The sequence below is a fragment of the Mesoplodon densirostris genome, chromosome 4 (genome assembly GCF_025265405.1).
Source record: "Mesoplodon densirostris isolate mMesDen1 chromosome 4, mMesDen1 primary haplotype, whole genome shotgun sequence".
In the NCBI taxonomy this organism is placed as follows: Eukaryota; Metazoa; Chordata; class Mammalia; order Artiodactyla; family Ziphiidae; genus Mesoplodon; species Mesoplodon densirostris.
Genome location: NC_082664.1, coordinates 6,130,463 through 6,402,728, shown reverse-complemented (window position 1 = coordinate 6,402,728; position 272,266 = coordinate 6,130,463). Strand labels below are relative to the sequence as shown.

At 48.1% G+C, this 272,266-nt stretch overlaps 3 protein-coding genes and 1 long non-coding RNA gene across 10 annotated transcripts; 3 read left to right on the top strand and 1 right to left on the bottom strand.

Annotated features, from left to right (window-relative positions):
* Window positions 1-221: 221 nt before the first annotated feature.
* Window positions 222-29,939, top strand: HHIPL1 (HHIP like 1). 3 transcript variants are annotated; one of them, XR_009531691.1, is made up of 11 exons: window positions 222-503; window positions 7,490-8,136; window positions 10,988-11,131; window positions 13,743-14,071; window positions 14,376-14,502; window positions 16,481-16,626; window positions 19,794-19,875; window positions 22,309-22,391; window positions 24,769-25,401; window positions 29,532-29,632; window positions 29,826-29,939. XR_009531691.1 is itself a non-coding variant. In XM_060095657.1 (9 exons), the coding sequence occupies exons 1-9, from the start codon at window positions 222-224 to the stop codon at window positions 25,323-25,325; spliced, it is 2,397 nt and encodes a 798-aa protein (XP_059951640.1). In that variant the 3' UTR covers window positions 25,326-25,423. The 3 variants fall into 3 exon arrangements, 1 of the variants encoding a protein (XP_059951640.1); XR_009531690.1 differs by having other exon boundaries at window positions 29,532-29,939; XM_060095657.1 differs by lacking the exons at window positions 29,532-29,632; window positions 29,826-29,939 and having other exon boundaries at window positions 24,769-25,423.
* A 2,239-nt stretch (window positions 29,940-32,178) lies between these two features.
* Window positions 32,179-65,791, top strand: LOC132488980 (cholesterol 24-hydroxylase). The gene is made up of 15 exons (XM_060097888.1): window positions 32,179-32,300; window positions 38,795-38,875; window positions 39,473-39,554; window positions 46,154-46,227; window positions 46,698-46,784; window positions 52,158-52,296; window positions 53,004-53,114; window positions 54,702-54,852; window positions 55,030-55,092; window positions 57,169-57,241; window positions 59,792-59,876; window positions 60,540-60,650; window positions 64,507-64,595; window positions 65,355-65,421; window positions 65,621-65,791. The coding sequence occupies exons 1-15, from the start codon at window positions 32,179-32,181 to the stop codon at window positions 65,789-65,791; spliced, it is 1,506 nt and encodes a 501-aa protein (XP_059953871.1).
* An 11,594-nt stretch (window positions 65,792-77,385) lies between these two features.
* On the bottom strand, window positions 77,386-83,520 carry LOC132488979 (uncharacterized). The gene is made up of 2 exons (XR_009531830.1): window positions 82,920-83,520; window positions 77,386-78,976 (listed from the first exon to the last, which is right to left on the bottom strand). It is a non-coding gene; the product is annotated as an uncharacterized LOC132488979 (long non-coding RNA).
* Window positions 83,521-130,623: 47,103 nt separating this feature from the next.
* On the top strand, window positions 130,624-272,017 carry EML1 (EMAP like 1). Of its 5 annotated transcripts, XM_060095653.1 has the most exons (23): window positions 130,624-130,831; window positions 192,962-193,144; window positions 206,460-206,595; window positions 218,241-218,375; window positions 230,585-230,613; window positions 233,930-234,059; window positions 234,638-234,787; window positions 235,559-235,628; window positions 237,969-238,079; window positions 238,935-239,030; window positions 240,526-240,660; window positions 241,388-241,487; window positions 243,004-243,158; window positions 245,157-245,282; window positions 245,537-245,668; window positions 248,548-248,615; window positions 251,413-251,501; window positions 266,728-266,825; window positions 266,937-267,024; window positions 268,386-268,481; window positions 269,742-269,872; window positions 270,439-270,602; window positions 271,758-272,017. In XM_060095653.1, exons 1-22 carry the CDS (start codon window positions 130,624-130,626, stop codon window positions 270,562-270,564), a joined length of 2,592 nt encoding a protein of 863 aa, XP_059951636.1. In that variant the 3' UTR covers window positions 270,565-270,602; window positions 271,758-272,017. The 5 variants fall into 5 exon arrangements, with proteins under 5 accessions (XP_059951636.1, XP_059951635.1, XP_059951637.1 ...); XM_060095652.1 differs by having other exon boundaries at window positions 270,439-272,017; XM_060095654.1 differs by having other exon boundaries at window positions 130,682-130,831; window positions 237,966-238,079; window positions 270,439-272,017.
* Window positions 272,018-272,266: the final 249 nt, after the last annotated feature.

Sequence of the window (272,266 nt, the reverse complement as noted above, 5' to 3'; positions counted from 1 at the left end):
CCCGCCGGGATGTCGCCGACCAGAGGCGACCTCCTAGCAGGGGAGGTCGCCAAACCCCAGGCCCTGCGGGGCGGGCGCCCCGGGAGGGTGCTGGCGGGGCGAGGGGCGGGCGCTCAGGGCGCGGCCGGCGGCTACTCGTGGGCCGCACTGGGCCGGGGGTGCCCTCCCTCCGCCTCTTCCTCCGCGGGCCGGGCCGGGCCGGGGCGGAGCGGGGCGGCGGCATGGCGGGCCGGCGGGCCGGGGCCGGGACCGGGGTCCGGACGCTGCTGGCGCTGCTGGCGCTGCGGGCGCTCGGCGCCGCGGCGCACCCACAGTGCCTGGACTTCAGGCCGCCCTTCCGGCCGCCGCAGCCGCTGCGCTTCTGCGCGCAGTACTCGGCCTTCGGCTGCTGCGCTCCCGAGCACGACGCGGCGCTGGCCCGGCGCTTCGGGGCCCTGGCGGCGCGCGTGGACGCCGCGATTTGGGCCGAGTGCGCCGGCTACGCGCTTGACCTGCTGTGCCAGGTGAGCGGGCGCGCCGGGACGCGCGCCAGGGGCCTAGTTCCCAGATGGGAGGTCGGCTCTGGCAACCCCACTGGGGGAAGATCAAGAGTAGGCGACGGGCTTTGTAACCCGAGCCCCCCACCCCCACCGCAGGAGTAATTGGGCACGGGGCAGGGATTCGGGCATCCTGGGATGGCTCTGGGCTTTGCCATCATTAGCTTTGTGACTTGGGCTTTCTCTGGGCCTCGGTTTCCCCTCCTGATGAGATCACCACTCCCTCAGAGTTTGGGGGCTCTTCTGCCCTGGCACCGCTTAAAGACCCCCAGTGCCGCGGCCCTGGAGAGCCCTGCCCTTGTCGGAGTACCAGGGTGGGAAGCCTTTGTCCCGCTCGGGACTCCCCTGCGCTGCCCCCCGGGGAGATGCGAGCCGCAGACCCCTGCAGAGGGCATGGTCAAAGCGCTGGGCTTGGGTTTGTCGAGGGGTTTGGGGGCACACTGCTCCCAGTGAGGGCCCTTCCCCCAACCTGAAGGAGCTGTCTGACAGCCCCTCAGTACTCCGGGATCCTGACGTGCACTGGTGCTCGATCCTGGGTGACCCCTGGTGCTGAGATGTCCCAGGTGATTCCAGACCATACCTTGGTTTGTGCTGTGCCCTTTCCCTGGGATGGCACTCCCACCCGGCGTAGGCATAGGCACTCTCATCCTCCAAGACCACCCCAGTGAGATCCCTTTGGTGAAACCCCTCTCCCCCTGTGGGGGCTGAGGCCCTGCTTCTGCTCACACCAGACTGTGCCTTAGCTGTTCGTTTTCCTGCTTCCGGAGTGCCTGAGCAGAAGCCCTGGCCGGCAATGGGTCAAGGCTGAGAAGTCCTAAGGCTGGCCCTGGCCCCGCACCTGGACAGTGAGAGGACCCGTGGGTGGAGGGGTCCTGCCCACACAGCACAGAGTCGTAGCCTTCAGCCGGCAGGGTCAGGCGCTGATGGGAGGAGCGAGAGGGCTGGCTTAGATTCAGACATACTAGGGTTCGATCCTGGCTCTGCCATTTCCTGGCTTTGCAGCCCTGGGCAGGTCATCGCGGCACTTCAGTTGCATCATGTTTACAACAGGGGCGATCCTAGCTTCCCCCCCAGGGTTGCCATGAAGACTAAATGACACATACTCAGGGCTCAGTGGACGATTCTGCCTGGGTTTCTCTCGGGCCTCCTTGGTCCCCACTGGCTGCCCAGCCCTGAGCAGGGACTGAGTGGGGCCTACAGGCTGATTCGGGGAACGCCCAGAGTGGCAGGGACTTGCTTGGTGGTCACACAACTCAGTGGTGGCCATGGTGGCACTTGGACCACAATCATTGCCATGTGAATGGGCCATCTGGGTAAGAAATAAGGGGGGGCTGGGGGCAGACAAGGAGACAGACCCTGGGGAGCTCCAGAATGCAAGGGGGTGGGCAGCTGTCTTTTGGTGGACTCTGCTGAGCACCCACACTGTGCGTCTCAGGGGAGCCAGAATGGTCTGGTCAAGTGTCCACCTAGCTCACCTGCCTGGGGACTCCTGGGGACCAGATCTTGTGGTCTTCTCACCCTGGTCACATAGCAGAGTACATGCATCCACTCCACTTCTTTTCATTGAGCATTTACTATGTGCCAGGCTCACCAGGGCCCAAAGGTGTGCAGGTCTGAGGAGGGAGAAGGGAAGGGTCAGGCCTGCTACCCCTCCCCTGGCAGGAGGCTCCCCTCTCTCCTTGGGAACCTTCCCAGTATGGCCTGGCCTTGAGCAAGCAGTGGTAGAATGGCCACTAGCATCTCACCGCAGGCATCTCTGGGAGTGACCTCATGTCTGGAGCAAGCTTGGAGAGTACACCCAAGGCTGGATCACAGTTTCCCTGGCAGGGCCTCGTGGGAGGGAGGGAAGGAGAATGCTAGATGGGGGGTGGTATTCTCTGCAAGCCAAGGCTGCGTCTGGATTCAGCACCTCCTGATTTCCACGAGGGGAGGTGGCCAAGGTAACGTATTTACAAGTTTCAGTCAATGACGGCATTCAGGGATCCACGTCTGCTTGGACTCCAGATGGGGAGAGAGACCATGAAACCATGCCTACGCCCAAAGTCCCCTCCGAACCTGCCCCTATCTGGCACCCACAACTCCTCTAGATGCCCAGGATGGCTCCTTAGCCAGAGGGCAGTAGTCCTTCCTGGCCCCTTCAGACCCTTTCCTGGGGCTTTGCCCTCGTCCATCTGATGCCTGTGTCATTGGGAGAAGAGACAACTTGTGACACATGGCAGCTCAGGTCCCAGGTTGATGGGAGCCAGTCCACATAACGAACTTCCCATGTAACTGGCCTCTTTAAGTACTAAAATCATCAAAGCATGGTTTCTGATAGAAGTCTGTGCAAAACATGCTCTGCAGGCTCAGGTACTGGGCAGACATTTCCTCGGAGCCTGTTAGGAGTTGGCCCTATGCTGGGTGCTGGGCCCAGAGGTAGTTGGCCAGTAGCAAGTTCAGTCTCAAAAGTCCCCTTGTTCAATTCAGGAGGCAGACACACAGACACTTACCAGAATGGCCAAAAGGCTTCCCAAGGGTGACTGTGGAGCCATAGTGAGAAAGGCCACACTTACCCTGAAAAAGTCAGGGAAGCCTTCTTGGAAGAGGGAACACTGAGTTGCCTTCTTGATAGTCCATATTGTCTGAGCATTATTTCAACAAACACATGCATCATTTCAGTTTATTCCTCCCAATAATTCTATGAGGTTGGAATTTTTTCCCCTTTTATAGGTAAAGACATAGGCACAGAGAGGTTAAGGAAATTGCCCAAGGTCACTCAGGGAATGGTAGACTCAGTCTCCAGTGTGCTCTGACTCCAAAACCCCTCTCTTAATCACTTTGCCTGCCTTCTTGAAGCCCCACCGTGTGCTGGGCCCTGGGGTCCCTGCCCTGGATGGTCTCACAGCCTATGGGGTGACACACAGAGATAATTAAGTCCTAGTCAAGCAGACCAGCTGAGCAGTGGGGAGGTGACAGCAGAAGTGGAGAGCTCACACTGCAAGCAAGCGACAGAATTACAGTTTGGTGAATGTTGTGTCTGAGATATGGACAGAGAGCTGTAGGAGCATCCACAAGGGCTGGGGGATCAGGGCCCTGAGAGAATAGAGGTGTAAGGGAAGACTGTTGAGTTGCTCTTTGAGTCATGAATAGGAGTTTGCCAGATGCAGAAGTGGGCGAGGAGGGAACGTCCTATAAGAGAATATTGTGTACAAAGACTCAGTCTTCCTGGGAAACTCCCTGGCGGTCCAGTGATAGGACTCAGCATTTTCACTGCTGAGGGCCCGGGTTCAATCCCTGGTCTGGGAACTCATATCCCACAAGCTGCATGGCGCAGCCAAAAAAAAAATAGACTTGGTCTTCCTAAAGAGTAGACGGTGGACGTAAGAAGCCTTCGGGGGCTTCCCTGGTGGCGCAGTGGTTGAGAGTCCGCCTGCCGATGCAGGGGACACGGGTTCGTGCCCCGGTCCGGGAAGATCCCACATGCCGCGGAGCGGCTGGGCCCGTGAGCCATGGCCGCTGAGCCTGTGCGTCCGGAGCCTGTGCTCCGCAACAGGAGAGGCCACAGCAGTGAGAGGCCCGCATACCGCAAAAAAAAAAAAGAAGCCTTCGGGACTCAGGACAATGGATCATGAGTGTCAGTGACGGCACATTGGCGACCTCGGGGCAGTAATCTGGGCAGGCTGTCTGCCCCTGTGCTGAAAGGCCCAGACAGCTGAGCAATGTGATACTGGGTTGCTTTTCCGTGGGTTTTCTGCTGCCTTGCCCTCACTGACCACCGTGAGGCTGGTTGCCGATTGAACTCCTTGCAGCAGCGACCGCTGCACCCTCTTGTCATTTCCTGGTCTGGACTACTCAGGCCTGGGCACCAGGCTTGTCTTGTGTGTAAGTAAGAGTGTATGGGTCATGAGTAAGGGTTGGCCGGACCCTGTGCTTTGACGCATGGATGCTGAAATTCCAGCCTGGCTCCCTGGAGGCCCTCCCTGCTCCATCTCTAGTTCTGGGTGGGGTTTTGATGAGTGGAGGGCACTCAGATTGGCTTCCAGAAGTCTGTTTTGCTCCCCACTGTGTCTCTGGAGCCGAGGACAGTGCCTGGCACAGAGTCGGTACCCAGTAAACACTTGTTGAATGAAACTCTGCTGAGTAATCTGAGAAAAGTCCTGGTCTGGGCATCGTGAGGCCTGGGTCTGAGCCTTGGCTTGGCCACTTTTTGGCACCTGGCCTTCTTTAAGCCTCAGATTCTCATCTATACAGTAGAAATCACAATGACCCTACCTCACAATGACTAAATGAGGCGTGTGCGCACACAGACCCTCCCTGGTCCACCCACGGCTGCTGGCTGGACTCACAGGGGGCTCCAGGGGAACCGTGGGAGAGGTGGCACTGCACAGAGGCCAGGACCTGGCCGTCTGGAACATGTGGAAACGCTCTCCCTGTCTGGGCCTGGGCAGTACTGACCAGACCCACAAGCACGTCACCAAGTGGCCCTCGGCCCCACAGTAGCAGTAGTTGGGCCAGGAGGACAGGCCGTGGTGTGACCAAAAGCCACAATCATGTAAAGGGAGGGTACGGCCCCTGGCCAGGAGCCTGAGAACACAGTCAGGAGGGCAGCCTGCCACCCTCTGCCCCTGAGGGCCTCCTGTTGGAACCCAGCCTGGCCCTGCCTGTGAGGGGGGAGCGTGTGCCTGTCTGCGCCTCCCCTGCTGTGGGAAGAGCATCCCCTGATGCCTCGGGGACCCAGGGTTGAGTCAGACCAGGCCTTGGCCTGGTGAGCTCACGCAGGGGGTGGGCGGGGGGGTATCAGACACATAAACAGTTACATATGCTCAGGTCAGAGGCTCGTGCCGAGGGAGTCCCTTAGAGAGCCTGGGGTGCTGAGGCCTCTGCTCTGGGGGGCTCTCAGCTCTCAGCTCTCAGGTGGGGGCACTGGAGCCTGAAGCTCGGAGAGGCCTGGTCACATTTGTTGCCACTGCCTGGGTTCCCAGAAAGCAGAACCTGGGGCAAAGCTCATGGCTCTTTCCCTTATTAGGGTGAGAGGACGCTGTAAGCAGAAGTGGCACAGGGCAGAGGGAGAGCCCAGTCAAGGATGCAGTTGCGAGTCGGCTGCTGCCCAACGTGACTGATGCTTGAATTGGCAAGACTATGGTTCCAAGAAACCACACAAACTGTGAATCAGGACTGTCCTGGGGCGAGGGGGAGGAGGAAGGCAGAGCAAGTCATCGGTCAGCTCCCTTCTCCCAGGGGTCAAAGGTCTGTCACACCAGGCATTAACTCCCCCACATTCCGGATGGGGCCCGTGTGGGAGATGAGTGGGGTCCCAAGCGTCTCATCAATGGGGATGCCCTCGGTGGGAGGTGAGGGGTGAGCTACGGCTGTTGGGTTTTGCCCTGTGACGTTAGATCCCAGGACCAGTGAGGTCAAGCAGGTCTGAAGAGGTGCCCGGGGGTGGGGGGGTTCCTGATTCATTTATCTCACAGGACAACAGCTCTGGCAGCAGAGGACAGCCCCAGGGCCCTGCCTGGGAGGGGCTGAGCCCAAGGTGACTAAGAGATGGAGGAAGGTGTCCCGGCGGTCAGGGGGACATGTGGGCATGAGCGTAATCAACGCACTCACACGTGTACATGCACCAGCCTCCCCGGTGCTGGGAGGGTGCGGTCGACCTGAGACCAAACCCAGATCCTCCATGCTGACCGATGGCTCTGGGTGACACTGGGGGGGCCCGCACCTGGGTCTCCCCATCTGTAGCACTCTCACCCTCATGGGCTCTTTTTTTTTTTTTTTTTTGGCTGCATTGGGTCTTTGTTGCTGTGCGTGGCTTTCTCTAGTTGGGCCGAGCGGGGGCTACTCTTCGTTGCGGTGCGCGGGCTTCTCATTGCGGTGGCTTCTCTTGTTGCGGAGCACGGGCTCTAGGCACGTGGGCCTCAGTAGCTGTGGCTCACGGGCTCTAGAGCGCAGGCTCAGTAGTTGTGGCTCACGGGCTTAGTTGCTCCGCGGCATGTGGGATCTTCCCGGACCAGGGCTCGAACCCATGTCTCCTGCATTGGCAGGGGGATTCTTAACCACTGCGCCACCAGGGAAGTCCCCCTTCATGGGCCCTTGTGATGATTAAATGAATAATGAGGGAGGAGACCTTATTCCCTGTTAAGGGCTGGTCTGGGCGGGTCAGTGCTCAGCACAGTCCCTAGGTATTCACTGTGGGCCTCCTATGTGCTAGACATGGTCTCAGGCTCTGGGATACGGCAGTGCCCAAGACAGGCAAAATTCCTGCCCTCATGGAATTTCGGTTCTGAGGAAGACAGACAATAAACATGTAAACACACTGATTTTATAATAATATCAGGGAATGTTAAGATTTTGTTTTTTAAGCCGAGTCAGAGGCCAGGAGGGAATGGGGGTGATGGCTGGGTGGTCAGGGAAGACTTCCTGGAGGTGCCCCTTGAGTAGAGATCTAAAAGAAGTGGAGTGAGGGAATTCCCTGGTGGTCCAGTGGTTAAGACTCCGTGCTTCCAATGCAAGAGATGCAGGTTCGATCCCTGGTCAGGGAACTAACATCCTGCGTGCCATATGGTGTGGCCAAAAAAGTTAATTAATTTAAAAAATTTAAAAAGTGGAGTGAATCATGGAGGTATAGGGCAGAGGCAGCATATTAAAAGAGAAAGTGTATAAAAATGCCTCAGATCCTTTCTGGCACACAGTAGGTGCTTAAGATTAGCTCCTGAAGCTGATGTTAGTAGAGTAGTAATAGTGTGGCTATTCTAAGAGAAGCATCAAGGCGAGAGAGAAGGCATGAAGGCGAGGAGATACAGGTCCTGTGTAGCTGCTGCTGTAGTTGAGACAGTTGGTGGTAATGGACAGATGGCATCCTCCCATTTTACAGATCAGCAGACTGAGGTTCTAGGAGATGGGATGACCTGCCCGAGGTCACCCAGCCGGTAAGACCACCCCAGAGCATCCCTGAGCCATCCCTGTCTGTGCAGGAATGCTCGCCATATGCGGCCCACCTCTACGACGCGGAGGATCCATCCACACCCCTGAGGACCGTGCCCGGGCTCTGCGAGGACTACTGCCTGGACCTGTGGCAGTCGTGCCGGGTCCTCTTCCGCCACCTGTCGCCCGACCGCGAGCTCTGGACGCTGGAGGGCAACCGCGCCAAGTTCTGCCGCTACCTGTCCCTGGACGACACGGACTACTGCTTCCCGCGCCTGCTGGTCAACGAGAACCTCAACTCCAACCTGGGCCGTGTGGTGGCCGACGCCATGGGCTGCCTGCAGCTGTGCCTGGAGGAGGTGGCCAATGGGCTGCGCAACCCCGTGGCCATGGTCCACGCCCGGGATGGCTCCCACCGCTTCTTCGTGGCCGAGCAGCTGGGGCTGGTGTGGGTCTACCTGCCCGACCGCTCGCGGCTGGAGAAGCCCTTCCTGAACATCAGCCGGGCCGTGCTCACCTCGCCCTGGGAGGGTGATGAGCGGGGCTTCCTGGGCCTCGCCTTCCACCCTGGCTTCCGGCACAATGGCAAGCTCTACGTCTACTACTCAGTGGGTGTGGGCTTCCACGAGTGGATACGCATCAGCGAGTTCAGGGTCTCAGCGGAGGATGTGAACGCTGTGGACCACGACTCGGAGAGGTGGTTCCCCGGGAGCCCAGGCGGGAGGGCCGGGGCCGCGAGCATGGATGAGCACTGGCGTGACCACATATGGCCAATTGGAGTTGTGCCCCCCCAAGAGTTGTGAAATATTTTGAATGTCACGCTTGGTGAGGGGGCCGAACCCCCTGTTCTGGGGTCGGGGGGTGGGTAGTTGCCAAACAGACATCACCGGGTCATGTCCAACTCCTGGATCAGGTACTTTAGATGGTGCATTTCATTTGGTTCTCATACAGCCCCATTTTACAGATGAGGAAGTGGAGGCTCAGAGAGGTGACGGGACTGTTAGGTCACACAGCTAGGAAGTGTCAGAGCTGGAACTCTGGTCTGTCTGCCTCCCTCCCTCCCAGGCCCAACCCACTGCTCGTACCAGGGCACTATGGCCCCAAGGCCCCAGTCTCACCTGGCCCCCCCTCCTATTTCTCACCTGGACCCTCTGCCCCCAGGGCAGATTGCTCTCCTCCCCACCCTCCCCCAACGGGTTTTTCCCCTCCTCCCCACCCTCCCCCAATAGGTTTTTCCGTTCCTTGCCTCCAGGCCTCTGCTACTCTCAACACCCAGCCTGCCCTCTGGGTATTAGTTATGCCCCAGCTGTTTTCAAAACAGGTTTGACCTAGCCTGGCAAGGAGGGTATGCCATAATCTGTCTCCAATGGGAAAATAAATCCTGTACCAGGTAACTCAAATAGGCAGAATTTGATACTGGGAATTAGTGCCTCGGGTGTTGGAAATGACGGAAGAGCAACCTGGGGAAGAAGGGAGGCAACTCTGAGTTTAACAACCGGAGAGAGCTGCCTCCGTCTCTTGGGCTGTGAGAAGTGGGGTTACTGGAGCCGCTGAGCTGGGGCCACTTGGTGGAAGCTAGAGCCATGGTGGACCTGGGTGGGGGGAGCTGGAGCCAGGTAGGAGGTGCAGGGACTGCCAAGACACTGCCTGAAACAGACAGAGAGAGAGAGAGGGAGAAATACCGCTGCCTCTCCACCCGCTACTCCCCACTCCCCGCCCTCCAGTCTCTGGCCAGTGCCTTCCACTGGCTGAACCTAGCTGGAGGCCACGTAGCAGAGGAGCATGGGAAATGTAGTTTTCAGGAGCTGGCCCCCTGTAATAGAGGAGCATGTAAGGGGAGGACCAGGACGGATCTGAGGGCAAATAGACAAATAATAGCGCATCATGCATTCAATAAAACTGTAAACTCTTGACATTGAACTTATAAAAAGATGGAGTTAAATATGCCGGCTAATGTGAGGTCTAAGGTAGATTTTGCCCGTGAGCTTCCTGGCAGCCTGGGCAAAAGGAGAAAACATAATTCTCATGACCTCGTATGAGGGTGCACAGTCAGTTCTCCAAGAGAGGCCAAGTTTATCACATGGATCTCACAGAGGGGAGAGAGAGGGACAGAGTGGATGTGTCTTCAATGGTGACTTTTAAAAATTGATTCCTGATGAAGACTGAAGGCGGAACACAAAATGCACAGGTGAATATATTGCAGAGTTAGGGTTTAGCAAAGGCTCTATGGGGACCTCACAAGTAGTACGAGCCTAGAAATGGACGCTTGCAGGGGCCGAAGTAGTCTCAGCTGGCTCAGGGCAGAGCCACAGGAGTGCGTGACCATCCTTGCCTGAGTCAGCTGTCAGTCTCCGTTCTCAGGGCTGAGACCCCGATGGGAGATGGATGACCGACAGCCTGAGCTGTCCTCTCCGTGGAGGACCTGGAGTTTGGGGTTGTGTATGACTTGCCAAGGCGTGTGTGTTGGCCTCACAATAGAAAGGCTTCTGGTCTTGGCTCGGAAGGTCCAAAGTCCTGGGTTCAGGTTGCTTGACATTTCTGTATCTCGGGTTTCTTATCTGTATTAATAAGGGCTTGGCAAGTCAGTCACCAATCCTGGAAAACCTAAACCAGCCTAAGCATTTCGATCAGAGGGAATTTAGTACAAGGAGTTGGCTAGAAAGGGATTGGGAGGGATGGAGGGGACCTCATAATTAATATAAAAAATAATTTAAAAAGGGGACGGTCGGGTTACCTAAAGATGAGTGCCTGTGAGAAGCTAGAGGAACAAAAGGCAAAAGGGTCTTTGTGCTGCTGAGTTTTGCCCCTCCTGGTACCCAGAGGTCTGGCTGGAAACCCAGGAGTCCATCTTTGCCAGCCAGTGTTGCCCGTCCTGCCACCACTGCTTCTGGAGGCAGCGCCAGAAGCCAGGGACGTGTGGCCCCTCCCTTCTCCTTGCCTTCCATCCTCCGCTGGCAAGCCCCTAACCAGAAGCCAGCTGGCTGGCAGTATGATGGGAGGTTCCCGCCCTGGCAGGAAAGGAGGTTGCTGAGGAGTGAGTGTGACTGAGCACAACCCACACCATGCAGCCCAGCTCCTTAGAAGCTACAGCACATAATCAATGAGAGAGTGTGTCAGAGGTGCTCGGCTTAAGTGGCTGGCGTGTGGGTAGCTATGATGATGAAGAAACCAGTTGTGCCAGTGATTGGGTCAACAGTTTCGCTTGATCCTGACAGGGCAGGTGCTAGCTGTGGGGAGAGTGAAAAAGCGCTAGACCAGAACTAGAAGTCCTGAGTTCTAGTCCCAGCTCTGCTATCTATGGGCTGTGTGACCTTGGGCAAGTTGCTCAACCTCTCTGAGCCTCTCGGTTCTCATTGGCACAATGGCGTGAATTATTCCTCCTGCCCAGCCTGTCAGGTCCTTATAGAAATCACCTGCTCTAAAGGATATGAAAAGTCTTTCCAACTATGAAATGGCATCCAGGGGACAGGAGGTTTTATTGCTGTGCTCTTGTTTTGTGTTTTGGCTGAGGTTTTTTTTGGGGGGGCGGGGTGCTTATCTTCTTTTAGGATCATCCTGGAGATCGAAGAACCAGCCTCGAACCATAATGGGGGCCAGCTGCTCTTTGGGGATGATGGGTACCTCTACATCTTTACTGGAGATGGCGGGATGGCTGGAGACCCCTTTGGAAAGTTTGGAAATGCTCAAAACAAGTATGTTCTGATGTGGTTGGCTGGTGGGTTGTTTTACATACTCCTAGTTTACATACTATCCTGGAGGGGGGGTTACTTCCTCAGCCACAAAGTGTAGGGTAGTAGAAAGGGCTTTGGACCCCAGCTCAGTCTGCAGCTAGATAGCTGGGGAACCCAGTCACTTCCTCTCATCAGTTAGAGAAGAAGAAGAAGAATCCCCATGGGGGGAGTAATAATAGTCATCATCATCATCTAGTCAAGAAGAATAAAGGTGATCTCGTTGTCATGGGTACCTGAGAGGTGACATCACAGAGCCTCTGGGAAGATCAGATTTTCTCTGAAGTCTTCCCAGCCCTGCTGGAGCCAGAGGAAGGAAAAGGGTGTTTTCCAGACCTAATGGGGAGTGTGGGCTGGTTGGAGCAGCGCTGTATGGATGGGCATGTGGGTTTTCTGCCCCAAGGGTCACCCAAGATGGCCCAGAAATTGAAGCATTGCCTTTCTCTCAGTTCCTCACTTCTGGACTTGAGTAGATGGCCTGCCACCATTCCCCTCCTCACACACACACACACACACACACACACACACACACACACACACAGGAGTCTCGTGCACATAGATGAGGATAACCAGGACTCTCAGGGCAGCCTCCTCCATTCTCTTAGTCAAAAATCACAAAACCTTCCTCAGCCCAGAAAGTAAAAATAGCGAGTATGAAGTTGATTACAGTAATTAAAGTGCTCCCAATTTGTGACTTGTGCTTTCATATGTGACAGTGTAAGAATCATTGCAGCTTTCTCATGTTTGGGATGTATTTAGACATGCAGTTGAGAAAATAGAAATTAAGGATTTGTGGATAATTGGACAGGACTTAAAATATTACTTTGCTGTTATGAGTTTTACCCACTTATATATCAAAGCTTGGTGCGTGGTGTATGGGCTCCAGGGAGTAATCTGTAGCTTGGTGCTGAGCAGACGGGAGTGTATGAGAGAAACTCACTGGGGCAAAACCTAGAAGTCCACAACAGGGGATTAACTGTGGGGCATCTACTGGGGGAGAGCGTTTTATCATCATGAAAGAGAATACTTGTGAGGAGTCTTTAATGATGAGGGAAAAGCTTGGGTGCTGATGCTATGTGAGAATGATGGGGTACACAGTTGCATCACAAGGGCGGACCAACCAGTCCTGCCTTGAAAAGCAAGCCAAAGGGAGTGCACCAAAATGCTAACAGCTAGGGGAAAACCACGCAGTAAGTAAGTGCATCAAAAAATCACAGATGAAGAGGGCGTACATCTTTAAGCATGCTGTAGGTTCCATCATGTGTCACTTTTGTTATGCAATGAATGAGACCCAAAAGCTGCTCACCCCCAGTGGCTGCATGGAGGTTAGGGCTGCACCCTGCTCTGCGCGGCTCTGGAGGGCACATCCTGAGGTCTCCTCGCTCCAAGGGCTCCAGAAGCTGATGTTGCATGGTGCCGAGGAGTGGCCTCGCTTCCAGTCCAGAGCTGCCTGAGGGATCTGGCAAGTTGACCCCTCTCAGAACGTGGGTTGCCTCATCTTTGAGATCAGGGTGGTGTGTGTGGAGTGTGGGGTGAATTAAACTGCTTCTGAGGCCTGTTTGGCTCTCTGACATGCTGCGATGGCACTGGGGGTGTATGAGAGAGATGACAAGTACCCCAGCCTCCCGTTTCCTGCTAAGATCCGAGGTGCTCTCTCTCCCCTCTCCCTGCCCTGCCCTGTACTCTTGTATGGGGCACTTGACTTTGATTGCAGGTATTCATTCATTCACTCAGCAAACACTTCATGAGCACCTGTTACACGCCAGTTACTGTGCTAGATGCTGGAAGAACGCTGTAAATAGGAGTACTTTTTCTGGTATGATTTTCACCCTGTAGCACAGCCCTGTGAGTAGGCAGGGAAGAGAGGGAACAGGAGGACACCAAGGTCTGGGGAGATTAGAAAGTGTGGTAAAGAGCTTGGACTTCTGCAGCCAGGCTGCCGAGGCTGGATCCCAGTCCTATCATTCCCTGGGGGTGTGGCAACTGGGAATGTTTTATGACCTTTCTGAGCTCAGCTGCCCCATCTGTAAAAAGGGGATCACAGGGCTTCCCTGGTGGCGCAGTGGTTGAGAGTCTGCCTGCCGATGCAGGGGACACGGGTTCGTGCCCCAGTCTGGGAGGATCCCACATGCCGCGGAGCGGCTGGGCCCGTGAGCCATGGCCGCTGAGCCTGCGCGTCCGGAGCCTGTGCTCCGCAACGGGAGAGGCCACAGCAGTGAGAGGCCCGTGTACCGCCAAAAAAAAAAAAAAAACACAGAAAAAACAAACAAACAAAAAAAGGGAATCACAATAGCACCCACCTACCTAAAAGATTCGTTGTGAGGATGAAACAAAGCAATAGACGGTATGTATGCCCAATACTTAGGACAGGGCCTGGCACTTGGTAAGCTGCCCGATAAATGTCGACTGAATGAATGAGGTTACCCAGCTGGTAAGCGGCCACACAGACGAGGCTCTCCTTGCCCCTGGCTTGGCCGTGGGCCCCGGCACCCCCCGTCCCCGCACCTGCCCCGCGGTGCCCGAGCCCCTGGCGCGGGGAGACCCCGAGCCGGCTCCTTCTCTCTCCCGCCCGCAGGTCGGCGCTGCTGGGCAAGGTGCTGCGCATCGACGTGAACCGCAACGAGCGCGGCCCCCTCTACCGCATCCCGTCCGACAACCCGTTCGTGGGCGACCCCGCCGCGCGGCCAGAGGTCTACGCCCTCGGGGTGCGCAACATGTGGCGCTGCTCCTTCGACCGCGGCGACCCGGCGTCGGGCGCGGGCCGCGGGCGCCTCTTCTGTGGCGACGTGGGCCAGAACAAGTTCGAGGAGGTGGACCTGGTGGAGCGCGGCCGCAACTACGGCTGGCGCGCCCGCGAGGGCTTCGAGTGCTACGACCGCAAGCTGTGCGCCAACACCTCCCTCGGTGACCGCCCCCCGCGCCCTCGAGGACCTGTCTCCCCGGATCTGTCCCCCACTCCACGGCTGTGCGCCCGCGCCTCCCTCCGTGGCCAACCGCGCCCCCGACCGGGACTCCCTTGCCCGCGCAAACCCATGCCCTCCCCGCGCTTTACAAACTTGAAACACCACCCTTTCTGGTTGACAGTCTGGGGCCCCATCTCGGGCCCTCTCGGGAACCTCCCCCCACCCCCCCCGCAAGACTCAGGACCACCCAAGAAGCCTTGTTGGGAACCGGCTGAAGACTCACCCAGCTTCTCCCGCCTCTGCAGATGATGTGCTGCCGATTTTCGCCTACCCGCACAAACTGGGCAAGTCGGTCACTGGGGGCTACGTGTACCGGGGCTGCGAGTACCCGAACCTGAACGGCCTCTACATTTTCGGAGACTTCATGAGCGGGTAAGTGGCCTGACAACAGTTCTGAGGGGGCAGGGACTGCAGAGGTGAAAGGTGGGGGAATGTACAACACCCTTGACAGACCCGGGGCCATCTGGCTCCTGGGAGCCAGGACCTGCCGTCGCGCCAACAGGCCAGAGAGGTCACCCTGCTGGAGACAGGGGAGCTGGGGCTCCCGCTGGGGTCTGCCCGATTCCCATGTTTTATGGCAGTGTTGCCTCCACCCACTGAGCCCCTAGAGGGTGTGTGTGTGTGTCTGGGAGAGGGGTTGGGATGAGTCACACCCCAAACAGGTTTCAGAGGGGTTAGAACATACCTCCCAAGCCTGCTGTGGGTCAAACTCCCTCCCCAGGGGAGCTTATGGAGACTCATGACCATCTCCTCCTGTTGTATAGAGGGGAAAACTGAGGACCAGAGAGGCCCAGGGAAGCTATACACCTGGCGTGATGTTTAAAAGTACAGCTGAGATGGCCTGTGTTCAAAGCCTGGCACGCTTATTAGCCATGTGACCTTGAGCCGGTTACTTCACCACTCTGTGCTTTAGTTTCCGCATCTGCAAAATGATAATAGTACCTGCTTACTAGGGTTGTTTGAGACCTGTTCATACATATACAGCACTTGGAATCTAGAACGTGCTCAATTTCTGTGTTTTGTTTGTTTGTTTGTTTGCTTGTTTAATAAGGTGGAAGGATCTGTTGGTTACCTAAGGACCCTTCCAGCCTCATGTGAAATGAATTTTTTGTTTGTTTGTTTGTTTGTTTGCCACACCGTGCAGCTTGTAGGATCTTAGTTCCCTGACCAGGGATTGAACCCGGGCCCCCTGTAGTGGAAGCATGGAATTCTAACCACTGGACCACCAGTTCTTAATTATTCCCACCCTAGCCTCTCCATGTAAGGGCAGCTGAACTGGGTCCCTCGGGAGAGGAAATAAGAAGCCCAAGGCTGGCAGAATTCTTACCTCTTCCAGGCTGCTGACCTAGGGTGGCTTTGTGGCCAGTGCATCTACAGCTGGAGCTGACAGAGAACCCTGACCTGGGCCTCTGGTTGCTGGGTCCTTCTCCCAGCTTAGCATCTCCCTCTGGGACTCAGTTATCCCATCTGGAAAATGGGTCTAGATGAAACCCTTTTTTTTACCCAGATTCTCCTTTTTCCCTTCTGCAGTCCCCCAGGAGTGCCCAAGCCACCTGAACTCAGAAATTCAATGAATTTTGCCAATACTTCCCAAACCCCTCTGCTGGGTCAGGCTTCATGCCAGGGCCAAAGCAACAGAGTTGACGAGTACCTCGTACCCAAGTCAGGGAGACAGACCCACACTCGGTCCACTCGAGTCCGGCCTCAGAGAGCCTGTGAGCAGTGCTGGGGAAGCCCAGCACAGGGGCAGTCAGGAGGGCTTCCCAGAGGAGGGGATGACCGAGCAGGGCCTGAAAGTATCAATAGGCGATTGACAGGCGTAGAAGGGAGTAAGGGACAAGATCAACATTTTCTGAAGATGCCAAATTCTCCATTTCACGCTGCGAAGTGGAGGCAGCTCCAAAGTATGTGGAAACTCCTGGGCACCAGCCTTGGAGGCTTCTGAACTGGAAGTCAGCTGCTGACTGCCTCTTGCTGGTCAGCAGGTGGGGTTGAGCTGAGGGGGCAGGGACCAAGCTGGTCTTGTTCAACCCTGTGCTTCTCCTGGTACGTAGCAGGTGTTCAGTAAAGGCTGCACCTGAGTCCGGCTTCATGGCTGTGCGGCCTGTGCGCTTACGCAGGGCTCCGTCTCAGAAGTGCCCATGCTTGGTTTAATGCTCTGCTGTTACTGTCTTGAAATTTTTAGTACTTTTTGAACAAGGGGCCCTGAATGCTCACTTTGCACTGGACCCTGCAAGTTATGTATGGTCCTGGTTGCATGGGTAATAGATGATTGGATGGATGGATTGGTGGGTGGGGTTCCCTCGGGCACCCTGCCAGGCATGACCCCACAGCCCATCCTCCTTTGCAGGCGCCTGATGTCCCTCCGAGAGAACCTGGGGACAGGCCAGTGGCGGTACAACGAGATCTGCATGGGCCGTGGCCAGACCTGTGCGTTCCCGGGCCTCATCAACAACTACTATCCACACATCATCTCCTTCGCGGAGGACGAGGCCGGTGAGCGCTCCTGAGGCCTCTCCATCCAGGCTGCCAATGCCTGGGACTGTGCCCCACCCCATGGGTCCTTCCAGCCTGGGATTCCAGGGATGGCATCTCAGGCCTGAAATCACCCTCTGGCTGGAGAGTGACGTGTTCAGAGGGCTTGAGCCTTGCTTCGGTGTCAGTTCTCACTCATCTGAGCTTCCATTTCCTTATCTGGAAGTTGGGAGCAGTGGTCCCCGTCCTTCCCTTTCCCCAACTCTCACCCTGGACAGGGTTGCCAGGAGGGATAGTGTGACCCCACAGGTAAGAGTCCAGGGCAGTTATGGGACCAGGAAAGGATCTGTGATGGTGGAAATGCAGGCAGGTGGGGGAAGGCGTGCCTCCCTGGGGACCTCCAGCTCCCTGGGTTCCTGATGGCAAATGTATCGGGGCCTATAAATGAAGCCGCATTGTCTTCAGAAAGTGGTGGGCACCGCTTTCTTGCCTGTTAGTGGGTCCCCCATTCAGGCACTTGTGTTTTCAATGCAAGGAACAGAGGGGGAGGGGAGAGGAAGAAGGACCATGGAGGCTGGATCCCGCCTTTGTCCTTGGCCCCGGATTGTCCCCGGACAAAAGCTGAGGGGCCCCCAGTGAGGCCTGGTGGATGCTTGGCCAGGTTACTAAGCAACGCCTTCCCAGGGGCCTTTCGAGAGGTGTCCCCTGCAGGGCCCAGTGCCCAGAGCCCCCAGGCCTGAGTCTGGGAAACCTTTGTTGAACCGATACCCGTCAGAGTCTAAATTTTCAAAAGGGCAGCCTCAGACCCCACCACCCTCCCCGAGCCCACTGGGCCCTTGAAAGCCATTTCTTTTGGTCATTAGGGAGTTAACATGTTTTGGAATCGGGGGATGCCCTCCCCCCACCCGCCTCCCCCTCCAGAGCCCAGACCCAGAGGAGGGCCTGGAAAGCGCAGTTCCCAGGGGGCCCTTCCTCAGCCCTCTGAGTGACACCAAGGGATGGACAGCCAGGAGGAGGCCCCTCAAAGACAGACAGCCCAGGGATAGCATGTTGGTGAGTTGGGCAGGCGGCCCCGGAGGCACAGAGACCTGGGAGTCTGATGCCAGCAAACCTCGCCCAGCTCCCTCTGGCCTCTGCCTCTCTGCTTGATCTTCTGACACGTGCAAATTGCAAAACAAGGACCTCTGCTGGCCCAGTGTCCTCCAGGGACAGTCCATACCGCAGACACCAGGAGGGTAGTGTGGCCCTGGGCAGGGCTTAGCAGTGCCACGGGGGCTCCCCGCCCGTGCACAGGGTTGGGGGCTTCCCGCAGATTAAGGCTGGATGGGGCCTTGGGGTGCACCCGGTCCAATGCTGTCACTTTACAGATGGGGAAACTGAGGCTGACTTTTCCTGCCTGGTCGTGGGGTGGGGAGCACTGGACATAGCCTGGCCCCTGGAGGCCTCCCAGAGCAGGACCTCAAGCTCAAGCTTGGTCAGGCAAAGGCAGACAATGGAGAAGGGCATCCAGGCCAAGGCAGCAGCATGTGCGGGGAGCTCCGAGCTGCTCCAGCGCCTGGAGCATAGGGTCAAGGAGGGCTGCACAGCCAGGGAGGGGACAGTGGCGCTCCCAAGGGCCTCTCTCCAGAAGGGAGCCCAGAAAGGGAAGTAAGGTTCAAAGCCACATGCAAATGCATAACTGTGCCTGTGGACTCTCCTGCAGGGACCTGCTTGCCAGGGGCCCTGCTCCCTCCCACAGGGCGCATCACACCTTGTGGGCCTATTCCTCCCCCCACCAACTTGCCCCCCGCCCCCGCTCCCACTGCCCCCGCTCCCACCGCCCCCCCTCCCACCGCCTGCCAAGGAGGGAGGTCAGGGGCCATTGACCACTCAGCATCCTGCCCTCCCCAGCCCCCAGCTCCCTGCCACAGCTGGTCTACCCCAGTTGCACAGGTCACCTCTCAAGTGTCTTCCCCTTCCAGAATTCCCCAGGTTTCCTAGGCCTTGATTCTCAAACACCTCCCTCATGCAGCCCTCCCTGACTGCACCAGTCACCAGGGACATGCTTTCCTTCAAGCTCCCTTCTCACTGTCTCTATTGGCCTCTGCTTGGGGAAACCACCCCCGCCCCCATCCTTGGGAGGGCTCTCCGCTGCCTCTTACAAGGACGGAAGGTATTAGCATGGCTGAACCACCACAATGAGCCACATGTGGCCTGTGTCTGGGCCTCCCAGCTACCACGTCTCCTACATTAACGTGGGCTTGGGGACAGCAGATGTTTCTGAGTTCCAGGTCTGCTTAACCATTCACCAGTTGCTTGACTTTGGGCAAGTCACTTGACCTCTCTGAGCCTCTGTTTTCTCATCTGGAAGCTGAGAATAAGGAAGCTTAATTCCTGGGCATGGGTACCTGTGGCAACAAGGGCCAGGGGGCAGGATGGGGGTGGGGAGAGAGCAGAGACCTCAATTTCCCTGAGAGCATCCGTGGCACCAGGTGCTCATAATTCCATTTCTACAGACAGAGGCTCTGCGTGGGGCTGTCCCGGAGCTGCTGGAGCTCACACGGGGCCAAGTGCAGGGGCTGGGATTCACACTAGAGGCTCCCGAAGCACGAACTCTTCTGCCCCTGCTACTAGCCTGGGAGGTGTCTGCTGGTCAGTGGAGAGAGACTGTGTCCCCAAGGACTTGGCAGGACCTGGACCCTGGGCAACGATGACAATAACAACAGCAATAATAGTTAAAACTGATGGAGCATCAACTACATGCTCTTTTCATCCTCACGACAGCCCTATGAGGCCGGCCCATTTTGGGGATGAGGAAGCTGAGTCAGCAGTCAGTGGGGAGCTGGGCTGTGGACCTCCGCTGGTGCTCAGAGGTGTGTGATCCTGGGCATGAAACCCAGGCAGGGACCAGAGGTGGGGCTGGGTCACCAGGGAGGAGACAAGAGTCCAGAGGTCAGAGCCTGGGAGGGTCCAGGCAGAGCAGCCGGCAGCCCGGGAGGCTGTGCTGCAGAGGCCCCTGGGCACATCTGGATGCCTTTCTCAGCCTCGGTTTCCAGTTCTGGGGACCGGAGAGTTACACGGACCTGCAGCATCTCCCCTCCTGGCTCACTGAGGTTGGGGTGCACCTCAGAGCTGAGGTGGGGCCGTGGGGCTGGCCGGGATGGTATTGCAGGCAGTGTTCTCACTTCTTGCCTCGTTTCTTGTCCAAGGGGAGCTGTACTTCATGTCAACGGGCGTGCCGAGTGCCACAGTAGCACGTGGGGTTGTCTACAAAGTGATCGACCCCTCCAGGTGAGTCCCCCCCACCCCACCCCCGTCATGGCCTCAGCTCCTACCGTCTGCCAGGAGCCCTCCCCTCCATTACCTCCTTTCCCCTCTCTACCACTCCTTAAGGTGGTTGTGGTTAATATGCCCATTTTTCAGATGAGAAAACTGAGGCCCAGAGAGGGGAAGTGACTAGCTAAGTTCATACTGCTGGTGAGGGGCAGATCTAGGATTCAAAACCGATCTGCCAGCCTCAAAGTCCAGTTCTATTCATGCTAAGAGGGCGCCAAAGATACCAGTGGGGGCCCATAAATATGGGCCCCACCATCACATTTTTTTAATTCTTTTTTTAAATTTTAGAACAGTTTTAGATTTACAGACAAGTTGCAAAGATAGTACAGAGTTTCCCATATACCCCTTACTCAGTTTTCTCTGTTATTAACATCTTACATTATCATGGTACATTTGTCACAATTAATGAACCAATATTGGTACATTACTATTCATTAAATGCCACACTTCTTTTTTTTTTTTTAAATTGAGGTAACTCCATACTTTAAAAACAAAAGGATGTCTCTAGTTTTTCCCGAGTGTCCTTTTCTCCGGGATCCCATACAGAATCCCACATTGCATTTAGTCATCATGTCCTGTTAGCTTCCTCTAGTCTGTGACAGCTTCTCAGACATTCCTTGTTCACCACACTTTTCTGTTGAAAGTACAAAGCTATTAATTACTGACATAACTATTAATCAAGAAAAACATAAGCGCTTGCTCCTTTCCTCTCCCCGAGGTCTAGGCCCTCTTTGGATTTATGTCATTGTGGAGCAACACATGCAATCTTTGCATTTTTCTTCGTAGGTTTATCCTTATTTTGTATAAACATTTCCACATTGTAACATTACCCTCAGGAGGCTCCTTTTTGATGGCGGCGTAATTTTCTGTTGAGTCACTGCACCGTGATTGCCTGATCCATCCCTTGGATATTTAGGTTATTTCCAGTTTTTGAAAAAAGAGTGCTTCTCTAAGGAAACATCACCTAATTCATGCCAGATGCTGCCTGAGACCCACTGTTTCCTTTAGTCTGTGCAGCACCCTTCTGGGCTCAGGCCCCCGCGCAACAGAGGGAACCCGAGGCTCAGGGATCTCTGCTCGAGGTCTCGTGGGTGGGAGGAGCCAGCAACGTGCTAGACCCCCGTTCCCTCCCTCCCTCCGTGACCCTCTCATCCTTTTTTTCATTTTTCACTTTTGGAATCCATGTAATTTTGTGCATCCACAACATATTGCAGAGGGGCGCCATTCCAGAACATTTGGAAAATGAAGAAATGGGAAGCAGAGGGGGTAGGGTGGGGTCATCCTTTACCGCCCAAACAAAACCGCTGTGGCATTTTTTGGTGTATCTCCTACCCTTTGGCAAGACAAAAATTTTTATGTCATTTCCTTAAGGAACAAAACCCGGCTGGGTCAGTCTGAAGCGTGTGGCTATTATGTGGAGTTCAAAGCAGCCAGAAAACCCACGCTTTCTGCAGCTTGGAGAAGGGTGTGAGCTGGGCTGTGTTTCAACCTCTGGGGGGAATGGCCCGCCTTCCTCCTCGGTTTCCCTCTTTTGCCAGGGCTGTCTGAAAGCCACCCCAGGTCACGTGGCTGCTTCAGCCCTTGGGCTTTCCCCTCGTGCTCTTGGGACCCATTGAAGTCTTGGACCCACGTGGGTTAGTCCCAGAATAGGGTCGGTCCCATTCAAAGACTTACAGATCAACGGCCAGAAGCTCATTAAAATGGGATTCCATTCCTTACTTGTGTCCCTCAAAGATGTCCAAGGAGACCCAATTCATAGCCCTGGCAACCCTTCTCAGGCTCTTTTTTCTCCCAGCCCTCTCCAACCTCGCACTCCAAGGCCCCCAGAGCCCTCAGCTCTGCTGCCAGCCCCGAGGCTTTCTCTCTCTCCCCACTTTATTCTTTAGATCGACTTAACCTTTCCCTTTGATTCTGTGTCACCAGAAATCCCAGAACCAGAGGGGCAGAGAGGAACCCTCCTCAGAGGCTGTGGGGAATGGGGACCAGGGTAAGGTGCAGGAATGGGGCTGTGGTGAGAGTTACAGGAGCTGGACCGGCAGGCTGGGGAGAAGGACTGTGACATTTAATCACATCCCAAGGACACTTCATGCTGTGAATTAGAAGTGGCCACCGGCCCTCCCGCTCTTCAGGCAGAGGCTGAGCGGGCACTTGGCAGGCCTTTATAGGGGGTTCCTGTCCTGGGGTTGGACTCTTGGGGTCTGGGAGGCGTGGAGCGGGAGGCTCACTGCTCCGTAAGTGGCCACTGTTGTTACCACACACACGTGCCCAGGCCTGAATGCACACTGGCCCTTTCCTTTCCTGCCTGGCTGCAGGGGGCAGGTGACGTCGGGGGGACAGGTTCAGGGCGGTCTCCCAGGGTGCGGCTCATGACCTCTTGTGTGTCGGCAGACGGGCACCACCCGGCAAGTGTCAGATCCGAGCCGCCCACGTGAAGGTCCGGGGCCGCCTCATCCACTTCGTGCCCAAAGAAAGTAAGTGTCCGCCAAGGTGGGGACACAGCGGGAGTTCCTGCGACCCACCCCTGCCGCCCCTCTTCCAGAGGTGGATGCTCCCAGCTGGGCCTGGATGCCGTTCCTTGGCCCCCATGCCCAGCACTGGGCCCCGTACACAGGAGATACTAGGAGTGGGTGGAACTGCTTCAACCTCCTTCCACTCATGCAGTGTCTGCCAGTCCCAGGCCATAGTGGGTGGCTCCAAGGGGCCGCAGGCCTCACAACGAGCGTGGCAAAGGGAGAAATAGCTGGTTCCAGGCAATGTTCTCTTGGAGTTCTTGGGAGGTACGGAGAAAGAGGGTAAATCTATATGTGAGCAAGATTGGAATGAGTTATTCTAGGTGCAAGGGCGCCTAGGGGAGCGTTTGGGCTGGGTCTGCTATACGACGGCTCTGTTTTGACGAGCTTGGTGGGGAGAGAGGGGTACAAATCCTCATGAGCCGAGGTCCAGGCAAAGCCACAGTGACCACCCATGGGATCTGGGGCCATCTGAAGAGGGTATGGCCCGAGGAAAGGGCTGTTCCGCTGGGTCCAAGCTAGGTGGGAACAGAGAGAGACCCAGTGTTATCAGATCTTCCAGCTCTCAAGACAAGCAGACTATCCATCCATCCATCCATCCATCCATCCATCCATCCATCCATCCATCCACCACATATATGTGCTTCATACTGGGGCTATAATGCTGAGCAAGCAGATATGGTCCCTACCTTCTTGGGTTGTTATTGTACAATCTCCCGATTTGAAAATATTGGCAACTAGTTCACAATTTTCAAAACCGCCCTGTGGGCCAAAGGAAATACTTCAGTGGGCTGATTGTGCCCAGCAGGTCTCCAGCTGGCAGACTGGGGTGGGGGGCAGGAAGAGGGGGAGGTTGGGGGGGTGGGGGGGTACCCGGCCCTGAGGAAGGGGTGCCCCACCAGGAAGAGGAAGGCTGGGGAAGCTGGCTGTTTGGGGAATTTACTTCCAGCTGCAGTTGGTTTGGGGCCTTGGCAGAGTTTTCCATTCACTCATTCAGCCGTTTCTGCATTTCTGTTAGTTACCCACTCTGTGCCGGGTGCTGGGGCCACAGAAGAAGTCAGACCAGGCCCAGTCCTGGCTGGGGCAGACAGAGGGGTCATTTAGTGTCCCAGGCCCCGTGACAGAAGTTGTGCTGGGCGCCATGGGGACCCAGAACAGTGCAGAGCTGGGGGTGGAGGGGCGGGTTGGGAAGGTCCTGGAGGCTGAGGGTTGAGCCTGGATCGAGAGGAAAGTGCATTGCAGAGGTCGGGGAGGGGCAGCCTGGGCAGCGAAGGCAGCAGGAGAAGCAAGAGCCCTGGGAGCTGGAAGTCCTTCCCTGCGGGTGGAGTGGGGGCCAGGGTGCAGGTTGGGGGAGCGTCTGGCCCATGTTCTGGCCCCAGCCTGCACCTGGTCTTGTATCCAGGCCCTTCCTCAGCCCCCGTCTCAGTGGGTTTCCAAGTGAGACTGGCCGGTGGCCCCAGGATCCCTGCCCATAGTAACCGAGCCGTTTGGGGTTTCCCCCTCCCCTGAGGGAGGCAGTGCCTGGCAGAGTGTCTGATGTGGAGTGACGTTTAGCCCTATGGCTGACCTGGGCCAAGCGTGAGGGCCACATCCTGCAGGGACAAAGGGAATCACCCACCGCAGCTCCCTGACACCTAATGAGTCCAGGTCCCTGTGGAGGGGTCAATGGGCGGGGGTCAGTGTGGACCACAGCTCCGCACCTAGAGAGCTCCTGACCAGCCCCGCCCTGTGATGGGCAGGGGGACCAGCAGCCTTGGGAGCCTGGAGGGGAGGGCTTCACCTGAGCAGAGGGGCCCCAGGCAGGCTGGTTCCCATCCTGCTGGCCTGCCCTCCACCCACTGCAGTTCACCCCCACCCCCACCCCCCATCAGCCGTCCTCAGCTTCCTCACCCTTAAACCAGAGACTGGAGCCAGAAAGCGTCATTTGCTCTGAGAAGCTCTCCCAGACACTCCTTCCCTGCCACTGCGCTCAGGAAGTTACAGCGTGAGGGTCCTTCCCCTGCCAGACAGGGGACTCCCAGAAGGGGAGGAGGAATGGGGGTGGGGAGAGGCCCAGCAGCAGAGGCACGAAGCAGCTGCCAGCAAGCGTGTGCAGCATGGCTGCAGAAGCACCTGGCATTCAGCTCCAGGTGGGCACCTTGTGGGGCCAGGGTGACCCCAGAAGCACGCTTGGGGCACCTCATCCTCAGGGTCTGAGTAGAGGGCGGAACGAGGACGTCTTTCCCCGGGGTCTGCATTCCGGGGTGAAGAGCCGGGGTGGGGTGGGGTGGGGTGGGGTCGCGTGGGCTGGGCTGGGGCGGCCGGGGCCCTTCCGAACACAGGCTCTTCCTCTGCGCAGAGTTCATCCGGAGGACGGAGAGCACCCCGCGGCCCACGGCGCCCGCGCCCACCAAGGCTCCCCGCCGCAGCCGCCCCACGGCCGCTCCACTCGCGCCCACTCCGCGGCCGGCACGACCCACCCCGCGGCCGGCACGACCCACCACGAGGCCCGGGCGCCGTCGGGGCGGCGGGCGGCGGCGGGGACGGTTGGGCACCGCGGTCCCCGAGCCCTCGAACGGCGCCGTGCGCCTGGTGCGGCCCGCGGGCCTGAGTCCAGGCCGCGGGCGTGTGGAGGTGTTCGCGGGCGGACGCTGGGGCACCGTGTGCGATGACGCCTGGGACACCAAGGGCGCCGCCGTCGTGTGCCGCCAGCTGGGCTTCGCGTACGCCGTGCGGGCCGCCAAGCGTGCCGAGTTCGGCGAGGGTCACACGCTGCCCATCCTGCTGGACGACGTGCGCTGCACAGGCAGTGAACGCAACCTGCTGGAGTGCGCGCATGCCGGCCTGGGTTCCCACAACTGCGACCACCAGGAGGATGCCGGCGTCGTGTGCAGCCGCGAGGACCCCAATCTGTAGGCGAGCATCGTCTGTCTGTCTGGCCGGCCGGGCTGTCCATCGTGCATCCGGAGCCCGTCCACCCTGTGCGCGCCTGGTGCGTGCGCCCGAGTCTGAGGGTGGGGGGGAACGTGGGGGGTGGCCTAGGGGTGGCCCATCTGTAATGCTGTCCTGTGGTGCGTGAAGTGCACGCGTGTTCTTTGTGTGTTCCTGCCCACATGTCTTTGAAACCCCGCAGCCGCAGTATGTGTTGGAATCCGTGTGGCCCCCGTGGGTGTGTGGTTGCAGCCTGAGGTGTTCTTTGCTTACCTCCAAGCATCTCAAGCAGCCGCAGGAGCACAGTCTGCTAGAACCCTGAGCACTGAGGGCAACTGCCCTTTAAGGGCGGACATGACCTCGCTGCACTAACAGAGGCACAGCCGGTGGGTGGAGGGAGGGGACCAGGCGTGCCCTGCCCCACGGTGGGGAGTGGAAGGCCCCAGACCAGCTGGAGCGCGGCTTGAGGAACGTGGCCCAAAGGGCGTGGACCGGTGGCCTGGCAGTCAGAGTTGCTGAAGTGAACACGAAGGCATCTAGTAGGGCCAAGGGAAGTCATCAGACTAATGGGTCCAGGGTGACCCCTGGGCTGTGGCTGCCCCAGCGAGGGTCAGGCTGCCGAGGAGGAGGCGAGTGCCGGGGTGGGCTGGCAGGGAGCAGTGAATGACCCGGGAGAAGCCTTCTGGGCCTCAGCATCACGCTGGACCCAGCCACTCCAAGCACCACGGTCGCTGGTGAGGCTTCAGATTTCTCCACTTCCAAGCCGGTGCCGGGGCCGCCCCTGTCACCTCCATTCCCCGCCCACCTGCTCAGCGAAATCCCAGGGCACCCTCTGCCTCCTCAGCCCAACCCCGGGGCCGACAGGGCTGTGGACCCCGTGAGACCGCTGATGCTCTGTCACCCGGTGCTGTGCCAGCAGCGTGACTGTTTACAAACCCGCTTCCTGCCTCTTCTCTGACTCGCACCTGCCTGGAAGCAGGGGGAGCGGGTGGGAGAAGGGGGCTGCAGCCTCTGTCCTGCTCACAGGTGGAAGTTCCTTTGCCCACTAAGGGCCGCAGCCTTGGCTCATGCCAGGCCGGTCAAGGGGCACCAAGGATGGCTGGGCTCAGCCTCTGATAGCGGGCCAGGGAGGGGAAGCAGATAGATGGTCACCGGGCAGTGAGGACCGGATATGGCCCGTGTCGGGGGAGTGGGGGAGGGCTCTGGGTGGGGCATCCCAACCCAACCTGGGTGTTGTCCTGGGAGTTGAGCTGACAGTAGGGATGGTGTGCCTGGCAGAGGAAACGGTGTAGGCAAAGCCTGTCGGGGTCTCCCAGCTGCTCGCTGAAGCTGAGTGTGGAGTATGAGGCTGCAGAGAAAAGCTTTAGGGTCACCCTCTCGAACTCCCCCCTACCTCTGCCCTAAGTGGGGTGGGCGAGGGACCCAGACCCTTGTGGCTCCTCTAACCCTGTTGAGCCCCGCGTGCAAACCACCATTAACCCTGCCACTGAGCGTGGCCTGTGTGCTGGGCACCGTCGTAAGAACGGTGCCGCATACCTGAAGTCATTCAATCCCCGCAACAGCCCTCTTCCTCCCCTTTTACAGATGAGGAAACTGAGGTGCACAGAGCTTAAATATCTTAGCTGAGATCACCCAGCCAGGGAGGGGGAAGCCAGATTTGAACACGAGCTGGCTAGCCCTAGCACCCGCCAGGTGTATAACCACTGAACCCCCAGCTATACCCACAGAAAGTCTCAGCATGGCCCAGGGCCCCTGCCCACTGTAGGCTGCCAGCCTTGCTGGGAAATAGCTGATGGAGACCCCCGTGGGCCCCTTCTGCCAAGCAGGTGGCTGTGCCACCTCCCACTGCCCAGGGGTGATTGACTGGGCATCTTCTAGGTCCCTGGGACATCTGGAAGTGCTAGGAGCTGGGAGGCCCGTGGGGACCATCCAGGCCGAACTCCTCACTGGCTGCTGGGGAAATGAACCTGGGAGGCTGAGTGTCCCAGGCCTTTGGTCAGATGGGGCCGAGCTAAGACGAGAGCCCAGGGAAGGCGGCCCTCGGGGCCCTCAGAGCAGGGCAGCACCATGGCCCTGCTCAGCGGAAGGGCCAGGGCTGTTGGTCCCTCTGGCTTAGAGGTGGGGTATGGCTTTTAGCAGCCTCTGCCTCCTCGTCCTAGGGCTCCTCTGTGCTCTTTCCTGCCCCTCCCCACCCTGTGGAGCCCCCTTCCTCAGTTCAAGGCCTGGAGGACATGACGCCACAAGGCGGGGCCTGGGAGGTGGGCACCTCCCACTGCACCTCAGCACCCGCAGCCTGGGGCCACCATCTGGGGCCCGTGGCACTTCCCCCAAGTGGCGAGGGGGAGTGGTCCAGCCCTCCGCTGGGCCCTGAGTGTCACTGTTGTTTGTTGGGGCAAGTAGGGGAGGTCCCAGGCCCCATCACTCCTCTGGGCAGTGCTGGCCTTGGCCTGTCAGTGTTGCAGGAAGGGGGCTCCCCCTCCCATCACTCCTCAGGCTCCAAACAAGGCTGAGGCTGCGGCCTGACTCCTGAGAAGGAGCCTCACAGAGACACACTATTGTTTTACTAGTAATAATAAGGGCAGGTGGCTGACATTGGCTGAGCACTTACTATGCCAGGCACTGTTCTAAAGGCTTTACATATTAGTCACTCTTTAATCCTTGTATTAACTCTACGAGGTAGGTGCTAGGGTCACCCTCCCACCCATTTTACAGATGTGGAAGCTGAGGCCCAGGGGGCCTTAGTTACTTGTCAAATGTCACACAGCCAATATTAGAAACCAGGCAGCCTGGCTCTGGAGCCCCAGCTGTGGGCTGTCACGCTGTGCTACCTCAAGAGCACTGAATTCAGTGTCCCCCTCGTTGGGCCCCATGATTGTGCAGATGGGGACACAGGCTCAGGGAGGGGCAGGGTTAGGCACAGACTCCCTGTCCAGTGCTCCTTTCACTCCACCACCAGCCTCGGCAAGCCAAGGGAGCAGTCACAAGTGACTCTGTCCCCAGGGACTTTGCTCCTGCCTCTGAGTCCTCTAAAGTCTCTGGGGATGGAGGCTAGTCTGGGCCAAGGCTCCCCGAGATCCCTATAGGCCTCTGCCCTCACTGCCTCTAATCTGGCCTCCAGTCAGCAGCTAGAGTGATCTCGCAGAACCTGCCCAGAGAGGGACTGCCTCTGCCCAGCGTCACACAGCTTAGTTCTGGAGCCCTTGGAGCCACCGCTGCAGGGATGTCCCAGGTGTGGCCCAGCACCCAGGACTGCATCCATGGTGTCAGCCTCAGGTAACAACACTCCAGGTCTCTGGCTGGGCCTCATTTGTTCCCTGTTCACCTGCATCCCTCTGGCAAGCCTCGACTGGGCTGGGCCCTGGGTGGCCACCTTTCTCCTCTGATGACAGGAAAGGCCCACCGTCTCTGGCAGCCCTGACAGCTTCAGTCAGTGGCTGAAGACAACCAAGCTAGGGAGCAACCTTCAGCTCCCCAAGGCATTCCTATGTTTACACTTTGCAAATGCTTGGCTGGGAGACAACGCCTGGGATGTTAGGGTTCCAGCCTTGACTGTGTGACCTTGGCAAGGTCGCTTAACCTCTCTGAACCTCATTGGAAAACAGAAGTAATCAGCAGGATTATTGGAAGAAAAATGAGGTAACGTTTACAAACATGCCCAGGACGTTCCGTATTGTTCCTGCTCAGTAGCAGGCTGTTGGCGCCCACATTGGCAGCTGCCATCTGCACAAGACAGGGTGGGAGGGGCATGCCAGGTAGAGGGACCAGCATGAGAATGACCCAGGGACAAATCCTCAAAATGGGAGGAAGATGAGCCCCTTCAGCTAACATGTAGAACCCACATCTTTTTTTTTTTTTTTTTTTTTTTTGCGGTACGCGGGCCTCTCACTGTTGTGGCCTCTCCCATTGCGGAGCACAGGCCCCGGACGCGCAGGCTCAGCGGCCATGGCTCACGGGCCTAGCCGCTCCGCGGCATGTGGGATCTTCCCGGACCAGGGCACGAACCCGTGTCCCCTGCATTGGCAGGCAGACTCTCAACCACTGCGCCACCAGGGAAGCCCAGAACCCACATCTTCTTGTGGGAGCATCTGTCCTCTGGTCCTGCTGCTAAAAAGTAACCTTTATTGATCACTAACTATATGCCAGATGCCTCAGGTATGCAGAATCATTTAATCCTCACAACTACCCCATTAGGCACCCCTGACGCTGCGGACAAAAAAATGTTGCCTGCCATCCTGGTGAACGATGAATGTTGCCCGCCATCAAGCCATCAGCCACCGCAGCCACCTGCTATGGTGCGCCCTGAGGGGAATTCAGGATGGAGAAAAACTGGATACTGGCCCTGATAGTTAAGATGCATGTCTAAGGAATAATTTCAATGAGCCCAGACTCTTACATCTTCAGCACTAAAATCATTAACTTGAGATGTCTGGTTTTTGTGATTAGCAGTAATCTTTTGATGTTTGACTACATGTTTTTTATTTTCAGCAAAAACTCCTATATATGTATCCTGGCTCCACCCTGACCTCTTTGGAACAGTTCCCGAGCTATCTGAGAGGCTGTCTCCCAGGCTATAGTCCTCAGCAATGTCCCCAAATAAAACATGACTCCCAACTTTTAGGTTGTACATTTTTCTTCAGTCAACAGCTCCTTTCCAGATGATCTCCAAGTTGGCTATGTGGCTGGGTCCCTTATTCAGAGGGGGAGTTAGCTTTGAACCAAGGAGCCTGATCTTTCTCCTTCCCTGGTTACTGTGCCCGTGCCCTGCCAGGCCACTCAAGTGAGGGCAGCTGCTTCAGAGCCACCTCTTGTGCCTGCATCTCCCTCAATGATTCCTCCTAGGCAACCACTTCCTGTATGGAAGCCATGTGGCCAGTAGCTACCACAGTGGATAGCATTTGTCCAGACCTTCCCAGTGAAGGGCCGGGTGGTTGGCCACATGCTTCCAGGGAACTCCCTCTGCTGGGGGCTTGCAGTGCTGCCTGTCCAGGCAAAGGGCTTCCCCTGGGAGCATCAGTGTACAGTCTTAAGCGTTCCCTGATGCTCACAGGAGAGCCGGGAGGCTCAGATGAGGTGGCTATGGGACAGAGCCAGAGGTCACTGGTATTGACTCATGCACCAGAGTTGGCCAGGTTCACACTGACAAATGTACCCTGAGGCTGTCCCATGCCTGCCCCAGACTGTGGCCAGAGCAGTTTAAGATCTGGTCCTGCCCTCAAGGAACAATTGTTTGGTGTCCTCCCTTCAAATCGCCCCCAACCCCTGGAGGTTTCACAACCTAGGAGGGTCTGTCCCGGTCTCCCCGCCTCCCTCTCCCCTGCCCCTCAGGGCCAGCCAGTGCGTGCCTGTGGCTGCTTCTCACCACCACGTGGGGGCAAGGTGGCAAGCCACCATCTCCCAGCCCTAGGGGGAGGCTGGTGCTCCCCCTAGGATGGGGCCCCATCCCCCGAGCTGGAATGGATGTCCAGCTTGCCGTGCTGGGGGCAGAAATCCTGTCTCCTCCGTGCTGGACCCCACTCTTAAAGCTTGGCCCTCTCTGACACCCCATAGCCCACACGCCCCAAACACTCATGCCCCTGGTGGGGACTGTCCCTGGCTGTACCTGGGAAGGAGGTATACAGGCCTCCTCTGTTTTTCCCAAACCTCTCAGGATTCTGGGACTCTGGCCCAGGGGCATGTCCTTTTCGCAGAAACCCAGCAGCATCTAAACTCTCTGGGAACCTCCTCCCCGGCTGTAAGGATCTTTATCTGGATTAGGAGGGGGCACACCTGGCCCTTCCCATCCACTGCTTTCCTTCTGGGTTGCTCCTGAGTCTAAGAATTGGGAAGTAAAAAGCCCAGAGCTGGCCTCTTCTGTCATACCCGGACTGGTAAGAAGAAGCAGGTTATAAAAGGGAGGAAAGTCTTCGTTAGTAGTTCGAAAATACCCTTTGGCCACCCCGGGCACATTTCTCGCTTTCGCGCTTGACGGGGACTTTCCGTAACCAGATTTTCACCCACTCCAACCCTTCGGACTTGGGTCAACGCCTCGGACGTTGCGGCCGCGGTCCCCCAGTGGGGCTTCCCCTTGGTCTAGGTGCCAGCCGTGTGCTCTTCATTCGCAGGCATAGGCCTCCCTGTGTCCCCGGGGTCCTCTTCACCTGCCCCGTGTGGACAGGCCGGGCAGGGGAAACCAGCTTTGGAGGTTGGGGTTTCAGGGAGAGGTATGGGAATAGTCGGCGTGATACAGAAACTTGGAGGCTGGGATGGGGTTTCCAGGAAGGTTTAGGGCGAAAGGAAAGGGCCTAGGAACGCGCGCAGAGAGAAACGCCGTTATTTGGGGGCGCCAAACCGGGCTGAGCACCCAGCAGGATTTAGCGCCGCCGCCAGGTCAGCAAGCGCCGAGGAATTAGGGTTGCCAGGGACAACGCGTTCTGGGCGGAGCTGCTGTTGGGGTGGAGCTTGAGGGATGTGGGCGGAGCCTTGGGAGGCGGAGAGAAGGCGGAGCGGGGGCGGGTCTGAGCCAGAACTGGAGTTGTGATTGGTGGAGATCACATGCTCTGGGCGGGGCCTGGGAGCTGGGAGGAGACAGTGTTGATGTTAGGGCGGAGCTTCAGAATGGGCGGGGCGAAGCCGGGGCCGGTCCCGAGAGCTGGAGCCGGAGGCGGAGACGTGGTTGGTGGGGACCGAGCTCCTGGGAGGGGTCGCAGCCGGCGGGGGCGGAGCCGAACGGGCGGGGGCGGTGCTGGGTCGCGCCAGGCCTGGGGCCGAGGCGGCGCGCGGCGCTGACAGCTGAGTCGGCTCGCGGCCTCCCGCCCCCTCCGTGCCCGGCACAGACCCCGGCCTGGCCTGCCCCGGAGCCATGAGCCCCGGGTTGCTGATGCTGCTCGGCAGCGCCGTCCTGGTCGTCTTCGGCCTCTGCTGCACCTTCGTGCACCGCGCTCGCAGCCGCTACGAGCACATCCCCGGGCCGCCGCGGCCCAGGTGAGCGGGGGGTGGGGGCGGGGACCTGGATGGGGCTCTCGCATGGGGGGCCGGGGGACCGCGTCCAAGCCGGCATCGGGTCCAGCCTTGCCATTGCGCGCGGCCGCTTGGAAACGGCGGCAGGGAGAGGGGCGCTAACTATTCTTAGTAACAAATTACTCACAGCCGCAGCAGCTGCTCGGCGCCCACCGCGCTCTGCTGGGCCCCGAAAACGTGATGGCAGCGACAACCCTGTTAGGTAGGCGCTATTGTTACCCCATCGTTCAGACGAGGAGACTGAGGCGCGCAGAGGCAAAGTCACCTGCCCAAGGTCACACAGTTGGTAAGCCTAGATTTAAACCCAGGTCAGCCTGGTTCTAAAGTGGGTGCTCTTAACTTTGGGACTTGGATGGGGTCACTCAACCTGGGTTGTCATACACTGTACTTTGGTCACATCCCCCCTCTTTTTTGAAAATTTCTGTCCTGGTATCTCCTTTTTGTCTTCTCCTTAGTACTTCCATTCCATCCTCGGCCCTCACCCCACTCACCTTACCTCCCCCCCACTCCACCAGAAGCACACCTTTCTGAAGCTTAAATCAGACGTGTCATTTCTGTGCTCCAAAGGCTTCCCATCACTTAGAACTAAATCTGATTCTAAATTAAGTCTACTCGGGCCAGCAAGGCCCCTGCTGAGCTCTCAGAACCCGCTCTGCACTGTTCTAACCCCTTGCTTGCTCACTGCTGCCTCCAGTTCTTTCTGCCTGCACCCACCCCAGCTGAATCCCTCCTCCCGGGCCTTCCTGTTCCCCATCCACCCTGTATAAAGCCCACCTCCTAGCTCCAAACTCTGGGGCCATCATCCCTGAAGTTACCTTCTTTTCACCTGTTGACTGTCTGTTCACCTGTTGACTGTCTGTCTCCCCCTTTAGAATGTGAGCCCTGGGAGGGCAGGGATACTGTGTGTTCACTTGTGTATCCCCAGAGCCTGGGACATTGCAGATGCTCAATAAATATTTGTTGACTGAATGAATAAACAAGGGTATTAGACACACTTTTTAAAACCTCAGGACACCAACATTTTGGAAGGTACCCACCTCCAGCACAAGCCGGATGCCCTGGCATTTGAAGCCTGAATCCCTGCTTGGTGGGTTCGGGAAAGATCTCTAGCTGGGGGGCACAGGGAGGCAACTGTTCCCCCTGCCAGCTCTCTCCTCCCAGGTGCCCTCTCCCACCCTTTTCCCTTACTTTGCAGCTGTGTCTTCCCCTCCATCTAGATGGTTCTTCCCCCAGCCTTCTAGGCTTGTCTTAAATGCCAGCTCCTCAGGGAGGCCCTACCTGCTCCCACACGCAAATATATTTTGTTCATTTTATAAACTCTAAGTCACCTGAATGGTAGTTGGGTAACTATTTGTGCTACCTCTTGTTAAGTGTCTGTCTCTCCCATAGGCCTGTGTCTGTCTTGTTCACTGCTGTGCCCCTGACATCTAGCTCAGCAGCACCTGGTCCATGCACAGTAGGCCCTGGATAAACTCTGATCCAAGGTGGATGGTGGAAGTCTCCTGCCAATTCTGTTAGGTACACTCTCACCCTTTCAGGTTTTCAAATCAGCCATCAAGAGCTTGGAATTGGATGAGTTTTGTGCTCATTCTGATAGGTCTCCTCATGACTTGACCTTCTCATAAATCCAAGTGCTTCAAACGCTGCAGACCTGAGCCAATCTCTGTGTCTTAAGAAGAGAGAACTTAAATCAAGCTCCTCTCGGCTACTCTCCCCACATCAATTTTTTTAACTGCATTAAAAAAAAATAAAGTTATGTATGCCATAATGTTTATCCCTTTAAAATGTACAATACAGTGCTTTTTAGTATAGTGATGGAGTTATGCAACCATCACTGCTAGTTCCAGCACATTTTCATCACTGCAGAAAGAAACCCCATAACCATTAACTGTCACTCCTCATTGCCCCCGGAACTCCCATAGCCCCAGACAACCACTAATCTGCCTTCTGTGTGTATAGATTTGCCTGTTTTGGACATTTCATATAAATGGACTCATACAATATTTGACCTTTTGTGTCTGGCTTCTTTCACTTAGCAGAATGTTTCCAAGGGTCATCCATGTAGTAGCATGTGTCCATATATCTTTCCTTTTTATGCCTGAATTCTCCCTCAAGTCTTACACCACAAAATCTACATGTGACCTACAGGTGTGTGGGTGGGTGGAGGAGGCTGAATATAATTTGGGTTGGGCTCTTTATTCTAAGGAGTTCAACTGAACAATGCATATACAAAAAGATTTTGGATTAAAAATTGGTTGGTGGTCAAATACAAAACTGCACTAAATGAACGTTCTGGAACCTCTTTTTAGCATAAATCAAATGCTTTGGCATTCAAAGCCTGGATCCCCAAACCATGATTGGCAACACCATGGTTGACAAGAAATCTGTGCGTATTGGGTCTCCAGTAGTGTGCTTTAGGGCTTTGCCAGCTTGCAGGCAAGGAACCCTCTGCCCTGCAAGAGTCACCGGCAAGATGCCCTCCCTGAGTGCCCTGCTTCTGTGTGCTGGTTACAGACAACATCCTACTGCAACGATCCATGTAACAGCTGAAAACTCAGACCCCATGTTCAGATCCCACACAAACACTTGTAGCTTCTGTATTTCTCTGTCACTGCTCTGAGCTTCCTCATCACCCCCCACTCTCCTGGTAGTGTGGGATGAATGTAAACTTGACAATGAAAAGTCTCTCTCTCAGTTTTTATTTCTTTTGTAATAAGTTTTTCAAAACTTCTGGGCAGTGTTGCTTCTCTCCACCCTCTCCCGCTTGCCGAGCTGCCAGGCCTGGGGGCTGTTCGACCGTTGCTGGGTGGTTCTCGGTGATGGTGGAGACCTATGGCTGGCTCTGCTGGGTGGCACATCCAGGGGACTTGGGGTGCCCAGCTGAGCACTCAACCACCGCATCCCTCTGGCGCGAGGCCCTTTCCTGGCCCCGCACCCTCACCCTCACTCCTAGTGGGTGGCCCACCCCTCAGCCATCTCGTGGGCTCCCGCCACCCCTCTGTGTGGCCTCCCTGTGGGCTCTCCAGATGACTTCTGCTCCAGTACTGTCCGAAACTTTCTCTGCCCACAGGAAACCTCGGATTCCCACTGTGCCAGTCGCAGGGTTATAGGAAACCATGCGTGCTGGGGACCGGGCAGGGGAGGGGGATTTTTGCCCTCTCCTCTCTCCCTGGGCTGCTCTGCCATATCCTGTCTACCACCAGGGGCACACCAGGTGGGCTTCGGTCCGCCCCTCCCCATCCCAGGAGTCTACCATCCCCTCCCTTCCATCATCCCTCATCTGCTGGTTTCTAACCCCTGGTCTCCGGGCCCTGCCTTCGCCTCCCCCAGCGCCCCCTGCAGGAACAGGAAGGAACGGGTCGTAGGCTCCTTTCTTGCCTGGCAGTGAGGACCCCACGCCACGCCATGCCCTTGACCTTCTTGAGGTGTCACTCACCTGCCTCCCCAGGTGGCTCTGGACTCCGGTGCTTAGGGTGGAGACTCCCAGGCCTGTGAAGGTGAGGAGGGTCCAGACTCTGTTCTCACTCAGGTGCCTCAAAACCGAGAATCTTCTCTCCAAAGCTGCAGCTTTGGGGAGTGGCCATGGGTGCTAGATTATTCTGGAAATACAGCCAGTCATGTGTGATGTCCACGGTCCATCTTGCTGCAGGCGGGGCGGTGTAAGTTCAAAGCCACTCACGTCGAGTGGGCGTGGCTGCCTGGCGCCGCCCCCGCCAGCTTCCTAACGCAGGCCCGCTCTCTCCTCAGTCCCTCACCTCCCGTGCCAGCCAGCGCATGCTCAGCCTTTATTCTCACCTCCTACTTCCCTGAGCAAATGAACAGCCTGAGACAACTTCCTTCCAGGGCTCTGCCGCCAGATCAGCCCCCTTGCCTGCCCTGAGCCCACGTGCCTTCCCCCCGGGACCTCGGTGCTCCCGGCCAAGGATGCCCGCCCCCACCCCCGCACTGCTCCGAGACTCCAGCGATGCCCCCTCTCCTCCGTCATCACTTTTCCTTCTCTTCTGCATCATTCCTATTTTTATGTAATAGGCTGCAACACAAACCTCTTCCCCCTCATTCGCTCCAGCTGCCGCCCCCGATCCCAGCTTTGCACGCCCACAGCAACACCCCCGTCCGAAGCCTGCCTGTCTCTGGCCCCTGTTCCTCCCTCCCCTTCTCTCTTGAATCCACCGCCCGTCAGGCTCTGGCCTCCACCTCTCCACACAACAGGGTTTGATCAAGGCCCCAGTGACCTCCGTGGAGCTACACGCATGGTCAGCACTTGGTCCCCATCTTGCCCAGCCCCTCCGCTGCTCGGGGCAGGGCGCATCCCTACCTCCTCCTTGAAGCCTTTCTTCTCAGGTTTGCCCCTCTCTCTCCCCTGCATCTCCTGCTCAGTCTTCCCGGCTGGTTGTCCCTTTCCTGCCTGTCCCCCCAACCGTGGCTCACTCTTGGGGCCTCTTCCCTGTCTACACCCACCCCTTGCGGTCTAACCCAGTCTGTCAACACCACTTCTCTGCTGAGGAGTCTCGCACTGACACCTCTAGCTGGGAGCTCTTCCCTGAACTTCAGCCTCAGGTGCCTACCTGCCTGCTTCCCTTCCGTGTTAGACGGGCAGCGCACACCTAACAGCTCCAAGGTTGGCTCCCAGTTTCATCCACTTGTCTCAGGTTGGTTCTCAGAAGCCGATCCTGAGACAAGAATTGAAGTGTAAGTAGTTTGGGAGGAGTGATCCTGGTGGGGTTAGGGACTGGATGGAGAGAGAAGGTCAGAAGGTCAATAAAGCAAATTACCTCTGGGGGCAACTGAGATGCAGCCCCCCTGGGGAACTCTGGGACCTGGTGGAGCACAGGCTCCCCCCACCCCACCACGAGGTGGAGGGAGAGGGGATCATTGATGGAGGGCTGCTCAGGGCGGTGTTGAGCTGGAGTTTCCAGGCTACTCCGCCTGCAGACAGAGCCAAGAGAGCACAGGGCAGAGACTCGGTTTCTGGCCTTTGGGAGCCTCTCCACCTGCAAGGACAAGGGTGGGGGGCGAGTGCAACAGTGTCTGCTGCCCCCACCAGACCCCCTCTCAGTCCTCCTCACCTTAGTGAGTGGCAGCTCCATCCAACCTCCCAGCGGCCCAGGCCAAAAGCCCCAGGGTCATCCCTGACCCCTGTCTCACACCCCACATCCAGTCCATCAGCAGGTCCCCTTGGCTCCGCCCACCTTCACGTACATTCAGACTCTGACTTCTCATCTCCACTCACAGCCCCCTCACTGGTGCCCCTGCTTCTATCCCTGCCCCCCACCTGCCCTGTCTACTCTCAGCTCTGCAGCAGCAAGGACAATTCATTTAAAACCCAGTTCAGATCCCATGTCTGTTCTGCTCAAAACCCTCCAGTAGCCCCCACTTCACCAAGCTCAAAGCAAAAGTTTGGATAACAGCCCACAAGGCCGTACACGATCTTCCCCCATCCTGGTGACCTCATCGTGCACCAGGTTCCCCTCAAGCACTCTGCTCCAGCCACACCGCCTCCCTGCTGTTCCTTGAACTTACCAAGCACTCTCCTACCTCAGGACCTTTGCACCTACGATTCCCTTTGCCTGGAATGTTCGTCCCCCAGATACCTACATGGCCAAGTTCCTCACTTCTTGCAGCTCACATGTCACCTTCTTAAAGGGATGTTCCCTGACCTGCCTATTTACAGTAATCCTCCTACACCCATCCCCAGCAGCTCTCCTTACCTCCCCCAAGTCTGATTTTTCTCCCATCACTGTCTGACTCCCTGTTTACTTACGTATTTATTTATTCACTCTGTCTCCTCCCAGGAGAATGTGAGTGCCATGACCCAGAAAACCCCAATTGCAGATTTGGTGTCGCCCATTCTGGAAGCTGTAGTAAGTGAGCTTGATGGGAATAAAGTTAAACAGGAGACCGGAAGTCACCAGTACCTTGGAATGTGCCTAAGGTGACACCACACAGGCTTGTTTACAATCTGGTAATCGCACTGCCGAGTTAGCATGACCAAACTATGTCCTGGTGAGAAGGACCGTGGGGCACCCTGGTAACAGCCATGCACCTGGGGCCAGGTGACTTCCTCTTCCCAGCCTCGGTTGCCCTACCTATTAACTACGTTAATAATAGACCTACTTCAGGAGGTGTGGGGAGTTCAGATGGGGTCAAGCTCATCATGGGGCCCAGCATTTAGTAAATGTTCCATGAATGTCTCGGGTTATTCCTCATGCCAGCCCCCAATCTCTGCACCAGCGAGATGGTTTTATCCTTCTCCATCTTTCTAAGAAAGCTTCCGGAGCCAGTCAGACTGGGATTTGCATCCTGCCTGGTGACCCTGAGCCAGGACTGTACCTCTCCGTGCCTCAGTCCTCCCATCTGTGAAGTGGACCTGATAATGCCAACTTCACAAGGTCCTGTGGGGAAGGGAGCACTCTTTGATGGTGACTTCCAGTCATCTTAATGTGTCCCATTTCTTCTAGTTTCCTTCTAGGACACCTCCCCTACTTTTGGAAAAAGGATGAGGTTTGTGGCCGCGTGCTCCAAGATATGTTTTTGGATTGGTGGGTCCTAACTTGTCATTTGTTGCCCCTACTCCAGTCTCTGCCCCTCACGAGCCAGCTTCCCCCAATCCCCTAACCCCCAGTCCAGCACACACCCACCTCCCCAGCCCAGGTCACCCCCACCCCCAGCAGTTCCTACTCTGAGGCACACAAGGGTGGTTCAGAAGGCAAGCTCTGCCTCTTGCCAACTTCGTGGCCTTAGACCAGGCATCAGAAGCTCTCTGAGCCTCAGTTTCTTCAGCTGTAAATTGGGTGGGGGTATGACTAGGTAACAGTCATTGTTTAGGGTGGTGCTTTACACTTTTCAGAGACGTGATATTGCTTGATTCCCAGCACAACGTTTTGGGGCAAAGGAGGAGGGTAGCAACCCTATTTCATGGATTTGGAAACTGAAGGCAGTGGGGGATGTGACTCAGCAGTGAGTCAGCAACAAGGCAGAACCTTGGCCCCAGACCCCTGCTGAGACCCGCCTCGCCCAACTCCCCCCCTCCCCCCCAGGGATGGGATGCCCTGTTTCTCCAGCTGAGCCTGGGCTGATCTGATGACATTCACATCTCTGGTAGTTGACAGCCTCCTTTGCATCACTTTGGTTTCCAGGGCTAAGAAGTACGGACCTGTCGTGCGGGTCAATGTCTTCCACAAAACCTCGGTCATCGTCACAAGCCCCGAGTCGGTCAAGGTAGGAAACAGAGTGGTTTCCAAGGGGAGCCCTCCTCTTCCCTGGGATGGGTGCATGAAACTCTACCCCAGGGACTGTGGGAGAAACGTTCCAGAGTCACGCACATTTGGGCTGGTTTCCCGAGGATCCTGAAGGGAACAGCATCTTTCCCTCTAACCACCCACTTTTTGGCAGTGAGGTTGGGGGGCTCCTAAAAGCAGGGCTGTTTGATGTGGGCCTGAGTTCTTGTTAGACTCTTCTGGGTTGGGAGTTTTGCCCAGCTGGTGCACATGTGTCTGGTTAGTTTACCTCTCTTCGAAGTTCCTTCATCTGCGAGGTGGGATTATAACCCCTTTCTTTTAAGACTATGATGGGAACTAAATATTGATCCATTTATTTAACAAATAAAGGGTCAAAAGATGCTTCAACATGCACTTTTCTATGTACTTCACAATTATTAACCCATTTAATCCACAGAGGGGTAGGGACTCTTATTAGTCCCCATTTTAGAGGTGAGGAAAGAGAGACAGGCAGCATTAGTTGGCCTATAATATGTGCAGGATGGTGTCTGCCATATACGTACTAAGAATGGCCAGTTGGCAGAACTGGGCTTAAATCTGGGCTCTGCCACCAACTGGCTATGGAACCTTGGACAAATTACTATTTCACTCTGAGCCATAATTTCCTCGTCTGTAAAATAGGGATGATGCCTCACTTACAGGTGGTTGTAAGAATGGAACTGATGAATTGGGAGATTGGGATTGACATATATATACACTAATATGTATAAAATAGATAACTAATGAGAACCTGCTGTGTAGCACAGGGAACTCCACTTCGCTGTACAGTAGAAACTAATACAACATTGTAAAACAGCTATACCCCAATAAAATAAAATTTAAAAAAGAATGGAACCGAAATAATGTGTGTGAACCATCTAGCCCGTGCATGGCACACAGCAGGTGCTCAATAAATGATTGTGCTGTTATTCTCATGGTAGGTACTGAGCGGATGTGTGGGGATGATGCTCTGCTTAGACAGTGGCTGTGGTAACACTAAGGGGGATAAAATACAACTTGGGGTCTAGATCGCAAGACAAGTTGAATGACCATGGTGTCTCTAACAGGATGTTAAAAGTCATTTTATTTTTTAAAAGTTTCATAGCAAATACAGACACATGCCCTAAGACTTTGTAAAGCATGCTACCAAAAACCATACACAAGACCTTCATGATGCTCAATGAGATAAGAACTTGAAAGATATATATTAATATGATGAATTACATTGCTTAACATTCAAGTGTTAAATCAGTACTTCCTGGTCATGATACAATTTGTTCCTGGATACATGGATACAATTTGCTCATCTTTTGTTAAGAATTTTTGTTTCTATATTTTTTCTTCTCTTGATCCCTGGCTTTGGGATCAGGTTAATAGGCCTCATTAGATCAGTTGGGAAATGTTCCCTCTCCTCTGTTTTCTGAACGAGTTTGTATAGGAGTAGTGTTATTTCTTCCTTTAACGTTTGATAGAATTTACCAGTGAAGCCATCTGGGCTTGGCATTTTCTTTCAGGGAAGTGTTTTTGTTTTCTTTAAATTATGCAGTCAATTTTTAAAGTTGATATATGGCTATTAAGATTTTCTACTTTTTCTTGAGTTTTGTATCTTTCAAGGAATTTCTCCTAAATTGTTGAAATTACTGATATAAACTTCCACAATATTTATTTATTAACTTTATCATGTCTACTGGATCTCTGGAAATGTCCCCTCTTTCGTTCCTTAGAACAGTAATTTGGGTTTTCTTTTATCTTATTGAACAAACTGGCAAGAGGTTTTTCAATCATATTCATCTTTTCAAAGACCCACCTTTGGTTTTATTGGTTTTCTCCATTGTTTGTTTCCTATTTTATTGATTTCTGCTCTTTTTTATTTCCTTCCTCTACTCACTTTCAGTTTGTTCTTGTTCTAATTTTTTAAGGTGATAGCTTAGATAATTGATTTTAGATTTTGTTTCCTTTCTAATACAGGCATTTAAAGCTTTACATTTCCCTGTAAGCCCTACTTTAGCACAAATATACCACACATATCAATATGTTGTGCTTTTATTTTCATTCAGTTTAAAATAATTTCTTAATTCCCTTGTGATTACTTCTTTGAACCATGGATTATTTAAATGTGTGTTATTCAATTTCTAAGTATTATAAGATTTTCCAGATATTTTTCTTTTATTGATCTCTAATTTAATTCTGTAAGGTCAGAGAAAGTGTTCTTCATGATTTCAATCCTTTAAAATTAATTGAAGCTTGTTGTATGGCCTAGTATATGGTCTATATTTGTGAACGTTGTGAGCACTTAAAAAAATATGTTCTGTAATTGTTGGAGTGTTTTAGAAATGTCAATTAGGTGAAGTTGGTTGATAGTGTTGTTTGAATCTTCTAAATCATTACTAATTTACTTTCTACACGTTCTAGCATGCAGAAAGTAAATTACTCTCTACTGAGAGAGGAGTGTTATACTTTCTAACCCCATCATGGATTTGTCTATTTTTACTCTCAGTTCTATCAATTTTTTTTTTTTTTTTTTTTTTTTTTTTTTTTTTTCTTTTCGGTATGCGGGCCTCTCACTGTTGTGGCCTCCCCCGTCGCGGAGCACAGGCTCCGGACGCGCAGGCTCCGGATGCGCAGGCTCAGCGGCCATGGCTCACGGGCCCAGCCGCTCCGCGGCATATGGGATCCTCCCAGACCGGGGCACGAACCCGTATCCCCTGCATCGGCAGGCGGACTCTCAACCACTTGCGCCACCAGGGAGGCCCAGTTCTATCAATTTTGATTCATGTATTTTGAAGTTTAGTTACCAGGTGTGTACACATTACGCAAAGTTATATCTTTGTGATGAATTGATCCCTTTATCTTTAGAAATTTCCCCTTTTTCCTTGGTAGTATTCCACTTCCTGAAGTATATTTTGTTTGGTATTAATATAACCACTCCAGCTGTCTTATGTTTAGTGTTTCATGGCATATCTTTTTCTATCCTTTTCCTTTCTTTTTGGCCATGCCATGTGGATGTTAGCTTTTTTCTTTTTGGCATGCAGGATGTTAGTTCCCTGACCACGGATCGAACCCATGCCCCCTACAGTGGAAGCGCAGAGTCCTAACCACTGGACTGCCAAGGAATTCCCTCTATCCTTTTACTTTTTATCATTATTATTATTTATTTTTAAAAATTTATTTCACTTATTTATTTTTGGCTGCACTGGATCTTTGTTGCTGCACGTGGGTTTTCTCTAGTTGCGGCGAGTGGGGGCTACTCTTCATTGAGGTGTGTGTGCTTCTCATTGCGGTGGCTTCTCTTGTCGCGGAGCACAGGCTCTAGGCATGTGGGCTTCAGTAGTTGTGGCATGCAGGCTCAGCAGTTGTGGCTTGTGGGCTCTAGAGCGCAGGCTCAGTAGTTGTGGCACACAACTACTTAGTTGCTTAGTTGCTCCATGGCATGTGGGATCCTCCCAGACCGGGGCTCAAACCCACGTCCCCTGAATTGACAGGTGCACTCTTAACCACTGCGCCACTAGGGGAGCCCTATCCTTTTACTTTTAACCTATCTGGAATTTTATATTTCAAGTGGGTTTCTTATAGATAGCATATAGTGGAGTTTTGCTGTTTCACTCAATCTGAAAATCTCTGCCTTTTAATTGGAGTGCTTAGGTCATTTACATTTAAGGTAATTATTGATATGGTTAAGTTTAAACATACCATGCTGTTATTTGTTTTCTATTTGATCCACCTGTTTTTTGTTCCCTTTTCCTCCTTTCCCACCTTTTAGATTGAGTATGTTTTAGTATTCCATTTTATATCCACTATTGTCTTATTAGCCTCTTTCTCTCTCTTTGTGGTTGTCCTAGTATTCATAGGATAATTTTTAACTTATATCAATCTATCCTCAAATAATATTATATCACTTCATCTCTGTTTACTTTTAAGACTTTATCACTGGGCTCAGAAATTTGATTATGATCCACGTTGGTGTGCCTTTCTTTGTGTTAATTCTATGCAGGATTCTTTGAACTTCTTGGATATGTGGGTTCCTTGAGCATATTTGTAAAATTGTAATAAATGTGTTAAAGTTCTTGTCTGTGAATTCCGTCATCTCCATTATTTCTAGGCTTGGTTATAGGTCAGATTTTCCTGCTCTTTGGCATGTCTAGTGATTTTATGCTGCACAATGGACATTGTGACTTGTACATTGCTGAGTGCTCAGTTTTGTTTTATTCCTTTAAAGAGTGCTGGACTTCATTCTGGCAGATCACTTTGATCCTCTCCAGGTTGCTTTAAGGCTTTTGAGGGTTGATCAAGTGTAGGCTTTTACTCTAGAGCTAGTTTAGCCCCACAACTAAGGAGTGACCCTTCTGAGGACTCTAATAAAGGCCTTGTGTCTGAGGTTTAACTGTGGCCAATGGGGACTTGAACAATTCTTAGCTTGTTTGAGCTCTGTTTAGCCTATAGTTACCCAGTAACTCTCCTTTCCCCAGAAGTTTTTTACCTGGTCTTGTGGAGTTTCACTCTACACATGCCCAGATTGGTAGTTATACAAAGATACAGGGGATCCCTGTGCAGATTTCTGCACAGGACCTCCTTCTCTGCATAGCTCCCTCCTCTTGTGTCCTCTGCCCTACAAATTCTAGGCTTTTCTGGCCTGCCTGGACTCTGACCTCTGTCGTATCAATTTGGAAAGCCTGCTGGGCTGTATTTGAGTTTATTCTTTAAGTGCCTTTGTCCTAAAATTGCCTCTGGGCAGAAAGCTGGAGTGATCCTGTATTGTACAGCTCTTGTCTTTTTTTTTTTTTTTCCCCCTTTTCCTTCTGTCATGGTTCACTGCCCATTGTCCAGTGTCTAAAAGCAGATATCGCATAATATTTGTTTATTTTTCTGGCTGTTTATGGCCGGAGGGAAAGTGCCTAGCAGTTACTCCTCCATGGGCAGAAGTGCACTGTCAGAATGGGCAACAGGAGAAGGCAGCAAGGTGCTGGGGGTTCCCTGTGCATCCCTCATGCCCCAGAGCCCAGCTCACTGGGCCAAACAAAGGATCTGTAGTTCCAGGGACAGCAGGCTGTGGGGACCCTGGTCAGAGACTGTGCTGAGGCTGTTCTGCCTCAGGGGGTGCTCCTCAGTTCAGGTTGGGAAGGGCTGGCACAGACCTTGGACTACTCAGAGGTATTTGAGTAGGGCCTGGGAGGTGGGCCTTTACTGCCAAGGTCTTTTTGCAGAAGAGGAAACCAGCAGACATAGGATAGTGACAGAACTTGGTTTACAAATAACAGTTTTGGGGTAGGGGTGGGGTCCCCGGGATGTGGCTTGTGACCTGAAGTCACCATTTCTGAGGTTTCCTTTGAGCTGAAAATTTGGCTTAGATTCCCAGGAGCTAAGTCCACAGTCACCAGCAGCCCCTGGGATTAATGGATAGCAGAGATGTCACCTTACTGCGTCCCAGTGCCCACAGGGTAAAGCCAAGCGTCCCACAGGGCAGGCTTCGGGGGTCTGGCCCGGCAGCCCCCCTGCTGCTGCCCCTCCCCCGCCTCCACACCTCCACTCCTCTGCCTGAATGCACCATGTGACAGGGGTTCTCCTGCCTGGATCACAGGCTTCTCTCCCCTCGCCCCCACAGCAAATTGCCTGGATTCAAATCCTGTGTCCACCATTTACCATGTGGTGACCCTGGGCCAGTTTTAAACTTCCGTTTTTCACCTAGATGTACGATGAGCATAAAAATACCACCCACGTCTTAGGGTTGATTGGGCATTAAATGAGCTCTAGGGCGCTGGTGTGCATTTGGCATTCATGGAGCACCTGCTGTGTGCCAGGTGCCATTCTCTGCACTTTTCACGTAGAAACAATTTCCTCTTCACAGCAACCCTACCAGGCAGGTACTCTCCCGAATCCCATCTTGTAAAATAAAGAAACAGGGGCAAGGAGGTGAGTAACTCACCCAGGGTCATAGAGTTGGCAAGTGATGGAGTGAAATATTTGAGCCAGATTCAGATTTAAGCCAGTGGAACCCACAGCCTGAGCTGTCAACCCCTGGGCTGTGCTGCCTCAAAAGCTGCTGGCTGATGTTACTGTTGCTACCCTCCTGCTCTTGGTGAGGAAGTGGACCCTTCCTCCAGGAAGCCTTCCTTGACTTCCACGGCTGGGTTGGCACTAACAACACTGAATCTGTGCTGAGTGTCTCTCCTGTGTCCTAGAAGCCCTCCCACCAGGCTTCTCCCCTTCCCCACTCTGGTTTCAGAGCAGCCCAGGCTTTTTCTTGTCGCCACTTTGGAAGGTGGCGTGGTGTGGGCTCCTGAGTGTGGGCATTGGAGTGAGGAAGCCACCCTGCATCAGTCCCCAGCTGTGTGACCACAGGAAAAAATCACTTCACCCCTCTGTGCCCCACTTTCCTCATCCCTGAAAGACAGGACTTCCAGAGGGAGTAGGTGAGATCACTCATATGAGCGTTCACACCGTAGCTGGCACTCAGCTCAGGGTGCTTATTTGGAGGCGTGTTTCATACGAGACAAGAAAACTGCTGAGTCTTCTGCAGCCTCTCATGGGTGCACAAGCTCATGTTGTTTTTTTGGGGATGTTTAGAAGTTCCTGATGTCAACCAAGTACAACAAGGACTCCAAGATGTACCACGCGATCCAGACTGTGTTTGGTGAGAGGTAAGACGCGAGGAGGGGTCTGGGGCAAGGCCAGGAGAGCCTCTGGCTGCAAGTGGAGGGTTCACAGGGTCCAGAGTGTTGGATGTAGCATTAAGTCCCAACACCCTGGCTGCCGAGCGCACAACAGGGGCCATCCGTGGTGGTCACCACTCTTGTCACCAGCACCTTCCTTCTCGTCCTTTCCCCTCCAGATGGCAGGTGGGAATGCAGGGGTCACTGAGGTTGGGGCACACGATCACCCTTATGTATGTATGTATTATGGTAAAATTCACATCACATAAAATTCACCATTTTAACCGCATTGGAATTACAATTCAGTGGCATTGTTAAATTCACCATGTGGGGCAACCATCACTACTGTCTGGTTCTAGAACATTTTCATCACCCCAAAAGGTGACCCGACCCCGTCAGGCAGTCAATTCTCATTCCTTCACCCCGTTTCTCACATCACGTGTTTGTCTCTTCCGCAGGCTGTTTGGCCAAGGCTTGGTGTCCGAATGTGACTATGAACGCTGGCACAAACAGCGGAGGGTCATGGACCTGGCCTTCAGCCGGAGGTGAGTGTGGCCGCAGACAGGCCCTGGGGTCATGGCTGACTGCTCAGAGGCAGTGCTGGGCTGCCAGCCTGGGTGGGCTTGGCAAGGGCGAGTCTTCATTGGAAGGGGCTTCACCTTCACCCAGGCTGAAGGGAGAGAGGAAGGACACGGCATTACCGGTCAAAGAGAGACCAAGACAGCCAGCGGGGTGGGAGTCTGAGAGGCCCCCAAGTAGTTTGTGAATGTCAGGAGCTGAATGACCACGATGCCTGGAGGTGTGGGGTTCCTGTCCCCCAGCAGCTCGCTTGGCTCAGACCTCAGCACTCCTTGTCTGGGCTTTTTCATTTATTATAGTTTTCATTTTTTGGTAACATTTTATTTTTAAAATAGCTGTTTTCATGAGATATAATTCAAATACTATACAATTCACCCATTTACAGGTACAATTCAATGATTTTCAGTATATTCACAAACGTGTACAACCATCACCATGGTTGATTTTAAAACATTTTCATCACCCCCCAAATCAGTCACTCCTTATTTCCTGTCAATGCCTGCAGCTTCTGACAACCACTAATTTAATTTCTGTCTCTATGGGTTTTCATATTCTATACGTGTCTTATAAATGGAATCATACAACATTTCTTTTATGCCTGGTTTATTTCACTTAGCATAATATTTTCAAGACTCATCCACATTATAGCATGTATCAGAACTTCATTCCTTTTTATTACCAAATAAGATTCCGTTGTATGAACATACCACATTTTATGTATCCATTCATCAGTTGATGGACATTTAAGTTGTTTTTACTTCTTGGCTATTGCAAATAATGCAGCTATGAACATTTTTGGGTGGATATATTTCTCTTGGGTATATAGTAATGGGATTACTGGGTCATATGGTAATTCTATGTTTAACATTTTGAGGAAGATAATCTTTTATTTTGATATAAAATTTCAAAATTTCAAAATTTCAAATTTACAGAAAAATTTTCAGAATAGTCTAAGGGACTTCTGTATATCTTTTACCCAGATCCACTTATTGTTTATCGTTTAAATCACCATATGTTTTGTCATTTCTTCTTTATGTGTATATATAAATATATTTATAATTTTCTCTCTGTGTGTGTATGTATATACATTTTTGTATAGTGCATGTTTTTTAAATTATTTGAGAGTGAGTTGGAGACATTGTAATCTCTTCTCTTAAATGCTTCTGTGTGTATTTCCTATGAACAAGGACATTCCTTTACATGACTGCTGTTCAGTTATCAAAATGAGGACATTTAACATTAATCCAATACTGTTATCTAATCCATAATCCATATTCAAATTTTGTCACTTGTGTAATGACAGCTCTTTTTATTCTTGTCTAGGATCCAATCCAGGTCCATGTGTCACGTTTAGTTACCGTATCTCTTTATTTTATTTATTTATTTTTTATTTTAAGTAATTTAATTAAATTAATTCATTTATTTTTGGCTGCATTGGGTCTTCGTTGCTGCGCGCAGGCTTTTCTCTAGTTGCGGTGAGCAGGGGCTAATCTTTGCTGCGGTGCATGGGCTTCTCATTGCGATGCCTTCTCTTTCTTCAGAGCATGGGCTCTAAGCACATGGGCTTCAGTAATTGCAGCACTCGGGCTCAGTAGTTGTGGCCTGTGGGCTCTAGAGCGCAGGCTCAGTAGTTGTGGTGCGTGGCTCAGTAGTTGTGGCTCATGGGCTCTAGAGAGCAGGCTCAGTAGTTGTGGCCCACGGGCTTAGTTGCTGTGCGACATGTTGGATCTTCCCAGACCAGGGCTCAAACCCACGTACCCTGCGTTGGCAGGCGGATTCTTAACCACTGCGCTACCAGGGAAGTCCCAGTTACCATATCTCTTTAGCCTCCTTCATTCTAGAACAGTTTTTACTCTTTCCTTAAATTTCTTGACCTTAAGATTACAGGCCAATTTCATAGAACATCCTTCAGTTCTGTTTGTCTGCTATTTCTGTTCAATTACACTCAGGTTGTGCTTTTTTTGGTGGGAATGGCTCAGGAGTAATGTTGTATCCTCCTTAGGGCATTGTTATCTGGAAGCATGTGTTGATCTGTCTCATTGTTGGAGATGTTAACTGCTCCCTTGGTTAAGGGAGCCTCCAGGCTTCTCCACTGTGAAGTTACTGTTTTGTATGTAGTCTGTGGACAACCATATAAACATTTTCACCTAGACTTTCATCACAGCCTCCTCCCTGGCCTCCCCACCTCCTGTCTCCCTCCTCTAATGCATCCACCTCACCACCCTGGAGAGATCTTGCTGAAACTCAGATCTGACCACATCTCTTCTCTGTCCTGAAGCCTTCAGTGGCTCCCTATGATCTGAAATATGAAGGTCAGACCTCACTCCTCCTTAGTCTGCCCCTGAGACCCCTCCAACATTTGGACCCTCTCACCTCCACCTTTCTGGAAACGCTGGGCTCTTTCTGGCATCTCTGCCTGTGTTGCTGCCATTCCCTCTGCCTTCTGTGCTACCCCAGGGAATTCCTCTGACTCCTTTGATACCCAGCTAAGATGTCACTGCTTTGGGGAACTGTTTCCTGACCTTCCAAGACTGAGTTCATGTCTCCATGATGGCTTCTGTCACATCCACTGAAATGATTCTCATTCAAGCTGCCTCCCTCACTAGACCTCAGGTCCGTGAAGGCAGAAGATGCACCCTGATCCTGGACCCCTGCACCCAGCACGGCACCAGGCACTCCACAAGCCCTCCAGGAATGTCCATAGAATGAATGCATGGAATGGTCTTGGTCTTACTGGAAAGTTGCCAGGAATGATAAAAGGAATAGACTAGAAGGAGGCATTTATTTAATGAATACTTGTGCCAAGTGCCAGGGTTATGAAGGCCAACCAAGGTGACGTGGTCCCGCCCTCAGGAAGCTTTGAGGTTATGGGAGGGCATAGATTCTAACCAGATGGCCGCCCATAGTGCTCATGATATAAATACCAGCAGCATTGTTTTGGTTAACCCTCTCCATCACACTGAACCTCACGTTTGAACTGCACTTTACATTTTATTAAGTGCTTTCACATTTTTATTTAAAATTTTTTTAATTGTGGTAAGATACACATAACATAAAATGTACCATCTTGCCCATTTTTAGGTGTACAGTTCAGTGGTATTAAGTACGTTCACATTGTTGTGCAACCATCACCACATATTTTTATTTTTTAGTTTCACAATAAGGTAGCCAGCTAAGAGATGATGATTTTACTGGAAATGCAAAATTCACAAAGTTGCATGAAAGAAGCTTTGGGAGATTACTGTGTTTATGAAAGTGTCAGTGACCCTTGGTTAATCCGAATTCACTCCTGAGGAAGAAAATAGGAACCACTGGTGAGTTTCATCTCCAGCCATTATCCACAGAGAATATCATTATATACTTTTAATAAAATCGTGAGAATGAACTGCCGGTTTCTGCTTTTCTAGATATTAATTTTACTGAAAAACCTTGGTCCCAATCAATCATTGCATAAAAGACAAGGAAATGTAAAATAGATAGCTAGTGGGAAGCAGCTGCATCGCACAGGGAGATCAGCTCGGCGCTTTGTGACCACCTAGAGGAGTGGGATAGGGAGGGTGGGAGGGAGACACAAGAGGGAGGGGATATGGGGATATATGTATATGTATAGCTGATTCACTTTGTTATACAGCAGAAACTAACACACCATTGTAAAGCAATTGTACTCCATTGTACTCCAATAAAGACGTTTTAAAAAATGCAAAAAAAAAAAAAAAAAAAAGACAGGGGGTTGGGATTTCACTGTACCGCTAACATTCCAGTCCGATATTTTGTATCTGCAGTAGCTGCAAGGGATTCAGTACTGGTGTGGTAACCAGCACGTGGGATCCAAATAGTCAATTTGAATGTGATTTTTTTTTAAAAAAGACAACTACAAAGAATCTTGCAAATAAATATATACTTGCAAACCATGTAAGTGTTATGAAAAAAAAGTCAAGGCTGCTATGGGAGCCTATATTGAGACTACTTCGGCCTAAGAGACATCTCCCTGAGGATGTGGCATTTGGGTGTCCACCTGGAGAGAGGGCAGATGTTAAGGTGTTATGAGGCATAGGGATGGAGGGTGGGAGGGGAGACAGCTCAGGCAGAGGGGACAACATGTGCAAAGGCCCTGAGAAGGGAAGGAGCATTGGGCTTTGGAGAAGATAACAGGTCATTGTAACAGGAAGGCAGTGCTGCAGGTGGGAATGAACAAGAGCAGACAGCCTCCTGGGCCCAGGTGAGGATTTCCCCTCCCTCACAACAGGGTGCTTCAAAGCATTTTAGGTGGGCAAGGGACCAGATTCGAGTGGTGCTTTCATTATATGACTGGGCCACAGAGGACGAGCTATGCAGCCAGCATGGGGTGGGAGCAGCAGTGACCAGACAGATGCTGGGGCCTGTGCTAGAGCTGGGAAACAGAGCAGGGCTGGCTGATCGGCAATGAAGAGTGGATAGTCTTTCCTAATTAAAAAAGTTATTCTTTTTTTTTTTTCTCTTCCCCAATTTGCTCTTTTTACTGTTTTTTAAAACCTCTTATTTGGAAATAATTTCAAATTTCTAGATAAGTTTCAAGAATAAGAACAGGAGAAAAAAACACCCATATACCCTTTACCCAGATTGCTAACATTAAAAATTACTTTTAATTTCAAAAGCAGCACTTTCTCTTTGTAAAAATTCAGAAATATGTAATGTACAAAGGGACAATTTCCCCCCTTTCCACTCCCTCAGGGATACCATTTTTGTGAGTTTGGAGCACATCCTTCCATACCTCTTTCTAAGCTGTATGCCAGGCAGACAAGCCAGGTAGCTGTCCCAGGGCGGGGGCGCTGTGGATTGGGAGCTCTGGGTCAGAGGACTCATTTCTGTGTAGGGTTGGGCACTATGATTGCTCAAGGACAGAGAGTGAAATGGGATAACAAAAGGCTGCAGATGGTGGCCCCAGGCAGGGCAGGTAAGGAGAGTGGGCAGTGCAACCAAGAGGTTGGAGGGGAAACTTCATGGACTCTAAGAGGCCCCAGAGGCCTTTCTTCCCTTCCTGCCCACTGTCTTCTGGAGTTTCTACATTGCCATGTCTCCTTGGGGTCAGAGTTGAAGGGCCAAGTGGCAAACAAGAAACCATTAAAACAAGGGTAAAGGGACACTGGCCATCCTGAGTGGAGGGGGCTGGTGAAATGCAAGGCTTAGTTTGATTACTGTGGCCCCATCCTGTGAGCTGGGTCTTAAAGGGAGACCAGAAAGGTTGGGAGGGGCCCCCACCTCCACTCTGCACACTGGTCTCCCTTCAGAAAGGGGGCCACAGGATGTCCGCAGCCCTGGGCTGGTCCCAGTGGCCGCTGATGTCTGTGCTGTTTCCTCAGCTCCTTGGTTAGCTTGATGGGAACATTCAATGAGAAAGCGGAGCAGCTGGTGGAGATTCTGGAAGCCAAGGCAGATGGACAGACTCCGGTGTCCATGCAGGATATGCTGACCTGCACCACCATGGACATCCTGGCCAAGGTGATGGGAGGATGGCGGAGTGGGGTGTGGAGAGGGCCACACGGGCAGAGGGCGCTTCTTCCCTCCCTCTTCCCCTGCTTGCTTCCCTCCCCTCTCCCCGCTTCTCCACATATAAGCCACCCCTTCTCTGGGCCGGTAGGGTCATCTGTTTTATCTCCTCGAACTTTTAAAACAACAGTGTGAGGTTGGAGCTACCTAACTCATGCTCTAGAAAGGGACACAAAGAGATGCGGAGACAGGCCTTTGGCTGGTCAGTGGCAGGGCTAGGACTGGATCTCAGGTCTGCCTGACTCCCAGCCCAAGCCTACCTCCCCCTCAGCACCCCCCATGGGGTATTGCTTGACTTTTCACCCTGGCTGTCTCAGCAGTGGCCCAGATAACCCCCAACCCAGGTTAAGGATGGAGCTCAGGCACAGTGAGGGAAGAGTCGTCACCATTCAACAATTCACTGGGAAGCTGGGTGTGAAATAGACACACAAGGAAGGCTGCATTTCAGGGGAAATGCATCTTGTCAAGGAAGGAAGCCAATGTTTGTTGAGTGGCTACTATGTGCCACTTAATCCTACCACATCCCACAGGTTCGGGACTATCGTGGGTTGTTGTGAGGAGCTGATGACATGATGCACACAACCCTTAGCTCAGGCTCTGCCCTGAGTCTTCAGTCCTCCCATCACCCACGCATGACCTTGCCCTTCTCTCTCCCCCAGGCAGCTTTTGGGATGGAGACCAGCATGCTGCTGGGTGCCCAGAAGCCTCTGTCCCGGAAAGTGAAACTGATCCTGGAGGGCATCAGTGCATCCCGAAACACTCTGGCAAAGGTACCTGCCATCGTAGCTTGTCTTGTCCTTGTTTGCTGGAGAACTTCCTCCTGTGATTTTTTTCAGAATGGGTTTTGAGTTCTGATATGTCTGAAGTGACTTCCAAATCAGTTAGGATTTGCATACATCCCCTAAAGTAGAGGCTGAAAATCGAAGTGGTTTAAGTAAATTAGGAGTAAATCTTTCTCTCATGTGAAATGATCCTGAAGCAGGATGGCAATGATGACCCCACAATGTCAGATGTTCCTGGATTTTTCTGTCTTTCTGTTCCACTGTCTCTAGCACATCACCTCATTGTTATAAGATGGCTGCTGCAGATCCAGCTATCGCCTCCTTGTTCCAGGTGTGAAGGAAGAAGGAGGGGGAAAGTTGGCACTGCTACCAAACCGAACTTGGGTCTGCTTGCCCACATGCAGTAAAGCCAATATATTGATACTGGGTTGTGGTGAGGGAAAGTGCAGCATTTATTGCAGGGCCCCAAGCAAGGAGTCTAGGCAGCTAGTGCTTAAAAGGCCCAACCTCCCTGAAGGCTTTCAGGGAAAGGTTTTTAAAGACGGGGGTGTGTGTTTGGGGTAAGGGTAGGGTGTGGGTATGTGATTCACTTGTGGACAATCTTCTGATTAATTGGTGGTGAGGTAATCAGGAGTCAACATCATCAACCTCCTGGTTCCAACCAGTCTGGGGTCTATGTGCTGGTGCGCAGCATACAGCTAACTTCTCTCACCTGGTGGGGGCTTCAGTATCTGGAAAACAGCTCAAAGGACATGGCTCAGAATATTATCTATAGCCCTTGAGGAGGAACTAAAGATCCTTGACTTTGTTTAATAGTTAAACTATTATTTTGTCTTGCTGGACTATTTTCCTTTCTTTCTGCATTTTACCCCTTCTCTGATTAAATTCACTCTTTGGAACTTGGGGAAGGCCTAGGAGGCTAAGGTTTTTCTATAGACAAGAGGCAGGCGGAGGACATGGGGGCGGGGGGGGCCTGTTCTGGGAAGACCCCATAGAGTCCTGCTTGGCTACAGTACTTGAGTTGATTCCCAGACAGTTGCTCAGGGCCCCCTTCTGTTCCCTGGGACGTCAGACTCTGAGCTTAGAGTCTCCTGATGCCACCCCACCTTTTCAGCAGTTAATTTCACTCTACTTCCCTCTGGCTGAAGTTTCCTCCTTCGATGTGATCCTAACTGCCTCCATCCTTCAGGAATCCCTTCTTATTTTCCAGTGCTCTGTGGGTATTTTAAGGCATCTTTCCCATCATTTCTAGGGATTTGGGGCAGGAAGGAGAAGCCAGTGCTTGGGCTTAGGCCACATGGCTTGCAGCATCTTAGTTGCCAGACCAGGGATCGAACCCGGGGTCCCGGCAGTGAAAGTGCCCTAACCACTGGACCGCCAGAGAATTCCCCATAGCCCACCATTCTGATAAAGTCTCCTGGCTCCTTGATCTTTTCTAGAATGTTCTCACATTCTTCCACCCTCCCGGCTTGCCGGTGCCGCTGTGGATTTCTGAAGTCATTTTGGAGTTGGGGGGATGGGGGAGAGGGAACGTGTGTGTCCAGTCCACCACGCTGAGCTGGAACTCTCATTCAGTTTATGCCAGGGAAGTGGAAGCAGCTTCGCGAGGTCCGGGAAAGCGTGCGTTTCCTGCGTCAGGTTGGCAAGGACTGGGTCCAGCGCCGCCGGGAGGCCCTGCAGAGGGGGGAGGACGTGCCTGCTGACATCCTCACACAGATTCTCAAAGGTGCCAGGCATCCCTCGAGGGCCTTGGGAGGGCCAGGCAGAGTGGGTGCCCCCCATCAGTTGACTCCAGCTGGTTCTGTCTGGCTCTAGGGGAGCGGGGAGTGGGGAGGAGGCCAGGATTCTTAGTGTCCCAGGCGGCATCTGCTCCTGGGGCTCTGAGACTCGCCTTGTCTTTCAGCTGAAGAGGGGGCCCAGGACGACGAGATTCTGCTGGACAACTTCGTCACCTTCTTCATTGCTGGTTTGTAGCTTCAGCAGCCACCAAAGACTCAGAGCTTTGCAGGAGTGAAGGGGACCGTGGATGGCTTAAACCCTGGCTCAGAGATTTTCTTAGACAGTCTGAGCAGAGTTCTGCTGCGGAACTGGGGGGCAGGGGTGAGGGGAGCAGACGCCCTCTCTCTTAGCTTGGCGAGGCCCAGGAGGCTCTCTTGGTGGCCTCCCACCTGGCTCTGGAGCTGGCGATTGTGAGGATTTGTGAAGCTGCCTTTCTGGGCTCAGGAGAGGTTGGCCACTTGAATTCAAGTCTCTGCCTCACTCAAAATCTATGCCGAGGCCTTCCGTACACCAGCACCAGAAGATGTGCTAAGCAACTTTATTCATTTGCTCATCAAATATTTCTTGAGCGTTGTCCTTCACCTGGAAAACTTCTCCTCACCCTTCAGCAATCTCTTAGGTGTCTCTACCTCACGGAAGCCCTCAGGGATTGCCCAGACTCATCAGGCCCCGGTTAGAAGCTCTCCATGGCGCCCAGAGCTCCTCTCCGCCCACACATTTCACTCACAGTGTTAAGCTGTATGTTTATTGGTGTAATTCGATAAGGTCTGTCTCCCCCAGCAGATTGCATGCTCGGTGAGCCAGGGGTTATGTTGTTTTGCTCACCTGTGTATTCCCAGGGCCCAGTGCCGTAGGTACCCATAAAGATCGGATGAAATGAACGAAGACCAGGCACAGGGAAGACAGAGATGAACAAGATGAGGGATACTTCATAGTCTGATGGTGGAGGTGGACAGACAGACAGAATTGCCTTGCTGGGCAGTGGATTTTCAGAGGAGGAAGCCTGCCTCCCCTGCGAGAGGGTCACGAAGCGGGAGGGGATCTGCCATGTGGACGGCGTGGATGAGGGCCCTCCAGGTGGGGGTCACGCTCACAGGTAGCCCGGGAGACCTGGAGCAGTAGGGCTGGAGCAGGACTTCAGGGCACCGTCCTCCGCACATGATAAAGTGCTTGCTGAATGAAGCCTGGCTGGTCTTCATGCTGTGAGCCAGGGGCCCGAGTCCGGGATGTGGTTCTTCCATAGGCTGGCTCTGTAGCCCGGGCCTCAGTTTCCTCATCTGTAAAATGGGGATGTCCATCCAGCCTTCCAGTGGGAGTTTAATAACTCCCTTCGTGTCCTCCTCGCAGCCCACCACGAGCCCTGTGCCCCTACCGCAAGGGGCCGGGGAGAGGATAGCTGTGTCTCTCCTCCCACTGTCCTTTGAGGAAACTGAGTTACTGCTGGCAATGCAGAGCCAGGGCCAGGCGGGGACTTCCGGCCACTTCTGATTCCCCTGCCCGGCCTCCCCTGTGGGGTCCCCTGGCCGTGACTTGCCCACATTCCAGCCCTGGGAACAGCTGGGCCTCCTTCCCAGCACCTACTTGCTGGAAGGTGTAGGCCCTTCTCTTGCATTCGAGCAGCCCCTGGGGCCCCCTGGCTGGCAGTGGTTGCCACCTGTTAAGCCCGCTACCCCTTTAGAGGAAAGTGGTGCAACTCGGTTCCCTCCCTGGCCAACTGGGGTGGGGGTGGGGTTGATGCTATCAACTTGACCAGATCCTTCCAGAACCCAGAATCCGCCCTCTCCACCTGGGAAGTCAGTCCCCGTGACAGGAGATGCACCCTCTCCAGACCTCAGGGACTGGTGCCTGCAGCTTCATAGGCTTTGGGCTTGAAAGCTTTGCTTGACTTGAGTCCTAGCTCTGTTCCTCCTGCTGTGTGACCTAAGAGGGACACATTCCTCTCAGCCTCAGCTTGCTCTTCTGCAAAATGGGGACAAATATCCCTCCAGGCCAGGCAAGGCACAAGGATGGTTGGAGCAAGGGGCTTTTAAGGGTGTGAGACACAGATACGTGGGGCAAAGGCCATTTCTTTTACAACGTAGGCAGCACCAGGAATGCGGAGGTGGGCAGGTGTCTCCCTCGTATCTGTACGTCTGGCTCAGCCAAGGGGGAGAAGTGAGGACTTGAACTACCACAGGGGCTTGGGGTCTCAGAGGCCAGGCAGGCTGGGCCAGCGGCAGCCCCGTAGGCCTCGTGGAGCCTCCGCTCTCCTCCTTTCCTGCAGGTCACGAGACCTCTGCCAATCACCTGGCATTCACGGTGATGGAGCTGTCGCGCCAGCCGGAGATCTTGGCGAGGTACGAGGAGGGGACATGGGGGGGCTCCCCTTGATGTTGGTGAAGGGGTTTATCTGATGCCTTGTTCCTAGAGGACCACCTGCTCCCAGCTCCCGCGGCTGAGCCCCCTCCAGTGTGTCCCGCTTCCCTTCACCCCAGGGTCTTTGCACATGCTGTTCCTACTTCTAGAAGCTCCTCTTCCTGCTTTTCTCCTGGAGAATTCCCCCTCCTCCTCCTCCTCCCCCTTCCTCTTCCCCCTCCTCAGAAGCCTTCTTAGACCCGTGAAGCATCCACTCTGTTTCCCCTCCTAGCCTCCTCCCAACTCAGAGATGCGTTTTCTCCTGGGACTGTTTGCTTTGAGTCTATTTCGGTCATGAAACCAGAAGCTCCAGGAGGGCAGGGACGTGGCTCTTTCCCTCCCAAGATGTACTCAGGGCCTGGCCAGGGGCTGGCACTTAGGACTGAACAGAATTCCAAGCAAAGTGCTGAGGGAGCGCTTGTCTGCAGCTGGCAAGACAAAGGAGGGCATCGCTGGGGAGATGGCATTTGAGCTGGGCCGTTGGTTTCCTTAAATACAAACAGTGTCCCTCAAGGACTGTTGCACAGATGGGCTGAGCTAAATGTAAGAGCGCTCTGCAAATGCCGCCGACAGGCTTGGGGGTGGGACCTCCGTGGACACGGGGAAGGGTCCATCAGAGCAACGGTTGTCATCACCAGCAGGAAAGGGCAGACTGAACGATTGCCTGAGAATATAACACCATTGACCCTTGAACGACAAGGATTTGAACCGTGCGGGTCCACTTACACATGGATTTTTTTCCACTACATACCTGCTACAGCACCACACGAGCCGCAGTTGGTTAAATCCGTGGATGTGGAGCCAACCGTAAAGTTATATTTGGATTTTTGACTGTGTGGAGGGTCGGTGCACCTAACTCCTGTGTTGTGCAAGGGTCAACTGTAGCTTACTGGTGTTTAAAAATACGTAATAGTATTTATTAAAAATTTGGGAAAAAGCAGAAAAGTTAAAATAATGACTATAATTATAATAATAAATCCACCCATGGCGCCCCCATCCACCCAGGGACAGTTCATGTTAATTCCTGAACTTTGCCATGTCTATTATCACAACATTGCCCCACAGTTTTGCAACCTCTTCCCAAGTTCTTTTTTTTTTTAATATTGTGTCTATGTGTATATATGTATATCATATATATATCATATATAATATCATATATATAATAAAATCTACCATTTAAACCATTTTCAGGTGTATGGCTCAGGGGCATTAAGTACATTCACCCCGTTGTGGATCCATCACCACCATCCTTCACCACCGTCCATCCCTGGAACATTTCAGCATCCCAGACGGAAACTGTCCCCGTCCAACACTAACTCCTCACTCCCTGCCTCCCTCCCTCCAGCCCCTGGCAACCACCATTCAGCTTCCTGTCTCCAGACATCTGACTCCTCTCGGGATCTCATACAAGTGGAATCATAGTGTATTTGTCCTTTTTGTTTGGTTTGTTTCACTCAGCATAATGTCCTCAAGGCTCATCCGTGTGGCAGCAGGTGGCAGGACGCCCTTCCCTTTTGAGTCTGAGTGATATTCCCTTGTATGTATGGACCGCATCTTGTTTATCCATTCATGCATCAGTGGACACTTGGGCTGCTTCCACCTTTTGGCTATTGCGAATAGTGCTGCTGTGAACGTGGGTGTGTAAATATCTGAGACCCATCTACCCAGAAGTGGGATTGCTGCATCACATGGTAGTTCTGTGTTTAACTTTTTTTTTTTTTTTTTTTTTTTTTTCCGGTACGCGGGCCTCTCGCTGTTGTGACCTCTCCCGTTGCGGAGCACAGGCTCCGGACGCACAGGCTCAGTGGCCATGGCTCATGGGCCCAGCCGCTCCGCGGCATGTGGGATCTTCCCGGACCGGGGCACGAACCCGTGTCCCCTGCATCAGGCAGACTCTCAACCACTGCGCCACCAGGGAAGCCCTGTGTTTAACTTTTGGAGGAGCCTCCATACCATTTTCCAAAGCAGCTGCACCACTTTACATCCCCACCAGCAGTGCACAAGGGCTCTGATTTACCCACATCCTCACCAGCACTTGTTATTTTCTGTCTTTTGACAAAAGACCCCGTCATGGGTGGGAAGTGGTCCAGGTCCACCTTTACGGCTGCATGTTACTCTAACGGTGCACGTCCTAAGGCTTGTACCTGCATCCCTGCATCGCTCCTTCTGCTGTTTCCAGCTGCTGTGAACCGGGCTGAAACAGGCATCTTTGCGCAAAGACCTTGTTCTGTGGTGCTTTGTTTCCTACAGCCGATTCCGAGCAGCACACGCAGCAGGTGAATGTTTTAAGGGCCTGGAACGTAGTTCCCAGCTGCCCGGGCGTCTGCGTTTGGACATGGAGGTTCCTTCAAGAACGGGGGCTGGTGGGGGGCAGTGTGTGCAGCGGGGAAGCCCCAGGCCTCTCGCTTCACGCTTCCTCCCATCCCGCCCTTCTTAAAACTAACGTGGGGCATCTCTCCTTGGAGACGAACTTGTCTTTGTCTGACTGACAGGCTGCAGGCCGAGGTGGACGAGGTCATCGGTTCCAAGAGGCACCTTGACTGCGAGGACCTGGGGAGACTGCAGTACCTGTCCCAGGTGTGGGGATGGGGGAGACGCTTCTGGGCAGAGCTGGGCGATTCATAGACCAGGGCTGCTGCCTGCTTGAACCCTTTAGTACAGGGGTTCTTGAACGTTGCTGCACCTGAGAATCCCCTGGGAGGTTAAAAAACTGCCCACGTCCAGGCTGCTCCAGGCCAATGACACTGAGTCGCTGGGGGCGGGACCCAGCATGGCTACGGTTTCCCAGGTGATTCCAGTATGGAAACCAGCCCAGTTAGTAAAACCCAGTTAGGCCTGGGTTCCACAAGCGTTAGGCTTCCCAGCTGGGGGCCAGGCTCAGCAGAACGCCCCTCCAACCCCCAGCACAGCACAGGAGGAGGCCTTCCTCGAGCTGCTGGAGTCCTCGGGATGGTGGGAGCCCTGGTTTAGAGGGAGGCCTGGCTCTGGTCTCCTGTCTGGTCTGGTCTCTGGCACTGTGGCTTTGCACAACCCCTCCTCTGGGCCTTGGTTTCTCCTTCTGTCACATGAGGGGTTGGACACGCAGAAGAGGCTGACCTTGCAGGGGTCAGGGACCCAGTTCGGCCGTGGGTGCACATTCAACACCGTGAAATGGAGCAGAGGTGTGTCCGGGACGTGCTTCTGGCACTTTCCATGGGGTCTCCTGATGTCTCTCGTTATCTCCCTGTGTGGTGTCTGCAGGTCCTCAAGGAGTCGCTGAGGCTGTACCCGCCAGCGTGGGGCACCTTTCGTCTGCTGGAGGAGGAGACCTTGATCGATGGGGTCCGGGTCCCCGGCAACACCCCGCTCCTGGTGCGTGGGGCCCCTGCCTGCCTGCCCCCAGCTAGCCAATTCGGGGCTGTCCGCTGAGGTCAGGGACTTCTCCGAGATCCGTGGCCCCGTTATCCTCCCTGGCCTCCCCGTGCATTCTTGTTTGAGTCCTACCATAACCTTGTGATGAATTTTCTCTCCCCACCCCACTGTCCAGTGTAAGATTACAGCGGATGATTCTAAAAGGGAGGTACCTCGTTTACAGCTGAGGCTGCTGAGGCTCAGAGAAGTTAAGTTACTTTCCTGAGGTCACACAGCCAGCAAGGGGCAGAATGGGATGTGCCCAGTTTCAGAGCTGGCCCATATTTGCCCCAGTTCCTTCTCTCTCCATGGCCCCTCCTCCCACTGAGGTTGACCTTCTCCCCCCTGGTCTCCTTTACATTTTGTTCCTCTGGCTGTTTCCTCATTCATTCATTCATTCAGGCTCCATTCATGCACAATGACCTCCCCAAACCCACCACCTGCCCCCAAAACTAGAACGTAACCACCTATGTGTGCATCATTCTCCTGATACCCTCCAAAAGCTGTCACTCTCCTGAATCTTGCACTCGCGATTCCCTCGCCTTCGTGTGTGTGCACGCCCACACAATAATATGTCCTAGGACTTGCTTTGTGACTCAGTACAATGTCTATTAAGATAGTGTAGATTTCCACGTGTGGCTGTAGGCCATCCATTTTCACTGCTGTGTAATATTCTGCCATGTGAGTTGCACTATTGCACGTTGATTCCGGGGTCAACAGGCATTTGAGAGGGTCCCAGTTTGTTGCCATTATGAGCACACCTGCTGCTGTCAGCTTTCCTGTCCTTGTGTCCTGATGCAATGTGCAAATGTCATTTTTGGGTGTGTGCCCAGGAGTGGGAGGGTTGGGTTTTAGGACAGATGACTGATCAACTTTATAAACTAGGGCCAAATTATTTTCCAAAGTGGCTTTGCCAGTTCGGAGGCTCCCTTGTGGTGTAAGAGAGAGTCTGTTCTTTATCTGCCTCACCACTTAGTAGGGGCCAGTTTCTTATTTGTTGCCAGTTCAATAAGTGTAAGGAAAGTATTTTGCTGTGGTCTTGATGTGCACTTTCCCGATTACTGGTGAGGTTGGGCAGCCCTACACTGTTTTTCCTCTTCTGTGAGGTGTTTGTTCATTTCCCTTTCTTGGGTCCTTTGTCTTTTCTTATTATTATGTAGAGTTGTCTTTACAAATTCACATGTTAATCTTTTATCAGGTAGATGTGTTGCAAATGTCATCTCTAGATACGTGGTTTGTCTTTGTTTTTTTTTGTTTTTTTTTTTGCGGTACGCGGGCCTTTCACCGTTGTGGCCTCTCCCGTTGCAGGCTCCGGACGCACAGGCTCAGCGGTCATGGCTCACGGGCCCAGCCGCTCCGCAGCATGTGGGATCTTCCCGGACCGGGGCGCCAACCCGTGTCCCCTGCATCAGCAGGAGGACTCTCAACCACTGCGCCACCAGGGAAGCCCTGTCTTTGTTTTTAATGATCTGACGTTCTTAAATTTTTTAGTGGTTCGTTATCTTGTTTTGTCTTGTTTAAGAAATGCTTACCTGCTTTGAAGTCAGAAGAGTACTCACTTACATTGTCTTCTGCCGATTTTACACTTTTGAAAGTTAAGCTCCTATCTACCTGAAATTGATTTTGCGTATGGTGTGAGGTAAGGGTCTGTGTTTGCTGAGGCTACTATTGCAAAGCATCACGGACACAGTAGCTTAAAGAGCAGAAGTTTATTTTCCCATGGTCCTGGAAGCCAGAAGTTCAAGATTTAGGTGTCAGCAGGTTTGTTTCTTCCGAGGCCTCCCTCCTTGGCTTGCAGACAGCTATCTTCTCCCTCCAGCTTACCTGGCCTCTTCTCTGTGTGTGTCTATGTCCTAATCGCCTCTTCTTATAAGAGCATCAGTCATGGACTTCCCTGGTGGCGCAGTGGTTGAGGGTCTGCCTGCCGATCCAGGGGACACGGGTTCGTGCCCCGGTCTGCGAAGATCCCACATGCCACGGAGCGGCTGGGCCTGTGAGCCATGGCCGCTGAGCCTGCGCGTCCGGAGCCTGTGCTCCGCAGCGAGAGAGGCCGCAATGGTGAGAGGCCCACGTACCGCAAAAAAAAAAAAAAAAAACACCAGTCATACTGGATTAGGGGCCCCGATGACCTCATTTTAACTTAATTACCTCTTTAAAGAGCCTATCTCCAAATACAGTCACATTCTGAAGTTAGGACTTCAACTTATGAATTTTAGGGGGATGCAGTTCAGCCCCAGACAGAACCTATGTTTTGTTTGTTTGTTTGTTTGTTTGTTTGTTTTGCGGTACGTGGGCCTCTCACCGTTGTGGCCTCTCCCGTGGCGGAGCACAGGCTCCGGACGCGCAGGCTCAGCGGCCATGGCTCACGGGCCCAGCCGCTACGCGGCATGTGGGATCCTCCCAGACCGGGGCACGAGCCCATGTCCCGTGCATCGGCAGGCGGACTCCGAACCACTGCGCCAACAGAGAAGCCCCCTATGTTTATTTTTACAGAGGAGAAAGACGTGCTCCAGTCCCACCTGTTGAGTCTCCCTTCCCCAGGGCTCTGCCAAGCCCTCTCCAGCACGTATCAAAGCTTCATCCATGTGTGCTTTTTTTCTTTCTTTCTTTTTTTGGCCACACCATGCAGGTTGTGGGATTTTAGTTCCAAGACCAGGGATTGAACCTGGGTCCTCGGCAGTGAGAGCGTGGAGTCCTAACCACTGGACCGCCAGGGAATTCCGTATCTGTACTTTTTTTTTTTTTTTAAAACATCCTGCACCAATACCACTTGCCTTAATGACCATCTCTTCAGAATGCCCTTACATCTTGCAGGGTGAGGCCCTGGGGCTGACTCTCAACCCACGTGTGCAACCCCGTGGACCTTGAGTGGGCACACCCAGGCTCTAATCCCGGCCCTGCTCCCTGCTGGCTGGGTCATCTCAGGGAAGACCCTGAACCTCCAGGCCTCAGTACCATCCTTGTAAGGTGGGGATAATGGTACCTGAGTCGACAGGATAATACAGGATAATGTACATCACGTGTCTGGCCAAAACCCCTGGCACATAGTAGGCGCCCTTTGCTGACCTCAGACCCCTCCTGGTCTTATGCTCCCACTCAGCTCCAGGCCCCGCCTCCAGCCCTGGATGCCCTGGACTCTCACAGAGAACCAGGGGCAGCACGGGCTTGGGGAGACACTTTGTGCAAAGGTCAGCACCCAGGGCCCAAGTTATGGGGCATGAATGGCCCCTGGGGGCCGGGGCATGGAGCATCAACTTCAATCAGGAGGCACCAGGTATGCAGGTGAAAGGCTAGTGGGGGCTCTGCGGCTCCCCCACCCCCACCCCCACCCCGCTGAAGCAAGCCTTGCTGAAGAGAAACTTTGAACAATAACAGCTCTCAGGAATCTAGAGAAAGATGGCCTCGCAGCAGACATGAGTTTGCATCTCATTTTGGCCGCTTACTTGCCAGGTGACTTTAGGCAAGTCATGAGCCTCTGAGCCTCAGTTTCCTCATCTGTAAAATGGGGATAATTGTAGCCCCCCCCCATAGGGTGAGGTCAAGCATGGGATGATGGAGCATGCCCAGCTGGTTGGCAGCATATTGGGCTACCCCCTTTCTTCCTCTTAGAGACTTTTCAGGGGCCAGTGGAATTCCGCACTGGTCCAGATGGGCAGGTGGAGAGATGGGTGGGGAGATGGGCGGGTGGAGAGGTGGGTGGGGAGTGCGGGAGGGCGTACTCTGCTCCGAGTCTCCCCACTGGGTGACTGCAGCAGGTTGGGAGGTGCGAGGGGACCCATCCTCGGAGCCAGAGACAAGCAGATCCTCTGCCCGGCAGTTCAGCACCTATGTCATGGGGCGGATGGACACATACTTTGAGGACCCGCTGACTTTCAACCCAGATCGCTTCAGCCCCAAAGCACCCAAGTAAGTCTCTCTTCAAGCTGTCCACAAGTGGAGACCTGGTGGGAGGATGGTCCCAGTGGCCTCTGGTCTGAGCTGCCTGTGCTCACTGAGCCCACATAGCCTTCCAGATCACTGCGAGGGCGTTGTGAACCCCACTCTGCCCCCATTTACAGGGAGGAAATCACGGCTGAGAGAGGTTAGGTAACTTGCACAAAGATGAACAGCCAGGAAAGGGCAGAACGAAGGCTTGAGCCCAGCTCAGGCTGGTGTTAAAGTCTGTGCTCGTGACCAGTCCCTTATACCGGGAAGGCCTGGGACTTGGGCAAGTGACTGCATCCCTGCCCCCCCACACCTTGATGCTCCTATCTGAGAAATGGGAATACCAACGGCTCCCTCTAGAGGTGGCTGTGGGAGTGAATGGTTTCAAGTACTGAAGCAGTGGTGGGGAGGAGAGCCAGGCTCAGGGGACAGACGCCTGAGTCCAGACCCAGACTGCCCAGAGCTGGGCATGTGACTGGCTGAATAAGTGGAGTAAGTGACGTAGGACCTTGGGGCTCTTGCTTTGCCTCTCTGAGCCTCAGTTCCTCCATCTGTGAAATGGGAATAATAACAGCTCCTTCCGGAAGGCTCGAAGGAGGATAAAATGAGACAAGGCTGACCCAGAGCTTAGCCGAGTCAGCTGTTGATGCCTTTAGCATGTTCGATAACGAGCCCTGGCCCAAAGCCGGTCCTCACAAGGTTCGCGGGGCTGCCTCCTGACGCCTCTCTCCCCGCACGCAGGCCGAAGTTCACCTACTTCCCATTCTCCCTGGGACCCCGCTCCTGCATTGGGCAGCAGTTTGCTCAGGTAGGGGGCCAGCGCTGGGGTTTCTGCCCAGAAGTGACTGCGGGGTGACGTCTTGTCCAGGAAGCATTTCAGAGCCCTGCTCTGGGTCCCCGGGCTGGGGGCTGGGGGCTGGGGGCTGGGGACCCAGGCAGCTGTGGCATTTGCTGCTCATTCCCTCATTCACGCCACTGACCCCCCCACCCCGCCCCCGCGCGCACAGATGGAGGTGAAGGTGGTCATGGCCAAGCTGCTGCAGAGGCTGGAGTTCCGGCTGGTGCCTGGGCAGCGATTCAGGCTGCTGGAGCAGGCCACGCTCAAGCCGCTGGACCCCGTGCTGTGCACCCTGCAGCCTCGGGGCTGGCAGCCCGCGCCCCCGCCCCCGCCCTGCTGAGGGGCCCCGTGCAGGACCGGACTCCTCCGCCAGGGCCGCGCCCACGCTGTCCCCCGCCCTCTTCCCGGGAGCGCCCTCCACACTGGCTCCCAGCGGGCCCTGTGCGCACCGCCCCCTGCTTCACAGCCCTGAGAGCTCTCCGTCCCCTGCTAACTCCACTGCCCTTCCTGGACCAGAGCCTGCCTCCTCCCAGCTGCTGCCCAGATGTGCTCTTGTCTCCCCCCACCTCTTTGCACAGGCCACGTCCTCTGCCAGACACCCTAACTCTTGCTCACTCCCTAAAGCCCTCTTCAGGTGTCACCTCCTCCAGGAAGCCCCCCTTGCCACCCCCCAGCTGGGCCAGGGGCCCCTCCTCTGTGCTCCCTTGGCCACCTGTGCTACCTCCAGCACCACACTGACCACACTGTATCATGAGTGTCCTTCGATGTGACCGACTGCCCTGCCAGGCTGTGAGTGCCTCAAGGGCAGGGTCTGCGTGTGATTCACCTCTGAGCCCCCTGTGCCCACCCAGGGCCTGGCACAGAGTCGATGCTCAATAAATAAATGTGTTGACTGCATGAATGAACGGCCAGACCAGGCCAGGGCGCTCTGGCCTCTGTCTTCTCATCTGTAAAATGGGTGCCTTGTTGAGGCTGATCTCCCTAAGGGCTGATGCAGCTCTGGAAGCTGCCCCTGGAGATGCCCAGAGAGTGCCACATCGGGAGAAGACGGCCCAGGTTCCCAGGAGGGCCCCATGTTATGTGCAAGGCCATGCTCCTGGGGGGTGAGGCTGGGACTGTGAGCAGTTTTGAGAGCTTGATTTGAGAGGGTCGGGGGCCCTGGGGCCTGTGTGGTCTAGTCTACTCCCAACAAGGCCACTGACACTCCAGAGGACTTCACATAGGCTGGAGCCCCCAGGATCTCTCTTGGGGGGCAGCTTGGTGGAGCTGAGTGTGGACGCCTGGCCTCACACCCACTGCACCTGTGCACCTGCTGGCACAGGGCTGCCCCTCCTGACCTGGGTGGAGGAGGAGGCTGCTGGGGCCCAGGTGCTGAGATTGCAACCCTCGCGGCGGTGGGTGGGTGAGGAAGCCGTCCCTTCCTCCTCGAGGCTGACGGGTGGCCAAGGGGCAGGAAATACTGGACCCGCCACGTCCTCTGGGCCTGTCCAAGGGAAAGGGCCTGTTTCTCCTTCAGCACTTGGGAGTTTGTCTTCATGCAGGAACAGCTGGCCCACTGCCTGGGGTACGTGCGCCGGACAGGTCCCCCCAACCATACCTGAGAGGGCACAGATTCGGACTGGCCCCTGCTGTACGTCAGCCTTTCAGCCCTTGCTGCAGTCTTGAACGACAGCTCCGAGAGGTCTTCCCGGTTAGCAGACGAGGAAACTGAGGCTCAGGGGAGGAAGTGGCATGCTCAGCACAGGTGGGTGTTCTGCCCTAGGATGGGGCTGCGTTCCCAGCCCAGGCTGGACATGGGGTCCCACGAGGGTGGCCGCATCTGAGCCTCTGGGCAGGGCGTCTGGCCTCTGGGATGCCTCTGTAGCTGCAGATTCCTTGCTGAGTGACTGTCCTCCCGCTCCTCCAGCCCCGGACTGACCTAAGCACTCGACTGGGCCCTTATCAAGCTACGCCCCACCCTCTCTGTTTCCATCTCCCTGCCTTGGGGTGGTGGTGGGGAGGCCAGAACCTCCTGTGGCTCTGAGAAGGGTGTGTCTGGGCCAGCTGGATTGGGTCAGCTGGGCTGGGGCCTGGAAACCTTTCCTTTTAACCCGCCCCCCCCCCCCAGGAGATCTCAGTGTGCACAGGGCTGGTACCAACCCCCGGGGCCCAGGCAAGATGGATGGGATTAAAACCAAGGTCCTGCAGCCAGACCTCCTGGGGTCAAATCCTACCCCATCTGTCACTAGTTATGGGGCTTTGCCCCCAGTTTCCCCATTTGTAAGGGAGGACAAATAACAGGACCCACATCCAAAGGTTTGTGGGAGAATTAAGAACGTTCTGCGTGGATGGTGCTTAGCACAGAGCCTTTCAGCGTCAGTGCTGCACACTCAGCAGCTGGAACTGGGACTGGCGGTGGCATCTTTATTGCTGTTACGTCCAGAGGAGGAGGCGGGGCAGTGCAGTTCCCAGAAGAGCCACACGGTGGCGCCCCGGCGCAGCTCTCAGAACTGCGGGTCCGCCGCAGGCAGGGTGGGCGGTGCCTCCCCAACCCTCGGAGGGTCCGGAGGTCCGGAGGGGGAGGGACTCGAGGCGACGAAGCCCAGCCTCCTGGAGGAGGGGTCAGGGCGAGAGGGGCGGGTAGTCTGGGGCATCCAATGACCACTGGGGTGGGGGTAGGGAGGCGGGCATCACGGTCCCTATTTCACAGATGGGGCATCGAGGCATGGCGAGGGTCAGGCAGCTGGTGGGGTGGCAGGGGCACTGCCACGCGGGTGGGGGGGCAGCGATCACTCGGTGCTTTCCCCTCACTTCTTCGGGCAGTGGGCCTGCGTCTGGTGGTGGGATGCCGGCAGACCCGCAGTGGGACGAGCCGAGAGGTCTGGACTCACCTGGAAGGGGCAGTTTTGGCAAGAAAAGTCCCGCGGTGGAGAAATGCCAAAGATGAGTCTGGCGTCAGGCTGTTTCCTGATGCCTCACTAGGTCTCTCTGGTCCTCTCTGCCCTGCCGTTCCCTCCCTCAGGACCTCGGGCATTGATGGCCCTTTCCCAGCCCGCCCCCTCATCTGTAAACCTGGACAAGGTGAGGTGGGTCTACAATCTCACTCCGGGCAGGAAACTTCCAGCCTGCACACTCACCCAAGTCCCCCCTGACCCCTCAGGTTTGAGCTGCTCTAACACCTCAAATGCATTTTATGCTCCCCGGAAGTCACCTCCGGTGCCCTCGGCCCCAGGGGTCTGGAGTCTGGTGATGGGGGACCCTCAGGGTGTCTTCTGGCCAGGCTGGGGTGGGGAGTGGCCTCAGAAGCCTTGTCTGCTGGTGTGGAGATGAGAAGCTTGGCCCAGCCGTGGTCAGATGGGAGGTTTTCTTCCTCTGTGCTCTGGGTGCTGGGACTGGAGGCTGGCTCTGGGGTTGCCTGGTAGCCCTGCTGGGCCTCAGTGACCGCCAACATGGTTGGGCAGAGGACCACAACTAGTTGCCCTGCTGGGAAGGTTCTGGATGGGGCTCAGCCCCTCCTGGTTGTCTTGGCCGAGTAGGTATGGCGTCCGCTACCCTAGTAGGTCCAGCCAGGCAGACCCCACAAACACAGTGTGTGTGGGGTTTCCTGCGTGATCACGAGAGGGGGTGACCACCTGGAGGTGACCTCAGGGGAGGGGCGAGAGGGGACTCAAGCCAGGGGTTCGTTCTGCGTTGCACCCCCTCTGCGTGGACGCTTACTCTCCTCTGAGGCGAGAATCCCGCATCTTCTGGCAGCTTCCTGATAAGTATGTGACCTAAAGGGGGGTCTCGAACCCCTAAATGCATGTCTGCCCAGACTTCATCCTGGGCTCCTCCAGACAGCCTTGGGCATCCTGCCTGGACGTCCAAAAATAACCCCAGCCGGGGGAGGGGGCAGACACTGGGATATTTCTGGCGGGCGGCAGGAGACTTGCAGAGGAGGGGCATTTCTCTGAATCAGGGTTGGGATGGGGACAGATGGTCTAGGGCTTTGAAAACACTCATTTCTCCCAGAACATGGCTCTCCCGCACTTTCTTCCCACTGGAGGAAACCATGGTCACCCTCCTGGAATTGCCCACCTTAGGCAGCCTCTGCCGGTGGGCCAGGCCCGGCCAGCCAGGCCGAGTGGTCACGCCCAGGGTGGGGGGCCTGAGGGTCACGGCAGAGGATGGGGCCAGAGGAGGCCCAGAGCCTCCCACTCTCGGCTGTCCCACAGGCAGCCTGCAGCTGGCCGTGCCCAGGCCTCAGGCCTGCCCTGCAGGAGGTTCCATGGACCTCAAGGCGGTGCGGCCGGGCAGGAGGTGGGGAGTCCTGGAGCCTTTCATGCAGGAGCCCGGCCTCCCAGGTGGGGTGTGGGGGGTCCCAGGGTCAATGCCAGGTGGGCAGGGGCAAAGGGCTTGTCTCCCCTCCCCACTCCCGGTCCTCGGGCCCAGCTGCGCTGGTTCAGCTTTTGGGGGGCAGAGGGGGGTGATGCAGCCGTGGCAGAGCTCCTGTGTCCCCAGCCTGGTGGCAGGGCCCTTCGGGCGGCCCTGGCATCCTGGCTGAGGAGGAGTCCGTGATGGTGGCATTGGCCAGCCCCGGGCCCAGCTGTACTGTGACCCCGGGCCCCTTTCTACAGACAGGGCCCCGAGAGGTGGGGTCTCACTGTCCCTGGGGGGCCTCTCCCCTGCTGTGAGCCCAGGAGCCTGAGGAGGAGGCCAGAGTCTCCCCAGCAGCTCCGCGTCCCCTGGGCCACCCGTCCCTCGCACACACCAAATGACGGCGGCTCCTTGGCCTGCGCCCAGAGGTGAGGGGTTGCCCCAAGGAACCCAGGAACTGCCCACACCCTCACACCCCAGGGATACCCAGTGCAGTTGACGGGCCTCTCAGGCTTCTTTCCTGGCTGGGAGCCTGGAGACCAGGAGGCTCACCCAAGGCCACCCACACCCAGGCAGCCATCAGCTTAGGGTGCCTGGGCTGGCTGGGGGTGCCCCAGGTGTGGGAAACCAGCTCCCAGAGCTGCACTGGAGTGTGTGTGTAAGCCCTATGTATATGTGAGCCCATGGGTGCGTGTGTGAGCCCCACAAGTGTGTGTCCATTTGTGTCTCCCCATATATCTCTGTGTGTCTGGGGTCTCCCTGTCTCTGTGTATCTCTGTCTCGCGTGTGAGGCTGTGCATACGGGTCTCAGCGTCCGTGTCTGCGTGTCTCAGGCTGCGTGCATCTGGGTGTGTGTCTGCCGTGACCTGAGCTATTAAGGAGGTGTCTGTTTTAAGCTAAGGAGGTGGACACACCTGGTGTTCGGCCCTGGCTGTGCATCGCACACCCCATCCTAACCCCGACAGGTTAGGTGGCCCGCCCAAGGCCACACACCCAGGGGACGCAGGTCCATCCAACGGGGACATCCTCTGTCCTTCTTCAAGTCATGGTCACCAAGGCCGCAGGTGAGGCTCCTTGTTTGAAACTTTCCTGCCTCTATTTACGGGGCGGAGGGCCCAGGAAGACGGGGTGTCCAGCAGGGAGGAGGTGCCGGGACCCCTGAGACCCAGCTGGGGTCTGTGTGAATGTGGGGAGGGAGGTGCCCGCAGGAAGCAGGGCGTCCACCTTGACCCCGCCAGGCTCCCGTGCCCTCCCACCTCTGATCGGGTCAGCCCTGACCCTCCCTCCCTCCTGGGTCACTTTGCTCCCAGCATCGGTGCTGGTTGGCTGAGCAGTGGGAACTCAGGGGCTGACGGGGGAGCGAGCGGGATGTAGGAGGTCGCCGAGCGCACGGTCCCCAGGCAAGCGGCCACCGCGAGGCTCGTGCTCATCCTCCCCTGTGAAGTGGGACACGGCTTCCCCTGAGACCGCACGATGTTGGGGAGGGCCCGCGAGGGACCCCAGCTCAGAGCAAACCCGGCAAACGTGCACCTCCTACCCCCCATTCCCTTCCAAGCACCCCAACTCTGGCCAGCTGCCAAGCTCACAGGAGCAGCCCGCCCGCCCCCTCACCCTATGTCCCGCCACATCCATCCCCGCGGCACCCCGAGCTCTTCGCCGGAGCTTCCCCTCCACCTTGAACCTGACCCTGGGCATCCAGGTGTCCGGCTGCCCCTCCCTGACCGCCTCCGCTCGCCCTGCGCCCTGCCCTGCCCTTCCTCCGCCACCCCCCATGTGCCCGAGAGCCCCCCAGGAGGCTGCGCCCACGTCCCCTTCAGGCCCCGGCAGCCACTGCCCATCACGGATGCCCACCGGGCGGCTGAAATGACATCACACGCTCCTTGTGAGCTAAGACCATGCCAGGTCTCGGTGCCCGTGACAGGGACACGACAGGTGCCCTCGGCCAGGCAGAGTCAGGGCTGCAGGATGGGCTGGGAGGGGCCAGAGGGCGCAGGTGCATAGGTACCCGCTCCCCAAGTACACACGCACATACACGCTCCCGCAGGAATGTGCACACACACACATTCCCCTCCACTCGAGTACATGCTCCCGTGCACGCAGGTGCACCGCACACACTGTCACACACACGCTCATGAACACACAGGCAGCGGGCTCAGGGGCAGAGGAATAAAGTTGTTTTTTCCCCAATACATGTTCCCACGCTAAAGAAAACAGGAAGGGACTTGGGACCAGGGACAGGAAGAGGAAGTGGCCTGCACACAGGGAGCCGGCTCCAGCCGGGCGGGACTCAAGGGTAGACAGACAGACGGCTACAGGGTGGGGAGGTGGAGTGTGCCCACAGGGTGTCTAAGCCCTGGTCCTCTCTGAGGGCCCCACAGGCGTCGCCCCTCACGTATCCAGTTGAGAAACCAAGGCAGGGGTGGCTCGTCCCAGTCCCCAGGGAGGACAGGCGGAGCTGGCCCTGGACCCAGCCTCATCTGACATCACGCTCCCCCAGCCCTGGTCCTGCCGCCCCACCTGGAAGTGGCCACGGTGGAGTCCTCTGCCTGGGAGTCCAGCTGCCTTGGTGGGGCTCTTTCTGCAGCCCTGCTGCTCGTCCAGCACTGGGCACACCCGTGGTACCTGGCCTGGCCTCTGGTGGTCTCGGGGGGCACCCTGAGGTGGGTTCCACAGTGTGCTCCTCTGGGGGCCCAGCCCAGGGAGCCCCAAGCACATGCTGCCGGAGGTGACACACACATGGTGGGGCCATCAGCCCAGGCTGCGAGGCCCCGCGGAACCATGTGTGCCTTATGGCAAGGGCTCTGTGGGGTTCTCCCTGCCCCCAAGCCTGGCCCAGGCCTGGGTGCATGAAGTTCTCATAAATGCTCCACCCACGTGGAGATGGAGGCACAGAGAGGGGCCATGACCTGCCCAAGGACACACAGCAAGGCAGGTCTGAACCCGCTCATGCCCTCCTGCTGCAGCTCCAGGGGAAAAGTAAGGTGGAGGCCTGGGCAAGTGGGTCCCACCTGGTTCCAGCCCCTCCCTAGAGATACAGCTGCCACCTGTGATGCTCCCGCTGCGGCATTATCTCCTTAGTCCTCCAGACCCAGCGGGAGAGACTCCTCCCCACTCTGCAGGTAGGGGGCGCCCAGAAGAACTGCTTCTCTCCTTGCTGACCTGCCTCCTTTCTTTCCCGCGCGCCCTCCCAAGGCACAGGGCAGCTAGGTTTCCACTCAGGCCTAGAATCCCAGTCCTGGAATCACATCTAGCTGGTGCAGAAGGAGGGGGAGGATTTCTGAGGTGGAGCGGCTGGGGGTTTAGGGCTCCAGAGACAGATCCAGTCCTTCTTTGTCTTTTTCTCACTTAAAATAAAAATCTCAGTTAGGAGGGACCCAGGATGACCAGCAGTCCTTGTCTGCCTGAGACTGAGGGTTCCCAGCATGCATGAGGACTTTCAGGGCTAAAACAGGGAAATGTCCAGGGAAGCCAGGACAGGTCACTCTAGAGGGACTCCAAAGCCATTTAATCTAATTCCACCTGATGCTTGAACTCTCCACTGTGTCCTCACCCAGTAGCTGTCCAGCCCTGCTTACATACCTCCAGTGACAGTGAGCTCATTACTGTTCATAACTGCAAGAGGTAGACACAGCCAGGACCAGGCACTGTCCACAGTGAGGTCAGAATTTGCAGAGCAGAGTGCAGGGTCCTCTGACCTGCCTTTAGGGGCAGTCAGAAAAGGCTTCCCAGAGAAGGAGACGGGGGAGGAGGATGGGGAATTCCTGACCAAGGGAACACCACAGGCAAAGGCCAAGAGGCCTAGAACCATCTCACATGGACTGAATTCCTTTGCTGTTCTCTCTGACAGCTGGTGTGACTCTACAGCCCTCCCCTGACCCCGTCTCTGGAAGGGAGCCCCTCCTGCCTCTGCTCCCCAGGTCTCCAGGCTAGGAAAGGTCTCATTGCCAATGGAAGAGCTGCTAGATGCCTTGGAATACCATTCCACCCCCCTCTCATTTTTCTGAGGCTCATGGACCCTTCACCACCAGCATCTGCCCCCTCCTCCAGGAAGCCTGCCCTGGCTTCCCCAGCCCTGTGTGCCTCCCTTTTCACAAGCATCAACCTTCTTCTCTCCTTGGGGTCACTACTATCTCCAGCCCCTGCCAGGGCCCCTTGTCACTCTCCAGTTGAGCTTTCCCACTTCTTACCTTTGCACCTGCTGGTCTCTCTTCCTGGAGTGTCCTTTCTTCCCCTGAAAAAACTTTCTTATTGCTCAAAGATGTAACTCAAATGCCAACTCTTCCAGGAAGCCCTCCAGCATTTCTCTGACTGGGGTTGATACCAGCCTTCTCTTTAAGTCACCGTACTCCCTCTGTGCTCTGCATGCAGAACAAGGTAGACCTCGAGCCTGGGCGGGCTCGAGCCCTGGGACCGGCACCGAGCCCTGGGAACTCAGCCCAGAGCCCTCCACTTGCCTCACTGCGCTGGTCTCTGGCCTGGATCCCTGTGGGGACTCAGGAGCGGGACTGGGTTGGCTCTTAGGCAAGCACACAGCAAGTGCGTACTAAGTGCTTGCTGAGGTGTCTTCTCTCAACTGATATTTCCTGACCACCCACTCTGTGCCAGACACAGGGTCACATGGCTGTCCTTGGTGGGGGGGGGGGTCCATCTCCATTCCCCACCTCCCCCAGCACACATGGAGCAGTTAGAACCCAGGAGGCGGAGGTGCCCCTGAGTGTGGACAGCTCCCATCTGCCAAACAAAGGCGAGGGGCACACCTTACAGTCGCCTTGGAGACAGACAGCCTGGCTCCAGAGCCCAGCTCCGGTCACACCCCTAACTGGCTTTGGGTAGGTCACTTAACCCCTTCTGTGACATGGAGAGCATGGGGGAGGCCGCCCCAGGGACCTGAGAGCAAGGACAAGAGCGGCAGCACTCAGCACGACCCCGGCACCTGGCACATGTGCTCCAGGCTGGCATCACTCCTTGTCTTCCTTCTCTAACGCCCCTAAGTGCCCCTCACTGCGTAGGTGGGACCAGTCCCAGGGAGAGAGCTTGCAGGCATTCTGGGGTCCCAGGCTGGGGCGGGGGTCTTGCAGCCTGACCAAGCACCAGGGGGTGCAGTGGTTTCTTGGGCAGCATTCTGAGGCTGCTGGAGAGGCCCGGGCAGGGGAGGGCAGTGCCCAGATTTATCCACCAATCCCGCCGGCTCCTGGCCCTGGAGCGCGTTCTTATCTGCCTGACCCAGCATGGGGGTGGGTAGCCAGGGCTGCCGGGGCAGGACACTGTCTGGGGACTGGACGCCGAGCGGGGCCAGCAGCCGCGAGCCCCACCAGGTGGGTGACAGCCGCCGAGGGCCCTGAGCGTCCCAGCGGGCCGTGGCCGGCTGCCCGCCCATCTCCTGCACCATGTCGGACGGCGAGGGCCCCTCAGCCGGTGAGTGGCAGCGCTATATTTACCCACTGCTGCTCTGGTTGCAGAGCCAAGGCCACTGGTCACTGAGGGCGCTGGGCCCCCCGCAGGCTGCAGGCAGCTGTGGGGCTGGACCCCCTTCCTCTGGGCCTGATGCCTCGGGGGGGGGCTGGCTCCTGGCGGGGGGCGAGTGACTTTCAAAGCTCACTGTGTCTCACACGCCCACCCCCACCCCACCCCCCCTTTCCCGGCTTCCCGACGGGGCTAGAGCAGGAAGCTGTTTCTGCTGCAGACCCTCCCGGCTTTCAGCGGGGCATCCATCGCGACCCACGGTGCAGCAGGGGCTCTGGCTGCGGCTGGACCCTGGGTGGGCTCAGGGTGCCGGCCTCTGGAATCACGTGCAAACCGAGTGTGCATGAACATTTACCTGTCGTCAGGGGGAAGGGGGAGTCCACAGCATCCATCAGACTCCCCAGAGGTCAGAGACCTCCAGGAAGTTCTGAGCTTCTGGTCTGACAGCACAAAGCAGACCCCCCATGGGGCCCCAAATCCTCTAGGTTGGAAATGGCGAGGGACACAGGCAGGCGGAGGGGTGGTCTGACACTGGAGTCTGCCCACACGTCCTCTGCTCTGCCCGGGGCAAGGGGCTATGGTGGGGACTGGCTGCCCATGTCCCTGGCTGGCGGCCCCTGGCTCCGTCCAGCTGAAGACAAGCTCCGATGTGGACGTCATCCCGAACCTGCCTCGGGTGGGGCGGGGGCAGGAGACAGCTTAATCCAGGGAATATATTGGGGACTCTGGAGTCAGGCTGCCCAGGTTCAAGTTCCAGTTCCTTCACTTCCAAGTTGGGTGACCTTGGGCAAGTGGCTTGACTGCTCTGAGCCTCAGCGTCCCCAGGTGAGAAAGGAGACGGTGGTGACAGTATGTAACCCACAGGGGGTCGTGAACACTGAATGTGATGACGCATGAAAGCGTCTGAAGGTGTGTCGTGAACGCTTAGCAGTGTCTTCGTGGAAACAGCAAGTGGGGGTCCCGGGCCGGTGCACAGAAGCCCATGGGCCTGTGCATCCCTGCCCGGCCCCCTCCAGCCAAGTCTGACCGCCTAAGCCACTGCGTGCCTGTAGGTCATGGATTCCTTCTCCGTCAAACGTTGCCGTGGGGAATCTCGGGCAGATCAGGCCGTCCCGGAGGGCCTCGGGGTGCCTTGTGGGCAACAGCGGTGTGTGCCCACTCTGCATGGTGTCGGATGGACAGTTCCAGCGCCTGGGCCTGGCGGAGTCAGATGTGGAACAGAGGGGGTGTGTCTGTGTGTTGGGGACGGGGACACTGACAAAAAAAAGTGGCCCGACCTCGCCCTCCTCTGTTGGGCGCCAGTGGCGCTGGCTGCCAGGAATTGTCCGCTGAGCCAGCGTGGTGGGGGAAGTGCAGACAGGCCCTTTCTGGCTGGCTCTGCCCACACCTGACCCAAACCCGGAATAGCCCTCTCCCTCCACAGGGACGCAGCCCTGCTTTTAGCAGCTGGTAAAACCGCCCTGCTGTGGGGATGGGTATTTCAGGAAGCCCAAGACAATATTAGCCCTTCAGGGCGATGGAATGGGTACTGAGTGTGTGTGTGTGTGTGTGTGTGTGTGTGTGTGTGTGTGTGTGTGTGTGGCCTGGAGGCTGGGAGGAGACAGCCCTCACTGTCGGGTCTGGGAGAAGGTCAGCGGGATCGGAAGCTGGTGGGCAGCGTTCTTGCTCTGCCCGTCCTGGCTGGGTGGGCTTCTCTGGGTGAGGTTGGTGCCTGGCTTCCCGCCTACAAAATACCGTGTGATGGTCTTTGGTCTCTGATGTGCTGGGCTTGGGATCACACCTGGTTGGCAGGAGTAAAGACAGGGCCTGTGTGCAGAGATGTATGTTTGTCTGTGGTGAGGGGGGAGCGCCCCTAGAGTCTGTTGTCTGAAATTCAAGTCTTTCTTGGATTCCTACTGTGCAGCAGTCATTGGGCCCAGGAGGCTGCTGTGAAATATTTCCACCTATGCTCAGTATCCAATCTCTGTGTCTGTGTAGACAGCGGGAGATTTCTCAGCTCTCTGCCCACGACCTGTGTGACCGTGGGCAGATTACTCAAGGGTGCTGTGCCTCAGTTTCCTCATCCGTTAAATGGGGACAATAACAGACATTAGCTCTTCAAGTTCCAGGGAGGATTAAGCGACCAAAAGCATGTAACACACTGAACATAATGCCAGGCTTATTGTTAGCAATCATAGCTGTTGTTTTCATTATTCAACCAGTAAACAAGCTGCGACCCAAAAAGGAAAATGAAGGGACCAAACTGTCTGCTGTGTCCTGGCCATTGTGGACACTCTGTTTAATCTCAGGAGGAGGGTGGCATGAACTCCCCTGTATAACTAAGGAAACTGAAACTCAGAGAGGCAGACAGACTTGTGCAAGTTCACCCAGCTGGTCAATAGTAGAGCTGGGCTTTGAACCCAGCTTCCCGGACCCTGTTTATGCAGAACCCAGATCAGATGCCCCTTCCAGGAAGTCCTACCCTGCTTACCTGGGGGATGGGGAAGCTGGCCATCTTGCAGGTATTTCTGGCTCTCCTGTGAGCAATGGCCCTTCTCATTTGGAGACAGCTAGCTCAACATTTCTCCAATGTTACAGGCTCCAATTATTTCCAATAATTTGGAGCCTGTAAAAAAAAAAAAAAAGGTGGTACCTTGTTAGAGTGTCAGGAAAATTCCACAGCATGGAGCGCAGTGGCAGGTAGTCCGCCCTGGGATTTATGGCCCTGTGCCTGGGCAGGGGAGACTGGAGGCTAAGGTTACCAGGAGTCAGCTTCATATTTATAGCAGGAACTCGCCTGCACCGAGAACGGCCAGCCTGTAACCATGTCCAGTGAAGGTGCTTCCCTTACAGTCGCCTGGCTTCCAGACCCGGCTCTGCCCCTTAGCAAGGTGGCGGGCTGGACAGGTCACTTCCTCACTGAGGCTCCGCGTCCTCATCTGTAAAGTGGGGCCTTGCCACGTCCCTCGCTGGCCCTGAGACTTACACAGTGTCTGTAAGTGCTGGCCCATGCCTGGGTAGAGGGGCTCCTTATATCCTGGGTCTGTTGACTGTCTTTTCCTGCCTTTGACCTTGTGGTGACTTTGACCTCTTGGCAGAACTCCACAGGAAGAGAATCCAACCTCCGTGCTGTCCGTTCCTCCCATGTTTGGGAAAGTTTCCAGCAAAGCAATTTTATGATTCCAAGCACCAAGGAATAGGCCGTTGTAGTCTCAGAAGAGCACCCGAACGCAGGTCCACCAGAGCCTGCGGTTCGAACCCCTGCTCTGCCATTCCCTGGCTCGGTGGTCTTAGGCAAGTCATTTAACCTCTCTGGGGCTCGGTGACAGGTGGACACTTGCCCTTTCCTGGGGCTGTGGTGAGGATGGACACCCCTGACCTGAGTAAGGGCTCAGCCAGCAGAGTGACCTCCTCCCTCCTCCTGCAAAACCTTCTTCTACAAACACCACTGCCCACTCCATCCCCCCGACCCCGGGGACTGCAGTCACATTGTTTGTACAGTTGGAAGTGGTTTTCCTGGGGAGAGGGGGGCTGGTGGCTGACATCGGGGTGGTCCACACCTTTCTCACTCAACTCCTGGCATCGCAGAGCCAGAGCCAGCCTGCCCCAGCCTGCTGCCCCCGGACCTCGCGGTGGGCCCCCCGCCAGGCTGCAGGACAGCGTCCGCCTCCCTCCGAGGTGTGGGCTGGGCTCTGCTCTCCTTTACGGCTACCGACCGACCTCTGGGCCTGGGTCTGGGTGAGCATCTCTGTGAGGAGATAAAAGCAAAACGCTTTAATTATTATGTATTTAATAATTATTAATTATTTAGGCCCCACTCTTGGAGAGGAAGCGTCTTCCCCCAGGAGAGGCAGGCTTGGCCCCTGGGCCTCAGCATCTCTCTACGTGGCTCCCCTCCTGGCGGTGAGGGCTGTCCCCGACCCCAGACAGCAACTGGGTTCCATTGTCACCTCTTGGCTGGGAGCCAGGGAAGCCTCGAGCCGGGGAGGTGCCTGGATTCACTTCCATGTGGGGGGAGTGAAAGGTCAGGAGAGAGACTCTGGGGGCCAGGAGGCCTGGGAGGAGCCTGGTGAAATGGTCCTGAGCAGAGAGGGTGAGGCCCACTGGGGGTGGGGGGAGAACAGGAGGATGGGGCAGCTGCTGGGGCGGGGGAGGGGGCGGGGCAGGCGGAGGCCCAATGCTGCCTCCCCGCCAGGACGGTCCGGAGGACAGACGGCTCATCCGTCAGGGACTCGGTGTCCAGTGGGGTGACCTGGCGAAGCCCCAGGGGTCGGTGCGCACAGCACGTTGGAGTCGATGGAGAATGACTTCCAGGGTCAGGCAGACCTGTCGCCCCCAGACACAGGCAGGTCCTTCTCCCCTCTGAACCTCGGCCGGCTCATCTGTAAGTGCGGGTGACACCAAGGCCTTGGGGGTGTCATGGGGGTTAGAGGAGATGTCGCCTTCAGACTCCCGTGAACCGCGGGCCGGGAGAGGTATGGGTAGCAGCCGGTGGTCCTCAGGAATGAACCTTAAGACTGTGGCCATAGGTGGTCCAGGTACCTGTGCTAGTGACGGCAGGCAGGGCTTAAGCTGAGGAGCATCAGACCTGGTGCAGGAGGCTGGGGTCAGGGGCGGCTCGGGACCCTCCAGACTGCGCCCCGTTTCCGCCCCTCTTGGTTCCCACACGTCACAGTTCACGCCACGCTCCGAGTCCACACTCCCTACCCGTGGATCCCCATGTTATGGAGGGGGAAACTGAGGCCCAAGAGAAAGAGACATTGGCTCAGGGTCAGCGGCTAGAGAGCGATGAGCCGGGACTTGACTCCCTAACACACGCCCCTCGGCACCTGTGGGGCTTCACCCCTTCACTCTTCCCGCTCAAAGCCGGCCCGTCATCCAGGCTGGTGGGGCCCTGCCTCCCCCAGGGAACCTTCCCTGGAGTCTGCAGCCCCAGGGGCCCTGCATTCCTGGGGGGCACCCCCCCACCCACCATCTGCCCCTCTTGCTCAGAAACAGCTTGACTGGTGCCAACCTGGACACCCCTGTACTGCTCACAGGATACTGGTTGTTGGGAGATGTGTTGGAGGTTCGTTGCTGGGTGACCCAGAACAAGCCTCCTGCCCTTTCTGGTACCAGAGGGTTTTTTTTTTTTTTTTTGCCGTACGCGGGCCTCTCACTGTTGTGGCCTCTCCCGTTGCGGAGCACAGGCTCCGGACGCACAGGCTCAGCGGCCATGGCTCACAGGCCCAGCCGCTCCACGGCATGTGGGATCTTCCCGGACCGGGGCACGAACCCATGTCCCCTGCATCGGCAGGCGGACTCTCAACCACTGCACCACCAGGGAAGCCCCCAGAGGGGGTTTTTAAATTTGCATCCACCCCGGTAGACTCCTACAGGTGAGCACACAGCTCTGCACATGTGTCCTGTGTTCAGACATCAGGCAGGGCTCAGGGACCACGGCTCTACCCGTGAACCTCTGAGTAGCAAATGAAGAAATCTACGCGGCTCCAGTCCCAGCTCCAGTGTCTGAAGCACCCTAGGGGGCTTTTACACTTAGGACAAGAAATACAGCTTAGAAGCTGTTAGGAATTCAACCAGGAAATAAAAGTTACCCTCTTCTGTTTTTTGTTTTGTTTTTTGTTTTTTTTTGCCCGAGCCGCACAGCGTGCTGGATCTTAGTTCCCCAACCAGGGGTGGAACCCATGACGCCTGCAGTGGAAGTGCTGAGACCTAACCACTGGACCGCCAGGGAATTTCCCACCCCCACCCCCACTTCTGTTCTTTTAAAGTATTGGGTCCATTCTAACTGACCTTTCTTGAGATAGCAGGATACATTTTAAATATTTTAAATTATATTTTTAAAATGACACAAAGCTGTGGGTGTCTGCAACCATTTATCAGCTTTTTCCTTGAAACTATGCAGGCAAAATAAAATACAGGAACTGGTGGCTGAGATGGGCCAAAGGCATCTGCTATCATCCATATTTACTGATTTCCAGTTTTTGCATTGATTAGAACAGCCCCTTTTGGTTTGTACTATTACTCGGGACAGGCTCGGTATACTGTGAAAAAACAAATCTCAGTGGCTTAAAGCAACAAAGGTGTATTCCTCGCTCATGCAAAGTCTGTTGCAGGTCTGGGTAACTCTCCAGGGCAGGTCGCCTACATGGTGACTCAGGGGGTGTGATGCCTCCATAGGGACCTAGCTCCCCTTCTCATGAGGCAGGTGACGGGAGGGGCTGAGACATCACACCGGCAATTAAATGCTTCTGCCCAGAAGTGATCAATATCATCACTGCCAGCATTTCATCAGCTAAAACAAGTCCTATAGCCACACCTAATGGCATGAGGGCGGGGTACAGGTTCCCATTAGGGAACAGATTAGTAATGTCTGCCCCCCCCTTAACTTTTTTTCCCAATTGACTCTTTAAAAAGTAATCCATTTAAATTATGAAATGTTTGGAGCATATTGTATGTGTCAGCAAGCCTCTGAACTGTAAATCATGAGTCCTTCTGATATGCAAATCCCAAAACCAGGGGCAAGATTTTTCAAAACATGTTCTCTCCCACAGATTTGAACCTGAGTTGAAAAGCCCAAAAATTAATTTCTGAAAGATGTGGTCACAGCACCAGCGAGGAAAACATAAGCAAGAGAAAAGTTTGCTGCTTATTGCCAAAAAGCTCTCTTGATTTATTATTTGCTAAGGCACAAAGGAGGGAGCTGGGAGGAATAGTTCATGAGCCAGTTTAATCACTGAGATCAACAGATTAAAAAAATAGGACGTGAGTTTAGAAGGAAATGGTTATGCAAATATATTGGAAAATAAAAACCGTGAGTCTGTACCTCATTCTTCTCATACAGACACTGTTTCCTCGATGGCACAACATCACCAAATAAATGCTGCAGCATCGGTTTTGTTACAGGCTTTCCTACCTGACTTTTAATAGTATATAACTAAATGAATTTGAATAAAAATGCACAGCGTAACAGAGGGCTGTGGCAATGGATGACACACGTTGTTTTGTATAACGAGATCAGACCTGGTTTAAAAATAATGTTTATGGAGACTGGAGGTGGTCTCCGAGCCCTGCCCCAAGAGTCGATGATGTCACCCAAATTGCAAGACTTAAAACTGGAATTTGGGGATGTTGGGCTCCGTGTCAGGGCACAAACGTTCCTGCAGTTCTGGGCCCCGTATTTCCACCTCTAAGCCAAACCGTTTAAAGAACTCTCTACCAGCTTTAAACACATTTCTAGGAATCCAGCCTCATTTATTTCGGGTGGAAAAACAGGTCAAAGCACTGGTGCAGTTGCCAAAAACACCCCTCCTGCCACTTCTCGCTGGAGGGATGAGCTGGCGGTCTGAGTGGACACCCTGATTCAGTGTGTTTGTCGTAAGCACGTCCTCCGTGCACATGTCCTGCTGGGCCCTGCAGTGTGAGGGGAGAGCTGGGTCTCCTCCTGCAGACTTGCCTTCACCAACCCACGTCAGTTTCCTCCTCTACAAGGTTAACGGACTTAAGTCACGAGAGCACTAAATGAGACTGTATACAGTAGGCGCTAAGTAAATGCTGTCTCCCCTTTTCCTAGGTCCTTTTGCATACCTAATTCAGCGTGACTCTCGTTATACTGTAACCCTATGTGGTAAACACTGTTTTTCCATTTTACAGATGAGCAAACTGAGGTTTAGAGACGTTGAGTGACTTACCCCAGAGCACACAGTGGGGGAGGTGGGACCAGGATGCAGGTGTGCTGGCCCCAACCTGGCTCTCCTCTTTTGCACCAAGCAGCCTTGCAGCCTGAGGAGGGCTGGGAGAGCTTCAGTCCTTCCCAAAGAAGGCCAGTGGGTCAGGGAGCAGGCTTGGGAGAGGGCTTACATGAGAGCCAAGACAGCAGATGAGATGCGCTCCGAATTCCTTTGGAAGGCAGGGGTATGCCAGCGGGAGCACCAGGGTTGAAACCTGGACACCTGGCCCTGAGCTTAGTCCTGACATGAAAGTACTGTGACCTCCAGCAAGTCCTTTACCCTTTCTGAAGAGGTTTCCATCAGAATCTGGACTCAGGAATGTTACATAAGATAATCAGTTCTCTTTCCTGTAGCAGAATCTTAGGACTCCCGAGGGGCCTCTGAAGGCCCAGCATCTCTCTGGAGCAGTTCTCTGCTTGCTCGGTGACTGTCAGCCAAGCGCTGGCCCCCGCCTCTGCCCCAGGAGCACAGTGGGCTCAGCCACACCTGTGACAGTGGGGCCCCTGCACGCAGCCCGGGGCTACAGTCCATCCCTGAACTGCTGCTGGTGGGTGCTCCTGGCACCTTCATACCCAGGAAGTGTGGCTGAGGCTGGAACACAGCCTGGGCTGTGGCTCCACCCGTTGGACAGGCCCCACCCCAGGCCTCCCCAGTTCCTCCCAGAGAGAGAAGCACCAACGGCCACGAGCTCCGGTTCACTGAGCGCCAGCTGTGTGGCCTGCTCTGGGCAGCTCCCTCCCATCTGCGTTTGCTACCCCATGCCGTCACAGCTCTGTGAGGGACACTGTCCCCACCTCATAGGCCTGCACACTTGTGGGTGATGAATTACCACTGAGTTCCAGCCGGGAACTTGGAAGGCCCCCCACAGCAGGTACTCCTTCCTGACATCTGGGGGCGTGACCAGGAGGAAATCCAGCCCTCAGCGCTGTCAGAGGTGGACATGGGGAGGCCCTGCAAAAACCCCATCCCTCAGCCCCCATGGAATGCCTTCCCTTTTCTTTCCATCTTGAAACTTGTTGAGAGAGGAAGAGCCTCAGCCATGACCCCAACCCAGGAGGCGAGGTGCTATAAATGAATTGGTGCCCCCAGGACTGGCAGCTGTACCATCGTGAGACCATCCAATTCCTGGGAGGATCCCCACTCCAATCAGCATCCACACAGGCGCATCTGGCAGGAGGACAGGCCACAGCTGGGATCTCCCTGGTCCTGTGGGGTCTGGGGGGTGGCCTTAACTCAGAGCATGTGGGGGTCCCAGGCTCCCAAGCCTGCCCTGAAGCTGTGGGATCAGCTGCGGGGTCGGCTGGTCAGGGGAGTTGTGCTCAGGCCCCTCTGAGTCCCACAGGGCGGCAGGAGGGTATAGCCAGTGACCTTCAGGGCTGCAGGCTCTGTGGAGAGTCCTGGGCCATCACTTTTTTTATTTTTTGGTAACTGCCTTATTGAGATGTAATATACATACTATACAACTTACCCATTGAAAGTGAGTTATGCAACCATCACCAAAATCAATTTTAGAACAATTTCAACACCCCGTCCCACCCCCCGCAAAGAAACCCCTAACCCATTAGCAGTCAACCCCCAGCCCCTGGCAACCAGTACTCTACTTTCTAGTTCTATAGGTTTGCCTATTCTGGACATGTCATGTAAATGGAATCATACAATACATTGCCTTTTGTGATCAGCTACTTTCACTTAGCATAACATTTTTAGGTTCATTCGTGTTTGGTATGTATCAGTGCTTCGTTCCTTCTGTGGACAAATAGTATTCCATTGTACGGATCTAGATCACATTTTAGTTATCCATTCATCAAGTGATGATGAACATTTAGCTTGCATCTACTTTTTGGCTATTATGAGTAATGCCACTGTGAATGCTAGTGCACAAGTTTCTGCGTGAACATAGGTTTTCATCTCTCTAGGGTTGTTATACACATAGAAGTGGAATTCCTGGATCCATGTTTACCTTTTTGAAAAGCGGTCGGACTGTTTTCCACAGAGGTTGCACCACTTTATATTCCCACCAGCAGTACGTGAGGGTCTTGATTGCCCTGCATCCTCACCAGCACTTGTTGTGACCTTTTTGATTATAGCCATCCCAGTGGGTTCACAAGTGGTGTCTCGTGGTTTTTATTTGCTTTCCTCTAGTGACTAACGGTGTTGAGCATCTTTTCATGTGCTTGTTGGCCAACACCTCTCGGCTCTGAGAACTTATGCCTCAGTTTCCTCATCTGTAGAATGGGGATAATGACAGCAGCACCTGCCTCACAGGCTGTGGTGAGGATTCAGTGAGATAATTCTAGGGTCCTGGTGCAGAGAGGCTGCCAGCAAACATTTGCTGCTTGAAGCTGCAGGCTGGGGTCAGAGCCTCTCCTCTGAGGGCTGGTGTGAAGGAGCAACATGGAGAAAGCTGGAAATCTGGAGCCTTCTGCAAGTTCCAAAGAAAGGGACAAACATCATCAGAAAAGGTGCTGACTGGCAGTGGCCCAGCCCTGGCTGACTTCTTCCCCAGCTTTGAAGCTCTGCTCAGCTGGGCAGTCCAAGTGACTGGGCTGTGTCTATGCAGCCTGGTGAAATGCAGATGAGGCAGGTGTCCAGACCACATGCGCAGTGAAGACAAGCCCGGCCTGTCATCTGGGTTTCTGGGGAGGGGCACCTGTGGGTTTTCTTATCATGAGTTATTTGGCCTCCTCCCCGTGGCTGCTCCCATGGGGGTTGACATTGCCCTTCCAGGATCTGTACCCTTGTGTCTGTCAAAAGAGAGCTCTGGAACTAGGCCAGGAGCATCCTCCCAGGAGGTTGGGTGAGAGCCTGGGACCTGGCGGAGGTGCCAATGGTCAGGCCGATTGTGTAGCAGAAACCTGAGCCAGGAGCCAGGCGGGAGGTGAGGGAACACAGTCAGCTCATCATGGGTGGAAAACAAATCCACTGCTGGATGGCAAGCTCATTAGGCTGCCCCGGAGGGAACAATTACGTTCTATTCTGGAGCCCCCCCTGAGGGCCCTGGAATGCTCAATTGAGTCTCTAACCTGGGAAGGGCGGGTCATATCCTAAGGGGGCTCCAGGCCCTGGGGCTGGGTGTGGAGGCTGCAGCCTACAGGAGTCCCAGGTTCTTTCCTCATCCTGCCACTCTGTCCACAGTCACGCGGGACACAGGTGGGAAGCAGGGACCGGGAATCAGACAGGCTGGCCCTGGCATGCCAGCTCTGCACCTGGTGCTGTGTGGTCTTTGCAAGTCATATAATCTCCCTGGGCCTTTGTCTCCTCATGTGCAAAACAAGGCTGATGATACCTTATAGGATGGCTGCTAAGTGTGAATGAAATAGCACACGCGGTCAAGGGCAGAAGTGGCGGGGGGATTCTATTAGAACAGAGCTTCTATCCTATGCACGTGGCTTATCAGGAGAGGCTTTTAGGAGAGGAGGGAGGGGAAAAGGGTAGGGTTTCAGGTGACGTCTAACCTTTTTTTTTTTTAATAATAGTTTAATAAAATAAATAGTGGTTTAATAAAACTGTCAACTCCATGGGAAGACTTCGGAGAGAAACCCGTCTAGCTTTCTTTTGTTCATTGTCCGTACTCTCCAGTGCGGGCAGGGACCACGCCTTCCTCGTCTGCAGCCGATCGGTAAATGTTTGTTGAATGACTAATGACCAAATGTTGCTGCCGCCTCTGCTTCTGTGCCGGGTCAACCAGGACCTTGCAGTAGCCTGGCCCTGCGTGCGGAAGCTCTGCGGTACAGACTGCACCGTGGAGGCTGAGACAAGAAGGCCCAGCTTTTGCACCCCAGCCCCAGTGAGTCAGGTGGCTTCAAGCCCAGGGGTCCCGCTTTCGTCTCCCCTCCTCCCCGACTCCCCCTCTGCTCCTGCACAGTTTGGCTGAGGCGCGATATTAATTTCCCGTGGGGTCAGCAGGGCTCGGCTCCCACTAGACGAGACTCTGTCCCCGGCCTCTCCCAGCTTCTGGTGGTTCTGGGCATCCTGGACTTGTGGCCACATCACTCCCATCTCTGGCTCCAAGGCCACACTGCCCTCTCCTCCTCTGTGCATCAAATCTCTGTCTGCTTCCCTCTTATAAGTACGCTTGTGGTGGCATTTAGGCCCACCTGGATAATCCAGGATAATCTCCCCATCTTGACATCCTTAATTTTTTTTTTTTTTTTTTGCAGTACGCGGGCCTCTCACTGCTGTGGCCCCTCCCGCTGCGGAGCACAGTCTCCGGACGCACAAGCTCAGTGGCCATGGCTCACGGGCCCAGCCGCTCCGCGGCATGTGGGATCTTCCCGGACCGGGGCACGAACCCGTGTCCCCTGCATTGGCAGGCGGACTCTCAACCACTGCACCACCAGGGAAGCCCCTTGACATCCTTAGTTTAATCACACCTGTAAAGACCCTTTTTCCACATATGGTAACATTCAAAGGGTCCAGGGATTAGGGCCTGATAGCTTTGGGGACCACCCTTCAGCCCACTGCAGGCACAAGTACAGGATTCTTCAGAGAAGCTTATAGTTTCCCGGGGCTCTTGCTGGGGACCAAAGGAAATGGCCCAAGGGTCTCAGATGTCCCCGGGTGGCTTTGCCCCAAGGGAGAGGCAGCGAGCACCTGCCTTACCTGGGTCCCCTGCCCTCCTCCCTCCCTCCTGGGCCCCTCCTCTCCCTGCCCCACCCTCTCTGTGCTCTTTAGGCTTTTCTCTTGCTGTGGAAAGGGAAGTTTGGGGGCTTAGAAACCCTTTTAATCTTTCTATGAAAGATCCAAGTCTATTCTCTCCAGAAGGACTCAATCTGGGCTGAGCATCCCAGTACGCCATGGCCTCGGTGCAGGCTGTGACCTCCGCCCCGCAAGGAATGGCCATGGAGAGTCCCACAGCAGCTGGGGGTGGCCAGGGGAGGAGTCACCCTGCTCAGACAGTGGTGCTGGGCTCAGAGAACATGCTGGAAAGGAATTAGTTCCCATGCCTTTCATCTTCCGGGTCTCAGTTTCCCTGCCTGTGAAATGAACCAGTCTGGAGCCAGTGCCTCTAAAGATCTTCCAGTGAAGCACCAGGATCTATGAAGGAGACTCTTAAAAGAAAATAAAAAGAAACTATGCAAGCCATTGTTCACTTAGCTGCCAATCATGCCCTGAGCACCTGTTGTCGGTTGGACCACCGCAGGGTCCTGGGGACACAGAGGGCTCTCTGTCACAGCTGGGAAGGGAGACAACTGAGAAGAAGGACAATGAGAGCTCAGTAACCCATGTGCTGTGACTCAAGTTATGAGGGATAGACAGGGAAGGCTTCCTGGAGGAGGTGACCCTGAGTTGGGTCTTGAGGGACAGTTGGGAGGTGACGAGGGAGGGGAGAGTCTTCCAGATCAGAGGGCAGCACGACTGGCTCAGAGGCACACGAAAGCACAGCCATCCAGGGCCCAGGAGGAGCTGAGCCTCCAGGGTGCTGGAGACAGCCTCACACACGGGTCTTTCTATTACAAAGCGAGTCCTTGAAGCGAGGCCTGCTGCATGGAAGGTCCTGGGTGACCTGGCACAGAAGCAGAGGCAGCAGAGGCATTTGGTCAATCAGTCAATCAGCAAACATTTGTTGATCAGCTGTAAAGAGTGTGTGGTCCCTGCCCTCACAGGGTCGACACTTCAGTGTACAGACAATGAACAAAATAAATAGCCAAAGGATGCACAATGGTGGTGAGGGTGAAAAGGGTGGAGGGCAGTGAATCAGGGAAGAGAGAGAGCAGTGCTTTGGAGAGAGCCCGGGAAGGTCTTTCTAAGAGGGTGACAGGTGAACGGTGAGCCCTGGGAATAGCTGAGGGAAGGGAGTTCCCAGCAGAAGAAACAGCAGGGGCAAAGGCCCTGAGGTGGAGTTGCCCGATCTTTTCAAAGAACACCAGTGAGGTCAGTTCGGGCAGAGTGAATAGGGGTGTGGGGAGAGGTGAGCCCGGAGAGGAGGGGGCAGGCGGGCTGTGAAGGGCCTGTTTGCAGTCCAAGAGGGGCCCTTGGCTTTGCCCCTCTGTGAGGAGGGAGCTGTGGAAGGGTTTAGAGCAGAGGGGTGGAGAGGCCTCCCTGGGGTTTTACAAGCAGCAGCAGGAAGGAAGTGGAGATGCTAAGTTCCAGGGATTCTGAGCATCAGAAGATAAGAGGTGTCAAAGCCAGGGCCTTTTGCCAGCCCAGGTTGGAGTTGTTAATCACCGCGTCCCAGATGGAGCTGCTCCAGAGGCCCTCCTGATGGACCCGGCAAGCGACTCGTGTGTAAAATGCAGCCGGTTCTCAGTGCAAATGTGCTGGGACCTCCAAGCCCTCTGCCTGGAGACAGTGCAGCCAGCACAGCCCCCAGGAGAGGCGTTTTTTATTCCAAGTCCTTGTCCCTGGACTCTGCCACAACACACACACATGGGTAGGCACTCACTGTAACTCCTGTGAGCGACACTGGGGCTGCCGGATAGAATGCACATGTCTGCTTCAGTGTGAATTTCAGATCAACAACAGGTAATTTTTTTTTTTTTTGCAGTACGTGGGCCTCTCACTGCTGTGGCCTCTCCCGTTGCGGAGCACAGGCTCCGGATGCGCAGGCTCAGCAGCCATGGCTCACGGGCCCAGCCGCTCCGCGGTATGTGGGATCTTCCCAGACCGGGGCACGAACCCGTGTCCCCTGCATCAGCAGGCAGACTCTCAATCACTGCGCCACCAGGGAAGCCCAACAACAGGAAAATTTTTCAGTGCAAGTAAAACCCCCAAATTTCTCCTTATTGGCAACCAGAGCATCCCCCCAAGAATATCTCCCGTGATGACAGTTCTTCACCTTCCAGGCTCACAGGACTGAGGACCTGGCTGGTCTGGACCTTCACCCCCAGCACATCCCTGAGCCCTGTGTGTGGAGCCAGAAGGTGAGGATCTTGGTCTCAGAGCTCAGGCCTGCAGCAGCAGAAAGCATTCTGGTCCCGCTGGTCTGAGGCGCAGACACGAGGGGCTGGGGCGTTTTCCCAGGGGAGCAGTGCCTGCCTCAGGGCCTGGCGACTCCCGGCTGCCCCTCTGGGCCTCAGGAGCACAAACCTCTTTGGCTGGTGAACCGCAGCTTGTCTCCCGGCCCCCTTTAAGAAAGTGATTTATGGCTCTGAGAAAATGGGGCTGGAGGGAGAGGATGCACGGGGGGCTGACTCCAGAAGAATCAGCTGCTACTTTTTAAAAATATGCATTAAAAAATGCACATTTGGGGGCTTCCCTGGTGGCGCAGTGGTTGAGAGTCCACCTGCCGAGGCAGGGGACATGGGTTCGTGCTCCGGTCCGGGAGGATCCCACATGCCGTGGAGCGGCTGGGCCCGTGAGCCATGGCCACTGGGCCTGTGCGTCCGGAGCCTGTGCTCCGCAACGGGAGAGGCCACAGCAGTGAGAGACCCGCGTACAGCAAAAACAAGAAAAAAAAATGCACATTTTGAAATAGAGGTTTTTTAAAATAGTGAACCCTGAATTAGGAAACAAACCCTGAAATGTGTGGATAATGGAAGAAGTACTCCAGGAAGCTGAAAGGTAGCATAGTGGAAAGAAGGAGCAAGGGCTTTGGTGGGAGGTGGCCCCGCTTCGACTCCCTGCTGAGCGCCTGCCCCTGGCTGAGCCTCGGTTTCCCCGTCTGTAACTCGGGGCCCACCTCGAGATGGCCGTGAGAGGGGGGCAGGAGAGGTGACACAGCGAGCACAGCCCGTGCTGGGGGGTCCTGCCTATTGATGACTTGTCCCCCACGGAAGCACCCCAGCCCCCCACCTGCCCTTTCCGCGGGGCAACCTCTTGTCTCAGCCCAGCAGCCTGGGGTCCCTGACACTTCAGCTAGTGAGACCCTTCAGGGCGAATTCCCCATTAGAGTTGAGTCTGAGCCCTTTGGCCTGGCACCCACTGGCCCTCTCTGGGTGGTCTGACGCCGCTGGCCACCCCGGGCTCCCTGCCCAGCACTGCCAACACCCCACCCCTTCACATCCCAGTACAGCCAAGCAGATGGAATTCCACGTGCTTCACGCCGTGTCTCGCCCTTTGGTCCTGACCAGTGCTGGTCCCTCTTCCTGGAATGCCTTATCTTTCCCAGGGGCGCCCTCCTGCCCTCCCCCCATCTCCTTCCCCGGCAGGGAAGGGCCTGCTCTGTGTGCCTCCATCACTCCACTCTGTGCATCTTCTCATTAGATGCTGACCATCTTGAGGGCAGCCGTTATGTCTGAGTCATCTTTACGCCCAGAACCTGACACATAGCAGGTGTTCAACAAACTGTCTTGTTATTTCTCTGTTGCTGCCAGTCATTGCTCCTCCAACAGCCCTTACAAAGACTTAGGGTTGACAGCTGTCTGCAAAGCCTTTAAGTCGTAGTGTCTGTTATCTTTTCCTTGCAACCCTGTTAGCTGGGTGTTAGTAACACTCTCATTTTATGGACAAGAAAACCGAGGGTCAGAGGGTGCGGATCATCACATGGCTAGTCCATGGAGGCATGAGGGTTCAACTGCAGCGCTGCTGGGATACAAAGCCAGAGAGTTTTCCAACCAATGCCCCATCCACCCCGTTTGACACCCCCCTTGGCCCTGGGGGTTCATGGATAAATCCCTTCCCCTCTCTGGTCCTCAGTTCCCTGATGTGTAAAATGGGTGGAGCAGTGGGTGATATTAAAGTGTCTCATCACTGGGGGTGGGGAGACACAAGACATTGCCACGTTTTGCTCATGCCCAGGTGTCACTGGAGTGCCTGCCAACATTCTGAAGACATTAATTTGTCCCAGCACTAGGCTGCTTCCTGTTACATCATCTTACTCCTGTGTGGGCAGCGGCATCATCAGCGTGGTGGGGTCTGCCAGGGCAGGGAGGGACCCATCTCCTAGCCTGGAAGGCCGCCTCCCTGCCCTGCTTCCCCCATGGTGACACCCTTGACATGTGGAGACCAAAGGCATCCTTTGATCCAGGGACTCCACTGAACCTCTGACTGGAGCCGTGACTCACTCCCAGATCAGCTGCCCAGCTCCCTGTGCTGCAGGTAGAGGAGGAAGGGGTGAGGGGCTGCAGGCTGACCTTCCATGGCTCCCTTTCGTGGCCTCGCATTTTTGTTCTCTCTTTACGATTTCTGCTTGAAGGCAAGTATCAAATTAGACTTAGAGGTGTGGGCGGGCAGGGTTTGCTCACACACGAGTTCACTTCTTCCGAGTCTTGTTTTGAGGACAAATGAGTCAGCTTGCCACCCGGCATGGGGCAGGGATCCCTGGCAAAGTCATCCACCGGCTGTGTGGTCTGAGTGAGCCTCAGTTTCCTCACCTCTAACGTGGGACTAGTAGCACCGACCTTGAAAAGAGTTGCATGGGCTCCATGATGCAGGTGAAGCCGGGCTTGTGGGAGCCGAGGCCGCCCCTGCCCGAGACCCTGCAGTGGGCAGGCACCCGCCCCTCGTGCCCATGCAGTGTTACAGGAGGGAACAGGTGGCCACAAGGAAAAGCTGTAACTCTAATCCTGTAATCCTGCTGATGGCTTGTCTTCCTTTCATGAGAGGGAGGTCCAGCCTCCTGCACTGGGCCAGGAACAATAGGCCTTCGTGTTCTTTGGGGAAATTGAGATGGAGCGCAGAGGAGGATGAGTCAGGTGTTGGCGTGTTATCTTTCCTGGCAAAGCTGGGGCCTCTGGGCCAGGTCCCCACTGACAAACAAAGAGAGGTGTGAATAATAGGAGGGCTGGCCTTGTGCTACCAGCCACCTGGGCTGTGTCAGGGAGTTGAGGGAGGACCCATGGGGGCTACACAGCCTCAAATGGCATGGGGACCCTAGGGGCCCAGAGGAGCCTGGGGCTAGGCTGACGTTGCTCAGAGAGGCGAGGTGTCATTGTGAAGGCCCCAGCTTCCGTCTCAGGTCTCATAAGCTGTGTGTCCTTGGGCAAGACGCCTAACCTCTCTGAGCCCTGATTTCCTCATCTATGACATCCCTGCCTACCACTTATGACCATTTCAGGGGCTCCAGAATCCAGCCAGCAGAGTGCCTGGTACACAGTGGGTGGCTGACAGTGGCAGCTATGGAAGAAAGCATTCAATGGAAGGGAGGGAGCAGCAGAAAATGTCTGTCCCGTTACAGCTTCGGGCTGGCAGTGTGGTGCTGGGCCAGCCTGGTTCCCGTCCTGGAGCCGCTTCCCTCCTGGGAAACTGGGAGCTCCTTCTGGTCCACCGAAAGCTTGCAGAACTCGAAGTCTTTCATTTTGGTTTTGTTTTCAGACTGTGACTATATTTCAAACATACATTCGTTTTTTATAATACTTTTTTTGTGTGTGTGGTACGCGGGCCTCTCACTGTTGTGGCCTCCTCCTTTGCGGAGCACAGGCTCCGGACGCGCAGGCTCAGCAGCCATGGCTCACGGGCCAGTCGCTCCACGGCATGTGGGATCTTCCCCGACTGGGGTATGAACCCGTGTCCCCTGCATCGGCAGGCGGACTCCCAACCACTGCGCCACCAGGGAAGACCTATAATACATTTTTAAAAATTTTCATTGGAGTATATTGATTTACTTTTTTAAAAAAATTTTGATTGGAATATAGTTGCATTACAATGTTGTGTTAGTTTCTTGCTGCACAGCAAAGTGAATCAGCTATACGTATCCATATATCCACTCCTTTTTAGCTTTCCTTCCCATTTAGGTCACTGAGTAGAGTTCCCTGTACTATACAGCAGGTTCTCATTTGTTATCTATTTTACACATAGTAGTGTATATATGTCAGTCCCAGTCTCCCAATTCATCCCACTCCCCGCTTCCCTTCCTTGGTAACCGTAAGTTTCAGGACTCTAAGTCTAATTTACACTGATGCTGATGAGTGGCTCCATTCCCACCCCCCCACACAGGGCAGGGATGGGGAACCGAGATGAGCTTCTGGTGGCCAAGAGGGGCTGCTGGGAATAGGTGTGGCCAGAGGGAGGCCGGAGGCAGGAGCCAGGCCCCAAGCCAAGGGCTGGCACAGGAAAGGGCCATTTCACAGATGAGAAAACTGAGGCTTAGAGAGCTCAAGGGATTGCCCAGTGGCAGCGGCAGGCTGCTGCCCTGCAACCCCTCACCCAGCCGTGATGTGCTCAGTGAGGGGGCACCACCTTGACCCTGGGATGGCTTTTCAGTGAGATGGAGCCTGGGAACAGAATTATTCTGGATGGGGTCAGGTGCCAACAATCTGAGGGCCGGTGCCAGCTAGGCCCCAGGAGGGTACAATTAGGACCTCCCCTGGGCTTCTGGAGGTGGCATCCCCTGATGGCAGCGGGGGTGCTGGCCAAGGCCAATCACTTCTGATTTAGGGTGGGTCTCAGTGTGGGTGAGGGTTAGGCCAGGAACACGGACAAGGGCGGGAACATGGGAGCAGGGCCCGCTGTACGACCCATGCTGATAAATCAGAGAAATCACAGCAGCGGCAGCCCTGGCCCTGCCCCACTGATGCAGGGACGTGGGCTGGGAGGGCTGGCCGTCAAGGCCACTCTGTCCTGCTCTGCCGTGAGTCACCACCTGGCTCAGGGCCCGGGAAGCTGAGGGAGGCCTCTGGCTGGGCTTCCCCTGGTTAGCAGCCTCAAGGTTCACTGGTTCCTTCGCGTTCCTGGTGGGCAGCTGGTCCTTTGAGAACCTGAGCTCAGATAATAGCGTGGGCAGTGAAATGGTTTTGAGCAGCACGAGTTTCTAACGCACCCGTAAAGAATGCTGCTGTGTCATGGCCTTGATTTTCAGTACCTAAGACCTATGGTCGGTGGTTCTCAAACTGTAGCCACTTTGAAGGAGGGGCTCGTGAAAATCCTGCATTCCTGAGCTGCACCCAGGCCCGTGGAATCCGCATCTGGGGGCTCCCCTTGTGGGCTGTGGGTCCCTCTCTCAGGCACCCTCTGGCACTCAATGTCCCCTCACGTCCACTTTCTCAGTCCCTACCCACACATGTCCTCACACACTCCTGCACCCCATCTGTATGGACTCACGTCCACACAGACGTGCAGACGTGCACAAGTACACCCAGGCTGGCTACACAATTCGCAGGGCCTGGTGCCAAAGAATTTCAAGCAGAACATCAAGCTGAGCGCAGGGCCCTACTGTGACAGCATAGGTCATGTATCAGCAAAGCCAGCACTGCAGACCCTCACGTCATACATCCCGGGACACTCCTGGATGAACTCACCCCAGGGTGCAGGTGCACGTGCCTGTGCGTGCACGCACACACACACAAATATACACGCGTGGGCGCACAAGCTCAGGTGCAGCAAGGCTTCCAAAATGACTTTTTCTGGGATGAGGAAATGTGCTGGTTAATGCTTAATAAGCAAAATCAAAGTTGAGTCACATGTGAGTCGCTTGTCAGCAAGAAATGCCAGCTGGAATATTAAATGAATCACCGTCTTGGGGTTCATGAGTAACATTCTAATGGTGTTGTGACTAGTTTGGGAAAACTTTTCAGTCCTCCCACCTCACCACATATCCAAATTAAACCTGCGCCACTTAATTAGTGCTTCAAACACCATGAAGCTCCCTGAATAAAATGCGGACATAAGGAGTTGCGTGAACAGACTTCTCTCCCAGGCAAATTGCCATGAGCAGGACTGCCCTTTCTTCCTAGGATTGAGAAGAGGAGGAAACTCACATTTATTGAGCACCTACTATGCGCCAGCCCCTATGCTTAGTGGTGTGCATGGTGCCTGGCATACAGTAGGTGCTTAGTAAATGGTAGCTTACTGCTGTATTTCATCAGAGCCTAGGATGCACTGATTGTAACACACACTTTATCTTCTGGACCGCTTAGAAAGAGGAAACACTGCCCTACAAACCCTGACCCAGTCAAGGCATTGATGGCAGGGCACACTTCTGTCTTGAAGGTGCTTAAATGTGAAAAGCATGTTTCAGAGTCGATGGAAGGAGGGATTAGCCTCCCCAGTCAACAGATGGAAAGACTGAGGCCCAGAAAGGATGATACCTGGCCAGAGGGCCTTTTAGGCTCTTGCTAGTCTGTGATCAGAGGCTTAGGAGGGCTCAGTCTTGAGTCACACCTGCTGGGTATGCAGGGTTGCTCTGGGGATGGAGACCTGCCTCTGTTTCCCTGAAATGCTGCTGGTCCACCCTGATCTCTGCAGCCTGGGGGCTCAGGGGTTCCCCACGGTGGAGACTTCATTCTCTGCAACCCCCCTCCTTTGACCAAAGGCAGGCACATTGGGAGCATTTTCTTCAAAGCAAGCTTTAGAGATTATAGCCATTTTGAGGACTGGAGGCCTGCCCTTGGCCTCCATAGCTCCTTCACGCAATAATTCATTGCGGGAGGATTTTTCACAGACAGCAGCTGGCCTTGGAAGGCAGCAAGCTCATGAATATGCATAGGCTCATCCTCATAAATTATGCATTTTTTTACCCAGGCTTCCTGGGGAGGCCGAGGAGGGCTGGGAATGGTTCAGTCCTGTGTCCGAAGTCTTGCTCCCAAGGACTTCTTATAAAGCATTCTTATAAAGCTTCTTATAAAGCACCTATTCCTGCCTTCCTCCCTCCCTCCCCATCACAGTGAACTTGCAGGACACCTCTCTAGCTCTGTTAAAACATGGCACCTTGGTTTTCACAGAATCTGGAGTTTACTTGGCTGTTGCTTCTCCGATGACAATGCTGATAGGTCTGGAGGGGCCATCGGGGTCAGAGCAGGCCTGAGCTCGTCTGGGAGACTTGCTTCAGGCCCACACATCTTGAAAGAAGTTTGACTTTACCGAGGCCCCCCAAGCTGAGAAGCTGACGCCCAGATGTGTAATTTACCTGTCATTCAAAGAGCTTATGCTCCGCTGGATCAGAGCGCGCTCAGGTGCAGGTGGCCCCAGCATCACGCAACAAGCGCTGGGCCAGGAGTCAGGGTAGGGCCCAGGTTCTAGCAGGGAGGGGAGGGAGCGGCTCTGCTTCCTCCGGCGCAGGGCCCCCAGCCTCGCGGGAGCCAGCCTTGGCCTCCCACTGGTGATGGGGTGCACGCGGTGGGCACACGGGCCGTCAGGGTTGGGGTTTGAGGTGAGCTCTGCGAGGCCTCCTTGGCTGAAGGTCGCTCCTCCCTGGGGGGCCCTCCCTCCTGCTCCCCAGCTGCTGCCATACGTGCTCACTTCCTGATCTCACTGACCTCACGGCTTTCCGACAGTTCGGCTGTTCCTTGCCAGCTACGCCTCTGCCGGCCTTGTGTGCATTCCTGGGCAGGGACGTTTCTCTTCTTAGCGAATGTCCTGTGACTGCCAGCACCTTCCCTGCATCCACGGCCACCACGTGTGGCCACTTCACCCTTCCTTTCATTTCAGCCTCCCAGCAGCCTGGGCAGGAATCCGGTGCATATTGTATGGTCCAGGCCTCGGCCAGAGAGGGAAGGGCTTGTCCTGGTCAGCAGCTGGGATGTGGCACGGCAGGTCTGGAGGACGCCCGTCTATACTCAGGCACTGCTTCCAGCCCAGCCCAGCCTCAACCGTCTTCACGGGCAACAGGGCCAGGGCTATGCCCTCAAAAACACCATGATTGTTCACGGATCAGGAGCTAAAGGGCTAGGCTTAAACCATTCCATTTTTTTTTTAAAGTCAACTTCCAGGACTTCCCTGGTGGCACAGTGGTTAAGAATCCACCTGCCAATGCAGGGGACACAGGTTCGAGCCCTGGTCCGGGAAGATCCCACACGCTGCAGAGCAACTAAGCCCGTGCACCACAACTACTGAGCCTGCGCTCTAGAGCCCGCGAGCCACAACTACTGAAGCCCGCGTACCTAGAGCCCACGCACCGCAACAAAGAGTAGCCCCTGCTCAGCGCAACTAGAGAAGCCCGCACACAGCAACGAAGACCCAACGCAGCCAAAAATAAAATAAATACAGAAATAAATGTATTAAAAAAAGTCAGCTTCCAAATGTGTATAAGAAAAAAAAACCTCTGCATTAAACAGAGAAAAAGAAAACAAAATCCACTGTAGTGTCTTCATTTGGAAACCCAGCATTGCCAGCCATGTGGACCTCCTTTCTCTCCCCACCTGTTCTGAGCAGGGTTGCCAATCAAGCCACCCATCAAATGGTATCTCCTGGGCTTCCCTGGTGGCGCAGTGGTTGAGAGTCCGCCGGCCGATGCAGGGGACACGGGTTCGTGCCCCGGTCCGGGAAGATCCCACATGCCGCAGAGCGGCTGGGCCCGTGAGCCATGGCCGCTGAGCCTGCGCGTCCGGAGCCTGTGCTCCGCAATGGGAGAGGCCACAGCGGTGAGAGGCCCGCGTACCAAAAAAAAAAAAAAAAAGAAAGAAAAGAAAAAAAAAGAAAATGGTATCTCCTGTTCCTTCCGCTGAGCATTGTGGTAAGTTTCCCACATCGGTGCGTCATGTCCACAGTTACCACTTTTAACGATGGCAGAGCATTATGCATGGAATCAGTCCTTGATGTTGGGCGTTACTGTACAGGATTTTAAAAGTCACTGGTCACGGGAAATGACTTTCAGCCTTTTGTTGATTTAATCCCTGTGTCGCCTTGCTAAAGGAGGACCATCTATCGACCGTCCCTCCTTCACGCCTCTAGTCTCCTGCAGCCTGAAACACATTTCTCTCCCCTGCTGCTGGTATTCATCTTGGCCTCACCAAGCAAGCACCTACCCTGGGCTGACGGTCCCCGTGTGCGGCAACCCTGCTTTCATCCTAGGCTGTGCAAACAGTGTCTTGCTCAGCCAGTAAGTATAGAGTTGGGTTTCAAACACGGGTGCATCTCACCCAAGAGCCTCCGGTGCATGTTTCGCTCTCTGCTGTCCGAGGGCCACAGAGACGACCAAGGTTTGACCCGGGGGGAACCACAGGCAAGCAGGGAAAAAGAGAAAAGGAGGAATCACAGATGGATCCAGAAGTAATGCCATCCAAAGCTTGTAAAGCGCTTTCTCTTTTGGAAGAGATTTACAATTGTTAACTCACTTAATCCTCACCACACCCCTAGGGGCACTATTATTAACAGATGAGGAAACTGAGACTCAGAGAGGCTGAGTAACTTGGGCAGAGTCACACAGCTTTCAAGTGACAGAGTCAGGATTTGAGCTCTGGCTGTCTGGCTCCAGAGTCACCTTTCTCCTCTCAGCTCTGTAGGAGCCAAGTTCAATCCAGCTCTGTACCCATACCATCGCCTGCACAGGGCCTTCCCAAAGGAGGTGCTGAATCAGTATTTGTCCAGTGGAGGACTGTTTGCCAGATAGCACGCTTGTGGATAATTTGGGAGGAAGCAGGCTGGAAGAGCCATGGGGTGGGGGGTGGAGGGGGCTGTCAAACACCGACCAGAATGGATCACTCAGCCCACGGCAATCTAGCCAGGGCTCTCGTTGTGTGTCGTGAGACCTGGCTGCCCTTTCCCAGGTAGAGGAAAGTTGATCAGCGTTTGTATTGGCGTCTGGATGGACACAGGGAAGGTACACTTATCAAATTAGTGGATGATACCGAGCCTGGGGCCAAGAGGTGGCCTGGGAGATCACAGAATGAGTATTCAAACTGATCACACCTGGGCTAGAATTGAGGGCAAAGTTAACATGAAATTTGAGGGTGACAAAATCCAGCCTGAGGAGTAACACGAACGGAAATGGGTGACCAGTTAGAGAAACACTGTGGAGGTAGAAATGACTCAGTGACCAAACAGATGTGGGGATGGGTCAGAAAAGGGACTTCACGTAAATTGACTCTGACAGTGAACCCAGCACCAGGTCGTGACCTTGACCTCCAGCGTCTTCACATGAACCAGAAGGACAATAATGGCCCCTGTGCCCCTGGATTGTTTCTCAGTTTATATTTTTTCATAAACTTTTTAATTGAAGTTGACCATTGCATACAGAAAAGTACACAGATGGTGAGAACACATCTTGAGTTTTCACAAAGTGAACACACACACATGTAACTAGCACCGATCAAGAGGCAGAGCATTACAGCACCCGAATACCCCTCGCACCCCTTCCACGGTGAGCACTGCCGGACTTCTCACTCTAGATTAGCTTTGCTTGTTTTAGACACTATGCAAGTGGAAATGCAAATGCTGGTAAAGATTTGGAGCCACTAGAACTCACGCCTGGTGCTGGTAGAGTGTAACTTGGAAGAAGCATTTTGGAAGACTGAGATTATCTGCTAAAGCTGAATGACATTCCTAGGTATGTATGCATGATGTATGTACCTGTATATAAGTGTGTGTGTGTGTGTGTAAAGACAGACATAAATACATGTATTCACTACAAGACAGGCATGTTCACAGCAGCACTTTTATGACAGCTTCAACTGCCCAGATGTTCGTCCACAATAAAATCGATCAACCATCAATACATTCATGCACCACACCGCTGTTCAGCAGTAAGAAAGAAAGAAGGATGGACACCAGGAAGGATCTCAGAGGCAGACCCCCAGGCGCACCCACAGCGAGCTTCCCTGGGTCATTCTGCGGAAGCCCCAAGGCCACCCCTGGGAAGTGCTTAGAGCAGCACCTGGCAGCCACCGTGTGCCTGGGGCACAGAGCTCGTGTCCTGGTCATGACTCTCGTGCCTGGGATTTCTCTCTGGATCCTCCACTAAGCTGTACAGGTGTTTCCATTGATTTTAGCATTTACCATTCTCATTCCTTAGCCTCTTGGCGCCTCAGCACAGCTGCACAACACACACGAGCATGGATAGTGACATGGGGGGCCGCTCAGGGCAGTGGGGGACACCAGAGGGCCCGAGACGTCACTGCCTACCCTTCACACAAATCTGCCGAGTGGGAGGGGCCGGGCCGAGGGAGGCTTTGGCTCCAGGAGGTTGCTAACCGTTGAGACCCTCCTGGAAGGCAGGGTTTGGGTGCTGGGGCTGCACTTCACACGGTGCTAACATCACAGGTCAGCTGAGGGCCTCAGGTGCCTCCTCCAGGTGGGGACGGCCTACGGCAGGGCGAGGAGAGCCAGGGCATTAGTCAGGGTTCTCTGGAGAAACAGAACCAATAGGACAGAGAGAGAGAGAAACAAGAGGAGATTGGCTGAGCCAATTCCTATCATAAATCTTGCAAATGGCAGATCACGGGAGGCCGAGAAGTCTCGTGATCTGCCACCTGCAAGCTTCAGAACCAGGAGAGCTGGGGGTGTCATTCAGTCCCAGCCCAGAGGCCTGAGAAAGGGTGGCCAAGAAGTCCCATTAGGTGTCAGTCCCAGGCTGAATCAGGAACTCTGATGTCCACCGGCAGAGAAGATGGCTGTCCGAGCTCAAGAGGAGAGAATGAACTGGCCCTTCCTCTACTTTTTGTTCTGTTCAGGCCCTCCGTGGATTGGGTGGTATCCACCTGCACTGGGGAAGGCCAACCTCTTTTTTTTTTTTTATTGGAGTATAGTTGATTTACAGTGTTGGGTTAGTTTCGGGTGTACAGCAAAGTGATTCACTTATACATATATATTCTTTTTCAGATTCTTTTCCATTATAGGCTGTTACAAGATATTGAATTTAGTTCCCTGTGCTATATAGTAGGTCCTTGCTGTTTATCTGTTTTATATATAGTAGTGTGTATATGTAAATCCTGAACTCCTAACTTATCCCTCCCAAGGCCAACATCTTTTTAATTTATTTCTGGCTGCGTTGTGTCTTCGTTGCTGCACGCGGGCTTTCTCTAGTGGTGGTGAGCCGGGGCTACTCTTCATTGCGGTGCACGTGCTTCTCATTTCGGTGGTTTCTCTTGTTGCGGAGCACGGGCTCTAGGGCGCGTTGGCTTCAGCAGTTGTGGCACGAGGGCTTAGTTGCTCCGCGGCATGTGGGATCTTCCCGGACCAGGGCTCGAACCCGTGTCCCCTGCATTGGCAGGCGGATTCTTAACCACTGCGCCACCAGGAAAGCCCCAAGTCCAACTTCTTTACTCAAATGCTCCTCCAGAAACACCCTCACAGATACACTCAGAGATAACGTTTCACCAGCGATCTGGGCACCCTTATCCCAGTCAAACTGACACAGAAATTGAACCATCACACTCACTAAGGTGTGGAGGAATGAGGGTAAAGAGTGACACTGTAAATGGTCCCCTTAGTGTGTCACTCCCTTGGTTGAAAGAAATGACATCTTTGGTGAAAATCAAAAAACATTTATTAAAAAATGCACTGACAGATGTTAGGCGATCGAGTTTAACATGAACAATGACTGAGACCTACTGCATGTCCAGCCGCACGGTGCAAAAATCAATGAGCCATTGCTGTGTATGTAAGGTGGGTTCCCCAGAGCCGTGCTCCCAGGAGAAACCGGTATAGGAGAGGGAGAAGCAGGGCCGGGAAAGGGAAAAGGCCAAACTAGGTGGAACTGCATCCTGTGGGGCTCTGCAGGGTGCATGGCCCCTCAGAGTCTGCCCCTCCCTCAGCTCAGGGGCTGGCCTATCCTGCTGGCTCACCGGGCAGTTGTTGGCTAAGAGCCATGGGGGCGGGCAGGGTGGAAGATGGGTGACAAAGCCCTCTTCACCTGGAGGACTTCGTAAAATCCAGATTCCTGAGCCCACCCCCCAAGATTCTGATTTGCCGGGTGGATAGTTGGCATTTCTAGCCAGCTCCCAGGTGCTGTTGATGCCACTGGTTGGAAGTTCATGCTCTGAGTCCCAAGGCACTGCATCCTGCTTTCAAGGGCTGCAGACTAAGGGGGCACAGGGGCCTGTAAACAGATGGAGGATAATGAGGGCCCTGGAAGGGCAGGGCAGGCTTTCTGCAAGAGACGCCTGAGGTGCAGTGGGGAGGAAAGAGGAGGTGGCCGACCAAGTCAGGAGAGAGAGGCAGCCACCTGTGTGTGTCTCGGTTCAGGAACAGAATAGAGGAAGCAGGGTGGACCACACATGACCGCAGCACCATCCATGCTTGGTGAAACATGGACTAAAGTGCCAGCAGTAGATCCAAATCAGAGTTCAGGGACACCAACCGCTGCCTTGCCCATTCCTCGACTGGTTTTTTTTTAAAATTGTGATAAAACACATGTAACAGAAAATTTACCATCTTAACCATTGTTAAGTGTGCATTTCAGTGGTATTAAGCACATTCACATTGTTGTACAACCATCACCACCATCCATCCCCAGAACTCTCCATCGTGCAAAACACCAACTCTACACCCTTGAAACATTAACTCTGAATCCCACACCCCTTGGCAGCCCCTGGCAGCCACCATTCTCCTTTTTGTCTCTATGAATTTGATTCCTCTAGGAGCCTCATGTAGGTGGAATCTATATAGTGTTTGTCTTTTTGTGACTGTCACTTAGCATAATGTCCTCAAGATTCATCCATGTTGTAGAACATGTCTAAATTTCCTTCCTTTTTAAGGCTGAATAATATTCCATTTCATGGTGTACTGTATATATATTTTTAATCCATTCATCTATCAGTGGACAGTTGGGTTGTTTCCATCCTTTGGCTATTATGAATAATGCTGCTATAAACATGGGTGTACAAATACCTGTTCAAGCCCTTGCTTTCAATTGTTTTGAATGTATAGCCAGAAGTGGAATTGCTGGATCATATGGTAATTCTATTTTGACTTTTTTTAAAAATAAATTTATTTATTTATTTGTTTTTTATTCGGGGCTGTGTCGGGTCTTTGTTCTGTGAGTGGGCTTTCTCTAGTTGCAGCAAGTGGTGCGCGGGCTTCTCATTGTGGCTTCTCTTGTTGCAGAGCATGGGCTCTAGAGCGCAGGCTCAGTAGTTGTGGCACACGGGTTTAGTTGCTCCAAGGCACGTGGGAATCTTCCCGGGCCAGGGATCGAACCCGTGTCCCCTGCATTGGCAGGCAGATTCCCACCCACTGTGCCACCAGGAAAGCCCCTATTTTGACTTTTTTGAGGAACTCAGTTGGTATTTTTTATGACACATAGATTTTCTATGAATTTTAGGGAGGCTTACCAAGAACAGGGTAAGCCAGTCGTTACGTTCAGACAATATTTAATGTTTGGTCATCATTCTAGACTGAAAAACCAGGCTTGACCTCTTCACCATTGAAATTCTATTGGACAGTGTTAAATATCCACCCAAATCAACATCGATAATTTGTTCCGCTTGGCAAGGAAAAATGTTTAAAATTTAATGAAGCCAGCACATAATCACAATCCCATGTTGCTGAGCAGCAATCATACTAATAAACGGCCAGTGCTTTTCTTACAAAAAGGAGAGGAGACCAGTGCCCAGAGAAGTGGTTCTGTCGCTAATGGAGTGAGGCTGGCCTTCAAGTTTCTGGAGGAAGCGAAGTGCAATCCATCATCCTGGCGTGTTTGCTTTGAAAATACGGCATGTCCACTGGGAGTCACCGTTTTCCAAAGGTCCTTTCGCTGGTTCTGCTGATTCATATTCCCATAATATTTTCCCATCACCATGGTGACTGTGTGAGAACAAGGCATAGAGAGAAACTTCAGGATTTACTTCTTATTTCACAGAACTGAGATTAGACTTCTGCTGAGAGTGGGCTACATGTTTTATATTTTAAAGAGGAGAGTTAGGTCCCACGACGCAGACTTTACTCTAGCCAAGAGAGCGCGGGGGTCAGGGAATGAGACCAGCTGGGCCACGGGTCCTGGTTCTGGCACTTTCTAGCTGTTGACCTTGGGCAATACTCTTTACTTGGTTCCTCTCTCTGCAAAATGAAAATGGCAAATGGGAATTTAGGATTCTCTATAGGGTTGATTGAAAAAATTCAAGACACCGACAAATTGTAAAAACTTATTCCAAAAAAAAAAATCACGAACAAAAAACAAATACAAAACCTCTACTTAGTGCAGGCCAAGGTGCTGTTGCAGGTGGTTTTATCTTGCGTTACAGTCAATGGCATTCCTTATGGTCTCTCCAGACGCCCATTCACACACACACACACACACACACACACACACACACACACACACACACACACATCTGGGACCCCCTAGAGGCAGGAACTTTGCTTTGCCTTTACCCAGAACCCTCCACTTTGCAGAGCAGGTGATTTGACTTAGTGCGGGCCTCAAGAAATGCTTGAACTGGATTCCGCTTTGTATCCAGCAAATGCTTGCCAAGTTCCGTCTGCGCCAGGCTGTGGGGCATAGAGATAATTCAGGGGAAGGGGCTGAGTCTCCCTGATTCTAAGACCTGCCTGTGATTTCACAGGAGCTTCTCCCCGGGCTGGGGAACAGGGGAGAAGCCCTCCTATGCAAAAGGTATGCACTGAACATTAAGAGTCAGCCTTATTTCAGAAAGCTTCAAAAGCAAAATGGTTTGTCTTAGAGTTGAGAAAATAGGGTCATTACGATGGCACGTGTTAAGTGGACTTCTCAGAAGGATGTCCTGTCGGCAGAAGTGACCCAGAGGGGGGAAGGATTTGTTCTGCCTGGTGAGGTGAGGGCTAAGAGTGTCTCCCGGGGCAGCCGTGTGAGCCGGAGGGTTAAGTCTGAGCTGGGAGGGTGAAGGCTGTGGAGCTCCCTGAGCTGCCACAGAGGAAGAGATTTTGGAAGAAATCTGGAAGAACGTGGGCAAAGGCACAGAACAGCCTGATGCAACTCAAGGAACCATCAGTAATTCCACGGGGCTGGAGCACAGAAAAGGGAGGAGGTGGAGAGAAGGCGGACGGGGCGCCACGTGGAGAACCGCCACGTGCACTGTAGCATTCGATTCATGGGCACAAAGAGAATCCCTGCTCAGATGCACCAGAACAGCTGGTCAAAGGCAAAGACTTAGGGTTTCCCTGGTGGCGCAGTGCTTGAGAGTCCGCCTGCCGATGCAGGGGACACGGGTTCGTGCCCCGGTCCGGGAAGATCCCACATGCCGCGGAGCGGCTGGGCCCGTGAGCCATGGCCGCTGAGCCTGCACGTCCGGAGCCTGTGCTCCGCAACGGGAGAGGCCACAGCAGTGAGAGGCCCGCGTACAGCAAAAAAAAAAAAAAAAAAAAGGCAAAGACTTAGAACTTCACTGGCCAGAACCCCCAGAGCAGGCATGTCTTTTTGTCATGAGTTTGGGGCTCCAGGGTGACCCAAACTGGTATTGGTTGGTTGTTTTGATGTGGACTCAAGGTAGCCAGGAACCACAGACCCCTCCAGCGACAAGGGGAAGCCACCGGAGGGTCCCTTTCTGGTCCTCCTTTCTCAGCCAGCCCCTGGAGCCTCCATTTGCCAGCTACTTGCCTGAGAAGCAGAAAAGGGAACAGCATTAATCATCTCTTTTGGCAAGTCAGCCTGGCAGGGGTTTTGCAGCATTGCTGGACACTTGGGGAGCTGGAGGGTGTTAGCGTGCAGGCAGCAAGGCCTGCTCTGCAGATGGCATCCTGGTCACCTGTGGGGACACTTGACCCTGGTTGAGGTCTTCCTGAGAGCAGAACTCATCCATGAGATGCCAAGAAAAGTACCGACCCAAAGGGCATGGCCCTGGCTCCAGGGCCCCTGTGGTGGGCACCAGCAGGAGAAGGCCCTCTGGAGCGTGTGCAGGAGGCAACCCCCGTGGAAGTCAGAGCCAGAAGTTCCACAGGGTCATCTTCAGTAGGCAGTGCTGGCCTTGAACCTCAGTAACCTTGGCCTCCCTGGCAGTGGGCAGGTAAACAAGTGTCTTCTCATTTGTGGGCATCCCTTTCTTCCCCTAGACACGCATCTAATGCAGACAGTCCGAGGTTCCTTAGTTTATGTGGTCCATCTTATTTCGCTCCTTTTGGGGCCTCCCGGAGAGTAAAGGGGATGCTAATTGTTTACACGTCTCCACACGACCCATCCCCATACTTCAAGCCGTCAGCCTGGACTGGGGACAGGGAATATGTGTGTCAGCACTTGGACAGGTGTCACAATGTCCTCTAGACGTCCCTGCCGTTGATGCTCAGGTTTTCTCAGGACATTACACTGGGGACCCTCAATTTAAGTGTAGGGAAAATTCCTCCCAGGCTGCGTCTCCCACAGGCAGCCAACCAAGCAGGGGGAGATGTGCTCTTTATTTTGTTGCTGCCTGTCTCTCTCCCTTTGCCTGGGAATGGAAATGGGGTTCAGCTTGATCTAGTGCCTGTAGACCCCTCCAGCCACATTTGCCACCAGCCCCTCCTATTCCCTCCAAGTTCCAGCCACCCGACATCCATAAATACCACACACAAACTTTCCCCCCTCCTCACCTTTGCTCATACTCTTCCATTTCTCTCTTGTCCACCCTGTTCTGATGGCACCTAAACTTCGCTGTACCATTATTCTCCACTTTCCTCAAAAGTAAAGGAACTACCTTCTCTGTCCTCCTATGGTCATTTTGTAAGAGTCAGAGCTGATTCAAATCCCACTTCTGACACGAACCCAGTAATTTTACCTCCCTGGACCTCAGTTTCCCCATCTGTAAAATGGGGATGATAATATACCTAGACAAGTAACAAGAATTATATAACTATGTAATGTGTTGAGCACAGGGCCTGGCTCATAGTGGACACTCAGTAAACATTAATCCCTTCCCTTTCCTAGCCTTCCTTATAGCAATTTCCAATTATATTATCATGATCTGTGTCTGCCTTCCCCACTAGATGTTCAATTTTTTTTTTTTTTTTTTTTTTTTTGCGGTACGCGGGCCTCTCACTGTTGTGGCCTCTCCCGTTGCAGAGCACAGGCTCCGGACGCACAGGCCTAGCAGCCATGGCTCACGGGCCCAGCCGCTCCGCGGCATGTGGGATCTTCCCAGACCGGGGCACGAACCCATGTCCCCTGCATCGGCAGGCAGACTCTCAACCACTGCGCCACCAGGGAAGCCCTAGATGTTCAATTTTAAGGGTCTATGGTTCAGTCCTCTGTGTTTGCCTTGGCAGAGTGATTTTCAAACTTTTTTTTAAAGAAATGATTCAGGGCCTCCCTGGTGGCGCAGTGGTTGAGAGTCCGCCTGCCGATGCAGGGGATACGGGTTCGTGCCCCGGTCTGGGAGGATCCCATATGCCGCGGAGCGGCTGGGCCCATGAGCCATGGCCGCTGGGCCTGCGCGTCCGGAGCCTGTGCTCCGCAACGGGGGAGGCCACAACAGTGAGAGGCCCGCGTACCGAAAAAAAAAAAAAAAAAAAAAAAAGAAATGATTCATAGTAAGTAATATATTTTATAGCGTAACCTGTACATATAAATATCAGTTAGGTCAGGGTGTGTTGAAATCCTCTTTGTCATTACTGATTTTTTTTTTGTTGTTGTTCCAACTATTCTATCAGTTGCTGAGAGGAGGGTGATACAATCTCTTAGCATGATTGTGGAATTGTCTATTTCTCCCCTTTAAAGCTGTCAATTTTTGCTTCATGTATTTTTTGAGGCTCTACTATTTGGCACATAAACATTTATTATTGTTATGTCTTCCTGATGAAGTTCCTGCTGAACTTTAAATCATTATGAAGTGTTTCTCTTTAGCTTTAGTAATATTCTTTGTCCTGAAGTCTGTTTTCCATGATATTAATAGAACCCCTCCAACCTTTTCATACTGACGGCTTACATGTTACATCTTTTTCTACCTATTTACTTTCAGTCTAGACATGTCTTTCTATTTAGAGTGACAGCATATAGACAGAATATAGTTGTGTCTTACTCGTTTTTCCATTCTGGTAATCTCTGCCTTCTAACTAGAATGTTTAGCCCAATAAGATTTAATGTAATTATTGGCTTAGTTGGATATTTTTCCACAGACTGGGGGGCAAGAGTTCAGGAGGTAATGTGAGCAGTGGGGAGCAGCAGATGAAGCTTGGCTCGCTCGCCTGCCGCTCACCTCCTGCTGTGTGGCCCAGTTCCTAAAAGGCTGCAGACTGATACCGGTCCACGGCCCAGGGGTGCGGGACCCCTGCTTTACACTACAGTTGCAAAATGTATTATATCTATATCTATTATAAATCCCAGAAGACAGTGTTATAATTTTTGCTTCAGAAAGTTACATGTAATTTTTTTAATTAAGAAGAAAAATATTTTTTTATATTTACCCAAATATTTACTATTTCTGATGCCACTTATTCATTCATGAATATCCGAATTCCCCACCTGCATCATTTCTCTTCAGCTGAAGAACTCCCTTTAGCATTTTTTATAATGCAGGTCTGGTGGTGAAGAATTACCAAAGTTTCCTTCATTTTAAAATGTCTTTATATCATCCCCATTCTTGAAAGATATTTTTACTGAATATAGAATTCTGGGTTGATGATATTTTTTTCTTTCAGCACTTTAAAGATGTTATTCCACTATACTCTGACTCCGTGGTTTCCGATGAGATGTCTGCAGCCATTCAAATCATTGATCCCCTCTATGAAATGCATGGTTTTTCTCTCCTTGATTTCAAAGTTTTGACTTTATGTTTGATTTTCAGCAGTTTGATTACAATGTGCCTAAGGCATAGTTTTCTTCATTTACTCTATTCAAATTTTGCTGAGCTTCTTAAAACTATAATGTATATTTTTGTCCAACGGTGGGAAGTTTCTGGCTATTATTCCTTCAAATACTTTTCCTGCCCCATTCTCTCTTTCCTGTCCTCTGGGACTTTTAGACTTTGATATTGTTTTACATGTCCTTGAGGCTCTGCTAATTTTATTCTATTATGTTTTTTCTCTCTCTCTTTTTCAGATTGGAAATTTTTTATCCATCTCCCTTCAAGTTTACTGATTTTTTCAGTCTGTCATTCCATTCTCATTCTGAGTCCATTCCATGACTTTTTTCATTTTAAATTCTGTAGTTCTCAGTTCTGAAATTGTCATTTGATTCATTTTTAAGTATATAATTCAGTGGGTTTTTTTTTCGTACATTCACAAAGTTGTGCAATCATCACCACTATATATTCCAAAACACTGCATTACACCCCAAAGAAATCTAGTACCCATTAGCAACCAATCCCCATATTCCCTTCTTCTCAGCTGCTGGCAATATCTAATCTAATTTCTGTCTTTATAGATTTTCCTCTTCTGGAAGTTTCCTGTTAATGGAATCATACAATATGTGGTCTATATGACTGACTTCTTTCACTTATTGTTTTCAAGGTTCATCCATGTTGCAGCATGTATGAGTAACTCATTCCTTTTTATGGCTGAAAAATATTCCATTGTGTGGTTGAACCACATTTTGTTTATTCATTCATTAGTTGATAGACATTTGGACATTTGGATATTTTCTACTTTTTGGCTGTTATGAATAATGCTGCCAAGTGGTTCATTTTTATGTATTATATCTCTTGACTGAGATGTCGTATATTTTTATTAGGACGTATTTTTCTTTACCCCACTGAGTATTATAAGAGCTGCTTAAATTTCTTGCCTAATAATTCCAATATCTGGGTTGCCTTAGGATTGGTATCTATTGATTGACTTTGTTCTTGAAAATGGCTCTTCATGTGTAGAGTAATTTTGGATTGTATCCTGGACATTGTGAATGTTGTGTTGTGGAAACTGATTCAGTGATATTGTTTTGCAGAACGTTGATGTTTTTGTTTCATTAGGCAATTAACTTGGCTAGACTCGAACATTACACTCTATGACGCTTGTGGTAGGTGGGAGTTCAGACTGCTTTGATCTGCCAGGCACACGTTTGGGGCTCAGCCAGAGACTTGGGCAGGGTTTACACACAAAATCTGGATTTTTCTTCTCCAGCTCTCTGTGTCGTGGGGTTCCTTCCCACTCTCCAGTGATCCTGGTTGTCTAAGTCTCCTTCTCTTTGTTCCTCTGTCCACAGGGACAACAGGCCTCCTACTAGAATTTAGCTACCTCATGCCCCCATCACAAATGTGGCTGCCCTCAGGGAAAAACCACAAAAATAGGAAACTTGCCCCTTGTGGGTTGATCCTTCTAGGCTTCGATGCTGCTCCAAAACGTGTCTACTTATGTTTACCCTCTAGGGCCCTGTTGTTTTTGTTTATATTGTCCATAGTTTGTAGATTTGTATATGTTGTCTGCAGGAGGGTTGGTCTGTGAGCAATTTACTCCTCCATACAGAAGCAGAATATATACATATATATACATATTTTTAAATATTTGAATATTTGAATCTATATATACTTGAAACAAAAGGTTCATGAATCAATACTTACCTACTACGTGTCTACATATGATATATTCCAATCATTTCTGTTCTATTCCACAATCTTTCAGTTAAAAAAGGCTGGTCTAAATGTAAAATAGATAGCTAGTGGGAAGCAGCCGCATAGCACAGGGAGATCAGCTCGGTGCTTTGTGACCACCTAGAGGGGTGGGATAGGGAGGGTGGGAAGGAGATGCAAGATGGGGGAGATATGGGGATGTATTTATATGTATAGCTGATTCACTTTGTTATAGAGCAGAAAGTAACACACCATTGTAAAGCAATTATACCTAAAGATGTTAATAAATAAATAAATAAAGATTAAAAATAAACGCTAAAAAAAAAAAAAAAAAAGGCTGGTCTCAGTCCTCTGCTAAATTGATTTGACCCACTGTGCTCTAACGCCTGGCAGACAGGAGCAGGTGCTTTTACCGTACAAGCTCATTGAATGAATAAAACACAAGAGCATCTCAATCCCTTGCACAAGGTTTACAAGCTTTGCATCCTGAACATACTATGAGCATGGTGGTCATGATGTTGTCCCCACAGATGGAGTGCACATCTGTGTCCCCTCCCCCTCCCACCCCTCTGGGGCTACCGTGACCAAAGCCCACAGTAAGTCCTTCAGGACCCACGACTCCCTGCTAAATGGGATTCACAGACTTCATACATCTCTGGCCATCCAGGACAGAAACATAAAGCTGCCAACTTTTTATTTTGTTAAATAAGGATACTTAAAAATAATGACCATCTGGGAGTTCCCTGGTGGGCTGGTGGTTAGGATTCTGGGCTTTCACTGCCGTGGCCCGGGTTCAATCCCTGGTTGGGGAACTGAGATCCAGCAAGCCGTGTGGCATGGCCAAAATAAATAAATAAATAATGACCATCTACTCTGGCCATGATTTCATAAACCAAAGGTTACAAAAATGCCAGATGGACAATTGCAGAATAAGGCCAAGTTCTGAAATTAAATTCACTTCCTGCCATGGAAACCTCACTCCTTACCTTTGTCACCATTCCATGGATAGGTGTTTGGGAGCCTTCGATACAGCCGGGACCACGGGAGCCCTGGGCTGGGAGGACACCAGGAGGTCTTAGAACCCACCTCCCTCCTGTGTCGGCCAGAGAGGGGTGGGCATTCACCCGGGGTCCCACACCTGGGAGAGAACAAATGTTTTCCAGGTTCTGCACAGGTAATTCTCCACTGAACTTCCGAGTCACTCTGACTGCGAAATCGCAGGCGCTTGTTCCCGGATTCCCTCTCTGCTCCATAGACTCCCCAGGCCACAGAGCTCATTTCATCAACCGCAGCTGGTCCCCTGGGTGGCCTCCTCCGCCCTACTTGCCATCACCCAGATATGCAGAAAGCAGAGGTGGATGGGAAGAGGAACCAGCCAGACCGAGGTGGGCACTGCTCCCTGTCACACACTCCACCCGGAGATGCATTGGTGCCCACATAATGGAGGCCTCCTCCTGTCTTCTTGGCAATCACCAGCCCGTCTTGCTTAACAACCAGGAGAGAAGTCGGCTGCGAGCCTCTGCTCATCAGTCTGCTCTGTGACTCCCCGTCTCCCTTGGAGGAGGGGCAGCAGGATGCTCACACAGGGGGAACCGGCCCGGTGTCTCTTCCGCCCGACGACGGAGGCTGCGTGAGCATTTCCCCCACTCCCACTCTCAGGCTGTCCTACTGAGGGGCTGGGGAACTGGGCCTCTGAACTGCACTAGGGGGTGGGCCGTGGAAGAGTCCTCTGCAGGGTTCAAGGGGAGATGGGGTGGGGGTGTGGGGAGGGAGGGAAGCGGAGTTCCAGGCAAAGAGCAGATGGCTTGGAGGTGAGAGGGTGGGATTCTCGGGGTGGGGGGCTTTTCCTGGCTCTCCGAGATAGCCGTGCAGGGGTGGCCTTGTGACTTCTGCATGAACTCATCCACGGTCCTCACCGTGACCTTCTCAGGCATCTGTGGGGCCAGGCAGGGCGCAGCGTCAGCAGGCACACCTGGGCCTGGCCATGGCAATTGTTGGAAGAGTCAAATATTTCTGTAGAGCTCAGTATTTCTGCAGTGTTTTCGCACCCCTCCTCCTCCGCCGAATGAGCCCTTTCCTCCTGCAACCCAGCCTCCTCTTCTGGGACCCCCTCAGACCTCCTGTGCCCAGCAGTGGAAAGGCTCCTACCTTGTGCGTCGGGGCACCTCCAGGCTCCCGTTCCTGGTCATATAGTTTGTTGCATATTTTAAATAACTCCTTTGGGGTCTGAGGCATGGTAGGTGTTCAGCTGCACGAATGAGGCTGATTTGCAGCCATGGGCACATGCCTTGCCTGCTTGTGGCTGTCAGCCTTGCTCACGGCTGGCCAGCAAGCAGAGGGGTAGGGAGCTGGCCGGTTGCAGCCATGAGAAGCCCTGGGTTGGGGAGAAAGCTGAGGGGAGGGAGGCTGGGAAGAGTAGGTACATGGCCAACCTCTCCCTTGAATGGGAAAGAAAGTTGAGAGTGAAAATTTTAATTGCAGATCCCACTGACAGCTTGACTTGAAGGGAAAAGATGAGCTAAATTTAACCTAGCCAGTTAAAGAGCCAAAAATGCAATTTACTAATTAGCTTAAAATGGAAACTAGTCCAATGATCATAAAGAGCTTTTCTGGTTACAAAATACCAAAAAATAAAAAAATAAAAAAGGTTGTTCCTCTCTTCATACTGACACACACTTTACAGTTAATACTGTTAGATAATTAGGAATGCAGCTTCCTGGCACACTGCCCGAGACACAGAGGCAGGGCGCCACAGCCTTCTTGAAAAGTTACAGGAACCCATGTTTCCATGTCGAATCTATTTTCTACATGCAGAGCATCGGGAGGGAGGGAATCTGTTCTCGGGGCATGCAGAGCCCACGGGGTGGACTAGGCAAGGTCTCGAGGGGCTAGGGGCTCCCTGGACAGTACCAGGTTCAGAGGAGGGAGGAGGGGTCCCCAAAGCAGGTGCCATGTGAGTAGATGGCATTTGATGAACCTTGAGAGGTGATGACTTGGAGAATAGGGAGTATATTAATCAGCTCGGGCTGCCATAACAACATACTGCAGACTGGGTGGCTTAAACGTCAGACATTTCTTTTCTCACAGTTCTGAAGGCTGGAAGTCCAAGATCAAGGTGCCGGCAAGTTAGGTTTCTGGGGGGGACTCTCTCCTGGCAAGAGGATGGCCACCCTCTCACTGTGTCCTCACGTGGAGGGTAGGGAGAGCTCTGAGGCCCCTTTTCCTAGGAGGACACCAATCCTATCGGAGTAGGGCCTCATGACCTCCTTTAACCTTCATTACCTCTTCATAGACTCTGTCTCCAAATACAGTCACATTGGGGGTTAGGGCTGCAACACAGAAATGTCAGGGGGACACAGTTCAGTCTCTAACACGGAGCAACCAGAAGGGACAGCACAAAGTCTGAGAGGGGACAGAGTAGGGCTGTATCCAGAGAACAGCAAACGGTCCATTTCACAGGCTAGTAAGCCAAGGCCTGAACATGTGTGATAGATCCCACACTGGGAAGGATGGCCTGGCCCCTGGCTCTTCATTTAGCAGGCAGTGGGGAGCCACGGGGGACCTTTGAGCTGAGCAGTGATAGGATTAGAGCTGCACTTCAGCAGGCCAATCTGGCCACCAGGTGGAAAAGATGTTTTCACTGCTCTGGGATGTATTTTGCCTGATATGATTTTTGGACCAACTTGAAAGGCATGCCTAATACACCAGTGTAACTTATTACACTCTACTGTTTCCTCATAATGGCAGTCTTGGGAGAGCAACAGGTCTTTGAATAAAACATTTTGTAGACTCATCCAGGACATTATAAATAGTCATAGCACAAAAGTAACATTTGGGAGAAAGAGCACTTTCACAGCAAATTTTCATGATACAGTTCACGTGTACACTCGTCCAACTAAAACAGATGGTTTTTCCAAATGATGGCTATCTTTTAAGAATATTTCCCTGCTTCTCTAACTTGGTGCAATAAAAGGTCCTACAGGCAAAAATAAAATCTTAGCAGGTAACATATCCGTTCGTATATTAAATATATAGAAGAGGTTCTCCTCTGTACCCTTATCCATGAAGCTGAAAGGAAGCAAGTATATCTGTTATAAAGGAGGAAATTAAGAACCTGTGAATTTAATTCATGCAGAATCTCAATGATGTACAGCTGAACACATTACCATCCCATTTATTGGATATGGTTTGTTTTTAATCACTAAATGACATCATTAAGAATGCACATAATCATGCAATTAAGGACCGCAGCTCAGTGAATGGAATATAGATGAATTCTCATCTGTCGTCATTAGTAATATTGGTCATAAATGGATTCCCCTCTTGCCAAATGGCAATAATGTCACCCATAAATTTGTTCTCAAATTACCTTTCCTGCTACCACACCTATTTCTCACCAGAGTGGCCAGTATATGAAACTATAAGTTTACACATATATTATGCAGGGTTTTTTTTCCCCAAAAGATTTAAATAGCAAGCTCCAGCCATACATCTTCCCAAGACTTCAACTGATTTACAAATGTAGAATTTAGAGTTCTTCAGAAACCCATCTTACATGCAAAACAAAGTGAAAAGGCACATAAATCTTTAACCTCCTTTAAGTTTTTCTTATAAAAAGGCGAGGTCCTTTAGCAGCAAGAATTGAGTCTTTATCTGGCATGGCACCTGACCTTCAGAAGAAGGCTCACATAAAAAAAACCCCCAAAAGAAACAAAAAAAAGAAGGCTCACAGCAAATGTCTGTAGAATGAACGAACCAACAAACGAATGAAGGAATGAACTAAAGAGCAAATAAACATTAGACACTTTTTATTGGGTTAATGCCAAAATGTTCCAAAGCCAAGGAATAAATTGTGTATTTGAATAGCAAAAACACAAAAAACAGAATCCCAAAACACATTTGTTTGATTGAATGAATAAATGAAGGCCTTGATAAAAAATAAATAAAAATAAAAAGACGATTTTGCGTAAAAAAAGAGCAAACAAACAAATCGAAGTTCAAGAAGTTAGATGAAAATGTACATATGATTTTAAACTTACATTTATTAAAGTCATATGGCACATATAGTTAAAAATCAAGCCGTTCGACAAGGCTTAATACAAAAAAAAGAGAGAGAGAGAGAGAGCAGTTACCTCCCCTCATTCCCCATGTCACCCCCACGTTTCCACTTCCCAGAAGCAACTTCCTTCCACATATTTAATCTATTCCTTTTGGAATGCATTTATCTTTCTTGAAATAACAGGGGTATAGTGATGCTTTCTGATTTTTCCAGGTTCAGGAATTTGTTATCTGTTAAATTCCCACCATGGAAGGTGAAGACCTAGTTCTCTTTCCCATCACTCGCTATACATGCACGCACACTCCTCCCTGTCTTTCCAATGTAGTTATGTCATAATTTTTAAATTTGATTGTTATATGCTTATATTATTAGGACTATGGAACGCTATTCATGGTTAAGCCACGTAGCATTTGGTTGCATTTCCTTTCTTGTACAATTTTTTTGTTTTCCTGGAGTGAGTAACTGTCTTCTGTTTTCTTTGTACCTATTACTAAGTCATCCCCAGATACTCTGGCTTATGGGCAAATCTTGCAGTAGTTTCCAGTTTCATCTTCTTGGCAGCCTTTCTCCAGAGACTTTGTCCTCTGGCTGCAACCTGACGGGCTGCCCACTAACACAGTTCTTACTGTCCATTGCACAACTGATGTCTTGGGAGCTCTCAACCCATTTTCGTGGGGACTACTTTCACCTCTGTCCTGGGTTCCTTGTTTCTTGGATCTCACGTCTTCTTCCTTGGTGACTCCCTCATTTTGGTGGAGCACAACCTGCAGTAGCTTCTTGAGAAAGGGAGCCCATGGGAGCTAAGTTTTTGAGAACTTGTGTGACCAAAAATATCTTCATTCTACTCACACACTTGATTGGATGGTTTGTCTGTAATTATAGGCTGAAATTAAGTTCCCCGCCACAATTTACTTTTTTGCATTTCCTTATTGTTTTCTAGCTCCTTTCATCACTGTTGAGAAATCCAGTTTCATTGTAATTCTTAATCCTTTGTCTGAGACCTGTTGTTTTCTCTCTGCAAGCTTTTTGAGCATTTCCCTTATCTCCAGTGTTGTAATATGTCACAGGGATATAAATTTTCGTGTTTGGTTGTCTCGCCATTGTACTGAGCACTTAGCAGGCTCTTTCAATGCAGGAATTCATGTCCCTCTGTCCTGGAAATTTTTCTTGAATTATTTATTTGCTGATTTCCCTCCATTTTCTTCACTTTCTCTTTCTGAAAGTCCTTTTATTCAGACATTGAACTTCCCAATATGACTATTGAATTTTTTCTCCTATATTCTATATTGCTTTGTCTTTTTATTCTATTTTTCAGGGAGATTTCCTTAACTCTATTTTATTTTATTTTTCAATTTTTAAATTGACGTATAGGTGATTTACAATGTCATGTTAGTTTCAGGTGTACAGCACAGTGATTATATGTATATAATGTATATATATATGTATATATATATGTATGTATATGTATATATATGTATATATGTATATATATGTGTATATATATATATATTCTCTTTCAGATTCTTTTCCCTTATAGGTTATTACAAAATATTGAGTATAGTTCCTTGTGCTACACAGTAGGTCCTTTTTGGTTATCTACTTTATATACAGTAGTGTGTCTATCTTAACTCTATTTTATTCTCTTCTGTGGAGATTTTATTTCTACCATCATATTTTTAATTTCCAAATGCTCATTTTTTTATTTAATTAATTTTTATTGGAGTATAGTTGATTTACAATGTTGTGTTAGTTTCTGCTGTACAGCAAAGTGACTCAGTTTTACATATGCACATAGCCACTCTTTTTTAGATTCTATTCTCATATAGGTCATTACAGAGTACTGAGTAGAGTTCCCTGTGCTATACAGTCGGTTCTTATTAGTTATCTGTTTTATCTGCTTTAGGGTGTATATGTCAATCCCAGTCTCCCAATTTATCCCCCTCAACTTTTTCCCCCTTGGTAACCATAAGTTTGTTTTCTACATTTGTCAAATAGTCATTTTTATCACCTAACTTTAGTATCTTGTCCTTGTTTTGTGGCTACAATAACGTCAACCTCTGAGGATGTTGATGATCTTTTATATCCTTCTGTTCTCTGTGTTGTCTGTTTCCTCATATTTCTCTGCCCTTTTTTCCTTTTATATTTTTTCGACTGTTTAGAGATCCTTGGCTCTCCATTCAAATTTCAGAGACAAACATTCAAAAGCTGCATGAAGCTCTGAGTCCACAGATGAGATTTGTCCACAGGAGGACTTGTCAACAACGGTGATTCCTGAACTTCCTGACCTCCAGGTCTTTTCCCAAGAGTTTGTCATGGTCCCTAAAGAAGGGTCTTCCACACTCTGCCCTGGACGGCAGACACTGGGCTGCCAGGATGCAGGAACTGAGGATGGGAAGGGGCTGGGGTGAGGTTTCACCATTCAGCATTAGGCCATCACTTCTTTCTCATCTTCAGAGTCTTCCCCCCGATAATCCCCCCTGGTATCCATTTGTGCTGAGAACACCTCAGTTCACCTCTTTCAGAGATTAAACCTCCAATCTTCTGCAGGGAGAGGAAGGAGATTGGGAAGGGGGTTAACTGCTTCTGTATTAGTCACCTCGGGCTGCCATAACAAAATATCACTAACTGGGGGTCTTAAACATCAGACATTTATTTCTTGAAGTTCTGGAGGCAGTTGTCTTCTCAGGGTGAGGGAGAGAGATCTCTTCCTCTTCTTATAAAGTCACCAATCCTATCAGATTAGGGCCCCACCCTTATGACTTCATTTAATCTTAATTAACTCCTAAAAGCCCTAACTCTAAATACAGTTGTCTTGCAGATTTGAGCTTTAACATAGGAATTTTGGGAGTACACAATTCAGTCCATAGCAGCTTCTTAAGCAGACTGTTGGCTGATCCTCCTGTTTTTGTTGTTGTTGTTGTTTTTGGCTGCATTGGGTCTTTACTGCTGCGCGAGAGCTTTCTCTAGTTGTGGCGAGTGGGGGCTACTCTTCGTTGTGGTGCATGAGCTTCTCATTGCAGTGGTTTCTCTTTTTGCGGAACATGGGCTCTAGGTGTACAGGCGTCAGTAGTTGTGGCATGCGGGCTCAGTAGTTGTGGCACGCGGGCTTAGTTGCTCCGCGGCATGTGGGATCTTCCCAGACCAGGGATCAAACCTGTGTCCCCTGCATTGGCAGGCAGATTCTTAACCACTGCGCCACCAGGGAAGCCCAATCCTCCTGTTTTCAGCCTCTCCTGTGTCCCCACTTCCATAGTCGTGCTGTCAGTTCCTGAATCTTTGCTGGTTCTCTGGTGGGAAGTGGGGTGCTCCTTAGTTGCCCCCAGCTTGCTGGCTTCCATTTCAGCTTGTTTGGGGCAGATGAGACCACACCTCTCCTTTACCTGTTTACCACTGTGAAGCTGTACTGAAGTTGTCCCCTCTTCCATCCTCTTTGTCCCATGGGTATCATGAGTGTCCCCAGAATGTGGAGACAGATACGCATGATCTGTGTGCTGTCTTTCCCTAGAAAGTCACTGTTAGAACTTCCTTACAAGGATGATCATGTTGCCAACAAAGATTTGTTGAACAAATGAATGAAACCTCACATTTTCTGCAGCATCTCACCCATCTCATCCTTCTGACCCTCCTCCCGGAAGACATGCCATTCCTCCTTCCTTCCCAAGTGACCCCCCCCCCCACACACACACACACAGTGTTCTCTGGAAGTCTGTTCCAGCCACCACCTCCCTTCTCCTTGACTTGTAACCAGTTCTCCTTCCTCTGACCCTTTCCTCCTGACAAAGCCCCTTCTGACCATGCTGCCCCCAAGGTGGGTTTTCCAGCTCCTTTCTCCTTTGCCAGCCTCACTGCCTGTTTCCTGGCCACTGCTGGCCCGCAGGCCTTGCTACAGTTCGTCTGTCCGGCCTCTGTGTCCCCAGATGCATCCTCATTGCCCAGGCCTCGGCCTTCTCCCTACACTCACCTCTCTTCCTGACATCCCACTCTGTCCCTCTCAGAGTGAGACCCTCCTCTGGTGCCTTCTGTATCAATAACTTGGTCAACTGGCCAATTCCCCACCCACCTGGGAGGACGGCTGCTGGCCACACCCAGGCTCTCACTGCCTCACCTGGAACTATGCCTGTGGCCCACTAGTTTGTCCTGTGACTCCTGGTCCCGTTTACATGCACTTCCCCATCAAACTTCCTGAAGCACAGCCTAATTGTGAGGCTTCCAAGGGACTCCTCATTATCCATGGGCCAAGTCCAACCCCTTAGTAAGGGGTCCTAGGCCCTCTGCAGTGCAGCCTGATACCTCCTGTCTGACCTCCTTGTCCCATCCTTGACTTGAACAGAGCTGGATGGCTCCTCATCTCCCAGACACACTGGGTGTGCACTTCTAGCCTCTTACTTGGATGACTTTATCTCCTCCTCTCCACTTACTTCATCTCTCAGATCCATCAAAGCCAGAACTCTGGTCCCATCCAACACGCCCAACCTGGATTCCTTCCCTGTCGGTCCTAGCCCCTGGGGGTTCAGTAATCCTCATGCCTTCATTTGTCTCAAGCCCAAGCAGCACATACTTTCTTCACACGTACTGTTGGTACGTTGGCCCTGGGGTCTGCACCCCACAGGATGAGGTCCATGGCCGTACCCTATCTTGGGGTGTTCTTCTTTTTTGTCCCCAACCAGGCTGTCAGTTTTTATTCTTGGGTAGATCTTCCGTCCTTCCCCCAGGCTCTCCTATCCCATCCTCAGCTGCTGAGGTGGTAGTTCAGGGCAGAAAAGCAAGGTTTGGGGCCTGACAGGATCAGATTTAAATCCTGGCTCTACCTCTCACCGGCAAGGTGACCTTAGGCCAGGCACCTGCCCCTCTGCTCACAGGGGAGTTTCCCTCCACGTACAATTGAGGCAGTGCTACCTACCCCACAGGCCTGTGGCACGGGCGGTGACTGATGCACGGACAGCACTGGGGCACTCTCCCCCGGTGAGCTCCTGGGTGCCTTGGTCCCCTCCTGTGTGTTCAGTGTGTTCCTATGGTGTCTACTGCCCTCCTGGACGATGAGACCCTCAGGGGACAGGTGTTGCTCTAGTCCCGTTTGTGTCCCTTGTTCCCAGCACAGAGTGGGCACTGAGTGCGTGCAAACAAGCGAGCCAATAGTCAGCACCCAGCAGCCATCTGTGATGAAGAACACACAGGGAGCTATATGCAATATCTTGTAATAAACTATAATGGAAAAGAATCTGAAGAAGAATATATATATATATACACACACACATTGTGTGTGTGTGTGTGTATATATATATATGAGAAACTGAATCACTTTGCTGTACACCAGAAACTAACACAACACTGTAAATCAACTATACTTCAATTAAAAAAAAAAGAAACCACAGTGAACAAGCCCATGACCGGGGGAGATGGAGGAGCATCTTACCAGTGATCTCTGCTCAGAAGACCCTTTAAACCTTTGCCTTAATCAATGCGATAACTAGAGTCTGCAGACCATGGGCAAATATATTCGCAAGTGTTCCAGGATGCTTTGTTAATTACAAATAAGCATTATGTATCTCAGCCACTGGGATGAAAAGGGCTCTGATGGGGGTGGTAGGAAGGGACCAGGCAAACCTCAGAAGCGGGCCTTTTACTTGACTTTCCTGATAGATAATTCAGATTTCCAGGCAACTTGTTTTTATTTCTTGCAGTTTTGCTGCTGTGAGGAAGCTGAGGATGGCATTGTAAATATAACTGTATGAACCTCGATAATTTTTTTCACTGCATGATATGGGTATAGTCTGCATCTTTCCATATTACCTAGGATGACTATATAATCTGTCATCCAAACTAGAATACTTCAGGGTCAAAGGGGGATTATTATGCCAGGACACAAGCATAAACACGGCTGCCCTACCACACTGGAATGAGTAGTTGACCTAATATTAGAATATTTACTCTGTGATTAGTCAGTGGTATGCCAAGAACTGCCATAAAACCTCACAGGTGACACAATGAAGCAAATGAACAAAAATTCCTGAAAATGACATTTTTCGGTGGAGATGCCACAACGGAAATTTCGTTTGCCATCCACTGCAGTACTTACATTACTGTATGGATAAGGGACGATTTTAACACTGAGTTTCCTCAATGGAATGCCATTCTGAAAAGAGAAAACCAGGAGTTCCCTGGTGGTCCAGTGGTTAGGATTCTGAGCTCTCACTGCCTGCGGCCTGGGTTCAGTCCCTGGTTGGGGAACTAAGATCCCGCAAGCTGTGCGGCACGGCCAAAAAAATAATAAATAAATAAAAGGATTAAAAAGAGAGAGAAAACCAACCAATATTGCTTCTAATTTTCCACTTCACTTCAGACACTGAAAAATATGTAAATTTTTTTGATCAACGCAAATCATTAAGGATGCTTTTGATTGGCTAACCTACTGAGGGCAATAACCCCATGGGTTTCTTAGATAACAAGGAGTTTTCATATCCATTTGGACTATTAGCAGATTATCTGTGGGAGGCTCAGAAGTTCATGGTTCTGCAGTGTCGACATTTTTGTGATAGGATAATGAAGTTGATAAGGCTGTGTTTATTACACAGAGTGCTGCTTCTCGTCCAGTTGCCTCTTACCCACCACAGCCCATCTGGGACCAGCACTGCACAGGTAGTCAGAGAGCTGAGTTCACCTTTGTGAGATGAGTTGCAAGATCCAGGGGCGAGGCCAGGGAGAGCGCTAGGAGGACACGTGTTGGCTGCTGCGGGAGGGTGAATGAATATAGAGTGAAGAGCAGTAGTCCTGCCCCCACGGAGCCCCCAGCTTCTACAGAGCTTCAAAAAGCAGGTTGGTTTAGCACAGAGGAACGGTACCGACAGCCATCAGCAGTGGAGGGGGCAGGGACTCTGGCTGGACAGAGCGGGAGTAGCTTAAGAGCTGAGCCCACAGAAGAGCGGAAGGATATTTCCAGGAAATCATGCAAGTGAAGCCCCAGGGGCAGATAACTGCCGGGTGTTTGGGGAATGAAAAGCAGAATGAGGGACTTCCTTGACAGCCTAGTGGTTAGGACTCTGCGCTTTCACTGCAGACGGCCCCGGTTCCATCCCTGGTCAGGGAATTAAGATCCCACAAGCCACGAAGTGCAGCCAAAAAGAAAAGAAAAGAAAAGAAGGGCTTCCCTGGTGGCGCAGTGGTTGAGAGTCCGCCTGCCGATGCGGGGGACGCGGGTTCGTGCCCTGGTCCGGGAGGATCCCACATGCCGCGGAGCAGCTGGGCTCGGGAGCCATGGCCGCTGGGCCTGCGTGTCCGGAGCCTGTGCTCCGCAACGGGAGAGGCCACAACAGTGAGAGGCCCGCATACCGCAAAATAAAAAAAAATTAAAAAAAGAAAAGAAAAGAAAAAAGCAGAATGGATTGACTGAGGCAGAAAATGGGGGCCTCGAAGGACTCTGAAAGCCAGTCTGCGTCTCTCGGACTTTGCGGGTTTCTTTTCCTCCAATAAGGAGAATAATCTTAAAACTGGGAAGAGTTGAAGAAATGTCCCTTAGGAGAAATTGTCAAGAGCCCAAGATAGGTGAGAGATGGGGGCAGGCGAGTGGCGCTTAGTGACTGTGAATCCAGTCTCTAGGCCTCCACAGACTTTCTCGGATTTGGCCAGATGGGAGTCACAGAAAACTGGGAAGGGAAAAATGTCATAATTTTCCAAAAAGCAGAACAAGTTGGGTTCTGGAAAATACAGATAATAAATTTGATATTAATATTGGTTCTGTGCAAAAATTTTAACAGATTTTTGAAGAGCTGGTGTGAACTCACTTGGAAGGAAATGTTGTTACGAAGAAGCAAACCAAACTTATTCCCTCTTTTCACGGGGTTACCAGGCTGGATGTACAAAGTGTCGGTAAAGAGCCTTCCCAAAACCCTGTGGAAAGTACAGAGAAAAATAGTCTGGGCCAGCAAACAACTGGGTGACTTGATATTTAGTTGGACAGACACATCCAGAGTATTTATAAAAAGATCAGTGGAGATGCAGCTGGTGAGGTGTGGCCCATGTGAGAGCTCCCCGCCTCCGCCAGCCCCACCCTGTGCTTCTAATGTGTTTATCAACGACAAGGATGAATAAGATGTTAAGGGGTTTATTACAGCACATTTTTTGCTGTCCCAATGCTGATGTGTTATAAACCAGATTCAAGAGTTTAAAAGACTTTGGTTCGTTAAAAGGACGGATTGAAACAAATCAAATGACGTTTTACAGGGGTAAAGATAAATCTTATCTTTAGATTAAAAAATTTTTTTTAAATCAATTAGCTCAGTACTGGTTGGAGACGACCCAACAGTAATTCATTTGAAAAAGACTGATAGGTTTATAATTGACCAGAAGTTCAATATGAACAAACAGCCTATGGCCTGGCTGCTCAAAAAAAAAAAAAAAAAAAAAAAATCTATACAAACTTCCGTTGTATCCGTAGAATCATCATCTCCAAGTTATTTAAGGGAAGTGCCACTTAGGTCACACACACACACACACACACGTTCCTACAAGACAAGGCTGATTGATGTAAGGGATGCAATCAGGTACCAGTAGATGTGAGGGGGATGTAGGGGGCTCACCAAGCCCTCCCAGATGAGGCAGCTTCTCTGCTGGCAGGCAGGGAGGTGGGCACTCAGTGCTGGGAAACGGTGTGGGCAGAGGTCCACAGCACTCACGTGCATGGCACGTATGAGGGTCGTGGATAGGGGTTGCCGTGTCCGTGGTGTGGCAGGAGCGTGTCGGATGCCAAAGACAGCATTTGTGGCAGGAACACAGACAGACTGGAAGTCCACGCCAAGATGCGTGCACTTAATGTGGCAGGCATCAGAGAATGAAATGATGTCGTCAACCCCTCTTTGGGCAAGTTAACCCCAGAGTAACAAAGCAGAGGTGGGGAAACCGGGACACAGGCTGTTAGAGCACCCTTTCAGAACAGACAGCAGCCTGCATCAGGACGGAGGGAGATTCAGTTGATCAGACAAAAGTGGGATCAATGAAGGATGCCTTGGGAAGGGCGGTTTGGGATAAAAATAACCAACAATCTTTTTAATAATTCAAGCTCTTCAACTTGGAAATGAGCCGAGTGACCGTTTGTCAGGGATGTTGCGGAAAAATACTGCTGTGTCAGCAGGCAAGCTGGGGACAATGGAGTTTAATATTCTTTATTGATGTCAAGAATCTGTGATTACCTCTCATTTTATGGAGTAACGGTCTTATCATGAGAAAGTGTATTTTATATTTTATAATTTAGTATCAGTGATGAATGGTGTCCTGAATCTCTGGAATATCCAATGCTTGACTTTGAGATTCTATACTAACTGTATTAGTTCGTCAGGGCTGCTGTAATGAAGTACCACACACCAGGAGGCTTAAGCAACAGAAATGTACTGTTTCACAGTTCTGGAGGCTAGAAGCCCAAAATCAAGGTGTGGGCAAGGGCTGGGAGGGAAGGATGGATTTCAAGCCTCTCTCCTTAGCGTGGAGACAGCCAGCCGTGTGCTCCCTGTGTCTTCACATGGTCTTTCCTTTGTGTGTGTCTGTGTCCTAATTTCCTCTTCTTATAAGGACACCAGTCATATTGGATTAGGGCCCCCCCTAATGACCTTATTTTAACTTGATTACCTCTGTAAAGACCCCATCTCCAAATGAGGTCACATTCTGAGGTACCAGGAGTTAGTACTTCAACATATGAAGTTGGCAGGAGGGGACACAATTTAACCCAAAACACTAACTGAGAGGCAACTTCTCAGCTCTTAGAATAAAATCAGAGCCCGCCTGTGAACAGGCCACCCTGTCTCCCACCGCGGTAATCTCAGCTCCCCAGATGAGCCTTATTTGCCTGAAGGAACTGGTTCTTTGCCCACGGCTGCTTTGTGCCCTCCTTTCACGCCTCAGTCCAGTTCAGACCCTCCGCAATAATCTGAAACCCTTCCTCCTGGTTTTGTTTCATAACACCTACCACAATTTGTAATGACGTATTTATTTGTACGACTGTTATATGTCACCTACAGGGAGAAATACATTTTACATCCCAACTCAGCACACATACAGACATTTCAAGTAAAGATCAACACTTCAGGTAAAAATGCTTGTTCTTACTATGTTCAATGCACCTTGATATTTCCTATTTCATCTACTTTTTCTTGTAGTAAAATACATACAACGTAAAATTTGCCATTTTTACCACTTTGCAGGGCACCGTCCGGTGGCATTAAGTACATTCACACTGCTGGGCAGCCGTCTCCACCATCCACCTCCTGAATTTTTACATCTTCCTAACTGGAAACTCAGTCTCCATTAAACACTAACTCCCCCACCCTCAGCCCCTGGCAGCCACCATTCTACTCTCTGTCTGTATGAATTTGACTCCTCTAGGGACCTCATATAAGTGGAATCATGCAGCATTTGTCTTCTTGTGACTGGCTTATTCCACTCAGCATAATATCCTCGAGGTTCATCCATGTGGTAGCAAGTGTCAGAATTTCCTTTCTTTTAAGACTGAATAGTATTCCGTTGTACGGATAGACCACATTTTGTCTCTCCATCCATCCATCAGTGGAAAATGGGTTGTTTCCACATTTTGGCTATTGTGAATAATGCTTCTATACACATGGGTGTACAAACATCTCTTCAAGACCCTGCTTTCAATTTCTTTGGTTATATACCCAGAATGGAGTTTTCTGTTTCCTTTTTACAAAAATTAAAGTATAGTTGATTCTGTTTCATTTTTTAAAGTGCTGAATGACTTTTTAAAAATTTTTATTTTATTATTTTTATTTTTGGCTGCGTTGGGTCTTCGTTGTTGCACGCGGGCTTTCTCTAGTTGTGGCGAGCAGTGGCTTCTCTTGTTCCTGAGCACGGGCTCTGGCGCGTGGGCTTCAGTAGTTGTGGCTCACGGGCTCAGTAGTTGTGGCGCAAGGCTTAGTTGCTCTGCGGCATGTGGGATCTTCCCGGGCCGGGGCTTGAACCTGTGTCCCCTGCATTGGCAGGAGGATTCTTAACCACTATGCCACCAGGGAAGTCCCTGATGTGAGTCTTTAACTTCATGACACCTGCAGTTTGGAAGGCACTGTGTTTTGTGTGATGTATCCCCAGTCTCTGCATGGTTCCTAGTCCTGTAGAACTATTTTTGGAGGAATGTTGAATTAAACTATAGATGCACAAGGCTTTACATTTCTGGGTATTTTTTTTATTACTTCTCCATGAATAATGGCTACAGAGCTCCCATTTTCCTTTCTTTTTCACGTGTTGTACAAATGCTGCTATTAATGCCACTGAATGCTATGGTTATATTGTCCTAGAGAGCATACATCATTTATGACAACAACATGTTTTGGACTCAGGCCATAAATTATCTCAAAATGACGTGGAATAACAGTCTGTTAAAATGTTTGGGCACAAAATTTCACATTATTAATTAGGTTTTCAGAGATTTTTCTTGAACTTTCTCCATAGGTCTTTTAAAAATGCTGTGTAGATTATACCTAATTGACTTAACATGCATATCCTTGTAAGTACACTAAAATTTGCCCCTTTTAGAGTAAGGCTTTTATCATTGTGGGGAAAAACAGAGCTGGTTAATAGTCTAGATTAAGAGTGTAATAATGACCTTTATCATCTCAAAAGCAGTGGACTGTGTTCTTAATTGTTATTTGTAACTTTGCTCTGGTGGAAGTAAAATCCTCTAAGAAAATCTCCAGCTCAATTCTTCTTCGTCCCACTTCTGAATTTTCTTTATTCCCCAACCTTCCTTTGTTGGGGTCACCAAATGTCATACCTTTAACATTATAAATCAGGAATGCTGACATTCTTAAAGAGAATCATCTTTTGATCATTTATTCATGATTATCACTTCATTTCCAAGTCTGAGAATGCCACATATCAATTTTTTAATACCAATGATCCAAAATATCCTAACGTATAAAACCACAAAGTAGAGTAGCGATAGCATAAAGATCGGACTAGAAGGGAAGAAAGATGGGAAATGAGAAAAGAGAGAAGGGCCAAGTTCAAATGTGCACGTGTGCTCAGAACCCCTCCTGCACAGTACCTGCCTCTTGCTTTCGGGATGCAGAGGGTCAACCTGTACTGGGCGGGGGTCGAGGCTTCATGTGACGCTTCTGCCACCTCCGCCCTCTATATTTGGCACCTATTTCCTTTCCCTGCCAAAGTTCTGAAATGTGCATCTACATGTGCTCTCCTCTTTTTTTTTTTTTTTTTTTTTTGGCCACTCCACGCGGCACTCAGGACCTTAGTTCCCCGATCAGGGATCGAACCCATGCCACCTGCAGTGGAAGTGCAGAGTCTTAACCACTGGACCACCAGGGAAGTCCCCATGTGCTCTCCTTTTGACGTCCAGCAGCCCGGCTCCTGTCCCCACTGCTTCACCAAGATGCTCCAAGTGACCTGGGAGCCCTCTGCCACCAGACTGAAGCCCTTTCCCCAGGCTCATCCTCTTCGACCTGTCCTCTAGAGAAACCTGTGAAAAGGCCCACCTCCTTGCAAATTTCTGTGCTCTTCGTAACGAGACAACCTGCTAGGCTGATCCTCCTACCTCTTTGACAGCTCCTCCGGAATGTCCTTCTCCCTTTCCAAGGATCTTCCCAGCTCCTTTCTGACCTTCCATTCTTTCCTTTACAGTTCATGTACAGCCTCTTTGCTGACAATTCCCACATCCCCATTCTTTCACTGGCCAGCTGGTCTGCATCCCCCGTTGCTGTGGGGCATTTCTAACAGGAGGTTTGCTGTCCTCGCTTGCTTGGCCTCTCTGTCTCTCCAGCTGTATCGTCCTGGAGCAGTTTCCCTCTGGCCGGTCCCTCAGCCTCTTTCTTCCCTCTGACTGTCTGGGCCCTGAGTGTCTGGTTTCTGGAGCACTGCAGACACCCTGGGCGGCTCCAGCTCCAGGCCACGGCCCCTGTGGTCCGATTCACACTCAGACTCATCTCTAACACTGCTCGTGCCAGCCTCCCTCCGCCTGCTGCCAGGTCTGGCTCAGGCTCCTCTGCCGGCTCTCGGGACCTCTCTTACCGTGCCCCTCTCTCTCTGCGCACTCCTATTCCCCACTATCTATGTACAGCCTGTCTGCTCTTGTCCGGCCAGCCCTTGGCCTGTCAGCAGGCCCGGCTCCTTCTCTCCTCCACAATCACTAACGCTGTCCTTCAAACACCAGGTCACAGTCAAACCCACAGCACCTGCAGCCCTTGAGCGAGCCCCCCAACTCCCCATGTACTTTTCCTCTTTTATTAGTTATTTATTTTTACATCCTTATTGGAGTATAATTGCTTTACAGTGGTGTGAACAATCCCTCTCACTTTCTCTGCTTGGTCTCCCTGACCGGGACCTGGATAAGGGCTTCAAGCTCTCCCTTCTGCCCGCAGCATCTAATGCCAGTCATGCTACCCCATGTGCCAAACACACCAGGCACACCACCAGAGACCCATCCCTGACAGCATCTTCTGCTTTTGCAAAGACAGGCCTCTATCCGCCTCTGAACCCCAGTGAGGCCCCCAGGTTTTCCTAATAGTAACTTTTTACTCGGCTCTCATTTCACCTACTTGTGTTCAACCTACAGGAATTAACACCTACAACTCGGACCCACTCAGAATTTTACATGTAAGTGAGTTATAACTATTGTGTAACCGGGAGCATACATGTTATGCGGTCTGTTCTGGACAAAGCCAGAGGATCACCAAACTCATGTTCTTCTCTCTTGCATCCTGCTTTGTTATTTGCCAGCATCTTTACTTCAGGCCATGGGCACTGAAACTCAAACCATTAACCTGGCATGTGTACTCAGGGAATGGAAAAGTTACAAACCCGTGGATGTGTGCGTTTATCTCCTACTATGATATTTTGTCCCAACTCTTCGTCTCTCTGAGATGGAGTAAATACAGATTTCCGTGGGTCCTGTAACAAGCTAACAAGTGTGTAATGTGACAAATCTGCACCCCAGGGGCTGATCAGAGTGGGAGAGAACAGAGCAGATGTTTTAGCTCCTTTAAAGGCCGCAGCCTTTCCAGTCTGACATTACCAGGGCCTCTTTTTGAAGTGGGAACCGCATCTTTTATCGGCCCAAGAGCGGAGTCACAAGCCCTGTGCTAATTCTCACACGAGGCAGGGCCATGCTGCGGCGGAAGACGTGCGGAAAGAGGGGCGCGCCTCGCAGGACGAGGCCAAAATCGGAGTTGCTGCGACGTGGAAAGACAGCCGAAATGAGCTCGCGAGTTGTCCATGTTTGGTCCCGGAGCCGCCCGCGCGCGCGGAGATAGCGCCCCCGGGGAGCGTGGTCTCCGGCGTCCGCAGGAGGGGTGGCCCGGGCCTGGGCGGCGCGCCCGCTCCCCGCGCGCCGGCTCCCACGTCTCCACCTCTCCTTTGTCCCCGCGCCCCCCGCGTCCCCCGCGTCCCTCCCTCCTGGGGGGCGCCAGCGACCGCGCGGGGAGGCGGGGCCTGGCCGCGGCGCTCCCGCAGCATCCTGGCCCCGGCCGCGCGCCGCCCTGGGCTCCCGGGACCCGGCAGCCCCGGCAGCCCCGCCCGCCCGCCCGCGTCCCCGCCCCGTCCCGTCCCCGCCCCCGCCCCCGCCCCCGCCCGGCCACGTCCCCGCCCCCGCCCGGCCACGTCCCCCGCGGAGGCCGCCCCCTGGCGGGCAGAGCAGGCGCCGGGCTCGCGCGGCGGCAGCGGCGGCGGCGGGCCCGGGGTTGCCATGGTAACCGGCAGCGGCCGCCGCCACAGCAGGGCCGGCCCCAGCGCCAGCGCCGGCCGCGGCTCGGCGCGGCTCAGTGTGGGGGTGAGCGGCGGCGGCGCGGCCGGGCCGTGGAAGCGGGCGCTGCCCGGCGGCCTCAGCATGGAGGACGGCTTCTCGAGCTACAGCAGCCTGTACGATACATCCTCGCTGCTCCAGTTCTGCAACGGTGAGGGGCGGCGGCCGGCTGGGCGGGGGCCGCGGCCGGGAGCGGGCCGAGGGGCGAGGCCGGGCGGCCGGGGAGGCCGTGCAAAGTTGCTGCGGAGGGGCGCGCGGTTCCCGCCGCCGCGGGCGCATTGTGCTGGGCCGCGGGCCCCGGGCCGCGCCTCGCTGCGCCCCCGCCCCGCCCCGCCCGGCTCCCGTCCCGGCTTCGGCCAGTGCGCGCGGGGCGGCCGATCCCGGGGAGACCCGCGCGAGCGCACCGGCCGGGCAGCGCGGGGGGAGGCCCGGCCGCCCCGGGGCTCCGGGGACGTGTTGCTTTCTGCTTCCAAACTCACATCTGTTTGGAAATGTCTGGATGAAGAACTCGGAAAACAAATCACTTAATAACGAAACACTCCTTCGAGGATGTGCGCAGTGTTTGTCGCGGGTTGACCCTCAGGATCCATTCAGTTCTACTTTGATGAAATCATCACAGTTCCCTGCAATCTAGAGCTTTTTAAATGGACAGGCAAAGTGAACCTGGCTTAAAAGTGTTTCGACTGTTTTGTTTACGGGGTGATAGATTTATTTATTTATTTATTTATTTTTACAGGATGGAAATGTTAATAGCTACCAATATGGCATCTTTAAAAAAATATAAAATCCTACATGCTTGAAAGATTTTAATCTCACTAGCAGGGTTGAAAAAGATTTTCACAGCAGACTGCATAGTTTATCAGAACATGATGTGTGATAATTCATGCACAAAAGTTAACCACACAGTTTTTTATGTGTCGGATTTACTGCTTTATTAGAGGATCCCAAAAGTTTGTTAAAGAAAAAAAAATGTGTGTTTTATGGAATTTGTTTATGGTGCAGTCGGAATAATTTGGAATTCTAGATGCTTTGACAACTCGAGCAATTTATTTTGCAATTGTAATTGTGATTTAGGGGAATTTTTCTAGTTATTCAACACCTGTTTGCAAATTGGAGTTATTAGCCTTGGCAGTAAAGGTCACTGGGTTGATTCATCTTCTGTCATGATATTTTAATCTCTGGTGACATTTATCATCTTTTTCATGGAAGAGTATATATTCTGATAGTTTTGGCAGCTTATAATTGTCCTATTAATCACACGTGAGCCTTCATTAACTTGTAATGCCCTCTTCAGTGGAAAGGAAGAAAGTTTTGGCTCTCTCACCACATTTAACAACATTTCAGAGTTGAAGGCAGACAGAATGTATTTGGTGCTCTGCTGGCCACTGGAATCCTTTATACAATACATAGTTTAGAGTCACGGGAACGGTTTTACTCTGCACATATTGGAGCAGTTGTTTGGGGCTGGTCATATTGTTTCTAAACAGCCACTCAGTCATCAAATTGACCTACACATCTATTCATGAATGTTTTGGTCTTCTGCCTTTTCTTGTTAATTGCTAGGTTAGCGATATCGGTAAGGAATTTTACTGGTAACGGTGTCGAGAAGAAAGTAAAAACCAGCTCTTATATTGTATGGCTAACAGTTTAAAGAAAAATGACTTTATTATTTATTTATTGAAGCATAGTTGATTTATCAATACAATGTTGTGTTAAATTCTGCTGTAGAGCAAAGTGACTCAGTTATACAGTATATACATTCTTTTTCATATTCTTTTCCATTATGGGTTATCTCAGGATACTGAATATAGTTCCGTGGGCTATACAGTAGGACCTTGTTATTTATCCCTTCTATATGTAATAGTTTGCATCTGCTAATCCCGAAGTCCTAATCCATCCTTCCCCCAACCACCCTTGAAAAAAATGACTTTAAAATAGCTAGAATCAAGCAATAAGATCAGTTCAAAATACGATCAAATCACAACTGTTGAATTGCTTTTCTTAAAAAGCTCAGCTCTGTGTTTATTTTTTGGTTACCTTATGAATAAAGTTTAAAGCAAGAGTAGCCTATCAGGCAGAAATGAATGTTAACTGGTGATGTCTTAGGCAGCAGATGTTTTGATGTGAAATTATTCATTTTTAAGAGGCTTCCATTAAGTGAAAATATAAATGAATACAATCCAGTTAATGACTATGATGATTCAATTAAAGCAGTGGATCACAGAAACACCATTTCACCAAGAACTAAATTAAACATTTGGATGTTTTATTAGCTACATTGAAAAAAAATTTTTTTTTTAAATTAGAGATTTACATGACAGTGGCAGGACTACAGCAGTGTAATAGATGAACTCATAAATTTTCATATGTTGGGTACACTCCATGCTTTTGATAGTGACAGGAACTAAAAAGTCATAGTTGTGTATTAGCTTCAGAAAATACAACCCATACTTATTTGTATGACTGTCACAGTTAACGTACTCCTGGTGAGGTAAAGATAGAAGTTAGTAATAAAAATGAGAAGGAAGGAAGAAAAAACGTTGTTGTAATGAGTGAAATCTCTTTTATCCTTATACTTCTTTTCCCTTACTATCTCTCCTACTTAATTTGTAATGGGTATTAAATGTGAATGTAGGCAGTATCTAGCCTCCTGAAAAGACTATTCATTCTCATCTTTTAGATACTGGCCTTCTCATTTAAGTAGAAAATGTGTGCCATGTTTTTTCTTCGAACTGTTTAGAACTCTGTAAAGTGAGCTAGAAATCACAAACTTCTTTTATTGCCCTAAGAAAAACTACGGTAGTTGGAAAGTGGACTAAAGCTGGCATTTATAAGACAGTTGGTCGTTTGGGAAATACTGACCATCCTTTATTGCATTTTTTTCTTCAGAGCCTTCCCTTGACATAGGTAGAATTCCCATCCTCCTTTACGTAGGAAGAAACGGACGCTCAAAGAGATTTTTCTGACTTTATAAGGCCACACAACTAGTAACGCTTGGATACCAGTATGATTTCTTTGTTTTAATAACAGCTATAGAGACATATAATGCACATTCTATAAAAATTCACCCTTTTAAAGTGTACAATTAAGTGGCTTTTAGTATATTCACAGAATTGAGGAAGCATCAACATTATCTAATTTTAGAACATTTTCGTCACCTCCCCAAAGAAATCCCAAGACCCACAAGGTCGTATTCCCTGTTGCCCTAGCCCCTGGTAACTACTAACCTACTTTCTGTTTCTATAGATTCTGCATGTTTAATATAAATGGAATCATATACTATTTGGCCTTATGTGTCTGGCTTCTTTCACTTAGCATAATGTTTCAGGGTTCATCCATGTTGTAGCATGTGTCAGTGCTTTATTCCTTTATATGGACAAGTAACATTCCACTGTATGGATAGATCACATTTTATTTATCCATTCACCAGTTGATAGGCATTTAGGTTGTTCCTACTTTTTGACGATCATGAATAATACTACTTGGAACATTCATGTCCAAGTTTTTGTGTGAACATGTGTTTTCATTCCTCATTGGTCAATACCTAGGAGTGGAATTGCTGGGGCATATGGTAACTCTGGGTTTAACATTTTTGAGGAACCAATCTGAATTTTTTGAAACCTAAATGTCAAGCTCTTTTTATTATACCTTGCTGATATAAGAATAGGGAGTCAAGGAGCTGGATGAAAGAGGGAAGGAAGTGGGTGGGAAGAACATAGTATTGCTGTTTCATTTCCGTGAGTCACTTTTGATTCTCTCATCAGTCACAGATCATCAAAACAAGTCAATGCACACTCTTGCTTAGTTGCCATAGGTTATAAGAGTCTCAGCGTCTGAGGGGACCAAAAAGGTGATCTCATCTCATGGTTTACTTTCTTAAGCCTTTGAATGTTTCTTCAAAGTACAGCTCACCCAGGAATCCAAATGTTAAGCAGATAAACAGGGAGCAGCTCCAGCTGAAGTGGGGAGAGGGCAGCGCTCTCTGGTCCTCCTCGCCTGCCTTGCCCTCCACTGATTCAACCCACCCATCCCTCCAGGGCTTGAAATCTCTGTTCCATCGGGGGATGCTCCAAAGGTTATTCAACCCACGTTCGAGCAGTTCCAAGGGACTGGAAACTCACTGTCCCTCCATGCACTCCATTCCTCCTTTGTATAATTCAGACTGTCAGTTCCTAAATGCAGCAAAGTTTGGCCCCAGTTGTGTCCCTTGGGTCCAGAGAAAATAGGTTTAATCTGTTTTCCATGTGCTAGGTTGTCCCATGTTTGAAGACAGTCATGATTGCTCTTTCTCAAGTCTTCTTCCAGCTAAACATTACCATTAAAAAAGAAAAAAATTCCTCACAAGACCCTTAATCATCCTGGTTTTCCCGGTCTATGTTTGTTTTCTTTATTCTATACGCCTTTTTAAGTTTGACACAACTGGATGTTGTATTCCAAGCATGGTTGTTAAATAGAGCAGAGTACAGCCGGACACTTCACCTCCCATGTTCTACAGTCTATACTTCTAATAATGCAGCCCAAGATCTTATTAACGCTTTTGCTTGTCACTTCACATTGTTACCTCTTACTGGTTTTCATCTAAAATTCTTGTCTGTTTTACATGTACTGTGGCTAAGCCCTTTTTTTTTTTGAACATCTTTATTGGAGTATAGTTGCTTTACAATGGTATGTTAGTTTCTGCTGTATAACAGTGAATCAGCTATACATATACATATATCCCCATATCTCCTCCCTCTTGCGTCTCCCTCCCACCCTCCCTATCCCACCCCTCTGTATGGTCGCAAAGCACCGAGCTGATCTCCTTGTGCTATGTGGCTGCTTCCCACTAGCTATCTGTTTTACATTTGGTAGTGTATATATGTCCATGCCACTCACTTCATCCCAGCTTACCTTCCCCCTCCCTGTGTCCTCAAGTCCATTCTCTACGTCTGCATCTTTATTCCTGTCCTGCCCCTAGGATCTTCAGAACCTTTTTTTTTTTTTTTTTAGATTCCATATATATGTGCTAGCATACGGTGTTTGTTTTTCTCTTTCTGACTTACTTCACTCTGTATGACAGACTCTAGGTCCATCCACTTCACTACAAATAACTCAATTTCGTTTCTTTTTATGGCTGAGTCATATTCCACTGTGTATATGTGCCACATCTTCTTTATGCATGCATCTGTCGATGGACACTTAGGTTGCTTCCACATCATGGCTATTGTAAATAGAGCTGCAATGAACATTGTGGTACATGACTTTCTAAAAATTAATTAATTAATTAATGTTAGGCTGCGTTGGGTCTTCATTGCGGTGCGCAGGCTTCTCATTGCGGTGGCTTCTCTTGTTGTGGAGCACGGGCTCTAGGAGCGTGGGCTTCAGTAGTTGTGGCACGTGGGCTCAGTAGTTGTGGTGCACGGGCTTAGTTGCTCCGCGGCCTGTAGGATCTTCCCAGACCAGGGATCGAACCTAGGTCCCCTGCATTGGCAGGTGGATTCTTAACCACTGCACCACCAGGGAAGTCCCATGACTCTTTTTGAATTATGGTTTTCTCAGGGTATATGACAAGTAGTGGGATTGCTGGGTCATATGGTAATTCTCTTTTTAGTTTTTTAAGGAACCTCCATACTGTTCTCCATAGTTGCTGTATCAACTTACATTCCCACCAACAGTGCAAGAGGGTTCCCGTTTCGCCACACCCTCTCCAGCATTTACTGTTTGTAGATGTTTTGATGATGGCCATTCTGACTGGTGTGAGGTGATACCTCACTGTAGTTTTGATTTGCATTTCTCTAATGATTAGTGATGTTGAGCATCCTTTCATGTGTTTGTGGGCAATCTGTATATCTTCTTTGGAGAAATGTCTATTTAGGTCTTCCACCCATTTTTGGATTGGGTTGTTTGTTTCTTTGCTATTGAGCTGCATGAGCTGCTTGTAAATTTTGGAGATTAATCCTTTGTCGGTTTCTTCATTTGCTAATATTTTCTCCCATTCTGAGGGTTGTCTTTTCGTCTTGTTTATGGTTTCCTTTGCTGTGCAAAAGATTTTTTAAGTTTCATTAGGTCCCATTTGTTTAGTTTTGTTTTTATTTCCAGTTCTCTAGGAGGTGGGTCAAAAAGGATCTTGCTGTGATTTATGTCATTGGGTGTTCTGCCTATGTTTTTCTCTAAGAGTTTTATAGTGTCTGGCCTTACATTTAGGTCCTTAATCCGTTTTGAGTTTATTTTTGTGTATGGTGCTAGGGAGTGTTCTAATTTCATTCTTTTACGTGGAGCTGTCCAGTTTTCCCAGCACCACTTATTGAAGAGGCTGTCTTTTCTCCATTGTATATTCTTGCCTCCGTTATCAAAAATAAGGTGACCATATGTGCGTGGGTTTATCTCTGGGTTTTCTATCCTGTTCCATCGATCTATATTTCTGTTTTTGTGCCAGTACCATACTGTCTTGATTACTGTAGCTTTGTAGTATAGTTTGAAGTCAGCAAGCCTGATTCCTCCAGCTTGGTTTTTCTTTCTCAAGATTGCTTTGGCTATTGGGGGTCTTTTGTGTTTCCATACAAATTGTGAAATTTTTTGTTCTAGTTCTGTGAAAAATGCCAATGGTAGTTTGATAGGGATTGCATTGAATCTGTAGATTGCTTTGGGTAGTATAGTCATTTTTGCAATGTTGATTCTTCCAATCCAAGCACATGGCATATCTCTCCATCTGTTTGTATCACCTTTAATTTCTTTCATCAGTGTTTTATAGTTTTCGCATACAGGTCTTTTGTCTCCTTAGGTAGGTTTATTCCTAGGTGTTTATGTTTGGCTAGGTGTTTTATTCTTTTTGTTGCAGTGGTAAATGGGAGTGTTTCCTTTAATATCTCCTTCAGATTTTTCATCATTAGTGTATAGGAATGCAGGCGATTTCTGTGTATTAATTTTGTATCCTGCTACTTTACCACATTCATTGATTAGCTCTAGTAGTTTTCTGGTAGCATCTTTAGGATTCTCTATGTGTAGTATCATGTCATCTGCAAACAGTGACAGCTTTATTTCTTCTTTTCCAATTTGGATTCCTTTTATTTCTTTTTCTTCTCTGATTGCTGTGGCTAAAACTTCCAAAACTATGTTGAATAATAGTGGTGAAAGGGGACAACCTTGTCTTGTTCCTGATCTTAGTGGAAATGGTTTCACTTTTTCACCATTGAGAACGATGTTGGCTGTGGGTTTGTCATATATGGCCTTTATTATGTTGAGGCTAAGCCCTTTTTTTTGCTTACTTTTACATTTTCTTTTTGAGGAGGAATTTCCTCCAGCCCAAGATGATTGTAATCTGTATCGTAATGCTGTAAATAATCCCAACACTTATGTAAAATATTTCAGTGTTATAATAACATGGAAGTTAGTCATTGCCTTAAAGGTTACGATTCTGGCTGATAGCTTTTTTTCCATCTCGCCTGGAAAGGTGTTGTGAGAGACCTTATCAGCTTCCTTCTAGATCCTATGCATGGAGTATCTACCACTTCCTGGTGCAGCTGGGCTTCTTCCTGTGTAGGTGCTACCTGTTAATAACCATGGCTGGTCAAGTCCACACTCACAACCTGCTGCTCCCAATGACATTCTCAAGTCAGTATAATAACCTTTTGAGCTACTGCCATTTATTTTTTTCTAGTTGTGAAATGAAAACTTGTTTTCATTTCTAAACATTTATATTGGGGGAGTTAAGAATACTTTATTTAAAATCTTAGAAATAGTTTGGCATCTGTAATTCTGACCACTTTCTCTTTACTATGATTAGGATAGGATTTTCAAGTTGGCAAATAGTTGGGTTTGAAACGGCATCAAGGACCTTGTGTGAGGAAATCACTCTGAACTCAACAACATGAAGTATTTTCGGACCTCTTCCGTATTCTTATGTGGTGGCAGAGGACCGATCTAGGCTTTCTCTGATAGCAAAATCTGTAGAAAATGCTTTCATGGGAGAGTGCATAGCAAGCACCCGTGCTAAGCAAGAACTTCTAATTGATACACTTGGTATTCGGCAAGGAATTTATTTTATAGCCAAACCACGAGCATTTATGACATTATGAACAGACACAAGCATTTTGGTGGAGAATTCACAAAACTATGCTTAAAAGTAACCATTAGTTGGTTATTAATTTTTGAGATGGTGTAAGCCTTTTCATATAGTCTTTTAAAAAAATAAACATTTTAGTTGAGTAGAGGATGGATAAAAGAAAAATAACATCTTTGTTTCTACTGTTACAGTCTGTTCGAGCTAATAAAACTAGAAGCGTAAAAACTTAATCATGGATAGCATTGAAAATTGAACATTAAAGCAATTGCTTTTATTAGCAAAGCAGCTTCTCCAAGGACTTAAAATCAATGGTAATTTGTACTACTTACAAAAATTCTTTCAGGAAAACTGTGGTTATTCATCTTAAAAGTCCTAGCTTATTAATAGAGGATTTCTAGGATTTGTAAAGTGTTTTAAATGCCACCAGAAACATGAATAATAAAAAAGTGTGCCGTAAACCTTAAATGCTATATAATTATTATCAATATACCCTCTCCCCAGAGCTTCATGTTTTTCTTGCTAGATATTGGACACGTACATTTAATATTCTGCTGAAAGCAGCATGTTTGTTTTAATATCATGTAGGACTGGGTCTGTCGTTATGTGCCGGCAGGAGCCAGCACACATCCTCCTTGGCTTACTTTAAAGAAATAGCTCTTTAGAAGTTTATCTTTCTTTAAAGTATTTATTTTTCCATTAAGAGTTAGGTAGACATACTTCCAATTGTGTTTCCTCTCAAGCTGTATCTTTACTGGAAAATACTATTTGTGTGGAAAACCACATTTTTACAGAGTACTTAGTCGTGTCTTCAAATGCAATAGCACATTTTTTTTCTGCCAGTTTTCTGGAGAAGATTTAAACTCTCTGACTTTAATAAACTACCCCCTCTGTGAAGGGGCACATTTGACCGTTACCCTTGGATGATGCAAGAGGGCAAGGACGCCAAGCCCAGAGGCTGCCCACGGTGGGGAGTTCCACAGGAGACCTTGGCTACCTGCAGAGGGGGAGAGAACGGGAGGTGCCAGCCCTCCGAGGGGTGGGGGCCAGATCGTTGTGCATCACTGCGGTGTGGTCCAGGACTGGCTGTGTCCTTCATGCTGTGCCCTCTGGAGGGGAAGGCATTATTGTCCTGGACTGCAAATTATTCCCACAAAAAACCTTTCAAGGACAATGGGCAGCTCACATGAAAGATAATGACGGTAGAGACGGTTAGGCAGGCATTCATGGAGAGAGAGGCCTTTAAGTTCACTTGGCAAATGGAGCCAATTTCGAGTGAATCCCTACAATGTGCACAGGACAATGAAAAATGTTTAAAACATGGTTTTCCCTAGAAACATTAGATTTCCCTAGTCATTGTCCTACACTCTTTCTCCCGGCCTCCCATCTCCATGGGCCTGGGAGGTTCTGCTCCCCCAGTATCTCATCATCTCTCCCTGCGCTTTAGCGCAGACCTTGGTCAGTTCTCATCTGGGGTTTGTTGTAAGGACTGCAGCCCCACACTAGCCTTTCTGCCTCCAGTCTCAGCTCCTTTTCTTATTGAACAAGTGGTTGAGTATCCACCGTGCTCATCATGACATGGATCTGAGGGTTCCAGCAACACGCCAGGTCCACGTGGTCCTTGCTTTCAGGAAGCCGGAGTTGCTTTTGGGGAACTGGCCGCTCATCGTCATGCTCACAAGTTGTTTAATGACCCCGGGAATAGATGGTGCTCAGGAGAAGCGTAAGGAGTGTGGCCAGGCTTCGGGCTGAGGAAGGCCTGCGTGAGCTCTTTGTGGGATGAGGGGAAGCCACTCACTGACGGGGTTGGGGAGAGGGCTTGGGGAGAGGGCGGGCAAGAGCATTCCAGACTGGGTGGGAAGCCCGGAGGGGTGGTGGGGGAGGACCTTTTGGAAACTGAAAGAAAGTCTCCTGTGGTGAAAGAAAAAGGAGCGGAGCTTGAAATGAGGCTGGGTGTGTCCTGTGGGGCCTTTCGGCCACGTTGAGGAGTTTGGTCTTATTTCCAAGGAGCAGAGAGAATGTGCTGGAGAATTCTGAGGCACGAGAGTGACGTGGTCAGATATGCAGGGATTTTTGGAGGACGGCTGTCCCTGGAGCATGGAGGGGCGGCCGGAAGAGCAGGGGAGGGTGGAGGAGGGAGGCTGTTGTGTGAACCCAGGGAGAGGCGATGGTGATTTCCACCAGATGGGGGTACTTAGGGGCTGACCTCACCTGGACTTAAGTCATTACAAGCGGGAGGAGGAGGAGTCAAGGATGCCGCCCGGGCTCCTGACTCATCCACCCAAGTGAGTGCCATGGGCCCAGGTAGAAGGACCTAGAAGGACCGGCATGGGGACGGTGGTTCAGTTGGGGCTTGTGGGACATAGAAGCCGACGGGCTCAGTAGGCTGTAGGATGTGGGGACCGGAGCCTGGGAGACGTCCGGACTGGAGATAAAAAAGTTTGAGAGCCATCAGTATACAGACGGTAACAGAATCCACGTTGAAGATGAACTCACCTAAGGTGAAATTAGCTGCTGGGAATGCTCCTCCTGGAAGACAGATCTGATCTGGAAAACCACCTCCTGTTGCAGAGCCTTCAGGGCCCCCTTCTTCCCTTTTGGCGCCCAAAGCCCCCAGGGGGGCAGCTGCCTGACTCAGCCGACTCCGAGCTCCTTCTCCTGCCACCACCCCGGCTCCCAAGTGTTGTGAGGTGTCCTTTCTGGGTGGCCACATAAACCCCTGTCATCATGATGATCCCAGAGGCCTGTCATGGCGGTTTATTTTCAGATCTCCCGTTAGACTGGCACCACTTTCCAGGCAGAGGCTCCCAGTGGTCACGTTTGTGCTTTTTGGCTCCTAAGCTGAGCCTGCGCCTGGTGGGTTTCCTGATGGATACTGTGTGTGTGTGAAATACACACACACCAGTCGAAACGCTTCCCATGTAACGTGCACTAAATTGAGGTTAAACAGGGAAAGCACTCGTGCAACTTTTCTGTATGCTTGAAATAATGTGTATACATATTTTATATTATATATCACATATGTATATAAGTACACATGCATACATATTGGTGCCCATGTCACAGGAATGTAGATACACACGCACACACGTGTGACATTGAACTCTTCCTTACCAAAGAACTAGTAGACTTAGGCATTGCAGGCAAGGAAACATTACGGGTAAAACCCAGAAACATACGGATGTGGGACAGTGCAGAGACTGGCCAGATGGAGTCAGACTCCCCTGCACAAACAGTACAGAAAGCCCCAGCTGGACACGGGTCCACTTGAATCAATAAGTAGAAACATTTGCAAGAAGCCTGGGGTGGTTTAACAGACTTAACACAAATTATATTCAGCCAAAGGAACTGACACAAGGAAGTAGTTCTTGGCAAAACCGGCATTTTTAGCAGTAAAAAAAAATTTGGACTGTTAAATTAACCCCCCAAAGTTATTTTGTGTAACACGAATTTTACCATTTCTAGAAAAATATGCTCCAGACGAGAAGCAGTTGGGTATAGTTAGGACTGTCTTTTGCTGTAGCATCTCTGTACATATTAGCCCAATTACAGTGTCAGCAACAGTTGAAGATCCTTAGGAATGGAACTTAGCGATGATACTTCGTGTAATATGAAGTTTCTTGTAATGCTTACCTATCCCGTGTGTAAAACATGGAGACTGCTCCCCTGGGAATGTATGGGCAATATAATAAAGATAATGATCTGTGAGCGTGGCTTCACCAAATTAGTCCTTTAGATAGTAATTACGCAGCCTTGCCCACACTCCGCTGCTCTCAAAGACTAAAATCTGCTCTGTGTGTCATTTCTTTGCCTTCCTAGAAAACGGCCTCGTATTGAGTTGATATAATTTAATTATATAAAACTATGTGTTCAGACTGCATCTTGTACTTAATTATAGCCCTGACACTACAGAGTTGTTATTTCCCAGCCAGAGCTTGTGCTTCTTCAAAGCGGGGGCCACGTCCCATTCATCTTTCTCTGCCCACTGCCGTGCGCGTGCGTGTGTGCGCGCGCGCGCGCTGTGGCGGGGAGGAGCGGGAGACCCAGGCAGTGCTGGAGGTCCCACCAGGCAGCCTCAGGTGTCACAGAGTCTGAGCACTTACAGGTGTCCCCTGTTTAACCCTCATTCCATGCCTTCGAGGTGGCTGCTGTGATCATCTGCGTTGGGACTGGTGAGGAAACGGAGCCCTAAAAGTTTAGGTAACTTGTTTGGTCTTATTTCCAAGGAGCAGAGAGAATGTGCTGGAGAATTTTGAGGCAAGAGAGTGACATGGTCAGATATGCAGGGATTTTTGGAGGACGGCTGTCCCTGGAGCATGGAGGGGCGGGCGGAAGAGCAGGGGAGGGTGGAGGAGGGAGGCTGTTGTGTGAACCCAGGGAGAGGCGATGGTGATTTCCACCAGAGGGGGTACTGGCTGGTCCTTTTCAGAGCTGGGATTTGAACCCAAGCATCTGGCTCCACGGTCCACAGGCTACGAAGTGCTCAGTTGTGTTTGATGAATGAGCAACGGATCAAAAGATGGGACCGGTCCCAGACATGAAGAGGTGTGGGAGGTGTTTTTCATTGGCCCCTTGCTTCTGGGAGAGGCCACACACTGATTACTAGTCCAGATCTGAGTTCCTTCCACTGGAGTGCTGAGAGGGTCTCCGAACTAGTTCCTCGTCTTCACCCACGTTTCCCTTCAAATCACACCACTAACGCACTTTCTAAAGCAGGAGTCTCGTTTATCTCTGAGTTACCCAAAGTCCCGTGGAAGCTACCCATGGCTCTGAGGATGCAGGGCTGAGTCCGTGAACAGCCTCCCGCCTGCTTCCCTGACGCAGGGCGGCGTCTCCTCCCAGGTGCCTTGGAGGCTGCCCCCTGGGCTCCGGGTAGTGTCTGGAGGCGCAGGGCTGGTTGACGTGTGTCCTCACATGCTGTGCCCCTGCCCTCCCTGCAGGGACCCTTCCCCAATCCTCCTTTACCTTTAGAGCCTGGCTCCATGCCCTGGAGGCCTCCCTGGTGCATACTGAATTTAGGCGAGGTTCTCTTGGTGCCCCGAGCCCAGTGCTGTGTCTCGGTGCGCCGCAAACCTTGATTTCCCTCCAGACCAACAGTTCCCAGAGGAGCACATCGTGGACCCTCAGCCCCTGTGTGCTGAACCAAAGAGTGAGTCATTTCAGAGTGGAAATATGAAGCGGTCATTTGGTCTGGTAATTGCCCACTTTGAAAGTTTTAACACGCTCTCTTCATAGCCCCCTCCCCTGCGGTGACCAAGCATTAAGGAAACTGTTCAGTCTTTCTGTCGGTATTTCTGGTTCTTTCCATTTTTCTCCAGCAGCCTCATCCCATTTATTACTCTCTTCCTCTTCTTAGAGCGCTTTTTTAGTTTTTAATTGTGGTAAAATACACAACATGAAATTGACCCTGTTAACCATTTTCAAGTGTACAGTTCACCAGCATGAAGTACATTCACATGGTTGTGCAACCATCACGAGCATCCGTCCACAGAACTCTTCTCATTTTGCAAAACTGAAACTTTGTCCCCATTAAACAATAAATCCCATTCTTCCCTCCTCTGGCCCTGGCACCCTCCATTCACTTTCTGTCTCTAAGAATTTGATTACTCTAGGGACCTCATATAAGTAGAATCCTACAGTATTTGTCCTTTTGTAACTGGCTTATTTCCCTTGCACAACCTTTTGTGAAACTCTAGTTTCATGAGTTACAGAATCCCAAACCGAACAATGTCTGACTAAGGGTTCAAAGCTGGGTGCCAGGGGAGGGGGGTAATTACCTCAAAGTTCGAGGCTGTCAGAGTCCCTGCTGGGGTGTCACCAGATCACACCCACGTGCGTTACCAGCAGCTCTGCTCAGCCTGTGTAAAGTCTAAGCATCTTATCTCTGGAATCCCTGCAATAAAAAGTGTGCTCTTCCCCCAGAGCTCACATCAGGGCAAAGCCGGACTCAAGAAGGGTGGTGCAGAGTCCTGGAAACAGGGCTCAGACTCCAAACTGCCCTGTACACCATCAAACAGCAACAGAGGCCACTTTGACAAGCAGAGAATGGTAACAAGTGTCTAAGCTCTCTTAGGAATGGGGGGGTGGGGGGGAAATTTTAGGGCAGTTTAGAAAGATGATGAGGGGCATATGTTTGCTAAAGAAATTCCAGGACATATGCCTTCTGATCACCAATAGCGTACATTCTCTCTCAACTAGCTAAGAATCTAAGAAAGGAAACAACAGATGTGAGGCCTATGCTCTAGGAAGGATCTGGACTGGAGTCTTGGAATATCTCTGAGTTTTTGTTCTTTTTTTTTTAAAAGATTGCTGTTGCACATTTGGCACGATCTACTGACATGAGTGTCTGATTGGAGCATCACACTCACAGGACTGTTTAAAAAGATGAGCAGGCGTAGGCTACACACGTCCAGAATGAGTCATTAACTCTTGAGAATTAGCACAAAAGATTGTGTGCATTTCTTTCAAGACCTTCTATAATCTATCACCAGATTACATTCCCGAGGTTCAAAGCATGGGCTTTGGAGACAGATAGGTCTGGGTTCAAATCATGATTCTGCCAATATGAAGAAAAAGCACCCTGACCCCATTCTCCTCCCTCCCGCCCATCTGCTGCTCTGTGCCCCATTGGGCAAACGGAGAGGGGAGCCAGGGAACAAGGGGCTGTGTTGCAATCCCCTACCCCTGCCAGAGTTAGCCTCCCAGCACAGAGGACAGGGAAGGGTCTGAGGGCAATCACAAGGGGTCCAGTGGTGTTGTCTTGAATCAAGATGTAAATATTTATTAATGTGTTACCTTTGTAACACATTAATAAATACTTGATGGTTGCAACTACATTGATCTAGCCTAGTTCCTGATGTCACGTAGGCATCCCATAAATGTTGGATTCATCCCTCTGTCAACTGTGCATTGCTTTTGCAGTATGCCAAGAATTTCTGTGGTTCTGTAGTCATGCTTTATCAATCCTTATCCCCTCCTGTTTCCATATTGAAACACGGTTTATCCTAGGCACCCAGCCTACACATTGTCTCCTGGGTGAAATCTTCCCTGATTTCAGGGTCACTTGGTCTTTCCTCTGCATTTCCAAATTTTGGTACGTACCCCTCTAATTGGCACTTGGTTCATTCCATCCTGCCTTATGGTTATCTGTTCAACCTTTGTTTCCACCACCAGCTAGCACACTCCACACTTGTCTTGTTCCTGATCTTTGTTTCCACACCCCACACTTCAGGGTGGGGACCCTGTATTGTCTTTTTTATTTTGCTTCCTTCCATTGCTCTGCACAGGGCCTTGGTTATGGTGTGTGTCTAATAAATGCTTGTTGAATGCAAAATCAAATACTATTCAGGATTAGAGAGTTGCATTACAGAAAGATACCTGGTGATGCTGTAATTAACTTGCTTTAAAAAAAAAATCAAATACAAAATTAGACAAAGGGCCATGCTATCTTTAAATCATCATGAAACGCAAAGGGAGAACTTCCTGATCCTGAAAAGCTTTCCAGTATTACCAGAAACACTTCTTCATTGTTTACAGTAGTGAAATAACTCACAATCACATGTAGCAAAGCCTCTTAGTTATTGTAGAGTGGAGTCAGTGTAGGAGCTTTCAGCATTCATGGATTATATATATTTGTGTACATACTTGGTAAAAAAATATATATATATACAGACACACACAATTTTATTCTGTTTATTTACCTTTTGTTGTTGTTGACATGGCCTCTAAACACAGGCCAACCACTGTAATTTGCTCCAACATTGGAGGGAGTTATTGAGAGATGCTATCTCCACTCTAGTATTTTATAGTTTTCAAAGCACCTTCAGATCTGTTTCTCACTTAATTCTCACAACCAAACTCTAACATAAATTAGATAAATACTCTTTTATCACGTAAGTTCATTTTAGGGACGATGAGATCCATCAGGTGACTGATGGATGTTAAGTAACTTCACCAAGGCCAGTCAGTTCAGGAAGTGACAGACCCCCAGACACAGGTCTCCTGACAAAACCCAGCGTCCTTTGAACGGTGCCATGTTGCCTTCTATACGTTAGTCTCTACACTGATTGGGTAATCGACCTTGAAAAAAGCACTTGATTTAACAAGAAAATATGATATAGATAATTGCACCTTCTATGCTGCAAATTTTGTTGTGGTGGTGGTTGTTTTCCTGGACCTTGAAAAAAATGATTTATAGATAACGCTTTGCTTTTGGAAAAGCCTGACATTCAAAAATCTGGATGCAGCATAAGCTGTTACAAGATTATTTACAGGGTTCCATAGCATCTTCTTAAAACCGTAAATTTCCTTATCTACTTAAACATCATATTTGACAAATGCTGATCTTGTTCTTCAGGGCCACATCCTGGGTAAAGTGCCTTGCTTTTTTTTTTTTTTTTTTTTAATTCCTGTTTTCTCTCAAATCACCCTAAAGAGTGGGGGAAACTGCTGGCTTTGCAGCAGTACCTCTTACTTGTGCAGTTTTCCATTGTGGCTGAAGTGTGGGTGGAAACATGCCCAGAAGTCGTATCCAGTGTCCCAACAGGTGCCCTGTAACCTAGGCTGGGCTCTGCCTGTTTGCTTGGTTTCTCTCTCACATATTTATCTCAGATGCCTTAAGATCCAATGGCCTGAGGGAGAACTAGCTTCTAAATCAGCCCATTATCCCTTATCTGTGATTTCAAAATCCAGAAGGCTCTGAACACCAAATGTTTTTTGGTAACTCAATTATTATTTAGACTCATCCTGACTGGACATCATTTCGTGGGGATTGGGGGGATGGAAGGGTGGAAAAACCTCCCCTGCATGGAAACATGTGGCTTTTAATGGTTTCTGTTTCTCCCTTGTCATGTGAAAGTTCTTCTGCTCTTCTGTAGAACTTTTTTTTTTTTTTTAGCATCTTTATTGGAGTATAATTGCTTTACAATGGTGTATTAGTTTCTGCTGTATAACAAAGTGAATCAGCTATACATATGCATATATCCCCGTATCTCCTCCCTCTTGCGTCTCCCTCCCACCCCTCTAGGTGGTCACAAAGCACAGAGCTGATCTCCCTGTGCTATCTTGCTTAAAAAAAAAAAAAAAGAAAAATCAAATACTAAAATTAGACAAAGGGCCATGCTTTCTTTAAATCATCATGAAACGCAAAGGGAGAACTTCCTGATCCTGAAAAGCTTTCCAGTATTACCAGAAACACTTCTTCATTGTTTACAGTAGTGAAATAACTCACAATCATATGTAGCAAAGCCCCCACTAGCTATCTGTTTTACATTTGGTAGTGTATACATGTCCATGCCACTCTCTCACTTTGTCCCAGCTTACCCTTCCCCCTCCCCGTGTCCTCAAGTCCATTCTCTACGTCTGCATCTTTATTCCTGTCCTGCCCCTAGGTTTTTCAGAACATTTTTTTTTCTTTTTTTTTAGATTCCATATATATGTGCTAGCATACGGTATTTGTTTTTCTCTTTCTGACTTACTTCACTCTGTATGACAAACTCTCTAGGTCCATCCACCTCACTACAAATAACTCAGTTTCGTTTCTTTTTATGGCTGAGTAATATCCCATTGTATATATGTGCCACATCTTCTTTATCCATTCATCCAATGATGGACACTTAGGTTGCTTCCATGTCCTGGTTATTGTAAATAGAACTGCAATGAACATTGTGGTACATGACTCTTTTTTTTCTTTTAATTTTATTTTTTTTAATACAGCAGGTTCTTATTAGTTATCTGTTTTATACATATTAGTGTATACATGTCAATCCCAATCTCCCAATTCATCCCCCCACCCCCACCCCCCACCGTTTCCCCCCCTTGGTGTCCATAAGTTTGTTCTCTACATCTGTATCTCTATTTCTGCCCTGCAAACCAGTTCATCTGTACCATTTTTCTAGATTCCACATGTATGCATTAATATATGATATTTGCTTTTCTCTCTCTGACTTCCTTCACTCTGTATGACAGTCTCTAGATGCATCCACGTCTCTACAAATGACCCAGTTTCGTTCCTTTTTATGGCTGGGTAATATTCCATTGTATATAGGTACCACATCTTCTTTATCCATTCATCTGTCAATGGACACTTAGGTTGCTTCCATGTCCTGACTATTGTAAATAGAACTGCAGTGAACATTGTGGTACATGACTCTTTTTGAATTATGGTTTTCTCGGGGTATATGACAAGTAGTCGGATTGCTGGGTCGTATGCTAGTTCTATTTTTAGATTTTAAGGAACCTCCATACTGTTCTCCATAGTGGCTGTATCAATTTACATTCCCACCAACAGTGCAAGAGGGTTCCCGTTTCGCCACACCCTCTCCAGCATTTACTGTTTGTAGATGTTTTGATGATGGCCATTCTGACTGGTGTGAGGTGATACCTCATTGTAGTTTTGATTTGCATTTCTCTAATGATTAGTGATGTTGAGCATCCTTTCATGTGTTTGTGGGCAATCTGTATATCTTCTTTGGAGAAATGTTTATTTAGGTCTTCTGCCCATTTTTGGATTGGGTTGTTTGTTTCTTTGCTATTGAGCTGCATGAGCTGCTTGTAAATTTTGGAGATTAATCCTTTGTCGGTTTCTTTGTTTGCTAATATTTTCTCCCATTCCGAGGGTTGTCTTTTCGTCTTGTTTATGGTTTCCTTTGCTGTGCAAAAGATTTTTTAAGTTTCATTAGGTCCCATTTGTTTAGTTTTGTTTTTATTTCCAGTTCTCTAGGAGATGGGTCAAAAAGGATCTTGCTGTGATTTATGTCATAGGGTGTTCTGCCTATGTTTTCCTCTAAGAGTTTTATAGTGTCTGGCCTTATATTTAGGTCTTTAATCCGTTTTGAGTTTATTGTTGTGTATGGTGTTAGGGAGTGTTCTAATTTCATTCTTTTACATGTAGCTGTCCAGTTTTCCCAGCACCTCTTATTGAAGAGGCTGTCTTTTCTCCATTGTATATTCTTGCCTCCTTTATCAAAAATAAGGTGACCATATGTGTGTGGGTTTATCTCTGGGTTTTCTATCCTGTTCCATCGCTCTGTATTTCTGTTTTTGTGCCTGTACTGTACTGTCTTGATTACTGTAGCTTTGTAGTATAGTCTGAAGTCAGCAAGCCTGATTCCTCCAGCTGGGTTTTTCTTTCTCATGATTGCTCTGGCTATTGGGGGTCTTTTGTGTTTCCATACAAATTGTGAAATTTTTTGTTCTAGTTCTGTGAAAAATGGCATTGGTAGTTTGATGGGGATTGCATTGAATCTGTAGATTGCTTTGGGTAGTAGAGTCATTTTCACAATGTTGATTCTTCCAATCCAAGCACAGGGTATATCTCTCCATCTGTTGGTATCATCTTTATTTTCTTTCATCACTGTCTTATAGTTTTCTGCATAGAGGTCTGTTGTCTCCTTAGGTAGGTTTATTCCGAGGTATTTTATTCTTTTTTTTACAGTGGTAAATGGGAGTGTTTCCTTAATTTCTCCTTCATATTTTTCATCCTTAGTGTATAGGTATGCAGGAGATTTCTGTGCATTAATTTTGTATCCTGCTACTTTACCACATTCATTGATTAGCTCTAGTAGTTTTCTGGTAGCATCTTTAGGATTCTCTATGTATAGTATCATGTCATCTACAAACAGTGACAGCTTTACTTCTTCTTTTCCAATTTGGATTCCTTTGGACATGGCTAAAACGTCCAAAACTATGTTGAATAATAGTGGTGAGAGTGGACAACCTTGTCTTGTTCCTGATCTTAGAGGAAATGGTTTCATTTTTTCACCATTGAGAACAATGCTGGCTGTGGGTTTGTCATATATGGCCTTTATTATGTTGAGGTAAGTTCCCTCTATGCCTACTTTTTGGAGGGTTTTTATCATAAATGGGTGTTGATTTTTGTCAGTAGTTTTTTCTGCATCTATTGAGATGATCATATGGTTTTTCTCCTTCAATTTGTTAGTATGGTTTATCACCTTGATTGACTTGCGTATATTGAAGAATCCTTGCATTCCTGGGATAAACCCCACTTGATCGTGGTGTATGATCCTTTTAATGTGCTGTTGGATTCTGTTTGCTAGTATTTTGTTGAGGATTTTTGCATCTATGTTCATCAGTGATATTGGCCTGTAGTTTTCTTTCTTTGTGACATCTTTGTCTGGTTTTGGTATCAGGGTGATGGTGGCCTTGTAGAATGAGTTTAGGAGTGTTCTCCCTCTGCTATAATTTGGAAGAGTTTGAGACGGATAGATGTTAGCTCTTCTGTAAATGTGTGATAGAATTCGCCTGTGAAGCCATCTGGTCCTGGGCTTTTGTTTGTTGGATGATTTTTAATCACAGTCTCAATTTCAGTGCTTGTGATTGGTCTGTTTATACTTTCTATTTCTTCCTGGTTCAGTCTCAGAAGGTTGTGCTTTTCTAAGAATTTGTCCATTTCTTCCAGGTTGTCCATTTTATTGGCATAGAGTTGCTTGTAGTCATCTCTCATGATCCCTTGTATTAATGCAGTGTCAGTTGTTACTTCTTCTTTTTCATTTCTAATTCTGTTGATTTGAGTCTTCTCCCTTTTCTTCTTGATGAGTCTGGCTAGTGGTTTATCAGTTTTGTTTGTCTTCTCAAGAACCAGCTTTTAGTTTTGTTGATCTTTGCTATTGTTTTCCTTCATTTATTTTTCATTTATTTCTGATCTGATCTTTATGATTTCTTTCCTTCTGCTAACTTTAGGGGTTTTTTTGTTCTTCTTTCTCTAATTGCTTTAGGTGTAAAGTTAGGTTGTTTATTTGAGATGTTTCTTGTTTCTTGAGGTAGGATTGTATTGCTATAAACTTCCCTCTTAGAACTGCTTTTGCTGCATCCCATAGGTTTTGGGTTGTCGTGTTTTCATTGTCATTTGTTTCTAGGTATTTTTTGATTTCTTCTTTGATTTCTTCAGTGATCTCTTGGTTATTTAGTAGTGTATTGTTTAGCCTCCATGTGTTTGTATTTTTTACAGATTTTTTTCCTGTAAGTGATATCTAGTCTCATAGCGTTGTGGTTGGAAAAGATACTTGATATGATTTCAATTTTCTTAAATTTACCAAGGCTTGATTTGTGACCCAAGGTATGATCTGTCCCGGAGGATGTTCCATGAGCACTTGAGAAGAAAGTGTATTTTGTTGTTTTTGGATGGACTGTCCTGTAAATATCAATTAAGTCAATCTTGTTTAATGTATCATTTAAAGCTTGTGTTTCCTTATTTATTTTCATTTTGGATGATCTGTCCATTGGTGAAAGTGGGGTGTTAAAGTCCCCTACTTTGATTGTGTTACTGTTGATTTCCCTTTTTATGGCTGTTAGCATTTGCCTTATGTATTGAGGTGCTCCTATGTTGGGTGCATAAATATTTACAATTGTTATATCTTCTTTTGACCCCTTGATCATTATGTAGTGTCCTTCTTTGTCTCTTGTAATAGTCTTTATTTTAGAGTCTATTTTGCCTGATATGAGGATTGCTACTCCAGCTTTCTTTTGATTTCCATTTGCATGGAATATCTTTTTCCATCCCCTCACTTTCAGTCTTTCAGTCTGTATGTGTCCCTAGGTCTGAAGTGGGTCTCTTGTAGGCAGCATATATACGGGTCTTTGTATCCATTCAGCTAGTCTATGTCTTTTGGTTGGAACATTTAATCCATTTACATTTAACATAGTTATCGACATGTATGTTCCTATTACCATTTTCTTAATTGTTTTGGGTTTGTTATTGTACGTCTTTTCCTTCTCTTGTGTTTCCTGCCTAGAGAAGTTCCTTTTGCATTTGTTGTAAAGTTGATTTGGTGGTGCTGAATTCTCTTAGCTTTTGCTTGTCTGTAAAGGTTTTAATCTCTCCATCGAATCTGAATGAGATCCTTGCTGGGTAGAGTAATCTTGGTTGTAGGTTTTTCCCTTTCATCACTTTAAATATGTCCTGCCACTCCCTTCTGGCTTGCAGAGTTTCTGCTGAAAGATCAGCTGCTAACCTTATGGGGATTCCCTTGTATGTTATTTGTTGATTTTCCCTTATTGCTTTTAATATTTTTTCTTTGTATTTAATTTTTGATAGTTTGATTAATATGTGTCTTGGTGTGTTTCTCCTTGGATTTATCCTGTATGAGGCTCTCTGCGCTTCCTGGACTTGATTGACTATTTCCTTTCCCATATTAGGGAAGTTTTCAACTATAATCTCTTGAAATATTTTCTTAGTCTGTTTCTTTTTCTCTTCTTCTTATGGGACCCCTATAAGTGGTGTGTTGGTGCATTTAATGTTGTCCCAGAGGTCTCTGAGACTGTCCTCAATTCTCTTCATTCTTTATTCTGCTCTGCGGTAGTTATTTCCACTCTTTCATCTTCCAGGTCACTTATCCGTTCTTCTGCCTCAGTTATTCTGCTATTGATTCCTTCTAGAGAATTTTTAATTTCATTTATTGTGTTGTTCATCATTGTTTGTTTGCTCTTTAGTTCTTCTAGATCCTTTCTTGTATTTTCTCCATTCTATTTCCACAATTTTGGATCATCTTTACTATCACTACTCTGAATTCTTTTTCAGGTAGACTGCCTATTTCCTCTTCATTTTTTGGTCTGGTGGGTTTTTACCATGCTCCTTCATCGCTGTGTGTTTCTCTGTATTCTCATTTTGCTTAAGATACTCTATTTGGGGTCTCCTTTTCACAGGCTGCATGTTCGTAGTTGCCGGTGTTTATGGTGTCTGCCCCCAGTGGGTAAGGTTGGCTCAGTTGGTTGTGTTGGCTTCCTGGTGGAGGGGACTGGTGCCTGTGTTCTGGTGGATGAGGCTGGATCTTGTCTTTCTGGTGAGCAGGACTGCGTCCGGTGGTGTGTTTTGGGGTGTCTATGACCTTTTTATGATTTTAGGCAGCCTCTCTGCTAATGGGTGGGGTTGTATTCCTGTTTTGCTAGTTGTTTGGCATGGGGCAGTCAGCACTGTAGCCTGCTGGTCATTGAATGGAGCTGGATCTTAGCGTTGAGATGGAGATCTCTGGGAGAGCTTTCGCCGTTTGATATTACGTGGAGCCAGGAGGTCTCTGGTGGACCAGCGTCCTGAACTCGGCTCTCCCACCTCAGAGGCACAGGCCTGACACTCGGCTGGAGCACCAAGACCCTGTCAGCCACATGGCTCAGAAGAAAAGGGAGAAAAAAAGAAATGAAGGAAGGAAGGGAGGGAGGGAGGAAGGAAATAAAAGTTATTAAAATTAAAAAGGATTAAAAATTAAAAAATTAAAAAGTAATAAAAAAGAAAGAAGGAGAGAAGAGAGCAACCAAACCAAAAAACAAATCCACCAATGATAACCAGCGCTAAAAACTATACGAAAAAAACAAAACAAAACAAAAAACGGACAGACAGAACCCTAGGACAAATGGTAGAAGCAAAGGTTTACAGACAGAATCACACAAAGAAACAAAGAAGCATACACACACACACTCACAAAAAGAGAAAAAGGAAAAATATAGATATATCTTTTGGGAAGTCTGAGGTCTTCTGCCAGCGTTCAGTAGGTGTTCTGTAGGAGTGGTTCCACATGGAGATGGATTTCTGATGTATTTGTGGGGAGGAAGGTGATCTCCACGTCTTACTCCTCTGCCGTCTAGAGCTATTTTTGAGTGTGATTGGGAGTGCTGCCCCAGCCCCTTCTGGGGGTGTTGGGTATTACATACTCTATGCCCCCTGCTTTTGTTCTGAGGTCAGAACCTGGATCCAGAAGCCTGTCAGGCCCCAGGGGATTGGGAAAGGGTTTGTGGACCAGTGGGACCCGATGGCCAGGCTGGCCCGTGCCCAGAGCAGTTCCTGCTGAGATCGTATCCGTGGACGCTGGCCCGACACTTGACTGACATTCAGGGGAGAGCCTGGCCTGTAGGTGGGTGGTGCCCTGGGGGGAGCCCTCAGGCCCTTGTAGCACAGTCATCTGTCACAGTGCCACTAGGGCCAGCCAGCTGCCTGCAGAGCCAGGCAGCCGGATGTGCCGAGGTTTGTCCCGGGAAAGCAAAGTTCAGGGACAGTCTACTGACTCTACAAAGCTCATCCCCCCCGCCCCCTCCTTCCACAGGAATCTGTGTCTACTAGTAACAAGGCCTGGCTCTTGGCTTGTGAAGAGGAGCAGTGATACTTCGCATCTGCTTAGTATCTACAGCTTATAATTTGTTGTCTTTTCTCATCCCGTCCGCCAGCAGTTCCTGGCAAGACTGGGCTTGGCCTCTGTCTTCACAGCTGAGGAACTGAGGGTTATGTCACCTCCCCAGAACACACAGCTCTCAATTTCCAGAGCCTGGCCTCAGGCTTTTCCTTTTCTGATGCCTTCAGAGGCCCTGAAATTATTTGTTGATCCAAGCCAAGTTTCTCCCTTCTAGGACTCGAAACCCAATCCAAGTGGAGTGGTGGCTCTTTTTCAGATTCCCGGGATGAATCATTTAACCTCCGTTTTCCATGCCCTAAAGTGGGCCTCATAATCCTTACAAGCGAAACAGTCTATGAGACTGCGCCTTGTGAGCTGCAGAGCCCCTGACCACATGGCACAGTATTTCCCAATTCTTCTCCACCCCGACATCCAGATATGTCTGTCTGGGGTCTCCCCATGGTGCTTCCTCCCAGGTCTTTTGGGGTTCACCTCCTCTCCTTCTTTCCATGCTCTGTTTCCTGACGTCCTCAGGGGCAAAGCCTCTATTGTCTTTGAGAACGTGTGTTGCCTTGCTCACTACTGAACCATAAATGGTTGTTGGAGTTTATATACCAGAGGAATGTCCGCTTGTCATTAGGGTGGCTTGGGCTTGGTGACATTGTCAACATCACCTTGTCAGGGGTGGCAGCCCGGCCACCTCAGTCAGGTGTGCCTGGGGGCATTAGCAAAGCTCTGTCCTTATGACCCCAAAACATCTGGGTATAGACTGAGAAGGAAGTCAATCAAGGAGTCTTTTCTAACCTAAATCTAATAGTGTAGATTGCAGGCAATATCCAGATGACAGTTCTTCTTTAATACACTGTAACTAGAAACAGGAACTGGGAGGCTGACAGATGGGTCTACACACCATTAGGCCTTTGGAGGAACCATCAGCATTCAGGTGTTTGTGGGAATGTCTCCCCTGCCAGGAACCTCTGGGTGACCCTTTCTCCCTGCATTCTGCTCTCCCTCCGTGTACAATGGCTGCTACAATTTGTCTGGCTCAGAGGTTTCCTCCATACCAAAGAGACTCCTAGAGTCAAGATTTAGGGCTGGTTTGAGGTGGGAGGGGGTGGGAGGGGGATGCAGCCCTCTCTGCAGGCTTGCGGAATGTTTCAGGGGTCAAGGAAATAATACAAACCTTTGAATAGAGGCCCCTGAATAGTTTGTTTGGAGTTCCCAGTGACTAGCATCTCAGTTACCAACTGCTTTGTTACAATTCGCTTCTCTTTAGCTACACGTTCTTACACGGTTTTTAAAGCAAGTGAACGGATAAAGTGTTTCTGAGTGTAATAATTCTCTCTTCTGATCCATGGCTAACAAGCCTGAGAGCAGGCAGAGGGGCCGTAACCCAAAGGATCTCTAATTTGCTCTGCTGAGAACTCCGTTCCTTGCTCTCTCGGCTCCACATCTTGCCCTTTAAGGCTGAATAAATTAGTTGCCGCCCTTAGGAAAAAAGCGCCTCCTTTGGCCAAGGAATCTTCATTAGCTACCTTTCTGGAGGAAAGATGATTAATCTCATTATACTGAGCAAACCAGTTTTGTATGCTTTGAAATTCCAACCTTGTCAATTTTGTGTTTTTCAATCAGGGACAGCAAATGTCAGTCTCATGCAAGAAAAATACTGGCTTTTGATTTAAGGGGAAACAAATCTTGCTTACTTTTTTTTGTTTTCTTTCTAGTCTTCAAGGCAAACATTCAGATGCCCTAGCCTATACATTTATATGATGTTGTTGTTGTTGTTTTCAGAAGAAATAATCTGGTAGCTTATCAAGGCCAACAAAAATAACTGTCTTTACCTGTTAAAAAAATACAGAGATGTACGAAGACTGTAAACTTTGCATGTAATCATGCTAATTCAAATGAAAAACTAGTTATCAACTAAAATTAATGAAAATTTAGGTGATTTGAATACTTCTGCTTATGCTCTGGAAGCTCTGACCCCAGAATCCCTTTCCTCCCTACCGGAAGGTTGCTGATGCCTGAGTCGGCCGCCCGGCCACTGGAGCCGGCCGCCGAGATCTTTCTCAGCTGACCAAGGCTTCGAGGCCCCGCAGACTGCACATCCAAGGTCAACACCAGACGGTGAAGGTCCGTGTGCTTGACACACCGTAGTCTTCAACCGTGTTTTGTGTTACTGCCACTTCTAAGAGTTGACACTGTTCTTTCCCCCAAACGCTGATGATGTACAGCTGTAGTTGTCATGGAAACCTGGAGATGGAAAGGACCTAAAAGGATTCAGGGTGAAAGTTCATCTTTTAAAAAAAGAGTCCCAAAAGAAGGTCAAATGAACCCATTTTCTTCCTTTCTTTTTTCTTTCTTTCTTCTTTTGGCCACGATGCGCAGCACGCAGGATCTTAGTTCCCCAACCAGGGATCGAACCCAGGCCCCCTGCAGTGGAAGCGCAGAGTCTTAACCACTGGACTGCCAGGGAGGTCTCTGAACCAATTTCATTATAAAACGTCTTTTAAATTAATAGGTCATAAAACTCTGAAGGAAAGAATGGGTTATATAAGTGGGTTCTGTTTTACAGAACGCAGAGGCTCTCATCCCCCTGCCCTCTCCCCTCCCCCCTCCCCCCTCAGTGAATCCCAACCCGAGGACCAGTTATCTCAGAGCCAAGAGATGCCCTACCCTTTCCCACTTTCCCAGGCCACAACTGCACGTCTAGTGCAGGGCAGCTGTCATGCAGACGGGTCTCGGTGGTCGTTATTCTAGCAAAGACAGCCCCTGAGTGCATGACTTTGTGCCACACACTGTGCTATGTCTATATGCTGTTTACTCTTCACAGCCATCGGTGGTAGGCAGGTTACCCCAGGTTCAGAGATGGTGTAACGGAGCCACAGAGAGACACAGTAACTTGCTTGAGGGCACACAGCTGGGGAGGGACAGAACCAGTATTCGGACTCGGGTCTGTTTGATTATCGTACGACCCACATTTCATGGTTCAGGCATTGCCTGTCACTTTGATATCTGTGTGCTCGCATTTTCCGTGGTGCTTCAACTGAGATCTGTGAGGCTTCATTTGAAAAACAAACTGTACGCCTTCTAATAAAGTAATGATACACCCCCTTGTTGCGTCACGATTAACATTGATTTATTTGAGGCAAAATCTAAAATGATCTGTTTTTTTTTTTCTACAAACAATGGTTTCTTCTTGTTTGTCTTTGTTAAAACGGGGAGGAAGCAGTATTTATTTTCAGTAGCCAAATACAGCAGCTCTGTGTAATACTTCCTGCCGTTGGGGAGAACGATTTTGAAGGAGCAGCAGAATTGGAGCGGGTAGCATAGCTCAGAGTGGCTTTTTGCCGGGTTGTGTAAACTGAGAGGACCTTTAGGGTGTGGGTGATATCTCTTCTTTATCTTCCTTGTGATTTGAAAGATAAACCACATCGGTGACACTGGCATTACTTCAGTGGTGGAGATGCGTATCAGCATTTTGTGTTTGCTTACAGGGAAAAGGTGGCTCCTATGAGATAGGAATCTGGCAGGATTAGGAATGTGGGGGTTCCTGTGAAGCAGGTACTTCCTGAGGTGCCTGCTGACTTCAGAGCACAGATGTATAAATACTGTTGTACTCTTCCTTCGTTCTAGCCTTTTCCACTTTATTTCTCCATACCATATTTGTCCCATTGACTTAAAAAATTTTTTTAATTGAAGTATAGCTGCTGTACAATGTTATATAATGTACAGGTGTACAATATAGTGAGTCACAATTTTTAAAGGTTATACTCCCTGGATAGTTATTGTAAAATATTGGCTATGTTCCCTGTATAATATATCCTTGTAGCTTATTTTGTACCTAATAGTTTGTACCTCTTAATTCCCTATCCCTATACTGCTCCTTCCCCCTTCCCTCTCCTGACTGTAACCATTGACTTTTTTTTTTTTTCTTTTGTCTGTGCCACCCCATGCAGCATGTGGGATCTTAGTTCCCGGACCAGTGATCAAACCCGTGCCCCCTCCAGTGGAAGCACAGAGTCTTAACCACCAGACCACCTGGAAAGTCCCTGTAACCATTGACTTTTTTTTTTTTTTTTTTTTTTGCGGTATGCAGGCCTTTCACTGTTGTGGCCTCTCCCACTGCGGAGCACAGGCTCTGGACACGCAGGCTCAGCGGCCATGGCTCACGGGCCCAGCCACTCCGCAGCATGTGGGATCTTCCCGGACGGGGGCACGAACCTGTGTCCCCTGCATTGGCAGGCGGACTCTCAACCACTGCGCCACCAGGGAAGCCCCAACCGTTGACTTTTGCCACACCTTCCTTTTGGAGGATTAGTACTGATACCAAATGCTGTCGGGTGACACCTGACACGTGGCCTGGGGACCCCTGTGGTCAAGGAGCTCAGCTGCAGGTCTTCCCCTCAGACAGGTGCTCTGCAGGCACACAGGGGCTCCTCCTGCTGCAAGTGAAGGCACTGCCGTCTTGCAAGGTGGATGCTTTGCTCAGCTTAGCCGGTGGCACCTGGGGCCCCCGCTGACAACTGGAGGGCAGTTCTTGTGGCCCCTGGTCCACAGGCTTCCTCCTGAGTCACATCACCTCTCAGTTTTCCCCAACTTTGAAAGGTGCATGTTTCCTTTGAAATGAGGAAAACTTAAGTTGAAATGGTACCATTGTCAGATGCAAGTACAAGTCATACCTCTAACTGCTAGAGCACACGGCCAATTCCTGAGAGAGGGGAGGAGTCCATTTTGCTGGAAATTTGTCGGCCTGTCTTTCTACTCTGAGTCCTTCAGTTTGACCCTGGCGGTTGGAGGTTCTCAAACCTTTTGGTCCATGTTTCATTTGAACATCTCTTTGGATCATGCATGATTTTCTGATGTCACACTTCGGTCACGTGAGAGGTATTGATTCACTGTTTATGCAGATCTTCCAAATGTTGACACATTTCATTATACAATTTAGAAGAATCATATGGGTTAATATCACCACCAAGTCATCATAAAAGTCTTAAAGTATGGGATGCTGTCCAGCTCACGGGGGCTGATACAAATTTTCCAATGTTCTGTTTTTTTCTTGAAAGCGCAGATTTTATCATTGGCAGCAAACACTGTCAATTGCTTTTCTTGACGGGACAGGCTCACTCCATTCACTGTTGACAAAATGACTGCACAGCGCTCCCGTCTGAACAACCGCAGTTTGCCGCTCTGTCGTTCTTTCAGGTGAAAATGATGCTCCCCGAATCAGAGCCGACGGCGGCTGAGATGGCCTGCGGGCCTCGGGCAGCCAAGGGCCTCCTGTGCTTTCCGTGCCTCTCACAGAGGAAAGAGGCACATTCTCGAGGGTTTGTTTGAATAATGTTAGGATATCATGCAGCTTCACTAAAGACATCTTGCGTGAACTTAGCTTTTCGCCCTCAGTGGCAGCAAGGGTCTGGGCTAAGGCACAGCAGCATTGCCCCTACCCCCGTGGCAGCTTCCGCGCTATCAGCACACGTGTCAGCACAGTAATAGAGGCAGTTCTATCTGGGTGTTATTGTGAGGATCGCTTTGTGCCAGGCAGTGTGCTAGGGGCTGAGGATGCCCAGTGTGAATGGCCCGTCCCTGTTTTCAAGGAGCTCGCAGGCTAGTGGAGAAGGGCTCAAGTAAGTGGATGCCTTCAAAACATCCTAGTAAGTGCAGTGATTATGGTCAGCCGAGGGGATGCTCTGGAAATACGCAGGAGGACCCCTCAGCCCAGCTTGCTCTTCTAGCAGTAGGTGGTGAGGGGTGTGTCTTGGAGGGAATAGCCCTGAGCTGATGAGCTTCCAGAGGAGAAGTAATCCAGGTGAAGAAGAGGGGGAGAGTCCCACGAAGACTGAGTGGCTTGGGAGAAGGCTTGGAAGCAGGAGAGAGCTTGAAATACAGTAAGAGCCCTACGTATGAACCTTCAAGTTGTGGATGTGCATCTGACTCCAGCAAGGAGCCAGAACCTGTGCCGTCGGCGTCAGGCGTGAGTGAAACTGCAGCTGGCCCTCCATCTCCTATTGCTGACGATTCTTCAGCTCCACCATCTCCCACCTCCTCTCCCTCCTCCAGTCAGTAACTCTTCTTGCCTGTTCACTCGATGCCAGCCTACATATGCCAGCTGTTGTACTGTACTAGTGTACTTTTCAGGGTACTGTACTGTAGGTTAAAAATGTTTTCTTTATTTTTTGTGTTTGTTTGTTTTTTATGTATTATTTGTGCAACAAGTATTATAAACCTACTACAGTACAGTATTATATAGCTGATTGTGTTATTTGGGTGCCTAGGCTACTTTGTTGGACTTATGAACAAATTGGACTTAGGAACGCAGTCTCAGAATGGAGCTCGTTCGTATGTAGGGGACTTACTGTATTTGAGAAGCTACAAGAGTCCAGCTAGAGCTGGAGCACAGGAGCTGGGGTGTCACATGGACTGAAGACATATACAGGGCAGACTGATCCCAAGCGCTGAGTATTTTATCCCAAAGGCAGTGGATTTAAGCAGAGATGTGATCCAATTTGTATTTTAGAAAGATCACGCTGCCGTATGAAAAAGAGTGGGAAGGGAACGGGTAAGACTGTCGACAGGTGAGCCAGTGGAGGCTGGATGGAGTCCAGAGAGCATGTGACCAGGGCCAGACCAGGGTGTGATAGTGGAGATGAGATCTCTAGATACTGAGACGGTATTTAATATTCTGAATACTTAGGTACTTAGAGTCAGCAGGATTTGAGGATTGATTTGATGCTGAGGGTAAGAAATACGGAAGCAGCCAAGGATACTCCCGAGATTTGTAGATCAACGGTAGGCTGCACGGTGCTGCATGCATAGAGGGGAGGGAGCGGAGGAGGTGGTTCCAGGCAGGACGGCCAGTTGAACTTCATGTGTCACGTTCCTACGCACACACGTGTGTGTACATGTCTACACATGCCCGTGTCTCCAGGTGAAGATGTCCGTGGGCTGATGGGGTCAGATCTGGAGCTCGAGACAACTCTGGTCAGAGAGGTCAGTTGGGGAGTCAGCGGCAGAGGTCATGGCTACAGCCGGGAGGGTTGGTGAGGTCACCCAGGAGGAGGGGGGCTCACGCCAGGAGGGAAGTGGGTCTGGGAGGAAGGAAACCCAGACCTGGGTCTTCTAGTCCCTGTCACGTGCAGAAAAGAGTAGAGAAAAGAGTTTAAGTCGTAACTCTTCAACTAAATGTTTAGTTACAGTCTGAGCATGCTTTTAAATGTTTCACACTAAACACGATGCTTTATGAGCAGTACGGCCCCTATAACACATATTTTTGTTCCCGAACTAACACAGACTTTAAATCTGTAAAGGATGGTGAAAATACCAATTATGATTTATATTTCCTTACCCACACCTTTGAATATTTTTTAAAATAGGGTGGGGGCTTCCCTGGTGGTGCAGTGGTTGAGAGTCCGCCTGCTGATACAGGGGACACGGGTTCGTGCCCCGGTCCAGGAAGATCCCACATGCCGTGGAGCGGCTGGGCCCGTGAGCCATGGCCGCTGAGCCTGCGTGTCCGGAGCCTGTGCTCTGCAATGAGAGAGGCCACAGCGGTGAGAGGCCCACATACCGCAAAAAAAAAAAAAAAAAAAAAAAAATAGGGTGGCTTTTCCCCCATCTATGGTTTTCCAGTTCACAGAAATCTTACCCTTCTTCCTTTATACTAATAAGATTACTGGTAATTTTAGAAGTTATGATTTTCCTTCTGTCGGATGACCAAAGATGGGAACAATAACATCAGAAGTGCCACCTGTCACGTGAGGTTTGGATGAGCACTGGGCTTTGGCATTGCCGTGGCAGGAAGAGGGAAGTAGGGGGATTTGTTCCCATCTTAGAACTAAAGTAGCATCTTAGAACTAAGTAGTATCAGGAGCATTTTCTAGTGGTTTCCCCCATGGTGGCAGGTGTGAAGCAGACGTGGGTGGGAAGATGGGAGAGTCTGGACTGGCAGTTCAGCCGTTCTCCCTCCCCCCACCCCACCCCCAGTATCCCTGATAATGCCTAGGTTGGGCCTGAGCCATGGCTTGGCACTGGCAGCCTCACTTGGGAGGGGGAAAGGCTGATGATTACTTTCCATTTCTCTTTACATTTTAAAATCTTTTCTAATATGTTTCTGTACTTTAAAAATCAAAATAGGGCTTCCCTGGTGGCACAGTGGTTGGGAATCTGCCTGCCGATGCAGGGGACACGGGTTCGTGCCCCGGTCCGGGATGATCCCACATGCCGCGGAGCGGCTGGGCCCGTGAGCCATGGCCGCTGAGCCTGTGCGTCTGGAGCCTGTGCTCCACAACGGGAGAGGCCACAACAGTGAGAGGCCCGCGTACTGCAAAAAAAAAAAAAAAAAAGAATAACCAGTTAAAATGTCTTCTAACCCTACACTTGGGACACTCAGACAATTTGCTTATAACCCAGAGTATCTATTAAAGAAACTCCCCCATAACTCAGGATCCAGGAGGGTTAGTTATGATGGAAGGACTGTGCATACACGCAGAGGATGGTACCATCTCATAAGCAGGCAGCTTGCCAGCAAGGGTTTTCGAGGCTTTATCAACCTGCTAGGTGGTTGTGAAAGTTGATCTATCTTTAAATATTTGTATTTGAAGCTTTTTAGTCCTGCGTATACACTGTGTCTTTTTGGGGGGTGGGGGTATTTTTTTCAGTATGTTCTTAGTTTTGTGTTTTTACTGAAAGTGAATCGCATGGCGAGCTGGTCTTACTCGCAGTGAGTGTTGATGTGTCCCGAGAAACCCAGACTTAGCCCCGTTGCCTGGTGTGGAGGAGGCCTTCAGACGGAAACGTCACACCTTTGTGGCTCCGCACGTGGCAGCTTGCAGGGAGAAGGCTAATGAGGTTGAAGAGGAAGAATCTTGATATCCCAGCACCTTCCCAATCTGGTTTCTGCATCAGAGTTTTGGTGTGAAGCCAAGTCTTAGGAAAGTCCTATGCCTAGTTCTGGTAATAGGCAAAACATCAGACCAAAGACACAGAATCATTGTTTTTCCATTAACCTATTGCACTTTCTCTGAGCAAACCAATTCCTACCATGTCCTGACACCATGTGAGGATCCAGCAGTAGGTTCACAACCGAAGCTGCGTTTGCTTTAGTTCATCTCCTGCATTTACAACTGTGTTAAAGTGTAACATCTAAGTAGTTGCCGTGAAGTGAACTGAAGTGCATTGGTTGCGAGGAGATGGGGGAAAGCGCAGGAGGACGCAGCTGAGCCGGGAAGCCCGCAGAGGCTCAGTAGCAGATTCCGGCTAAGATTTTTTTTTTTTTTTTTTTTTTTTTTTGGCTGTACGCGGGCCTCTCACTGCTGTGGCCTCTCCCGTTGCGGAGCACAGGCTCCGGACACGCAGACTCAGTGGCCATGGCTCGCGGGCCCAGCCGCTCCGCGGCATGTGGGATCTTCCCGGACCGGGGCACGAACCCGTGTCCCCTGCATTGGCAGGCAGACTCTCAACTACTGCGCCACCAGGGAAGACCCCGGCTAAGATTTTTTTTTAAATCTACACACTTCCCAGCTGTGCTTTAGAAAGTAGCCTCCTCTGACATCATTTGCAGGTGGAAACAGAGGCTGATAACTAACATGGTTATTACAGAAGGGATTCTTGAACTAACTTTACAATTTTTCCTGCTTTTATATAGAGCTCTTGAAATTTGAGCATCTCAGTAATATGACCTTGTGAAATAGGGTCATCATCCCTATGGTACAGATGAGAAAATTGAATCGAGGGTTAAAGGATGTGTTTGGGGTAACATACCCCTAACCTGGGTCTTTCAAGGGCTCTGGTTATTGCACTGGTGCCTTCTGCACCAGGAGGAAGGGGACATTCATCTCTTCAATCCTAGAGGTTTTACACCATGAGACAGCAAATGATGACACGGAATAGGAGCAGGTCTAAAAAGCATTTAGATTAGGATCTACAGTTGTGTTTCGTCTCTATAATGTACCTCTGTGGCTAACCACAGACCATTAACGGTAAGTGTATCTGTGGTTAGAAAACTAGAATATTCCCTCCCTATCAGGAGGGCAGGAAAGCAGGTTGAAGCGCAGCTTCAGTGATGGCACGTCGCTGTGGAACACTGAGTAATAGGAGCAGACAGACAGCCTGGTGTGCAGAAATGAGGGATTGGGTTGCTCTTTTCTGAACAAAGGCATTTTGCAGCCTGTGGGGTGGAGGGAAATGATTGTGAATAGAAGCTCTGGCATCTAACCAGAGGGCAGACCATGTATATTTTCAGTATGGCTAGGACTGCTTGTCATTCTAAGGTTCTTTTTTAACAAAAAATTCCACCTTTTTAAACCATAACACTGTCACAAATGGTGTTTTTGAATATCAAATACAGGAGCTATGTATGAGAATCTATGTGGTGGGGAGGGGATGTGTGTGTGTGTGTGTGTGTATGTGTGTGTATGTGTGTGTATGTGTCTATGTGTGTGTGTGTGTGTGTGTGTGTGTGTGTGTGTGTGTGTGTGTGTGTAGGGGACCCTGGTGGCTGATGAATAATCATTTAACAACATTCAGTTGTTTGAATAACACTAGTAATAATCCCTTATATTTATAAGGTACATTAACATTTCCAAAGTGCTTGCCCAGATATCATTTGAATAATAATTCAGTTAGAGTTCCAGATCTTTACTGTTCCCACCAATGCTCTGAGGAGGTTGAGCCTCCAGCTGGGGGGTGAGGGTGGGGAAGCAGAGCTATGCCCCCGATCCCTTCCCTCTCTGGCTTTGATTTCCTTTATTCACATTGATATCATTTTTCCACCCCCAGCCTCCTCCCCGGTTCCCTTCTCAGCCTCTATTATAAAACACCTCTGGGGCTGGGTCGCCCAGAACCGGTGACTGTGGTGGGCACCTTTGTTAGGTTTGTTTTAAAATGCCGTTAATTTTCCTTTTGTTATCACGTGTGCCCCAAGTGAAAGGCCCTTGGACTTGAATTTGCCCGCACAGGTTAGCAGTCGAGGACACCCCCTTGGCGCGGATCTGCTGGCCAGCACCTCACCGGCTCCTTTCTCCAATTGTTTCTTTATTTCCGTCCTTTTGGTCCCCGTTTCAGGCTGCTGGAACCTCTCTCGAGCCTTTTCATATTTTAACACACCCTCTTTTTGGCCTACTTTGCCCCACCAGACATGCTGCTTGTCACCAGTCCAATCCATCTGTGTTTTCTGGATTCACGCAAGTGCCAAAGCCTTGAAAAGCTGGGTCCCTGTGCATCGAAGGCCCAGGCCCTCCAGCAGCCACCTCCTCCAGGAAGAGGACCGAGTCCCCCTGCCCCACACATCCCCCTGTCTCTGAGAACTCACCATCCTGCCGTGCCCATCAGTTCCAGGGGATGGTGGGGAGGCTGCCTTAGGATGTGTAACCAGCATCTTTTGACACTGACTCCATGTCTTCATATAAACTTTGTCACTTCGGAGACCCCGCTGCCAGCAGAGCAGCTTCTTTTCTTTGGCTGCTGCTGGCTCCCAGCTCCAGCAGCATCTGACCGTATGTGGGCCTTGTGGGCTCCAAGTGGATGTTGCTCTTGTCCTGGCCTGGCAGAGCTGTGTCCCAGCCTAGGCATCAGAGCCAGAGCCCCTTCTGGTGGATGTGGTGTGGCAGAGGGTCACGTGGCCTGGCATCACGAGAGCCACAGGAGACCTAGGGTCCACATGTGATACCTCCTCTCTGAGGCTGAATTTCTGTCGTCTATGAAATTGGATTAAGTGACCAAATAAGATCTATTCCAATGGCTTGTTCATCGTAGAGACAGATGAAACAGCGTGTGTGCAAAGACTGTGGACTATACAAGCACTAGAGGAGGGTTGGCCTGCTTAATCTTCCAACCTGTGTTTATTGCGTGCCTCCAGCTTGCCAAGCCCACTTCTAGGCTCTGGGGAAAGAGCAGTGAGGAAAACAAACCCCAAAAGGGCATTACATCCTAGGGGGAGAGGGACAGTTAGTAAGCAGCTAAGTAACAAGGTCATTTCCTAGAGTATTAAGCCCTCTGAAGAAAATGAACCAGTGACTGAAATGACGTGGATTGAGTTGTCTGGGTATCACTTAGTATCACTCGGGGTTAAGTACCATTTCCTCCAGGAAGCTCTCCCTGATTGTCCAGATGAAACAAGAATATCTATGGTTTTTTGAGTAACTTTTAGGAGCCAAGGACTTTCCTATGTGTTATTTCTAATCTTCACTCTCCTCTCTAGCACTTATAGTATATATAACAGTTTTTAATAAGGAGACCCAGGCTCAGAGAGATCAGCACTTGCCGGATATCTCAGAGCTAGAAAGCAGCAGAAGTGAATGTCTGACTGCAGTCTCTACCCTTTCTACCACACCTCCTATCCTCCCTGTTCCCTCAGGACCATATGTTCATCCAACACTCACCATAGCCTATGGACATTGATGTTTTCCTGTGTTTTTCCCCCGTGAGCCTCCGAGTTCCCGAAGGATGGGAACTGTTACCCATAGCACCCGGAGCAGTGCCTGGTGGTTCCCGGGAGCTTATCCCAAGTTCACTAAATCCATAACCAGCTCCAGCCACAACAGGCCCCGGCCATGTGTACGGACGCCGTGGATTTCCACTTATGGGTTCCCAGAATTCTGCTCTATAGACTGCAGGGAATGGTCAAGCTGGATATGTTTGGAGAGAAGATAAGGGGAAAGGAAGGTTCTTTCATGTTAAAAAAATTGTTTTAGACATTAAGCATCTCCGTTCACAGGAGCGATGACTTGTTTGAAAGTCTTGCCACTCAACTTTACCGTCAGCAGGTAGAGTTCTGTACCTATGACAGCTGAAGAGCCTTGGTGCACAGTTGCACATAACAGGCAGTTGGCTTATCACGAGCGGTCGTTCTTGGGAGGGGTGACGTTTGACATCTGGAAAGTCTGTAGTGTTTAAAGTGTGCTTCCGTGCATTGGTTTGGAGCAGGAAAAGGATACAGTCAAGTTCTGTGGATGCACTGAGCAACTGTCCAGGAGGGCTAGCATTCCAGTCCTGACCGCTCCCTTCTCCAGGGGACTGCAGTCCAGCCGCTCAGAGCATCGTGACTTTGAGGCACATGCCGCAGCCTTCCACAGCTCCCTTGGGTCTTGTGAAAATGAACTGTGGCTCATGTGCCATCACGGATGGACACGTTGTTCTGTTCACTGACAGCACCACCCTGTAAGACAGTGGTAGTGTCCAATTTTACTATTGCCCTGCTTCTTGAAAAACATCTTAGGGCAAAGCATGACTGTTTGGACTGTTCAAGAATTCTGAGCGTTACAAATGTGATTCCATTTTAAAGGAGGGAAAGCTGAAGTCACGTCAATGCCAAGGAGGAGAAATGAGTCAGGAGCAGAGAGCGTTTAGGACTTTGTTGTGACCAGGAATGTTGTACAAAACAAAGACTTCTGTATGGACTGGGGACAGAACACGACTGTGGTTCAGAACAGTGAAGAAGACTGTTCAAGGTGGTTCCAGATGCTGATTTCAGCGAGTTCGAGTGTCAGTAAATCCACCCATTTATTTTTCATTCATTCAGAGCCAGGCATTGTGCACACGCTAGGTGCAAAGTAAAGACCACGGTGATGATGGCAGTCACAGTCCAGCCCCACAGAGAGCCATTTAGCAGCCGGCAAACACCCTGGCAGAGCAGCCGGACCTGGTCTGTCCTAGCACTGTGTCAATACCCTCGTAGCGCCTGCGGACCTAGAAGGCATGGGTGTTGCACATACTGTCTGTTATGGGCTGAATCGTGTCCACTCCGAAATTCGTATGTTGAAGCTCTAACCCCCCAGAACCTCAGCATGTGACCTTATTTGGAGATAGGGTCTTGACAGGTAATTAGGTTAAAATGAAGTCATTAGGGTGGACCCTAATCCAGTCTGTCTGGTGTCCTTATGAGAAGAGGAGATGAGGGCACAGACATGCACATGGGGAAGACCACGTGAGGACACACGGAGGAGACGGCCATCTACAAGCTAGAGAGAGAGGTCTTGGGAGAAGCCAACCCTGCCAAGACCTTGATCTCGGACTTCCAGCCTCCAGAACTGCGAGGAAGTGAATTTGGTTGTTTGAGGCCCCTGGTCTGTGCTTCTTGGTTACGGCAGCCCCAGCATCCCTCGTAGAGTTTTTGGACTTAGTTGACATGAGTGCTGGAAATACCCCAGCAGAGCATCTGGACCCAGGAGGCTTGCAGTGCACATGCGGTGTAGGAAGACAAATGGCTTTTCCTCTGCAGAGTCTTCACCCGTGAAGGAATTGAAGTTGTCGGTGTGCCTGCAGCCTGTGTATTGATCTCTAGCTTCATTTCAAAGATGTTTGATAGTTACAGTTCTTTCTCTTGATGGTTCCAAATCATTTATGTTTATTATCCACTGGCATTTCATTTTCTTTTTTTTAAATTAAAATTTAAAAGTTGAAGTATAATTGATGTACAATGTTATATAAGTTACAGGTATATAATATAGTGATTCACAATTTTTAAAGGTTATCTTCCATTTATAGTTATTATAAAATATTGGCTATATTCCCCATGTTGTACAATATATCCTTGTAGCTTATTTTATACCTAATAGTTTGTACCTCTTAATCCCCTCCCCCTCCTCCCTTCCCTCTCCCCACTGGTAAACACTAGTTTGTTCTCTGTATCTGTGAGTCTGCTTCTTTTTTGTTATATTCACTAGTTTGTTGTATTTTTTAGATTCCACATATAAGTGATACCATAGGGTATATGTCTTTTTCTGCCTGGCTCTTTTCACTTAGCATACTACCCTTCAAGTCCATCCATGTTGCTGCAGATGGCAAAATTTAATTCTTTTTCTGGCTGAGTAGTATTCCATTGTATATATACACCAATCTTCTTTGTCCATTCATCTGTTGATGGACATTTAGGTTGCTTCCATATCTTGGCTATTGTAAATAATGCTGCTGTGAACACTGGGGTGCATGTATCTTTTCAAATTAGTGTTCTTGGTTTTTTTCAGATATATATCCAGCAGTGGAATTGCTGGGTCATATGGTAGTTCTCTTTTTAGTTTTCGGGGAAATCTCCATACTGTTTTCCACAGTGGCTGCACCAATTTACATTCCCACCAACAGTGTACAAATGTTCCTTTTTCTTCACATCCTTCATTTTCTTTACTTTAAAATACCAGATGCATTAGCTCTTGTTTGGAACACTCTGTTAGCTGTTCTTATACAGACTGGCACTTCTTGGGATGCCTTTTTTTTTTTTTCTTTTCTGTTTGGCTTGCTCCTTTAGTCCTTTAAAACTCAGCCACCACTGTTACCGAGACCAAGAAGCCTCCCAGACCCTCCAGTCTGGTCTGAGGGCCCCTGTCCATGCTGTTTTTCTGCCACTGCACTGTTCGGTGCCGACAGCCCCTGCTGCAGAGTGAGCAGATGAACGAAAGAATGGACATATGATTCCCTTGAGAGCCAGTCATTCAAAATGGTTGAAGTTTTTTGGGTACTTTTTTATTGTGGTAAAAAGCATATAATGAAATTTGAGATTTTAACCATTGTTACGTGTACAAATTCAGTGACATTAATTGCATTCACAGCATTGTGCAGCTATCACCACCATCTATTTCCAAGAAGTTTTCATCACCCCAAGCAAAAACTGTACCCATTAGGCAGTAACTCCCCATTCTTTCTCCACCATTCCCCCAGGCCCAGGTCACCACTAATCTACTTTCTGCCTCTATGAATTTGCCTATTCTAGGCATTTCTCATAAGTGGAATCGTACAGTATTTGGCTTTTTACAACTGGCTCATTTCACTTGGCATCATGTTTTCAAGTTCCATCCATATTGTAGCATGTATCAGAACTTCATTTCTTTTTATGCCTGAGTAAGAGTCAAGTTTGTGGAAAGACCACATTTTGTTTATTCACTCATCAGCTAACGGACACCTGGGTTATTATTTCTACCTTTTGGCTGTTGTGACTAATGCTGCTATCACATGAGTGTACAGATACCCTTTGGAGTCCCTGTTTTCAGTTCTTTTTCTATGTATACCCTAGAGGTAGAGTAGTAATTCTGTGATAATTCTATGTTTACCTTTTTGAGGAACCACTGGACTGTTTTCCACAGAGGCTGCACCACTTTACATTCCCGCCAGCAATGTACAAGGTTCAATTTCTCCACACCCTCTCCAACACTTGTCATTTTCGATTTTGTTGATTATACCCATTTTAGTATATGTGAAGGGGAGTCTCGTTGTAGTTTTGATTTACAATTCCCTAATGATGTTGAACACTTTTTCATGTGCTTAGTGGACATTTGTGCATTTTCTTTGGAGAAATGTCTATTCAAGTCCTTTGACCGTTTTTTAATTGGGTGATTTATCTTTCTGTTATTGAACAAAATGTTTGAAACTTTAAAGAAATGTGCTCCTTGAAAGGATGACCCTTCCTAATACTTGGCTTTCTAGGAAGCTTATTCTCCGAGGGTTCTAGATTGACAAGGTTATTTTAATCATCTCCTCTCCCTCCCCCCTCCCACTCTCTTGGCTTTCCCCCCCACCATTTTTTCTAGCATTCATCTTTCAGATTAAACTTAAAATGGTACTCAAATAAAGAATCAAACTGGGACTTCCCTGGTGGCGCAGTGGTTGAGAAGTCGCCTGCCAATGCAGGGGACACGGGTTCGATCCCTGCTCCGGGAGGATCCCACATGCCACGGAGCAACTAAGCCCGTGTGCCACAACTACTGAGCCTGCGCCCTAGAGCCCACATGCCACAACTACTGAGCCTGTGTGCCACAACTACTAAAGCCTGCGCACTGCAGCTACTGAGCCCGTGTGCTGCAACTACTGAAGCCTGACCTCCTAGAGCCCATGCTCCACAACAAGAGAAGCCACTGCAGTGAGAAGCCCACACATCGCAACGAAGAGTAGCCCCCGCCCACCACAACTAGAGAAAGCACCCGCACAGCAGCGAAGACCCAACGCAGCCAAAAATAAATAAAAATTAAAAAAAATAATAATGATAATAAAATATATAAAAAGAAAAATCAAACTGCAAAATTTTGCTTCGGAAAATGCTCAAATGCGCCAATACCCTTTTCAAGTGCATTAAAGAAATTAGAGAACTAGATGGTCAATTTGTGTTATTTGAATGCTGTTTGAAGGTGATAACATTATAGAAGTGTACTCTGAGCAGTATTTGCCAGTGTGTTTGGGTATGGGGGTTGGAAGCAGGGTTTCGAATGTGGAGAGGCAAATGTCTTTGTGGATAGATCTGAATGTTCAGCTGAATGGTTCCGTTGGTTGTTTAATCTCAGTCTCACTCTCTAAACTCTCAGTGGAAAGAGAACCAGGTGGGGAGGACAGCAGCCCTTAGGACAGGTACCATGGAAGTGCATCTGGCAGGGCCTTGGATCTGAGCCCTTGGCTCTGTGGCACTGCTCCCACTGGACCATTAGCAGCTGTGAGCCAGGGAGTTTGTATCTTTTATAGAATTTGGAATGAGGAATTTCCAGTGGGATTTTTTTTAAATAAATTTATTTATTTTATTTATTTATTTTTGGCTGCGTTGGGTCTTCGTTGCTGTGCGTGGGCTTTCTCTAGTTGCGGCGAGCGGGGGCTACTCTTTGTTGCGGTGCGTGGGCTTCTCACTGCTTTGGCTTCTCTTGTTGCGGAGCACAGGCTCTAGGCGCGTGGGCTTCAGTAGTTGTGGCATGTGGGCTCAGTAGTTGTGGCTCATGGGCTCTAGAGTGCAGGCTCAGTAGTTGTGGCACGTGGGCTTAGTTGCTCCGCGGCATGTGGGATCTTCCCGGACCAGGGCTTGAATCCGTGTCCCCTGCATTGGCAGGAGGATTCTTAACCACTGCACCTCCAGTGGGATTTTATTTTTTTTAAATAAATTTATTTATTTATTTATTTTTAGCTGTGTTGGGTCTTCGTTTCTGTGCGAGGGCTTTCTCTAGTTGTGGCAAGCAGGGGCCATTCTTCATTGCGGTGCACGGGCCTCTCACTATCGCGGCCTCTCTTGCTGTGGAGCACAGGCTCCAGATGTGCAGGCTCAGTAGTTGTGGCTCACGGGCCCAGTTGCTCCACAGCATGTGGGATCTTCCCAGACCAGGGCTCGAACCTGTGTCCCCTGCATTGGCAGGCAGATTCTCAACCACTGCACCACCAGGGAAGCCCTCCAGTGGGATTTTAAAAGCTATTCTAAGAGAGTAAAATTGGGAGGGTGGAAGATGGGGGAAATATAGTTTTGCTCTGACGGCTGGCATATATAGCACTGGCCTTAATCAAAAATATTTTTCCTTTCTTTTTTAAGTCCATTAAGACAAACATCTGCTATAACTTTAGGTCCAGAAACAGGTCAATTTATCCTTTTCCTTTCTTTATCCAAGCCAAATATTTTCTTATTTTTTGTATCTTGCCTCATTCTACAAAGAATTTTTGGTATCGTGTAACACTTTGATTTTTTGGAATCATTAAAATATATATATACTTTTTTTTCTTTTCTTCCCTTTTTTTTTGCTGCTTCTTTCCTCCCCTTTAAAAAAAAAAAGCTTTCTGGAAGTATCATTGACACACAATAATCTGAACATATTTAAAGGAACAATTTGATAAGTTTTGACCTATGTATGTATCCATGAAACCTTAACCACAATCAAGATAATGAAGATAATCATCATCCCCTGAAGTGCCTCACCCACCCTTCCAACCACTGATCTTCACTCACTATAGATTAGTTTGCATCTTGTGTAATTTTATTTAAGTGGAATCATACAGCACATACTCTATTTTCTGGCTTCTTTTACTCAGCATAATTATTTTGAGATTCCTCCATGTTGTTGCTTGTTCAGTGTTAGTATATTTTTATTCCTGACTATTGTATCCACTGTGTGGACATACCACAGTATGTTTATGCATCCACCTGATGGATGTTTGGGCTGTTTCCAGTCTTTGTATGTGCATATGTTTTTATTTCTCTTGGGTAAACACCTGTGAGTGGAATGATGGGATCAGGTAGTGGGTGTGGGTTTAACGGTTTCCCGGAGTGGCTGCACCATTTTACATACCCACAGCAGCATGTCAGAGACTCCGTTGCTCCATGTGCTAGCCAGCACTTTTTTGTCTTATAATTGGTCTGATTTGAACATTAGAGTAATGCTGGTCTAGTAGAGTAATGCCGGTGTAATTGGTGTTATTTCTTCCTGAAATGTTTGGTAGAATCTACTGGTGAAGTTATCTGAGTCTGGGTTGGTTTGTTTGTTTTGAAAAGTTTTTAACTAAAAATTTCATTTCTTTAGTAGTACCAATTAGATTGCCTATTTATTCTTGCAGGAGCTTTGGTAGTTTTGTCTCTCAAAGAATTTTTGTATTTCATCTAAGTTATTGAATTTATTGGTATAAAGTTATTCTTAATATTTCCTATTATCCTTCTAATCTGTAGATCTGTAGTAATGTCACCTCTGGTTCCTCGTATTGTTATTTTGTGTCCTTTCTCTTTTTCTCTTTCTTTTCTGAGTAATTTGACTATAGGTTTTTCAAATTTATTTCCTCAAAGAACTAGTTTTTGGTTTCATTGATTTTCCCTATTTAATTGATTTCTGCTCTGCTGCGTATTACTTACTTTCTTCTGCTTACTTTAGGTTTCTTAAATCAGATGCTGAGGTCATTTTCCTTCACCTCCTCCTCTTCCTTCTTCTTTTCTAATGTAGGTGTTTAGAGCTATAAAACTCTCTTTAAGAACTATTTTAGCAGCGTCCCACAGATTTTGATATGCTGTGTTTTCATGTTCATTCAGTTCAAAATATTTTCTAATTTTCCTTTCTATAAAGTTTGGGTTAATTTTTCTGCAGGTTGTAAGGTCTGTGTCTAGATTTTATTTATTTATATGTATTTATTTATTTATGGTGAAAATACTGTCCTTTCTCCATTGAATTGCCTTTGCTCCTTTGTCAAAGATCGAGTGCATTTGAGTAGGTCTGTTTCTGGGCTCTCTGTTCTGTTCCATTTATCTATATGTCCTTTGTTTCACCAATAGCATGATGTCTTAAAGGTAATATCAGTTCTCCAACTTTGATGCCCTTCCTCAGTATTGTGTTGGCTATTCTGGGTCCTTTCCCTTTCCATATAAATCAGTTTGTCAATATTCACAAAGTAGCCTGCTGGGATTATGACTGGGACTGTGTGGAATCTATAGATCAAGTTGGGAAGAATCAACATCATAAAATATCGGGATTTCTAATACATGAACACAGAATATCTTTCCTTTTCTTTAGTCCTTTTATTATTTCTTTGATCATAATTTTACAGTTTTCTGCATATAGATTCTGAACATATTTTGTTAGATTTATAACTATTTCTTTTTTTTGGTGCTATTGTAAATGGTATTATGTTTTTAATTTCAAATTGCAATTGTCCATCAATAGTACATGGGAAAGTGGTTGACTTTTGTATATTAATCTTGCTTCATGCAACAGTGTTCTAGTCATGTTTTAGGAGGGTTTTTTGATCAATTCTTTGGAGTTTTCTACATAAACAATCATGTCATCTGCAAGCAGACAGTTTTATTTCTTCCTTCCCAATTTGTATACCGTTCACTTCCGTTTTTGGTCTTCTTGCAGTAGCCAGGACTTCCAGTATGATGTCGAATAGGAGTGGTGAGAGGGGACATCTTTGCTTTGTTCCCAGTCTTAGGGGGAAGCATCCTGTTTCTCACCATTAAGGGTGGTGTCAACTGTAGGCTTTTTGTAGATGTTCTTTATCAAGTTGAGGAAGTTCACCTGGATTCCTAGTTTGCCTGATTTTCTCTTTATCTCTGGTCTTAAGCAATTTGATTTTGATCTGCCTTGGTGTAATTTTCTTCATGTTTTCTGTGCCTGGGATTCATTGAGCTTCTTGATCTGTGACTTTATAATTTTCATCAAATTTGGAAAAATTTCAGCCATTATTTTTCTAATTATTTTTTGTCCCCCCCCCTCCTTTAGAGACTTGAGCTACACAGATATTAGTACACTTGAAGTTGTCTTACAACCCCCCTGATGCTTCATTCTTATTCATTTTCTCTCTCTCTCTCCCTCCCTCCCTCCTTATCTTGAGTCTTTTTTTTCCTCTAAATTTCATTTTGGGTAGTTTCTATTGTTGTTTCTTCATGTTCACTAATCTTTTCATTTACTCTCATCTAGTATATTGTAGTTTTCCTCTCTAGAAGTTTGCCTTATTTTTTTTATTTATTTATTTATTTTAATAAGTAAATTTATTTATTTATTTGGCTGTGTTGGGTCTTCATTTCTGTGCAAGGGCTTTCTCTAGTTGCGGCGAGCGCGTGCCACTCTTCATCGTGGTGCGCAGGACTCTCACTGTTGCGGCCTCTCTTCTTGCGGAGCGCAGGCTCAGTAGCTGTGGCTCACGGGCCCAGCTGCTCCGCAGCATGTGGGATCCTCCCAGACCAGGGCTCGAACCCGTGTCCTCCGCATTGGCAGGCAGATTCTAAACCACTGCGCCACCAGGGAAGCCCTGCCTTATTTTTTAAGTATATACCTTCCATGCCTCTTCCTAACACATTCAGTTTTTTCTTTTAGCTTCTTGAACATAGGCAATACAGTTATAATAACTTTAATTTTCTTTGCTGAGTAATTCTATCATTTCCAGGTTAGTTTTGCTCCGTTGGTTCTTTTCCTTATTATGGGTCATATATTTTCCTGCTTCTTTGAATGCCTGGTGGTTTTTTTGTTGAATGCCAGACATTATGAATTTTACCTTGTTGGGAGATGGATATTTTTATATTCCCATAAAAATTTTTGAGCTTTGTTCTGGGATGTAGTTAAGTTACTTGGAAACAGCTTGGTCCTTTCATGTCTTGCTCTTAAACTTTATTAGGGGAAACCAGAGTAGCATTTAGTCTAGGGTAAAATTTTCTGTGTTCTCTACCCAGTGCCCTGTGGATTTTGTGGTTTTCCACTCTAGCGAAGGGTGACAGGAACTATTCCCAGCCCTGTGTGAGCTCTGGTGATTGCTCTCTCCGTTCGTATTGGATGGTTCCTTCCCCAGACCTGGGTAATTTCCTTATATGTAAATGCTGATCAATACTCAGCTGAAGATATGGGGGGTATTCTCTGCAGATTTCTGAAGTTTCCTCCCTTTGCAAGTCTCTCCTCTTTGGTACTCTGCCCCCAGCTTTTCTGGACTTCCAGCACGGTCTCCTCCACCAAGGGAGACCTCCAGGTTCCACCTGGTTCCCCTCCTGGCATCACTTCCTGGGAAGTCTTCAGGCTGTATCCTGGGGCAGTCATAGGGTTCACCTCTTGCTTGTCATCACTGAGCAATCCCTGTCCCTCATTGTCCAATGTCCAATATCTTAAAAACCATTGTGTAATATATTTTGTCTGTTCTTTTTAGCTGTTTTTAGATAGGATGGCAAATCCAGTCCCTGTTGCTCCATCTTGGCTGGAAGCAGAAGTTAATGGCACTTGAAAAAAAACGTAGTTACACAGTGTCAATAAGAAAGGGCAAAGAAAAAGCTTTACAGGGAGAACAATAATCACAAAAAAGAATGTGGGTGGAAGAGGTTAGATTTCAAACCTCCCTTTAGATTCTAACCTTAGAATGTTATAGCTCCACTTTTTTGAAAGGAACCTAAGGTAAGTGCTACAAGGAGGACCTAGGTATTTTCACTTGTAATGCCTTCTATGAACCAGTCGTATCTACCGTATTAGCCTGAAGATGGACCACTAGTTTCAGTATGTTTTAGAACTTGAAGACCAGTGGTCTGGCTTTAGCCCCAGTGGTGGATTTCAGACCATTTAAACTGTGCTTTTCTGACCTTCATCTCAACTATTAAAGCACAGGCTCTCACATGAGGGAATATTATCTAAAACTAATCAAAACGATTCGGTCTAGAAGACAGTCAGTGTTAAGGGTAATGTAACCGTAGAGTACTCTATTTTTTAACTTTTTGTTTATTATTTATTTATTTATTCTTTTGGCCATGCCATGCAGCGTGTGGGATCTTAGTTCCCTGACCAGGGATTGAACCCAGGCCACAGCAGTGAAAGCGCCGAGTCTTAACAACTGGACCGCCGGGGAATTCTGTGGATTTTATTTATTTATTTATTTATTTATTGGCTGCACTGTGCAGCTTGTGGGAACGTCTCGTCCCTTCCCTGACCAGGGATTGAACCTGGGCCACAGCAGTGAAAGCCCTGAATCCTAACCACTAGGCCACCAGGGAACTCCCTCGTAGAGTACTTTAAATAGAAATATTTTTGTACTAATGGAAATTAATAGAAGATAAGAATAGCTTTTCTTTTATTCCTTTTGCTGAAAAGTTTAAAAACCATTATATCAAATAAAAACTTGTTAAAGCTACCTTTTTAGATACTTTGTATTAGGTCAGTTTACGAACTGAGGCCGTCTTATGGAGAAGTGTACAACAAATGTAACGAGCGAATATTGCATAGTCTCCACGTAAAATAAAAATTTAGACTATGGTTTTAGATCTTTATCAAGTTCCACCCTTAGGCTTGTCATTCCGTCTGCTCTCCCCTTCCCCACCTGCATAACTTTAATCTTTCCTTTTATGGTAAAGATTTGGTGATCCTGCATGACTTGCTAGGAGCTGTATTACAAAGCTTTAGCTTTTTTTCTTCTCCCTCTCCTCCCCTCCTCCCCTCCTCCCCTCCTCCCCTCCTCCCCTCTCCCCTCCTCCCCTCCTCCCCTCTCCCCTCCTCTCCTCCTCCCCTCCTCCCCTCCTCCCCTCCTCCCCTCTCCCCTCCTCCCCTCCTCCCCTCTCCCCTCTCCCCTCTTCCCCTCCTCCCCTCTCCCCTCTCCCCTCCTCCCCTCCTCCCCTCCTCCCCTCTCCCCTCCTCCCCTCTCCCCTCCTCCCCTCCTCCCCTCTCCCCTCCCCTCCTCCCCTCTCCCTCTCCCCCTCTCCTCCCAGCTGTCCCAGAGACTGGATATGCCATTTCTGCCTCAGCGCTCCTGGGCTTCTGAGCTTCAGAGCAAAGGCCAAGTTTTAGGGCAGATCACTTCACACACTGTTGGGAGTTTCTCTTCTGCTCAATTGCAGCATCTCTTGTTTGCTTTAAAGCTGTAAAGTGGGTGGGGGAAAGGTATTAATGACTTTACAGTTCCTAGGTGTTTTAGTATCTAACAGAAACAAGAAACAGAATTACATCTGCAGAGGTAGGGGTGTGTGCGCATGCACGTGTGTGTCTGCGTGTGCGTGTGTGTATGTGTGGGAGTGCGTGTATAGTATTAAAAATAAATATTCAAGGGCTTCCCTGGTGGGAAGAGAGTCCGCCTGCCAATGCAGGGGACACGGGTTCGTGCCTCGGTCCGGGAAGATCCCACATGCCGCGGAGCGGCTGGGCCCGTGAGCCATGGCCGCTTAGCCTGCGCGTCCAGAGCCTGTGCTCCACAAGGGGAGATGCCACAACAGTGAGAGGCCCGCATACAGCAAAAATAAATAAATAAATAAATATTCAAGTATTAAATATTAAAGTGTTAGTTGTTAAATAAGCATTCTAAGGATTTCAAAGAATCTCAGGGCTCCATGGGAAGTCTTTGCTGGCTTGGTAACTATGGTTTAGGCAAAATGAAATTAGAGCATATTTCAAGATAAAGTAATTAACACATTTCCTAAATACACAACTAGAGAATTTCAAGGCTGTTCTTCCTATAAGTGATTGTTCTTGTTCTTCCTCTTTTGCCTCACCCGTTATGCATTAATTGAAACCCAGTAGCTCACCTGAAATCCTCTTCTTCCTCCTTCACCTGTGTTTTGTTCTAGGTTTGACTAGTCCTCATATTGCATTTCCAGCCAGCTTTTTGCCCAGCTTGTGATGGGGGCGGGGTGGGGACCGTTTAATTGCCCTCTTGTCTGTGTCCCTGTATCTCCCGGAGAGTTATTTGTTGGCCAGTCTCTCCTCTGCCAGACGGAAGGTCGCAGTGTTGATTGCAGGTCTGGTCCAGAAGACGCTTTGTAACGTTGCATTGAACTGAATGGAAAGTTAGTTAGCTTTAAACTCTGTGTCACCTAAATGCAGCTGAGTCACATATTGCTTCTTAGGGTGATTCTTAGGCGTTTTTTTTCTGGTCTCCATCACCACTGTTTTACAACCCAAGCCTCATAAAATATCTTGATACATTTCCTTCCAGATTCAAGAGGCTCTGCTGAAGTTCCTTTAATCAGTAGGCAATGCCAGCATTTTTATAGCAGTTAAGGGCTGTTGTAGAATCCTCTCACAATGGAGTATACGAACGTTTGCTCAGCGTCATTTGAGACGGGTTTACTGATGGATAGGGTCAGTGCTTGTAATTATCTATGAAGTGATGAGTCTCAGAGCAAGAGCTCAAGTGACGGGTCCAGCCCAGGAATGAGCAAGACTCAGAGCTCCTGACTGACCCAGATGATCAAAGAAGAAGCCAGTCTCAGACGTGAAATAAAGCTGGAGCCCTTCAGCCAGGGGTGGTGTACAGGCCTGCAGATCTGAGAGTAAGGCTGAAATCCAGACCTTAAAATGACAGAGGATATGTTGTGTCTCTGCGCTACCTGTTTCCATTTTTCTTTTGCTAGTGGATACTATAGTGGTTCAGACTATGACAACGAAATATAACTTTTCTGCAAATAGTGCATAGTATGGAAAGCCAGCTTTTACATAGATGTCTACCTACAGGTTATTGAGTGAAAGGCTGTTAGTCCTTATGGCTTATATGATTGGTTCCTAAAATACTAAAACCTTATAATGAGATTTCTAAATAGCATTTGTCTAATATTTTGGAAAGGTAAAATGATGCAAAAGTTGTGTGTATATTTTACTTAGTACCACACAAGTCCCACTGGAATTAAAGCTTGTCATTTGGATGGACCACAGGAAACAGTGTAAAGGCTGGCCCTTGGCTTGCCACTTTCACTGCGTGACTTCACATGAGGTGGATGAGAAACCTAACTTCTTCAACCTCATCTCTGAAATGGGGACAGCACCCAGATGGAGGAAGCTGTATGGGTTGGAGATAATACACTGCAAGACATAGGGCCTGACACATAGTGGGTGGGGAATAAGGGTAGCTATTATTGTTTTGGTGCTATCCTTATTGTTTTAAATAGTTAGGGAAAAGAGAGACCATCTCAACATAAAGGGGACAGATTCTAAGTTAACCTTTTAAAATGAATAGGCCCCCTTTGAGCTCCTGGAACATTATTACTCAGATAATAGCAGTACCTTCATGTCACCAGAAGATTTAGAGGCAGGAGCCTGTTTTTATCTCCAGGTAATGAGATGATCATATGAACGGAGGAAAAAAGTATACTTTCCTTGCCTTTTAAATAGAGTAAAGCAGACAAGTTAGCTGAAGATCTTTTTGTGCCACTTTTTACTGTAAAACGGTAATTAAACTTGAAAGTCATCACCACAAATAGCTACACGAAGATCTAGGGAAAAGGCAGAGCTCAAGGTCATCTTTTTACCTGTGGAACCAGGGGTGATGTAGGACCTACCTGGGTCCATGACATCACTTGAAACTCAGAAAGAAGCCGGCATTTGGCTAGGTTCTCACAAGAGGCAAGTCAGGATGGAGCCGTTAGTGTAATGCTCGGTCCATCCTTTGGCTACTAATCAGGTGCTGTCATGGGAGAGGGCTTTTATGGAACTATTCTTCACCTTAAGCTTAATGTCATGTTTCCTCAACTTGACCTGAGGTGCTGCAGACCAGGAATGGTACCTTTTAGTCTAGCCTTGACCTGTCTCGTGGGGCAAGCACTGCACATCCTCGCAGAATTTGTTCAGTAACTACTGTTCATGTTGATTTCACTGATGGTCTATGATAAACAATATTAACAACAATCAACTATGGAAATACTAAACTACGATTTGTGTTGAGCACCTATTTGCCACCATCCTATTAGATGTTTCATATACATTAATGTTTATCCTCACAAGAACTTCAGAAGACAGGTTATGGTATTATTCCTGGAGTGGTCAAGTCGTTTGCCAAGGTTACATAGCTCATAAGTGTCAGACCCAGGAATGGAATGCTGCCCGATTTGAATCCCAGGTCAGTGTCCTCTCTAAAGCCCCAGGACCCAGACCATCCAGTACAGGTAACACTGATTAGTAGCCTTTCCAAGAGCCAGTTTACTGAACCACATTTGGACCTTGACAAAATGCCAGGAGGTTGGAAATTGTAGCCCCCCTAGGTCTGCTGCTGGTAGAGCATCTTCTAGAGAAGTTGGCCAGCTGAGACATCTACATTAAGGTCCTCGCACCACTGTGGGTCTGGTTCTATCTCAGATTAAATCCTGTCTACCCCCTTGCCCATAGCATGATCACCATCTGAGAGATGGTTACCCAATACCAAGATAAAGGGACACCCTACCTGCCGTGTGTAAATAGATCCCCGTGCCTTCCTGAGTAAATGAGAAGGTACCCCAGCCCCAGCCAGTGGTTCTAGCTCAAAAGTCAACAAGTGAAAATATAGACTAATATCATCTTTTTCAAACCTTCCCTAGCACCACAAAGTGCAGTGGTGCTTGAAAGAATGAGAAAACTTTGAAAAAAGATAAAGCCGCTCTCATGTTAACACTGTTTTAATGACCACCGTAGATAAATTTTAGAGGCACTGAAATGAAAATTACTTAAATAAATAACCTGTGAAGGTTTTATTTGGGCTGGATTCCCAATCTAGTGAGGTTTCCTTTGATGGAATTCAGATAAACTCTCCCATTCTGTGCTCCAGACTCCTGTGCGATGTACAGAGGTCAGAAACGGTTTGCATTGGTTAAACCAAGCTTTGGGTTTTGTCTTTCATTATGCTAATCACTTTGGCCCCAGCTGAATTGGAATGTAAAGTCATTTGAACAACACTGGCCTTTTCTGTGCACAAGAAGGCTGAGAACCTCAGGCAGCTGCAACTGCTGTCAAGAAACCTCCAGTCTGGAGAGTCCGTTACCTGCAGGAGCAGAAGTCAGTCCCTGACAGGTTATAGCAGTGGTGCTGGCAGGATTTGATAAGCACTAGGATTACGGCCTGGGGAAAATTTCAGCCCATCTCACAAATGGAAGGTCTCTTAAGCAGATCAGACATTTCAGTTTTTAATCGCTTGTATTTGAAGGCAGATATTCAGGTGGTTAGGGTTTTGGGTTTTGGGTTTTGAAGGGTTTTTTTGGGTAAAATATTAAAATTAGACATTTTCCTGTGCAAACTTGGCAATCTACTTAAAATAGAGTCTGATTTATGCAGTTTATTAAGCCTTCTATAGTGCAAACTGAGGCCACAGGGATGCTGTTTTGCATCATAAATTTTGATAACGTAGAGCAGGCCTGCCTTGTCTTACTTGGTAGGTTATATGATAGTGATTAGAAAATGCAACGTTGGATGATAGAGGCCAACTTATTGACCTCCAGGACTGCTGGCCACCACCGTCCGTGTGCTCAGGTCCCATTGATGGGTGTAGCACCCTCTTCAAAGCAGCTGTCTAGGCAGACAACCCAAAAAGATCAGAGGAATACACGACTCTATATGCCAGATTCTTTTATGACTTGGAAAACATTTTGTTAACCAAACACTAATTTCTAATTAATTTTTCAGGGCTCTTTTGCATCACAGTGTTCAGACAGCGCATAGAAGTCTTGACGGAAAAATGTTAAACTTGAATTTGCTTTGGTCGTCTTTATCAGTAATAGTAATGACAATAGCTTACATTTTTAGAACATTTACTATATGCAAAAACAGATCCCAAGTGCTTTCTCTATATTAACTCATTTACTATTACGGCAACCCTCTGAGGTAGATAACTGCCGTTGCTCCCCAAATGGAGAAACTGAGGCACGTCGTGATTAAATAATTTGCCCTATGTCACGTAGCTAGTAGGTAGTAGGGCTGCAGTTTGAACCCAGGAAGCTTGACGTCAGAGTTCATGCTTTTAATGACAGAAGTATGTGCTGGTCCTGCAAGTACTCTCCCACACTAACTTAGCTCCAGAACCGTCCCCCATCCCCCCACCGCCTGCTTCCTGAGGCCGAGACCTTCCCAGTTAGGTCTGCAATGGCCCAGGCTTGCACGTGACTGAAGGTTTTAGTCAGCTCTGTAGTTGCTCCCAGAGGGAAGACAGATATAAAATACCATCATCCTCCCCACTTCTCCCTTCCAATCAGCTTGACATTATGAAATGGGACTTTCCCACTTTCCCATCCAGGTCAAAGGACAAATGGAGAAACTTAACAGAACTACTGTCCATTCACAAGAAGTTATCTAGAACTTAAAGGATGGTCTCTTTCTAATGAGCAACCAGTATTCAGTTTTCATTGAAATATTTTTTTGCTGAGATCTCATGGTATAAAAGCAACCAACTTCAGGGCTTCCCTGGTGGCGCAGTGGTTGAGAGTCCGCCTGCCGATGCAGGGGACACGGATTCGTGCCCCGGTCCGGGAAGATCCCACATGCCGCAGAGCAGCTGGGCCCGTGAGCCATGGCCGCTGAGCCTGCGCGTCTGGAGCCTGTGCTCCGCAACGGGAGGGGCCACAACAGTGAGAGGCCCGCGTACCGCAAAAAAAAAAAAAAAAAAAAAAAAGCAACCAACTTCAACAAGCAAAAATAATAACCTCTCATTGACAAAGCCTTTATCTCACTTGAAGAAGACTTTAAGACTTCATCTCACTTGAACTCTCAGAAAGTTGTTCTATTTATGTTAACATTCAACAAAACTTCTTTTTTTGAGAGAATTCTATGTATTCTAACACAGTATAGGTTCATGGAACTACCACCACCATCAGGACAGAACATTTCCATCACCCCCCCAAAACTCCCCTGTGCTCTATCCCTACCCTAACCCTTGGCAACCCCTGATCTATACTCCTTCACTATGGTTTTGCCTTTTAGAGAATATCAGATAAATGGAATCATGCAATGTGTAACCCTCTGAGACTGGCTGTCTTCATTCAGCATAATGCCCTTGACATCCATCCAAATCGTTGGCGTGTATCAGTAATTTGTTCCTTTTTGTTGCTGAGTGGTATTCCACTATGTTGGATATACCACAGTGTATACACATTTGAGTAGTTTCCAGTTTTTACCAAGTATGAATTCAGCCACTATAAACACTGATGTACAGACTTTGTATGAATGTGAATGTGCATTTCTCTAGACTAAGAGTAAGTGCTTAGGATTGCTAGATCACATGGTAATTGTATGTTTATCTTTATAAGAAACTGCAAAACTGTTTTCCAGAGTGACCATACCATTTTATGTGCCCACCAGCAATGAAGGAGAGTTTCATTTGCTCCATATCCCCATTGCATTTTGTTTTCTTAATGTTTTGTGTTTTAACCATTCTGATAGGTATGCAGCAATATCTCATTGTGGTTTTAATTTGCATTTCCCTAATGGCTAGTGACAGTGACATCTTTTCACGTGTCTGTCATCTGTATATCCTCTTTGGCGAAGTGTCTGCTTGAGACTTTTGCCTATTTTTTTCTTTTCTCTCTTTTTTAATCAGGTTATTTCTTTTCTCAGTGTTGGGTTTTTAAAGTTCTTTATGCGTCTCAATCAACAGGAAGAGACAGAGAAAAAGGTTACCCCCAGGTTCCTAGCTGAAACAGTGTGAATTTTATATTATTAGTGTAAAGCATGGAGTACGCAGTTCTAGGAAGTGGAGGAGTGTGAGAAGAGGATTGTTTGTAAGTTCTTACCTCACAGTTTGATTTCTTTAAAGAAATATGTCTTGATACATTTTTTTTTTTTTTTTTTTGCGGTATGCGGGCCTCTCACTGTTGTGGCCTCTCCCATTGCAAAGCACAGGCTCCGGACGCACAGGCTCAGTGGCCATGGCTCACAGGCCCAGCCACTCCACGGCATGTGGGATCTTCCCAGACTGGGGCACAAACCTGTGTTCCCTGCATTGGCAGGCAGACTCCCAACCACTGTGCCATGAGGGAAGCCCTGTCTTGATACATTTTTTTAAAGAATTATATAATGTCTCTTCATAAGAGGGTAACAATTTTAGATTTGTGTGAGTGCTTAATAAGTTCTCTGGGTTATCAGATATTTAATACCTGTTATTCTCCCTCAGAAGTGCCATTGACACTTGACTTGACATTGACTTAAAAAACATTTCTATGTATGAAACAATTATATTACTTAGAAAGTTGGCAGAGCTTGAATTTCAGGGCAAGACAGAATTATATCCAGTAAGTAGAAGTTACAAGATGGTAGATTTCAATTTCAAAGGCCATGATTATCTGAATATTCCTTATGCTTTCATGTTCCCATGTTTTGTTTAAACTGTTTCCTTTGCCTGGAATGCAAAGGATTCTTCTTTTTTTGGTTGTTTTGTTTTCACTTGGCAATTTATTTAGGATATTTTCCATATTGCTATTTGTGGATCTGTCTTACACTTCGTTTAAACTTAATTTCAAACTGCACGAGTAATACACACACACATATATATAATCTTTCTAAAACATTGTAATATTACAGGCAAGTCTAAATTTCTCTTTGACCACCACCTCTAATCCCATACTTGCTGCATTCTCCAGAGATGACAATTTGTGCCTATCCTTCTGGAACTTTTTCTATACATTTACATACATATAAATGAATATTGTAGAATACATATATTATTTTGTCTTTTTGGAACATGACTTTTTTCTCAACAAGATGTCTTAGGAATTTATCCATGTTAGTACATGTGCTTCCATCTTGCTCTTTTATTTATTTATTTATTTATTTATTTTAACATCTTTTTTTTTTTTTTTTTTTTTTTTTTTTTTTGCGGTATGCGGGCCTCTCACTGCTGTGGCCTCCCCCGTTGCGGAGCACAGGCTTCGGACGCGCAGGCCCAGCGGCCACGGCCCACGGGCCCAGCCGCTCCGCGGCACATGGGATCCTCCCAGACCGGGGCACGAACCCGTATCCCCTGCATCGGCAGGCGGACTCCCAACCACTTGCGCCACCAGGGAGGCCCTATTTTAACATCTTTATTGGAGTATAGTTGCTTTACAATGTTGTGTTAGTTTCTGCTGTATAACGAAGTGAATCAGCTATATGTGTACATATATCCCCATATCCCCTCCCTCTTGCCTCTCCCTCCCACCCTCCCTATCCCACCCCTCTAGGTGGTCACAGAGCACCGAGCTGATCTCCCTGTGCTATGCAGCTGCTTCCCACTAGCTATCTGTTTTACATTTTTTTTTTTTTTTTTTTGCTGTACGCGGGCCTCTCACTGCTGTGGCCTCTCCCGTTGTGGAGCACAGGCTCCGGACACACAGGCTCCGCGGCCATGGCTCGCGGGCCCAGCCGCCACACAGGCTCCGCGGCCATGGCTCGCGGGCCCAGCCGCTCCGCGGCATGTGGGATCTTCCGGGATCGGGGCACGAACCCGTGTCCCCTGCATCGGCAGGCGGACTCTCAACCACTGCGCCACCAGGGAAGCCCATGTTTTACATTTTGTAGTGTATATATGTCAGTGTTACTCTCTCACTTCGTCCCAGCTTACCCTTCCCCCTCCCCGTGTCCTCAAATCCATTCTCTATGTCTGCGTCTTTATTCCTGTCCTGTCCCTAGGTTCATCAGAACCAATTTTGGGTTTTTTTTTAGATTCCACATGTATGTGTTAGCATATGGTATTTGTTTTTCTCTTTCTGACTTACTTCACTCTGTATGACAGACTCTAGATCCATCCGCCTCACTACAAATAACTCATTTTCATTTCTTTTAATGGCTGAGTAATATTCCACTGTATATATGTGCCACATCTTCTTTATCCATTCATCTGTCTATGGACACTTAGGTTGCTTCCATGTCCTGGCTCTTGTAAATAGTGCTGCAGTGAACATAGTGGTACATGACTCTTTTTTAATTATGGTTTTCTCAGGGTATATGCATGCCCAGTAGTGGGATTGCTGGGTCATATGGTAGTTCTCTTTTTAGTTTTTCAGGGAACCTCCATGCTGTTCTGCATAGTGGCTGTATCAGTTTACGTTCCCACCAACAGTGCAAGAGGGTCCTCTTTTCTCCACACCCTCTCCAGCAGTTATTGTTTGTAGATTTTTTGATGGTGGCCATTCTGACTGGTGTGAGGTGATACCTCATTGTAGTTTTGATTTGCATTTCTCTAATGATTAGTGATGTTGAGCATCCTTTCATGTGTTTGTGGGCAATCTGTATATCTTCTTTGGAGAAATGTCTATTTAGGTCTTCTGCCCATTTTTGGATTGGGTTGTTTGTATTTTTGATATTGAGCTGCATGAGCTGCTTGTATATTTTGGAGATTAATCCTTTGTCAGTTGCTGCATTTGCAAATGTTTCCTCCCATTCTGAGGGTTGTCTTTTCGTCTTATTTATGGTTTCCTTTGCTGTGCAAAGCATTTCATTAGGTCCCATTTGTTTAGTTTTGTTTTTATTTCCAGTTCTCTAGGAGGTGGGTCCAAAAGGACAAAGGATTCTTCTTGCTTTTCCACCTTGTAAATGTTTTTATCTTTCGTGGCCAACCCCCTACTTTCTTCTGTTTTACCAAATACCATTAATATTTCTTCTCTGTGTTCATTTATCACTCTGTAAATTTCTCAATTATATAACTTATCACGTTGTTTTAGGAATTTAGGGACATTTGTCTTCTCTACCACAGAGAGAGCTTCTAAAGGACTGTGAATCAGTCATCTTTACATCCTCAGAAACTAATTTGATATATGCTTCATAAAAGATACCCATTTACATGTTTATTCATTCATTTACCAAATATTTATTGAGTTCTTACTCTGTGTTACATATTGGAAACATAGAGCAGTGAACCAGCAAAAAAGATCCCTGCTTTCATGGAGCTTACACTTTATTGATGTTTTAGAGAACCAGCCTTTGAGTTCATTGATTTTCTTCATTACTTGTTCATGTTTTATTTCATTGATTTCTGCTCTTTGCTCTTTCCCTTTCTTTTGCTTGATTTGGGTTTAATTTGCTCTTCTTTTTCTATTTACTTAATGTGATAGCTGAGAATCATTGATTTGAGAATACTCTCCTTTTCTAATAGAGATTTTTAAAGCTATTAATTTTCCTCGAAGACCTGCTTTACCTGCAACCCATACATTTTGATATGTTATATTTTCATTATCATTCAACTTAAAATATTTTCTATTTTCTCCTGTGATGTCTTCTTTTACCTAATGATTATATAGAAGTGTATTGTTTAATTTCCAAAATTTGGGGGTGTTTCCTTGTTCTCTTATTGTTTTTGATTTCTAATTTATTGTCACTGTGGTCAGAGAACATACTCTTTCAATCTTTGGGTTTATTCAGGTCTGTTTCATGGCCCAGAATATGATGTGTCTTGGTAAATATACCATGTACACTGCTATCATTGGCTGTAGTTTCTTATACATATCAATGTAGTCAAAGTGGTTTATAATGTTGTTCAGATCTTCTGTCTTTACTGATTTTTTAAATTAGTTGTTCCATCAGTTGCTGAGAAAGGGATGTTAAAATCTTGAGGAATAACTATGGAATTGTCTATTTCTCACTTTAATTCTGGCAATTTTTGTTTCATGTATTTTCCTTACTAATTTTTTTAATTCAATTTTTAAATTTTATATTGGAGTATAGTTGATTTACAGTGTTTTGTTAGTTTCAGGTATATAGCAAAGTGATTCAGTTATACATATACATGTATCCATTCTTTTTTTCAGATTCTTTTTAATAGTCAGTTATTATAGAATATTGAGTAGAGTTCCTTGTGCTATACGGTAGGTCCTTGCTGATTATCTGTTTTATTCATTATACATAGTAGTGTGTATATGTTAATCCCAAACTCCTAATTTATCCCCCCACACACATTTCCCCTTTGGTAACCGTAAGTTTATTTTCGACATCTGTGAGTCTGTTTTTTTTGCAAATAAGTTCATTTTATCACTTTTTTTAGATTCCACATGTAAGTGATATATGATATTTATCTGACTTACTTCACTTAGTATGATAAACTCTAGGTCCATCTATGTTGCTGCAAATGGAGTTTCATGTATTTTAAAGCTCTGTTATTGGGCATATTTTTGATTGTCTTTCTGGTAAGTTAATACTTTTTTCATTATCAAATGTCCTTCTTTATAGCTGGTAATACATTTTATTTGACATCTATTTTATCTGATATTAATATTGCTACTCCAGCCTTCTTATGCTTACTGTTTGCATGCTATATCTTTTTCTCCATTCATTTACTTTCAGTCTATCTGTGTCTTTGCATTTAAAGTGTGTGTCTTGTGTGTGTCTGTGGTCAGCATATAGTTGAGTCTTGCTTTCTTTTTCCCCCCTGAAATTCTCAAAGGAAAAAAAAAAGGAAAATGCAAAAAGAAAAAAAGTCTTGAGCTCCTTCAAATATTTATCATTTCCAGTGCTCTTCTTTCTTTTCTGAGGGTCTGAGTTTCCATTTTATGTAATTTCCCTTTACTCTGAAGAACTTCCTTTAACTTCTTGTAATGCAGATCTACTGGCAATAAATTCTTTCAGTTTTCATTTATCTGAAAATGCCTTAATCTGCCTTCATTCTTAGAGGATATTTTTGCAGGATATAGAATTCTTGATTGAATTTTTTTTCATCCAGTACTTTAAAGATGTTGCTTCACTCTCTTCTAGTCTCCATGGTTTATGACAACCAGCTATTAATCAGATTATTGTTCCCTGTATAGTTATATATGTTGTTTTTCTCTTGCTGCTTTCAAGATGCGTACTTTATCTTTGGATTTCAACAGTATGATTATGATAGACCTTGAGGTGGTCTTTTTTGTGTTTATTTTGCTTGGCTTTTGCTTAGCATTTTGTAATTTTACATTTCTTTCCTTTATTGAACTTGGGATGTTTAGGGCCATTATTTTTCAGATATTTTCTTCTGTCCTGCTCTTTCTCTTTTTATATTCCAATTAAATATATGTTGGACTGTTTGAGATTGTCTTAACAAGTCCCCAGAGCTCTGTTAATTTTTTCCCTCTGTGTTCTTCACCTTGGATACTTCCAATTGATCTGTCTTCAGATTTGCTTGGTTTTTCATCTGTCATGTCTGTTAATTCCATCCAGTGAATTTTTTATTGTCATAAATTATATTTTTCAGTTCTTGAATTTCCATACAGTTCATTTTTCATTTCTGTCTTTCTTCCGATACTTCCCACTTCTCTCTGAAATTTTCATTCATTGATAAAAATACTCATTTTACATATAGAGGATAGTCTTGATAGCCATTTTAAATTCCTTATCTGTTAGTTCCAATGTTCTGTTCATTTTGGAGTTGGACTCAATTTATTTTCTCTTCTCTTGAGAATGTGTTCCATTTCTTGATTCTTAGTATGTTACTAATTTTGGATTATATCCTGGACATTATGAATGTTAAGTTATGGAGATTCTGTATTCTATTATTTTTTCTCTGACAAGTATTGTTTGTTTCAGTGGGTACTTTAATTGGTTGGGCTTGAACTGCAAGCTCTGCTTCGAGTCTATTCCATGCATGTGTGATTCACAGGTCAGTCAGAGATATAAAGAGGTAGAGTTTGGGGATCCCCTCTCTAGTTTTTTTTTTTTCCTTCTGGGATTTCCCCACTCTTTTTAGTGTTCATGGTTTTCAGACTTCACTTTTTTATTTTTTAAGGACAAAAAGGCAACAGGGTTTGCTGAGTGTGTCCTCACCCCCATTGTATACAACACTTAGCCCTGGGCTCAAAGCTGTGAAGAAGGGAGTTTACTTGTATAGTTCCCCATCTGCCTTCTACCAAGTGAGTGCAAACTCCCACCAGAGTCTATATGCTTGTGTCCACGCTCCAGTACTTCTGCTGTTATTTGTATAATTTCCCAGCTTAACAATTACTTTCTGCAGGGGGTGCTGTCCAATAGGGGTTTCTCATACCTGGAAGCAGAAGAGACTCCATGATGCTTACATGTTAGTTGGGAGACATAGACAGGAAGCAAACAAGCAAGATGATTCTAGATCATAGTGATGCTATGAAAGAAAGAAATAAGGTGGACATGACTGAAAGGAATAGCTTAAAGGAAGGTTATTAGCAAGGTTCTCTGAAAAACTCCCATTTGAGTTGAGACTGAAAGAACAGAACTTGGTCATGAAAAAAATCTGGTTGAGAAATGCTTCTGGCAAAGGCAACAGCAGATACCAAATCCCTAAAGTAGGAGAGAATGGGCAATGTGGCTGGAGCATGGGAAGAGAAGGGAAGAAGGATGTAAAATGAGGTTGGAGAGGTAAGGAAGATCATGAAGGGCCCTGGTAGACCTTGGTAAGGAACTGGGAGTTAGTGCCTCTAGATAAGAAACCATGATCACTCTAGCTGTAAGGGTGTGCTTACCAAACAGATATGACCACTCCTATTGCTTTGTCAGAATAGCCAATCCTTAAGAGTCTTGACTGGAAGATAGTATGACCCTGTGATTATCTGCACAACCTGTCAGCATCACTGGAACAAAAGCTAGAAGACCATGCAGTCAATTTCTGCCATGTGTGGGAAGTTGTAGTAGATGTATTCTAATATCCACTCTAGTTCTGAGGTTCTCTGATATCACGGAAAAGAAAATGGCCTGAATCTAGAAAAATATCATGACAATTAAAACCACAGTTTAAAAAAAAAAAGAAAAGCACAAACCTAGAGAATGAAAAGATGGTAGCAGAATGAAGCAGTGCAGTTCTTCGTAATGTTAAAAGATTTCACACGGGGACTTCCCTAGTGGCGCAGTGGTTAAGAATCCGCCTGCCAATTCAGGGGACACAGGTTCGAGCCCTGATCCAGGAAGATCCCACGTGCCACAGAGCAACTAAGCCCGTGCGCCACAACTACTGAGCCTGCGCTCTAGAGCCCACGAGCCACAACTACTGAGCCCGCGTGCCACAACTACCGAAGCCTATGCGCCTAGAGCCCATGTTCCAAAACAAGAGAAGCCACCTCAATGAGAAGCCCGCGCACAGCAATGAAGAGCAGCCCCCGCTCGCCGCAACTAGAGAAAGCCTGTGCAGAGCAATGAAGACCCAACGCAGCCAAGATATTAATTAATTAATTAATTTTTAAAAAAAAGATTTCGCACGAGTTCTGCCTACAAGCAGTGGTCTCCAGCTTTTAAATATTGTTGTGTTACATAATAGCAACATGTTGGTGTGTGTTTCTTAGTCTGGTTTCTCTGGGGAGCAGCTGAGACTCATTTGCCCCTTTCCCTCGGTCTAGATGACAGCGCTTCTGCCGCCAGTAGCATGGAGGTGACAGACCGCATCGCCTCCCTGGAGCAGAAAGTCCAGATGCAGGAAGACGACATCCAGCTGCTCAAGTCGGCTCTGGCCGATGTGGTTCGGCGGCTGAACATCACCGAGGAACAGCAGGCCGTGCTCAACAGGAAAGGACCTACCAAAGGTGGGCATCCGAGACTCACGGGAACCGGGCTCGTGGCACATTCTTTTTTTTTTCTTTCATTCTGAGTATCCTTATTTGTTAATTTGATTGAAGTATAGTTGATTTAGTGTTGTGTTAGTTTCAGGTGTACAGCAAAGTGATTCAGTTGTACATACCTGTATATCTATTTCTTTCAGATTCTTTCCCCTTATAGGTTATTATAGAATATTGAATACAGTTCCCTGTGCTATACAGTAGGTCCTTGTTGGTTATCTATTTTATATACAGTAGTGAATCTGTGTTAATCCCAACCTCCTAATTTATCCCTCCCCCTCCTTCCCCCTTAGGTAACCATAAGTTTGTTTTCTATGTCTGTGGGTCTATTTCTATTTTGTAAATAAGTTCATTTGTATCATTTTTTTTTAGATTCCACATAGCAGTGATATCATATGATATTCATCCTTGTTTGGCTTACTTCACTTAGTATGATAATCTCTAGGTCCATCCATATTGCTGAAAATGGCATTATTTCATTCCTTTTAATTTATGACTGAGTAGTATTCCATTTATATATATACCACATCTTCTTTATCCACTCCTCTGTTGATGGACACTTAGGTTGCTTGCACGTCTTGGCTATTGTAAATAGTGCTGCAGTGAATATAGGGGTGCACATATCTTTTCGAATTAAGGTTTTCTCTGGATATATGCCCAGGAGTGGAATTGATGGATCATATGGTAGCTCACTGCAGATTCTTGCTCCAGCAAATATGTTGCTGTCTTAATATTGACAGAGAACCCAAGCTTAGAAAAACAGTGAAGCAGTCTTAGGATTGTTGAAATCATCACACAAAGTGTGACAGTATTTTTTGGCTGGACGTTGGTGAATTGTAGCCCAGTGGTGCACAGTTGTAGGTGACCAGTAAATGCTGGTTGAGTCAAGGAAGGAATGTCCACAGTGGACCAGAGAACAGTCATTTATCCAGACTCTCTGGGTTAGAGAGAGCTTGCAAAACAAAACCGAAAACCAAAGCAAACACGATTCTTTGGGCCCCTGTGGAGGCTGTTTCACCTAGAAACTTTTGGTGACTCTCATCTCTTTCTCTGTCCTCAGTTTAAAGATTTTTATTTTATTTATTTAGTTCTTTGGCTGCGTTGGGTCTTCATTGCGGTGCATGGGCTTCTCATTGCGGTGACTTCTCTTGTTGTGGAGCATGGGCTGGAGGCGTGTAGGCTTCAGTAGTTGTGGCACTCGGGCTCAGTAGTTGTGGCTTGCAGGCTCTAGAGCACAGGCTCAGTAGTTGTGGCGCACAGGCTTAGTTGCTCCGCGGCATGTGGGATCTTCCCAGACCAGGGCTCGAACCTGTGTCCCCTGCATTGACAGGCGGATTCTTAACCACTGTGCCACCAGGGAAGCCTGTCCTCAGTTTACACTGTTGTCCAGTTCAGCACAGCAAACACTTACTTGATCACATGCCACATGTGAAGCTCTGAGTTGAGGACTGGGACCCAGAGGCGGGCAGGCCCCTCCCTGATTTGCTCAGAACCCTGAAGCTCATCACCAACTTTCCCTCCACCTTCTAGCGAGTAAGCTCATTTGGGGCAAAGCCTCCTGTTTTTTTTAAATCCCTTTTTCTTTTGTCCAGAAGATCATAGCCTACAACAGAATTCTATACCTATAAATAGTGGATTTCTGGCACATTTAAATCACCATTTCATTTCCCAGTGGTGCCTGGGAACAAAACAAAAAGCAATTTGTGCTTTAAATAACTTTGTAGTGACCCTCTTCTTACAATTTTGGAAATAAAACACCTCGTAAAAGCTTCTCTCCTCCTAGTTAGTGCCCTGACATCTGCTTTCAACCAATATGCATTGCTCATCTTTTGCCAGAACGGCTTTTCCTCATGGCTAACTCTAGAAAACAGAATTCATCTTGGCTGTAAAATTCCTTTAGTTAAAACATTTTGAGTCTGCGGCATGTAAATGTCCCCTTAAAATTAACTTTCTTATTTTGCTTGGATTTAACAAATTATTTCACAGTTACCATCTTTTCCTTGGAGTCAAGAGAGGGTACTGTCTTGATGTTACATATGTTAGTTTTTTTCTCTGGTCTTGGATACATTTTCACACGTTTATGCAAAGAAATCTATTTCCTTGTCCTTCAGGATAATTATCACCAGCTCCATGTGAGATATACACACTGGGTGATGTCTACATTTTGAATAATCTTTTTAAATAATCTTTTTCTCCCAAGTTACAAAGCAATTAGGGTGTTTTAAATAGAAACCAGGTTATTCTAGGTATTCTTGACCTACTCGGCTTTCCAAAAATAAATCTGATGACTACCTATCCTAAAGGGTACATTTGAAGTCGTTGCTTTATATACAACTTCAGCCTTCTAAAACTTCTATTTTTAGAAAAAGGAGGGGGGAAAATAATACAAGGGGACTGCCCAGGAGTTTTATTTTCTTGATTGAGAGTAAAGTTTGAATTTTGGAAACGTGTAACTTTTTTTCATAGTTAGATCTGATGTTTCTTTATAACATTATTTTCAAAAGTGAAAATAAACCAAAGCACGAGAGCCAAAGTCACACCAAGAAACAGAAAAAAGATTGTAAGAAATCTGGTGAGCAGCATGCCCTGAATTCAGTGGGCTGTGGGTCTCCCTACTTCATATGCAGTTAGAGGGTGGTGAGAGCAGAGGGGAGAAGGGGGAGTGATTCCATAAGAAGCCCTGGGTCACTGCTTCTCTTTCAGAGAGTGCCATGTTGGCACGGTATGTACACCTCTATCTGGACAGCTGGCACTCCATAGCTGTGGCTTAGTTAGGGGATATTTAGACAAGACGGCTTTGAGACAAACCTCCTTTGGTTCTTAGAAGGCCACATTATTATTCTCATTTGTCATTCTTTGGGATTGCCATCCTAATACAGGCTTGAAGTAGCCTGGACACATGGCATTCTAATTTTTAGATATTAAGTGATTTTTTTCCCCCAAGGTTAATTGTCAGAAGCTTAGGGCTCAGTGTTTTGAGCTTCTGGTGCACATCTTTGTGCTGTTTGCCCAGTGACAGGGACGGCTGTGCCACAGAGAAACAGGCTGCCTTGGAAGGCAGTGAGCATCCGTGGGGGTCAGCTTAAAGGAAGTGCATGGTGAGCACAGCATCCCCTCTGCAGCCATTCTGAACCGTTAGACTGCAGTGTCCACTCACTGGCCTTAGTAATTGCCTGGGAGACCACGGATAATAACTCTTATCCTTTTCACGACGGTACTTCACTTATTTGAAGAAAGGCGTTCTGACATCTAAACTTTGACTTACTTTATCATCATTCTTCATGTGACTTAACTAGTACACCGATGAGAACTGCAGTCTCATGAAGATAATTCACTAACAGATCAAGTTCAAGGCCTCCTGAAACAGAGGAAAGATTGTGGCCAACCCTGTAAAATGCGAGGCCTGTGGACACACAGTTTATAGAGACAGAGTTATGTCTCAGACTCTACCTTTTCTTGGTAACCTTTTTCTGTCCCCGGGATTGGCTTTTTGTGCTAATTTTCCGCCTCTTTTTAACCCAGTGATACTGCCCTGGGTTTTAGGATCGCTATTCTCCTTTTCCTTTGCTTTTGTTATTTAAAAAAAAAGACATATGAAGAACTTGTTGCCTTGTCATGCATCTCGACTGTAGAGAAGCTCAGCCTGCAAAGTTTGCTTTGTTCAGGTGGGATTTACTTTCAGGTAGGAAGATTCGTGATGTTCTGACTATACTGAGCTTGGGCTACCATACAGTGGAGAAAAGCGAATCAAATCGTTTCTGGAGGCCAGTACTCTTAAAATTCTTGCTGATATTAAAGTTTTTTCAGTATTGTGGTTGGACTGGGGGCACAGAGTGCAGTGAACAGACACCATTATTTTGCTATTCTGAGTGTAAATACAGAAAATCGTGTGATGAACAAGGGAGTTCCTTGCAGAATTACGTATATTGGAGAAAAATTGTGTAGGAAACAGTTGAGCAAAAGCAAGCAATAGGGGCATGGCCAGAAAACTGTGGATCCTCGTATGATGGAAAGCCACGTAATCTTTAAAAATCTTTGTGTTCCCGGTAACAACAGGAAAGGTGCTTGTGTATTATATGAAAAGGCAAAATCAGGATATAAAACTGGATATGTTGTATTTTTCAACTAAATAGACAAAATCTATGCAAAGAAGAATGGAGAGAAGTATACCAAGAGTTATATTTCTTTTTTTCTGAGTGGGAGGATGATGATTTTTTTCTTTTTTATACTTTTACTTCATTTCTAAATGTTCTTTGGTGTGTATTCTTTAATAAGCAGAAGGAATTTGTGTTTTAAAAATGACTCCTTTCTTACCACCGGAGCTGATCTTCACTGCACCAAGGTCAATAGCAGAGCTCAGAGCAAATGTCCGGAAGCTGGAGCGTGCTCACGTGTGTTCTCAAGAAGACAAGGAGGGCCTTCCCTGGTGGCGCAGGGGTTAAGAATCTGCCTGCCAATGCAGAGGGCACGGGTTCGATCCCTGGTCTGGGAAGATCCCACATGCCGCGGAGCAACTAAGCCTGTGCGCCACAACTACTGAGCCTGCGCTCTGGAGCCCACAAGCCACAACTACTGAGCCCGCATGCCACAACTACTGAAGAGCCCATGCTCCACAACAAGAGAAGCCCCTGCAATGAGAAGCCCACGCACCGCAACGAAGAGCAGTCCCCGCTCGCCACAGCTAGAGAGAGCCTGCGCACAGCAATGAAGACCCAATGCAGCCAAAAATAAATAAAATAAATAAATTTTTTTTTTTAAAGAAGAGAAGGAATCATGGTGTGGAGTTAAATTCATAATAGATCCATTGTAGACATGCACGGCTAATTTCCATTTCAGTGCTAGGGGAGTGTTACAGGATTTCAGTGTAAAATGTAGTTTAAAATACAGTCATTGTCCCATGTATGTGGGGATGGTCTGCTTCACTATGCATTAACCAGCAAGAGTTCCTGTTGTTCATTTTAGATTTTGCTTGGGAGCTCAGACTGTCTTTGGCAGCTTGCCTTTTAAAAAACTTGAATGCACCTTTTGCAAACTTTTCTGTTCTTTATATTAATAACCCCATTAATTAACAGATCGGAGAGTGAATAAATATAAGCAAAACCCTTCAGCTGGAGATGCTGACAAGCAAGTCCTGTTGTTCCAGGACATCAAAATCTGGTCTCAGAATTTAGTCTGTGCAACTGGTGTTGAAAACTGACTGCAGGTTGTCTTTAAGTAGCCTCTGCTACATTAACACTTAACCCTGATAGTCATAATAATTCTTGTAGCTACCATTTATTAATTGGGTGGGTACAGGCCTTTGCAATAGATATTTTGTATGTATTAGCTCATTTCACCTCTCCACAACCCTTTGAGGTAGGTATTATTGTGCCCATTTTACAGATGAGAAAGCAGCCTCTAGGAGATGGAATAATTTGCCCCAGGTTACACAGCTGGTTAGGGAAAATCTGGGACTAGACCCTAAGGCCTGGCTGAACATACGTTCTTTCTGCCATCTGTGTTGCTTGGCTGTGCATGTGCCTCTTAGCAGTATTATTTAAATTAGCATTATTCAAATAAAACCAAATATTTAAGAAATGAATAAGTATATACTTGAAATGAGTTTTTTTCAAGGTTGAATTTGATTTGCAAAGTGTCCCAAATACAACAAATCATATTCAGCATATAATTGTATAAAATATTGTGTCATAGTCCTTTCACAAATTTTATTAGCTAGGTGCAACTAACAAATGAAAAAATTTTAAGTTCTTTGCAGTGAATGAGATTAATGAATATTTAACTTAGTTCTTTATCCTGGTTAACCAAATTAGCAATTTTTCCCTCTCTCTCGTCTACTGTGCTTTCTCCTTATCTTTCTCCTTACAAATTGGTTAATTACAGAAAATAACTTATGCTTTCTTTTAGACAGAACATGCTATAGTTTCTTCCATTTTCCTCTTTAATTGCCTTCCCCAGTTTAAATAGGTGTTCGTTAGTGATTTATAGAAAAGGCTTGGTAGATATATTCAGTTTTTCAGAGACTGAGAAAGATTATTTTTAAACTTTGTATTATGAAAATGTTGAAATGCATATAAAAGTAGAAAAAAGTGGGCATGTGTAACTCCCTATGGGTGGTCTTTTGTTTTACAAATAATTGGCCTTGTGTGTATGGCATTTTTTATTTTTGCTAGTATATCTTTTTTTTTAACATCTTTATTGGAGTATAATTGCTTTACAGTGGTGTGTTTCTGCTTTATAACAAAGTGAATCAGTTATACATATACATATGTTCCCATATCTCTTCCCTCTTGCGTCTCCCTCCCTCCCACGCTCCCTATCCCACCCCTCTAGGTGGTCACAAAGCACCGAGCTGATCTCCCTGTGCTATGCGGCTGCTTCCCACTAGCTATCTATTTTACGTTTGGTAGTGTATATATGTCCATGCCACTCTCTCACTTTGTCCCAGCTTACCCTTCCCCCTCCCCATATCCTCAAGTCCATTCTCTAGTAGGTCTGTGTCTTTATTCCCGTCTTACCCCTAGGTTCTTCATGACCTTTTTTTTTTTTCTTAGGTTCCATATATATGTGTTACCATACGGTATTTGTTTTTCTCTTTCTGACTTACTTCACTCTGTATGACAGACTCTAGGTCCATCCACCTCACTACAAATATCTCAATTTCGTTTCTTTTTATTTGGCAGTATATCTTTAGGATAGGTTCCTGGAAGTGGGATTGCTGGATCCAAGGATAAATGCATTTGTAATATTGCTAGGTATCAGTGACGGGAACCTTCCCCAGCACATAAGTAATTATCTACTTTGTCTGACAATTTAGCAAAAGCAAGTTGCCTTCTCCAGTTCCAAATATAGACATCTTTTCAATTTCGAAGTAGATAATTAGGAATTCTGGGTTCATAATGGGCAGGTGTGTTAAAGTTAAACTTTGAATTTCTACACATACTCACATACATGGTCATGCTTTGCATAATTAAATTTATTGTGAAACCTAATGGAAAGCTTTACTTATCAAATATTGCACACTGAGTTATTAATGTGATGCAAGTTAAAAGGACTTCTTCATCTTTAGATTATGACAGTATCATAATAATAAGCATTAGTAGATTTGACTACCTGTACTTGAATTTCTATATTTACATCAACTGTAGTTTTAGAAATATATTGCCACAGACAGTACTTCATGGAAGTCTGAGTATTCCAATCCTCCCGTTTAGAAAGATGAAACCTTTTTATTTCAGGCATATTTGTGAACGCTTTAGACCTGAGATTCTGAATACCTTTGTTAGAGATTTTTTTTTTAAGATTTTTTTGATGTGGACCATTTTTAAAGTCTTTATTGAATTTGTTACAATATTGCTTCCGCTTTATGTTTTTTTGGGTTTTTTCGCCACGAGGCAGGTGGAATCTCAGCTCCCTGACCAGGGATCGAATCCACACTCCCTGCACTGGAAGGTGAAGTCTTAACCACTGGACTGCCGGGGATGTCCCATGTTAGAGATTTTCAGTTCCCAACTCTGGAGTCTTTTTTTTTTTGCGGTACGCGGGCCTCTCACTGTTGTGGCCTCTCCCGTTGCGGAACACAGGCTCCGGACGCACAGGCTCAGCGGCCATGGCTCATGGGCCCAGCCGCTCCGCGGCATGTGGGATCTTCCCAGACCGGGGCATGAACCCGCGTCCCCTGCATCGGCAGGCGGACTCTCAACCACTGCGCCACAAGGGAAGCCCTGGAGTCATTTTTCAGGGATGTTAACTCGAGGTAGTTTATGGGGACCTTATACTAAATAGTACGCACGGTAACAGGAAACTGGGGGCCATGAACACTGTGCATGTGACCGCATCTGTCCCTCTGACGAGGCCTGTCCACTTCAGTGGCTCCTCTCCTTCACTTCTGGTGGGTTGGTGGGTCTAAGGGAACTTACGCGGTGTGAAAAGTCCCACAGAAACTTGGGTGTTTCTCTCCTGAATGCTCTTCTCACATGAATTAGGATCATAGATTTCAGAGCACGAAGAGCCACCCTTAGAGCATTTATAGACTGAAGTCTTTCCTTTATGGGATAGGGAAATGGGGCCCAGAGGGCCTTGCCTGCAGTCGCACTGCCAGTCGAGGACACACTGGAATTCGCCCCCTGGCCCCCGACTCCCAGACCTGAGCTCCTTCTGCACTCTCCTCCCCGCTCTCACTTTGCCTGGGCACGAGGAGGAAAGCAACCGTTTGGGGCATGAGAACTGTCTGGGGTCTTCCTCGACCCCTCCGTGTGTGTGCAGGATGCAGTGGGGACAGTCACTGGACCTGATTCTGCCTCAGGCACCTTTGCTCATAACTGAAATCCTGCATTTAATTCTTCTCACGTTGTATTCAAGATACGAGATTGCATCCCAGTGTCCAAAACAGAGCATTTCATCATCTGGGCGTGGCCGTGGGGTAATAGCTACCACCTTTTACGAGCTGCTACATGCAGGGCACTATGCAGCTTGCCACTCCTCATTCCAAAACCTCACAGCAGCCCTGCAAGGTGGGCACTGTTATCCTATTTTACAAAGAAGCTGAGGCTTGGAAAGGTGACTTGCCCAAGGCTACGTAGTAAAGCCGAGTTGAGAATGGGTAGGTCCTAACTCAAGACTCTTTGCCCTTTATTCCTCTGTGCTCCTCCAGCCATCCCGATATCCCTTCCAATGAATGCATTCTAAACACATATCATGTATCACTCATTCTCCTTTTATTTTGAGAAATTCTCCTTTCAGTGCTATGTATCTATGTTTTGCCCCTAAGAACAATTAAAATAATTATTTTTAAAAAATCTTTTATGAACTGGAAGAATGTCTCATATCTTGGTATCATCTCAAAGCCAGGGATCCATTTATCTTAGCACCTGATGAGCAGGAAATTGTGTTTGAACCTTCCCTGGTGCTGTTTCTCTTCTGCAGTTTCTGAGATCACTTGTCTGAAAAATGACTCATTATGGCTGTTCTTGTGTCCTGCTGTCCTCATGATCCAAGCTAGTACCTGTTGAGATTGGACATTAGGAGATACTGTTTTTTTACAAAACTTTTCTTTATGGTGGCAACATTTTTTCCTTGAGTGGCTAATCATGTTTAGATATGGAAAGTTTATTTGTGTCCTATTTTAGATTCCTCATATAAGTGTAATCATATGGTATTTGTCTTTCTCTGTCTGATTTACTTCACTTAGTATGATCATCTCTAGTTCCATCCATGTTGCTGCAAATGGCATTATTTCATTCTTTTGTATGGCTGAGTAGTATTCCATTATATGTACATATATACACATGGGCTTCTTAAAAGGACACGAGCCATTGGATTCAGGGCCCCCCCCAAATCCAGTATGACCTCGTCTTAACCAATTACATCTTCAAAGACACTGTTTCCTAAAAAGGTCACATTCTGAGGTTCTGGGTGGACGTGAATTTCGGGGAGGACACTAACACAGTACATGTATTTTTTTTAAAAAAAGACAGAATGGAGACTGAAATGGTAGGTGAAGTAGAAAGAGGAGATAGAGGTGAGGTGAGGATGGCATTTCTTCCTACTTGGGAAGGGTTCTGTCCCGACAGAGAGTGGACCTCAGCACGGGGAGCATATCGTGTGTGTTAGGAAAGATTCAGGATCTCTGTTTTGGAACTGTGGTATTTTCACTGTGGAATATTAGCTCTGAGCACTGGTCTAGGGCCTTGGCTGGAGCAGGTGTTCAGGGGATGAGGAAAGAGAGAGCTTGGAGAGAGTGGAGAAGGGTGTTCTGCTCTGGCTGGAGGGACCTGACTGTGGCTTTTTTGTTTGTTTGTTTTTTTGGGGTTTTTTTTGCGGTACATCGGCCTCTCACTGTTGTGGCCTCTCCTCCCGCTGTGGACCACAGGCTCCAGAGGCGCAGGCTCAGCGGCCATAGCTCACGGGCCCAGCCGCTCTGCGGCATGTGGGATCTTCCCGGACCGGGGCACGAACCCGTGTCCCCTGCATCGGCAGGCGGACTCCCCACCACTGCGCCACCAGGGAAGCCCCTGACTGTGGCTTTTTAAACTCTCTTTCACAATTAAAAAAAAAAAGGTAGTCTGGCCCTCAGCTTTAGGGACTGAAAAGTTTCCGTATATTAAAATTTTGACATTCTAGGCAGTTTTGTCACTGGTCGTGTTTTTAAGAGCCTGCACTGAGGTAGATTTAATTCTGGGATGAACAAAATAAATTCTGCTAGCATTTTAAAATAAACTTTTAATTTTAGAGTAGTTTTAGATTTACAGAAATGTTGCAGGCAGAACACAGACGGTTCCCGTATCTCCTGCACCCGGTTTCCCCTACCGTTAACATCTTATATTAGCATGGCGCGTTTGTCACACTAATGGGACGATATTGATACATTATTATCAGTCAAGGGGCGTACTTTATTCAGATTTCCTTAGTTTATCCCTTATGTCCTTTTTTGGTCCCAGGATCCCATTTGGGATTACATTTAGTCATGAGGCCTCCTTAGGCTCCTCTGAACTGCCAGTTTCTCAGATTTTCCTTGCTCTTGATGACCTTGACAGTTCTGAGGAGGAGTACTGCTTAGGTAATCCATTGACTGTCCTTCAATTTGGGTTTGTCTGACGTTTTTCTCATGATCAGACTAGGGGTGGGTTTAGGGAGGAAGACCACAGAGGTAAGGTGCCCTTCTCATCACATCTACCAAGGGTGTGTACTGTGAACATGACTTGCCACTGGTGACGTTGACCTTGATCGCCTGAGACGTGTTTGTCAGGTTTCTCCTCGCCACACCTCTGCACTGCATGGTTTAGAAGGAAGTCACTACGCACAGCCCACACGGAAGGAGTGGAGAATATGCTCCACTATTTCAAGGACAAAGTGTCTACATAAATTATTCAGAATTCTTCTGCCTGGGGATTTGTCCTCCTCATGTATTTATTCCATCATGTATTTATATCAATGTGGACCTGTGGATATTTATTTGATAGTTGGGGGTATAATCCAGTACTGCTTTATTTATTCTGTTGCTTACATTGTTGCGGCTTTGGCTCTTCCCATTGGCTCCTGGGAAGCCACACCCCCGTCAGTGTGGGTTCTGTGAGCACTTCCTTACTTTCTGGCTCCATAAGATGCTCCAGGCTCATGTTGGATATGCCCTGTCTCAGCCCTGGATTCAGGTGCTTCCCCAAGGAGCCCTGGTTCCTTTTGCTGTAGAATGGTCTTAGAAACCCAGGTTTGGGCCCCGGGTCTCTCAGCAGACAGAGCTGGGAAATAGATGTGTTTATACAACTCGTGTACACAGACTTACCTATAATTATGTCTCTGTGTGTCTCTGTCTCTGTTAAGCTAGACATGAGTTCACACTGATGTCGCCTCTTCTCCATTCCACCTGGTTCATTCTAGCCTTCCCCCCTTGCTGGTCTGTAACCTCCCTCTCCAACAGTGAGAAGCCTGGCTCCTACCATACGGCCCTGTGGAAAACAACTTTACCAACTAGAATACAGTGCTTATGTGCAGTTCCTTTTGTAGTCTCCCGGTCTCTGCTCATTACCAGAATTACTTTGTCTGCACCTTTCCGCTCCACCCCCTTCCGTGAGGTTATGTTGCATGTTTGCAATGCGGTTAGATTCTTTTGTCACAGTCTGCATTCCGCCATGGGATTCCCCCATCTCCTTATTGACTATTATTGTATTTGCATGTATTAAAGGTTCACTTTTTGTGCTGTAAGGGTCTGTGGGTTTTGACAAATGCATAGCATCACACATCCACCACTACGATATCACACAGAATAGCTTTACCACCCTGAAGAATCTCTGTGCTTCACCTAGTGACACCACCCCTAGTCTCTGGCAACCACTGATCCACTTTCTGTCTCTATAGTTTAACCTTTTGTAGAATGTCATTTTATTTATTTATTTATTTATTTATTTTTATTTTTATTTTTTCAAATTTTTTTTTGCGGTACGCAGGCCTCTCACTGTTGTGGCCTCTCCCGTTGTGGAGCACAGACTCCGGATGCGCGGGCTCAGCGGCCATGGCTCACGGGCCCAGCCGCTCTGCGGCATGTGGGATCCTCCCAGACCGGAGCACAAACCCGCGTCCCCTGCATCGGCAGGCGGACTCTCAACCACTGCGCCACCAGGGAAGCCCCTAGAATGTCATTTTAAATGGAATCTTGCAGTATATAGCCTCTCAGACTGGCTCCTTTCACTTGGCAATATGGATTTAAGACTCAACCGTGGTTGTGTGGATTGGTTCATTCCTGTTACCCCTGAATCCTATTCCATGGTCTGGATGGACCACAGTTTGTTTATCCATCACCAATTGAAGGACATCGTGGTTGCTTCCAGTTTTCACAGTTATAAATAAGGCTGCTATAAATATTAAATGAAAGTTTTGTGTAGACATAAGTTTTCAAATCATTTGGGTTAATACTTAGTGTAAGCACAATTACTGGATCCTATGATAAAATTTATAAGCCTCAACTTTGTAAGAAACTGCCAAACTGTCTTCCAAAGTGGCTGTACCATTTTGCATTCCCACCAGCAATGAAGGAGAGTTCCTATTGCTCTGCATCCTGGCCAGCAGTTGGTATGTTTTCTGTGTTTTGGATTTTAGCCATCCTAATAGGTGTAATAGAGATATCTCATTATTGTTTTAATTTGCATTTCCCTAATGATAAAAGATGTTGAGCATCTTTTCATATGCTTATTTGCCATCTGTATATATCCTTTGGTGAGGTTTCTGTTCAGATCTTTTGCCCATGTTTTTAATTGGGCTATTCATTTTCTTATTGTTGAATTTTAAGAGTTCTTTTTATATTCTGTATACAAGTCCTTTATCAGATATGTGATTTGCAAATATTTCCCCCAGTCTATAAATTGTCTTTTCATCCTCCTAATGATGTCTTTTACAGAGCAAAAGTGTTTTTGTTGTTTTAATTTTAATGAGGTCCAAGCTATCAATTTTTCCTTTCATGGATGTGCTTTTGGTATTGTATCTAAAAACCCATCACCAAACCCAAGGTCACACAGATTTTTCTCCTATATTTTCATCTAGAAGTTTTATAGTTTTGCACTTCACACATAGGCCCGTGGTCCCTTCTGAGTTAATTTTTGTGTAAGGCCTGAGGTTGGTGTCTGGGTTCATTGTTTCAGCACCATTGTTGAAAAGCTCCATTGTCTTTGCACCTTTGTCGATTCTGCTGGCATTTGAAGTGGACGTCCTTTTTCTTTCTACATTATCTTAAGTCCTGTAAGGAGTTCCCTTGAAAAGGCGAAAGTTCTGATTGCCTTTTCTGCTTGTCTTACAGCAAGACCACTGGTGCAGACCTTGCCTTTAAGAACCACCGTCAACAACGGCACTGTGGTACCAAAGAAAGCCAGTGGCTCCCTGCCAGCCCCCTCGGGGGCCAGGAAAGAAACCGCTGTACCTGCCACAGCCAAAAGGTAGGCAAGAAGCGCCTTACATGAACTCTGAAAGCAGTTCTGGCTCAGATGCTAAAATAAGTATTACTCTTTTATATGACACTTTAAAATTTCTCCTTTGAGTTAAAGCTTATAAAAGCACAATATTTGGTGTGTTGCCAAAACAGGAACCATGTCGATTTATTATTCTGCGTTTTTTTAGTTGTAGTCATATAGTCTTTGAAATCTCATTTACTAAAGCTGCCGTGCGCCATTTTGTGTTTTTACTTAAACTTATCTTTTGAAAAAACAAGTGGGAGCATAACCTATATAAAAAATGAATAGGCTTGGAATATTGCAAAATTCAGATTGCTGTACTGAGCTTAAATTTTTATCAGTAAAATTTGGATAATCTCGTACTTTTAAATGATGCCTAACAGTGGAGCTTCAGATGTTTGTCAGATAGAGCATAGGTTGCTCTTAATTTTCTATAATCTCATAGTTGTCATATTAAAATTGTGTATTTTATATGCCAGGCCAGTTTTCTAAATTTGTACGCCCTAAAAAAATGAAATATCTGGTAGTAATATAGCATAGAAAACCTTAAAGAAATTCTTCCTGCAATGCTACCTCATGGGCTTGTTAGAAGAACTTGTAAAGTTCATTAAAATGCTAACTTGCTTTATGTGCACTGGGGATTCTGGGTGTGAGTATGCTCTGCGGTGTGCTGGGATACCCATTGGGCTGGTGAGAGTAGATTTGATGCTGCATTGTGACTCAGAATGAAAATGTAACAATCCCGTCTTATCTTTTAAATATATAGTGTTTATACATAAAGGCTTATCCTTCACCAAGCAAATTTGCATTGTGTTTCATCAGATAGAGTTTCATGTACTTATTGTTTGTGAATTTTAAGAAAATTGGTTTTGCAGGGCTTTTTAGAACTTTAAAATGAAATTCTCAGCCTCATTTCATACCTTTTTAATACTTCTTTGAATCATTCATTTATAATCAACATGAAATGACCTTCTGGATTCTAATTGGCAGCAGTAGGTATGGACTGTCTTTTATTCATCTAGACGTTATAAGATTGACAGACTGACTTTTTAAGTTTCAGGTTGCCATTTGTTACCATTTCTTTCTTCGTTTTTTTTTTAACTGTGGTAAAAGCCACATCACATTAAATTTACCATCTTAACCATTTTTAAGTGTACAGTTCAGTAGTGTCAAGTATATTCTCATTGTGGTACAGCAGATCTCCAGAACCTTTTCATCTTGCAGAACTGAAACTATTTATTGGCCAAAAAGTTCATTTGGATTTTTCCTTAAGATGGGAAGGAAAAACCCGAACGAACTTTTTGGCCAACCCAATATATCTCTTCAACAGTAAATCCTCCTCAGAGCCCTTGGTGACCACCTTTTTCCTTTCTGTTTCTATGATTTGACTACATTAGATACTTCATATGAGTGGAATCATGCAGTATTTGTCCTTTCGTGGCTGACTTATTTCACTTAACATATATCATCAAGGTTCATTCATATTGTAGCATGTGACAGTATTTCCCTTTTTTTTTTTAAGTGGCTTTGTATTTTATTTCTTTATTTAGGCTGCGCTGGGTCTTAGTTGCAGCTCGCGGGATCTTCACTGCGGCATGCGTGATCTTTTAGTTGCAGCATGCGGGATCTTTAGCTGCGGCATGCCGACTCTTAGTTGCAGCATGCATGCAAGATCTAGTTTCCCCACCAGGGATCGAACCCGGGCCCCCTGCACAGGGAACGTGGAGTCTTACCCACTGGACCACCAGGGAAGTCCCAGGATTTCCTTCTTTTTTAAGTCTGTATAACATTCCGTTGTGCGTATATACCACCTTTTCTTTATCCATTCATGTCGATGGACGTTAGGGTTTCTTCCACCTCTTGGCTATTGTGAATAATGCTGCAATCAACATAGGTGTGCAGATATCTCTTTGAGAACCTGCTTTGAATTCTTTTGGATATATACTCAGAAGTGGGATTGCTGAGTCATATGGTAATTCTATTTTTAATTTTTTGAGGAACCTCCATAATGTTTTCCATAATGACTGCACCATTTTACATTCCCACTAACAGTGCACAAGGGTTCCAATTTCTCCTCATCCTTGCCCACATTTGTTATTTTCTGTTCTTGATAGTGGCCATTATAATGGGTGTGAGGTGATATCTCATTATGGTTTTCTTTTGCACTTCTCTTATTATTAGTGATGTTGAGCATCTTTTTCATATGCTTGTTGGCCATTTGTATATATCTTTTGGAAAATTTTCTATTCAAGTCCTTTTCCCATTTTTAATTGGGTTATTCATTTTTTTGTTGTTGAATTGTAGGAGTTCCTTATATATTCTGGATATTAATCCCTTACGAGATACATGATTCACAAATATTTTCTCCTATTCCATACATTGCTTTCTCACTCTATTGATAGTTTCCTTTGCACAGAGGTTTTTAAGTTTGATGTAGTCCCATTTGTTTATTTTTACATTTGGTGTCATATCCAAGAAATAATTGCTGAATCCAACATCCTAAAGCTTTCCCCCTATGTTTTCTTCTAGGAGTTTCATAGTTCTAGGTTTTTAACACATTTCAAGTTAATTTTTGTATGTAGCATAAGGTAAGGGTCCAACTTCATTCTTTTGCATGTGGATGTCTGGTTTTCCCTACACCATTTGTTGATGAAACTAACTTTTCCCCTTTTGTAGTATTGGCACCCTTGCTGAAAATCATTTGCCCATACATGCAAGGGATTATTTCTGGGCTCTCATTCTGTTCCATTGGTCTATATTATCTGTCTTTATTCCAGTACCACACTGTCTTGATTACTGTTACTTTGTAGTATGTTTTGAAAACAGGAAATGTGAGTCCTCCAATTTTGTTCTTCTTTTTCAAGATTGTTTTGGCTATTTGGGGTCCCTTTAGATTCCATATGAATTTTAGGATTTTTTTTTCTATTTCTACAAAAAATGCCATTGGTATTTTGATAGGGATTGCATTGGATCTGTAAATCACTTTGGGTAGTGTAGACATTTTAACATATTAAGTCTTCCAATCCCACAAAAATAGGATGACTTTCCATTTATTTGTATCTTCTTTGATTTCTTTCAGCAGTGTTTTGTAGTTTTCTGTCTACAAGTCTTTCACCTCCTTGGTTAAGTTTATTCCTAAGTAGTTTTTCCTTTTTGATGCTATCATAAATGGGGTTATTTTCTGAATTTCCTTTTCAGATTGGTCATTGTTAGTGAATAGAAATACAACTGATTTCTGTGTTTTGGTTTTTGTATCCTGCAACTTGGGTGAAATTATTAGTTTTAACAGTTTTTTTGTGGAATCTTTAGGGTCTTCCCTAAGATCATGTCATCTGCAAACAGAGATAGTTTTACTTCTTCCTTTCCAATGTGGATGCCTTTTATTTTTTTACATGTCTTATTGCTCTGGCTAGGACTTCCAGTACTGTGTTCAATAGTGATGAGAGTGAGTATCCTTGCCTTGTTCCTGACCTTAGGAGAAAAGCTTTCACCATTGAGTGTTTCACCACTGAGTATGAGTTCACTGTGGGCTTTTCATATATGGTTTTTAACTATGTTGAGGTAGTTTTCTTCTATTCCTAGTTTGAGTGCTTTTATCATGAAGGGTGTTGAGTTTTGTCAAGTGCTTTTTCTGCATCAATTTAGATGATCATGTGGTTTTTTTCTTTCATTCTCTTAATGTGATGTACAATATTATATCGATTTTCTTATGTTGAACCATCCTTGCATTACAGGTATAAATCCCACTTGGTCATGGTGTATAATCTTTTTAATGTGCTGTTAAATTCAGTTTGGTAGTATTTTGTTGATTTTTGCATCATTATTTATCAGAGTTATTGGCATGTATTTTTTCTTGTTGTGTCTTTTTTTTTTTTGGTATCAGAATAATGCTGGCCTCCTAGAATGAGATTGGATGTGCCCCCACTGCCCCTTTAGTCTTTAGAAGAGTTTGAGGAGCATTGGTATTAGTTCTTTAAATGTTTGGTAGAATTCTAGAGACATGCCATCTGGTCCTGGGCTTTGCTTTGTTGGGAGAGTTTTGATTACTGCTTCAATCTCCTTACTAGTTATAGGTCTATTCAGAGTTTTCAATACTTCATCATTCAGTCTTGATAGGTTGTATGTTTCTAGGAATTTATTCATTTCTTCTAGTTTATTCAATTTGTTGGCATGCATTTATTCACTGTAGTCTCTTATAATCCTTTTTATTTCTGTGACATCAGTTGTAATAGTCCCTCTTTAGTTTCTAATTTTAGTTATTTGAGTCTTCTCTCTTTTTCTCAGTTTAATGGAGGATTTGGCAATTTTATTGATCTTTTCAAAAATCAACTCTTGGTTTCATTGATTTTTTCTACTGTTTTTCTTTTCTCCATTTTGTTTATCTCTACTGTAATCTTTATTATTACCTGCCCTCTGCTAACCTTTAGCTTTATTTGTTCTTGTTTTTTTCTGTTTCCTTGAGGTATAAAGTTAAGTTGTTGATTTCAGATCTTTCGTCTTTTTAATGTAAGTGTTTTCACAGCTATAAACTTCCCTCTTAGCACTGCTTTCTCTGCATCCTACAAGTTTTAGAATGTTTTGTTTTTGTTTTCATTTGTCTCTAGATATTTTCAGAATTCTCTTGCGATTTCTTCTTTAACTCATTGGCTGTTTAAGAGTGAGTTGTTGAATTTCAAGATTGACTTTTTAAAGTAGCGAGTAGTTAATGAAAAAATGAAATTCTTTTTCTTTATTCTTAAAGAAAATAAACTTTTAAAATTTATTTCTCTTTATATATTTGGCATTTAAGTAGAAGGAAAATTTTTTTTCAGAGCAAAAAATCATAAAAGTAAAATTTGAAATGTAGATACAATTTCTAGCTTTCAGTTCCTTTCATGAGAGCATATGTCAAGCATTCTTGCACTTTGATTTTGTAGAAGGCTCTGTGTTTGATCCAAAGTAACTTTGATGTAGTACAATAATGTCCTTCACTTAATAGACTGTTTATGGTTTTCTTAGACCTTGCCGGATTAATTGGCACAACTGTTAGAATCCCTGGCAAATTGGGTTTTGAGTTCTAGTATTTGAAATATTGATTCAGGGTAGGATAAGGCTGGGGGATGAGATTTATGCAGATGACTACAGGAGTGAGGCTCTGCCGAAGAATCTAATTGATATTTTCCCACAGGGTGTGAAAAAGACAAAGAGCCCTAATGGTGCTTCAGCCCCTCTTTAAATCAGTGATGATGATAGAAATTATCTTTTGATAATAAAAGCGTACTAAGCATCGAGCTTTTAATACCATTATCACTGATCCTCAAAACAACCTTCCAAGGTAGATATTATTATCCCTGTTTTGCCAGTGGGTAAACTGACGCTCAAAGAAGTGAAGTAACTTGCCCGGGATCAAGTGAGTAGAGAACCTGGGCTCAAACCCAGGTCTGTCTGGATCTAGAGCTCACACTCCTTTCACTGGGATAGGCTGCTTCTTGCAAAGATTTCCAGGTCAGCGCTTACATCTACTCATAAAAAAATGCTTGATATAATTACTCGTTGGAAACCATCCCTTTTGTGTGCCCCATCCTGTCTGGATGATGCTTTTTAGAAACAGTGATGTTCTGAGATGCCCCTGAGGGTGCTGACAGGAGTGTCAGGCAGGGGCGAGGGTGACTGAGCAGAGGTTGGCGGCAAGTTGCAACTCTGAGAGACAGAACTGCCCATTCATATGGGGCTGCAGGGCCTGGACTCCCATTACAGGACCAGGCCCCTTGCTGTGAGCAGAAGCCTGGGTCGTTTCAGCCATGTATGAAGGAGCTCATGGACAGTGCTTGCCCTCGGCAATATTATCTTAGAAGGAAAGGATGGTGGCGGGGGAGGATAATCAGTAGCCATCATATTTTATATATATGTGTATGTGCGTGTGTGTGTGTGTATTAGCATTTAAACAGTAACCTTCCTTCTAGGAATGTTCTTAGGCCTCTGTAGACTTTTCTTTTTAATTTACAAAATAATCCGTTTTATTCATTTGATAAGCTATTGTCCAGCAGCCAACTAGAAATACATGGTTTTCTAGATTGAGTGTCTGAGACTCTTGGTGTTTCGGTGTAGAGCATAGTGGTTCATTTATTTTGTGTCTCTGCCTTTTGTGGGCTTCCGTGGATGTGAATTCCCATCTGTCTGGAAGTTGGAAACCCAAACAGTGGCATATAATAATTACTCTGTGACGAAGTTCCTATAGATCTCTCCTTAGGAGAGAATTTTGAAAACAGAAGCAAGCTGGGCATTCTGCCTGTGAGGATTAAAACAACCTCCGAGCCATTTCAAATACATTTATAATCACGTAGGAATTTTTCTGTAATCAGAGTTCCAAATTAACCAAGCTGGGGCATCTCTGGTGTGTGGATGGGTATATGTTTGTTTTCTTTTCTCTGAGGTTTTTTCAGCCTAGTACTAAAGAACAAAATCCCCTTTGGAAATTGTCCAGCACCCAGGGGTTGTGCTTTGTGTTGCCAATTAAGACTTCGATTGGGGGCGTGATTTGGAATCCTTGGGAAAAGCTTTGTTTCCATTAGTGAAAGGAGAAAAGGCAGAAAATCCGGGGAAGACATTGTAGGGTCATACCTTCCTCGGTAGGGATGCTGGAGCTGACAATAGAATAACATTTCCACTGGCTCAAAACAATCCATCATTCTTCCCACTCCTAAGCAGAGCTTTACAATAGGGCAAAGCTGTGAGAAGAGAGATCAAAAGAACAAAACTGGTACAAAAAGAGAGCATTATTTTTAAAATGCGCTGCTCCAGTTGGAAGGTAGGATGGTGAATATCTGTGGCTTTCAAACAAACAGCTGATAGTCCTTTAGAAAAATAGTTGCACTCCTTAGAAATACAGCATTTGTAAAAGCACCAAAGTCAGTGCCAGGTACTTACATGATTTACATCTGCTTTGGGTTTTTTTTTTTTTTTCCTACTGTATTCTTTATCACTGAGATCCATTGAAATGTATGTGTTAAAGTCAGGTTTTGAGTGTGATCTCTGTAACAAGCTAGAAATGGGAGTTGATGCTGTTGAGCAGAGGAAGATGAATTGGTACTTATTCTCTTATCAGAAGTGTTGCAATTCCCCCCTCTGGGCTCAGGTAGTTGGCTTCATATGATAGAAAAAAAAACTTATTTTGGTCTGTCAAATTCTCTAAGGCCCCCAGCCTTCTTAGGAAATGCCTTGGGTTTTGCTGCAAAGATGGCTTTAGACCAAGATGAGAGCATTTCCTAACTCCTGAAGTTGCGTGACCTCAATCTGTCACGATGACCTCACCCCTCGCAGGACAAAAACCAGGTTAGTCCTGGTCCCATGTTGATTTGCCAGTGCTCAGCGTAGAGCCCAGTATAAATTGATTCCAAATGAGTATTTGTTGAGTAGATAATCGTTTTAATCTAGCGTTAATCTCTCCGGCTGTCACAGCAAATGACCTCATCAGAAAATCTCGGGTCACGAGTACAAGCTTCCCCTCAGATTAGTATTTTCTTTCTTTCTTTCCTTTTTATTTATTTATTCATTTATTTCTTTATAAATAGGACCCGGCTGTGCCGGGTCTTCGATGCGGCACGCGGGATCTTTTAGTTGCGGCACGCGGGATCTAGTTCCCTGACCAGTGACTGAACCTGGGCCCCCTGCATTGGGAGCGCAGAGGCTTCCACCGGACCACCAGGGAAGACCCAGTATTTTTTTTCAGTTGTAGAAGTTTGGGATCTTTTTTGCAAAATTTTGGAAAACCAATTCTTGGTTTTAAATCACATAATGAAAGAAAGATGCAGTGGTAGCTTATTACATTTAGAGTTATTATCTAACCATAAGAAGAAAGATGGCCATTTTCCCTCTGTTCTCCCTTTGCAGAGACTTTATTATGTCTAAAATTTAGTTTAAATTGGCAAAAACCATTGAATGCAGCTGTAGTGTAAGGTAAAGAACCATTGTATTTTCAGAACTTTGGGTTTGAGGGTGGAGGTTGAGAGCAGAAGGGAAAAGAGAAATGATGGTATCTGCATTTCTACACCAAAAATGCTTGCCTTAAGCAATAAAAAATGTGCTGTGTTATTATACAGTCTTTCACAAGCTAGGACTTCTGCCACTTTCAAAATAAAGAACATGATTTCTCACTTGCTGTCCCGAGGGAGCGTAACTTCTTTGATATTCCCTGCTGGTTGTTGGAGAGGCTTCTCTCAGTGAGTGTACAGTGTCACTTCTTCTGGCCGCCCGTGTTCCTGCAGATGTCTTGTCTTCAAGCTCTATTTTCTGTCCTTCACTCTGAGCCCTAGTAAATCCTCTTTAATTCATGAGAGCTCTTGGCTCTCAAAAGGAAATTTCTCGTTTTTTCTACGTATACAACAATAGTAGATTTTTTTAAAAGCTTAACATTTTAATGCAAATGCGTGAATGCCAAATATCTTGAAGGAGCCGCGATGGATTATATCCAAGTCTATATATGCAAACCAAAATGTTTTCCCATTTTAACGTGCAGTGTATTCTGTAACTTATTGACGTTTACCAAAATATTTTTCCACGCTTTGATTATTGTACTCATGTCTATTCTGCTTTGTTTCCGTGCCTCTCGTACATAGATTAAACAGGTCTGTGAGTCTTCTCAGTGCATGCACACTGAACAGTTCCACACCCAGGTGAGGAGTACTTAGATTTACTTTGTAACCCTCACTGCTGCTTTGGTAGTTTTACCACCCTTTTAGTGCAGTAGCTTAGAGGGCCTTATCCGATGCCTGCCGTTGATCAAGTCTTAAATCATATAACTGTATTAATTACTGACCTTTATTGGATTTTTAGACGTTCAACATCTCTGTTCAACAGGTCCTCAAAACTAATGGACTTCAGTGTTTCATAACTTGCAGGTGGTCTTTATTTTATTTATTTATTTTTTGGCCATGCTGCACAGCTTGTGGGATCTTAGTTCCCTGAGCAGGGATCAGACGCGGGCCCTCTGCAGTGAAAGCGAGGAGTCCTAACCACTGGCCCACCAGGGAATTCCCTAGGTGGCCTTAACTAGGAGGCCCAGTAGAGAGCAAGGGGTCAAGTAACCTCAGACGTGTTGCTTTGTATCCCTGAAGCTGTCCCCTCATCTGTAGAATAGGGATAATGACACTTTTGCAGGGGATTTGAGGTTGAAATTAAACGATTCATATAAAGCGCAAAGCTCTTAATACACGTGAACCGTTGCTGCCCATGGTTCCATCATTGATCTCCTCTCTTAACTCTTCCAGCCACCAGGTTGAGTGTTGATTATTAGAAAATCGGTTAACGTTTGCTATCATTGATTAATAGTCATGGCTTTTCAGCTCTTTAAGGGTGTTTTACACAAGCCTTTAAATTGCCGTGAACTTACCCTGAACTCCCACAAGGACACTATGGAGGTGCCGCTCAGGGCTGCCAGCTGCTGGGGCAGTGTGCCTGAGAGCCTCGGCGGGCCAGATGCTTAGCCGAGAGAGCTCCCACAACGTGAAATTAGCTTGGTGTTTTTCGTCACTGGAAGATCTTGAACTTTAAACATAAAGGTTTCTGTAATTTTTAGACTTCAGTCCTAAATTTCAGAAATGTAATGCTCTCCTAAGATCTATAATTTCCTTGTCCTCAAATTGAGAGTTCTAAAAATTCACATTTTGACCTTAAGGCACACCCGTGCAGATCCCAGCTGTGAGATCCTGGGGCTGTCAATTCAGAGGTTTCCTCAGTGACCAAAAAGACTACGCAGAAAGTGTCTTCAGATCATCATGATTATGGTCATTTTATTTATGTTCGTTCACTCAGGGAGCGAGATGGTTTTTCAAAAGCCGATACACTGTGCAGTTTTTGAAAATGTGCTAAGAGATTATTTACTGACCGATTGGAAGTTACAGAGGAAAAAGAACTTAAACTTGGCCCAAAGGAAGGCAGAGATGAGGAGGAAAAGAGAATGAAGGGAAGACAGCAGAGCATCCCGTGTGCAAGGCTCTTGCACATTCTGTGTTATTTAATTGTGAGAAAGGAGGGCTTTGGAATCCAGCCCAGGGGCAATAGGCTCACTGTCTCAAGCTTCTCAGCTCCTGTGTCCTCCGGATTAAAGTTCAGGTCCGTCTCCACCCTCCCCTGACTGGAACCCCTGAGGCTTCATCATCGAGGTCCCCCTCCTGCCTCCACAACCCCAGCACCTTAACTGTCCTCCGGCGGTTCTTCCTCCCCAGTCCCTCGGGGTTTACCTGCTACCTGAGATTCCTGTGGCAGTTCCTCAACCCACGTCTTATAAAGTCACTCTTTCCCGGGGAGGTTCTCTTCGTTCTCACCTTCTCTCCTTCCCGGCGTGGAGATTTCCTCCGCATCCATGGTTCAGTGACCCACCCAGTTGACAGTGCCAGTTCTGAGCCACCTCCTGGGTTGCAGACTTGCGTTATCACCCACCTGCACCTTGACTCTGTGCATCCAGCCCAGACCTCCCCCCGCAGCCCCACCCGGGAGCGGCACCACCATACACTCGTGTCCTTCTTTCTTCCTCACGGAGCAGGTGCTGAATTACAGCATCACATGCCTCTACCTGTGACAGGGTCAGTGTGACACTACCATTGATCGTTTCATTTATTTCACCCTTTCATTTAATTAATATTTATCAAGCTTCTCTACTAGGCTCTGCAAAGAATATAAGAATGATAAGTGAGACGGGATCTCAGGAAACATATGGCCTAATGATGAAGATAAAAAAAACAAACAAAGAAACTTTACAGGGATGCCTGTAATACACTTCCGGGCTCCAAGAGCAAACCATCAACCTACAGCCCCTGCCCTGGCTAACTGACCCCTCACGCCTGTGGATTACCTGTGCGTGGGGTATCCCTCTTCCTAGGACACGCTCTTCCCTACTGTGTCATTATAACACGTTCAAGCTGTTCATTTTCTGTCTCCCAGAAATTCACAATCTTCAAGAAGTCTTCCCCAGACATCCCTCACCAGGCTTCCAACCACTCTAGTCCCTCTGGTTATTCAGAAGGAAGTAAGCACTTGCATGGGTACCACCTCTAAACAGAGGCATCCTATAGAGAGTGGAATGTCTTTGTCCCACGTATGCCTTTAGACCAGAGTTCTTCCATATCAGCACTATTGACATTTGGGGCTGGATCATTCTTTGTCACGGGGCTGTCCTGGGCATTATAGGGTGTTTAGCAGCGTCCCTGGCCTCTATGCATTAGATGTAGCAGCCCTCCCCCTGCCCCAGTTGTGACAAGCAAAAGTGTCTCCAGACATTGTCAGATGTCCCTGGGGGGCAGAGTCTCCCCTGGTTGAGCACCACTGGTCTAGACTGAGACCTGCACAAGGGCGGGGTCACCTCCCACTAAGCCCCTGGAGAGTTCTCACGGTATTGTTGGGAATCTTACCTTTCAACTTCCTCTATGACCTTGAACTACACTAATTGCCCCAGTTACAAAGGCAATGAGTAGAGGCATTGATCTCAAGTGACATTCTGAAAAGTTTTTTGATCTCTATAGTTAGGAATTTCAAACCAGTCTATCTTTTAAATCTCCACATGGAAATAGAATGTTCTATGTATATATTGTCACACTCAGCAATAAAATAAAATCACTCCGTGAAGGATTTCATTGTCAGTTACTTTGTACTTTTAGTACCATCAAGAGGACCAGCTCTTCCGAACGGGTATCTCCTGGTGGTCGAAGGGAAAGCTATGGGGATTCCAAGGGAAACCGGAATCGCACGGGGTCCACCAGCAGTTCTTCTAGTGGCAAAAAGAACAGTGAAAGGTAAGGGGCGTCGTACTTCTGGTTCCTGCGGTGCAGGTATCGTGTGGCCTCTTTTCCCAGAGGTGGATCAGAAGACCCCCTAATACGCACACAAGCTGTGAGCCCTCCACGCCACATACTCCTTCTCCTGACGTCACTGTGGGCGCTTATCAAACAGCTGCCGGTCACAGCTCACACCAGTTATCATCCAAGTAGAAAATTACAACTTGAACTCTCAGGGCTCCTATTCAGACAGAAGTCATTTCTGAGAATTGGCTTAGTACCAACTCGATGGAATTTGAGAACCTGTTCTGAATTTCCATACGGAGCACTTTATATTTCTCGTACTCTCTGCTGCCATTTTAAAATTAATTTTAATGGCTTGTTTGTGAACAGTATTTTCTACGACAGACTGGGTGAAAAGTTGTAATTTTATGATTTGTCAGAAACTATTTTTAGTATTGAGCTAACCCCAGAACTAGGAACCATTTTCTTTCTGGTTTCATGAAACGTGCTTTGAGTTTTTTCTCTGAGGTTGGTTTAGAATGGATTATGATATCTCACTGTTAAACTAATAGTAACATTTTATTAGTGAAAGCTAATTTGGGGCATTTTAAGAGCTTGTTTTATGTTTAAGAATGTATTGTGTATATGAGATCAGTTTCTCTGTCTCTGTATATATCTACTCAATGTACTTTATTCTCTCTTTTTAAACATTGTGCTTTAATTCTGTTCTCTCTATTGAGCAAGGCTTAGGAAGGAATTTCAGCTTCACAGGCTAACCATGTTTTGTTTTGGTTTTTTCCAAATGTTCGTGTAAGGAGAAGGCTTAGTCATAAAGCAGTGGACTCCAGCCCACAGGCTGAAGAAATTCCAAGCTTGTAAGTCCATTCTGATTCAGTCCTGTAAAGGAAGCTTAAATAAACCCTTTTCCAGTTTTATTCCTAAAAGATAGGTTTTGTAGAAAGAGATCCAGGGGCCTCTCATATCTCTAGCAGGTCAAGTCCGCAGTCCATTAACAATCTGAAAACCACTAACATGAGGTTGTCTTCTAATTTAGGCTATTAATAGGACTTCTTATCAGAAGATTATGCTAATTGGGTGATAATACCTTGGAAATAAGGCCAAGTAGTTACAATGGTAGCGGAGCGTAAGTGGGAGATGCAGGGTGGCCTTTAGGCTTCTCTGAATTCAGCGTAAGCTTGGAAGTTGACCTGAGATGTCTAGATCTTGGCAATTCTTAAAAACTTGGCTCCTTCCCTGCACATCTGATTTGTATTAAGAATTTCCAAAAAGAACCTGCATTGTGCAAACTCCAGATCTGTTGTATCTTTTAAATCCTATGGCTTTGCTAAGTGTGCTGGGTAAATATTTCCATGAAAGATATTTACAAAGGGTTTTTTTGTTTTTGTTTTTTAATGCTACCGTAGGAACTTTTGATTTGGAAATGAGGGACTGGGAAAATTTACTAATCATTTTATAAAAATAATTCAGGCAACTAAACATGTCCATTTAAACATAAATTCTTTGTCCCATTAGAGCCCAGGAATAGTAGTTGAGGCCCACGTAGCACTGAACTGGTCGAGTTGCACCTAAGGAGCTTCAGAGAGAAAGTTCCTGCCTTCTCTTAGGTCATTGCTGGTACCGACAGACACCTTTAGGGGCCCATGGGAATGACGGCGGCAGGAACTCAGGCAGAAGGAAGAAGTAGCTGAGAAGCCGTAGAGGTGAAGGTCAGGCTGGTGCTTCTGTTGCTGCCTGTCCATTTCCCTTGATCTTTCCTTTCCATTCCCATATGCAGAGCCCCACTCTTGGGCTACCTTGACCTTGTAGCAAATCAGAGCTGGAGTCTAATGGACCAATGCCCAGTCCCCATGGCTTAAAGCAGGCAAAGAAAGGGATAGAGAGGTGGCCTCGATGCAGTTCCCCTTTTAAACATGATCCTCGGTGGTCTAAGACAGCGGGACCTCTTCTGCATCACACACAAGTATTTGTCCATGGTGCCAGGATGCTGTCTTACACTGTTCATGGTTCCAGAATGCTGGCTTGCATTTGGACACATTGTCCATGTTTGGTTACTATAAACAGCAAGATGTAATGGAAAGGGCACAGGCTCTGGAGTAAAAGGGAGATCTGGGTTTGTAAGTGAATTTGGCCTGTTAACTTCTCTGAGCCTCAGTTTTTCCCCTCTGTGAATTAGGGATTTTATACCTAATTCCCTTGAATCTTGTCAAAGAGCTAACTGGGTAGGAAAATACCTATCGGCGCACTTGGCACTCAGTAACGGCAGCTGTTATAAATCGAGACCTGTGCAGGGTAGAAGAAAATAATTCATGAGGCTTTCCAGAATTCTGAACTTCATTTCCTCATTGGTAAGATGAAGGTGGTGGATGACACCTGAAATTATTAGTCTATTTTTGGTCTAACGCATATTAACTTACATTCACAGGACACAGTCCTATGAGTGCAACCTGGATTTTGGCAAAATGTAAAATTGGTTGGGGAGAGATAAAGTATTATCCAGTCATCCCAGGTTGTCCGAGGGGGATTGGTTCCAGGATCCCACCGCCACACCAGGGCCAGACGCTCAAGTCCTTTAGTCAGTGGGTTCTGCATCCACAGATTCAACCAGCCGTGGATCTTTATGGTTGTGGGTGTTTCATTCCACGGATGCAGAACCTGCGGATACAGAGGACCGACCATATATTCTCATGGTTGTCAATGTCACGTCAGAATGAGCTGGTGTGCAGGCCCGGAGATTCACAGGAAAGCTCATCAGAATGTGAGTGAGTGAGCTGTAACTTTGGGTCTGTCCTGATTTGCAGAAGCAAGTCATTCACACAGAGCAGTGCTTTAACTTATATCAGTCACAGACTATTTGCTATAAAAGCTCACAGTTACCACACGCCATATACAAAGCTGTCTTCCGTGCATCTGGCACTTGTGTGAAAATTAGAAAGAGGCTCCTTTCAACGTTTATATTTCTCAGTAATAACAATGACACTCCCTAAAAACTGTACAGATCTTACTGTTGAACATAAAATAATAGTGTTTTTGATGTCCTAAACATTCACGTTTTCCAAGATACATTCATTTATTTAATAATAATTATGTGTTTTGCGTTCATAGAAACTATTATTCCTGAGAGTTACACTTTTCTTGCTCCTGTATCTCATTTTCTTTGGAAATGGTCATGAGAGTCAACAGTTTTTCTTGTGACATTGTACACTTTTATCTTAGAATAGTTAACATTTTAAAATATTTTGCTTGTAATGAGCCACAGAATTTTAACAGCCCTTATTAATCTTTGTACTGACAAAACTTTCATAAGAACAAAAGCAATATATGGCAATGTAATATTCACTTTATATATTATTGATTGTAAATGAATATTAACAGTTATACAGTGATTTGTGTCATAATGAAGTACTTATTAAATTTAAATAGGGAACGCCAATAACATTCTGATAAACAACCTGTACTATCTAATGTCGCCAGTAGACTAATCCAAGAGAGGTTTTTAAAAAAAATTTTTTTAAATCTTTTATATCAGACAGAAAAGCAACTACTGTTTATAATGCATAGTTTATGTTAGATGTTGCGAGACTGATAAAATGTTTCAATTATCCAACTGGTTCCCCCTTTGTAGTTCTGACTGGAATAAGATATATCAACTTTGTAAGCAAGACATTTTGTTTCCATCAAAAAGTTGTTGCAATATGAGCTGATTTTGTTAGAACAAGAAATGTTTCAGCCATCTGCTGGAAACCTTGTTGTAACACACAAATAAACTGCCCATCTTTGGAGTAAACAAACATGAAAAAAGCTTCAAAATTATGAAGATGTCTACCACGTAAAAGTGTTCCCTTAGATCCCCTTTTGTGTTGTGCAACTGGCTGCTTTATCCAGGCTGTGAAGTTCAGAACCCTGAGCGGAGCTCTCAGCTCCACCCTTCTTTAAGCTCTAGCGTTCAGTGAGAAAGTCTTTTTTTTTTAAAATTTATTTTATTTAAGTATAGTTGATTTACAGTGTTGTGTTAGTTTCTGCTGTACAGCAAAGTGATTCAGTTATATATAATATATATAATTATAATAACATATGTATATTCTTTTCTATTATGGTTTATTACAGGGTATTGAATATAGTTCCATGTGCTGTACAGTAGGTCCTGGTTGGTTATCCATTCTATATACAGTAGTTTATATCTGCTAATCCCAAACTCCCAGTCCATCCCTACCTGCCACCCCCACCCCTTGGCAACCACAAGTCTGTTCTCTAGTCTGTGAGTCTGTTTCTGTTTCATGGATAAGTTCATTTATGTCATATTTTAGATTCCACATATAAGTGATATCATATGGTATTTGTCTTTCTCTGTCTGACTTCACTCAGTATGATGATCTCTAGGTCCATCCATGTTGCTGCAAATGGCATTATTTCATTCTTTTTTATGCTGAGTAATATTCCATTACACACACACACACACACACACACACACACACACACACACACACATCTTCTTTATCCATTCATCTGTCGATGGACATTTAGGTTGCTTCCACATCTTGGCTATTGTAAACAGTGCCGCTGTGAACATAGCGGGTGCATGTATCTTTTCGAATTACAGTTTTGTCCAGATATATGCCCAGGAGTGAGATGGCTGGATCATATGACAACTCTATTTTTAGTTTTTTGAGCAACCTCCATACTGTTCTCCATAGTGGCTGCACCAACTTACATTCCCACCAACAATGCAGGAGGGTTCCCTTTTCTCCACACCAACGAGGCAGTCTTTTGATTGACACCTCAAGGTCCTCAAGGCTCAGCATTGCTTTTCTTTTCCTTTAGCATCACTGATGGTGGAATCTAAATCTTAATCTTCAGCCTGGGTTCAAGGTCCTTCATCTACTGGCTCCTCCCCCTGTCTTGTACCCTGATATCCATGGCTTCCAACACTGGCTCTCACTTTCCCCCAGCAGGATTTATTTTCCTTTTTGAAGTAATCTATTTATTACACAAGTAAACATGTGTTTTAGGATATCCAAATGTACAAAACAGAGGAAAGGAAAATCCCCTATAATCTCAGCACTCAGAGAACTCACAGCGACCATTTTATTGTATTTCCATCCAGACTTTATTTCTAGGGTATTGCATGTGTGTAGTGTATAATTTTTACATAAAGGATGTTCTTCTGCATACATTTTGTAACCCTCTTTTTCATTTGCTGTATGAGCATGTCTTTGTGTCAGGAAATATACTCTTACAATGTTATTTCAGATGTGAATCATTATTTATCTAGGCGAATGCACTTTTGTTGGACGTTTGGATACCAACAAGTCTTTTCTAGTCCAGTCAGACCAGCCCAACATCTAGAACAATGCCCGGCATACAGTGGGTACCCAATAAACATTTGTTGAATGAATCTTTTTACCCCAATCAATATAACAAAAAGAGTGTAGACGGATGGGGCATTATAGCCATAACCAAATTTTAATCCCAGCTCTGCCACTTGTGTTATGTGACTGTGAACTAGTTACTTAACCTCTTTGGGGTTTCCCTCAGCACCAGTAAAAACTAATACCTACCTCTCAGGGCTGTTGTGCGGATTAAACAAGATGGCGTACGTAGCATGGGGCTTGCTGACATTGGTGCTCCATAGATGGTATGACTACTGTTATTTGCCTTCTCCATCCAGAGTTGGAGCTGATGCTTGCACACCTTTGCTCACCCCACTCCCCAATCTTGAGTGCCTCTCTTTTTTGGGACATTCCAGAATTCTCCAACTCCCATTTCTGATCTCACCCCCACCTGAAAAGGGAGGAATCAGAAATTCTGAACATTTCTCTCACCTTACTCATACCCTTTCCCAGCACTGCTTGACTCACTGAGCAGCTACCATGTGCAGGACAGAGCGTAAGGCTTGGCCGGAAGTGGGAAGGAAAAGCCCATGAAGACTCATCCTCTCAACAAATACGAATGACACCCACAACTGAAAAGGGCCAATGTCCTTCATTTCCAAAGGTCACAACACACACCAGTGAGGAAAAAGACAGTTAACTCAATCGGAAAGTGGGTAAAAGGTTTGAACAGAGACAGTTCACTGAGAAAGAAATATGTGTAGCCAATTAACTAAGGAAAAGATACTCAAACTCAGTCTTCATTAAAGAAACCCAAATGAAAGTAAGAAGATAGCATATGTAGAAAAATCTTTTTTCTTTTTTTCTTTCTTTTTTTTTTTTTTTTTTTGCGGTACGCGGGCCTCTCACTGCTGTGGCCTCTCCCGTTGCGGAGCACAGGCTCCGGACGCACAGGCTCAGTGGCCATGGCTCACGGGCCTAGCCGCTCCGCGGCATGTGGGATCTTCCCGGACCAGGGCATGAACCCGTGTCCCCTGCATCGGCAGGCGGACTCTCAACCACTGCGCCACCAGGGAAGCCCCTAGAAAAATCTTTTTATTGTAGTATTAGAAAATCAAACAGATACCAAAACCAAACAAATGCATAGCTTGATGAATTACACTTTTTAACACTTAGTAAGTGGAGGTTCGTCCCTTGTCCTAAGTGGCATATGTAAGTGTCTGGAAACTTGGCAGGCAGAGAACTCCAGCTAATCCTTCAAGACCCAGCTCAGGATGCCCCTTTCTCTGGGAAGCCTGCCTTAGCCCCCTGGTCTGAGTTAGCTGCCTTCCAGATTGCTTTGTTCCTGCCCATTAACTTTATCTGTAACTATAACTCCCTCCCCACCCTCCAGGGGCTTCCCACACATTCCGCCCTCCCACCCCCGCCCCCTTAAGCTTTGGGAGGGCAGAGCTGTGCCCTTTTTTCTTCTTTATATTCCTAGCACTTTGCACAGTTCTGGCACACAGTAAGTGCTCAATAAACATTCGCTGAATGAATGAATGGATGTTACCTATATACTGAGATTTTAAAACCATAGTCATTTAAGAACTATGCAAACAGCACCACCTATTGGTAGATGGTTTTAACACTGCATTTTGGATTCCGAAACATTGGAAATTAGGTGATTTAAATGAATCATCTTTTTTTTTTTTTTCCAAATGAAAAGATTGTTTCACTCTTTAACCCAAGGGGTCATTTAGTTTTTAACAAATGTTAAAATAATAAGTGCTGGTATGGTATTCTTTATTTTGTTTTAGTTTTGAAGCTGTTAGGTGAAGAGCTCAAAAGTACATACATGTATTGATAGGTTATTGTCAGTGAAATTAGGAGGAAGAGGGAAGTAATATTAATTAATAACCGTGTGTTAGATACTTTGTTACATGTTATATATGATCCTGCTGGTACCCTATGCCTCACAGTGGTTTTAGTCCCATTTTTGTAGATGAAAGAATCTAAAGTTTATGGAGATAAAATGATTTGCCCAAATAAAACACGAATCCAACTGCCTTCAACATCTGTGCTCCTGGGACTTCCCTGGTGGTGCAGTGGGTAAGGCTCCGCGCTTCCAATGCAGGGGGCCTGGGTTCGATCCCTGGTCAGGGAACTAGATCCCACATGCTGCAACTAAGAGTTCACATGCCACAACTAAGGAGCCCGCCTGCTGCAATGAAGGAGTCCACGAGCCTCAACTAAGACCCAGTGCAACCAAAACAAAAACAAAAACAAAAAAACCTGTGCTCCTTCTGCCACGTTAAACTGGAAGTATTGGTTGGAAATGTCTATGAAGCAGTAGTTTTTGTCCCCAGTAAAAACTTCTAGATATTTTAAATAGATGGTTCCTGAATGACCCTACTTGTAGTTAACAGCTGCTTACTTAAGGGCAATTTATAAAAAGAATCATTATTTACATAGCAGAGTATCTTGACTCCCAGCAGGGATCACATTTCATCAAGCGAAGTCGTTTTCAGAGGGAGTCATGGTATGTATGCCGAGAGGTACCGTTTTTGTAGATGAATACGTTGCAGGGAAAAAACATGTTTGACTGTGGAACGGTCTCCTCCTCGACCAGGCCTTATTAATCATTCTGTAAAGCACATATCTCTGCTCGGAAGCATTTGGCCTCTGTCAGTCTGCACTAATTCCCGTCTCCAGAGCTCCCTGTTACACGCGTCACCCGTGTGTCGGAGACCGGCTCTCAGGACCTTGGGGTAAATTAGTAACAGATACGAACATGCTGAGCGCGGATCCCACCGCCCAGGAGCAGTGCAGGGAATACTCGTTGCATCTGAGTCTGGACGAGTTCTTGGCTGGACTCCCCCGCTTACAAACACCCAGCCCACAGTGAGTCATCTGAGTGATATCAGATGAAGGGGAAACAGCCACTTTTGACAGTCCCGGCAACCAGAGTCCACAGTGAACGTTTTCGGGGATAACATGTGACTTAGGTGATTATTGCTGCTTCGTGGTGTGAGCTCACAGCTCCGGGTGGGAGTTTTTCTTTGGGCCAACCGTCTGGTTTGCTCCTACTGCCTCTAGATCCAGCTACTGGTCTGGTGGAGGCTCCAGGCTTCCTCGCGTCCTCCGTGACCCCCAGGGACTGCTTCTAGTTAGAAGAGTCCTTAGGAGAGTCTCCCGAACCTTCCAGCTTTAGGGAGTGTACAGCCAAGCTCTTTCAGCAAATCTCCTTCCTGCCAAAAACAGAGCCGTAAAAAGACCCGCACCGGATTGCACCACGGTTCATTTTGGAGATACTGGGCCTGGCAGCCTGAGGCCGGAATAGCCAAGAGATGAGGGTTTGCTTGCCAGAAGGGAAATCCTTTCTCTCCTCTGGGCTTACTTCAGTCCTGGGCTTCGGGGTGGGGAACATCTGCACTGACTCCAGACTCGGATAGGGATGGATGGAGCCTCATTCTGGTGCCAGAGTTTATTCACTCTCCCCCCGCCCCCAGGAGCCACACCCTGGCGGCAGAGGCAGTGCGAAGTCACCCACTTCAGTTTTCCATTTAGCTCACGTTAAGGAATGGGTGCCCAGGAACAAGGTACACCACACCTTGAGAGGCAGTCATCTCCCGTTCCAAGTGAGTTCACAGCCCAAGCGTGTTTCCAGCGGGCTGGGTCTGAAGGGCCCACTCTCAGCTCTATTGATGGTAAGTTCAAGATCGGACAGGTGATTGGTGCGCGGCTCCCATTAGCTGATTTTGACCTGGGGCCACAGCATCTTTAACTTTGGATCATCGTCATCACGTGTTCTGTGGGTTTGCCCTTCTATCAATAGTTGGGAAGATTTATTGTCATTTTATAGGTTTGCATTTATAAGACGTGCATGTGTGAGTGGAATAGGACCTTTTCCCAGGCTTCCTGCCTCTCAGGAGGGTGGTATGTGGGCAGGAATCGTGGGTTCTAAAGTAAGTATAGTATATTTTTCTATAAAAATTGAACTTTCTAAAATAACGAAGCCTAGTGATAGTATGTTTTCTAAATACGATACCGGTATACCCAAAAGGCAATGCATAGTTTAGAGCAAGGTGTAAAGAACTATGAGAACTTCAGTACCTGGTACCTCTCAGTGACCTTTAGCTGTTAACACTTAGGCTGCCTTGTTCTGATCTTTGAACAGATCTTTCATTCATCTTCTTATGGTGCTTCAACATCAGAATTCCACTGGCTTCCCTATATTTGAAGTTCAAATTCCCCTGTGGATGTTCTCTTTCTAAGAGGGACATAATCTGTAATTGCTCTTTTCTGTCTCTAGGCAGGGTTCCAGATTGCTTATGTCTGTTTCATGGACTTGGCATCTTTCTGCTTTTGTGATCCAAGTCATGATGGAGAAATGACATTCCTGTCTTCTAATTCCCTGCCTGGCTTACCTAACCAGCAGGTTTGCTTTGTAGTCTTCTGGTTCAGCTTTTCCTCTTGTGTCCTTGCCCGGCCTGTGAAGCTAATAAGATATAAAAGTTGCAGTTAAGACTTATGCTTCTGCTTAGAAAATCACAAGAGGGTCACTCCCCCCAACGACGAGAACAAGTCAGGTGAGCCCACTGTGGAGCCAGGGTCACCGAGTGATATGACGCACTCCAGCCCCAAAAGTGACCAGCCCCTCTCAGGAGGGACTGCCCTGGCTGCCGTGATCTTTGGCAGAGCTGCAGGAAGAGGAGGAATGGTTGTACGAAGAAAGGAGCTGAAAGCTTGTAGAATCCTGAGAGGCCGAGTGGTGTAGAAGTCTCAGGAGCCCCAGGCACAAGGGGAACCTTCGTACACACGCACTCCTTTTCCACAGACCTTCGGTGAGCTTGTGACAAAGCCTGGGAGCAGGACAGGAGTCCTGAAGCCACCCTTTCTGAGCCCAGACATGGCACCTGCCGAGGGCCCAGCAGGAGGACCGGGAGGGATGCTCCACACTGGGCCTTGTGTGGGTACCACCCCGAAGGAGGAATGAAGATGCTGAGAGGGGGCCCTGGAGGGGCTGCATGCAGCGAAGGCTCAGTAAAGGCTGAGGACTGACCAGGAGGGCAGCGAGAAGCGCCAGGCACCAGGAAGTACTGGCTACCTCCGGGGAGGTGGGGGGCGGCAGGGCCGTTGGGACAGCCCCCAGCCCACCTGGCCAGACGCACACCCACGGGGCCAGCTGGGATCAGAGGCAGGGATGGCTCCAAACCTTACCAGCTTCCAGGCAGCTGCTGAAGACTGTTACAGGCCCCAGGACACGGTCGTGAACAAAGATCTCTGCCCTCCTGGGCTTTACTCCTGATGGGGAGAGACAGATTAATAAAGATAAAGCCAGGCGGGGCGTGGCAAGCAGGACCGAGGAGGCTGCAGACTGGAGCATCGAAGAAGGCCTGCCTCTCGGGGCGGCTCTGAGAACTCGCCGGGCCGTGCGCTCTCCAGGGGGATGGGAAGCTGGGGTCCACACCGGGCTTGGGAGCTGCTGGCCCAGTCTCGGGACAGCAAGGACAGAGCGTCTGGAAGTCCGTGACTGAGGGGAGAGACAGGAAGATGAGATCGGAAAAATATCGGGGTCCGCAGAGGTTGTTTTGGGCCTTCAGGGCTGATGGAAGTTAGGCTTTTGTGTTAAAAGGTGTGCGGGGCCTGCAGAGTACTATTTTCAGTGACCAGTGGTTCGCGTTCAGAAATCTCAGCCCGTAGCAGATCCACCTACTTGAAACACAGTAAACCACTTTTAAAGCATCAGTAAAGAGTTTCCCGCCATGTACTCATAAAATTATCTGAAAATCAAGGCCATTAATAAATAATATCATTTATTACATCATGGGATTAGGGGTAGTTTTTACTGGTGGTGTTTCTCAATGTATTTCAAGTTTAAAATGAAGGAGAAAGGTAACATTAGGACTGTATCTGCTCCAGTATGTGTTTTTCAACATGTACGCACAAAAAATGTAGGTGCCTCTGCGGGCTCACAGTTCTCCCAGCTCTCTTTGGGATGGGTTTCATTTATTTACTGTGTCTTGTTCCACATCTTAAAGCGGGAGGTACTCTGGTGGGGTAGGGGTACCTTGGAAGACGGCATGGACATCAGAGTCTCACAGGCTTGGCTTCAAACACTGGCTCTGTGTTTGAACAGGACGCACTTCCTGCCGTGCTTGGGAGTCCCTTCCCTTGTCTGGGGCAAGGTGACAGTCTTCCCACAGGTGGCTGTCAGGTTGTCATGGGGAGGGCTGTGCTCTCCTGCACTTGGGGGGACTCCCCATGCAGGCTCGTCCTGTGGGAGGATTGCCCCTAGGGATGACCTCAGTCCCTGGGGTTCTGGTTTCCCAGGTGCAGTCATGGGGGCTCTCGGCCCGGCCAAGGCCCACAGTGGGGATCCCCACATGTCCCAGGATGTGGCCACACCCTGACATTCCTTATTCTTTCTCCCACCCCTTCATCTCCCCCCCGCCCACCCCTTACCCATCCCTGCTGGGATCTGGGCGCTAGCATTCTCTCCCCAAAGCCCCTGTGACAGGAGTTTGCTAGTTTTAAGTAAGTTCTTCACATAATCTGCCAGAAGAGCGTGGGGAAGGAAAACAAACCTTTCTACACGTTTAGGCAGGGCTGTTCCCGTCGTGATGAACCACATGTTTTCCGTCTCCAAACCTTTATTTGCTCTCATAAAAAGCACAGCTTTGGTGATAAAGTCGGGATTGTCTTCTCTGGCACCTGGTTTTGGACATTTTTGTTTACGTTCTTCCTCTTTGCAGTTACGTGGTTTTGTTTTTCTTTTTAACAGCATCCATGTGACAAACTGCGGCAGCTAGTGGGGTGTGGGGTCTTCTGTGAATGAGACTAACCACCACCCCCAGCCTCCCTTTACAAACTGGTTTGGTTTTATCTCCACAGCAAACCCAAGGAGCCGGTCTTCAGCGCAGGTAAGGCTGATTGAATGTTGGTGCGGGCGCCCCTCACTCACCTCAGAACTCGAGGGGCGATAAGAACTAGTTATCCAGGGGCAGCTGGGACGGGAGAACATGGGGGTCCATGTGGCAGGACTGGGGGCCGAGCGCTCACTGTCAGCCTGTACCTGGGGGTCTGATGGCTCACGTCATACACAGACCACCCAGAAGATGGTCATAAAGACTAAACCCTTTACTCACCCCCTTTAAAGCGATTCAAGATACATCCATAAGGAGGAGGACTGAGATGCCAATTATACTGAAACAAAAGTTCTAGGTTAAAAGACTCCTGTTGCCTTTGTTACCCCTTCCTTACTAATGGGGCTCCCCCCCACCCATCATCAACATTTGCATTTCTCTGAAGGGGAAAGTTTCTGATGCATCCAGTTATAACTTTGTCTAAAAGCAACTTTTTTTTTTCTTTTCTGCCTTTGATTTCCTAAACTGCAAACTAATAGTTCATATATATCTTTCTATATGTCTTTTCTAACACATTTTATAATAAGGGACCTGCTATTTTGAGAATAGTAACCTTATTTGAAAGTGTGTTTAAAAACGCAAAATCATTGACAAGTGTGCAACGGGTTAAGTAAATTCCTTTAATTTTCCAAGTTCTTTTTCCCCCTTAAGTGCACAATTGAAACATGAAAGTCGGACTTTCCTATTTATCCGCATGTGCTTCAGTATTCATTTCGTTTTCAGGAAGCATGAAATTACTCACTGAAAATGTAATTGCCCTAAGCCTGCAGAGCTAGGTCTGGAGCGCACTTGTCAGAATCCCCGAAATGTGTCCAGGTTTTTCTAGCAGGGGGCCGGGAGCCTCTCGGCCTGAGGGCTCGGGAGTGCTCCCCGGCAGGCCAGTCACTCTTGCAGTGCCCCATCGTCTCTTTACCCAGCACTTCTGTCTCTGTCTCCGAAATCACAAGGGAAACGCCGGGTGACACACTGCAAAGGTAGGCGGCATTTCTGAAACCTCATAGCTCTCTGAGCAAAGCTTTGACCCAGGCTGCAGAAACTCTTTTCATACAGGCCAACAGATAGTCTCCTTGTATGAAAATGTTTTTGTGATGCAAACCATTTTGATTCGTTGGAAGTTAAAAGCATTCCTGAGCATTTACTTGGGTGGGTTTTAATGAGTAGCTATAAATTGGATCTTGATTGATTATTGGCTGATTATAGGAACTCTTTTTAAAATCTGTATGAACTTTAAGAGAGCTATAGGGCAACCCCTGGATGCCCCACTGTTTGAAACCTGCACTGCCGCTGGCCGCTCCCTCTAGCACCTTTGGGTTTGGTGGGTGTGTGCTGTTATTCTAATATGCCTGAAAAAAAAAACCCCAAAAAACAAAAAAAACCATTGCTTTCCCTTGCTGCGTTTTTTATTTTAGATGTAGAATGTCTGGCTTACCAGTACAAAACAGTGCCAAGGCTAATTCCAGCGCTTTTTTGCCCAGTCCAGTGATGTAGAACTGCCCAGTGAGCAAACCTCCATCATAAGGACTTTACCAGCACATAACAACGATATATTCAAGTAGATGTTTCACTTACGTTGATTATATACACCCATACTAGGCTTCTTGTGTGTGCTGTGGGATAGCATTATGTTCCCTTTATTCTGAATCTGCATTCCATGATTCCCCTTACAAAGAGAATTAACGGAATCGCTCGTCATTTAAGCTGTCACACCCGCCCCTCTTTGTCCCCCTTCTGTCGGTCTGCTGGGTGCTTTTAGGGTCTTCAGTTGAGGTAGCCACACTGTCTGATGAGCTGAGACTTGGGTGAGGGATTAAGGAAGGAAGAGGTCAGCTGAGGCGAGCATGGGTAGAGGCACGGAGTGGTGTGTAGGTGGCAGAGAGAGAGAGGGGTCCACGGGGTGGGGTGTAGCTGTGGCCAATGAGGTCACGTACGGGAAGAGCGGGGCAGGGCAGTTAGAGCTTTGGGTCCAGCAGGTAAGAGAGTGGGAGAAGGATTCTGAATCCACTGTGGGCCTTGACAGGTTTGGCAGCAGTATCTAAGGTGACCTGGGGTAGGGTGGGGGGCTGATAAGAAAGCCTGCAGTGCTGTGGGCCTCAGATGGGCTAGTCCCGGCAGAGCTGGGGAGGAGGATCACAGAACACAGCAACTGGCACGCTGTATGCAGGAGTGAAGAGTGTATCACATGCATGCATTTATGACCTGAATTGCACGCACACCATAACATAAAAGTGGGATGGCCTCTCAACTTTTAGGCAATGTTGCATGTGGCATTGTTTGCAGATCCTTAGGAATAAGACTTACAAAACTAATTTGTAAATGTGGTACTTACGACACTATAATTACTTTATGACTTCCTCAGCAATTTCCTCTCTGCCGAGGATTTTTCTGTTGAGTGATGTACAGATATCCGTGGTCCCAACTGCCCAATTTAAATGCCATTAAGACCCAGTCCTTTGATCTGCAGTGAAGCATCAGATGCAGTGAGTTCTGAATCAGAACAGAATTCATCAAGAGCTCACAAGACATTTTCTTATTATATCCTGAAAACTGTAGCCAGAAAACCCGAAGTCGTTTCTTTTTAAAAGTCCAAGAGTTGCCCCTTGTCAATATATTATTGGGTTTTACTTTCATCCCTATAATTTATCAAAACATCGTAAGTTATTTTGTTATTAAAAATGTTTGTTTAAGAAAGGCTTATTTCCCAGTTTCTCTCTCTAATGGGTCTTTTGTTCTTTGGTTTTCTATTTCTAGCTTTTCTTTGAGCATTTTCCTTTTGCATGCATCCTAGCATGTACGTCTGCTGATTTTGTGTTCTTTACACTTGAAAGAATTGTCCAGTGTAAAAGATACATAAAGACACATTTTTACATTGCGCTATAACACACCAATTTAAATATTGAAAGATATTTTATGAATTTTGATACTGAAATTGTATATACATTGAACTCAATAAAGAATTTAAGTGGATTTCTTGTGTTAGTTGTAATTTTTTTGGGGGGGTGGCATTTTTCCCCCTCCTGATGATGAAACGTAATCACTAAAATCTCTCATGGAAAATAATGGTTGGAATCCCGTTCTTCCCTGCCTTTTACAATTTCTTACATTACTTAAGTAAGCAGAATGTCAAAGGCAAACAAGATGAAAAATTTTGTTTCAAACCGTTTGTGTTTTAGGTAGTTTTCCCTAGGACTTTAACCAGAAATGACATAAAGGGCAGAGTTTCCGCTTTCCCATTGAAAGGCTAGAGAAAACAGAACCTTTTTTCAGGTACGCTGGGCACTGAGGTATCTTACTGACCTCTTTTTTCTTTTCATAGAAGAAGGATATGTAAAAATGTTTCTTCGTGGACGCCCTGTTACCATGCACATGCCCAAAGATCAAGTGGATTCTTACAGTTTGGAAGCAAAAGTAGAACTACCAACGAAGAGACTTAAGCTGGAATGGGTGTATCCTTTATTCGTTGATTAAGTCTTACACGAAGTAATCAGTCGATGAATGCTTTTATCGAAATTCAGCTGTAGAAAATCATGTAACTAAACTGTGCTGGCAAAAAGTTTTTAAACCCAAAGAAAGAAAGAGGGATACCCTGGAAGGAAGGACTATCATTCCCCCCTCAGCCAAGTAGGGACTTGGCCAACCTTGGGAGCCTAACTTCAAGTTAACACCGACTAATTAAAGAAGGAACATGAAGATGAACCCAGTACTAAATGAAGGAAATACAGTATATGGCTTATATTAAATGGACATGTAGCACAGGTATAATACCCTTTACAAAAAAGAAAACGAAAAAGCTCCCACAAAATCTAAGCCACAAAAATCTGAGTCAGCCGTATGACTAGCATTCTTGAAATAAAGCTGCTGGAGCCTTCATAGTATGAGATTTGGGAACGTGAATGAGCTTCCAAGAAGAAAGAAATGAAAGACAGGAAAATAGAGCATGTGAAACAGTTGGGTTTTTATTTTATTTTACTTTATTTTTTACTTTAAAAAAAACATTTTTTATTTTGTCTTGACGTACACGAAGCTATGGGTACAGGGGTCGAGACTGTCGTAACAACCTGTACTTGCTTCCAACGGGCGAGACGGTGTATTTCATCGCATCCGTGGTGGTGCTGTACGATGTGGAAGAACAGCTTCAGAGGCATTACACGGGCCATAATGATGACGTGAAGTGGTGAGTCCTCAAAACTGGGATTCCTCTGACACCTGTGGGAAGAGCATTGGCAGAAAGGGTTCAGTGATGGGATATAACTAAAGAGAAAGAAAGGGATCTGAGAAAATAGGATCTTTGGGGAAAACTCTTCTTTGTGTTCTGGGTAGCCTACTCTCTAAGACACCTTTTTAGCTTTCTATCCTTATAACACATCATCTTAACCAACCATGTTACCTAAACAAATAGCCCTAACAGACCCCTATCTGGAGGCCTTCTCATGCTAACGGCTTCTAATTTGGGTCTTTATTTTTTAATAAAAATGTTTTGCCTCATGTGTACGTCTGGGTCTGCCATTCCTATAATTCATTTATACCTTTGGTAGCGATTTTATGTATCTGGGAAAGATGATGGATGAATAGATGGATTTATGTATTTCTATTTATCCTGACTCCCTGGTCAGTTATTAAAATGCTGTTGGAAAAAGATGATGCTTTTGCTATTTGATATACTCAAATGACTTCTTAATAAAGATTGTATACTAATGAAGTGGTTCTGAGATTGAAATGGTATTTCCCAAGCAGAGGGTGCTTCTTCTTTGAATTTGAAAATTCTCTATAGATAAAGGAATTAAGATGAAATGAAATGAGGTGCTTAGAGAATTTATCATGAGTCTGTAAGAAGTTAGGCACTGTGTATATCTTACTTTTAAATTTTTGACCGGATTATATTTGATCAAGGGAAGAGTGAAGCTTACCTTTAAAGAGTAGATGTTTTTTAAATATCTCTTTTTAGCCTTGCAGTACATCCTGATAGGATCACGATAGCCACAGGACAAGTTGCAGGCACATCTAAGGATGGAAAAGTGAGTTATATTTTAATATTTTTGTAATGAACTGGTAACACAAAATAATTTTCTGAAAATTTTGCCGACGAATGAGCCTGCTTAGATATAAAATGCCTGAGTACTTCTTAATCCCTCATTTTGAATTTTTTATTGCAAATTAAAGTTCTTACACTGACTTTAAAAACGCCTTGAGGGCCTCCCTGGTGGCGCAAGTGGTTAAGAGTCCGCCTGCCGATGCAGGGGATACGGGTTCGTGCCCCGGTCTGGGAGGATCCCATATGCCGCGGAGCGGCTGGGCCCGTGAGCCATGGCCGCTGGGCCTGCGCATCCGGAGCCTGTGCTCCGCAACGGGAGAGGCCACAACAGTGAGAGGCCCACATACCGCAAAAAGGAAAAAAAAAAAAAAAAAAAAAAAAAACGCCTTGAGCTCACCTTAGTTTCAGCTAATTTTTAAATAGCATTGTTCTTGCCTAAGAATCCATTAACTCTTAAGATACTTATTTATGCACACGATAAACATTAAAATGTTAAGTACGCATTTAATAAGCAAAGTTAAAATCATAATAAATAATCATTTGAATTTGGGGCACGTTGCCTCTTCAGTGAATTTCAGACACCCTTTGCCATGAATTCCCTGTAATCATGTCTTCAACCCATGGAATTTGTATCTGGGTGTAAACTATAAGGGCTGCTGGAAGGATTTTAGCAGAAACTTGGTAAGCACTTCAGCAAGACTTCAGTTTGTATTTTAAGGAATCAGAGAAGGAGCTAGTAGAATTTGACAAATAGAACAACTCAAAACTGGCTTCCACGTACTCATTTACCACAATCTGTGGTCATTGTCATGTCTTATCCAAAACTTCTTGTCACTTTTCTGATGTCTACTTTTTTTTTTTTTTTTTTTTTTTTTTTTTTGCTGTACTCGGGCCTCTCACTGCTGTGGCCTCTCCCGCTGCGGAGCACAGGCTCCGGACACACAGGCTCCGCGGCCATGGCTCGCGGGCCCAGCCGCTCCGCGGCATGTGGGATCCTCCGGGATCGGGGCACGAACCCGTGTCCCCTGCATCGGCAGGCAGACTCTCAACCACTGCGCCACCAGGGAAGCCCCTGATGTCTACTTTTGTATAGCATTGTGTATCCATGCACAATGTATGATCTGAAACGAATTACATTAAGTTCTTCCATTTTTATCATGAGTGCTACCATTTTTCAGAAAATATTTTAATAACATCAAATTTTAAATATTTATGCTATTTTCCATTAAAACCCTATACTTGAAAGGAGATAGCAGGAGCAGTGGAAATCAGACTACTATTCCGTAAACACAGAAGGCACAGCGTCTTCATCTTCTTTTTTTTACTGTTAAATGATCTTTAAAAGTTATTTGAAATTAGTAGTAAATCATTTGTTCCTCCCCTCTAGTGGATTAACTGTGTATTTCAGTTTCTGGCCTTGAAATTGAATCAGAACCTTAGAGCCAGAGAAAATGTCATCGCTCTCTGAACCATCCCTTTGCATTTACAAGTGGAGAAGTCTGGAGAGGCCGAGGGACTGTCTGCGGACGCCCAGCTACTTAGAGACAAGTCCAGCCTAGAACCTAGTTCACCCGTCTACGGGGTACAATGCTAGTCCTTTTCTTGATAAACCTGCTGATTATTCTGTGATGCTTTCTTCTATTAAGGAAGAGAAACATTAACACAGTTGAGAGGGTTTTGAACTAATCATAACAATTCTAAATTTTCGTTTGCGTACAGTCAATTTCCTGTGGGCCCAAGGATGTTAAGCTCTTAATACCGTTGGTGGCGACCATCGTGATGAATTGAACCACGCTTGATCCTTAGTAATGATACAGACTTTGCAAGAACAACCCTTAAATGAGACTCCATTTTCTTCGTCATTTTTCATTTTTAAAACTCAGACGCATTCGATATACAAATGAGAATATCACTTCCTTTGGTATAGTTAGCAATAACGGGCTCTTCAAAAGTTAAAGCTCGGGAGCTTCCCTGGTGGCGCAGTGGTTGAGAGTCCGCCTGCCGATGCAGGGGACACAGGTTCGTGCCCCGGTCCGGGAGGATCCCACATGCCGTGGAGCAGCTGGGCCCGTGAGCCATGGCCGCTGAGCCTGCGCGTCCGGAGCCTGTGCAAGTTAAATCTCGGTAGACCTCTCCTAAAGTTAAATTGGCCCCAGGAGCCAAGACCTCTGGGAGAGATGGGGAATGTTTTATTTATATTAAAAGGCAGAGTCCTCAAATGCATTAAAAAAAAAATTTTTTGACAACATTAAAGTAATCTCATAATTTCAAGGTAAAGATCAATTTGCAGACAGTGGCTGACTCTGCATTGTTTTCTAAGCAGCAGTTGCCCCCAAACGTGCGCATCTGGGATTCCGTGACGCTGAATACGCTGCACGTCATGGGAATCGGGTTTTTCGACCGAGCCGTCACCTGTATCGCGTTCTCAAAATCCGTAAGTATGAGCCCTGTGGGTATCGCAGCCTTTGTCCACAGGGAGGAGAGAATCAGCTCAAGGTTGAAGAGGGAGAGAGTTAACACGCCCGTAACTGCCCAGGTGTATGTACGGATGTGGACTCTGAAACCTCCCGCATCCCAGGTCCCCTCATTCAGAGGTCGCATGCTCCCCCTCGGTGACACACGCTCCCAGTCAGACATTTCCACGGTGATGAGAAGAGGCCCTGCAGCCACACTGTCTTCAGGCTCCTGGAGCAGTCTTGCCTGCTCTGGGCTTGAATGTCCCCTGCCTGTCTGTGCGGTCCCCAGCCGGCCTGGCTCGCTGCCTGGCCGTAAGCAGGGGCTGGATGGACCTCGTGGTCTCCCAGGCTTCCTCAGGATGTGCCCATTCAACAGAGCCACCCTTTAAAGCACTTGTTCAGCCAGTTCAGAAACATGCATACGTTCACATCAGTACACCGCGCGCCTCACCCCCAACGCCCCCTCCCCTTGTATGGCCTTGCGGTAACCTGGTCCTCGCTCGGCGCAGACCTGTGTCCTGGAGCCACAGATGCCTTCTCCTCCTGGGCGGGGGCTCTGCAGCCCCTAGAAGGCTGGTTCTAACAGAACCAGTGGTGAAGCTCACCCCCCGACCCCTCCCTCCCGCTCTTGTCCCTTGTCACCCCACATTCCCCTGCTCCCACTGTCTGTGTGCCCAAATCATAAGCAGGTCTCGACGGTGGTGGGTAAATATTCTTTCATGAAGATGTAGTGGACTCTTTATTAAAAATAAAATTATGTTCCTTTTTAATCACTCTCAACCTAGTTTATTCTCAAATGTAGTCTTCCTGTGAATACCTTTTTTTTTTTCCAGAATGGAGGAAGCAGCCTCTGTGCCGTGGATGACTCCAATGACCACGTGCTGTCCGTGTGGGACTGGCAAAAGGAAGAGAGGCTGGCGGATGTCAAGGTGTCTTTCCGAGCTTCATGTCAGGCTGTGCTGTCCTTTTCCCATGTGGAGCCTTCCCCTGCTGGCTCCTGGCCAGCTTTCTGTGTCTCAGTGGGCTGTGGGCTCCGTCCCCGCCACGGCCCCCAGGCAGGACCCCTTCACCAAGAAGCCCTCGGGCCCCCGGCCCCCGCTCCCAATTCCCAAGGCCCGGGAGGGTTTCTTCTTCTCATCACAGCGTCTATAAGGGTTTTCCTTCCTCGTTTTACAGTCATCACCCTTTTAATTCGCTCCATCGCTCAGTTGCTCGCGTTCTCTCCGTCATCCACAAATGCCGAGTGTCCCCTTTGCACACACGTGTCGAGGAGACACTGGCGCAATGGTGACAAGTGACATGTGCCTGCTGCCCGGCGGGGGGGCCAGGCAGGGAGCAGGGGGACGGGGAGGGCAGCACAGCCCGCACGGGGCTTGTCCCGAGCTGAGTGGACTCGGAAATGGGGTCCTCCCAGCAGGGCTCTTCCTGCAGCAGGACCCACTGGACTTGCCTTATGTCCGTGTCCTTTCCTTGAGCTTCCTTATGCTTTCCTCCTGTTAAAACCATGACTGGATCTATTTTTATAGAACTGACTTCACGTTTCTCACCCTGGCATCCATTAACCTTAGATCACCTGACTTACCTAAGATTGGCATCACCACTGGGCCACCTGACTTACCTAAGATTAGGAGCACCATTGGATCCCCTCACTTACATAACTTTCTCTCTTGTTTGTGTGTGGGATGCAGACCCTGTCTTCTAATAAGGCATTAAATAACTTTTTATGCTATATCTGTGCCTTCTGATAGTCTGCTCAAGTATTTAAGTTCTTGCCATGTTGCTGGGTTGGAAGCAATCAGAGCAAGTTATTGTCCAGGCTTAAGAATGTATAACTGAATTACCAAGCAGAAGAGCCATCAGGGTCAGATTCATGGGACCAGGGTACAAGTCGTGGAAATCAAGATAGCAGGGTGAGGGTGGTGACGTGGTCCCCAAAGAGCCAGATCCCCTACTGGATTCCAGGCTTGGTCGCCAAACCACCGGCAGAGTCCTGGGGATCAGAATCGGGAGGGACTCCCCAGACAGACAGGGCAGCCAAGGTGGACCAGGAGCGATGGAGCCGAATAAGATCCAGACTCCCGGGCCCTTCCGATCACTAGATGGCGATGAACCTGCGCTTCTTAATTCCCCGGCCGCCCCTTCAGCCAGAGCTCACTGTGTGCCTGTTCCTGTGAGTCCCCATACAGAAGGATGGCTTCGTGGCCCCATCCTCAGGGCTCAGTGCAGTGGGGGAGACAGACGAGGAGAGGGGTCGGCACGCACAGACACAAGTTCAGTGATTGCAAAAGATGAATTCAGTGGGAAAAAATACCAAGAGGCCTAGTGCTTACCTTGATGAATTATTTATTTGTCGTTCAGATTGTATTTATTTTCTTAAGTGTCTTAAGAGACTTGAGACATTTGATTCTCCTGTTTTGCACAAAGTGTTCTAATGAAGCTGTGTTTGCTGCGGATTTCCACCCCACGGACACGAATATAATTGTTACCTGTGGAAAATCCCATCTCTGCTTTTGGACACTAGAAGGAAGCTCCCTTATTAAGAAGCAAGGATTATTCGAGGTAAAGTGAAATTGCATCTGTCGTTTTATTTTTCACCGATGGTACTTGCGGTCACCTAGCTTTTAAGGAAGGTTTGAGGCATCCCAGCGCTAGAATTTGTTTTAATTGGCAAATGCGGGGGTGTCATGATAAAGACTGTTCCTGGACATCCCTGGCAGAGTTGGGGAGCCCCTCGTGTCTCATGGATAACACTGGTGATGCTGAGAAGGAAGGATCCACACAGGCAGAAGCACCAGGAAAGGATGCCCAGGGGCCAGGCCCTCGCCGAGGCCTGCTGGCTGCAAAGAGCAAGGAAGAAGGCGCCCAGGAGACCCCAGTGGGGCTCTGCAGAGAGCGATGGGCAGTCTCTGTGCCGTTTAGTCCAGCGTCTGCAGGCCTTGGGAGAGCACCGGGAGGGCACCTGCTGCCCTGTGGGCCCAGAGGCTGAGTTAGAGGATGCCAGGCCCATCCTTCAGGCTGTAGTCACGGCAACACGGCCCCTTAGCCTCTCCAACACCCTCCTCTGCTCGAGCTGCCTTCAACCTGATAAGTACCAGAAATCTCTTTATTTTAGACCAGAGAATCTCAGGGCATAAGTTACGTAATGGTGGATAAGAATGAAAGGCACACAGTGTGGTAGCAGAAGCTGACACTCTCCGGCTTGGGGTGACTGTGCTTCTAGATGGTATTAATACGAACAAAAGGATGTCTTGATTGTATACACGTATTCTTTTACAATATTCTGCAGAAGCAAGAAAAGCCAAAGTTTGTCCTCTGTGTGACTTTTTCTGAAAATGGTGACACCATCACCGGAGATTCAAGTGGCAACATCCTGGTATGGGGAAAAGGTAACAAGTGATTCCTCCCAAAGCAGACATTTCTGGATGATGTTATAAGTATGAAGCCCAACGTGGCTCCTGTAAGAATTGTCTGTTAATCTCATTTCCAGGTTTACTATTCGATTCCAGGGTACATAGGTACATACATGCATGTGTGTGGGTGTAACTTGGAACCAAAACACTGGGACTGAGGAAACTGAGACTAGTAAGCTGTGGACTTCTGTCGCTCTAAAAGGCGCCTTAAGCCCAAGATATTCTAATGGACTTAATAGCTTATTTAAGAGATCTGATAACAGCTTATAATGATGAAGTCATCAAAGACTGTTTATTTAGCTCTACAGTATTTAACTTCTCTGGTCCACATAGTGCTTGGCAGACGTTGGCTGAGTGCTAGATGCTGAGCATACGTATGAGTCAGGTGGGCATCCCCGCTGTCAGTGGGCAAACAGTGTGGTAAGGAGGTCTCCTTACTCAGAAACATTTATTTGGTCAAGTTCAATGAGCATTTATTTATTTACTTTAAAATATTTATTTACTTACTTACTTATTATTTATTTTGGCTGCACTGGGTCTTAGATGCGGCATGCGGACTTCTTAGTTGCGGCATGCAGGATCTAGTTCCCCGACCAGGGATCGAACCCGGGCCCCCTGCATTGGGAGCTCGGTGTCTTGACCCACTGGACCACCAGGGAAGTTCTTCAGTGAGCACTTATGAGTGCTTACCATGTGCCAGGAAAAAAGGGGAAATGCACCATCCCTGTCCTCAAGGATCTTAGTATTTGAGTTGGGGGTGAAGGTGAAAACAGACCCATCAGTGTAATTTCAGATTAATGTGGTGACCTTTGTAGTATCCCTGCTACTCTGAGTGCCATGGACTCTATGTATACATCAGTTCATTCCACCCCTAGAACAATCCAGTGGGATAAGCAGTGGCCCCACTACACCAAGGGGGAACCTGAGACAGAGCAGTTAAGTCACTTGTCCAGAGACACACAGCTCATTCCTCAGCCACATGCAGTCTGGCTGTACTCGTCACACACTATGCTTCGTGTTAGCATGTTTTCCTTAGTTATTGTTTTCTTAGTTTATTTTATTGAAGTATAGTTGATTTACAATGTGTTAATGTCTGCTGTATGGCAACGAGATTCAGTTATACATGTACATATATATCCTGTTTCATAGTCTTTTCCATTCTGGTTTATCACAGGGTATTGAATATAGTTCCCTGTGCTCTACAGTAGGACCTTGTCGTTTACCCATCCTCTATATAATAGTTTGTATCTGCTATTCCCAAACTCTCAGTCTGTCCCTCCCCCCAACCCCCTCCCCCTGTTTTCCTTAATTATAAAGTAATTCAGTTCATGCTTGTCTGGTGCTCTGGGAACGTCTAGAAAGTGGATCCTTGATAGATTCACACTGCAATGATGTTCTAACTGACAGTATCGCATTTTAAAACAAAAAATGAAATGAGATGGGCAGAGGTGAGCCTTTGACGATGTCCTCAGCTTGGTCTTGCTGTGTTTAGGTACGAATCGAATAAGCTACGCAGTTCAAGGGGCCCACGAGGGCGGTATTTTTGCACTTTGTATGTTGAGGGACGGCACGCTGGTGTCGGGAGGAGGGAAGGACCGGAAGCTCATTTCTTGGGATGGAAACTACCAGAAACTTCATAAAACCGAGGTAAGACAGCAAGTCATGCTAATGACATTCGTTTTGAACGTTAAACTGTTAATACTGACCAGTTTCCTTGTTAGTTTGAAATCTTCAGCTTACCGTTTTGAGAATTGTTTAGATAAAAATTTTCCTAAACGGGGTAGTATTTTACTCAAATCACAAAGGCAGTTTAAGTACTAAAAGGGAATTAGGTTTATAAAATGTGAGGTGGTCGCGTTTCACACCTAGAATATTTTTATCAAAGACCCAATCTCACTTTTCCAAGGGAACATTTATCCACATTTTGATTAATCGTTAAAACGTTTCTTCTCTTTTCACTTTAATTTCCATCGTGTTACTTTGGAGACATTTTCACTTTGAACTAGTGTTTACTGAGTATTTACGTTGTGCGTGGCTGAGTGCCAACACCATCTCTAGAGCTCTGACCCCTTTTGGCATCTCTTCCACCTCCTTATTACCTGGTGAGCAGACCTGGACTCCAACAAGGGCCAGAGGCAAGAAATTCAATATTCCTTCTACATACTCACTGAATTTTCTCTCCCCCAGGCCCTGGGAAATTATGAGCAGACAGATATCAAGGTCGGCATCAATCCGAAGGTTGAGTTTCTTCCTCTCTAGCATAGCATGGACACCTTGTAGAACTTTTCCAACTTCTAAGTCAGATGCACACAGCACAGTTACATCAGAGAGCAGCGTGGCATGGTGCTCTGACAGTATGAGAATTTGGTTTTGTTGATTCCTGCTCTTCATAAAGGAAGGCCTTCATCTGAGTTTTGGAAATCACCTTCCTTTCATGGAGACTTTAGTTGCGGTAGCATTTTTTATAATAAGATTTGACCAGCATTTGATGAACCCAAGTTACATTATAATCATAACAAATACTCCAAAGTCTCACCTAGTTTTATAGAAGATACTCATCATTTTTAAGTACCTATAACTCCTCTTCATTAGCATGGATTGTTATCAACTTTTCTCCAGTCTGTGCTAACAAAGCGTGCTGGAAGTAGACAGTTTGTACGAGAACAGGCTGCGCCTCACCGTCCCAGAACCGCAGTGCCTGGAGTCCACCCCAGGCTTTCACTGCGATTTTTTGTTCTTTTTATAAAGTGCAAGAACCTCTGTTTATTTTATCATAGCAAATTGTTCTTGGCTGGTGTATTTTGAAATTATTTTTATTAACACTTAGATAATCATATATGTTTGCCAACATGAGCAGTGGATCTCAAAACTAAATGAAGTTGCCAAAGAATTTATCCTTTTAAGTTATAAAAAATGTTTAGGAACTCTTATTACAGCAGGTTACATATTCTTTACTTTCCAAATTTTACCTGGTTCTGCTATCAGAAGTCATAACAAGTAAAGAGTAAACTACTCAGTTGTATTTCTTATTTTTATATTTTGTCAAGAAAAAAATGTTTTATTCTTTGTTTTTTAAACAACCTTACTCGGCTTCCCTGGTGGCGCAGTGGTTAAGAATCCACCTGCCAACGCAGGGGACGTGGGTTCAAGCCCTGGTCCAGGAAGACCCCACATGCTGCAGAGCAACTAAGCCCGTGCGCCACAACTACTGAGCCCACATGCCACAACTGCTGAGCCCGTGAGCCACAACTAGTGAAGCCCACACGGCTAGAGCCCTTGCTCCACAGCAAGAGAAGCCACTACAATGAGAAGGCTGCGCACCGCAACGAAGAGTAGCCCTCGCTCACCTCAACTAGAGAAAGCCCGTGCGCAGCAAGGAAGGCCCAATGCAACCAAAAATAAATAAATAAATATATATATAAAAAAGAAAAAAAACCTTACTATTGCTGATTTTTTTTTAGGTATATTAAATGTTTGGAGTTTAAATGTAAGCTTTGGGATCATTCACTCAAGTACTTTCTCTCTCTCCATAGCACATGCGTGTGTGTGTGTCATTGTGATAGGAGCTGTCATCGTGATAAATAAACAAGTATTTTGAATGATGGAGCTAATAATTTAATGACATTTGAAATCTTTTCAATGCAGATTCCAGAACAGTTTGGTCCCATACGGACAGTGGCTGAGGGGAAAGGCGACGTGATCTTGATAGGCACGACCAGAAACTTTGTTCTACAGGGCACACTGTCCGGAGACTTCACACCCATCACTCAGGTACGCGCCAGCTCAGCAAGCCCACCAAACACGTCCATTCTGTGCAATAGTAGAACATAAGACAGAGTTACAAAGAGGAGATTTTTCCTGTGTTTTATACTAACATCACCTTCCTCGGCTTCAGTCGGCGAGGAAGAAAAACAGATGGGAGAAATTCCAGAGTGTGCAGTAAGCCATGGTTCATGGTCCTGCAGGGCTCCTGGGTGTTGGCTGTAATATTTCAGAGAGCTTCTGTTTGTCTCGGTTCTTTGTAGGGTCACACTGATGAGCTCTGGGGACTGGCCATCCATGCCTCAAAACCTCAGTTCTTGACCTGTGGGCATGACAGGCACGCCACCCTGTGGGACGCTGTTGGTCACCGGCCTGTCTGGGACAAAATAATAGAGGTAGACATGCATGTTATATTCCATCTTTCTTATAAAAATTCATCTGGAACATGTTGATTTTTTTTGCATGAGATTAATAGTGATATAAATTCGTCCCAAAGCAAATGTCACTTACTTTATCTCCTTCAAATTGCACTGCTTTGAACATTGCCTCAAGTGGTCTCATCCGTGTAATTCGGAAGTTTGCTGTTGCATTTTTGGACAGCAAGTGAGCCTTTCCGAGTTGGTTGCTGGGTTTCCCAAGTGCAATCTCTTCTGGCTTAAAGGCTGAAAAACCCTCGTTATGAGCCTGCATTCTATTTACAGAGTACCTTTTGAATGAGAATTTATTAACTATTCTAACAGCGTACAGTTTAATTTATCTCTGCACCTTGAGTCTGATGGTAAAGGTAAAGTTTAAAGTCGGCATGTCTGTGACCTTTGCAAAAGGAACTCCAATTGTACATCAGAGTGCTGAAGTATCCTTTCCCTACATACCACACAGCAGTGTCTGCATTTATCGAGCACTGTTTGCATACCAAGCATTGTACATGTATTATCCTTAATCCTTGCGGCAGCCTTGCAGGTTGAAGTTTTTTACCCTGATTTTATTCATTAGGAAATTGAAGCTTAGGTAAGTCAATAGCTCACCAAGGTCCCTGAATCCATGATGGAGCCCGTGTTCACCCCCAGCTCAATCTGACTCCCAGAGTCAGGGTCTTCTGCCACATCATACTTTAGTGAGTGAAATACACCTTCCATCTTGCTTGCACCCTTAATGACACATCCAGCCCCAGGCAAGGGGTTGCCCCTCTGTAGACCCCAATGTCCCCCCTTTCAGCCCCCGCAGAGTTGCCAGCATTTCCTGACGTGCTGGGTCCATGTTTCAGCCCTCCTGCCCTTCGCTTTTTTAAATAAATAAATTTATTTATTTATTTAATTTTGGCTGCGTTGGCTCTTCGTTGCTGCACGTGGGCTTTCTCTAGTTGTGGCGAGCGGGGGCTACTCTTCGTTGCGGTGCATGGGTTTCTCATTGCGGTGGCTTCTCTTGTTGCGGAGCACGGGCTCTAGGTGCATGGGCTTCAATAGTTGTGGCATATGGGCTCAGTAGTTGTGGCTCACAGGCTCGGTAGTTGTGGCACACGGGCTTAGTTGTTCTGCGACATGTGGGATCTTCCCGGACCAGGGCTCGAACCCACGTCCCCTGCATTGGCAGGCAGATTCTTAACCGCTGCACCACCAGGGAAACCCCTGCTCTTCGCTTTTGGAGAAAGTCTGTGTGAGACTGGAGCTGGCTGGTCACTGGGGGAGCTGATCACTGAGATGACAGACCTGGGGGTGACACCGCCACCAGAGAGCAGAGCGGGAGTGGCCCAGGTGGCAGGGCATAGCTACAGGAAGTGGCGTCCCATGTCGTGACTGTCCCCTGGCGGGGGCTTGGAGGACCAGATGGAATGGCGAATACATGAAGGGCTGGTGCAGAGCTGGCAGCCACTGATGCAGCAGGGACAGTGATGGTCCAGGAGAGCAGCCTTCCCTGTGGCCTCGGTCTGCACGGCAGTCTGGCCGAAAGCAATGCCAGTTACTCCATGACCAGCCTGGCATCAGGGCACGGGCGCCAAACCGGAGCCCAAAAAGATCTGCAGTTCCGTAGCTTCTTTACCCACTGGCCACTAGACAGAAACACTCAAGTGTCTTCATCTCAAAAATGTTATGAGCCTCAAATCAACTAGGCAGTAAAGCTTCAAGTGCACGTGATTTCTCTCTGTGTGTCCGTGGAGGCCCTGAGCTTAATCACAGCTCCCACTTTGGAAAAGCATCGCAGTAAGGTCCTCAGCCCCTGAAGAGTTTCTCTCTGGTCTCTCTCTTTTTTTTCGGTTTCTCCAGTGGTATCGCAATGCCTCCTTCCATTTCCATTTCCAGTGCCCCTGTTTTCTTGGTCTTCCTGTGATTAATCTCTTCTCACCTCAGTTTGTCCTGAGCCCTCCTACCAAGTGATCTAAGACATAGACTCGATCACGTCGTTCTTTTTAGTGAAAGGAAACAGTTATTCTCACTGTGTTTTTCCTAGTGATCACAGCCCTTGACATGGCAGTGCAGAGCCCACATTACTAGCATCCTCCGTACGCTTTCCCGTTCCCCACCCTGTAAACCCGCTGACTCTACCTGCCATTCCTCAAATATGCCCCAAACTGTGTTGCTTCTACCTCCTTGGCCATATTGTTGGCCCCTTAACACTCCATCCAAAAAAAATATTGGTGTGTCCACGTCCGCCTTCACCTATACCGGAAGGCCCGAGTCAAAGGCTTCCAGCACCGGGATGCCTCGGCCCAGCTTCCCCGTCTGACTTCACCTAATGCTCCCTCTCCAGCTCCTTTTACCTCTCTCATCAGTCTTGTTCCACCTTGTCAGGAACAAACCCGTACGTGTCCCACTAGAGCCAAACCTGGAATGTGCTCTGCTCGTCTTGAGATCCGTCTAGGGCTACCGTGGTGTCTTGCACCCAGTGGGGGGCGTTTACCCAGTATCGATCTGATGGCATTGGGTGCAGGGGTCGTCATTCCAGACAGATCGAGCACAAGCTTCCCATTCAGCATGGGGGTCAACTGAAGGAGCTTCCAAGACTTGGAGGAAGAGCGTGTCTTTGTTGATCTGTCATCTGATTACTGTAGCTGTGAAAGGATATAAGACAGAAAGAGAAAAATTATAAGAGGATAAAAATTTAGTATTATTGAGACATGACCTTCATTAAAGTAGGAAAATGTTTTCCTCTCTGGAGAGAAAAGAGATTTTTTATATGGGGCCACGTAGCCCTAAGGGATTACAGCTGTGCTTGTGTGTGTTTTATGTGATCGCACTGTGTCTGGCCATCAATTTACACTTCCTTTACAATGTTTTAGGATCCAGCTCAGTCTTCTGGTTTTCATCCTTCAGGGTCTGTGGTTGCAGTCGGAACACTGACTGGGAGGTAAGTGCATGTCAGCATGGCTTGTGCTTTCACAGTTCATGGGAAAGAGGCTTGTTGTCTGTGTTTCCCCAGCGACAGGCACAGGGTAGCTCTTGGCTGCCTCTCTCAGCTCCTAATGACTTGCCGGGAATTAAGTCCGAACTCAAAAGTGAAACCTGAGGCAGTGGCCCTTCACGTTTTGGACTTTGGGAAAACCCGAGGGAAGCTGTGGACCCCTCTCCCAGAAGAGGCCCCAGCTCCACGCACACACAGGATTGTGGGGCTTCTCAACTTTAGAATGGGGCAACAAAGCATTTCAAAGCACTGCGAATTTTAAATGCTTTTTCTTGCTGCCCTGTCAGACTTATAGAAACTGCCCAGATCCTGAACCTCATGTTGGATTCAGCCAACACTTATTTGCCAAAGCGCCTCTGATATGCCAGGCACTAGCTCTGCGCTTGAATCCCAGCTTCACCACTTAGCCGCAGTGTGTCTTTGAGCCAGTTACATAACCTCTCTGAGTTTGTTTCTTCCTCTGTAAATTGTGACGATATATCTGCCTGGCCGTACACTGATGACTGAGGGAGACAATGGATGAAGCAGCTCCTGGGGTTGCCTGGCCGGCGATTTCGGTGGTTATTATTATATCATTGCTTCATAAGATTCAATTATACTTTTATATGGTTTGTCATAGTATCTACACGTATTATAGCTTAATTCATATACCACTGGTGATCCCCTCCTCTCTAAAGAGCGTGCCACTTATGGAGAGGGAAGTGGGGAGGGGTAGCACAGGGGTAGGGGAGTAAGAGGTACAAACTATTAGGTATACAGTAAGCTACAAGGATATATTGTACACCATGGGGAATATAGCCAATATTTTATAATAACTATAAATGGAGTGTAAGCTTTAAAACTTGTGAATCACTACATTGTATGCTTGTAACTTATAAAATATTGTACAGCAACTATGCTTCAGGAAAAAGAATACCACTTAGATTCTGTTGCTAGGAACTTAGAGTATGTATAAAGAAAGAGTAACCATGTATAAGTCATAGGTGGCAACATCTTAAGAGTTGGGCACCTTGTATCCAACAGAATCCTTCGTGAAAATGTTTGCACACACACACACTCGCACACACTCCTTTGACCTCTCTTAGAGACATATGAAGCTTCCAACTCAGCAGGCTCTGATGAACGGCTGCCAGCCAGTTACTGCCATCAGCTATATGCTGAGTCAGTGTGGCAGGACAGGGTATGGGACAGCGCCAGCTGCTCAGAATCACAGACAGTGCCCTGTAAGAGGAAGAGAGATGGAACATGCAACCTAATCCTTCCCCTCTGTTTATGCCTCCCCCACCCCTGGTCCTGGCACCAGGCTTAGCTCTCGATGGGGCAGTTGAAGACGATGTTTCAAAGGCACAGCCCAGACAGCCCGGTCTCTCTGCTTCTTCTGTTCTGACCTCTGTTAAAGTTAAATAGCACAGGGACTTCCCTGGTGGCGCAGTGGTTAAGAATCTGCCTGCCAATGCAGGGGACACGGGTTCGAGCCCTGGTCCGGGAACATCCCCCGTGCGGCGGAACAACTAAGCCCATGCGCCACAACTACTGAGCCCGCGCACCACAACTACTGAAGCCCGCACGCCTAGAGCCTGTGCTCTGCAACAAGAGAAGCCACTGCAATGAGAAGCCCGCGCACTGCAATGAAGAGAAGCCCCCGCTCACCGCAACTAGAGAAAGCCCACGTGCAGCAGTGAAGACCCAAGACAGCCAAAAATAAATAAATAAATTTATATTTTTTAAAAAAAGTTAAATAGCACACATTAAAGGTAAATGGTTGTTAAAGAGGCAAGGAAGCAAAGCTGAGACGCCAAATCCAGACGTCAGGGGTCAGCCAGTCCCCTTGAGTGGTGCTGATTAGGGCCCTGAGTGGATAGTGACTCTGGCTCAATGGACACGCCGATGGATGTGTGTCATCAAGGTTTGAATCGGCAGCAGCAGGGAGTCCACATTCCTTTTCATCCCTGAAAACACTGGGGTCCCACTCACTGCCACTACTTGAGAACATGTGGGCAGGAGAGTTCAATCTTCCCACCATTTAACAAACATTGACCGAGTACCGTGTCCTGATTAGAGGATTCGGAGCACTTCCGTGTCCGTTATAACTTGACTGATTGGACGCTGGGCCTGCAAAGTCATTCTGGTCCTTTATTCCCATTTTACAGTTGGGGAAACTGAGCCCAGAGAGGCTAAATTCAAAGGCCAGTCCTCTACTCACCCTTCTGCCATTCTCTGGGTCATTTCTTTTACCCAGGTGGTTGCACACCAGCATCACAGAAGGTCAGATGCTGGCCCAGCTCTGCTTGCAGCAGCACTGGAAGTTGTCCCGGCCCCATCCTCCTATACCCATCCTGCCTTGCCCTGGGCCAGATCTCTGGGTGAGCTTGTGCAGTGGCCCCTTTGCTGCTTCCTCTGGCCACAGGCTGGGGGTAGGTGTTGATTCATCTTCCCTGCCCAGGGCTTTCTCTCCTTTAATGTGTAAGTGACAAAACTCAAACACCAGGGAACGCTGCCATACCATCAGTAACTGAATCATTTCCCATAGTACCCAGTTTGCTGCTCCTGTCTTTAGGAAATGCTCATATGTAGGAAATTTTCTTTAAATGAAAGCTGGGAATAAGAATTCTTATTAAGCAAATACAGAGCATTTTTAAGCTCTTAGGTTAATTTTTTTTAATATCCTTGCTGTGACTGTAATAGTCTTACTTCATTTTCTCACTAAACAATTGATTTGTACTTTTCCCCATGTTTACAACAGGTGGTTCGTGTTTGACACAGAAACGAAAGACTTGGTCACCGTCCACACGGATGGAAATGAACAGCTGTCTGTAATGCGTTACTCACCAGGTTAGAATACGGTCCATTCACTCTGACAGATTGATGAAGTTCTCTGTAGATGTCTTTAAAGAAAAACATTCACAAGCCCCCTCAAGAGTGAAATTTAAACTATATCTGCACATAATTGTGGCACTTGGGCGTTCTCAACCTCCCTTCTTTGGGTCCCTATGCTTGTGTGGGGTTTTTTGTTTGTTTGTTTCAGCATGTCAAAAAGAACCTTTATTATATTTATAATAGCCTCTCATGCACTCATGCTTTCTTGCCAGGTGCCTCTGGAGCAGTTTACTTGTGTGTTTTTAACTCTTTATTACGGAAAATTTCAAACAGGGACAAAATTGGACAGAATAGCGTAATGAACCCCCATGTACCCATCACCCAGCTTCAATAATTATCGACTCTTAGCCATTTTGTTCACCCACAGCCCCACCCACTGCCCCTCCCATGTTGCTTCTGAAGCCGTTCCCAGACGTCTTATCCTTTCATCTGTTAATGTTAATAAATAGAGAGATCTAAAAAAGACGAGGACCCTTTTTTAACAGCTTTATTGAGGTATAATTTACATACGATATTTTTACTGTTTATGAAATGTACAATTCAGTGTGTCTTAGTAAATTTGTAGAGTTGTGCGACCCTCACCACCATCCAGTTCTAGAACCTTCCCATCACCCCCAAAAGTTCCCTCCCTGCCTATTAGTCATTAATCTCTACTCCCACCCCCAGCCCTAGGCAACATAAATGGCCTTTTCTGAACATCTCATATCAGTGGAGTCGTACAACACGTCACCTGTTGCATCTGACTTCTTTTAGTTATAATAATGTTTGTGAGGTTATTCATGTTATTGTCTGTGTATCAGTGGTTTATTCCTTTTTAACTGCTAGATAGTATCCCATTTTACGGATATGTCATGTTTGGTTCATCCATTCATCAGTTGGGGGATATTTGGATTGTTTGTGTTTTGGCTGTTATGAATAATGCTGCTAGGAACATTGATCATGTGTCCATTTTGGTTGGTTTCTTTTTTTTTGGCCACGCCTCATGGCTTGCGGGATCTTAGTTCCCCGATCAGGGATCGAACTCACACCCTCAGCAGTGAAAGCTTGGAGTTCTAACCACTGGACTGCCAGGGAAGTCCCCATATGTACATTTTGTACTCATAAGTCCCTTTTACTCCATAGGCGCCCTCTCTCTCTCTCCCTCTCTCTCTCTCTCTCTCTCTCTCTTTCTCTCTCATAGGCGCCCCCCGCCTCCCTCCACACACACACAAACAAACACACGCCACCCTCGCTTGCAGTTCATTTGTTGAACAAGCTGCTTCATTTTTCCCAGAGCATCTTCCACACTCTGGCTTTTCGTGAGTGCATCTCTGTGGTGTTGCTTAACATGTCCCTCTGTCCCCCGTATTTCCTGTAATGTAACTTGGGATCTAGATCCTCTTCCAGCTCTATGTGTATTGGTCTCCTCTTCCTACAAGAGACACATGAGGTCTGCTTGTCTCGCTGTCTATGCCATTAGAACCGTCACTGCCCAACACTTAGATCCATAAGGGGACTGGTTTTTCTATTTTAGCCTTTCTTCATTTATCAGATATAGTACTTCTAGAAAGAGAAACTTCCCTTCATCTACTTTTTGTTACCCAAATAGTATACTATTTTGTTACCCACTCATATGGTAGAGTTAACCAAGATAAATGCTTAGTTTCTTTCCCTTTATTTACCAGTTTCCAAGATAGTGAGTTTGTTCTCTGCTCCCTTGAACAACGATCAGTTGCTGGTGGTGGTGGTTTGGGTGCCGTTATGAATTTAAGTGTATTTGGTGTGTTCCAGTCTGTGATAGTTATGGTACGTGGAACAATGTATCCTTTATTGGCCACTTCAGTTTGGCTCCTGAGTCCTTTTGACAGCTTGGGTTCCTGGGATGCTCGTGGCTACTGGGCGGGTCATTGTTTCTAAGCCTCATCATTTATGCTTTTGGTTTAGGAAGCACTCTTTCTCTGTGATATGTAGGACCTTCAGCTATGTAAACACTCTTGGAAATAGCAGTTTTAGTCCTTGGAAATACTTGGCCAAGACTGAACTGCCGTCCCTCTGTAGGAGTCTTCTATTTTATAAGCTGATAGATGGCCGTACCTATCTCATGGTGGGGCTATGTTCTTGTTCTCCAGAGGTAACCTTATAGAAAGAATGCCCTTTTTAGACCCTTGCACCCAAAGACTTACAACTTCTCATCCTAAACAGACAACTGCACAGCCGCCTTGGGAACCTTTTCTCCATGTTGAGAAGTACCTTACTTGACTCGACATTTTAAGTGTCGTATTACGTTCTGTTCATCCTGGGCAATATTTTGCATCCTCCTATGTGTTTCTCATCATTTTCTTAGTTATTTTGAACCTCTGCTGAGTGCAGGAGGGCCTCATCTACAGCTGCTTTTCTAGAAAGCCCTCAGATATCTATTAGCTCCTGCTAACATAGCAGGGTCCTTTCGGGAGTCCATTTCTATTTCTTGTCAGTTATACTAATGACTGTCCCCTGGAGACCAGAGAGCCCTCACTACCAGTAACTCGGCCTCTCAGGTTTTAGAGTCATTGACTGGAGGCTGTGTGGGGCAGAGGTGATGAGCCTGGGCCAAATCAGGGCAACCTGCATGTGGATCCAGTGCCCTCTCTTCATTAGCCAGCTGTCCCTTGTCAAATCAGACAAGTTATTGTGGGGCTCAACCAAAAGAGGAGTTGTGAACGTGCTCTCTGAAGAGCAGAGCATTGTGCAGATGGCATGGGTGACGTGATGTCATCAGCAGTGATGGCAGTGGTGGTGGCCCCAGATCCTCGGGCTGTGGCCCCCAGTCCCATAGTGTTTTGTTCAGCACTGTATGCCCAGCACCGAGCTGAGAGGAGATGCAACAGAGTACAAAGAGGAGGTAATATATACATAGACAGAATAGATGCTCAGTGAATATTAGTTGATGCATGAATGCAGGCAAACTAACTACAGTGCATCTGACTAGACGCAAAGCACACTGTGATCATCATTATGAGTTTTCTGGTTGCACACGAGATTTTTCAGGCATGTGGGCTATACTATTGTAGATTACCGGCTGGCTCCTTTTCGGATTCAGGTATTTACAGATTTTAGACACACACACACACACACACACACACACACACACACACACACACACACACACACACACACACACACACACACACACACACACACACACACACACACACACACACACACACACACACACACACACACACACACACACACACACACACACACACACACACACACACACACATGCCCAAACACAGGCTGTCACACAGGAAGCTGCTGCCAAATCCCAGCCTGCATTTGCAGCCATCTCCCAGTGGCTCCCTGAGCTGTGCTTTGCTAAGAAGAGAAGACATCAAACTATGAGGGCTCTTTTCTCATTCCTTCAGTCTCATGCAAGTTCTGGATGTTGTGCCAGCAGCTAGAGGAAAAGCAAACAATTCTTGAGCTTTATGGGTGGAGCTGACCCCCAGGATGCTGGGAAGGACCAATACACTCCAGCTGCCGGGCTTGACCGTGATAAATGCTGCCTTTGCAGTCAGTAACATAGGCAGTGTCGAGGGAAATCATCAATAAACCAGTCTATAATAGGGGTAGAAAAGGACTTTCTTGGAGTCAAACTGAGGACTGTTGCCCAGGAGACGGCCTCTCAGATAACTCTGAGGAACTGCCCCAGAGAAGTGTGGTTTTCAGGAGTTTTATGTCTTCTCAGAACAAAGAACATCAAACAAGTCAAGGGTAGATTTCTGCAAAGTTAAAAAAAACAGATCAACATGTACACAGCGAGTCAGTATGGCACCTGGTGCCTAGGAAGGGAGTCTTATCATTTGAAGGAGTAACAGCTTTGGCATCCTAGGAAAGGAGGCATTTGATCCTTATTTTTAACATGGACATTCTTTTTTTTTTTAACATCTTTCTTGGAGTATAATTGCTTTACAATGGTGTGTTAGTTTCTGCTTTATAACAAAGTGAATCAGCTATACATATACATATATCCCCATATCCCCCCCCTCTTGCGCTCCCTCCCACCCTCCCTATCCCACCCCTCTAGGTGGTCACAAAGCACCGAGCTGATCTCCCTGTGCTATGCGGCTGCTTCCCACTAGCTATCTATTTTACATTTGGTAGCGTATGTATGTCCATGCCACTCTCTCACTTCGTCCCAGCTTACCCTTCCCCCTCCCCGTGTCCTCAAGTCCATTCTCTACATCTGTGTCTTTATTCCTGTCCTGGCCCTAGGTTCGAAGATATACAGATTGCCAACAAACACATGAAAGGATGCTCAACATCACTAATCATTAGAGAAATGCAAATCAAAACTACAGTGAGGTATCACCTCACACCAGTCAGAATGGCCATCATCAAAAAATCTAGAAACAATAAATGCTGGAGAGTGTGTGGAGAAAAGGGAACCCTCTTGCACTGTTGGTGGGAATGTAAATTAACATGGACATTCTTTACTTCTGGTCAGTGCACCCTTTTCTTTAATGATTAAAGCAGATGTATGTTTGACGTATGTTTGATAAGCCCCAAACAGACTGCTTTAGTTAGTGTAAAATTCAAGTTAAATCATGTATAAGCCAGAATGACTTCTCCATGTCTCAGTATGTGAAAATTTTTGCGTTAATTGCCTCTTTTGATCATAAATCTTTCAATAGAAAGCACTGACGATCAAAATGTTTGTCCCTTGATGTCAGGGTGGTTGCTGCCTGCCCTGTGTCCATCATGTCCCTTGGTGCTTGGCCTCTTTTTTGTTGTTTATATATGTATGGAGATTTGCCTAGTTATCCACATAGGGGGAAACTAAGCAGACATAGTGAACAAGTACAGAGGTATGCTAGTTGGGAAATATTTTATAGGCTATATATTTTTTCAGTTGTATCAAATTGTCATGCAAACATTGTACATGTGCTTTTAGCAGTTGGCTTAAAGCAAGCAGTGATATATGTCATGAGTAACTTGATGGCTAGGAAAAGAACAATAATACACATTATGAAAATGATAATCATCTGTAAAGCAGAGCAAAAAATTGCCTATTTCTGAGGGGAGCCAACTAAACAGATCATTTAAAGGGTCAGTTTTTCTTATATCTTATAACCATTTTGCCTTTTGGGACATTCTTTCTAGGTGCATCTCAGTTTCTCCAGAGGTACTGATATAAGTGCAACAAACAGTATGAGCAGTAATAGCACAAACACCCCCTTGTTTAGCCAGTAGAAAATCTAAGGCAGCCCTGTTATCTAATGTTACTTGGGCTAAGGAACTTAGGGATGTCTGTTGTGCTGCAATGCTTTTTGCCGTCTCTTTGGCTATTTAACCAATGGTGGCTGATAGATTTCTGATCATCTTTTTTGTGACAATATGTAAACCATATATTCCTGCACTAGGAATTAAGATTCCCCAAAGATTTTGCCACCAGGTGTCTTAGTATCTTTCTAACATGGTTCTCTTGACTCTGTAATGAAGAGACAAAGGAGGTTCATCTATTTCCTGATGTACAGACAATGGAGTAACATAATGTCCCAATAAGAGTAAACCTTCTATTTGTCAGCTTTTAAGAAATGTATGTGCCCATCCTTGGGAAGGTGGGTCAATTCCAATACCACCTATGAAGACAAAACCTGGGGGAGCACAGGTGATGGCTCCCAGAGTGCTCTCATTGATAGCCTCACGAATTGGGAGTTTTGTCAAAACAATTTTTTATTTATTTATTTATTTTATTTATTTATTTTTGGCTGCATTGGGTCTTCGTTGCTCCGCACGGGCTTTTCTCTAGTTGCCATGAGTGGGGGCTACTCTTCGTTGCGGTGCGCAGGCTTCTCATTGCGGTGGCTTCTCTTGTTGTGGAGCACAGGCTCTAGGCGCGTGGGCTTCAGTAGTTGTGGCTTGCAGGCTCTAGAGCGCAGGCTCAGTAGTTGTGGCACACGGGCTTAGTTGCTCCGCAGCATGTGGGATCTTCCCGGACCAGGGCTTGAACCTGCATCCTCTGCATTGGCAGATGGATTCTTAACCATTGCACCACCAGAGAAGCCTGTCAACACAATATTAAACTATGGATCACTTCTTGTAGGCCTTCCAAAAGTTATTTGCATGGTATTTAATATACAGTAGTTGCTGCCATAATTTACTCGCATTTCTCTCTTCAAGACATTTTTCAGTTAAGCGAGGGACAGATCAAGGGGCCCTAGGGTAAGTTGTGCTCGGTCTCTAAGGACTGAGGATCGTATCAGACAAGGGATGGACATATTAATATGTTGAAAATTTGAACCTGAAAGATCAGGCCAGAGAGAGGTTGGTCTGGGTGAGTGGTCACATTAGGAAAACCTGAACAGTCAGTGATACGTATTATGAGGGGCTTATATCGGTCTTGTATTGACCAAGGAATTTGACCACAGATCCACCAATTGGTTAGATTTTCCCCCAGTAGCTATACTCTGTGATAACTTTACTCAAGATCTTGTTTTCCATCCTGAACATTGGGACAAAAATATAGCTAAAAGTAACACAGTAACCTTCAATTTTGATAGGGAGACAGACATTTAGTAAACAGTTCAATTGAACTAGTAGGATGGGTCTTGCCGACCTAGTCTGGATTTGGGGGCCCCCTGTCTACTGTTGTCGTCTTCTTCTCTACCTGGCTTGATGGTTGTTTTAAGGTGAGTTTGAGGTTCGCAGTCCTCTCTATAGAGCAGTCTGGTGTGGAGGCCCTTTTAAAAAACATTAATCTCTAGCAAAAACCAAGAAGCAAACAATTGTGAACTGTTTCTCATATTAACATTTCCCGATTGGCAAACTTATGAAAATTTTCTATAACGTCTAGAAACATACATCTTCTTATAGCGTAATTTCTTTTCTCAATGTGGTATAAGATGTGTGTCCAATAAACCCAAACATCTTTAGTTTTTCTCTAATAAGACAAAGAGGTAAACTTAGATTTGCTTAGCAATTAATGTTTTAGTATTTTATCTTATTTGGAAATGATCTGTATATTTAATGAATTTCCATAATTTATATTAACTTAGCAAAACTCTAAAGTTCCAAGTTACCAAAATCTGGAGGAACTATTTTTAAGTAAACGTACTATATATAAAACATAATTATTCTTAAAGAGTTTACCTAAAAACTCTTATCTCATGTATCTCTATTTCCCTACTTATGAAAACATCATCATACCAAGTTAATTTTCTTGTTGACAAGTTTTGGAACAGAGATAACATGAGCTTATTGACTTCTTTTTTAAGATTTTTTTGGGGTTTTTCTGGCTGCGTCGGGTCTTAGTTGCGGCACACAGGATCTTCGTTGAGGCATTCGGGATCTTTTGTTGTGGTGCGCCAGCTCTTCGCTGTGGTGCGCAGGCTTCTCTCTAGTTGTGGTGTGCGGGGTTTTTTTTCTCTTCTCTAGTGGCGCGCAGGCTCCAAGGCTCATGGGCTCTGTAGTTTGCAGCACACGGGCTCCAGTTGAGGTACACGAGCTCAGTAGCTGTGGTGCACGGGCTTAGCTGCACCGCGGCATGTGGGGTCTTAATTCCCTGACCAGGGATCGAACCCGCGTCCCCTGCATTGGAAGGCAGATTCTTTACCACTGCACCACCAGGGAAGTCCCTTAATTGACTTTCAATAAACCTAGGTATAATAAAAGTATTACACTTAATGTTGGTGACTTAAAGACGTGTCTGTATTAACCAAACCAACAACTTAAACTTATTTTCATTTATTAAAGATTAATCCTGGATCATATGATACTTAAAAAATGTGAGGGGTTAGTTACTTGTTATAGTTAGAAATATTTCATTGGTAAGCACTTACTTCGAAGTCAATTAAATAGAGCTCTTTTTCAAATTAATTTTGATAATATCATTTGGAGGTAGAAACATGTTATATTTATAATGTACATACAGACATACGCACATCCAGATAGACAGACAGAGATCTCAGAGTTTTCCTGCTTGAGTTTTTAAAGGTCTCATTTCCCCTTTTCTGCAGTTTTAGGTTATACTAGTTGAGCCAAGGCTGTGGTCTCAGGCAGTGTGGGCTGTGCTTGCATTTCAAGGACGTGATAAGAGTTATACCTTCAAGTTTGCTTGAATACTTTTATTCAAGCATAAAAAGGAGTACTTTTATTCTCTCAGGTCAGAATTTTGAAAAAAAAATGTTTTATCAAGCCAGCTTTCTTTTTTTTTTTTTTTTTTGCGGTACGCAGGCCTCTCACTGCTGTGGCCTCTCCCGTTGCAGAGCACAGGCTCCGGATGCGCAGACTCAGCGGCCATGGCTCACGGGCCCAGCCGCTCTGCAGCATGTGGGATCCTCCCGGACCGGGACACGAACCCGCGTCCCCTGCATCGGCAGGCGACCTCTCAACCACTGCGCCACCAGGGAAGCCTGAGCCAGCTTTCTTTAATTGCACATGCAAAACTCAGTTTTAGAATGTCAAAAGAGTCCCATTCTGGCCATTTTAGAGCTAGATCATTTCTACAGTTGTAGAAGCCAGCCCGAGTTCCAGTGAGTGGCTGGCCTGTCTTGGAGCCGTTAGGCGTTAGAAGCGCAATTTCCTGATTTATTTTAGTTTCATTTCATTATACAGTACAAATCCTTCCAATTTTAAGCCACATTTTTTAAAAAGTCAACCAACTCAGTTTACCCCAAAGTTCCTTCTAGGCCTTTCCTGCCTGGAAATTCCTTCTAGGTTTCTTACCTGAACACTCCATCTAGATCCCTTGCCTGGAACTTCCCGCTAGGTTCCTTTCACCTAGGAAATGTACTGGTACCCCCTTAAGAGTCCAGGTCTTAAGGTAACAGCTCAAATAGAAGTCATGGACTGCCACTTCATACAAGAAGATCCAGACATCAGGAAAAACTCACCAAACCAACCAACCTCAAGAGTGCTGTGAAGTTGGGGGGCTGGGGCTGGGGCTCAAAGGGTCCATGCTTGCTACCCAGCATCCATCCAAAGTAGACTCCAGCGAATTCCCTGGTGGTCCAGTGGTAAAGAATCCGCCTTCCAGTGCAGGAGACGCAGGTTCGATCCCTGATCAGGGAACCAAGATACCACATGCCGCGGGGCAACTAAGCCCGTGCGCCACAACTACTGAGCTTGCACGCCTCATCTAGAGAGCCCACGTGCTGCAACTACAGAGCCCATGCGCCTTGGAGCTCACGCGCCATAACTAGAGAGAATCCCATGCGCCACAACGGAAGATCCCACGTGCCTCAACTAAAACGCGATGCAGCCAAAAATAAATAAATAAATAAATATCAAAGGCTGGGGGGAGAAAAGTAGACTCCAGGTGACCCCACGTGGGTTTTTCTGATATCCTGCCAACTATGCCAAGCATTGTAGATGGAAATATTCAATAAGCCAATCTCTAATAGGCATAGAACTGAGCCAAAGTGAGGACCATAGCCCAGGAGACAGCCTCTCAGATAATTCTGAGGCACTGCTCCAGAGAAGCATGGTTTCAGCAGTTTTATATCGCGTCAGAACAAAGAACTTCAAACAAGTCAGGGATACATTTCTTCAAGGTTTAAAAAGAAAAACAGAACAGCACATGCACAGCAAGTCAGGACGGCACCTGGTGCCTGGAAAAGGAATCTCATCATTGAGGGAGGACCAGCACTGGCATCCCAGGAAGAGAGGCATTTAGTCTTTATTTTTTATTTATTATTTTTGTGTGTGTGTGGTACGCGGGCCTCTCACTGCTGTGGCCTCTCCTGTTGCGGAGCACAGGCTCCGGACGCGCAGGCTCAGGGGCCGTGGCTCACGGGCCCAGCCGCTCCGCGGCATGTGGGATCTTCCCGGACCAGGGCACGAACCCACGTCCCCTGCATCAGCAGGCAGACTCTCAACCACTGCGCCACCAGGGAAGCCCTAATCTTTATTTTTAACGTAGATATTCTTTACTTCTGGTCAATGCACCCTTTTCTTTAGTGAGTAAAGCAGATGTACGGTGTATGTTTGATAGGCCACAAATAGGCTGTTTTAGCTAGCCTAAAATTCAAATTAAATCATGAATAAGCCAGAATGCCTTCCCCAGACTTCAGCATGATCACATTTCTTCGCTAGCAGACACCTACCTGCTGCTGCAGATGGGGTGTGTAGGATGAGCTCAGGTGGAAGTGAGACTGCTTTGTAAATCCTCTTTAAGGTTGGTGTTATGTTGTGCAGGGCGGGTGAGAGGTGAGCAGTTGCTTCCTGAAGTTAACTGTATGGGCTGAGAACTGAATCTTTCAGATAATTTCTCAATTCCGCAGGCACTAGTGAGAGGTCCAGGTTTCAATGGCTGATAATCTGTATGTGGCCTTTGGTTGAAGTGGGAGGTTCAGAGCGATAGTCCCAGACACAGGTGCATGCTGGGAGCCAGTGAAGCCGAGCCTTTGGCGTGCATTAGAGTCGCCCAGAGTGCATGGGCTTGTGGAGGGAGGGGTTCTTTGGCATCCTGAGAACCACAGACCTAGAGCATTTCTATAGATCATCTGGTAACCATTTCAGTCGCATTTTATTACATGTTTTCATTTATGAAATATCTTACATAAGATGGCCTAATGCTAATAAGCTAATGTTATGTGAATTTTTACTGAAACCATAGTCAACTACGATTGCCAGGCCCCTCATAGGTTCATTAAATATAGAACTGTAGTAGGGACAGTTCTCAAACTTGACATGCACATCAGGAACCTTACAGGGCACTTTGTCAGCGGACCAATGGAGTTTGGATTGGATTAAATTTGTAAATTTTTTAAAAGGAGAATGGAGATTGGAAGAAGATAATTTCATGTTCGTTAAGCCCAACTGCAAATACTTAGCCTGCCTGGTCTAGTTTCAACCTGTTGAAGCTTGGATTAAAAATCTAAAACCCTAGGGCTTCCCTGGTGGCGCAGTGGTTGGGAGTCTGCCTGCCGATGCAGGGGACACAAGTTCGTGCCCCGGTCCGGGAAGATCCCACATGCCGCGGAGCGGCTGGGCCCGTGAGCCACGGCCGCTGAGCCTGCGCGTCCGGAGGCTGTGCTCCGCAATGGGAGAGGCCACAGCAGTGAGAGGCCCGCGTACCACAAAAAAAAATAAAAATAAAAATAATAATAAAAAAAAATCTAAAACCCTAAACATGAAGATGAAAAAGGGAAGATCACAATGGATTAATACATTGCTCATGTGATTATACTGATCTCTTCTTTAATCTTATCAGTATCATTGAGACGTGGAGTTTCTCTGCTTTTATAAGAATGAATCAGAATCTGGTGTTCACTTGCATCACCCCAGCATCGAATCCCGCCTTTGCTGCCCAGGTGGGACTAGAGACCCGCTGGGATGCAGCCCCTGCCACCCAGCCAACCTCTCTCCTGCCCACACAACGTCCCCAAGCCTGCACTCCACCAGGCATGCTCCCCATACAGGTGCAGCAGTCTCCTGCAGAGCCCCAAATCACCTGTCCCGTGTGACAAGCAGGGCAGATGCACAGCAGCCATACAGCTACCCTGGAGACCCTGCTGTGCTCCCACCTGGCGCACTGTCTCCCATGCCCACAGTTCACTCGTCCTTCCAGCCCAGGTCAAGCCGTGCCACGCACTTAGCTGTGTCGTCTTAGGCAAGTGACTGAACCTCAGTTTTGTCATTTGCACAGCTGGACAAATTCTCCCTGCTCCTAAAATACTGTTGGACTTAGTTATGAGCTGTGTGGAAGCCCATCCCCAAACCTTGTAAAGAGGCAGTCAGTGAACCTGGCTATGGTGTTATCTTTCTCCTCCAGGTGACCAGACCCCTGCTCTCTGTTCTTATGAGTCAGTCCTCCAGCTGATTTTTTTCTGGGACCAAATGCCCGCTTCTTTTAGTCGAGTAAGTTTAGGAATTTTGTAGTCTCTGAGAGAGCTGGGGGTGAGGCATAGAGAGTTTACGGGTGAGAGGATGTGGTTCACAGGATGAGAAAGTACTCTGGAGGTCCGAGAAATAGGCGGCACTTGGGTTTCATTTGGCCTCTGATTAGCATAGTGACTGGAACTGCTTGGTTTTGATGTATTAGGCAGAGAGTTTTACTACATATTTATGAATGAGCTTAAACCGTTACATGAAAACTTTGTATTTCAAATTTTAAGGAGAAATTACAATCTCATTAGGCTCTTAGAAGTGAATTGCCAAGGGAGATTGTGAAATCCTATTTTTCATTCATCTTTAAAAACAGATATGGGGCTTCCCTGGTGGTGCAGTGGTTGAGAGTCCGTCTGCCGATGCAGGGGACACGGGTTCATGCCCCGGTCCAGGAAGATCCCACATGCCACGGAGTGGCTGGGCCCGTGAGCCGTGGCCGCTGAGCCTGCACGTCTGGAGGCTGTGCTCCACAATGGGAGAGGCCACAATAGTGAGAGGCCCGTGTACCGCAAAAAAAAAACAGAAAACAACAAGTGTGCGTGAGGATGTGGAGAAATGTGCACTGTTGGTGGGAGTAAAATGGTACAGCCATTGCAGAAAACAGCACAGCAGTTCGTAACAAAATTAAAAGTAGAATTAGCATATGGTCCAGCAATTCCACTTCTGGATACATACCCAAAAGAATTGAAAGCAGAGTCTCAAAGAGGTATGTGTACACCCATGTTCATAGCATCACTATTGACAATAACTAAACCATGGAGGAAATCCAGGTGTCCATCAACAGATGAATGGATAAGTAAAATGTGATATACAGTGGAATATTATTCAGCTTTAAAAAGGAAGGAAACCCTAACACATGCTACAACGTGGAAGAACCTTGACATCATGCTAAGTGAAATAAGCCAGTCACCAAAAGACAAATATTGTATGATTTCACTTATGAGGTACTTAGAGTGGCCAAAATCATAAAAGATGGAGGAGGCAAAATCATAACAAATGGTTCCATGATGAAGGAGAGTTCTTTTTTTTTTTTTTTTTTTTTGCCGTACGTGAGCCTTTCACTGTTGTGGCCTCTCCCGTTGCAGAGCACAGGCTCTGGACATGCAGGCCCAGCAGCCACGGCTCACGGGCCCAGCCACTCCGCGGCACATGGGATCTTCCCAGACAGGGGCACAAACCCGTGTCCCCTGCATCGGCAGGCGGACTCTCAACCACTGCGTCACCAGGGAAGCCCGAGAGCTCATTATTTTAGAGTTAACAAATGATAAGGTGGTTCTTATCTAAAGATCGTTGTGCTTAAGAGTGTACAAGTCAGTAGATAGCTAGCGGGGAAGCAGCCACATAGCACAGGGAGATCAGCTGGGTGCTTTGTGACCACCTAGAGGGGTGGGATAGGGAGGGTGGGAGGGAGACGCAAGACGGAGGGGATATGGGGATATATGTATATGTATAGCTGATTCACTTTGTTATAAAGCCGAAACTAACACACCACATTGTAAAGCAATTATACTCCAATAAAGATGTTAAAAAAAAAAGAGTGTACAAGCCAGGATGCGTACATCATTTATCAGATTTTCAGCTGTTCTTCACCCTTATTCTTTGTCACAGGGGCAATGGCATTTAGCAAAGAAATGCTCAGGCTCTGGTCAGACTGCTGGGTTCGAATCCCAGCTTCTATAAACCTGTGTGACCTTGTGCAAGTTACTTTACCATCCATGCCTCAGTTTCCTCTCCTGAAAATTGGAGATAATATCTACCTCACAGGGGTCTATGAGGATTAAGTAAGTTAATACAGGAAGAGTTTAGAATAGTACTCGTACATAGTAATTACTCAACAAATGTCAACTCTTATAATTATTTGATAGTAATTCTTGTTAGCATTTACTGTTTACTGTCATCATCATGATTATTGTCAGGGCTTGATCAGCTGGAGGATCAAGTGCAGGTGGTCTGCCGGGCAGCTCCCTGGCCTTCTCTAGAACCATCAGCAGCAGAAGGTGGCCCGCCCCCAGCTTCAGCAGTCCTCAGCCCATTTACCCCACCCCCTCACGAGTCCTGCTTTGGACAGGCTAACTCTGACTTGCCAACACCTTGATTTTGACCAGGCATTGGACAAGACTTCCGAAAATACCATTTCCTGATGGCGCCAGGCCATGCTATTTCCTGTAGGTCTTCCTACCTTGCGAGAAGGAAAACCAGGGGGAAGAGGTGGGGGGAGAACCCTTACTGACCTCATGATGTGCCAGTGACCGCTAGGACCTTTACAGACATTGTCCAAGGGAATCCTCTGAATTTCGATGAGAAGGTGCCATGCTTCGTGGATGGAGGAACTGGCGCTCAGTGAGAGGAGGGACACCTTTGCTGTCCCCGAGCTCATGGGCGGAGACCCCCCCTTCTCTAGGCTCCATTCTGGGTGCAGGTTGTCCGCCCCCCACGTGTTTCCTTTCTCCTTCCTTCCGGTTCCTGGCCCCAGGAAGGTCTAACCTCCTCCAGATTAGTCTCTCAGGCCCCGCTTCCGTCCCAGTACATCCTGGGCCTCCCCACTTTGGCTTCACACTTGGCAGGTTCATCTGCCAGCGACAGGGACTGCTCTGCTTTTACATTACAGTGAGCTCCTTCCCTTGTGTTTCTACATGAGCATCACGGCCCGATTCCTTAAGCTTTCCTGATGCCAGAAACCTGGGTAAAGGAGATGCTAACTGATGGCCCACTGGAAAAGCAGCAGGAAGGGCCTTACGGGCGGGGCGGGGGGAGGATGGGGGGGCGCTGTGTGCACAGAGGTGAGGGGAGAGGGCCCTCCAGGTTGGGGGAGGGGGCAGTGTGCACAGAGGTGAGGGGGAGGGCCTTCCAGGCGGGGCGCGGGGGGGGGAATGGGGGGGATGGGGGGGCGCTCTGTGCACAGAGGTGAGGGGGAGGGCTTTCTAGGCGGGGGAGGGGGCAGTGTGCACAGAGGTGAGGGGAGGGCTTTCCAGGTTGGGGGGGCAGGAGGAAGTGTGCCAGAGGCCTGAGAGAACCCGGTCTGTTCAGTGAGGAATGATGCGGCCACATCCTGGAGGGCCTTGGGAGCCCCACTGAGGACCTGAGTCTTGATCCTTCAGCAGTGGGGACAGCCAGGGAAGGTTTTTTAAGGGGCAGAATCTGATCAGATGTGGATTTTCAAAAGATAGCTTTGGAAGTGGTATAGGATTGATTTAAAAGCAAATTTTGTCTCTTTGAAATAATTCGTGGCTGTTTTCTCTAACTCTGTAATGGCCACTAGCATTATCGCTTGTAATTGATAAAATGTTTATTCTTAACAACTGAAACGTAATCCCGCGTGTTTTTGCAGATGGGAATTTCTTAGCAATAGGCTCCCATGACAACTGCATCTACATATACGGAGTCAGTGACAACGGGAGGAAGTACGCACGGGTCGGCAAGTGCTCGGTGAGCGTGCTGGTCACTCCTCATGGGTCTGTGCAGTTATTTGTCACGTCACGACAGTGTGGGTGGGAATCTATAAGGCAAGTGAAACTCACCCAGTGTGTTCTCTCCCAGGGTCATTCCAGCTTCATCACTCACCTGGACTGGTCTGTAAACTCACAATTCCTCGTGTCGAATTCCGGAGACTATGAAATCCTTTACTGTGAGTGGTTCCCCAGGTGTGGTCTGGGTACAGATCACGTAGAACCTTCACTCTGAGACCAAATGGGGCCTCCTGCAAAAACCCACACCCCATACAACTTGGACACATGATGGCGTCTCTGGGCCTGGGCCCCTCCTCTGCACAGTACAGGAGTTGGGCTGGACACCCCCATCTTGGCACTGAGATACTTGGGGTTCGGGCCCCCAGGAGGAGAAGGCGGGGCCCTGCAGGGAGAAGCAGAGAGAGTGGGTCAGAGCTGTCCTGGCGAGAGGGATGGCCCCTCGTGAAGGCATCACCCTCACGGGCAGAGACCCAGCAGCCCCCTGGGCCCCTCCTCCTCCCTCAGCCCCTCCCGGCCAGGTCTGAGCCCCGGCAGGGCCGCGCAGGGGAGGCGTGAACGATGAAGGCTGCACTTGCCGAGCGCGTGCTACGTGCCGTGCGCTGCTTCCTCCAGCATCTGGCAAGCACCCGCCGCGTGCCAAGTGCAGGGTCCCAGGGCAGAGGAGGGCCTGGTCTCTGCCCCAGTGGAAGGTACCAGCAAGTGCAGTGTGCTTCGCCCACAGGCTCTCAGGTGACCCACAGCATTTTCTGGCTTGTCCCATTTTAAGGAAGAGGAAATATCATCTCAGATACAAGGCCACAGGCATCAAGGGCCAGTGGGTGGGGAGGTGGCCCCCCCTTGTTGAGGAGCAGGCCTGGGCAGGGCTGCTGGCGGTAGAGCAAAGGGGCCTCCCTCCGGCGGGACAGAAGGCCCTGCCTGATGTGGGGCAGACGTGGGGGATGGTTTTCAGGGACAGGCCATGGGTCTAGAATCTTCTCAGACATGGTCTCATACTCCACTAGTGAGAGTTTAACGGGAACAAAGAAATCACCTGCAACGCCACAGGTACTTGGTATAACTGGTTTCCGTAAGCTTCCATTCCTAACTCGGAGCTGAAGGGAGGGAGAGGGAGAGAGAGAGAGAGAGAGAGAGAGAGAGAGAGAGAGTGAGTGTGAGTGTGTGTGTGTGTGTGTGTGTGTGTGTGTGTCCAAGTGTATGTTGGGAGAGGGCTAGGGAGCCTGACAGCAGGGGGTGGAGTTGTATCCAGGGGAACAGTGAGCAGACAGGGGCCTCAGAACCAGAGGTGGTCAAAGAAACAGACCCAGAGAAGGAGATGAGAAGAAACGGAAGAAGAGGGGTCCCCACTGAGGCCCTGGGCCTTGGGCAGTGAGCACGGTCCCTGCGGAGCTGGGAGGTGGATGGTGTCCCCCTCCCAGAGGGCTCTGTAGCCGATGGGGCCTGGCTCCGAGGGCCCAGCCTTGCCCGAGAAGGAGAGAGGGCTTTGGCACTGACGTCACCAGACCTGCATTTGCCTTTCCAGGGATTCCCTCTGCTTGTAAGCAAGTCGTAAGTGTGGAAACTACGAGAGACATTGAATGGGCCACATACACCTGCACTTTGGGATTCCACGTCTTTGGTAAGGTTTCTGCACCTTTCATTCTGTTCAAACATAGGATGTATCTACTTTTAGAATGACTTTCTAATAGTAATGAAATCTCTTGGTCAGCTTCAAACTGCTCTGCTACCCTGTGGGCCCCACAGGACACAGGACACACTCCCCGCAGCCCTGGGGAAGGGCCAGGGCTTGCCCAGCTATGGCCAGGCGAGAGGAACCAGAACCCTCTTCTCTCGTATGAAGTGGGTCCTGAGATAATTCTCTAGAATGCTATGTGAGGTAGTGCCAAGCATCCTCGATAAATGGACCAGATGGTACCCGATCAGTTTATTTACCATTTGTTAGAGTGATTGTATCTTTTGGGCCCTTAAACTAAATTTTTCACCTCCTTCAAAGTTTAGATTAGGAATATGTTTATAAATGGTCTAAAATAAATTGCCACAATTTAGTAGAATAAAAAAGAAAAGGCAGTACTTATAATCTCTTTATGTATGACCGTAAGTCAGTAAATTGGCCAGAAGTTCACAAGTCCCCTTAGGGCTGGCGTTTTACCATCTTCTGGTGTTGAATGCTAGGACGCCCTGGGTTTACTCTAGATCTGCCTGTTAAGAAAATGATGTGCATGCAGCTCTCTCATATCCAAAGTTATTGGGACCAACAGGGTTTCCTGAAACAATGGTCAGGAGATCCCATCCCCCAGACCACACCCCAGGCCCACCTGGGCACAGGGCTGTGGAGTCAGAGCTGCTGCATCACCCAGCCCACAGTGAGCAGACACCCCACCTGCCCAGTGCCACCAGGCAGACGGCAGCCATGAAGGGCTGACACCAAGGAACGCCTGAAACACACAGGCAGTCCCAGAGTTAAAAAGCCCTTTGGAGGGCCTCTCATATGTAAAGAGTTACCCCCAAAAAAGAAAAGTTAGGAAACTGCAGGCTTAGAACTAGTCAGCTTCCCATCAGATGCTTTGGGAATAAAGAAAGCCATCATGTCTAGAACCAGGGATTCTGGCCTGCTTTCTGCTGTAGCGTCAAGAAGGGGCCTGAAAGAGGTGGAAGCCCCAAAGGCCTGTCACTGCGACTCTCATGCAGCAGAACAGTATACGCAGTGAGGGTTTCCCGGAACAGCCTGCAGGGAGATGATCTGAGACGAAGCGTTCCTTGGGCCTGGTCTCTAAATCTGGGACATTTCTATTTTCGTGAGAGTTCGATGGCCAGTCCCCACACAGTGTGGCCCTGTGTCCCGGTATTTCCAGTGCTCTGTCTGGGGTCTTTGTTTTAGGAGTGTGGCCAGAAGGCTCGGACGGAACCGACATCAATGCCGCCTGTCGGGCCCACGGGAAAAAACTCCTGTCAACCGGTGATGACTTTGGCAAAGTGCACCTCTTCTCCTACCCCTGCTCGCAGTTCAGGGTAAAGGCGCATCTTCTTCTCTAGCCTTACCCCACGGGGCACACTTACCGCCTGGCCTGTTGGTAATTGAATAGAAAGGTGCTGTGAGTGATGACACCAGTCACAAATGCAGGGGTGACCGTCATTCGGCTGCCCCAGAGCACTTCAGGCCCCCCTCCACTGCCCTCCAGGAAGAACCCCGCCCCCCCACGTGGTGCTGGCTTGTCCGCCTCTGCACTTCGTGGGCCGCCCCCCTCTGCTGTCCACCACGGCTCCCTCTGCTCCAGCCCTGCTGAGCCGAGCCCACACCAGTGCCTGGAACACCCTTCTTCGTTCTTCCCAGACCTGACCCTCCTCCTAGAAGACCCTCCCCTCCACCCCTGCATCCGGTCCTCCCTCCTTTGGGCCGGCTTGTGCCTGGTGCAGCCTCTGGGGTTGAACTTCTCCCTGCCCGCATCCGTCCCCTGCAGACCAGATTCTCAATGTACAGGGGCTCCATGTGGTTTGGCACGAATGTAGACGTCCAGCACTTCCAGCCCCGCCTCGATGGCTTTGCGTTCAGCTCCCTCCATGTCATTCTCCCCCAGGCTCCCAGCCACGTGTACAGCGGGCACAGCAGTCACGTCACCAACGTCGATTTCCTCTGTGACGACAGCCACCTCATCTCCACTGGCGGCAAAGACACAAGCATCATGCAGTGGCGGGTCATTTAGTCCCAGCAAGACCCCGGGGGAGCAGAACGGGCCAGGAGGTACAGACTCGAGTCTCGCTCGCTCGGTCACTGTGATTTCTGCTTTGTTTGAAGAGTTCTCACAAACCTCAGGAAAATTACGCCCTTTACTGGTTACCTTAGCTTAGTGGATCGGTGAGCATCACAGCAGGTCAGCCATTCAGGTCTCTCTTTTGTTGTACAATATATAAAACACTTAATATAAAAAAGATGCCAAGGTTTACATTACGGTGTCATCGAGAAGTGACTGGTGTATCCTTCATAACTTTTCTATGAACTCTTCAAAAACGGTCACAGAATGCCTTTTCAAAGATTGTATATAGGCTTTACTATTTCACCATGGAGGTTGCTAAGTCACATATTTATGATAACGAGGTACTGAATCATGATCGCTGTTGATTAACTGATCCTAAAAGGATAAGTCGTTGGAGAAGAGAATGGATAACTGATTTGCACAACTGAATCAGGAAATGCAAATAAGACTTTATTTGGTTAACATTTTCTAAGGTTTCATTCAGTTCTCCCTCTGGGAGGCTGGTGAGAAAGGGGTCAGATTCTTCTTGTGTTAAGCAGATTCTACTCCAGATTAACTTAACTATTGCAGCAGGGTACCCAGGCATTTCGGAGTTCCAGCTAGACTGTCTGCCTGACCATATGCAGTCAGCCACTTAACGCCTACACGAATCACATCCCCTCTGTTCCCTGTTCACAGGCCCTTGGTGAATGGTGGAGACAACTAGCCACCTTCCTCTGTATATTAATTGGCATGATATGGTATTGTACTTGTATAGGATTTTAGTAATTCATAATGAATACGTAAGGCTAGGCTTTACTATTTTAATGCTTACGGACATTGTATATTTGTATTTTAAGACCAAGTAGACCAAGTCAAAAAGATCTCTCTCTAGTGTACCATACACCTGCAGCGGGGAGAAGTCTGGAAGGCTCCACCAGGTACTAAGGGCAGCTTCTTTTCCTGTCTTTTGTGCATGGACGGCTTATTACGCTATGAAAAAAGATTGCGCTCTGATGAGTAAAACAGAGAAGGCCTTATCCATTTCAATTGTGTGGCAGATTGAAATTTATTGTTTACATTGGGGAATGTATCTCAGATTTTAAAATAGAAGAGTAATAAACAGACTTAAAGACGAATGTTAAGATTTTTACTTGTTCTAGGCAAGTAAATGAACTGAACCATCAACTCTACAGCACTGGTTGTTTAGAGTGGCCGATGAAGCTGAACATTGGGAAGCATTTTTTATTACATCTCCAGCCTGCTGCGGAAATGCCGGGCACCAGTAAACAATATGTATTAAAGATGATTCTGTTTGTATGTATCCTTATCAAATATATTCTATAATGAAATAAAATCTGAAAAGTGGATTTCTTATTGACCTATAATCATGAAAGTATATAAATTAAAATATTTAAAATTAGATATGATTCACACTATATTCTGTTTCATATCCAGATTTTTTTTTCTCACCTGGGTCATTTGCAGATAAAACAGCAGTTTGCCTATGGTGTGTAAGCATTCATCAGATTAGATAACTATAAAGAATTCAGCTTTTTGTTGTTGTTGTTGGTTTTGGCCACCCCACGTGGCTTGTGGGATCTCAGTTCCCTGACCAGGGATTGAACCCAGGGCACAGCAGTGAAAGGCCAGAATCCTAACCACTAGGCCA

Bases quoted from the DNA above. Each gene is read 5' to 3' on its own strand.
- LOC132488980 (XM_060097888.1), top strand. From the start codon at position 32,179: ATGAGCCCCGGGTTGCTGATGCTGCTCGGCAGCGCCGTCCTGGTCGTC. The intron at 46,228-46,697 runs GTAAGACGCGAG...TCTCTTCCGCAG, and splicing joins CAGACTGTGTTTGGTGAGAG to GCTGTTTGGCCAAGGCTTGG. The intron at 46,785-52,157 runs GTGAGTGTGGCC...CTGTTTCCTCAG, and splicing joins GACCTGGCCTTCAGCCGGAG to CTCCTTGGTTAGCTTGATGG.
- HHIPL1 (XM_060095657.1), top strand. From the start codon at position 222: ATGGCGGGCCGGCGGGCCGGGGCCGGGACCGGGGTCCGGACGCTGCTG. The intron at 14,503-16,480 runs GTAAGTGGCCTG...CCTCCTTTGCAG, and splicing joins TTCGGAGACTTCATGAGCGG to GCGCCTGATGTCCCTCCGAG. The intron at 22,392-24,768 runs GTAAGTGTCCGC...TCCTCTGCGCAG, and splicing joins CCACTTCGTGCCCAAAGAAA to AGTTCATCCGGAGGACGGAG.
- EML1 (XM_060095653.1), top strand. From the start codon at position 130,624: ATGGTAACCGGCAGCGGCCGCCGCCACAGCAGGGCCGGCCCCAGCGCC. The intron at 238,080-238,934 runs GTAAGTATGAGC...TTTTTTTTCCAG, and splicing joins GTATCGCGTTCTCAAAATCC to AATGGAGGAAGCAGCCTCTG. The intron at 241,488-243,003 runs GTAACAAGTGAT...TGCTGTGTTTAG, and splicing joins CATCCTGGTATGGGGAAAAG to GTACGAATCGAATAAGCTAC.